A 288,358-nucleotide genomic window follows, 5' to 3' on the forward strand; every position below is an offset into this window, starting at 1 on the left:
TCTATCATGAACTGTGTCTCTGTGGCCTGCTGGGATAGGAGGGAGGGACATAAAGGTGTCAGCAGTAGAGCTGATACAGTAAATCACAGTAGCGCTAGTAAAGTGTAATGGCAACCTAGTGTAACTGCCTTCAGAGTTCTATGTCTTTTTTGGGGTTGTACTCAGGACATGTCCCCTTTTTGTGACCTCATTCCTGGGGAAGCATGTTGTGCATTGGTCTTTCCTTTTTAGTTTGCAAGGACTAATCTCTTAGCAGGTTAATAAAAGGTGAAAAGAGCAATGGCCTAGGGATCACCAAAATAAATTGATGGTACCTCGTAATCTGCATTTTACTTTGCAAGGATTTTCATGTCTCCCCATCTGCCTGCTCTGCTTTTGTCTTTCTCCCTCTAAATGTACTGATAATAATAAACACATGCCAGCCACTGCTAAAAAAGAGAAACATATACATCACTAAGCAAAACAATAGGACAACAAAATAAAACATTACCTTAGAATGTAATTTTTTTAGGAGATTGTAGTTTCATGCTGTAAAAAATACATTTCCCTGTGTTTCTACATGGCTGACGTTTGAAATCTTTTCAGAAATAGATGTCTAATGAGTTAATCTGAATGATCAATACCATCCCAGCTCCAACCACAGTAAAGGTTCCCATAGAAATATCACAAATCTGATCCATTTAATTTCATACAATGAGCAAAAAGGTCATGAGATGCTATTAATTCAAACTATTTGGTGATAGACTAATAAACTTTTTCCTTTAACTACTAGATTTATAAAGCATGCACTATCTTGTCTACTGTGCTGGAGGCAGCATCATTATCATCAGTAACATATATTTAATCTCATGACATTGTGTAGTGAGGGAAGTCAGTTAAACAATCTATACATTATATGGCCAATTCTGGCAAGTGCCTGGGACCTGGGGTAACATAAAGGACTAAAACATCTGAATTCTAGCTGGAATCAGGTCTAAGCACATACATACTTCTCCCCACTTTCCTCCCAACTCCTTGAAATCTATTCTTACGAGATGTAGGAATAATCCACAGAAGGGAGCAAGTAGGGTACAAAGTGGCTATTGCCAGATCAGGTATGTATGCCCATTATTATGTGGAGGGTAGGCCTGCCTGCTATGCCTCTCATAAAATCATGTTTTAAAACTGGATACAGTATTTTTACATAAGAGAAAAAAACTTGCATTAATATCTCCAGCCCATTGTAGAATCTAGCCTATAATACATTAAACCACCTCCTTCCTTTCTGATAGAATACAGTCCAGAGTGTGCACTGTATAAACACAAACATTAATATGAAAAACATACCTTATCCTTCAGCTTTTTGTCACCCAACAGGGTCAGCAAACCAAGTAAATGGGGGAAATATTTTAAAACCAATGAAACCACAAGTCCACAAAAGGATTTTTGCTCTGCTGATAATTTATGGATAATAAGAAATACAGTGTACTTCTGAGATACATATCTATTGAAACACATCAAAATAGACTATAACCCTCTTTACAGTATAGAAGAAATAGTACTAAAAAAAATTTTTTTGGTACTAAAAAAAATTCTGCTCAAATAAATTTTTTAGTCTCTAAGCCACAAGTACTCCTGTTGTTTCTGCTGATTGTGATTCGCTGTGCAGACTGCTTTAAATCAGGCCAGAGCAAGCTTCAGAATCAGAGAACACAAAGGTGTCTTAAAACTATCTTTGCACATATAAACACCCTTCCCTTTCCTAAAGAGCACGAAGCTTTCCTAGGCCATAGTATAGGATCTGGGCTCAAGAACAGATACTGATCTTGTTATCCATCTGCTTCCATTGATCATGAGATTGTTGACTTGCCTGCTACCCTAATGGGTGCAAAGGGGGATGCCTTTAGATGGCTTTGTTGTTCTCTCTTGAGGGACCCTCAGTTTTGGAATTTTATTCCCCCCTTTGATCCAAAATATTTGACCCTTTAGCAAGAATCTGTGGTGGGAGGAGTAAAATAAGGGATGGTATTTGTGGGTCAGGTGGGATAGCACATTGTCTAGACTTGATTTCATCTCTGGTTAGTTGTTTTCTAATGCTGGGGCAAGAGGAAGCTGCCGGAGTTATCTTTTATGTCATTGTAATTTTAAGTGCATCAAAGGTGGTTAGAACACAAGAGAGACACTTTTGTTTTTAAATTGGTTATAAATTAACATAAATAAAATCAGATAATCTCTAGGGCCTATAATGTATTAATGACTGCAATGAGTTTGCAAACAAGTATGAATGTACGACAAGTCACCCTTGCTAAAATGATCACCCTAACTTGTTAGTATTGCAGACTTCACAAACTCCTCACATTGGTTTAAGGTACTAAAGTTGCACAAAAAGACACAAGCAGACCAATAGTGCGCATCCTAATAAAAGGAGCTCACAATACCTCTTTATTAGCTGAATATACTTAATGTATTAGCTGCTCATACTGCAGTTAAAAGGGCAGTTATAAAATTCCATTAAAATTGTATTACAGTAAAACCTCAGAGTTACAAACACCTCGGGAATGGAGGTTTTTCGTAACACTGAAATGTTCGTAACTCTGAACAAAACGCTATGTTTGTTCTTTCAAATGTTTACAACTAAACATTTGACTTAATACAACTTGGAAACTTTACTATGCAGAAGAAAAATGCTGCATTTAACCACCTTCATTTAAATGAAACATGCACAGAAACAGTTTCCTTACCTTGTCAAATCTTTTTTTTAAACTCCCCCCGCCCTTTTTTTCAGTGGTTTATGTTTAACACAGTACTGTATTCGCTTTTGGGGTTTTGTTTTATTTTTCGTCTCTGCTGCTGCCTGATTCTGTACTTCCGGTTCCACATGCAGTGTGTGGTTGACCGGTCAGTTTGTAGCTCTGGTGTTCATAACTCTGAGGTTCTGCTACTGAGCCTGAGAAGGAGCCAGAATTTACCAATGTACATTGCCAAAGAGCCACAGTAATACGTCAGCAGCCCCACATCAGCTCCCCCCCACACACTCCCAGTGCCTACTGCCTACCGGCAGCCCCGCCAATCAGCGCCTCCTGCTCCCTCCCCACACCTCCCCATCAGCTGTTTCATGGTGTGCAGGAGGCTCGGAGGGGGAGGGAGTGGAGCAAGGGCACGGCAGGCTTAGGGGAGGGGGCAGGAAAGGAGGAATGGGGACAGGGCCTGTGGCAGAGCCAGGCGTTGAGCAGTGAGCACCCCCAGCACATTGGAAAGTTGGCGCCTGTAGCTCCAGCCCCAGAGTCGGCGCCTATACAAGGAGCCGCATATTAACTTCTGAAGAGACGTATGTGGCTCCAGAGCCACAGGTTGGCCACCCATGGGGTAGGGTGACCACACATCCTGTTTTGGCCAGGACACTCCCTTTTTTAAGCCCTGTTCCAGCCGTCCCGACTGTTTTGGCAAAAACAAATGGGACAAATGCCCCACTTTAGTTTAAAAAAAAAAAAAAGTGAGGTGTGGAGGGACATGAGTGGGGAGCAGCGATGCCAGCCCTGTGCAGGGGGAGGCTGGGCTCCAACGGGGGGCAAGCAGGACTTGGGTGAGCAGCAATGCCAGCTCCAGCCTTTGGGAAATATGGTCACCCTATCTAGTATGTGCGCCGCTGCTTGCCTAAGCCATGCCTGTCCCCTGCATGGGGAGGGGGGCTCGGGTCAACGGCTCAGGCCAGCCCTGTGTGGTGTCCCGTTTTCCCTTTGGGAAATGTGGTCACCCTAGTACTGTGTCATCCTACAAAAGCATCTGCCAGCTTTTAAATATTTTATCTGAAACTCATTAAAAACTGTCTATGCTGCTCTTATTCTTTGGTTGGAGACAGATTTGTGAAATATTTTATCTTTAACCCACCCACGAAGTTACATTCATTTACATAGCTTAATGAAGGCTGCATTATTCATCAAACATCTCATATAACATTTTTCATATGACATTATTAAACAAGCTAGGCAAGCCAGTATAGTAATGAACCTTCTCTAAACTTTCTGCCAGTTATGTTCCCTTACTCCTAATCTATCACTCTAATGGTTGCAACTAATAAACTTTAAGAATCTTTGCCACTAATCTGTATATGTTTTGCAGTGCATTCTGGATGTATAGCTTGACATAGAGAATTTACAATAGAGACCACCTGGCAAACAAAACTCTTTATACTAACAAATGCTATCCAAAGCTACCCACCCCCTCTTTATTCGGGGGTAGGGGGAGATAAGGAGAGTCCCTTACAGAGCCTTTTATCCTAAAGTGTTTTGCAGCCAGGGATAACTGTAATCACTTCTGGGGAGGAACACAATCTTTTAAACAGTGCACACCACAATACACCAAAACCAATATTTGTGATCTTCTTTTCATATCTGAAACATTGCCAGAATATGCATGGATTAAAGTGGAGTTTGAACCTCTTTGACACTTCATTCTTTTTTGTGCTTTCAAACTTTTTCCCTAACTTGCATTTAGGGGCTGCACACAAGCTAAACATAACACCATATTAGCCTCATCTGACAATGCTAATTAATACCAGGTGTGTATTAAGGCAAAAATTTTCAAATCTGGTTCTCTGCAGTTAGGCTCCTAAAGCCATATTTAGGAAGTAAAAATGGCCTGATTTTACAGAGGTATTGAGCACCATAGTTCCCATTGAAATCAATAGTAACTGCAAAGTCTCAGCACTTCTGAAAATTGCATGTTATTTAGAAGCTGACATACAGACTTAGGGAGCTAATTTAGGCATTGAGGTTTGCAAATGTTGGCCTAAATCCACTGTGATGGAATCCTCAAATGATATCTCTCCTGATGAATGTTGCCCATGAGTAAAATATTCAAAAAGTACATAAATCCCATTTTCACAAGTGACTTGGGAATTGGGTACATGTTTTCTCTAAATTGCTAAGTATTTTTTTCAGTACTTCTCAAAAAACACTCCAAGTCATCAAAGGGAGTAACGGAAGAAAACGTGATGCAAATAGAAACTAACATGCAAAGGAGAACAACCTTCTATCAAAATGTGATCTCTCAAAGGCTAGAAAGAAATTCCTAGAAAAAGTCTAAACAAAGTACAGGATGTTGAATGTAAAAGAACGTTTTAAGTGTTCTGGGCTGTTCAGTTTTTTGTATTTCTTTTAAACAAATTAGCAGGCAAAACTTCTTTCTACTGTTCAGCTGATAAAAATATTCTGACCCTTGTATAATTTCACTAAGACACATGGCAATCAATAGGCTGAAATGTTCTTTCAAGCAAACAAACAATAATCCTTTTTTCCCCAGTTCAGTTTTCAGAATTCATTACATTAGGTTTGTGCAGTTGTTGCTTATTCATGGAGTCATTACTTTTAAATTCAGCCTTATCCATCTATATAAGCAGTGTTGTTGTAGCCGTGTTGGTCCCGTGATATTGGAGAGACAAGCTGGATGAGGTAATACATCTTTTATTGAACCAATTTCTGTTGATATTACCTCACCCACCTTGTCTCTCTCATTACCCATTTATGACCTTAGGTTAAAAAGGGTTCTGCATTTCAATCAGAAATCAGTTCAATATGTTCCTTAATGCCATATTTAATCAGGAATTAACCTTTGTATAACATAACACAGCAAATTTCAAAAATATGATGCATTTGACATGCTGCGAAACTGAGTAAGTTTTACTTCAAATAGGTTAAAGACAGGTGTTCCCAGTAGTCCATGTTACAGCTAGAAAAACAGCATGGGGCCACAAAAAAAGCAAGCACAGCCTTCCATTTAAAGATCAGAGTGCAGCCCATGTTTGATCATCTGCATTTTTAAAAGGTGTCCGCGGGCCAAAATGTTCAAAAATGACAAATGAATGTAGGTGCCTAACTTGAGACACTTTAAAGGGGTCTGATTTTTATAAAAGGCTGAGCACCTGCTCTCTGAATCAGGTCCCCTCAAATTAGGCATTCAGAAGCACTAACACTTTAGAAAATCTTGGATAAAAATTTCAACAGTATCTTATGGTTTTGAAAATGGGATTTAGAAGGGGGGGGGGGGGAATTTACCCTTTGGCCCTACTGTTTAGTTACAATGCTAAAATTGTTGGGAGCAGATCCTCAGCTACTGTATATTGTCACGGTTTAGCTCAGCTGAGAATCTGCCCCAGGATATCTTGACAGATCCTGACATAGTAAGACAGCGATGGCATTTTATCTCCAAACACAAATTGCTGCAGTATGGCTCAAACCTGGCCAACAGTGAGACAAAAAATGTTACTATGCTGCAAGTACAATATTAGATTTACAGTAGGATCTAGCCATTTATTCTCCAAACATAGCAACCATGAGCACTGAAGTTGTTATATATTAGAGCAGTCAGTATGGCTGACACTTTGTTAAAGATAGTGGTAGCAGGTGCACTTATTAAGTCCCATGTAAGAATATGACAACAGTCTAGTTTTAAAAACCCCCGCATTTCCAGACTATTTATTATCTAATATCTTTTTCTATTTGCAGACTATTGTAAAGATTAGCAGGACTCTAATAGTGCTATTTAAAAGTATATGACTAGCCTTTACATTACATAAGGCTGCAGATGATGTGTAAAGTGTTTGCAATCAAAGGGCTGATTCTCTTTCATACGAAGGCCACTTTATACCACTCTGGCAGTGTGAAAGGGCCTAAAGTAAATATAAATTTTCAAGTGGTCTAAATAACAATCAGACCCAGAGAGTTCACATAATAACAGTGATCTTAAAATTGGGCAAACTGCCTCTGAAAAGTCTTGGCAAAGAGTGTTTTTTATATAAAGCAGAGCCTTGTAATGAGACAATGTTTATATCTAGAACTAAATCACTTTTAATCTTGATCTGGAATAATTCAAAAAGCTATTTATAGCAGATGTTGATTGTGGTTAACATCTTGCCCTAGAAATTAGTATTTTGATTTTTAGCATTAGTAGATGACAAATGCTTTTATGCTGAATAGAAACATTCACAAGACTTTTAGTTGCCATTACTTGGCACGTGGAACATTTACAGGTGTTGGCTATTTAGAATTTTCTCCACAACCCCTGAAATCCTCCTCAAGATCAGGAATAAGATCACCTAAGAATTGTTCAGTATAAGGAGTAACTCAAGTGCCAATGAAGTTTGCTTTTTTATGTGTATGGTGCTAGCAGTGTATGTGACACTAGTGTGACAGTTCACCTTATCCAGTATTTGTGCAACCAGCCTCTCCAGCTAAGGGTTTTTTGGTCACATTTCTACGCTGCCTCTTTCTAAACCTTAATTTTTAAATTAGCCAAGGTTGAGGGAGAGTCAGACCAAGCACATCGCATCTCTCCTGCTCCCCAACTCTACTAGTACACTTGAGCCTGAATCACTGCTAACTGCTTTTGTATTTTGCCTTTTATTTTTTGTTCTATGAAATTCCAGAATTGTTAATGGCAAACCCCATCCTTCCTCTAAGGGCACTTCATTACAGCATTTACAGTTGTAATCTAAACCATTATACATACATATGGAAAAACAGCTACCAGATAGCTAGCTTCTTTGCAATAACCATTGAGAACAGACAGACAGACATATTATTGTCTATGACAACGCTCAGGGGGCCTGTTGGTGCAGGATAAGAATACCATGCAACCGATGAAGTGAGCTGTAGCTCACGAAAGCTTATGCTCAAATAAATTGGTTAGTCCCTAAGGTGCCACTAGTACTCCTTTTCTTTTTGCGAATACAGACTAACACGCCTGCTACTCTAAAACATGGGAGAAGAGGAGCTAAAGAGGTTTTATTCTAGACTTTTGTTCTAGTCTCTGCCTACACAGTTAGGAGTTTATTCTAGCAGTCTGAGAGTGGGTGTAGTTTAGGCAAGATGGTTTATTTAGTCTTAGTTTACCATAAATCAAAGTTAGATTTATAGACTACTATACATTGGACATGGTAGGGAAATGGCCTGTGTTATTTCCTATCAGTCAGCTATATAGAGGGTGGGTTTTCTAAGTGGATGACAGAAGTCTTCAAGAGTTTGAATTTGAGATGTTATAGGATTAGTCAACCTGTTTAGAAGAGTCTTAGTTGCATTTATTAAATTGGCTTGGTTAAGCCTCAGTATCTTTAACAAGTGAACTGTTTTGACTCCAGCTGGAATCTTCTCAGGAGTTGTGAGTGCAGAAAGAATGGAGGCTAAAATGCAAGACAACCCCTCCAATTTATAAGGTTAGGAAAAAAGAAACCTAAACCAAGAATTCAAATTCTTGTTTATGCCACCCCGAGCAGCTAAGTTAGTATATGAAGAAAATAACCAACATGCTAGAGATATTTGGAGCAAAGCATCTTCAAAAAAATAAACTTTATTTTAAATCATAATAATCCATAAACTTTGAACACAAAACCTAGTATCTGAAAACATTCTCCGTGCAGTTAGGTCCCATGGTTTCATATGCTTGTTAAAAGTTGAAGTGTCTCTGAATGCATACACTGTCAAATTCCTTCAAAATGCTAAAAAAATTGACAAGCTTTCAACAAGATTCTTAAATAAGAGGGAAACATTTTGTTTCCATAGAAATAAGTTACCTAATTATGGACCACACTGACCCATAATTGTAGTGCTTGAACATATCAACCAAACTTAGAATATTTAGTAGATTTTTAAAATATTTTTTAAAAAGACATAAATAACTATTATACATGTACAAGTTAAATATTTAATATTGGGTTTAGGTTTCTATAAAAAGCTATGTGTACTTTAAATGCTATAGAATTTCATCCAGTAGTAAACTTTGACCTCAGATTTGGCCATTGAAACCTATGAATTTGGTAGGCAGGTTGTCCACTGGATAGACTATGGGGCCAGTTTTCATTGTAGGGGGTCCATTTAAGAGCTGCCAGTCACAATTCCGAGCCAACTCCACAGTAAATATTTTGAGAAGGATTTTTGCGAACTCTTTGCCCACACAGCTTCTCAAGCCTCCTCCAAAAGGGATGAAACTGAACCTGGAGGAATCTTCTGGAGAGGGAGACATGAAGCGATCAGGGTCAAATTCATCCTTGTTGGTGAAGAGGTCTGCAACATCATGTGTATCACAGATACTGTAGATAATGTTCCAGCCTTTAGGAATCTGGTAACCCTGTTTAAAAAAAAAAAAAAAAAAAAGGTAGGAAATTCCAATATGTGAAGACTTCAGCTCAGAGGCAGATGGATCCCAAGATTTTAGAGAGAAATCAAAATCCCTGTATAAACTGTCAGTTTGACTTATTTTCAAATAATTACTAAGGAGAAAAAAATTACAGCCTTCAAAGGGATTTAATAGAAGCAGAGCCCAAGTAGCCCAGCTTACGTTTAACTCAAAAGTCTTGAGTGCAACTCGAAATCCTCCAGGAACTGGTGGACTCAGCCTGAGGGTCTCTTTGATGACACAGCCTGTGTACTTCAGCTGTTCCAAGACTTCTATATCCAGTTGTTTGTCTTGGTTCATGCTGCACAATAAACCCTAAGAAAAGAACATGGTTAACATAAGGCTATGCACATAAAAGCCAGGCTACAGTTTGTGGTAGCTGGACACTGCATTGCCATCACTAATGGGGTACAAACCAGTCATCAAGCTCCCAGGTAGTACAAGAGAAAGGGCTCCCCAAACAAGCTTGAATCATTGCAAACCATTTTTCAAATGGAATATTCAGCTCTTCCTAGTTAAGTTGTTTTAAGGGGGCATTAACTTTGCTTAATTAAGAGCTTTATTCTACAGTCTGTTAGAGTTCATACACTCCCTTCTCATGAAGGAGGAACAAACAGTGAACTGAATACAGAGGATTTTTAACTTCTACAGAGAAGACACCCACCTTCATTTGTAGCTCCTTTCTCACTTTTTGCAGAACAGCCCGGTGAAGCCCTAAGAAGGTGATTAGAGATGTGGCAGCACTGGCCGTGGTTTCATGCCCTCCAAACAGAAGTTCTGTTGCCGATTCTTTTAGCTCCTGAGACAAAGAGCAGGATGTCTGGGTTATTTTTTAAAGAAAACAATAAAAGTCACACACACGCACGCTATTGTTTTAAAGTACTTGAGACCACACTGCAGCGCCAAACTCATCGCCTTCTCCTCCCCTTCACAAATGCCCTTCTAAAACTGCATCCCCAGTAAAGCAGAGGGGAAATTCCGTATTTAAACGCCACCAGGGATTAGCGATATTCCTAGGCTCCACATCGACAGGCTGCGTTTGAATATAAAGCCACAGAAAGACACGGGGAGGGGGGAGAGAAGATGAGCCGATACTCCTTGTCCGGGAAGGGATTTTGGAGAATGGATGGCTTACGGAAAGGATTGCCCTGGCTTGCCACACGTCGTGTTGGGCCGTTTAAAAGGCCCGAGCACAAGAGAGGTTTCGAAAAGCACCAAGGGGGGATTTCGATCGCTGTGCGAGCAGGATGTGCCCTGGGAGCCCAGGATCCGAGGCGGTTGGGGACTGGAGCAACTTCCTCAACTCGGGGGAAAAGGGGACACCACTCATGGGTCGCCATCGTCAGAAATCCTGGCCCTGAAGCGGTTCCCCTGGCTGAGACGAGGACTTGCCACCCTGATCTTCCTTCTCCCGAAGACCGCACTGCGGGGGGGTGTACACTTAGGGCCCGATCCTGCTCCCTTTACATCAACAAGAGCGATGCCAGGGAGTTTAAAGGAAGCCCTTGGCTGGGGCTATGCAGCGGTCCCCGCGGGCGGGCGTCTCACCTGCAAGTTCAGCGGCTCCCCGTTCTCCTGCGTGTGCTCCATCAGCAGCTGCAGCGCGTCCTTACAGCCGCCCGCGGGCTGCTTACGGGCCATCTTCGCCCGGATGTTCTCCTCGATCTTGGCGTGGATGAAGTTCCGCGCCCGCAGGCCCTGGGGGCGGAGAAGGGAGCCGAAGGGCTGCGGGTCATCGCGCTGCCAGGCCGTCGCCACACGCCCCTCACCCACGCAGTGCCAACCCCCTGGGCGCACGCTCCCAACCCTGCCCCAATTCCAGCTGCCATCGCCGGGCACCTGGTGCCAGCGCCTGAGCCAGAGCTGCCCCCCGCGGCATCGCCCCCCGGAGGTGCCTGGGATCCCACCCCCCCACCCCAGGGGTAGCCCCGATCGCGGGCAGGAGCTTTACCCGGTAGAGCCCGCTGAAGGGCACATCGATGGGCAGGGAGAAGAGGTTGCGGATCATCTCCTCGAAGGCCTCCACCAGCTGCTGCTCGCTGTCCTGGTCGGCGTGACGCGGCTCGAAGCCCAGCAGGATCCTCATGGCGATGCGGAACATGAGGCGCTTCACTTCGGGGTAAACCAGAAGGCAGGAGCCGCCGCTGCGCAGCCAGCGCGCCAGGCAGGCGCTCACCTCCTCCTGGATGCCGGGGACGTAGTGCTGCAGGGCCTCCCGGGAGAAAGCCTTCATGATCACCTGGGGGAGAAGGAGAAGGCTCAGGCCGCCGCCCCAGGGGGAGAGCGCGCCGGGGCCAGAGCTCAGCCCGGCTGGCCAGGGGAGCGCACACCAGCCCCAGCCGCACAAAGGAGGGCGCCACTCCCGGAGCTTTGAGAGCGCACAGGAGGCGGCCCCGGCCAGATGCGAGCCTGGGAACTGCAGCCTGGCCCTGGGGTGGCTCGCGGTACCTTTTTGCGGAGCTTGTGCTGCCCGTCGTGCAGGTTGGAGAGGCAGCCCGACCCCAGGATGGTGCGCACCGAGGCCGGCCACTGCACCGACACCAGCCGATGCTCCCCGAGCAGGATGTGCCGCACGTTCTCGGCCCCCATCACCCGCACGGTGGGGCGCCCGAAGAGGTGGGTCTTGTAGATAAAGCCGTATTTCCGACGCTTCATCTGGAGAAACTTCCGCCGCTGGAGGGAGAGAAGGGCCGTGATAGCGGGGCTCCCGGCCAGCCGCCCGCCCGCCTCCCTGCTAGCGCTGCCCTGCCCCGCCCCGGCTACCTGGAGCTCAGCGCAGAAGGCGGAGCCGGGTCCCCGAGTCCCCCGAGGGGCTGCCCCTTCCCGAAGCCGGGCGAGGGCAGGGAGAGCTCGTGGGCCTTACCTGCAGCACCAGTTGCAGCGTCTCCCCGAAGAAGGGGAGCCCCATGGTGCCCGGGGGCAGCGGCAGGCTGCAGCCGGGCTCCCGGCCGCTCACGCAGTACAGAGCCCACAGCTTCACCGCAGCCAGGAAGAGCAGCAGGGGCAGCAGGAAGGTGCACAGCGTGCTGGCCAGCAAGGTGGAGAAGCCCATGGCTCGCGAGCGGCGCCTGAAGCCCCTACCTGTCTCCGCAGAGCAAAGCTGCGCACAGGCCGAGCCCCGCCGTGGGCCCCTTTTTATAGCCCTCCCCAGGTTGCTGCCCACTCTACCTTGGTCAGATAAATTAGTTCACCCAAAGTTCATCTTTAATTACGGATTGTGGCCTGGCTCCTCCCCCCGAAATCTTTAACTGTTTGTTTTGCGCGGTGGCTTCTCCAGGTCTCCCTCCTCCAGGAGCTACAGACGAGCCACAGAGCTGACTTTGAAAAGGTGCTAATTTCACCCGGACAATAGAGCTCGCGGGAGAGGGGGCCTCGGAGCTCAGCTCCGTGAGGGCGCTGCTCTGTAGCTCATTGAATAATCATTAAAGGATGGAATGGGGGCCGAATTGCAAACAGCTGCCAGTTCGACTCGTCAGGCTCAGGGAAGACCAGCTAATTAACGGCATCCCTTTTACCTTTATTTATCACTGATTAAACGGAGTAAGAATGTATTGACGCAGATTATAGAAATGCCTCACTTACTTTGTCCTTATGCCCAGTTACACGGGAAAGCACATACCGTGTTTATGTTTTGCCTCTGGGCACGGTTTGATAACGACCATACCCACAACCGATCTTATTTTTTAATCTCTCCTACTGCACTTTGCAGTTCAGCGGTGGGTTGTTTTTTTTAAAGACCTGAGCCCCGGCTAAATGCTGAAGAGCCGAGCAGTTGCATACGGTGCGTAGTTCATTGGACTTCGCCTGGTTCCGGGTTCGGGCTCTTGCTCGTTAGCCCAGCGGGCTGCAGCCCCGGGACCAAGAGGCGCGGACCCTGGACAGCACTAGCGGGGCCGGCTGAGCCGGGGGCTGAGCGCTTTGAACATCTCCTCCCGGGTATCCCTGGGTAGGAGTGAGGTCCCAGGACTCCAGCTGCACAGCGCTGAGTCGGTCGGATCCCAGCTTTGGGGTTATGGGATAAAAACATAATTATGTCACTGGATCACGAACAGCCGCCGCTTCCCCTTGTCCTCTCAGGTCCGCGCGTGGCCTGCAGTTCACCCCAAAGGCCCCGCTTGTATTTACGGTCAGGGTCCTGAGAGGAATCCGCACCAGGCCGGAGTAAATTCTGAAAACTTATGATGCAGCGCTAATGGCAGGTTCAAACGCAGGTCAGCGAGGGAAGGCAAGGTTATATCCAAAAGTAAACACCCTGCCTATTGCCACCCCCAGGCTTTTATAGGCGCTTAAATCATAGATCACAGCACCCGCAGCCCGGCACCTAGGCGTGAGGTTTCCGGGGCTGCTCATCCTGGGCCCTGGGGCAGAGCTGGTCCTTACCATGGTCCTTACCATGTGTGGATCGTTTTCAACCTGGGGTGACGGGTTTGCCTGTTTAACAAGCGAAGCAGTAGCCAGCACCTGTCTGAACATAGGTGGGAGGCAGATAACCCGCAGGCCGCCATAGCGTTATGGGGAGAAGACAGAGGAGTTCGGCACACTCCCCAGCAGCGGTTTAATTTAGAGGGGGGCTAAATCTCCCGGCACAGAGGCTGGGAGATAGCTACGCGTGCCTGGAAAGCAGGACTTCGCCCTGGCTGTGTGCTCCCAAAAACCGTGCAGGGAATTGCCCAGGGTCTGACGTTCACCAATAGAGCATCCAGGAGGCAGGAGTGCTTCACAAATGCTGGGAAATGTTCTGATGCGGAGCCACTTTTTATCACCGCTCTGCAGAGCCGACTGCTTGCTGGGAAAGGAGGTTCACAGGCGGTGGCTGCCACGGACCCTTTGCTCCTCCCACTCACGGCTGTAGATTTATAAGAGGTCGCTGTAAAGGTAAATATGATCCGGGCTGGAGTGACTCTCCAGTTCGTTTGGAGATCCTGGCTTTACACCTTAGCGAAACCTTACAAAAATATTTTGGAGCAAAGCTGAATTTCCCTTCTGTGCAGCCAGAGACGTAGGACGCAAGTACTTTCTGGTTGTTCGCCAAAAGAGCAGCCAGCTGCTAAAAGTTTCCCAAAACACCGATCGCTCTTCCTGCTCTGTCATGTGCATCATCTCTGAAATGTATGCTTACACCCGTCTGACTGCAATCGGTAGCTTTACAATCAGTAGGTGTTGTTGGTGCTCGGAAACCAGGTAGCTCCGGGGACCCTTTATATAACACCTGTCCAGAAATCACTGACTCGCGGTTACCGTTATAACAATAAATGCCGCAGTAAGTAGTAGAAGTATGACAGCCACTAATCATAAAGTCTTACATTTGTATCTAGCTTAGGCACCGTTTCGTAGAAATACGGCAAATGAATACAAACAAGATCCTCGATAACCTTCAAATTACAGCACTTTTTCTCCCCGTGTTTGTTGCTCACTACTTGGCTGAAATGACCCTCACAATTTCTTTTGTAAATGAGTGACTACTCTGGGAAATGTTTAAAGGGGCACCCCGAGGTTCAAAGTAACATTTGTATCTAGAAAATGTCCTTGCATCTAATATCAATAGCACTGTAGTATATTAAAAGAGAAAGAAGTTTCAACATCAAAAGAGCCGTCACTCTTGTTTATATATTTATTTACCCTGTTTCACTCAACTTGGACGGTACAAGTAAACGCTTCAGCTTCATTTTTGTCTAGTCAATTTCACTTTCTGATTCCCTGCCCAACCACAAGAAACATTCGAGAGCGATTTTTTTAACAGAATCTAAATGTTATCCCCTAATGTCTAATGTATCCCCTTTTATGTTTGCTGGAAGGCATGGCTCGGGGGGTATTTCGCCTGGTTGCTTTGGCAGTGCCTGGCAATATAGTTGTTGAACGACAATGTTTCTGTGCCGCGTGCACATTCTTTTGACTGGTTTCTAGTTCTGGGACACGACACTTAAATTTGCGTTTTTAAGCATAGGTTATTTCTAAATGGTGCAGCGTCAGCCCGGGAGGGCGAAGGGCTTTTAAAGTTTACAGTTTAATTGAAACGTAGGTGAAGTCCTAGTTCCTACATATGTATGCTTAAAAATCATTTACCGGTAAAGGGTTGAAGCATAGGGTGAATATTATACACATGCCTGCATATCGTGTAAATATGTATATGCGGGTTGTTTGCTGTGCCCAGATGTGATATATATTTGTACATTATATGATTTCAGCCTAAGTTTAATTTCCCTATTTTGTGTTTAAAATGCTCACTTTGTTCCGATTCCCCCCACCCCTCCTCTGACCTATATAAACCAACCAGTGGTTGATTAAGTTGGCGGCTTCTGAGCCCTCCAAAGCTGGCAGGACAGTTCTCTGCCTAATAGGGATGATCATTTTCTGGTGTCTCCGTATCCTCAGTGAATTGCCCTGGGAGCAGTGGCATGACCTCGGGGTTCTTTCCCATTCCCATACTCTGACCTGCTTGTGACCTACAACACGGACCGTGACATCTGAATGAACTCTGCGAGCAACTTCGCCAAGTTCACTGTCCATCAAATAACGAGATACGGTGGCCTGAGCACCGATAATTACCACAGGAAACCTTTATTATCGCCACAGCCATCTATTCTACAGTCGTCAGTCCGAAAAGAATCAAATGGTAAAGAGTGAAAGGGATAATTAAAGACATCTTGGAAGGGGGACAAGAAATTAACAGCCTCATAGGAACAAACTTTGATTCCAAGTAATAATTGCTACACTTCACTTGCAAATGCTCATGTTTATTTGAAAAACAACATCAGTTTCAAGTCTTTTTTTACTAGATTCACATTACGTTATTCAACAACGCGGTTACAGTGTGAGTGCTCGGGGTAATTATTTAGCTTGGTCCTGAAGCATCGACGATTACTTCTCATCCAAGCTGAAGGAGGAGGCTGCAGAGCTGCATTTGCCAGTCGGCTCCCCAGCCGATTAGTGCCTAGGTGAGCGGCCAGGTCCCCCCCGAAATAAAACGGAACTGGAGGTGGATCCACGGTTCGCCTACTTTTTTTTCGAGGATCACAATAGCGTCAGTAGCGTTTGGATGGATCAGTTCAGTGGTTGTGCTAATTAAAGTTAGTCATTGACACTTGTATCCACCGCCTACTGATTTCCCCTCCGTTCACCACAAAGATTCACCTTAAAGACAAGGTCAGGAGGGCAGAGGCTTCTGGTTCACTAAAGGGTCAACCTGCCAACAGCACTTAACTCCGACTTTCAGTACAACCTTTTCCAGATTTGACCTGTCACATTTGGTAGCCATGTTTCTGCTCTAGGTAGCTGAGATGTTGCATGGCGTGAAATTATGTTACCCGACTTTCTGATGTTTAATTAGAAATACTGATCCAGGTAAATTATCTGGGCGGTGGCTGCTAACGCTCTGGCTTACAGAATAATAAATCATGCCGGTTGCTCTCAGGCAGTGGGTCACCATTTAAAGCAAGGGGGGCTCAAATATTTTGACTTTTCTCATTTTGGGAGATTGCAGAAGGACAAGAAAGTTTGTTTAGGGCAGAAGTGTCATTGGAGAAAGTATCCTAGGAACCAGTGTGTCAGCCTTCACAAAGGGCAACTTCATCCTACGGATAACAGGTTTGGAGATGTAGGTGTTCTGTTCGACCTCTCAGATATCGGATACATTTTAATATTACACAAGAGCCTGACCTAGGGAAGGAGTATCCATATTTTCCATTAAAATGTATGAAAATTAATTATCAGATGTTTCCATTTCCTTGCTTCCCCTCACCTTTTAGACAGACAGTATGTACTATGTGCCTGAGTCAAAGCCCAGCAAAGGCTATCCATTGACAGGGCTCTGCCATCGTGCCCTCAGTGAAAATGAAATAATGTATTCACTCATCTATACAAATCATACTTAGTATTATCCTGAACTCTCCTCTCCATGCTCCAATGGAACTGCCATTTCCATTCATGGACATGAAAGGTAGGCATCACATTATAAAACATTTGTGAGAAATTCTTTTACAAGCGGAAAAAGAAAAATCCCGGAATTGAAGAGTAGAAATGGCAAGGCAGACAGTATTCAGAGACCCTCTAATAGGCCAGTCAGCCCCCAACCTTAACTCCACCTGAATCCATTTTTAAGCCATTGTACACCACATGCTGCATGACAAATGGTCTTGTTGCTTAATGCTGCTCTGATAGTTATTATAATGTGACTCTCACTATAAATATTGAAATCATTATTCTGGAAGAGGTACCAGAGTGTATGCGCAAGAAATGGTTTTCCTTCTTTAAAATCAGGAACTTTTCAGTCAGAATCAAACAGTTAAATGTCCCGACTCTTTAAATGTTTATTTTAAAAAGATCACTTCCCTGTTGAAATCTGATTCTCTCATGCAGGTTTCAACCTGCAACTAAACTCTAGTCTAAGGCACATTTACTTTGACCATGGGATTTAATGATGGATCCTTAATAACAGCAGCACAGTCCTTACTATAATACAGTGTTAATGTACAATATTAATATACGGTACCATCTGATGAACCAAAATGCATGTTTATCATATAGACTCTAATGGAAAGTGCAGGAGTGAGATGAAATACAAACTCTTTACATCAATCTATCGGAAGTTAGAGAGTTATCAGAAAGTTACAGATAATTGGGATGTATCTGACAAGTTTGGACCTGTCGGATTGCAGCGACTCCTTAGATTTTTCTCTTTTTAAATATCCATGGAAATTTCTAAAAGGCTATGGCCCAACGTGATGAACCCCACTCCCCACTTACATGTATCCATGTATCCCATTGGGCATAATTCTTCTGCATGTGGAACCGGAAATTCCAGGCCATCTCTAGCCATGCTCTGTAATGAAAATGGGCTAGAGACAGTTATTTCTCTCTCCCTTCTGCATTTTTCTCTATCCAGTCAGAAGGAAGGGGGCAGGAGGGCTGACCAGGACAACAGCGTGGCTTGGAAGGATGTTCAGTGGATAGGGCGTTCCCCTAAACTTTCAAGAGTCAGGTGAGAGGTAGCAGACGAATCTATGTCCTGGGGGATTCTGTTTTAAAATCTAGAACCGTTGGTTTCTCTCCCCCAGCCAACACCTTTGAAGTTTAAGGAAACTGCATACTTGGATCGTGGACTCTTTCCCTGTGGTTTTGACTCCTCAGAGTGCAGCTGGGCCCTGATTTTCCCCACCGGGGGGTGCAGTGAGGATGTCACAAACCAAGCCTTTCTAGTGTGAGGAAAAGGGAGATCTCACCGGAGTTGCTCCTGCATCCGGAGCCCCTCTCCTGTTGCCGTGGTGGGCAGCAGCAGGGCACCGAGAAGGAGGGGATGGGTGGTCTAGGCCCCCTCTCAGCAGCTGGATCCCAGCCCCGCTGCGAAAAGGAAACGGGCCCAGGGGCTCAGGTGGCGCTCTCTGTGTCCGGTCGGTACAAATCCTGGTGCTTGTCCCCCTCTGCGGCTGCTTCCCCTCTTCGCCCTGCCAGCAGCCCGCCCCAGCGCCAGAGGCCTGGGCGACGGCTCAAGCTTCCCGGGACCCCTGGCGGCGGGTGCTGGGGCCGCCGGGCTGCAGGGGGTGGAAGAAGAGCTGCAGCCCGTCCACGGGATGCACAATGGGCACAGTCTGCATCTCGGGGAAGCTGGGGGTGGCCAGCTCCCAGCGGGCCGTGCGGACCAGCTCGATGGCCAGCAGCTTGAGGATGGCCTTGGCCAGCTCCTGGCCGATGCAGCTCCTGACCCCACCACCAAAAGGGATGTAATGGAAGCGTCCTGCCCCCTTGTCGTCCCCCTGCCGGGCCGAGCCAAACCGGTCCGGGTCGAAGCTCTCGGGGGGGCTCTGGTACACGGCCGCGGTCTCGTGGGTGTCTCGGATGCTGTACATCACGCTCCAGCCCTTGGGGATCTGGTAGCCCTGCAGGGGAGGCGGGAGAGGACCATCAGCTAAGGGGCAGCTGGCACCGGCGCTGGGGGCCCCTGGCCTTGCTGAGCTGCTCGAGGGAGAATCATAGAATCACAGAATACCAGGGCTGGAAGGGACCTCAGCAGGTCATCTAGTCCAACCCCCTGCTCAGAGCAGGGCCAATCCCCATTTTTTGCCCCAGAGGCTGTGCTGCTGCTGCTAAGGATTGGGGCCCTGGGACCCGTCTCACTGAGAAACCTGCCCGATCCGTGCCTCCCCGACACCAGCGATCCGTTCCCTTCGGCCGCCAGAGGGCGACACGCCGCCCTGCCCAGAGCCCCGGACCCAGTTCCCACGGACTTCCGCTAGAAACCGGCTCTGGCTTTCTCCAGGAAGGGCGGAGATGCTGGGGTGTTGGGTGGGATGTTTAACTCGATCGGGGCCGGGGCGCCTCCCTCTGGGGGCCCTGGATGCTAAACTAACCACCCTTTCTAATGCGGCAGCTTCGGATAAACGCCCCTGCAGGACACAGGGGTTAATGGAACTAACTTATTGCTCTTCCTCCGTGCAAAACCCTGCTGGAGCGGGAAGGGCACTGGGAGACCAGAATCCTGCTCGCCTCGCTCGGGCCAGTGGTCCCAAGGACACAAACAGGGCTCGTGTGATGAGGCCAGCTGGATCCAGGGCCTGTTCCTTCAGCTCTTACTCAGACAAGCAGTCCCACTCCTGTTGTGTTCACTGGGGCTACGGTGCCTGAACAAGACTTGCTGTCCTATTACTTGTAGAACTGAGCCTGCCGTGCGATTGTGCGGTTCTATACTGCTCTGTTTCGTTGTCATTTCTTGTGTTCACGCTGCGATATTGTCACATTTCGGTAGTTGCTGATTTAGTAAACTCAGTATCATTTGATTTTCAGGGAAGCCCAATACATTTTGGGGCCCTATATAAATAAATTACTTTACAAATAAATAACCAAGGATTTGATCTCTAGATGCTTTCATGTTTTCCATTTTCCGTTTTAAGTGGCCAGTTAGCTGTGTGCAACATTCCCCTGTATTCTGTGCTGCTTTCTATAATGTTAAAATGCAAAAAACAGATTCGGTGTAAATTTATTTTGCATTCACTCGGGTGTACCTGCAGTTGGCAAAATGTCATATCTTACATCTTAACAAGTGTTTCACACTAAAGATAAACTCGTTCTACAGACAAGTGTTCATAGTCGCACAGCTGCCATTATTAGGAAATCAGCCCTTTGAAATACCCAGAGGTCACTAGAGAGGAAGAAGAAAATGGTGTAAAACTGTCTGATAAGACACGCAGATACACATAATAAATGAACTAAAGCTGCTTGGCTCAAAGCCACACCCTAGTCTTTAAACAATTGCAGAACACAGATAACTTACATCCAGCTCAAAGGTCTGCAGGGCAGTTCTGTAGCCTCCAGAAACGGGCGGCAGCACACGAAGGACCTCCTTAATCACACCGTCCAAGTAGCGCAGACGGCTCAACTTATCCAAGTTCATCTCAGGCTGACAATGACACTCTGCCCCTGGAATCACTGGCCCCGTGGGCACCTCGAACCTGCTGGCCGGCTGGCCGGCTTCTTCTTGCCTGGGGTTTGAATAATGATCTTTTGTATTCAAACTAATTGCTTCTGGTGTCATTCTGGTTAACGTGGGCTCCTTAAGGAGAGGAGGCCGCCGGATAAAACCACCCCCGGCCTCTCCTCCTGCCTTTAGATCAAGTTGCTGACTTTGATTCTTCGGCGTCCCTTCTGGCGTGGAGCGGAGACGCTGCTGAGAGTCACTGTCCTTCCTTTCTTTCTCCAGGACCATCGGTGTACCTTGACAGGATTCAATACATGGGCGGTTCTTTTGGGAGACTGCAGGCGAAAGGCAATGGCCCTGCCGATGCAATTCATGGGACACCAGTTCCTGTCTTATTTTTTCTATCGCCGAGGGGTGTTTCAGTAGCAAAAGGATCAGAGACGTGCTGGCACTAGCAGTGGTGAAGAAAGCAGCAAAGATCAGCTCAATCGCTGACTCCTGCGAGATAATCAAATGTGACAGTTTTAAATGCATGTGTGTTTTAATCTTCAAATCATACTCCCACCTGTTCCCTATGAGCACAGCTGTCTAGCCCCACGTGGCCTGTCTTCATTTCCATCATTTGAGTGTTTAGAAACTAAAATCTCTTTAACTTTACAGGACTTGCGTTCCTTTGCTAACTGAGTATTATACTGCACGTCTACCACTTATGTAATGGATTGGTTATTCCACTACTCCCTACGAACCTGCAACCATTATCAGTAAAAAGAGAAAGAAGAGGAGTAAGAACCTGGCTGAGAATTTTGTGAGCAAAGGTTATCCTCACACTTAGCCGTAGAGATTTGTCCTCAGATGCACACCGGGGTCTCCGTCTGCCAGACACTACATTTGATATGTACAGATTCTTCCACTTTCTGAGAAAAATAATCTCCCGAATGGCATGTCTTCTACAGTGGTAGTGGTGGATATTGGTCCGGGAGTCCTAGGTTCCGATGCTACCATCTAAAACAGGTAACGTTTGTTCAAATGCCCCCTGAAGTCAATGTGAAGACATCAGGTACATGAATAGAACTGGACTCAGGCCAACAGTGAGTAAAACTAATAAGAAACTTGCTGTGTCATCATAATGTATGTATGTGAACCTCTGCAGATCTGTAGCAAATAGAGAGTTACCTAGACGCAGATGTTTGGCAAATCCCGGATTCTTCGCTTGCCCCAAAGGCAAGGGCATGTCAGAGTCTGTAGATTAACAAACGTTCTTATTGCTCGATGACAATAGTGGAACATCTAAAATCCTGTCAATGATCTTCGATGGTTCAAAATTCCCCGAGGCTATCAACCTTTCTCCCATACAGCCACACTGTGCATAGATGTGCCGCCACTTGAACTAAATCGTCTGGGCTGGATTTTGCAAGGTGCTGAGCTAAACATTAAGGGAATTCTCCTACTCGTGTGTGTCAAGTTAAGGGCTTTGCTGGATTGCCTCACCGTGTTCAGCATCTGGCAGAACCAAGCCCTGTATAACAAGTAATGGGACAACCACGGAAGAACTCCCGACACTGTCCCCCGCATGCCTCCTTCCTGTGCTATTTAGTGTTGGGTGAAAAACAAGCCAAAGGATCCAATTGCTTCCTAGAAGCAAAAACTGAAGTGCTTTGCAAAGGAAAACAACTGACCCAATTGTCCATTCGATGCTTTACAGACAAGTTTGTCACAGTGTGGCTCGGGTAACTCTGCACAAAGCCAAGCCACAGAATGATCCCAGACAATCAAAGCGGAGTATCTGCGCAGGCAGTAGGCAAAACATCCATCAGGCATGGATCCTCACAACCGTACAATCACGGCCTTCTAAGGACCTCCCTTAAAATATTACAGGAAACCAGCCAGCCCCTAGCTAAGTCATGGAAGGTTAAATACTGGAAGTTTCTTAGCTCCCCTTTCTCTTTCCCACCGATACAGAAATCAAAGGAAAAAGTGCAGGTCTAGGATGTGAACTATGACTATGAAGCCAGCATTCAAAACTATGACCGAAATATTTGACAATAACTATTTTGCCTTTCTGTAACTATGTCTGTCCTAGTTCTGGCTCTCTAATGCACACTCAAGGGACTGCTGTTGCTGTGTATTCACAAGGCTGAGCATCACACCTCCCAGATGTTGTGTAGAATACACACAGTTATGCACAGAATATACACCCAGTTAAGCCTCCCTAATAGCTGCTAAGGTAAAGGGAAGAGAGACAAGTTGGGTGAGATAATATCTTTTATTGGACCAACTTCTGCCCAGGAGAGAGACAAGCTTTGCAGTTACAACACACCTGCATACCGTGTATCAGGAACTTGGGATTGCCAGAGACTGCCGGTGATGATCTGGAGGCAAAAAGAGGGCAGTAGGTGGTGACCTAAGAGTGGGAATGTCTCCAGGACCAACAGCCCCCTCTCCAGGTGAAAGCCTATAAGAAGGGAAGGGGTGAATCCAAAACACAGCTGTGAAATCCTGGCCCCATTGAAGTCTATGGCAAAACAGGGGGATTTGTCGGTGTGCTGGCTCTCCAGGATGTATAACATGTAACAGAACGGGGGCTGCTTCCCCCCCCCCCTTGTGTGCACATGGCTCCCGTAGACATGAGCAGGAACTGGGCACCCCCGATAACAGAACCTTCGCAGTACTACGGCGTTCGTGCTCGTGACCGCAGTGTCCGGGTTCGCCCACCGCGCAGTCACTGCTGCACCGGGGGGATGCTGAGTTCCCCTCTGGGTTAGTCTCTACAGCGCTCATGTTGAACTGAACATTGTGTCACCGCACAAAGGATGAAAATAAAGCAGTTCGCAGCGAATGAATGCGGCTGGAAAGAACGTCCTGGCGCTAAGATATTTTATTCATCGACAAAGTATTTTATTTATTCTTTTAGAACCAACCCAATTGGGCGTTTTGTAGACCTCACCTCGCCTCTTATTCAGTCTGGTTCATTATGGAAACAGCCTCAGGAGTATCCTGTTTTCCTGAAAACTTTAATCTCACCTTTCTTGTGACTTTAACGCAATGGTTTATAGTTTAATCTATTTTAGTGCGTTCTCAGAAAGCAAAAGGCCCAATCCCTGCCACCGTGCTATACCCTACGTGCTCTTTCCCCTTTCCGTGGCTTTCGGCTTTTTCTGGTGGTTTCGATAAAACGGTGGGCTTTTTAACCTGGGTTGTTGCAAGTCCTGGTTTTGTAAAGCACATGCTGCATTCATTCCCCGAGTACAATTCCCAGCATCTCGCGGGGGTGGCAAGTGCTCTTTGAAAAGTATTTAAACACAAAGCGAGTCAGGAAATTAGCGTACACTCTCAGAGATGCGTACCCAGTGCTGTAAAGCACCTAAGATTTTTTACCTAGTCAGATCATTCCACTAGATTCATATTCCGTCGTCATTTTATTGTAGTAAAAGGCGCTGCCACATTAGACAGTAACCACAGATTATTTTATAATCCACAGGAACGTTTCTTTATATGCATCTGATGTAGGAAGTTTCTAACTGCACCGCCAACAGAAGTGCATATCAATATACTAACCCACGCTGACTCCCTGCCCATCACTGTTACCTCGACTGGGATGAGCTACACCAGCCTCTTAGCTTTGGCTTTATCCGTGGGGGCTCTCCAATTGCTCATATAATTATTTTTTGAATAATATGCATTAGGAATGCCTGGGTATAATCTGGCAAATATTACATTACAGATACCCGTGTTTAATTTCACAAATATAGTTATATTCACCTCTTTTGACTAATGTCACATACACCTCTTCTAATCACAGCTAGCTGCTCCTGGAGAATATTGTTGAGCATTATTTACAAATTAGCGCTTTCTTTTTGGCCAATAGTTTAGCTTTTCTTAAACATCGAGATCGAATTTATTTGGTCATTTTAATTAATCTCTAAAATAGATTATTCTCCTAGTAAACTAGTTATACAATGTACAACTGCTGCGCTACACAACCCGTGGCAAACACCCTCTTTTACTCAGGAGAAAAGTAGTTTATAGTTCCCTGTTTGCAGATTGGATTCCCCTTCATGGAGTTCCACATAGGATAGGCTTTGAACCACAAACAAATAAACCAACCAAACCTCTTCATCAGGAGAGCATTGTCCCATTGTAAATGCCGGGAAAGTGAACCACAGAGAGGTGAATGGGAAGTGACAGAACCCACATCTCCTGGATACCAGTCCAGTGGTTTATCTACTCGGCCACGCTGCCTCCCCACAAAGAATCCTGCCCCCTGGCTCAGAGCCAAACGGTGCTCTTTTTGCGACGCGCTCAAAGTGAGAAGATGCCAGGAATGGGGAAGATTGGAGAGAAAAGACCCCCTAATGGTTCCTTCTCCTGCCAACGCAGGATTGTTGGAATGGGCCTGTCGTGTAAGGTCTCTGGAACTTAATGTGCTGTGATGTTGTTGTTTTGTAGCATAAGCTAAACTGATGGAGCTGGGTGTTCTGTCGCTGTCCATTTTGCTGCCTACACTAAACGCCTAAGAATCTCAGGAAATGCATAAGGACTTTTACCGCTATTAGGAGGGATGCCAACAAACAGTGATGAGTTTCCATGTGGAGACAATGCAATTCTGGCCACACAATTCCAGATTTTCAGAAGCAAAGATTCAGAACCTTTAGGAAAACAGGTCACCTGCTCCTAGGAGATAAAGATCTGGGGTGAAATCCTGACCCCGCGGGGGTTCATAGGAGTTTGGAGTCCACTGAGCCACGATTTCATCCCGGAGGAAGCTAAGCAGCATCGTTTTTACCATACAAGTTAATAGTATACCCTGAAACTGGCTTCACATATGCTTGGAAAAGAAGGTGACTTGGAAGGCCGTCAATATTTTGGCAGTTCTGCCAATATGGCAGCCAAACATGCCTGTATTTTGGAAGCCCAGAGCAATAAGGATAGAAGCTGATTCTCAGCGGGAGAAGAGAAAAATAGGTTTTACAGTAAGTCCTGATTTTGGATTGATATCTCCATATGATATCTTAAAACTCAAAATTATAAATATACTTCAATCAGCTACTGCACACGCTCAAAATTATCCCCGAACTGCATAAACACTAGTTCCGATTTTTCTATATGACACCAACAGTCACACCCAGAATAGCCTGGTGGTAGGCACTGACTCAATACTAAAGACAAATACTTTCTCAATTCTTTCTTTCAACTGGGAGCTTTGCCTGAGTAAGAACGATAGGATTTGACTTAAATCATGGTGCTGTCTCATGTTCACTATTCCATAGAGCAGATCCACATTCTGAGTAATATAATTAACCAGCTGGTCCTAGGGAATGACCCAGAGTCCATCATTCCATCTCAGGAGTCATTCTGACATATTGTTTCAAAGATTTCTATGTTTACTGCTCCTGGAACACAGTGGCATGATCCATAGGCCCCGCTGCAGTAGGCATGGAAGTCTGTGAGGACTGCACAATCGGGTCTATCATATCAAAGATAATATTTTGAAGTGTATTGAGAATACATGGATACGCAAGGAGCCCCATCGGAGCTGCACAAATCTAGCGGTATTCTAGTAAAACCAGGCAGATGCCTGGAAGAAAAGCCAAGAGGATAAGGTAGGAGGGCAAAAGAGGCATTTATTTACTTTTAAAATATTAACTCAGTTCAAATGCAAAGCAATTTAACCATGAAAAGGATGTCTGTAGGGCTGGCACACTCTTCCTAAGTGTCCGCCTCACCTGCTGTCTGCTGAGGCTTGGGAACTGGTGAGATGCTACAAAGCTCACCTTTCTCTGCTCAACATCTACCTTAAGTGTTGGGTGTCCAATCCCTCTTTCAACATCCTTGCATTTCTATGGGGTTTGGGTTTTTTTTTTCCAGACCCTTATTTCATCGCGGTGGACAAGCGATGTTTAGTGCCCAGGGGCACTTAAGGTGAGGAAGACGGTTAACTACAAGCTTTGTTATTGTTTGTGATGGATTCTCCCAGAGTGGGTAAAACAAAGGCGGAGGCCAGCAGATATCAGGTGCCCCCCAAGCAAACTGCTTTAAAGACAGTTAGAAACAAAACAGCAAAGGAGATTCTCTTTACCTTCAGCTCCTGCATGGTGAATTCTTTGCCTTGCTCCTTGGCACTGTTTATTAAGAAATCCAGAGCATCACCATGACCTTCCGAGTTTTTTCTTTGTAGTTTTTCCATTATGGCTTTCTCCATGTACTCATGTAACATATTCCGGGCTTTGATCCCCTGCGAAGAGTCAGACATGGTTGTTCAGAGACTGTCCAACCCAGCCATAGTGAAGCACTGTAAGAAAAAACCCAGAAAAAGACCCTACCCAGGATGAATAGCACTCAAGGACCCCAAGAATCCTATCCCTCTTATTCTAATACCAATAGCTCAAATCCACTCTCCTTTTGTGCTCTGAGTGGTGCTTCAATCTGACACCTCGCAATTAAAAGACTAGGAAGGACAAATTCATTTGTCTATGCTAGAGACACAAGGTGGGTGAGGTAATATCTTTTACTGGACCAATTTTTGTTGGTGAGAGAGTCCAGCTTCAGAGCCACACAGAGCTTTTCTTCAGGTCTGGGTTTGTCTTTGTTGGAACTACTTGGCACTGGGCGGATAGACTGTTGGGAATTGGGTAATTTCTCCCTGTGCTATTCCAACACACCCTGTAAAGGGTAGTACTGCCCAAGGAACACTGTGGGGGGGGGGGGGGGGGAAGAGGGAAGCAGTGAAGCTAGAGGGCTGATGCCACAGTGACCTCTTGATGACTCCCATGAACAAACTCAGCTTCTGCTATGTCCAAAAGAGGCTCTCTGGTACCTGGATAAGAGAGGATGACTTGACAAGCCTACCCCAGTCTAATGTTGGCCTCCAGAAACTTTCAGGGGCTTTTCAAAGGCAGTGACAAAGGGGTTAGCTATTCCAGATAAGTATACTAGCTAAATATGTGATAATCACACCCAATTGGTTGTGTGTAAATGTATCTGTCAGAAGGCTGCATTTCCATTAAAGTAACCCTCCATGCAACCAAACATCTAATAGGATATGGAAGAGTCAGCTCCGAAGCTGTCACTATGTGAAATGGAAGTGCATTCGGAATGCAAGGTGTGTGGTTCTGTAACAAGAAGCCTGTCTCGTGTGGGCCTCATCCTACTAGAGATCACCCTACTGCAGAAGCCCAGAGGCAGGATAATCTAACCTGAAAGAAATCCATGCACAGATTTGCTAAGATTATATTATAACAGAGTCATATACAGGAGGTCAGACTAGATGAGCTGGTGGTCCCTTCTGGCATTAAACACTATGACTCCATAATAATATGGTCACAGGCCACCAACACCACCCAGCACCTGCACAGTAAACAGAACAACCAAAATTAGACCAAAGTATTATAGCCAAGGTTGCTCTACTCTTCCCATTACAAGACCCTGTTTATATGCATATAGCTTTGCCAAACTTAAACTGTTGGGATGAAATTTTTTCCATGTCAGGTGTCTGCATCAGGCTGAAGTATTTTAGCAATTTTTGGCCCAAATGGTTCAGCCTTTTCCATGAATGACACTAGTGAAAAATATGTTGTTTTACCCATGTTAAAAGATTATGGCAATCTTGAAGAGTCTCTAGCTCCCACAGGGATTTGGTGCAGGGATGAGAAATTTGTCAGGGCGTGCCCTTTATGTCAGGGATGAGCCATCCCTGTGAAAATTCACCCACATTTGGACAAGTTATAAGCCTTTGACTCTTGCTAGATCTTGACAGTTAAAAACTCTGGAAATTCCATCTGCTCTGGGCATGCTCCAGCTTGGGGCTGCAGGGAGCTGGAGATGACTTCAACTGAAATTGTAACTCTGGGCTGCTGCAGGCCATGCCAGAGTCAGGCACTGGAACTGAAAGCACAAGAACTATCTTTCCTATGCTCTTCATGCCCTGTCCCCCCTGCAGGCATCAAGATAGCATATAAGGGGAAGCAGCCTGATTTGAACGCAGAGGGGACAAAAGCCAGATGGGGAGTAGATTAGAAGGAGGCTTTGAAGAGAAAACACAGGACTGAGACTGAAGGCTGTCCCCAAGGGAAGAGAGGAGAGGATAAACTGGGACTAGGTGTTGAGATGTGGGAGACTGGGACTAATTGGACAAAGAGACTAGGACTCGCAGCTGGGTGGGGTAAGATGGACTGGGAGCTGGATGGGATGCGGGGTGGATGGTTCATAGGTTTTAAGGTCAGAAGGAACCATTAGATCTAATGTGACCTCAGAGGAGACTGTGACTAGCTGGACAAGGAAAATGGGAACCAATGGAATGTGGGGAAGGACATGAGGAAAGGAAAGACAGATCTGAGAAGAAATCAGTGTGCTGGGGAAAAACTGGGATTGGCTGAACAAACAGACTGGGACAAAGAGCCTGGGGAGGGAGAGAAGACTGGACCAAGAGCCAGGGGAATTGGGACTGGCTGGGCGTTGGGCAAGTACACTGGGGATCAGGAGCCACAGGGCCTGGGTGAACTGGGCCTGGCTGGGCAAGGAGGTTGGGAATGGAGGGGATATTGGGAGTAGAAGGGGACAGGGTAGAAAGGATAAAGCTTGTGGAGTGGGGGAGGAGGGAAGAGGCAGAGGAGTCTGTGCCCACTAGACACACTCCCCTCCAGTACCTAAAATTGAACCCAAGATTCCTGAATCTCACCATTCCTTTGCTGTCAGCAAATATCTCTGAAACCCACTGGCAAAGTGAGTGTCTCCTGCTCCTCTAGTGAATGATCAGTTATTCTGTTAGCTCATGTGGCAGAGGTCTGTTGGGTAGATCTAAAGGTTCCCACCCTGTTGATGACCCATGTGAATGTCAATATGATGCCACATAACAGAAGTTCTGTTTTTTCCATTTGTTTTCAAACTCCTAGGAAATTACACACAAAAAATTGTGTTTAATGCACACACCCAAGAAATCATCCAATGTAATCAAATCTACAGATGAAGCTCCCTATAGTGATAGGCTCAAGAAACTCTATCTATTTAGCTTAACAAAGAGAAGGTGAAGGGGTGAACTGATTACTGCTTGTAAGCTCCTACCTGGGGAACAAATATTTAATAATGGGCTCTTCAGAGAAAGGTATATAACACAATCCAATGGAAGCTGAAGCTAGACACATTCACTTGGGAAATAAGGCCTATATTTTTAATGGTGAGAGTGATTAGCCCTTGAAACAATTTACCAAGGGTTCTGGTGGATTTTCTGTCACTGAACAGTTTTAAATCAAGATAGGATGTTTTTCTAAAAGATCTGCTCAGGGTATTATTTGGGGGGAAGTTTTATGTCCTGTGCTATACAAGAGGTCAGAGTAGAAGGTCACAATGGTCCCTTCTGTCCTTTCTAGCCCTCTCCCACCTCATAACCCACAGAACTACAGCACAAACAAGTCAACAGACTATACACTATTCAGGTAATAAATAGATGTTAGCAAGGACTGTCTCAGCCAAAGAAAGTGGCATTCTCTGAACCAGCACACAGGTGCGGAGAACTCGTGTGCTCCCGATGTACCTTGATAATAGCAAAGCCAATAATTTGTGGAAAGGAATTGGACAGATCACTATCCTGCTGAGAATATTGCATCACAGAACTGAAATTTACTCCAGGGAAAACTCTAGATGTAACATGCTTAGCAATCAAACATTATATAAGAAAAATTGAAGCCAACAACACAGAGAGGTGCTGGAAGTAAATATATAGAAAAACAAACAAACAAAAAGAAATGGCTAGGAGGAGGAGTAATTAGAGAATAGTCTGTAATAAGAGAACAATCCGACACTATAAGAAACCAGTGCAAAAGAAATGGGGCAAAATCTAACTGATCACTGCGACTAATACAGCAATGAAACCTGTTTAAACGTGACTCGTTACCCACTCAGGGACATGTCAGGGGTAAGAGATCCAAAGAGGGAACTCCTGAGGGGACGGGAGGAGAAGGCGATTCACTGTAGTTTAAAATGGCAATAGCGATCCACCTTTCATTACGAAAGCTAGAACACATGCATGGACCCTTATGGAGCAGGGTAAGAGTGCGTGGTGGGCTTTCATGGCTCTGTGTTATTTACAGTTCTCTTTAACTTCCTGGAGACCAACCTTGGCTTTGTTGGCTACTTTGGCGCTGGACTTTTATTTTTTTAAAGCAATGCAGCCTATATTCGGTAGGTTGCAAAAAGACAGAGCAGAGGGAAGCAAAGCGGAGCGAGTCGGGCATGTAACCCTGCCACAGTACCTTGCGCAGCCCACTGAACGGTATGTTCAGGGGCAAGGAGAACAGGTTCTCCACCAGCTGCTCAAAAGTTTTGGCCAGGTCCTTAAACTGCTTTTCTTCCAGGCTGAGGCCCAGCAGAACCCGAGCTGCAACGCGGAAAGTCAAAGTTTTAGCGGAGGAATAAACCGCGATGGAGCCAGGCTCCCTGCACCAGCCCCGCAGCTCCCAGCTCACGACCTTCTGGATCCCAGGGAGGTAGCTCTCCAGGGCAGCGCGGCTGAAGACTCGAGCCAGGATCTAGGGAGAGGGGAGGGAAGAGAGTTAAGGCTGGTGGTGCTGCTGGCACTGTCTCCGACCTGCAGCTGCACAGCCAGGGGAACTGGGGCTACTCACTTGGCAGTCGCCGCCAATTGGCTTCCTGCTGGACCGAGCTGCCGGCTCAGTGACAAGAGCCTGGCCACGAGGCAACGTGGGCTTCGCAGGCTGCAGAGGGGTGAATTACAACCGCCTTCCCTGGACCCTAGGCCTCCGCCCCGCTCACACAGCCCCTCGCTGCCTGCCCCCCACCCCCCCGCAACGACAGAGGAGTTTTACACACGGCTCCAAACGCCACCCTCCAGGTCAAAATCCCCCGGGCACGCGCGTGTGAGCAGCGCTGTGCCGGTCCTTGCCCTGCCCGCCTCCCCCCCGGAGCGCAGGGTCGCTGCGGAGCGCACCTTCCTCCTCTGCCGGTGCAGCTCGCCGGTGGAGCTGAGCAGGGTGTTGGAGCCCAGGATGATCTGGGTGCTCTGGGGCCACTGGGTGCTGACCAGGCTGTGCTCCCCCAGCAGGATCTTGCGGACGTTCTCCGCCCCGGTCACTCGGATGACGGGCTTGCCCAGCAGGTGGGTCTTGAACACGTGGCCGTACTTCTCCCGGCGGGAGCTGTGGAAGCTGGAGCCCTGCAACCAGCCGGCAGGTCAAGCGGGGAGCCACCACCGGGGCAGCGCGCCAGCTGGCGCGGGTCCGAGGGGCGCCGGGCAAGGCTCGGATCCCGCCAGCCCCATCCCGGGGACAGACCCGGCCGCGCTCAGCGTTGCTGGCTGCGGAGCCCCGTCGCCCCACACAGGTCCGCGGCTCCTCGGGAGCAGGAGGGGAGCTCGCTGCGCGGAGCCTGGCGACCTCCGCCGCGAAGCCTGCAGGGCGGGGGGAGCCCAGCTCCGGGGCCCACGTGGCTCAGGAATGAAACGCATTTAAATCCCTCCCTCACGTTTTAGTTAGTTCTGGGCGTCCCAGGAGCAGCCTGATCCTAGGGGCTTGGGGTCGGAAGGGAGGGGGTGGTGAGACACCTCCCGCCCGCCCCCAGCAGTCACCTGGCCTAGCAGCCCGGAGACTGCCCGCAGCCCCCGCCGCAGGGGGACACGTGCTCGCGTCCATACTTTACCTGGACCAGCCAGTGCAGGGTCTCCCCGAAGAACGGCCACCCCATGGAGCCTTTGGGGAGGGGCAGAGCGCTGCCCCGGTCCCTGCTCAGAGTCCACCTGAGAGTCCACAAGTGCCGGGCCACGGTGAGGAGCAGCCCCAGGGCCAGCACGGCGGTGAGCGCAGCTTCGAGCCAGGACAACGCGCTGATCCCCGCCAGCAACATCTTCGGGCTCCCGGCCGCGGCTGCCGCAGCCGGATGCCCTGCGTCGCTTGTCCCCCGGCAAAGCACCTCTGCAGCGGGCTGGGAGAGCAGCGGACTAGGCTGTCGGGAGGGAAGGAACAAGACAGGCAAGCCCTCGATTTCACAGTGCCTGGAAAAGCCCCACGACAGCGCGCGTGGCTTGGGAGCTGTTCAGGGTTTGCAGAAAGGTGCCCACGCTCCGTCCCTGCCCCTCTCGGCTGCCGCCTGGGCTACGTGCCCTCGAGCGGGTGAGTGGCCGGTGACACCGGCCCCTTGGCAGAGGATGAGTGATTCCGAGTTAAAAAAAAGATCAGCCGCTGGGGTGCGATAGCTTTGCTGCCCGGCGCTGCCCTCCAAGCGAACCGCACTTCATCGCACGACAGTTGGCGGGCTGACATTTCCTTTTCTCCGAGCAAAGCCGGCTCCGCTACTCCAACAGAGACCCTAGATAGCAAGGGAGTCTCCTCTACGCTAACGTGTCCGCCTCACTTCACTCCCCCACGGGTCCCAGGTTTGCTAGAAACCAGAGCTTCGGGATGCTGAGAGCAGCAACCCAGGGCTCCGCTGGAGAAACTTCCCGGCTTAATAGGTGGTTGGTGGCGACTCCCCTAGCGTGGAGCAGCCAGCGTCCGGCTGACTTTCTCCCTTCATCCCCAAAGGGAGAGCTGGGCCTCTGCCAGAGCGGCACCAGCAAAGCGACATCTGCCAAAGCCCCTGCGGGGCGAAAGAGAAAGAGGCTGGGTACTCACGGCTTCCCATAACTTTTGTGGCGATCGCAAAGGCGAACGGTCCGCCGGCAAAGTCTGCAGCCCAGTCCCTCTGCCCCCTTCCTCTCGCCGTCTCGGTCCTTTTTAACTATTCTCGGCCTTTACCAGTTTTATATAGATATTGGGTGCCTACTCTCCGATCCACCTTCAGAGATGACGTCTTTGCTGCGTACTTAAAGAGCGTGACACGGTGCAATGATTGGAGCCCGTGAGAAGTGAGGGTATTGATTGAAAGAGGGTGGGGAGCTGAAGAGGGGAGAGAGCGGCTGTGACAGATCCCTGCAGCTGGAGGGCTGGGACCCAGGTCACCAGTGACCGCCAATGCACAGGGTCACTCACATTCTCATCCTCACCACAGCAAGCCTGCGTGCCCCTCGGAGTCCAGCGGGGCACAGCGCCCCAGCCTGTAAGCCCCCAGCCTTTCCCCCAGGCAGGGCCGGCTCTCGGTTTTTTGCGGCTCCAAGCTCCGAGAGGGCAACTGCCCAAGTGAAAAAAACAAGGGTGGCCGGAATGCCGCCCCTTGAAAAGTGCCGTCCAGTGCTTGGTTTGCGGGGGCCTGGAGCCGGCCCTGGCCCCCAGAGTCTACCACTGACTCCACCGAACCCCCCAGGATCCGTGTCATTCGTTGATGCTGATGCTACTGGAGACGGGACACAGGTCTCAGCCCGATCGACGTGAAGTGATCCGTTATTTTAATAGTGTTTCAGAGGGAACGCTGCTCTCCAGCTCTTCTTTCCTCTCTCCAGGGCTCTCCCTGAGCCCCGTCCCCCACACCCGCCCCTTGCTCGTTTGCAGTTCATTCAGGACCCCCGTGTGCAAGGCGGAAGGTGTTTTACTAGAAAGCAGCGCTGGCAAACGGATGTTTTGCGGCTTGCACACTTCGTTTCCCCACCCCAAGGGGCGCCTGCCAGCCCCGCTCCCGCTCAGCCCGAGCAGGGCACGAACACGCGGGGAAGAAGCTGCAGACACACGGGGTTCTGCCAATGGAGGGCTGAGAGCCGGGTCCCGGTGTATGTTGGCACAGGCCGGGAAAAGGGTTCCCAGTGGACTGCAGGTAGACAGCCGTCTGGGCTCCGGTCTGGCGGCTGACATTACCTGTAGCTTCCTATCTGACTCCCGGCTCAGCAAGTCATTCCAGGGCAGCTACACTGCCATGAAAGGAACACTAAGCTGGCCTAATGCCTTGTGCAGAAAACACCGTGCCGGGTAACTGTCTAAATCCGAACCAACACGTTCCCGCCCTAAAAGCTGCTGCAGGCATTTTAACGTTGGGCCGGGTATTACACACTCTCGTGCCATATTAGGTACGTAGGAAGATCTCTCCCTGATGTCACTGAGAGTTTTGCCTGCGTGAGAAGTATGGGATCAGGCTAATCCGAGCCAGTTTCTCCGCTGAGTCCTTCTCAGGAGCGGTATTGCCGCAAAGCAGATCGCTGCGCAGCGCGAAAGCCTGGGCTTTCCCGGAACTGTCTCCTCTGGAAAGCCTTGCTGGCTCGATGCGGGGCCGGCTCCTGCTCCCAGCCGAAGTCAACCGGAGTTGTCCTATTGGCGTCAATGGGAGCAAATGTCTCTGGGTTCTAGTTAGTCTTACCCTGCTGGTCCAAGGGAAAACTCTCCCTCCCTTGGTCAGGACAACAGCTTTACACAACGTATGCACAGCACATGTACCTCCCAAGGCACTGGCCTCTGGGAGCTGGATGCAGCCTTTTCTCGCAGTAGTCCTGCGCCCCATCTCCGCTTGCTAACACAGCTCCAGTTGCATCCTTTGGCGCGGCGGCATACAGGAGACACCTGTTGTTTGTTTAGATGCCAAGGTTCAGTGGCGCTCCCTTCCCTGAAATCTAGAGGCCCCTCTGGACAATTGTCTCCGCTTTCCTTTGCTCCAGGCCTGATTAATCCTGTTTGCTGGAGGTACAGCTAGCAAGTCCAGCTCACTCCATCTATTGCCCCTGTGACCCAGGCGTAAAGAGGCTATGGGTGGTTAGCAGAGCCTTACTATATACGAGAAGGAGTTGTGGGGCAAAATGACGCCGGTCAGTCTAGGTCCGCAACTCCTACAGGGCAGGTTTGCATTTACAAAGGGGCCGAAAGAGCTACGGAAGCTCATGGGCCGGTGTCTAACGCATGCTACAGGAGGGCGCAACACAAACCCGTTCTGGGGGCTGTTTAAAGGGCAGTTCTGGGAGCCGGACATTTCTTAATTCGCACTCACACCCTCTATTTTCAAAGCAATGCGCATCCCCCAGACAAACACGGCAGAGTCCGAGCTGGGTCAGCAACTCCCCACAGCCTGTTTAACACTGGTTTCAAACGTCTGTATTCCCCTTTAATGTGAGACATTTGAATGATCCCGAAGGATAAAATCCCCCCGCTCTTCGCACCCCGCCTGCAAGCAAGTCCCCTGAGCCTCTCCCTTTCCTCGCGGGCATTTTCCGGGTGAAATTCCACTCACGCCCTTCACATGGATTTTTATAAGGGCTGAGCAGGTTCCTTCCGAGTTAATCATTTGCGGATCTGCTGGGGAAAGCTGCCCGCCTGTAGAGCCCCTCAGTCCAAGTGGGGAGCGCAGGAAGAGCGAGGGAGTCTCCGACCCGTGCTCGCTTCTCAAGGGGGACCTGGGCTCAAACCCCTTTCATGGCAGCCCCTCGCGCCTGGAGAGGACACCAGAAAGGAAGGAAGGAAGGAAGACGCTGGAGAGGCTTCACGGCAACGCGGAGCGACAGCGCACCGTTCCGCTTCCCAAAGCGAATCCCTTCGTGCTGCCCCGACCTTTGGTCATTACTGCGCCATTCTTCCTTGGAAAACACCTAACAAGGAAGCTTAAGCCTAATTGTAGGAGGAGAACTGACCCAACAGGACGAGAGCCTCTGGACTTCCCTCACTCTGCTGCTCAGATGGGAGCGAGATCTCTAGGCCATGCTGAGCCCGACTGGGAATTTCAGCTCCAGTTTCACACCAAGTGAAATCCCAAGGTCTAACAGAAATTCTTGCTGCTGCTTTGCTGAAGCTGTCCTGGGGCGGATACTCGGGACACAAGCTTCCTGGGACACACAAACAAACACGGATCTGGACAACGACACCGTATGGAGAGTTTGCTGAACATGTTTAATATTTCCATCACGGAGGTGAAGGCGGGTACACAGGAACCTTTCCAGTCTTAGCTTACAAAGGAAAAGGAGAGTAAATCATTGAACGATAGAAAACAGGGGAAATGAACTCTGCTGTACAGTCCGACATGAAATTTAAGTCTGAGATGCATTTTAATACATAAAATTCAAAAATAAGGGTAAGATTTATATTACTGTATTTAGACCGTCAATAACTTAAAAATACAGTGAAATGTACATTCTTTTTACATGTTCCATAGATGGTTTGGTTTGTATTTATTATACATTCTCGTTAGGTTTAAAATAGCCAGGATGCTACAGGGCAGAGATATTGGTCGTCGGGGGGAATTCTAATTATGGGCATGGCTCTATTTGTATAAACATACAGATCGACACACAGGGACTTGGCATGAGATCAGATATCGTAAATCTTTGATCCCTTACTTTAATCTGGAGGGGGGAAACAGGGTGCCTGGAATCAGCTACAAAAGTACAGTTATAAAGGTTACCCCTGAGGAACAGAAACCAAAGCACATTGCAGAGAATTCAAATGGTTATTTACATTCATGAACTCAAGATGAAACCACTTCTGAAGAACAAAGCTATACGCCCTAACACTGAATACAGATCAAGTCTGGTTTTCAGGTAGTTTTCAAGTGTACAAAAAAATCAGAAGATTTTTTTCGTACCTCCAGACTACAAAATTTGGTATAGAAAATTATGTCCCAATCGCTTTTAAGGCTAATATACAATTCATAAAAAGCAACCAACCAGGCAACATCTGAAATGCAAGTATTTCAACGTTTAAAAATATTAAATTAGGATTTATTCGGAAAACGGCAATTAAAGGATTATAGCAAAACATTTCCCCAGTAATTTCTAACTGGAGCCAAAATCTGTATGTAAGGACTACCCACTTCTAAATAATGTATTTACAGTTCAGCTGTTTCATGTACAGTGTGAGTGACCTGCTTTTTATTTTACAGTACCATTTTCCACCATTTGTTTACAATATATAAAATAGTATTCAATTCATTAAAAATACATACAAAGTATTATTTACTGCTGTTTCCGTATATAAGCCACCTAGATCGCATTTTTCTTTTATTCAACCAAACAAGAGTCCTGGTCACCATCCCTGCCTGCTATGTAGAAATGGTGGCCAAGAAATCGATCTCGGCACGATGGGATACAATCGATCGAACAGGTCTATGTGTGCTGGGACATACCGTTCACTAAACTTCGAAGTTGCTTTACTACGGTCTCTATTAGCTTCTGCTTGTCACGATCATTCTTCCTGAACTGAGCAAAAATATTGTTCTTTTTGCTAGTGTCTTTCATTCTGCAAGAAAAAAAGTAGATGACTTAGGCATGTTAGAAATGTCACTACAATGAGAGACAATCGGACTGGCTAAAACAAATTCAGCGCTACTTTTTCTCTTTTAGATGTGTTCACTTTGTGTTAACAAGAGTTAAAGGTTACAAAAATCGCTTTTGGCGTCTCTCTCACTCGGCTAGCTGTGTTTTTAAATTACATCCCAGGCATACAGACACAGTCTTAACAAATACTACTTAAAAACGGTTTAAAATTATTAAGGGAAACAGTACATAAACAGGAAACATAACACTAAAAATTACATTCGCAAATGAACAGAATTGAAGGCTGTTTAGATCCTTCTCCATCTGGTTCCATTTTTTAGTTCATTCTCAATGAAATGGTGTGAGAATGAACTAAACTACTGAAACGTGAAAATGAAATATAGTGGTGATTTAAAAACGCAATACAGGAAACTATCGTCTAAATAAAAAAACAATGGTATATGTATAACATGATAGGGAAATACATACCCTCTATGTACTCTGCAAAACATACATTCATTGCGGGAAAAGGAAACAAAATCAGATAAAACATTTAAATCATAATATATTTATGATTCAGTTATACACAGGAGATTGACAAGTTGTTTTTAGCCAAAAGATATATATATGCTCCCCTTTCGGTCTGTTTCTCACATCTAATTAGCTACTGTAGATTTAAATATGAGAATGTGCAGAACACTGATTTAACACCGAGAGTTTTAAATGCTTTATTTTACAAAGTGGCAACTCGGTCAGTCCCATGATGTTACTATACTGAGCTAAAAGGCACCGGACAACTTTGAATGAGACTGTGAGCTTTGAACACATTTTGGGACGTCACTATTGTTCAGTGGTGTTTTTGGTTTAATTTCCTAACCGCGATACCTTACTTTCCCCTTGGGCACAGCAAAGCTGGGAAGATCGCGATACAGTCACTGTAATATAGTACTGATTTATAAAGCACAGTAACTGTTGGCATTTACATCTCTGTTTAAAACTGGGACAAAGAACAAATTGAAACGCACATTTCTAGATTCAGTTTTATAAAATGAGCCTGATAATGTAAGAGAGGCTAGCGCTTTGCTGTTCATGTTAACGTGATCAGTAACTTTATGGTACAGACTAATCTTAAAGGAAAGGAGAAAGGGCAGAAGCATTTAAGTTCTACTTGTCTTTAAAACCGAGGTAGCAAGAGCTGTTGGGAAAAGATCAGCAACAGGGACGCCGGCTGCTGGAATCACCCCGCATTCGGCTATTTCTCTTATTCACATTACCAGTAATATTTTCAAGAGACCCCCCCCCCCCCCCAAGTGTTTGTGCTACATACTCACTTCTCCAGGAGGGTAAGGGCTGTGCTTGGATTTACTCGTAAATACTTAGAAGTAGGTTGACCATAATCAGCTAGGTAGGTTGACCAGTCCCACACCATAAAAAGGTCCAGAAGCTACATGAAGAAGATAAAGACAAGATGTAGATCCGCTGTTAAGATTCAGACCTATGTTTGTCTCTCTTCCCTTGGTGTAGAGGGGAGAATGATACGTTTTAACATCCCCGAAGTACGAGCGATTTCTCAGAAAAGTGGCGTCCTAGAATGGATTTTAAAACAGTCTTACATCCCCACCAGGAAACAATATGATCACTCCAGTGGTGTTTGCAAAGCGGTTCTCACAGCATTGGGACTTTACACGGAATCGTTCTGCACAAGTCACTTAACATTCTTCACCAGAAATAAATACCTAAAAGCGAAGGATTAGGCAGCAAACACCTTAATTGTTTAACCATCTCCCTGCTCTTCCTAACGCATTTTTCATTTCATTCCCGTGCTTGGGTCTACTTTATATTTTGATGGGCTGCTGCATGTAAACCAACCTAGCAGGAGAATGTTAATGTTTTAAGCTTCCCAGTTTGCTAGCCCACCAGAACATTTTACCTTTGAAAGAGAGTTCGCAACTCTACTTTTTTCCACAGTAATTTAAACCAGAGGTTCAGATAATCTTAATTAAGTGCATTAAACAACCCCCGCTGGATTCTCCATGGTGACTGATCCTCCCCGGGATTGGAAAAGGGCGGGTTCACTATTCTGCTTGTTAGCCTTGGGAGCTCTTTTAGTCCAAACAAATATAAAACAAATTGAAAAAAAACAGGCCCTGTGTTTGGTAGCATTTTAAAATCGTATTTGCTTTATAATCTCCCGTCAGAGCTGTTGTCAAATATAAAAGTAATCTTTTAAAAGCTAATGTGATATCTAAACTAAAGCAGCAACCCCTTTATCCAACTTTAAAACCATAATCCCCTCTAAACCAGTTAAAACCTACTTCCTATCCACGTTTTAATTGCTTCAAACAGCTAAATACTTTACTACCTTCAGTTCGGCTTCCTATTTCTGCACCTTGTCGTTTTAATTTACTTTGTAAGCGAGGAGCTGTTGTTGCTTTTTTGTTTTGTTTTGTTTTTGCTTCTTTAAACACTAGAGAGGGCAAAAGAGCATTTCCACTATTTATCAGTGTGAGTCTCTCTGTGATTGCCTATTTGGCTGTAACGATGGGGAATGGGAAAATCCTGCAGTAGTGCCCGCTACTCTGCGATGTTAAACGAAAAGTTCCCCTGGACTCCCCCCAAAGCAAAGGAGGCATTGCCCCGTTTGGGGCAGTTACTACAAGCATGTCCCTCATTTTGCTAGCTATCACAGTCAATGGTTATTGCCCTGCTTGCGTAAGCTACAAATGGAGCAAACACTAATTTTCGATGCCCGCTAAACTTTTCCCCATCGCTACCTGAAGAGTCCAACTCGGAAACAAAAGAAAAAACCGCCCGGGAGGACGATTTTACAGGCCTCCTTGGCAAACCTCCCATTGACGTCAGTGGGAGTTTTGCCTGAGTAGACACTGCAGGCTCAGGAGCCCGCAAGCTGCCTTACTCAATACACACGAAGTATCTTCGCGAAGGCAGGGCAGGCACCCTAGACTCTGCTCCAGAGAAAAAAGCATCTTACCAAACGGAGCGCGGCAAGCAGAGCGAACTGAAAACGCCCACTGAAGTGAAGGGGCCGCTGGAAAGTACATAGTTAGATCTGCCCAGTGATGCATTCATCAGTGGGTAGCCATTGAACTTTCTGGTTACCGGGACACACCGATGCCCTGCGGAAAGGACCAGCCTGGAGACGTGCATCTGCTTTCATGTATGGCCCCAGTCTTGCACTGCGAGTGTCTCAGTGGGAGCTTTGGGCGCCCCCATTTGAATTCCGCTGAGCGGTTTGGTCTCTGAAGACCACGGTTTCTCAACGGGCGGGCTGGGTCAGGCTGCCGTCTTTTCTAAGCCATCGTGCCCCCCCCTTTGCGAATGAACACCGACTAAAACCACGCGGAGCGGTTCACGCTTCTCCGGAGGCCAAGGAGGCCGCTCAGGAACCAGCAGTTCCTGTTCCTTTGCTGAATAAAGAGCTGCCGAAATTGCAGCGGCGGCTCCGCACTGCATTCTCCGCGCGGCAGAAAGGCGGTGCCACAGAACTGAGCTGCTCCTGCAAGCACACCCCAGGCCCACGTGAAAGGCCTCAAGGTTTGATTTACTCTGTCGACTCTTTCATTCTTGTAAGTGGAACAGTAAAATGCCCCTAAGTCTACAAATGCAAAACACAGAGGCTGAAGGACCTGGGCAGCTCCTCTGCCAGTTACTGACACGTGACAAATCCATTCGTGAGTAGAACGCAATCCTCTCAAATTAAAGTGAAAACCAAGATTCAAACCATATCATGATAAACGTGAGTCCGTGCTTCCCTGACCCCCACACGTACCACACCATTCTTGGCTATTTCCCCCAGTAAAATCTCTCTCAAATGGCACTAGGCTTTGAGACGTCACCCCGCAGCTTCAAGACAAAGTTCATTTGTGGCAACATCCCACATACCTGCGGAACAATTATTAAGTACTGGTCCCAATAATGCCTTGACAAAAGTTCCCTGGCAGCAGGTATGCACAGGAAATTAAACACTTTCGAAAAGTCTCTGAAAAGAGGCTTATCAAGTAGAATCAACCACTGCAGCTTGTGTGCTATTTTAAAATACTGTATTCCCTCCCCCTCCCCCCAATGTTTTCTATTAGCCTAGTCCAGGGCTCACTAGTTCTAGGAAAGGGTCAGCATATATGAATCCAATTTCCACCTTCCACATCTACAGCATCCACCAGTCCACTTAGGCTGCTTCTTTTAAGCCGTTCTGTTATCCAATCTTTCCTTGAGAATAATTTTGAGAAAAATTCCTGGTTTCAAGCCGGGGTCAGCTACACTGATGCAAAGCCAGGCTCTGAACCAGTTCAGCACACCATGGCTCAAATCCTCACTTAGGCAACCCCTCAAACCAACACCCTGAAAGTAGGTTTGGTTAATAATAAATAAACAATAACAACTAAAGTTTAAAATCTTTTCCGGACAACTACTGGGGAACAAACTCCCAATTCTCTTTTCTCATTCCACCCCTCTTTTACGGTCAGCTTTCCATCTACAGCAAAAAAGCACCCAATCACTGGTTTGGGAGTGTTACAGTATTAAAACATATCCCTCAAAAAGAAAAATAATCCACCATAAGTGATTTCTCATGCTATTTCCAGCAAGAAATACCTACCAATCAAAGTCAGATGACTGAAGTAAAGTAATAGGATAATTAAACTCCATCAGACTGTATTTTTGACATGATGTCGAGTTTTGAAAATCAAATAATGAAGGCGCAAGACTGTAGGAGAGGCAAGAAAATGCTGAATAGTACAATCTCTCACTCATTTGCTATACCTTAATTTAGCATACTCCAGACTAAAATTTCCTCTATAACTCTCTAAAAGACACCATCTGGGCTCCAATTCCCTCCAACAAAGGGCTTCCCCATCTATTTTGAGTGTAACATTATCCAAAAAAAGGACTGCTGTGACAATTCTGGCAGCTGTTTACTCAGAAATTCACTTCAGATCATTCAATCATATTTAAATTACCAGGTTTCCTTAAAATAACTAGGCTGGACAAGACAAAATCATGGTTATTTTCAGATTTTTCTAAAAGGTAGGCAGATGGGGTGTGGCCAAGCTGGTTTAAGGAGACTATGAAACTGTGGCAAGCCACTAGCAATATTATTATCTATTTGTATTATAAAAATGCCCAAAGCCCCCAGTCACTATCAGGGATCATTAGAGTGGGTTCTCTGCAAACACAGTAAAAGGCAGGCCCTGACCTGAAGAGTAACATGATACAAATTTAAATTCGGGAATCCAAGTCCTCTTTTAAAGTCTCGATATATTAATGAATTAATAACTAATACATTAATAACCATTATGCATTAAATACAAAAGGTGAACTAATGGCTTTTACATTTTAATTTTTTTAAAAACTCTGTTAAATTTTATTATATTATATTCAGTTAAAATAAAAAACACATTACTTAAATTAGTAATATCTACTCATTATGCTTGAATTAATATTATAATATTAACATTTGTTATACTTCCCCATAGATAGATTATAATGGATTTGTGAGATCCACATAGTCAGCACACTTGGTGGGGAGCTACCTAAACTAGCCAATATATTTACTGTTGTCTCAAACTTCTCCAGGGAGCATTACAAGCCACAATGATGTCCATGAGTGTTAGATTTTGTTTGACTATCTCATTTAAGTGAAAGATGTGTAAAAAATTAAGGATACTATTTCATTTCCTATTGGTTACATATCTGGATATAGCTAAAGAACGTGTTACTCCTGCTTAGGGTCAAATGCAAACTTGAGCAAATACTCACTCAGTTTAGCTCAAAAGCTGATTATTTAAGTTGGCGCTGTAACATTATTCTTTAGTCAAACAATGCATTCTTTTGGGGATCCTCCATCATAAACACAGAAGATGCAGGTCTTTTTGAAAGGCAGCGGAATATCTGTGCACATTGAACAACTCAGCTTTTTGTGCAATGCATGGGAAGACACAGGTGCCTGCAAATGAGATCCACATAGTCAGCACACTAGGTGGGGAGCTACCTAAACTAGTCAAAGGATGATGATGCAAAGAGGAGTGTGCGCTAAGCCCCAACCCTCTCATGGAGATACGTGCCTAAGTTCAGGTTGCAGGGAAGTGCCTACTTCTGCTTAGTGATCCATGAACAAGAACCTGCTGCCTGGAGTCAAGTGCTTACACACCTATAGAGTTTCTTGTGGGACCAAATTAGGCATGTATCAGAGGGGTAGCCGTGTTAGTCTGGATCTGTAAAAGCGGCAAAGAATCCTGTGGCACATTGTAGACTAACAGACCTATTGGAGCAAAAGCTTTCGTGGCTGAATACCCACTTTGTTGGATGCATGTAGTGGAAATTTCCAGAGGCAGGTATAAATATGCAAGCAAGAATCAGGCTAGGGATAATAAGGTTAGTTCAATCAGGGAGGATGAGGCCCTCTTCTAACAGTTGAGGTGTGAACACCAAGGGAGGAGAAACTGCTTTTGTAGTTGGCTAGCCATTCAGTCTTTGTTTAATCAAATTTGCAAATGAACTGAAGCTCAGCAATTTCTCTTTGAAGTCTGGTCCTGAAGTGTTTTGCTGCAGGATGGCTTCCTTTAAATCTGCTATTGTGTGTCCAGAGAGATTGAAGTGTTCTCCTACAGGTTTTTGTATATTGCCATTCCTAATATCTGATTTGTGTCCACTTATCCTTTTACGTAGGGACTGTCCAGTTTGGCCGATGTACATAGCAGAGGGGCATTGCTGGCACATGATGGCGTATATCACATTGGTGGATCTGCAGGTGAATGAACCGGTGATGGTGTGGCTGATCTGGTTAGGTCCTGTGATGGTGTCGCTGGTATAGATATGTGGGCAGAGTTGGCATTGAGGTTTGTTGCATGGATTGGTTCCTGAGTTAGAGTTACTATTGTACGGTGTGTCGTTTTTGGTGAGAATATGCTTCAGGTTGGCGGGCTGTCTGTGGGCGAGGACTGGCCTGCCTCCCAAAGCCTGTGAAAGTGAGGGATCGTTGCCCAGGATGGGTTGTAGATCACTGATGATGCATTGGAGAGGTTTTACCTGAGGACTGTATGTGATGGCCAGTGGAGTTCTGTTGGTTTCTTTCTTGGGCTTGTCTTGCAGTAGGAGGCTTCTGGGTACATGTCTGGCTCTGTTGATCTGTCTCCTTATTTCCTCATGTGGGTATCATAGTTTTGAGAATGCTTGGTGAAGATCTTGTAGGTATGTCACACAAAACAGTCTCGACGGTGCCACTCCACCCTCCTCCAGTTTTGAATGGGACCTGATTCAGTAGGCATGCTCAGAGGCTGTTCACCAGATTAGGCCCCACACCTGAATTATGTGGCCGAACACCTGTCTTTTCCTGGTTTGTGAATTGCTCTAGGGCTTAGGCAGAAGACTGGTGTCTAGATGCCTAGAGGGGACAGCAGTGTACATGCCTAGAGGCAGAAACCTAGGTGGCTAGGGAACCTGTACTCTGAAAACTTAGTGTTGAGTGAGTTTGAGTGCCTACAGTGAGACTTTTGTGGATTGCAGCAGAGCCAAAACTGGGAGTTACACACCTAAACCACATATTAAAGTGCCTAAATCTGGGGTTTAGGTACAGAAGTACCTTTGTGGATCTCACCCTAACTGCTTTGGAAAGTCAGATAGGGTGAGTTTCTGAAGCAGTCACATCCCAGAACTTTATGGGTTTGTTAGATTAGAACTAGGACTTTACCAATCTGCCTCAGAACAGAAGACAATCAGTGGAGTTATGAAGCACAGATTACGTTCAGACCAGCCTTTGATGCATGCTAGGCTTGCTGCTGCATGTTTATTTTTTACTTATTTTTATTACAGTAGTGCCCAGAGGCCCTAATTTGTATTGGAGCCCTACTGTGATGAATGCTGTAAAAGCATACAATAAAAGACAGTGTGTACACCGAAGAGTTTACAGTCCAAAGGGGGACAAGATGTCACAAGTGGATAGAGAACCAAGGAGAGTGGAAGGACAAAGATAATAACAATAGGAACAAATATTAACCAACAGTAGAGTCTGGAGGCTTTGCTTTCTTAATAAAATAAACAAACAAGATATATTAATAAAACACTATCTCACCTGCCTACCTTTATCACTAGGAAGTTTACCATGGGCACCACAGTAGAGGCGGTTCTTAAGAGACCAACTTCAGCCTTCTCTGAGTGGTTCTACTATAATCTAATCTGTGGTCTAAAGCCCTTGGCCACTGATGAGGTTAGAGTGTTAAAGTTAAAAGTGTTTCCCGTTTCCTGCTACCATCACCTCAGTCTTTTCTAGATCCAACTTCTCTTGGTCTAGCTGCTGATTGCTTCCAGGCACTCATGTCTTAGTGATAGTGAAGGCCCTGTTGGAGGATTAGGGCCCTGTTAAGCAGGGATACTTGCTCGTATTCCTAAAAACAGGCTGTATACACAATATTTTTCCCACCCAAAGGTCTTACTTTCAATGTGGAGCAACATACTACCTTCTTCAGTGCCTTAGGCACATCCTGTGCACTCCAAACCTGTTTCAAGGTACAGAGAGGAAACAACTGGGATGGTCCAGTGGTTAGGGTGCAAGTGTAGGATTTGGGAGGCATGGCTTCAAGTCCCTGCTCCAGCACTGACTTCCTCTGTGACCCTGGGCAAGTCACTTAGTCCCTCTTTATCAGGATAAATACATTACAGATTGTGAGGCGCTCAGAGAGCATGGTACTTATATGGGTGCCAGGTAAGTGCCTAAGATAGAAACTGGAGTATCAGCAAAGGGAGTGTCAGATGCTAGTACAGTTCCCCCACAGCCCCAACATGGTCAAATGGCTACACAGCAGCCAGACTCATCCTGCTAAGTTTATTGAGCTAAAGCAGCTGCTGCTACATTGTGGCAGAGAACCGTGAAGGACCTGCAATCAAATGACACATGCCATCCAATCATAACTCCCCTCCTGCTTCTGTACACAGGTTCAGGGGCTCCAATGTGACAATTATGCACTGCTGCTGGAGTAAATGGGACATAATGACAGAGGTTGCTGAAGGCTGGACTGCTGTTGTGTACAATTCTATACTTGTGCATTTTTCCCACTCACAGCTGCATGTATTGCTGTGACATACTGCTATATGTAATGGGCTTTGACAGCATGTACTGTACAGCGTGGGTGGGCAAGAGCTGCCTGGTGTGCTATTCTTTGGATCCATGTCCTGGCCATTCATGTCACCTGCATCTGATTTGGTGCTTGGCAAATGTACTGTCAATGCAGGCAATTTGCTAGGGAGGAGGGCTGGCAAGCAGCCAACACACTAGCAGGGACAGATAGCTGATTCCAGGAGCATCAGAAGCAAGGGAAGTATCTTCATATCAACCCTTACCCAGCTCTTAAGTCTCCTTCAATCGTATGACGAGGTGTACATGGGGACTCTGCAGAGGTACCAGACATAGATTCTCGTACAACTTTTACTTCCTTGTGCAGGTTTTCCACTGTGCATGACAATCATGAATTCTCTTGCAAAAAAGCAGGGAATTTTTACATGGGAGATGGTCTGGAGCATAATCTATATTCTCATAGATGAAAACAGTAATAGCAATTTTATGAGTATTGCATTCTTCATGGTATTTTAACTCACTCTTTGAAAAATGAAGCTGCCAGCTATCCACTAGCCTATGCAGTCTTTCACGAAAGAGCATGGGAATTTATGTGATGAATTAACTACAGGAAGGTTTCCCTTTTATTAATAGAGTGGAAACATATTGAGAATCACACCTATACTGTTTTTTAAAAAAACAGAAGAACGACAGGGTTAAAAAGATCTTTTGCTCAATTCATAAAAACACCTATATATAGATAAGATGTCATGAAAATCTGACATTTGCTTGCTTCTTCAACAGAAAAGCAAGATGAAAAAGAACAAGACTTTTCCTACATTAGCTATTTTTTGTTCACCATAGGACACCTATTAAAATTATCTTTTTGTGTGTCAGAGATTAGGTGCATGCAAAATCACAATAAGAATAAAGATTCAACATGTGGTGAAGTTATGCAATAACCAAGATTCCTCACCAAGGTAGATGTAATGATAATACTCTTTTTGGATTTGGCTTAAGACATTAACATGAGTCATAATACAGCAGATGTAATATGTTAAATATGGTAAATTGCACTGAAATAAAGGAGGCTTGTAATCCTTGGGGATTTAAATCCTGTAATTAATATTAACATGGAACAGGACAAAACGTATTGAGGGCAGGTCTAATCACAAAAAATTCTGCCAAAAATGGAAATCAACTAAAAATATAAATTGTTGATTGCCTTACAGGTTTACGTGATCCCACCCAGTGCTTTCTGAATTATGGGCCACAAGTCTATGGAGAATTTGCTGGTCACTGGTTCTGGCTTTCCTTGCTTCCAGCTGCCACAAGACATTTAAGACAACTAAAATTACATTCACTATTTTCCTAATGCTACTTTTTCCACTAAAGTAGCTGCTGTAGTTGCTACAGGAACATTATGTGATTATGACTGGAAGAGCGGTGGTCTATGTAATGGAGAATCGACCACAGTGATAGGCATGGTAATAAGAGAAATAAATGCATGTAATTAGAGATGTCAGTAGGAAATGAAGTGTTATTTTTCCATCTGTTTATGAAGTACTAGCTAAATACAGTTAACAAATACTTAAAAAATATACAGTTCTATAAAGTCAGATTTCTAGTGTTGAATATTGACACACACTGGTTCTTGAGAAGTAACACCTGATTTCCTTTTAAAAGTATAATGGGAAATTTGTTCACGTTAGCTGTAAATTTATCTTCTCAAAGATAACATGTATAGCAATCCTTCAAACTGGATGGGTCCTTCCCCTCTCCAGCTTGGAGGCAGTGCAGAGCTGTAACTGGCAGCTCCCCTCCACTCCCCATCACACACACACACACACCTGTCTACTTCTTATCAGAACAGATTTAGCACAAGGCTGACAAATACTGTCATATATACAAAGATAACTATATTCATACTGTGACATGAGAAAGATTTTGCTGTAAACACTTTATCCCAAGCTTTTCTCCTGTAACCTTGATGGAAAACAAGAGTGGGCCAAGACAGTGAGGCAAGCTACATCTGAGAAGAGAAATTTACAGATAAGCAGAACAAATATCCCTGTTAAGAGAAATATCAAGCTATTATCAAGCTAGAGCATATCTGTCAGCTCCTCACACTGTGACATAGATAACAAGGAATACGGACAGGGGAGAGCACAGAAACAACTCCACATACAAGTGCGTGAGAAAGGAGGAGGAGCAAGGGGAAAGTTCCATGCACTCTCCAGATAGAGAAGCTAACGAAAAAATATTATAAAATGTCAGTAACGACTTTTGCCACTTCTTGGAGGATCTGCTTATGGAAAAGGTGAGTCTGAGGAGGAGACCTTCTGGGTCTAACTTTTAGTGAACATCAGGACTGATGATTTTCTGTGCTGAGGCACATGCTCTTCCCGCATACAAGGTAACCGTTGCCTGTGCTATGTTACCCTCTGGGGGTATCACGTTCCCAGGTTTATATACCCCTACTGGCAGTCTTTTGCTACTTTTCTGCCCCTGCATCTTGAATGATACCTATGAAAAGATGCTGTGATTTTCTGAGAGTCTTGGTCCTGTCAATGTATTTTCTAAATGCTCTTCACACCACTAATACATGCCCTACACCTACACTCTTTCAGGTGAGCTGGATTTGGACAACAGGAAAGCTATGCCATCTCTTGCATCATGTGGACTGATACAGCTCCTTTTAACTGAAAGGTTTCTGATATCTTAAGTACCACTTGTAGAAGATACTGAGCTGTTCCTCAATTAAAAGAGCTCCCAACTCAGTCAATTGATGACTATCAAGAATGGTGTTTTGATCAACATGAAATGTTGTAGTAAGACTGATCCCATAGGTCAAAAAAAAAGTTCTATAAGGGCTTTAGGGATAAGGTTCAGGCTCCAAGTAAGGTAGCTGTGAATACGTTATGGTTTCAAAGCTCTTGCTGTCTTCCAATAACAGGTGATATATGACTCCCTGGGAATTGATTTATTGTAATCGATGCTCAGTAATGCATTAACTCCTGCTATTCAGAGCCTTAAGCAGCTCAGTTTGAGTCCTTCAGATAGGCCATCTTATAAGTACAGAAAATGTGTGGGAAGGAGTTTTTGTATGTGGAATTCTTGGAGCTGCATCACTCTGTGAACCTAATTCACGTCTCAAATACACCACAGTCATGCACTTTTTCTTCGAGGTAGTTAAGGTGTTTATCACCTGCTCTGAATATACTTTAGAATCTTCCTTTCTACCTGTAGGCTCTTAAATTCAGTTTGGAGGGATCTGCATATATTATTGGAACCTTAATTAGCAGATTTATTTGCAGTGATTGTCTTAGTGAGACCTGAATCCTCCTTTGAAATATCCTTGAGAACCAGAGTCTTCCTACATTCAAATATTCATTTTTATTAATATATTGCAAATAGCTACATATTTATACTGTAAGCAGCAAAATGTTATGGTCTCCACTGTGGCTGGTTCTATTCAGGTGCATAAGAGTTGCCTTCCCCTTTTGCTTTTGGGCAAGAGCTGGGCACAATCCTGCTTGGGAGGTCCCCTACGGCAGCTAGGGCTAGTGCAGTGCTGGCCAGCAAAGAAGGGAGTGTGTACTGCTGCACCAATTAGAGAACAAAACCAGATAGGTTTCAGAGTAACAGCCATGTTAGTCTGTATTCGCAAAAAGAAAAGGAGTACTTGTAGCACCTTAGAGACTAACCAATTTATTTGAGCATAAGCTTTCGTGAGCTACAGCTCACTTCATTGGATGCATACTGTGGAAAGTACAGAAGATCTTTTTATACACACAAACCATGAAAAAATGGGTGTTTACCACTACAAAAGGTTTTCTCTCCCCCACCCCACTCTCCTGCTGATAATAAACCAGATAATTTCTCTTGAAGTAATTCTACAATAATTTTAAATTATCTAAATAGTGGGGTACAGATTGAATGGTGTCTTTCTCTGTGTTTTGCTATCAACTGAACCAACAAATAGCTTTGGCTTGCCCAGCTAGATACAAGCTATTTGAGAGTTTGTGAGAAAGACGAGTTGCATATTTTTGCTACTTTAGAAGCCTGTTTTGATTTTTGTGAACTTAAATCCACATACTGAAAGTAAAGTTATTTTTTACTGCTTTGGTTTTAGTTATACCATTTTTAGCCACTTTTTTTGAACACAAGAAGGATATCTCTTATGCTAAACAGTTTATTAACCCCTAATCACCCAGTTACTTCTAGACTTGATTGCATGTGTAATTACCTTTTGTCAGGTACAATTTGCCTGATAAACATGTCAGAACACTTGCTGCTTAGTCTGTTTCAACAGATAAATGCTGTCTTTCCACAGCCTTGGGGCATAATTAACAGAGAAAAAAGGCAGTTATAAAAACACACAGAAGCTGATTCACTAAGGCAGGAGTTCACAGCATGCAGCCCGCCAAGGCCTATTTCATGGCCTGCCATGCTTGCCTGAGCGCTTATTGAGTTCCAACCTGCTGTGACAGGGCAACAGTTGTAACACTGAAAAACTGTGATTTAACGTAAGTTTCCACATGAACTTCAGAATGGAGTGGCATGATGTCTACTTGAAAAAAATGAAAGTGAAGCACCAGATAATGATACTGGTAGAACTTCCGTGAGGGTCAGTATCATATGTATATGTTTAAGTACGGTGTTTGGTATGGTGCTAAAAGAAAAAAAAAAGAAAAAACCTAAAAAGGAGATGGGGGGGATTCAATTAATTAAAAAAAGCTGTGAGACTTATATTCTTGGGATTTTAACTGTGACTCATCAGGGCTCAGTTGACTCTAATTTCTTCTCAAGAGTGTTTATGAGTTGTGTACCCATGCACTATGGGGAGTGCAAAAAGAAATCCCTACCTGACCTCTGGATAACCCAAACAGGAGATTAGCCCATTTCCAAGCAAAGTAGGTTGTCACACTGTTAGGCCAATTGCTTCTATTGACACTTTGCATAAACATCTTACACAGGGTGATCAGAAAGGACTGTTATGCCATTAACGTTCCTTTTTATTTTTTTATACCTAAGCCCTACAGAATAAAAGCCTTTCTGAGTTAGGGATAACAAAAGGGTCAAAAGGCCACAAACATTCTTCTAAGTAGGTACAAATCTGGAAAGGTTAAATTAATTGAAAAGTGCAAATTAGAACTTTTTCAGTATCTTGAGAAAAAATCAATTCTTACCCAGTTTACTCTAATTTGACATTAATACTGGTATACATGCTTTAAACTACGGCAGTGCATTTATATTTACTTTTAAATACTGAAAACTCTCACATTTTCATCTTAAGAAACAGCAAGCTGTTTAATCTTCTTAGCCAATTAGTAATCTAAACAGATATTTAATTATTACCATTAAAATCCTCATGGAGAATAGCGTTAAAAATGTACAAAAGAAAATATTTCCTGCAATGCTTCAATTTAATCCCCCAACCACAATTTACTTATAACTTACACCCCATACGGTTTGCACTACATAACAAAATACTTAACATTTTCCTTACTTTTGTTTTTGCTTTGATCAGAGATGGAAACAATCTCCTTTTAATAGTATAAAAGCCACCTGCTGGGCATTGCAGACTACAGCTAATTGGTAAATTCTTTGAAATTTAGATATAATGGTTTGTGACCTTTTTAATTAAAAAACCCCAGAACCTAAAAGGCTGGGTGAACTCTTCCAGGAAAATAATGCTCTTGAGCATATACAATTATGAGCTAGCCTAAGACACTTTTGAACAGAGAATACAGATTAACTACATATGTGCATTTTAAATATGGATCTATAGCTTTTCATCTAAATATTTGCACGTAATTGTTGTAAATTATATATCTATTTTAAATAATTAAGGTAAGTATTGCGAGTATATTAACACCACATTTATTATTATTTTAATTGAAGTAGTGCCTAGAGGCTCCAATGAGGGATTGGGTCCAATCATGCCAGGCAATGTACACACATCACCCACCTCTAAAAAAGTTCCTGCCTGAAAGAGCTTACAGTCTACATAAAAACATTGTCCTTCATTCAGAAGGATCCAAAACTCTGCAGACTATATAGGAAATATTTCAACAAAACGAAGATCTTACAGGAGTGGATGACACCAGCCGTTCTACACCAACAACACTGTATGATACTATGTTGATAATCATTGCATAAATGTGTAAGGAAAAACTGTTCTAGAACAAACAAAATCCCTTGCACTGTGAATGTGCACATGAATATGTTTGCAATCCAAACATTTTAAACGTATCAGGCAAAATCTTTTTTTTACTTATTAAAAGAGCTTGCTGAAGTGAATAGGACTACTTGTGTGAGTAAGGATTTGATTACTAGTGTTACTCTGTGAACTGTGTAAAAAAAATATTCTCAGTAAGTATGATATCAGATCTATGAATTATGAGATTCCAACTACATTCTTTGGTATTTACGTCACATCCCTGAATTAGAGACTCCCCCAGCAATATGTGCACCATATACTGTTCTTACTCAAATCAGCTCAAGCAGTATTTTCAAAGCATAGCTGATTTGGAGGCGCTTCAAAGACCTAGCCACATCCGTAGTGTTTGAAGAAGGCAGGAGAGTAAGGGACAGTATCCATCTTCTACATTACATTCCTTAGTTCTCGATAATTATGCACACTACTTGAGCACAACTTTAATGGTTTATGATATCACTGGAACATCTCAGTGGAACTGTTACTATAGCCCATTAGATTGTAAAGTCTGAAGAAGGGACAGTCTTTTTGTTATGTTTGTACAGTGCCTACGCAATGGGGCTCTGGCTCCATAGCTGTGGCCTACAGGCATATCCACAATACAAGTAATAAAATAATAATAAAAATAATAATGTCTTCTTTAGTCAGTGGGTATAAAATATAAACAAGCACAATGCTTTTGTGTACAATACATATATCATTATTCATAATAAAATCATAATAATTAATAAACTCCAGTTACAACATTTTCAGGTTTTATATGAAAAAAGCTTCAGACACTAAATAATGTCAGTTCACAAAATGTATCCTTTCCATATTTGCTGAAGCATAAATACCATGAAATTACCTTCTACAAGAGAACTGAAAAGCATGGGAGCAAAAGGAAGCAAAACTGGACATTTTTTTACACCAAATAAATAACAAAAATGTTTAAAAATACAGATATGCAACTTAAACCTGCTAAGAACAAGAAAAAAGTTCACTAACTGTAGAATAATACCAGCACCAAACAGCTCCAATTATCACTTCATCTCTTCAATGCTGACAAATATCACTTTAGCCTGGTTAGCAAGTCTGCCTGCCACTTGCCAAAGTATTTTTTATTTATTCCTGGTGACTTATTTTGTGAATGTGGTGAATTTTAAAATCCTCTCACTGATCACATAACAGGAATAACACACACTAGTATAATATTTCAAAGTGTAAACTGATCTTTCGATCAGTAAATGTCTCTCTATAGTTTATGCTACCCTTTTTCTGGATCGCTCACCATCTAAGGAATATGCTTTCAAAGTGATGTGCCAGGAGTTAGCTATGCAATTCCCATTAGTGTCAATGGGAGTCGCAGGGTAAATTCCTGGGCATGCTTTGAAAACTGACCTCTAGATTTTCAAAAGCAGGGCAGTTTGTGTGTTAGAAAGGCAATGTCTTGAGTCTCCAGTTTTTAGAGCACTGCACTTAAGTTTGATGGTTTTCAAAAAACTTAAATATTACATTTAGAAATTGTACTTTAAGAGAACATTCAAACATTTACCACAAAATGAAACCTTACTTTTACATTTAAATACTTACATCTGTTTCAAATTTATGTCCGTAAGTGAAGATAGTAGCTGTCACTATCTTGAATGTTAGGGTATAATCTCTCACACATTTGTAAGTGTATAATATGTAAACTCAGAGGTTATGACATCTGAACCAGAAGGAACTGTTGTTTTGCTTAGAAAAAAGCCAAAAGTTCAAACTAATCCTTTATAACCTAAATTCTCCCAAAGGGCAGAATACTTTCCTAAAATCTGAACCTTGAGGTATATTCTGTGAGATGCCTGGTCTTGTTACATTCACGAGTAAACACAAATACACCTCATACTTCAAATGAATTTAGGACTGTCTGCAGAAAAAAAAATGCATGCTGTCGGAGTTATGTGAACAAGCTTGCTGCTCTGTTAGCATAACCAGAAAAAAATTCAGCTCCTACAACTTTTGCAAATCCCATTAATACTTTAAGAAGACAAGGTCTCCTGAAAAAAGTCGCTGTGAAGTAGTAATTGAAGCAAATATAAGTAGGTGGGCCAGTACAATATATAATATAGCAATACAATACAAAGATCTGTGTAATTACAGTGCAAATAGTCTTTATTATAAAGTGCCTTCTTCCTCATCATTAAAGAATAATGGACTAGCGGCAAAACAAAAACAAAAAAAAAAACCACTGTCTTTTGAGTTTAGAAACAGACAAGAGTTTCAAAAGCAGCAGTCTGGCAGACAGTCAGTCTCCAGAGGGCAGGGGTTCTGGCTAAATTGTTCCTGCGTAGTCGGTTAGCCTGTACACCAAGTCCCTTCAAACAAAGCCTAAAACTATGTCACTGATAAAATTTGGGTGGATGAAAAATTGTGGATTATGCACGTTTCAGGGTCATTCACCAATTTTTGAGCTTATGACGCAAAGGCATGTGCTGTCAAAGATCATGTAGGGAATTATGTGCACAGCCCCCCGAAACAGAACTTATACCTCTGTTCTTTGCACAATGTTTTCAAAATCTATCTTACATGCTATAATTATGAGGAAACATTTACAATATTATAGCTGAATTTAAAGCTGTAACTTTTATGTTGTCTTTTTTTTACAGAGGTTTATAAACTCTATTTTGGGTTGAAATATAGCACGTAATATCTGATCTGGAGAGTGAATTTCTACCTACATTGGGTTTATATAGCTATATTCTTCTATAAGAAGCTATATTTTACTATAAGTTGATTTTTTAACTACATCAGGTTTAAAACTGGCTTAATCATAAATACTTTGCTTGTTTTGAAAAATGAAGATTGAAAAGTGCCATATTACACATATGGAACAGAAGTTTCTTTTAATAACATTTGTTGTATCTGTACTAAAACTGTGTCATGTGCCTCAACCTTTTAGATAATGTGCGTTTATGGCTGCTGCTATCTAGGAATAATAAAATCCATCATTTTAATCAGAACCACTTTGTTTTTCTCTAAATGCTGTCTAAACTTTGGTGTAACTGGAATATGCTATTTCTAAGTACAAGTCATGTTCACTGTATAATCCATTATTTTCAAAGAGGGGGACACTGTCAGCATGCCATTTGGATATCTTACTACTAGCCATTGGGAACTGCTAGCATATCCAGTGAATGGGTTCTATGTGACTCTCCCCTCAAACAAAGAACTATTGTCTTTGGGCATATATTTTGCCTTAACTTCAGCATTATCAATGTAGGTCTCTCTAGGTATCTACAACCTTAGGTTACACAGACTCTTTACCAACAAAAAGTCAAACTGTCTGGAAAAATACCATTTTGAACAAGCTAATCCAATCTATCTTTGTATACATGAACATCAAATCTACAAAGGGAATATATTATACTATAGAACTGAACACTGAAGTGTTTTGCCCAAGAGTGTAATAATCATAGTGTAAAGCTTGAAACTCTAGTCAGGTTATTTCTAGGGATTGAAAGTTTGGTGTTTTGAAGACATAGCTATGATCTGAGAATGTGGCTAGGTAAAATGACATAAAAGGGAAGACAGTTTAAGCATTGTTTGTGGAAGTCCAGTTCTCATGTGACCAACTGTGACATAAGAAGCTTTAAAAATCTTAAACTATGACTGTGTAGGAGGCAAAAAAGGATTTCTTCACTTCCATTTGCGAAGTCCCAATCAGCAGAACTGTTCCAAGAGGTAAACAGTCTGGTTAATATGGATTGTTCATGTTCATGACAGAGTTGAGTATCTCTTTCTGTGGGGAGTTTTCCAATTATTATGCAATAAGATTTTTCAGATTCAGTCCAAACTATACGTCACATAAACCAGACCAAGCTATAAAATGGAGTTGTGTCTAGGAAGAATACTGAGATTGCGCTAGCTACGGTGGTTCACGATGATACTGTCCTAGCACTGGATGCTGATGAGGTGTCTACGCAGATTCTTTAAGGCATTTTCTTTGAGGGGGCTCTTGACTCTGGAATGTCCTGCCCTCCCACCCCCACAGAGTTCATTGACCTTCTGGATATGCTAGAGAGTTTATCTGTTTCTGCAGAGGTTAATTGGGGCTCTGCAGTCGGTAAAGGGAAGTAGTTTGTTTTGGTGGTGAGTCTTTTTTACTTTTTTTGTTTGGCTCTATAAACTTGAGCACTCAGAAAACTGTAAATCTAAATACAAGAAATAATGTAAAGACTAACACTGAGGTAAGTAACATGGTCCAGTGTTGTGGATTCCTATTTTAGATGACCATCAAAGCCTCCAACATCTGGCACCAAAATTAGTACAATACATCACTGAGGTCAGATTCTGCCTCTTCACTCTGACTGTCTCTTTAATCTGTTCCCTGAAGCTCTGCTCCAGAGCAATATTGTCTACAACAACTTGGTATTTATTTGTCAATTTATATAGCACGTCTATGGTACAGTAGTGCCTCTAAGCACACCCATAAAAATTTAAAAACATGTAATAGATTGACCAAATGTCAATAATACTAACTAAAGACTCCACCAACTAGATAACTGAAATCCTACCAGCTCAACCCAACCTTTGGAGAAAACTGGGGTAAATGTCTAAACCTTGAAATATGTCCTAAAGGTCAACAAACATAGGCTCTGTCAATCCAAGAGCAAGTTCCAAAACTGGAGGCTTTTTACTGAGACCTCTTTGTAGGTAAACTAAAGCCAATAAATCCATGTCAACCATTAGATGAAGTGCCAGCTGATCTCAACATCTGAGTTAGACCATGAGGGAACACACACCATATCCAAAAACTTAAAGGACTTTATAGGTCAGAAATCAACACCTTAAATTGCACCCACAAACCAAGCAGAAGTCAGTGACATCAGTGAAGCACAGTGTGATCAACTCATTAACATTCTGTACTAGCTGAAGTTTCTTCAAGGGCTGCCTCATGAGAAGCACATTACAGTAATCCAGAGTTTGCCTGTACCACTTACTTTCTGGCTGATGAAGTTGAATCCATTAGGAAAAACTATACTAGACCGGGGAACCGCTGGACCAGGAATGCAAGTACAGCCAAAATCACTGGTTTCGGAATTGATTATAGCCAAACTGTAATTGAAGCCGAAACCACTAGTCCAGGTATGATAATGTAGCTGTTGGCTGACTATCTTCAGTGATTTCTCAATCCCCTCCCCACCTACCATTTCAAGTTTACTTCTATAGTCCATAGCTATTAAACTGTATTAACAAACATTTCAGCAAACTCTGGGGCCCACAGCAAAATCTTAGTTCTTTTATTTGGAAAAGCCTTCTTCCCATCACTTAGATGACATATCTTGATAAAACAATATTTTGTCTCAATTCTTGTTAATTGTTTAGTTACACTGGGTGATTGGAAAGGACATGTAATATGTAACTTTGCAAGAATTAGCCTGGCTCTCATTACCTGAGCACCAAGGTATTAAAAATGGGACTTCTGCCTCTGTCCTTCTTCCTCTGTTTTCCTGCCACTTTGAAATATTATCCGTTCTGAGCAAGTAATCTGTGCTAGATTCTTGTGCTTCTTAAATGCATATTATTCTCATCCGTTATTGATCGACTACATCTATTATCACATGTAAGCAATGTTAATCCCCTAGTAATTAACACCCTTATTAAAGTAATTTGAACTCAAAGTAGTTTAAGTCTATTACTGGTTTTACTTAATTAAGCTTGTTGGGAATGTTTTACATTGTCCTTTGAGTTTTCAGCTTGGGTTTTTTTTAATATATATACTATGGTTGTGCCTTTTCAATCTACAATTGACAAATTTTTCTTTCAAGTTACATAAATATATATCTGTGGACTAAATATTCAGCATGATTCTCCCTCGTTGTGAAGAGCTCTACACTTTCCTCAAGTTCAATGCGTGTAAGATTTATGCATCACTGTGAGTGTATACCATTCCCTAGTGTATTATATGAGTACGGTCTGAACGGCATTTGTGGGGTCCATGTCTTCTATGCTTCTATCCTGTTGCTGCATAAAACAAAACAGCAACGATGCATCAGAGGGTTGCTAATGAGGAATTAAGGAGCTCTCTCTTTAAACCCCAGCTTGGCAGTGTTCATTAAAAATTACCTTTTTATTTCTAATAAAAATGACAACTTTTTTGGCATCACTGAGGCTAGGAAAATTTCTTTTGGATTGTTTTTTCTAACCACAGCTTGGATCTCTGATATGACTAACAAAAATATGGTGGTTCAAAATTTCTGTAAAGCAAATAAATCAATTAAAAAAATTAAATTGTGTTGTATGTCTGTTGCGTGCTCCTCCCTCAAGGGCAAAGTGCTGACCTGACCCACACCTACAAATCTCAGGTGCACTGACTGATTGGCACCTCGGATCTAGGACTGAAAGTTGAAAATTAACTTCTCATTCTTGTTTCTTTGGATGTGCCAACAAACTGCAGAATGAACCGTGCTGCATTTTGGGGGAAGTGCATACAAAAATGGTCTAGACATGTGCACTTCTTCCCAAGTGCAGTACGGGGCACATAATACTTAATACTGAAACTACGGGTATATCTACATTGCAATAAAACATCGATGGCTGGCTAGTATCAGCTGACTTGGGCTAGCTGGGCTCAAGCTGTGGGGCTATAAGGTTGCAGTGTAGACATTTGGGCTTGAATTGGAGCCAACCAGACACTCTGGTATCCCAGAGCCTGGGTTCCAGCCTCAGCCTGAAGTCTACACTGCTATCTTATAGCCTAGCAGCCTGAGTCCCACGAGCTTGAGTCAGCTGACACGGACCAGACTGCAAAGTAGACTGCAGAGCAGCACCTCATGCTCTGAACGAGGGCATGTAGGGAGGTGCGAGCCCACCATCACTCATTCCCTTCTCAACTGCAAAGCCAAACTTCACAGCAGGTGGGAATAAGCGGGGGGAGGTGGAGCATCACAGGGACAAAACATCTCGAAGATCTCAAGTTACTGTAAGGGAAGTAACCTCTACTTCTTCATGAATATGTCCCGATGGGTTCTCCACTGTAGGAGACTCTGAAGCAGTAACTCAGCGAGGAGCTGGGTGCTGAGGAGGTAAATCCAGGACACTTTTAAGGACTGTATCACCAAAAGCAGTGTCATCTCCAGGAGCAGGAAAGACGCTGGAATGTTTGGGAAGATATGGACAGAAGACCAAGTAGCAATCCTGCAGATTTCTGTTATGGGAACATCCTTCAGTACAGCTACAGATGTGGACTGAGCTCTAGCGGAATGTGTTGTTAATCTGTGAGGAGGCCGCAACCCAGCATTTTCATAACAGGTCAAGATGAAACCCAACCCAGCTGAACAGTCTTAGTGTGGAAATTGGCTGGCTCTTCATCTTATTTGCAGTTGATACAAATAGCTTGGGAGAGGCCCAGAATGATTTAGTCCTGTCCAAATAGAAGGCAAGAACCCTTCTGAGATCCAGTGAATGCAGGCTTTGATTCTTCTCTGCAGGCATGAGGTTTTGGGTAGAAAATTGGTAGGTGAATTTCCTGGTTAATATTATGTTCTGAGGAGACCTATAGGCGGAAGCGAGAATGGGGACATAGCATGACTATCTGTGTAGAAGGTGCTGTATGGTTGGTCTGCCATGAACAATCATAGCTCCCTCTTTTGCTTTGCTGAGGTAATGGCAATTAGGAATGAAATTTTGAGGGAGAAGTGGAGGAGGGAGCAGGTCACCACCAGTTTAAACGGAGGGTGTTTAAAGCCAGGTTGATGTTCCACTGCAGGGGCTGGTTGTTGAACAGGAGTAAACAAGTTGTATAGGCCCTTAAGAAATCTGGTTGCTGTGCAGTGGGCAAAGACTGAGAAGCCCTGGATGGGTGAGTGGAAGGCTGTGATGGTGGCAAGATGTACTCCGATAGAGCTCATTGAGAGAGTCTCTGTTTTTAATTCCAATAGGTACTCCATGATCTTGGATAGCGGAACTCCCAAGAATTGAGAAGATGGGAGGGAGCACTATGATTGGAAGTGCTTCTACTTTTGGAGGTAAGTCTTGCAAGTATTGGGCTTTTACTGGATAAACTGACTAAACTCTATCCAAAAGGTCAATTCCATGCTTGAGGGAGACTGCGAAACCAGTCTCTGAGATTCAGAGAGCAGGATTTTGTGATGGATGAGGGACCCTGAGTTCTGCCTCAATAGGTCATTTGTGATAGGAAGTCTGAGGGGTGTTACCTCCGAGAGGTGGATAAGGTTTGAGTACCACACCTGCCTTGGCCTAGCAGGTGTTATGAAGCTAGCTCTCACTCCTTCTCGGTGCAGCTTAAGAAAGGTCTAGAGGGTTAACAGTATAGGTGGGCAAGCAAAAAGAAGGGTACAGGGCCCTGATGTTATCAGGGCATCCCCCAGAGAGTTTTGGTTGTAACCTCCCTTGGAGTGGAGCATTTCATTTTGTTTGGAGTGGCAAAGAGGTATACTCCAGTATACCCAGGTCTGGCAGATGCTATGGAAGAAAGAGTCTTTGAGCGCCCATTCATGATCTTGCCAGAAGTGTCAGGGAGTCTGCAATTGTATTATGGAGGCCTGGTAGGCATATTGCTAATATTTCTATCTGATGGGAGATGCAACAGTTCCACAGCCTAAGCAACTCTTCACGTAAGGACTGGGATCTTGCTCTAACCTGGTGGTTGATGTGATACATTGCTGTCCAGTATTACTCTGAGTGACCTTGCGTGGTGTGAAGGAAATGTTGGTAAGCATATTGTACTGTTCTCAGCTCCAGGATAATGCTATGGAGTGCTGGTTCCTGTGCCAATCATTTTTCCTGTGCTGTGATTTCCCCATCCTAATAGAGATGTATCTATTTGAGGGTCTTCAAAGGTGCCGGATGCAAACATGGGGTTCCAATACAGACCTTCCATGGGTCCTTCCACCACATAAGACAGTCCAACACCTTTTTTAGGCACTGATGTGTTTGGAGAGGCTGTGTCTGTCTGCGGTATACACTGTTCTTATTCATGTCTGGAGGCATCTAAGGTACATCTCTGTGTGGGGAGTCAAACGTGCAGGCTGACATGTGTCCCAAGACCTGTAGACATGTCCTCACTGGGGTTTATGGGCTGCATTGTAATGCTGACATTAATGAGGTTGGACAGAATGGAGAATCTCTCCTTGGGTAGGCTGACTCTTGCTGTTGTGGAGTCTAGAGTAGCTCCTATAAAGTCTATTCTCTGCACTGGAGTTAGTATGGATTTTTTTGTAGCTGATGCAGAGGCCCAGACAATGGAATAGTGCTAATGCTCTGGACGTTGCCGACTGGACGTCTTGGGGAGACCAGCTTCTGAGAAGCCAGTGGTCCATATATGGGAACAGTGAGAGAAACTTGTGAGTACCCCAGAGATGTGGAGAGTCTGAAGCAGAGAACTTGATAGTGATCTGTCCTTATCATGAATCTTAGGAAACATTTGTGGGAGTGGGGGATGGCTACACGAAATTAGGTGTCCTGTAGGTCAAGGGCAATGAACCAGTCTCCTGGATCTACGGACGGAATTATGGTAACTAATGTCACCATTCTGAAGTATTGTGCTAGAACATAGCCATTCAAATTCCTGAGGTCGAAGATTGGTCTCCAGCCTCTGTCTTTCTTGGGAACAAATTAGTATTTGAAATAGAACCTCTTCCAATGAGCTGTGGTGGGACCAGTTCTATTGCTCCCAGAACGAGGACAGAATTAACTTCTTGTTTTAGACCCCTCATGAGAAGGGTCCCGAAAGAGGATTGGGGATGTGGGGATGGATGGGAAGGAGAAACAGAATGGAAGTGGATAGAGTAGCCCACTTTGAAGACCTCCAGTATCCACTTATCTGAAATAAGGTATTCCCTAGACCTAGTAGGTAATGTGATAGTCGGTTTCCAAATGGGAGGTAGTGACACAATACGTGATCTGGTGGAGAGGACTGCTTGATGCCCTTGACCAAGGTGTCAAAAGTGCCTCTTAGAGGGAGAGACTGATTAGGTGGAGACCTCTGTTTCTGTGGTCTGGCCTTTCTCCTAAAGGGCTCCAGAGGCTTAGGGAAAGTATATTGATGGTACTGGAATTATCTCAATCTTGGAGCAGTTTATGAAGCTGAATACAGCAGACAGTAGAACTCTGCATGTCAAGCTGGTCGTTGAAAAGGAACTGAGGGGAGGCAGGCTTAAACCTCCCTTATATGTTCTCTGTCAGAGTGCGGGACGCTGCTCTGTACAGGCCCAGGCCCGCAGACACTACTTTGCAGTCTTCAATTGAGAATGCACAGGCGAGTGCACGCCCGGTGGCGGAGCACCCACCAGAACAAACACTTGAAGAAGAATGAGAAACTTCTTACCGGATAAGTTTCTGTTAGCAGTTTCTCCCCTCATTCATCAATTCTTTCTACCTGTGGAATTCATAGATAGTCCAATATTTCTGGAGGCTCCAGGTGTATGCCCCACCCTTCACCTCAGGCCTTTAGAAGTGTTCTTCCAAAGTTTAGAAACCCTCCAGCAACCGATTATTAGCATTAAGAAAACAACTTGATAGAATATATAAATAACCTAAAGATAGTTATGTGTCCAAGTCTCCCTTTAGACAAAATTTTCAGTATTTACAAATTGTATTCTGATCATTTACCAGACTACCAGGATGGGCTGGATGAGAAGAGAAGCTGCTAATAGAAAGATAATGATCAGATAAAAAATTTCTCATTTGGCTGCAGAGCTTCACTCCTCAATCAATGGCAAATGGTGAGCAGTGATTCACAGAAGAAGGGAGGGGAAGGATGAGCAGAGTTTTAATTATTATTAAAGTACAATAAATAATAGGCAGAAATGGAAATTCACCCCCATACAAAGCAAGAGCTTTATAGTTTAAAGAATTATTTGGGAACCAACCCAGCAGAACTTTCCTACCAGTGGATGCCTCTGCAAAGGAATGGAAACTTATTTTGCAAATTTTCCTCAGATGAGGCTCACACACTTTCTCCCACAATGCCTCTACAGACCTGGTAAAGGCAGCCTTCACTACTTCTTTGTAAATAGTTTCCCAGATGCCTAGTGAGCCATCTCATGCAGGATTTTAACATCTTGCCTGCTGCAACTTCGAGGTTCTAAGGCTTTTGCATTTTGGCTAGAATAAGATGACACACACACGCCATATGCTTGAGATACAACTTTAGAGAGCTAGGAACGCCCATTTATGTCACAGCCTTCCAAAGGGGTGCCAAGGATTGAAACAAAATGATGGGAGGAAAACTATTTCCCTGTAATTGTGGAAAGAACATACCTAGAACAGTAAGGTTTCTGGAGTTATAAGAATAACAACAACACTAGTGTGGTTCTTGCATGGATAGAAGAACTAATTCAACACCCAGCATTGTGAAGGTAATGGCAACTAGACTAGGTCAGGTGTGTCTAATCTGTCATTCTGATTAATCCTGACACATGATGATATGCACAGGGGATCCTGATGCACCTGCATAAAGAACACAACTAGGTCTGGTAGCCAATTTCCTATGGTGCTTGGTTGTCAGACTCCAGTAAACCATCCTGGAAAAACTCTAGTTTAGGTGAAATTACCAGAACTTTGTGGTAACTATTTGTGTTATGGTAGCATCTAGAGGCCAGGACTCCTTTGCATTGGGCATTGTACAAATAAAGACACAGTCCCTACCCCAGAGAGCTTTCTGTTTCACACCAAATATATAATTTGATCAGATCAAAGAACAAAATCTCCTGGCTGAATTCTGTCTGGATACCAAAAAGTATTAGTGAGATTAATGGAAAAACCCTGCTGAACTAAACCTCTCTTCCAATGTCCAGGCTATTAACTATAACCATACCGTTGAGGTCTGGGACCAAGATGGCATCCTTGATTCAGAAGGTCAGGAGGTTCTTTTCAGCTGAGAAGGGGCACTGGTACAAATACTTTGATTGTGGTAATAGCCCGCTAGATGGCCCTAAGAACCTGAAAGGATGCCTGCCTTCTCCCTCAGAATGCCTAGCGCCCATGTCAGAAGTTCAGGAGAGACCTAGTACCACTCAGGACGTTACTGCATGGAAAACGAGGATGAGAGTCTACAGTGCCCCAGCTTGCCATGCAGTAATATCCTGTGTGGACAGTGCTACAGCACAGTGTCCCAGGGTGCCTGATGTACTACTGTTTCAAAGACCAGGATGTAAAAGCATACTATGGAACTTTTAGTATTCTGTAGCAGTGTCCACACAGGACATTACTGTGCAGCTAGCTAAGCTAGTGCGCTGTAGATTCACACCTGGGCTTGCTACAGAGTAACATCCCATGTAGTCACGCCCGAGTCCTTTTGAACATGGGAAGAGATTTTTCACCTGTCTCCCTATAATCCCAAGGTGGTGTGGCTGTGTGGGGAATGGAGCCCTTATGTGCCTCTGTTCTGGGCAGGGACTACCTGAAGTGCTCCTTATACTTCAGTGACACCAGTCTATGGAGAGAGGGAAGGGCAGAGAGACAGAGAAACCCTTGCTACCCACCAGACTCTGAGCCCCTTTCCCTGGCAGAGCAATGATCCTTGACCTGAAAGCCAGACAAGCACAATTCCATTTTATGTAACAGCCTGTGGTAGGACTACACAGGAGTGATAGGTTTCTCTGAATAACCAGACATGCTGCAGGGTGGGGGAGAGTCCATGAGCCTGAAAATCCCCACCTAACAGGCAAAGGAGAAAGGTTTAATAATTATTATTTCCTATTCTTGTCCTTTCAACCTGTTTCCCTTCATTTCTGCCACTCCCTTTCTTTCTTCAAATTACACATGATCCAGCTCATCTGCATTTGGCATCAGGGCTGCTGTTCTATATAAGTCTCCTAAATCCTCATTCAGCAGTGTTGGTTTCCTTTTTTCTCCTCTCCTTCCATTCCCCCACCCTCGGGACTTCAGCCTCCACGTTGATCACCCCATTGGCTCTCACTGACTTTTACTGATCTCCTTGTTTGATTTGCGCCCCCATTCCATGTAGGGGTGATTCCTTGTCTTTAGCCAACAAGTTGCCTACAAAGATAAACAATTCCATGATCTTCACATAACACTTACTTTCACTTACCCCTGACCTTCCCTTAGCTGTTATCATTGTAGTGTAATGTCCAGTCTTAGTACATAAGCTCCTTTGGACAGAGACTGTCTCTTTTTCGTTTTGTAAAATGCTAAGCACACATTACTAGCTATATAAACAACAACAATCAATGTAGATATTTTCATAATTTCTTTTAGCAAGAAGAGTATGCAACCCGTAGTCCACATTTCCTTCCTGCTCCATTCTCACTACCCACTTTTTTTTTTTTACATCCTGTCCTCTGCCTTCTTTTCTTAAAAGAATGACTATACAAATATTTTGCAATGGTATTAAATAAAAAAATTAAAAATCCCCTAAGAACCACTACAAACCTCATCACTTAGCATTCCAAGTTCAAAGCATGTTTCTTTGCCATACCTTCACTAATAAACACACATAGTACAGCATACAAAAGTAAAAAAACATATAAAAAATAAAAGAAAATCCACACACAAAACTTTTTCCCTTGAGAGAGGAAGGCAGAAAGGGAGAATGACAGAACCATGTTCAACACACGCTGGTCACTTAATGCATTGCTGGAAGTTGCTCAGATACCATTGTGATAGAAATGGTAACAGAATCTAAGTAGAGTCGAGTAGAGTGGAATCTAAGTAGAGTGGAAAAAACCTGGTCCTTAAGGAACAAAGTTGTTATTTTTTTGGTGTGGGTGTATGAGGTCATGGTAAGACAATGAGAGCACCACAATCAGGAAGAGGAATGGGACCTGATTGCAGAAAGCTGCTGCTGCTAGGTGCAGCTCTTCTTGATAGCTTTTCTCCTAGAGCTGTGGAGAGGATGTGGGGGAACTGGGCTTGCAATGTGAGGACTGGGACCTGACTGTTCAGAACTATTACTGACAGGGAGAGATAGCGGCTCAGGAGTTGCTAAGAGGAAAGCACTTTCAGTGTGCTCTTTAGAAGCAGCAACCTGCCCAGTCCGCTCCTTGCACCCCACAGTAACCATGAAAGCTTCGTTATCCTCCTGGTTCTTCCAAAGCTGGTTCCTTATAAGTTAGATTTATTTCTTGTGGCTGAGTGTTCCAATACTACATTGCTCTATCCTTGTTAATCTTATACATTGTCCTGATACGACACAGAGGGAGTAAGCTGTTGTTGAAATAACTGGCTTCCATTAGCAAGCATGTGATTGGCAGGATGATAAAGTCTTTTCCATCACAGGTCAGCTACTTTTTAAAAAGAGGGCAATCCTGCTGATCCATCTTTTAGCTACAGTCTCTCACTGAGTCCCAATTCTCCTGCCTTTTAGCTTTGATATGGTTCAAGCTTTCCCCCTTGTATCAGCCCCTACCTGTCATCAACTCCTCTGTACTGAACAGCAAATATCAGGAGTTTGACCTCAGGGCACAGTCCGGGTGGGCAGGTAAAACCTGACCAGTGGACCTACTTCCTTATCTTTCATATCCCACAATTCATGAAGAAGTATCAAATTCAAACTAAAAAACAGAAGCATGACCTTTTATAAGAAGTTTCTGAAAAAGGCTATGTTGCCTTTCTAAGTTTTCTTGAAAAGAACTGTCATCTACCCTATTAAGAGAGAAATGGATGACAAAAAAGGAAGAGAGGGAAAACAGTGTCAAATCCTTACTAAAAGGTAAATGTTGCTCTCTATGAATACCTGAATCCCTATGAGTTTCTCATGAGACACACAAGAAATATAAAAGAAAAAATAAACAAAATATGCTATATAACTATTCTACAGCTAGAGGCTCAATAACAAGCTAATTGCCTAAATTTCTGAAGTTTATAAAATATCTGAAATTTTGTAGATTCCCAGTATGTGCAAAAGACACTCTGTGAAGTATTATACAGCATAAAAAGAATTCTAGACACGTACTGCTAATCCAAGCACAATTTAAATAATCATATATAAGCAGTACCATAAGTATTTATCTAGCATATTCAACAACTGGTACTTAAACATACAAAAATATTATTTATTTCCTATAGTAAATGCACACATACTCGTCCCATGCTCCTGCACAGCTGGAAATTACTTTTTTCCTGAAAGAAATGTAGTCTCTTCAAAGATTTATAGGATTTATGATAATGAAAGTTGCAAAGAAGTTGTGCCACAATGAAATCAATCTTTAAACTTCTCTTCCCTTCAACTAAACTACTTACTGTAGTACAAAGTGGAAGACATTTAATGTCCTACAACACTAGTAATAAGGGAGGATATAAAAATCCAAAAGGATGAAGTCTACTAGTCAGCCCAGGACCTCTAATGTAGAATACCAAAAGGAGAACTATATTTCCACACATCGAATTGCAGTTTCTGAAATTCTTCTTCCACTTCTCTTATCTACAGACATCACATTTCCATTGTATAGCTTTAACACAAGGCTATGGGCCTGATCTTCTGCTCACTTATTCTAGATTTACACCACTGTAACTTCATTGATTGCAAAGGTATCATTAAACCTGTGTAAGTGATCTTAGAATCTGACCCTATACCTTTTAACTTTATCACTGAAAAAGCTGCTCCCCCTCCTCCCTGTTTTTTGCTCATTAGCATGAGAGAGGGGAAGACTATCTGCAAAATGATTTTACAACAGGATTTTCATTTTTTGAGAAGATTTGGATTGCCGTGAGAAAGCTATGCAGAAGCGAAAACACTGTGAACATACAGATAATCTGGCATGGAACCCTTCTTAGATTACCCCTTTTTTCTAGATGACTTTTGTCAAGTGGCAACACTGCTGAATAATGTTGTCAAAGGGCTTGGAGTGCTTAAGTCAATCCCATCTTTATTTGATTAACTATTCATTTCACAGTTCAGGTAACACTTTTACTATATTTGTGAAATAAAAGAAAACAAAAAGTATGATAAATCCTTTTTTTAAAAAAAAGATAATATCAAGTTAAAAAAAACTGAGGAAGATGAATTGTTAGTGATGGACACAGCATAAGAATCTAACGAGAACAGGAAATAGAAGTAATGGGATGAAACAAAGATAAGTAAGATTCAGTCTGGAAAATTTTCCTTATGGTGAGATCTGTGGAACAGTCTTCCCAAGGGAGGAGTTTGGAGCCCATCACTGAAGACATTGAAAATTAAAGTGGACATAGCATTAGAAATCAGTCATCACTAGCTTGGAATATGGCAGCAGTTTAACAGGGTAAAACAATTCTACATAACCGTTTAGGACAGGCAGTAGGGAACAATACTATGTCACACTGAAAATGCAGGATGTAATTCAGTAGGCAGAAGGTAATTGCCTGAAATGGAATCAGGCCAGCACACCGACATGTATACTCTTGCATAAAAAGTGACACGGTATCTAGACATGTAGTGAGGACCTCAATTTAACATTTTATCCACAAGATGGCACCTCTGGTAGCACAGTGCCCCCTAACATCATGCTGGGGAAACAGTTTAATATTAACTCATAGGGAAGAGTCCCACTAATACCACCTAAAATAACTGCTGTTTTTCAACAGCGGTTACACTGAGAAGTCTAAAAACATGAGAGATCATTGAATTGTAACAACTTTGGCACTAATCAAAAGGGGGAAATCAATAGGATAAAAAACCAACTAATGTCTTACTTGTCTGAGGTCGATGAAAGCTAACTGCAGGGTGTCCCCATGGAATCCTGGCACAGGCTCAGAACTAGCGAACACTGTAAGCAAAGTTTAGAAATATTAAGGAGACAGAATTAAAAAAAAACCAAACTAACAGCAACTTCTATTCATTAAAAATGTGGGATACTACAACGGAGTAGACATTAACTATTTTGATAGAAATCAAAGATTATAACTATTAATTCACATTCTCCATCATTTAAAACTCTTATAATCCTTAATTATGATACATTTATCCTACATAAAGTTTAAAACCAGTAATAATACTCCGATCACGTGAGCAGCATACTTTATACTTTTGTCCTGAGGTGACTGATTACCAAAGCATTTTGAAACGATACCGATTCCATGGCCGTCAACGTATTTTTAAACATCTGCTTTTGTCAAGGCATCTGCTCAATAAAAATCTCACCTCTAGTCAAACAGCAATAAAAGGCAGACACTTAGATGGGAGTTAGCTTAATGTGCAGACAACAGGTGGAAAGTTCTAAGCACCATAATCAGAACAGAGGTGGAATGTCTGCTCATGCCTTTTAACAAGTTTTTTGATAATGGAATTTTGCTCTTTAAAAAGCCCAAAGTAGGTTGTCAGAATTGGAAGGCTGAAGTATGTTCAAAAGCAAAAAAAAAAAGGAGGGGGGGAAAATGGGGACATATATTAAAAAACTAGCTGCATTATTTCAGTAAGATGTATGACCATTGATATTTGCTGTTAAAGTGTTTTAAAAATCAGATTTATTTTTAACAACTTATTTTTATTGCAGTTTAAAATAAAGCTAGTGAATTAGGAAAGAAAGCAGGAAAAGGGCACAGCTTACTGAAGATTTTGTCTTTGTAAAATAAAAGTTACAAGGAACTTGAAAATTCATTTAAAAAATTCCACAGTAAGATGCAACATAAATGAACCCACAATTAGGAAAAAGGCAGAGTGGATGATCTAATCTAATTAAAATTGTCCAGTGGAAGGTGATGAATCCTTCAGGAAGGAGAAAGCAACAGTCACGACCAGCAGTGCATCAAGGTGCTAGCCAGACCCACTTCTGCTTCTCCCTTTGCACCCCCTTGTGGAGCTTTTTGGGCACAATGCCCCAGCAGTTCCTTCCCTTGCTCTCAGGAGCACTACATGGGTTGAAGCCCTCCACAGAATTTCCAGCAGGAATGGCCATTTTAAGGTGGCTCCTGGATGCAGCAGCTGCACCCATTGCCACCAGGGGCAAGTTGATCCCTCTTTGTCTTTTTATGGAGCTAGTACTTTGGGGGCACATGACCCCAGCAGCGCACCTCACCCCCCCGCCCCAACAACACTGGAGGAGGGGGAAAAGCCCAGGTGCCCCAATGAATCATCAGTTCCAGACACTCTGTACTCTTTGTGGGGTGGTGAGATTGACTTTTGGATGCAGGAGGTATGGGAAAGGGGAATAACTGAATGCTTAGACCCTGGTGGCATTATACCAAACCTAGACCACAGGGACATCAGAGCATACACTTCATATTCGATCAACAGAATTTCTACCATCTTGCACCTGACAGCTGCAGGGACCCAACCTAGCCCCTCTGGACAGCAACAGAGCAGGAAAACCATTGGTGCATGGTGTCCTTCCAGTCCCAGTTAGGATAAGTGCCCAAAGAGGAGGGGACCCATCAGCTACAGGAGTTGTGGGGATGACTTATATTTAAAAAAAAGGAACTAATGATACTAAGTAGATTGGAATTTGGGAATAGTCTATTGTATACAGGGTGAAAACCAACCAAGCAAATAACAGGCAGGCAACAAACCGACACTTTCTGGGAGCAGGAATGTTAAGGGAGAGCATAGGCTATGGGTTTGGCACATTTTTCAAAGCTTAAATGATTCAGAGCCAAAAAGTTGTGCACGTTGTAAGGCTATTGGACCACAAGATCTTATTACTCTTCCTTCATCCTTCTTCTATTTCTTGTTACATTCACTTGCTGCATCGTGTCTTTATTTAAGCTCTTTGGGGCAAGGACTGCCTCAACGCTGTCTACGTACATTTTTCTGCATGCACCTTAACATTGCCATTTCCTGACATCTAAGTGCCTTTTTATCTTAACATTCTTGTAATTCAGTTTTTACATATGGAAATTCATATGTTTTAAAAATAGAAAAATGAAGAATTTCTTTCACCATATTTAGCTATTTGCTAGATGTCAGTGGAATGCTCTGTACTGCTCAATATGACCAGTCATCAGAGGCATACATTGCCTCATTCCATACACCCCTTTCTACCCTGTATGGAAAAAGACAGGACTCTAGAAGAGTCCTGTCTCCAGACATTTACACCCACACTTATTGTATAGCAGAAGACAGCAGAAGTCTTCCCCACACACCTTCCCAGCACTGTCTCTGAACTTTCCTAGGTATTTATACATGCACTGAATCCATAAAATGATGGCAGGAAATAAAAGGTCACATTACAAATCCAGTGTGTATGCACAAAGTATATTTTAGAAAGCCATATAACTTTGACATTCACACCCAGTTTCTATCATGTTACCAAAGGCACATTTACAACCTGGAGATTATCTTCCCACCAAATCTCAACCTTTTGCTATGTACCACAGCTGTACTAGAGATGGTTAAACAAAGAAGCATATTGCTAATAATAATAAATCATATATGGGCATGCTTTTTAAAATCTGTTAGCTTTGTGCAAGTCTATTCTTCTCACTCTAGGGTAGGTTCTTACATTCATAAAAATTGGTCTTTGCTGTCTTAAATAGTAAGTAGGGCTCATATGGAACACTAGGTTGTTGTTATTTAACTATTAGTGGTGCATACAGCAACAACTCTATTTAAGGCTCTAGAAGTGTTTCAATTTTAACGGGTCACTTTCTGTTTTTTACCTTCCTGGCTGACATTTAGCAGGTTTGTTCTAAGAATGGGAGTGATTTTTTTATAAGGACATTTGAATACAAATAGTTTAGCTGTTTTCAAGAATGAAGAGAATGATTATATTTGCCTTGTTATACAACAAATCTGCAACTTTTTTAATACAGCATTTTTCATCTGCAGATGTCAAAGCATTTTACAAAAGAAGGTAGGTACCACTGTCTTAATTTTACGGAAGGGAAACTGAAGCGTACAGTAGGTCAGTGGCAGAACTGAAAACAGAACCTAGGTCTCCTGACTCCCGAGTCCAGTGCCCTATCCACCATACCACACTGACTCCCTGGAAGGGTAAAATGTAGGTTTGCAAAGAGGTTAGCTAGAAAATGTTGAAAGTCAAATGAAAGCTGACATACAGAAAGAAGATACTGGTTCAACTAATGGAAAGAAAAAATAATAAATGGCCCCAATCAACCAAACAGCTATGCATACAATTAACTTCAGCATGGAGCAGTCCCATTGAGTTCAATGAGATCAGTCCCATGCATAAAGTTAAGCATGTGTGAAAGTGCTTGCAGTAGTATATACCATACCAATAAAGTGTTTTGTACAAATGGGCAAAATAGAGACTAAAGACTATCCTAACGGGCAACTGTCAACTATAAATGTAGAGTAAGACTATTAGAGGCACAGTTTATTATTTGCATAATAGTAGTGCTCTGGCCCCAGTCAAGGATCAAGGCCCTTCTTGAGGGCATCTAAAAGTGATTGCCAAAGCATCTGAAAAAAATTTAAATAAAATTTTTAGACAATAAAGCAATATCAGAATTTATTAATTTGGACAAATATATTAATTTACAATAAAAATTAGTCTAATTTTCACTAACCAAAGTTTTCATTAAAAAAAAATCTGCATTTTAGACCAGATCCAAGACCAATAGAAATAGAAATGGTAAGTCATATACCATTGTTCATTAACTGTTGGTTAGTGCTGATTGATTAACAGTGACCAACGTATTTAAATCTGATTTCTGAGTTGCTTGTGTTTCCTGTATTAGGAAACATACTATATCAGTGATATAGCTAACATTCTACGCAGAGGGTGGGGAAAGATTCATTGTAGAAGTATTTTTGTAAAAAATAAAGTTTGAAGCATTGGTGGGAGGAGAGCTGTCAAAAATTAAATTTTAAAGAGAAAGTATTAGCTTTTTTTGTTAAACAAACCATATCAAGAAAATATTGCCTGCACACCTACTAGCATAAGAAAATCTCCTCATATTTTCCTGGACTGTGAAACCACACTTCTTCACTACTTCCAACTCTAAATGACAACATATCCTACTATTATCTTCTGTAGGCATTCCATGACTGCCATTTTTTCCAAGGACAGGGACTGTAATTCTGTCAAGCCCAGTTGTCAAATACAGTGCCAAGCTAAAGGGAATTACATTTGATGTGTTCCTGAAGCCCAGTAGTTTCTTATATTGGGGATTTCTTCAGCAACTTGCCATAGAGAACATCTAAGGAAGAGAATTAAATGAGCTGTAGCCTAAAGATATCCGCTCTTTCGGGGCAGTCCGTAAATTACATAATGCAATGGGGGATGGGGCAGGAGGAAAGGTCCTCAATTTTTTGTGTTTGTTTCAGTGTTACAAGGTGCGGATGGGTCTTGAAAATCACTCAAAAATGTGTTATGTAATTTATGGACAGTTTTTTTTATTATGTGTTGTGTGTGGGGTGGGGCCCACAAAATATTCCTGTTTAGGGCTCCCAATGGGCTAGCATCACCTCTGATTATAAATATAATTTTGAAGCCAGAAGGGACCCTAGTTATGGCAAAGGTCAGACAAGTAGATTTTTGTCTGGGTTACCACATTTCCATGATCATTTTATGACGCTAATTAGGTATTTTATACTGCAGAATGTTTTAAGTGGACCAAAAGTAACATCTAGAGTTAAGGTTGTCAGTGTATCCATTCTAAAGGGTTCTGTCTAGATACTGATAAAATGTTGCCATACTTTTATCTTTCAGGAAAAAAATCCTCCATATTTGTTCTCAGCCTGAGAGTGATTTTTTTTTTAATTTGACCAAAAATGATTGAGACATTTTGTATAAGATAGATAGAGAGAAAATTGCAAGATTTGCCATTAAAAAAATCCTCAGGGGTTTGGGAGAGAAACTTGAAATCTGGCAGGGAATTAAGTTGCATATATGCATTATGGTGGCCTGGTAAAAATCTTTGGTTTGGCCAAGTCATAAGAAAATGTACAGTATTTAGTCCATGCACCCTCTTTTTGTTCACAGGTCGCCCAGCACACTAATGGCACTGTTTAACACAAATATGCATTCACTACACAACCCTGCATCATTCAACATCCAGCCCATGCACTTAATGAAGCTTGGGAGCAAAGCAGAAATAATTTGCAATTATGTAATTAAAATATGGATAGTAAAATGTATGCAAAAGGGGGCCAAGTTTTAAGACTGTGCAGACAGCTTCAACTCTGGTATTTTCTGGTGTGAATGTTTTGTTCTTTTAACTAACTTTTGTATATAAAATAAGGATGTACATTTAAATAATAAACCCTAGGGAGTCGCAAACCTTTTAGATTTTATAGGCCAAGTTCAGTGTACAATCCAGGACTCTTTGAATTCCTTCATTCCTCCCAACAATTCTCTCTGTGCCACCGTCCCATCCCCCTCTATTTCAGGGACTCCCTGCAACACTCCCCCGGTCCCCCTACCTCATGCCTGGGCTCTGTGTCTCCCATTCCTCTTCCCCTGACACCATCCCCTATTCTCCCCCACACATATGTGAAAAGAGCTGTGTGCGCCTCCCTTCGCCCTTCTCTTTCCGCTCATACCAGGGTCCCCCATTCTCCCTGCTGTCAGGAGGTCTGCGTGCCTCCATGCCAGGGGACTCTGGGTGCATCCCGTTTCCCTCTTCCCCATGCTCCCTCCTTTCCCTCCATACTAGGGCTCCTGACTCTCCCCCTGCCAGGAATTCTGTGTACTCTCCTTTCCTCCCATACTTCTTATTGCCTCCTTCCCTCCTTTTGCCCCCACACCTCTCTTCTCCTTAATCCCCCATTCCATCTCTTACCAGGGTCCCCCATTCTCTCCTCATGCCAGGGGCTGTGTGTATTTCCCAATTCCCCCACCCCGCATGCCAGGTTTCCCCATCCCCCCTCTCCGATTGGGAGAATGGGCAGAGATGAAATAGGGGTATTGTTATGCTGGAAAGTATTAATTGGTGTCATTAACCAGTTCTTTGATCTACAGACAATGGCAGAGGTGCTGAAGCTGTGGCCGTGCTAAACAAATGGCAACGGATCTGTGTGTCCCCAATTTCTCCCCTCTGGTTTTCCGGTTTTCCCCCAAATCAATAGGGTTCTGCTCATTGATGCCTGGAATGTTTCCTGAAATTTTAGAATTGATTGGACGTGGCGTTCAAATATTATCATGTTACATCCAAACACAGAAATGCCATCAAGTTAAGCTGTAAGGCCTCACAAACTCTGCCAAAAAGTATACAATTATTTTAATTTATATCTTAAGACAAAGAACATCTCTGCTATGCTGAAATTTAGGTTATCTGTAACAGTAAACAGTGATAATACTGAGCCTCTCTGTAATTCTATATTTAACAAAATGCCAGGGTCTACTATTTATTTTATGACAAAAAATCCTTACCTATTAACGATCCCTAAGCATATGCAACCATCACTTCATGTCTGTGACTTGCTCAGTGTACAGGCCTGGAAATTCAACATTTACTTTCAGAGCATAAATGAATGGTTTGCACCTAAGTGACAGAAACTTAAATTTCGGTACATGCTTAAGGTCATAAGTTAACTGAGCACAGCTGTTTCTTCACCTTCATAGCATTGCTTCTTGGATTCTAACTCAAGACAGCAAAGCTGTAAATTAATTTTTAACCCAGAACATGAAGATTTAAGGCCAAATCATGACTCAAAAATCATTTCAGCATCACAGAGCCTTTAGCAGCTTTGCAGCGCTGTTGGACTTCCCAGCTGCTCAACATACCCTGAGGGGACCTTCCCTGAGGCTGTCAACTAGCACTTAAAAGTCACCACCCAACTCTGCCCACTGAACGCGTGACGTCCCTCTCTTCCCCCAAACTGCCATGAAGGATGACCTCAGGTGAGTTAGTGCCAACATGACTTCCCAGGAGAGGGGAGTTCAGCCAGCAGACTGAGTAGGCTATGGAGCAGGAGATGGTCTCCTGCAAAGAAACAATAGGGCTTTGGCTCCTCAACCTCTTACTTGTCTGTATGTGAGGCCACCTGCAAACGGGTTAAATAAAGTGAAATAGGGTCCAAATTACCTCTTCCCCCTAAGGCTGCTGCAACCCTATCCAGGCACAATATGGCAAAAAAGGGGAAGATCTATGAGAGAGTGGTTGGACGGGAATGGCAGCAGGAGCTGATTTGCATTAATCCTCTTATCTCCCAAGAAGTTTCTGCAATTCTATGTCCTTTTATGGACTGGGTGCAAATCCCTTCCATCTCTCTTACACACGAGCCTAACTGCCCTAAGTGTCAGCCAGGCTGATGCACAGGTGGGTTATGAGGCCTGCTAAGCTTTGTGTGCCTCTTTGTGACATTTAATCCTTCATCAGGATGTCGCTCTTTATCTTTTACAAACAATGATATAGCAAAACTCTTTGGCAACTTTCTCGCTATTAGTATTTCTAAATCAGTTACCATTTCATTAAAAAATGCTGATGTCAATATATCCAGAATGGCATGATGTTTTAAATTAAAACTTTATATCCCCTTAAACCACAGACCGTGAGTTCTACAATTATGCCAAGCATAAGCCCAAATTTAAATATATATTTTGACAGACACTGTCCATGGCAAGTCAAATTTTCCCACAAACAGGTCTTTTGCTTCAGGTCTTATTCTATTTTAATAAATATATTTAAATGGTTTTAAATACTGTGGCTCTAAACATACTTTCAGGTATAGTTTTTATTTTCAAAAAGCAATTTTAGTTCCGGTCACCTTAGATAGGAAACATTTCTACTTATATTTAATACTATAAATTACCAAATAATCTTAGCAATGACAGTCGTTTTAGAACATTACATGCATATATATCCGATTATATATTATTAGTGGTGGGCACACATCTAATGTGTTTGTAAGTCAGAAAATCCAAAAGTTTGGATGCTTTTCTGAAGCTTTTTCTGTGTACTTGTGGCTCTCCACCAGAACCAGTGCTCAGTCTCTCCTAGCAATCTCCCTTCCCCAAACAAACTCCTGCTACTCTTACCCACTGCATTGCAGGGAGAGACCCAAACAGCCTGCTACAGTTTGTGAGTTTTATCCTCAGGAGGTGACCCCACTTCCCCTCAGTGTACTCGTATTCTGGCGCAAGCAGGAGGATTTCTCTGTAGCTTTTCTGCAACAGGCCTCAGTGACCCCTCTTAAAGGATAATCAGAAAAAAACCTGGGAAACCCTAAACTTATCCCATTCATACTAGCTGCAGATTACCACAGATATAAAAGACTGCAAAATACTCTTCACATTGTATAATATATACGGAATAAAACAACTACTTCAGTTCCAGTAAAAACACCTGCAAAACCTCCACCCATCCCGTGAATCAAATCCAAAACTTTTAAAATTTTGGGAAAAGTTGATTAAGTTCCGCAACCCCCTCCCCCCAAATTTCTCCTGGAGACAGACCAGTCACAACACGCCTTCTTTAACATTTCTCTTTCTTCTCACACCCTTGTCTCCTTGGAAATGGGAAGGCCTGGCAACATAATTTCTTCTTTTAGCATCAGAGGAACTTCATCTTGAAGCAGCCAGGTAATCTGCTCCTTCTGTTCTCTAGCATCAGGAGCAAGTAACCTCGCTGCTGAGCCCTGCTGATCTGCCTCTTTAAAATGTAAACCAGTATGGATCCTCAAAATGCAATGCAGGATTGTGAAATCTCAGAGCATGCCACAAGAGCTCTTCCTCCATTCCCACAAGAATCACTAGTCCTTGTACTTGTTTTATGACTAACAAAATTTCAGTCTTGAGGGAGGTTAATACAGAATCTTTTTCAAACACTAAATTCACTAACAATTTTTTTAAGGAAACAAATTTTACAGGAAATCAAATTTTTGCTACTGTTCTCTCCATCTCCCGTTTGTGTAATATACTACTTGTAAACCTGAAAGGATAAAAAAAAAGTATCATTAAAATCAGAACAAATGTCTAGATTAGAATGTTGCTAAGAATTAAAATGGCTATTTAGAAGCACTGAACTTTCTGCATTATACCTGAAAACTTTCGAATTCAGAATGCATCTGATATACCCTCCACATCCCTGGGTCAATAAAACATCAAATCCATTTATCAAATACAGTAGGAAGCTACCTGCCATTTGTGAATTATTTGCACATCCCGAGTGCTAATGGAAATGTCACTGTCATAGCCATTAATCCAAAAATGTCAAAGAATAAAGCTGGATGAGGGCGATGAGCAAGAACATAAATCACAGCCAGCACAGCAATGCCTGGAATGCATCTGTGACAGACCTTATGAATGAATCTCCAACAACAAAGCAAGCTCTAGGCAGACTATGGTGCCTACCCTCTTATTTTGCACATTATAAGATGGTATATTTTTTGTAAGATACTTATTCAGCAAACATTACATAAATGCTTATTTAGCTGTAGCTAAACACTTCGAAGCAAATATATTTGATCAAATAGATTTGCAGAGAAATTGTTATACTTTACATTAAAAACATTGCAGAAAGAGTTAAAATTTTACCGACAGTTGTATATAAAAATAAATGCTACAAGGCACCTGGGGTTATCCATTTTAGTTAAGCATGAAAACAGTTTATAAAATTATTACTCCCCCAGTCCCTCACACACACGCAACTTTCGGAAACATTCACATTTTGGTCTGAAATTTTCCATGCTTAGTCTCTGCTATATGCTAAATTATTTTGGGGGGGAAACTTTGAACATTATCCTTTTGGCTAATTTTAAGTTATGGGAAAATTAAAAATCAGACTTCTCACTGTAAAAACACTCTAACCTCATGTTTTTGAGCAGGACGATAGCAAAAAAGCTAGAACTTGTAGAGACACAGTCCTGATTAAAAACAAAATCCTTCAATTGGTTTAGGAAAATGTAAAAAAGAAAGTTATATGTGACTGAGAAGTCACTTAGAGCATTCTCACTAGAGAGATGCTAAGATTATAGTACAGCTTACTGGAACCCTGCCTTCGCTGTGATATCATGGCACACTTTCCCTGTATGACCTGAGGAGGGAGGGGCTGCTGCTGGGAGAATATTCAGGAGGCAGACTATAAAAGTCTCTTTGAAACATATAATGAAATCTAAAAGAAAGGCCAATGAAACCATGGGCTTGGAAGATTATTACAGTTTATTTAATTTCATTTCTAGAAATATAGAAAATGTCAGTTAATTATCCTAGCTGAGTAAAAGTTGAAAAAGGAAAAACATTCCCTCTCAACCTAATAGAGGGCAGAAAACCCACATTCAGGAGTAGATTGTTGGGTTTCAAGCAATGAACAGGTCATTATGTTGTGCAAGTAAAAGTAACATTACATCACTGTTTCAGCCAACCCCATGGCATTTGAGCAATGAGCAATATGGTAGTGGCTCTGGAGTTCCTACTAAATCTGTCTTTATATTCAGGTACAACTTTTTAGAAAGGAAGGGAGTAGGAAGTTAATGTGGTACACATAGTCAATTATGACTTTTACACATACACGCTGAGTCTTATAGTCATAAACCACATAACAATCTGGCTGTAAACAGCATATCCTCAGGAAGGGATGGAGAGGAAGAATTTTTTCAGAGAATTAAATAAAACTCTAACATATTTATACATAGCAAACAAATATGTATTAACTGTATAGGAATTATAGGTAGAGCTGTTAGCAATGCTTGTAGTTAAGGTTGCCCAACACTTTTCATTATTCATTATTGTGCCAGAATCACAATCTGGTCCCTGGTTTCAGAGCGGTCACCGTGTTAGTCTGTATCAGCAAAAACAACAAGGAGTCCTTGTGGCATCTTAGAGACTAACAAATTTATTTGGGCATAAGCTTTCGTGGGCTAGAACCCACTTCAACAGATGCATGGAGTGGAAAATACAGTAGCAGGTATATACCGTACATGAAAAGATAGGAGTTGCCTTAATAAGTGGGGGAGTCAGTGCTAATGAGACAATTCAATTAATAGTAGAATACCAAGGGATACCCTGGCTCCCCCTTGCTTGGGGGAGGGAAGGAGAAGAGGGGCAAATGGGAGTAATTTGTGCCAGCCCTATAGTTGGACCAGATTACCTCCTCTGCACCAGCACATCTGTGCAGGCTGGTGGGGTTTGGGGGTTGACAAAGGCTCTGCCCACCCTCTGTCCTTGCCCACCTATTCCCTGCCTGCCTTTGCAGGGTGGGGATTAGAAACCCAGTGGAGGCCGCCACCCCCTGCAGCCCTGGATACTTGTAAGTCAGTACAGGGAAGTGAAGGAGCACTAAGCAAAACATAGACCTAGAATGCCCTGGAATGCTAGGGTGTGAGCAAGCTATCATGGAGGCACTGTCAGTGCTTTGGAGGCATGACCAGGCCTCTCAGCTTCTTAAATCCAACCACCCTGCCCTTAAACTACGTCTCAAACACATTTCTTTAAGAAGGCAAAGTAAACTGTAGTCTCAGCAACATGACGAATAAGACTGCAATCTTTAAGATCATGCATTACTCACTCAAGCAACTCCATGAACTTGTCTTCTTGTTGTCCACCTTTTAAACTTCTATCACCTTCCCCAAATATACTGGCATCTATTCCTGTTGTTCTTGTCTTAATTTGGGCCTGATCCTGTATAGTCTTTTGTCATTGATTTAATGCAATTACTTGCATGGGTAAGAGTTATTCATGAGGAAGGATTTGCAGGAGAATCCTGACATTGGAGGCTCTTTGTAGAACAAATAATAACAGATTCCCTGACCAAAGTGCCACGTACATCTTTAATGCTACATAAGTACAAAAATAATAAATAATAATAATAATGAAAGAAGCAAGACTATTTTGACTTGGAGGCAGATTATGCAGAGACCTTAGTTAACTCGCCACTTGAGAGAAAAAAGTGAAAGAATTGAAAAATGCCACAAAAGTGCCAGATAAGATACCCTGTGGTGGGCTTTAGGTGAACCCATACTTGAGGGATAGCCCTTAGCCTTTGTTACTACATTAAACTATCATGAGAGTTAATTTGTTGGTAGCATAATCTGTTTAATTTTTTCCCCTCTAACAAAAAAGTAAATTGTTATGCTTCATTTGTTACAGCCAGTTTTGGGGTAAGCAGGGGATGATTGAGATAACGAACAGCAGCACCCTGTGTGTTTTTAACAAATGCAAAATAATACACAATAAAAGAAAAAACAACCTGTAAAGAGAAATAAAATGAAAAACATACCCCAACACAGGACTGGACATGACTTCCCACTCTGGGCATTGCAATCTGCCATTCCAGGTTGCAGCATCACTCAGACTTGGCCCCCCAGCCCCTCTGTCATGACAGAGGGTGGACGGGCCAAACCTGAGTGGTGCTACAATCTTGTGTGCCAGGTCGCAAGGTGACCAGGCCAATCCTGAGCAGCACTGTGACCCCAGGTGCTAGGGGTCCACCATTGCAACACCCAGAAAGGGGAGCTGGGTCCAGTCCCATGGGACAGGAGCCACCACTGTGGGGTGAATGCAAGGCAGCCTTGCTCTGCACCTCTCCCCCCAAACAACATTCAAGGCCTTCCAGTCCCCAGGGTAGTACCCATCCTCCCCAGAGAGCCTCCCCACCCTCCCATCCCCTCAGGACCTCCCATGATAAAATGAAATAAACTGCCCCAAAAATCAAACAAATAATCATAAATTTTTTTTTTACAATCACGGGGCTCTAATAATGAACATAACAAAACACTTTCTAGTAAGGTCTTTCCTTTCAGGAATATGAAATGTATCACAATACAGTTCTGTTTAATCTAACGTATTCTCTTGAATGGTTGGAACTTCCAGTTTACTATATGTAATGGTTCCTTGGGCAACACTTTCAGCCATAATAAATATCACTCTAGACATCATAAAATAGCCTTCAACTTCTGAATCATAAAAGCCATACATAGTACATTTTATTATTGACAGGGTTGGTAGCACCGCCTGTTATTAATATACCTATTATAGACCTTGTTTTCCGTTTATAACTTTGCCAAACTTTTACTGTTTGGGCTAGAATTTTCCAAGTTGAAAAATACCTCAAGTTGATTTTTTTTTTTTTAAAGTTTTAGACAAGATGGTTCTGCCATTTTTGAGAACAAGGCTAGGGAAATAGGTTTTGACATTTAAAAAAGTTGTGATCTTTCCTTTGTAAAGCTCTAGTAACCCCATGCTTTGGGGTAGGTATTTAAAATTTGGCATGGCGGCATGTGCATTTTGATATTTGCATTTTGATATTCCTGTGAAAGTCTGCCCAAATTTAGCCAAGTAATAAGCCTTTGAAAAAAAAAACTCAGTTTGCATGTTCTCTGCAAAGACTTCTTAATAGATTAGCATCCAAAATGTCTAAAGATTCCTTCCTCGGTTGCTTGACAGCTCCTAGTGTTGAGCAGACTGGCATGCAACATCCCTAGAAAGCAACTGGACATTGCTCTAACCCTGCAACTGCTGCTGTCAACTGCTCTGGGCTGGGGTGTAGGCTGACACTGAGAACTGAGAGCAGGGAAACTGTTTCTCCTGTGCTTCCTCCCCCAGGCACCCTGGAGGATGAAGCTGCCTGACTTGAACGCAGAAGAGACAAGAGCCAGATGGTGAGAGAGGAAAAAGACTAGACTGGAACACGGAGCCTAGTGAACACTGGAACTGAGAGGGGGAGGAGAGAAGGAGAAAGAAGGAGTGGGGGACTGGGACATGTTGAGGAAGGAGACAGAGGTGGGGAAGGTGGGCAGGTTGGAACTGATTAGGCAAGGAGACTGGGAGCCCATGAGAGAAACAGGATTGGGGGTAGAAAACTTGGATGGGGAGACTGGGACTGGCTGGGTAAGGATACTGGGACTGGAATGAGAAGCCTAAGGAATGGAGACTGGCACTGGGTAGGCAAGGAAAAATGAACAGATGAGCCCTGGGTGGGAAGAGACCCAGGTCTGGGACAAGGACAGATTGGTGAAGATAGGGCAGAAGGGGTTGAGTTTGGGGAGAACAGGCAGAAGAGTATGTGCCCACTAGATCACATTCTCCTCCAGAATTTGGACTGGAGTCCAAGTTTCCTGAGCCTCATCATTCTTCATCTGTCAGCAAAAATCTATGAAACCCAATGGCAAAGTGTGTTTTTTATCCTCCTCTAGAGCTGGTCCACAGAGAAAGACAACCTACTATTGCTATCAGTTACTCCATTAGCACACAAGAACAGAGGGCTCAGCTGAGGAGATGAAGGTTCCAATCCTGCTGATGACCCATGTGGATGTTAACATGATGCTACATATTTGAATTTGTTTTTTCAGTTTGCTTTTTTTACAAACTTCAGAAATTACACACAAAAACTACATTAAAAGAACATTATTAAGGTTGCAAAATCAAGCACTCAAAACTTAGGATATGCCAGAATTAAGGTTGCCTATGAAGCCTTAATTGAGTCCCCTTGTATGTATACATTATGGTACAGTTTTTAACTACATGATTTCCACAGGCTCCCTACCTCATTTAGCACACAGGATGGATCTATTCTGTTGTCTGTATGATACCTGCCTCACTGCAGAAATTGAAAGGTGTGTAGTGAATGTGGCAGGGGGACTGCAGGAAGAGAAAGGATGGTCTCATGGTTAAGGCAATTGAATGCTGACCTGGAGAATTGGATTCCATCCCTGCCCCTGACATGGAGTTCCTATGTGATGCTGGGCAAGTCACTTAAATCAAACTTTTCACAGGTGGCAATTAATTGACTGCTTCTCATTTCCTAGGAGTCCTACTTGAGACACTGTGGTCTGATTTCCAGAACTGCTGAGTGCTCACAGCTGCAAATGAAGTCAGTGTGAGACTTGCTTAAATATATAAAGTGCTGTATAAAGCTAAGTACTCTGAAAGATCAGGCCCATGGAGTCTCAAGGACACCTAAGCTGGCACCCAAGTTTGTGGGGACTTTTGACCTTAATCTTTCTATGCCTCAGCTCCCCATCCGTAAAATGGGAATAATATCCACTCATCACATAGGGATGTTGTGAAGATTAATTAATAAATGTTTGTGAAGCACTCAGTTAAGTATAGCAATGAGTGTCATAGAAAACGTATGAGATAATTATTATTCTGTATTTAGAGCAAGATTTCAATAATAAATAAGGTAAATAAGGTCTGGGGTCACACACTGAACAATGAGACAAAATATTTAACTCATTAATTGAGCACCATCCATCCTGTGCATTGAATGAGGCAGGGTCTGTGGAAAAAATAGTATGTGATCATATAATTAAAGACTGTATCATAATGCAGATGCACAAGGGGATTGAATTAAGGTTGCACAGGCAACCTCTATTCTGGCATTTCCTAAGTTTTCAGTGGCTAACTATGAAACCTTAATGTTCTTTTAACATAGTGTTTTGAGTGTAATTTTATGGTAGACTATAGCTTTGTATTACACAGTGATTATTATGCTACTAGAAGACACAATAGAAGGACAATTCAATCTAAGCAATGCTTAGTTTCATTAAAAAACTTTCCAAGTGCCTTAATATTCAGGGTCTTTATTTAAAACCATCTAACTGTCAGCATTTTCGGGTCCTGAATATTTAATACCCTTTAAAAAATTAAGATATCATAAATTAATATTTTCATTTAAATAATTTAACTTCATTTGGAAAATTATTCTCACAGTTATCTACATAACCAAAAATGGTACTTTCAAATATAGGTGAAATAAAAGCATAAGCAAAAAACAAAATTTTTGTATGCTATAGAAGAGGATCACTACCTGGTTTAGATAAAGAAATTTTTTTTAATGTCATGGCAGCTATAATGAAACATACAAATACTGTAACATTCAGAATTCTCTACTTACATTCACACTGTATGACATCTAAGTTAAACTGCTGAACAGCTCCCATGCTTATCTGTTTTAACTCACTGTCCAATAGCATCTGCATCAGGGATGTTGAAAGATGTTGGCAGGCTGACATGCAAGCTGTCTGGGCCACTTTTCCCTGATAAAAAGGGTAACAAGTTGTCAGATAGCAAGCAAATTGTATACCACCAGATAATGGCCTGTATTACTTTATTTTATATATACACACACAAATTCTTAATAACTACACTTAGAATAGACACTGAATGATTAATGAAAATTTATTTGATTCACTTTTATCAGTTTTGAATATAGTTACATCTTTAGGAGTATTAAACACAACCAAATACGTATTAAGCAAGAGTTGGTAATTTTTCTGGTCTCATAGACAAATCCAAATATTTTTCAAGACTATTGACTGGAAGAGTGTCATGAAAAAATATTCGTTGCTGAAATATGTTGTTAACCTTATGACGACATTTTTGAACACAATGAAAACTGGAATGGAAATTGACACATAGCATATGTGTAACACCATAAAACAGACAAACACCTTTATAGAATCAAAACATTTGCTTTTACCTGGGTATTTTACCATAATAGCTCATTATTACATAAATATTAAACTGTTGATTTCTAGCCTAAAAATCTGCTGCTTTCGAACTTCAAGCCTGTCCGTACTCTTTTAAAGTATTTGACAGGTCAAATAATGGTCCATGGAAATCAACTACTTACAAAATGAATAGTGGCCCTCTCCTGTACAAAACAGAAATAATTTTCTAATCACAATCCAGTTATTTACATTTTCATTACAATTTTTGCAGAATCCGTCAAAAGAAATTATTTCCTGTTACAAGAGACTAATAAAGCACAATTTAGCTATGAACATGCTAAACGATTTAATCAAATATGTTAATTTAAAACCAAATAATATGAAAGTTGCACTGCAGATGAATAACCAATTAAGAAGAAATTTCAAAACAATTATTCATTATGACTACCTCACTAGAGCTATCTTTTACCCATAATGTTGCAATCTTTTTAAAACACAGAAATATGTGTGTTAAATTGTAATGTTATGCTTTACTGAACTTGTGGTTTAATGTACCTTTAAATAAACATGTTTTAATGTAACAATCTCAGTTAATGATATAATTTATTTTGTAACAGAGCTCAAGTATTAATATACTATATTTTTATAGGGAAGAAATGATTTAGTATACCTTGTGCAATACAAATAACTTTACCTTTTAAATTATTACTATAATTTTAATTACAGGCCAAAAAACAATTCAGACTATTTTCTAAAGGATAAAGAGACAGATTTTGCCCTTAGTTGTGCAAGTACAACTCATTCATTTCAATGAGAGTTGTATGTTTATGAGTATCAGAGAGCAAAATCTATCCCTAAATATTTTGCGTTGCTTTCATCAATTTACTGTTATAACTGAATTTATCAAAAGAATATATACATAATACAATGTAACATTCTGGAATTTCCTTGAACTTTTCCTGCTTTTGTTCATGGATATTATATTATGCACTCTATTCTGATGTCATACGGGAACTTCCAACAACTTTTACCAGTATATCTTTAGCATTAGGACACCTTGAACTGTAAGGAGCTTTATATCTAAAATGAGATGTCAATTTCTTAGTTGAAAGCCTTAAAAAAGTAAAGCAGGAGCAAACAACATATTTGACTGAAACAGATGAACTGCCAACAAGGAATGTAAGAAACAATGCAAGAACAGCATGCTAAAAAGTCTCCCAAACCCAATGGTAATTACATTGGGAGACATGCAGCTCTATTCCCCAAGCAAAACAACATCAATATGAATGGGGGGGAAAAAGGGGAGGAGGATAACCAATGGGCCACAATTCATTTAATTACAATGTAGTAGGTTTGAGATACTTAATGGAAATGTCATTTTGATTTAATGGAACAACTAGTGCATTTCAGTTTAATGTACTGCTCCATCAAATCAGCTCCATGTCCTATTTATGCTGCCACCATAATGTAATAACAGTATAAGCAGATTAATAGGTTGTCAAGAAAAAATTTAACATTCAATGTATTTTATATGCAAACGCAGTGTGTATTCTTATAAACAAAAGATTCCATTTTACCTTTCTGACCAAACTTCTGAACTTAATTGTTGTAAACTGGCATGTATCAATAGCACTGGAGCACAAGATACCGGTTACAATACAGAAATACATGATATGAAATAATTCTGTTGGACTTTTTAAAATAAGTATCAATATATGTGCATTTAATGCTTATTTTAAATGACAAAATGCAAACATCCTAACATTTAAATTACTTGCAACTATGCACTTGAACTACAGGCTTATTGTTCTCATGGTGCAGTCAAGGAGTGATAAGGGGGGAAGTTTACTGTACATAATTTACAACTATTCAGTGAGATCACTAGGTTTCTGTAAATCTAGGTTAAAAAAAGTAAGGCTAAATCTATTAAACTTATCTGTAAACCACAAGAATCTGAGTTATTACTCTACTAACTAATTTAAACTCCTTTATAGATTTACTTTGCAATGTTCAGTATTTCCAAATTCAAAATGCACAGGGTTATAACACTTATTCATAGGAGGATAAAATAAAAATTCAAGTAATTTTTTTGGAAAATGTGAAACAATTTCAAATTCATATCTGATAAATGAGGTCTGACTATATTTATATTCCAATTTATATCATGTAACAATTTGTCATCCTTATTTTCAATATTTTTCAAAATGGATTTTTTTAAAAGGAAACTTAAGGGTCCATGAATATTATCATAATGTACTACTACTTCAGAATAAAACTAGTTCAGTTAATTTTAAAACATTCTTAATATTTAGCATTTGTAAGTTTGGGGTTTTTTGAAGTTACTCTGTCAAGCAAGTACATTAAATAAACATATCTGATGTCATGCATAAATTCAGCAGTTTTATTGCATTCTACTATTGCAGACCTCTATGAAGAAACTACTACCATCTCATCTTCACACGAGTTATAATTGCCGGTATCTACTGAGCATATTCTTTTACTCCACCAATGCAAATTTCAGGAAACAAGGACCCTATTCTATTAGCAAAAACACCTGCTAAATTTTTTTTAAAAGGCAACTACTTTTACCAACCCTTTACATTTTGCTGAAATACAAGTTTGTAAAAAGAGAAAACCCTTAGACAAACTTCTTATATTTCAAAGGAGCTTGTAAAAAAGAATCTGCTGACATATTAAATCCTTTCTGTAGTACCCAAAAGCTTTTCTCTTAAGAACAATTGTAGTAAAGAGACATTTGGCTCCTAGGAAATTCCCAAAGGGTCAGCCATATGCATCCTTCCATGGCACCTTCACGGTACTGCTTTCTCCATCCATGCTAGCTGTCTCAAAAGCAGCTTTCATCATTCACTAGGGTGTCAGTCAATATGATTTATGGACTGCATTCAACAAAGTCAAAGCATATAGAATGAGAAATATGACTACAATCTGCTAATTTGTTTTGTATTGAGCCACTTAGACCTGATGTCAGGCTAAGACCGGCAACACAATTAACCAGTCGGTGACAGATTCATCCATCCTCCCTGCCAGGCAGTGCCAATCAAAGACAGCATGAGGCCACATTTGGAGAAGTCAGTAAGAAAACCCATTCTCTAAGTAGCCTATGTGGGCTTCTGATTGACAGCTTTTGACTATAGCTTGTGGAGCACCACCACCCTTTACCCAATAGTTCCTCACTGCAAGCTGTGAAATAAGGCTTTCACTGCCAATCACAAGAACAATAAACCAACACAAACTACCATCCCCAATGAAAAAGAAAATAAGAAAACTTGTCTGTTAAATATAAAAAGCTAAGCTTCAAAATTAATTTAATTTTATTAAAAGATATTAAGCAATTTTTAAACTTACTAACACTGTAAGAAAACTAAAATACATACGCTTCAGTAGTCACATTAATTAATGGTTTTGTTTAACAACTGCAGTAACAAAATCCAACTTTTGATAAACTGATGAAAAATTTATTTCTTAAAATAGTAGGAGAATTTTAAAAATACATAATTTCACTACTATTTATGTAATTCCTCGTCCCCAAGGGGTTGATCAAAATAAACTAAAGATTCATGTTGAGAAATAATTTGTAATTCTTTTTTTCAGTAGTCACAGTTTCCTCTAAAGCAGCAAAGAGTCTTTAACTTTGTACTAACAAAATACATGCATCACTGTTGAAAGAACTCCTCAACTATCTGGTCGTCCACTTATTAGATAAAAAAATTCCCATTTATCCTTGTGAAACAGGTATTATTCACTATTGTTTTAAAATTAATTTATCTCAGAACTTAAGCTATAAGATATCCTGATTTTTCCAAATAAGGGTGCAAAACTGTATCTTTTATTCACAGAAGCCATCCTATTGACTTGATGCTACATATATATGGATTTGTAGGATGAGGACCTAAGTTTTTATAGGTATAGTGACATTATAAACCAAAAAAGTGAAGCTTATATAGGATGTTTATGTGAGAAGAACCCGAAGATTAAAATAAACTCATACAGCCAAATCCTAGTAGCTTCTGCAAAGCAGAGGCAGCAGGAGCTTCATGATACACAAGGGCTGCACAGCTCCAAAAGACAGTGCATCTCCATACCATTGGTTAAGAGACCTGATCCTGATCCATTATAAATCACATAGGATTACTCCAACCCCAGCAGCAAGGAGTGTCGGTGTTGGGAGATGTGCTGGCACCTTCAACAGAATGGGAAGCTCATTTACCCGAACTCTGTACCTGCTCTACACCTCTCATAAGGGCATCTTCTTCAGCTGCACATATCACACCACTTCTGCGACTCTGGATCAGTCAGCCCAGGGCACAGCTGGTTTGTGTGACCTGTTGAGGCTCATACTCCGTTACTGACACATAACAGGTATCATGATTTAGTAAATTTATAGCACCTAAATGTATGCTAGATTCACCGAAGAAAAAGAGAAAGATTCTTTCCATTCCAAAGAGTTCAATATTTAAATGTGGCTATTGATTTTTATGTTCATTGGAGCTGATTGAATATTGTTTGCTTTTTTTGCCATTAAAAGAGAGGGTAGGTGTTAGCATGTAGATTAAAGAGGAAGCAAGAGTCTAGTACTGTGGACTACACAATCCTCCTTTTCCGCACCATGCAATGTCAGCTACAAGTCTGTCTGTGGTTTTCTGTGCAGGAAAAGGAAATGGGATTCTTCTAACATAGGGCAACTTTCTGCTGAACAAGCTAGTATTTTATGGAACCAGAATACACCTTCATCCAGATAATTATATTCCTTATTCTTGTGCTTTATCCGCTCTTCTCTATTTAGACTACAAGCTTTTCAGGCCAGGGGCTCTCTTTTACTGTGTGTGCATCCAAAGCCTACCACAAGGCCTGTTATTTGGGATTTCTAGGCACTAATTTAATACAAATAAATCATAATCTGTGGTTTTTAAGATTCATTTTATTTCTCCACTTCAAGAGCAAGGGTAATTCTGGGTATTCCTATTTCCTTCTTTACTTCCTCATCCTCAATTCTTGTCTGAGCATCAGCTAGAAGGGGTGCTTGAGTATCATGTGAGGTGCCCTCTACCTCTAAATTCTGAAGCCTCTGAAGTACTCCCAGGCTTTCACAATCTAGACATGATTGACCATGACCCTCCCTGCACTCTTATATGCCTCCTGCATGGCCAGTATGTTGAACATTTTATATAGAAATATTTTCTATTAATGTTGCTGGTGCAGTTATCTCCAGACAATTTGATGGTTCAGCATGAGCCTCGAACTCTGAGCTCACATATGGGAAATTTTCAACCCCCAAATTAGATCTGATAGTCTTGTCTGTGAATCCCAGGATGGGGCTAAGATGGGGCTAGTATTAGTATACAGATTGGCTCGATGCACATATTCTCATATATTTCACATAGAAAGGTGCTGGAGTTGCTGAGACTGATCAGTCATGGGGACTTCAAATGTTCAAATAGATGATGATTATTCTGAATTAACTCGGAATTCCATGGCTGACAGCCGCAATCCTGACTGTTGGCTCCACGCATGAAAATGAGCACACTGGATCTGGTATCTGGGTTGGGATTCAATTGAATGGAGTTGGCCATTACATTTTTGTTGTGAATACACCATTATAGTCTTCATTTCAAGTTAGGCACTTTCTTTTGTTGGGGCAAGAGACCTGTCATAATGGTCTACCCTCAAAAATTGATCGAACTCAGGAGTTTCCAGAAGATCTTCAGAAAATAATGCTGCAACCAATTGACTGAGCTAGTGATGGCTTAACTAACTTTTGTCTTCTGATATCTGCATAATGACATCTAAATCGCGTCTCTGCTGTCTTCCTCCTCTTGGGTCATCTTGGTTTAGAGATAATCTGCAACAGGTGAAATGACAGGGGAGACTACTTGAGCATCAATGAAAAAGTCTCTTGCTGAGTGACCAATTGCCAAAAAGACTTTTTTGAAGTCTTATGCCACTGTAATCTCTTCAGGACAGGGACTGTCTCTTTGCTATGTGTTTGAACAATGCCTAGGAAAATGAGACCCTGATTCATGACTGGGGCTTGTAGATGCTACCATAATGCAAATAATAAACAACAATGGTTGTGCAGAAAGCAAAGAAAGTAGTTTTCACCTTCAAAACAGCATCCAAAGTCTTGCCCAGGGAAACTCTTCCAAGCGGTTGACAGTCTGGTTAATTTGGACGGCTTCCACTTTAGAAAACAGTAGTCTTTCTTGCTGTGAAGAATTTTCAAGTTACTTGGAAGAAAACAAATCGCTCAAATGTGGAGTGAGCTCTTTACCACTGTGGCTCAGGAAATTATCTCAAGGGAACATATACCAAGTTTTCTTTGTAAGTTTTAGCCAGCAGTCACCAAATCAGATCTATGTCCTTTCTCATTTGTGATGCATGGAAGTGCTAGAACATCTTTGTTGATGAAGACTGTTAATGTTTCCCTAGGGGTGGAAGGTAACATGTTTGCTATCCTTAAGGAAGCTGTTCTAAGGCCTCTGTTAAAGAAACCATTACCAATCCATTAACAGGAGTGAATTAAATTAAATGTGTGTGTGTTATGAGATGGTTAAGAAGTTAAGTGAGGGGACAAAGGCAATGGTGCATTCAACATGCTGATGATGCCCTGTACAATGAACCACTGTCTATCTGAAATGCGGGTTGGATAAGGCTCAACCTGGACAAGACAGAAATAACGTGAGCGCTGTGGGAGAAGCGTTATCAATTAATATAAGCACCCCTGATTAAGGGCAGGTATTTGTCCTTTTAAGATTCTGGGCTAATCTTGGATACTGAGGTAGCAGTTTTGGTCAAAAGTGCATTTTTCCAGATGTGACTTGCAAGAAGTGCCCTCTGGAAGCAGATCTTGCTACAGTTACGCATGCCTTTGTCACTGGCAGATTAAATTACTATAATGCGCTGCAAATGGGGCTACATACTGAGCTCATTTGAAAACTGAAGGTAGTGCAGAACATGAATACCAGTGCTCCAATATATTTTTGGGTGGAGTTCAAGGTGATGGCTTTAAATAGAGGTACTCAAACTTCAGCTGTCTCAATACAGAAGAGAGAATGCTGTTCGTAGAGCATTTTTCATGAGGGATCTTGGCTTCAGAAATTGGTCCTAACCCTCTTTGGTCTACCAGTCTATTTTCTGAACATTCTTCAGCCCCAACTTTTTTTTTCTTTCAGTCATTGGAGGGTGGGGAAGGCAGGTTGATGGAATATGGTGGGTTGTTTGATGGGTTACTGTCATTAAAGGGGTTTGGTGAGTAATGGCAGACCATTACATTTTAGTTTTAATTGGATAAAATACCCACAGCAAACTTTGGATGGATGCTAAAAATTGGAATTAATAAAATGAAAATAATCCTAAATAGATGTGAGTCAAAAAAGTAAGGGACAGTGGAGGAAAATAATATAATTTCATATATGTACAACAAAAATTCCTTTCCATTTGTTAAAAGAAGCAACAATTTAAGGGACACTATTCAGGTTTATGCACCCACCTACCCTCCGAATTACTTTGAAAGTTTGGTTCCTCACACACATACACCCCCCCACCTCAAATTTGGAGATCAGGACTCCTCCAACTTGCTTTGGACAGCCAGTCCTAGGAGTGATGTGTTATTAAAAATAATCCAACTGTTTGGCTGCTCCAGATACAAAGCTGTGAACTAAAATATACACATACACACTATGATGGAGTTTTTAGTATCTCACCACTGAAAGGACTGCTGTTGAAGGAGACACTGAGGAATCCAGGCCTTCAAAAACTACAGGAAAAAAACATTTAAAGGGAATAATTTTGAGCCCACAAAACTTTGACATATTTCTTTACACTTAATATATGTGTTTTTGTTTCTATTTTATTAAAAGCACATCATTTTTATAATTCTAGTAGTGCATTTTCTACACATCTCTTTATGTTTTTGTTCAATAAAAAGCACACCCTATGGTAGCTGGACTCTGGAAATTCTTTGGATATTTAGTAGCTTGCTAGATACAGCAAAAACAAAATAACATCTCAATCTACTTCAAAGATATTTTCCCTCAAAAATAAAGATATAAAATATGTACTAACTTTAAAAAATAAATGTTTCTAACATTTACTTCAAAATCATACATAATAAATGCCTTACAAAATCTTTCATTTTTTAAAATATGAGCCTAATGCAATCAAATGAAACCAAATTGGATATGATACATCAAAATTCTACATGCATGTAAAATTACCAAAAAAAAAAAAAAGGCAATTCTGCCACTCCATGTTCCGAAACAATTGCTAACAAACCCAATATTAATTTCTCAATTTTCATTATTAATGATCATGGAAATAATCTGTGGTTGATCAAGGTAAACTGCTTTTTACAAAAACATGATGACCTGAAAATAATCAGGGCATGGATGAATCCCTAAATGCAATCCACCATCTTTTTACACAAAAAAAATTTGAGTGCAGACATTCCTTCAACTCCAGCCAGTACGTGCACCAGAAGGAACATAGAACTTTCACGAAATCTTTCTGTGCCTCTGTTTCTCCATTTTAACCTTATTCCATATGCACATCCCACAGCTGCATTTTCCCACCTGACCTCACTTCCAAAAGGTCTTAAAGTCTCCTCTGAATTATCTCATTTGTGATACAATGCACACCCTATCATGTTTCTGCAAGGCTTTTAGGGCTCCTTCTGTCCCAAAATACGAAAGACCAATGTTAGTAATTAACCTGTCTTTTGCATGCAACCACACAACGAGGTACCCAGTGAGTCATCAAACAAATGGAAGGGTTTTGGCGGGGTGGGGGGAAATTTATTAAGTGATTAAATATTGAAGCAATAAGCCTGCAGGCAGTTCATAGTTTTTCAATTTACATGCTTTTTCTTCATCTTGCATCTACTTACCGACATAGCTGCATGGTCATTGTTGTTATTCTGAGAAGGAAACCAGTAAGGCAATCAAAACAAAAAATTAAAATGTACTGTCAACATCAAAAGAAATGTTGGCATCAGTAAAAGGGAAGAAAATTCTTCAGAAAACTTTTATTTTATGAGTCTTGGTACTTAATTATTAAGTATTAAAATTATTTTGCCATAGTCTGCATGAATGAAAAATACCTAGACCTAGGAAGGCTTAATTTGCTATATAAATTTTTGATATTCTTAACACTCATAGAAGACAAAATTATTTTGCTATCTCAAACTGATAAATTTTCTAAAATTCAAAGAAAGTCAAAATTCCTTGGAAAATGTAAGAAAAAAAGGTATAAACAAATTAAAAATTATTTTGCAGAGACACAAAAAAGTGATTCAATTGAAATAGGGGTACTTAATATAAAGCTTGTCTTTTTCAGTGGTAATGAGCTGTATGACAAAATAAAAAATCCAAAGTAATACATTCCACAAGTAACATTTTCTGAGTTCATCTTCTAGCAAGTTTTAATTGTAATAAGTATTAATGATATATTTATTAAAATATTTAAAATAAAAATTAAATGGTTCCTTTAAAATATTTCCATCATGTATATTTAACATCCAAACTACAAAGCACATGGTTATTAGCAATTTATTAATCTATTTAATACAAGCAATACTTAGGAATGCTTTAGGACAATGCAAGGCTAAATAAAGTCTCTGTTCTGTAAGTAATTTAATTTTTCACAAATTTTACTATTAATGGTAATTGGATGAACTAACAAATGTGAAAAGAAAATATTTTCCTTTTTCAAGCCTTTTATGCTAACACTGTTGCTAATGTACAGTACACCTACACCCCTGGAGTATATGAGAACTTTAAGGAGAAAAAATGCTAGGGAGACATCCCAGTGATGCCACAGTTGCTATGAGAGCAAAACCTGAACAGTTTGGGTTGTCATCTTTCCCATGCAGTACCTAGATGCAGTAACTTAGATCACAGTGAGCCTGTTTTGTGTTCTTTAGATTCAAACATAAAATAGTATAATTGTATAAAACAAGTTTTTACATTTATTATTCAGTTTTTTTAAAGTTATGTCCCGATCAATGCAAACACATCTAAGTATATGCCCATATGCAAGCATGGCGCACGCGCGCGCACACACACACACACACACGCACACACACACGTGACTGTCTCTATACATTTAGAAGTAGTTATACATATTCCAAAAATGAAGTAGGTTCTAATGTCAGATGTCCAGGAATCATAATGTGTAACATTCTGCTGTGCCATATGCATATCAAAGCATATGCACAAGCAGACTGAAGTCTAACCATCCTCCAATAGGCAGCACACTCTGAATCAGGCTATGGAGAGCTCATGGGAGCAAGGTGGCCATGTCTCCAGACTAGCAAACACCTGAATTATATTCTGCCTTTCCGCTATGTGGATACACAAGGGGTGGAGGGAGAAGAGGCTCCCTGTACCTTCTTCTTTCCTCACCATACCCACAACCAAATGAGCAGGACTTGGTTCTATAGTTTCTGGATATAAAGAGTTCTGAACTATTAATATATGTTTGAATATCCATGATATTTCTACCACCAATGCAATAAGGCACCAACATTTTCTTGAAGTAAAATTGTGAAGCTTTGATTTTGTTAATGAAAAGTCCTTCTAAAAACTATCCCATCCAAAATCCTATATATGGCACATTACAATCTAGCTTTGCTTAAGACATCAAAATCTCTAAGGTTAGGCTTATTTATGTTTTATTAAATTATTTAATTATGAAAACAAGGCAGCTTTGTGGACTTGTCTATTGAAAATACCTTTATTATAAACATCCTTTTTAGGACAAATATTTCCTATTACAAATCAAACGTTGAAACTAATGGTAAGGAAAATAATTAAATACTAAACTAATTTACATATCATTTCTAGAACTTTCTCACTAATATTTATATACAGAGGTCTGTGGAACAGGTTTCCACATTTTGTTGATTTGTTCACAAATCAATCAACCAGGTCAAGCAAATGTGTCCTAGGTTATTCTATTAGAGATGCCCAGAATAAGATAAAAAGATACCACCCTACATTTTATTGGAACTGTAATACTGGATCAGACTGGTAGTCCATCTAGTTCAGCATCCTGTCCGCTACAGTGGCCAATACCAAATACAAGAAACCGAAAGTAGAGAATTATAGAATAACCTATTCATCAGGGGAAGTTTCTTCCTCACCTTCTCAGCTAGAGGTTAGGTTATGCTCTAAATATGAATTTATATCCCTTCCATTCTTTTTATTCAATTGTTAACTGATATAACTGCTTCTTTCCATTCTTTCCCATTTGGTGCTACAATGTTGGCACAAATAGGCAACTTCTTGCAAGGAAATGGCACTTATGTTAGCCCACTAAACCCAGGGTTACTTAACATGTAAAACAGTGTCACCAAACTGAAATGTGGAATCCCACCATGAGTGCAAATGGCCATAAGCCATATAAGTTATGACTAATGAGTCATTGTCCCTAAAAGAGGATTAGAAATGTTCCATAACCCTCATATTTCACACAACTATTAACCTGGTGTGAAAAAGGAATACTTTAAGAGTGGGGGAAAAAATCAAAGCCACTTTAATATTAGATTTGGAATACCAGATCTGTCCCTTTGTCCACCAACTCTAGTATCTTGTCTCCTCTACAAATGGCCAAATATGTGATGCTTTAGGGGAAAACAAAAAAATCTCAAATTCCCTTACCTACTTTAATTATGTTATAGTGTTCATAGGTGAAATTCTTTTCTTGATTTAACTTCCAACATAGATGTGGAAACTCCAGACTAATAGGAATATGTTATACTTATTAATAAGATTATACACCCATCAAGAGGCACTGAATGTGGGTAAAGCAATCACACATCAAACAATAGCAATAAGGAAAAAGCTGAAGCACAATGTAATGAATCCATAAAGGCTAGATGTTTTGGTCCAAATTCTGCTGTGGCACTGATATAAACTGGAAGTAATTCCACTAATTTCATTGGAGTAACTCCAGATCTACAATGGTATAAACTGAGAGCAGAATCCACTCTAGTAGTTGTGCACTTGTCTTGAAAAGTGACCAGTCAGACAATGAAATATAATAATTGATACATAAATCAGATGAACAATACCCTCTTTACTTGGAGCGAAGGAAAATAAGGAATTTATTTGACTCATGAATGAAGATGTTTCAGTGGGAACTCAGACAGGTAGAAGCCTATGGAGTTTTTATGGACAAAAAATATTTTAGATCAAACAGAGCTTTGGGTTTAAATTTTTAGATGCTGTTCAAAATCACGCACAATGCGCATGGGTTGAATCAGGTTTGCATTCTGTGGATCAGTGGACTTGTCCACAGAATTTGCAGGCACAATTAAAATGAACATTTGAAAATCTGGCACTAAGTGATTTAAGTTTTATGAGATCTAAAAAACAGTATGAATGTTTACTACTAGTAGTTTAGTTAAAAAAAAAAGCTTTGAGATGTTGCATTTTATTTTCTTCTCTGAAAGTAAAATCTTTCACAAATATTTTATAATTCCATTCATCATATTATATAATTCTACACTGAATAATGCATCAGTTAGCATGTAAGCAATCTGAAATCATGTCTATCCCACTAAAATATTTACTTAAAAGCTATTTTCTTCCAAAATCAGAAAGTTTAAATTTATAGAAAATAGGACTCCAATAATCTGAAAACAAAGCCTATTTTGTATACTTACAGGCAAATGAGTAAAAACTTGGAATGTGCTTCTTAAGAAATTAATAAGGTCCATTAAATATCCACTAGCTCTTCCAGCAGACTCAGACATTGTCCAATCGTAGTCAGCAAGCTGAATAAATTCATCAATTTTTTGGTTCAGTTTGGTGTATATTTCGCCTTCTGCTGCATGTCTTGCATCCTGAAAAAAAAACAAACCCCAATACTGCATAATCACAACTCAAAACTTTATTAAAATGGATATAACTCATAGAGGTGTCATTTAACAGAGCATATGACTTTTTGGGAATCAAGTAAAACACTGACTAGTTTTTAAATCCATGCTGTAACTTGTGGCTTGAAAGCACAACCTTGCCAGTGGCAACTTAATTAAATCCTTGGTTTTGTAATTTTTTTTTTTAATATCAACATAGTACCATCCTGAATATGGTTTTTCAGATACTATGGTTATGTGTACTATAAAGGTGTTGATAAATGAATCTCGCTGTAGAGCAACATCAGTATTCTTCAGATTCATCCAGGATACTTGGAGTCAGAATCAAAAATCAGTCAGTGGAAATCTTTAACTCAGTTTTGGAAAAATATAATGAAAATTTACCAGACCAGGAACAAATTTATTTGCCTACCTTTACAAAGAAAACTGATAAAAAAACCTAATTATCATATCTGTTATGGCTGAACATCCAGGAATCACAAGATTTTACATTAATAATATACACGCTAAATAATAAAAAAATGCACATTTTATGAATATGCATTTCCTCTTCATAAATGACAGTATAACACACCAGGTTTCAGAACACATCACTCATTATCAATCCGTCCTCAGCAATATCAATTTTTTGTGGGATAACAGCAATTTCTTACGTCACAAGGACATTGTAATGATGAATATATTAAAGATTATGAGGTGCTCAGATACTATGCTAATAGGAGTCAGTTAGATAGATAAGATAAATCCCAGAGCAGGTCATGTCCCACATAGCACCTGAACCTCTCATACATCTCAGGTGTATGGGTGAGGAACCGGTGGCTCTTTGAGATATGTTGTCCACACAGATTCTACTCTTGGTGCACATGGACCCCATGTAGGCAAGACCAGATTCTTTTCAAATAGCAGCGTCCAGTAGGGCCATGCCTGTGCCCTGAATTACCTCTCATTCCACAAAGCCAAGGGCATAAAGTGGAGTGGCCTCAAGTGCCTCAGGTCCTTTGCCAATTAAAATCCCATAAGAGCAGTCTCTGATTAGCAGGGATGGAAGGCAGGTTGCGGAATTTGCATGCACATCTCAAAATTCCATACGTAGCAGGGTACGTAACTGTTCTTTCTTCTTCGAGTTATTGTTCACACAGATTCCACTATTTGTGACTAACAAGCAGTTGCCTATTTGCTTGGAGATGTGTAAGAGGATGTGAGTTGTCCCTTAACCAGTTCAAACACAACAAATGGCCCTGGTAACCCTCAAGGATTCTTCCCACTACTTTCTGCAAAACTCACATTGTGCCACCATGGGGATTAGGGGCTTTGCCCAGGGAAGGAAATTTTGCTATGTTCTTCTGAGGAAGAGGAAAATGAATACACATCTTCCAATAGTGGGGCAGTTCTGTCAGGCATGCCCTGCCTGGTCTTGCCATCTGCACTGAAGGGTGGTTTGGCAATAACATCCTGTTGCCTCTCGATGACAAGCAAGTCCAATGCCGATCCCTCAGAAAGGTCTCTACACCAAAACGGAAATCCCATGGATGACCAAAAGCAGGGTCTCAGGTTTAGAGGAGTGAGCCTTACGGGAGGCTGTTTGCCTCCTTTTTGAAGAGACGTATTTGTGCCTGTTCTCATCCCTGGAACGATGCTCCTTCTGGTGGACTACATCAGTTTGGTGCCCCAGTTAATTCCACATTAACTCCACCCACAGGGCCACACAATAATTTCATATAATTTTGCCCCCCAGCCTCACATGTGCCCTTTTCCTCCCAGCTCAACTATATTCCTCCTGTAACTTTGGAGGTACCGTACCCCTTACCAGGCCTGGGGGGAGGGAAAGCTCCCCAGGGATTTTTATCCCCTCTCTCATTGGCCTGGGGGTGGGGGGGAGTGTAGCTCACAGGTCCTTCATGCCTGCCCACTCTGCTATACCTGGGGGGGAAAGGCAACTCCAAGGGACTGGTCTTCTTCTGCTTCCCAGACCAGGGGTTATAATATTAGAGAGAAGGAGAGGGGAGATGGAACAGGGAGGATACAGGGGAATGGATATATTTTTTCACAGGAGGGGAGGCGTAAAGAGCTGCTTTGGGCTACTGGGTTCTTTCTGCTCTCACCTCCTCTTTCCTTTCTTGCAGAATGGCGCCTGCTGCTTCTTCTTCCCCCTCCTGAGGGAATGGGAAGAGAACTCTGTCTGTCTACTGCTGTAGCTGTGATTGGCTGCTCTTTCCCAAAAGGTGAGGAAGTGGGGAAGACAGCCTGAGAGTTTTTCTTCCTGAGTAATCTGAAAACTGAATTAAAGCTGGAGCTTCTCACATAATTGTGAGACTAGCTCCAGCAGGAGCCAAAAATGTGTTACTCTGAAATTAGGCAACACTGGAATTATATTTACTTGCCTCTAAATTTGATGTGTGTGTGTGTGTGTATTTGTGCCAGATGAATGGGCAAGTAGAATTTAGTAAGGCTGCTCTAACTTGCTACTTCAGGAACAGACAATAAAATAGCTGAGCTGCTAAAAACTGGGAGGACAATGATATTAAAGTACTAGAAAACCATAAAGGAGGTACGGGAGTAACAGGAGGTACCAGACGACTGTCTAAAAATAATAATTGTACCGATCGTGAAGAAAGAAGATCCTACTGATACAACAACAATAGAGGTATAAGCCTATGGTTGGGATCCAGAAAAATCATGATGAAAGTAATTGTCAACAGATTAAGGACAATTTTAGAGGAAGAAGTAAATGAGAACAGTCCGGTTTCAGACCTGGCCTTAGTTGATGAAAAAAAGCAAAAATGGAAATTAAAGATGTTTGCTGTTTTCATTGACTTTACAAAGGCATTTGATTCAGTTTGAAAGAAAGCATTATGGAAAACAGCACAATCATATGGAGTTCCAGATAAAAGAATTGCAGTTATAAAAGCTAGGTACAAAGATTCCTGCAATGCCATAAGAATTGGTGGGAATTAAAGCAACTGGTTCAAGTCAAAGTTTGGTGCAAGACAAGAGGGCACGGAATCAGTCACTTTTCATCATGTTATTAAACTGGACATTAAGAGCATTAGACAAGTCTAATACAAGGGTGTGACACTGGATGATCTAGAGCAGTGGTGGGCAAATGGTGGCCCGCACGTGGCCCGTCAGGGTAATCCACTGGCAGGCCACGAGACAGTTTGTTTACATTGACCGTCTGCAGGCACGGCTGCCCGCAGCTCCCAGTGGCTGCGGTTTGCCGTTCCCGGCCAACGGGAGCTGTGGGAAGCGGCGTCCAGGACATCCCTGCAGCCTGCACTCCTTCCCGCAGCTCCCATTGGCCGGAAACAGTGAACTGTGGCCACTGGGAGCTGCGGGCAGCCATGCCTGCAGACAGTCAATGTAAAGAAACGGTCTCGTGGCCCGCCAGTGGCTTACCCTGACGGGCCGCATGCCCACTGCTGATCTAGAGTTAAGCTCCTTAGCTTGTGCAGATGACATTGCAGAACTGGCAGACATGTTTGCATTGATGATGATACTCTTCACACTATTGAAAAATTGGTGTAGCCAACTTCAGCTTACTATAAATGCCAAAATGACTAAGTGGTTGCATCTTGGGAAAGGGACAATAGATAAAGCGCAACAGCTAAGTCATAGAACAAGTAGATTCTTGTGAGTACCTAGGACACTTGATCAGTGAGGACAGTTCCATCAAGGATGAGGTTACAAGGAAATGTGCTTTAGCTACAAGTGCTGCACAGACATGGGTGAAATTATGGACTGAAACAAACATTATATATACTAAAGTGAAAATTTATCAAACCAGCATACTAACAGTATTACTCTGTGGTCTGGAAGCAGATGCATTAAATGAAACAGACATCAGAAGGCTGGAGGTAGAGGAGATGAAGAGTTCTTTGAAAGACGGTGGATATAAAGTGGAATGATTTTAACACAAATGAAAAGTTAGAAGGAGAGTAGGATGTGAAATCAGGGTACAGGGTTGATCACAATTGAAAAGATTACAGTGGTGGGGACATTGCAGAACACAAGCATATAACAGGATGCCAAAGTAAATAATGCAAGCACAGCCAAGGTCAGTTCAACCAAGAGGCCACCCACTGACTAGATGGTGGGACATCATATGCAGCGCCCAGGCTGGGGTTAATGGAAGAACAAGCCATGGACAGGAATGAATGACGACTCTGTACTGTTCCTCAGGTCTGCAAAGATGCTCAGGGATGAAAGAGAAAGAAGCTCTAACTTGTACATATGTAGATTTTCATTACAACAAAAATTTTCTCTGAACACTGATAGAATCTCACTGTTTCCATGAAAAGAATAATTTGATTTATGGTTTAACTCTTTAACATATCAGGAAATTCGTAACTAAATATTCTATGGCACTCTTAATTCTACCCTCTTGCTTGTAGTCATACAGTATTTACTCTTCCTCCATTCAGGCCCAGACTGGTCAAGTCAGACAAACCAATATTCAAGTTGGCAGCAAAACTCCCACTGATTTAAAAAGAAACAGGATTAGGCCCTATTTTAGAACATGCCAATATGGTCTTTTGTTGTATCATCACATGACATTGAACAATGTGATATACAATTTTGCCCAAAACTTATATGGGCTATTCAGGTGTAGGAAAAAAAAACCCTAACAAAAACAAGTAACAGCAACACAGGTAAATGTATACACGTATTTACAAAGGTATTAAATTGTCAGATTATATCAATCAATTGACATGCAACTAAATTTACTATCTTATTCCCAGCATAATTCCCTTATTCTTAATCATTAGAATATAAGGTATATGAATTGAGAATCTTAATTTCTCTTTCATTTACAGTTCTTTGCCTAGAGTTTCCTTGGGGAACTTTTAACGGAGGAAAAGCATTTACTGAATGTGTAAAAATGTCAAATGAAAGATTATCCTAAAATGGCATTTTATGATCAAAGCAACCTGTAAAAGCATCAAACAGATCTCCTAATTTGACATTTAAGAGTCTAGCAACTTGTTAAAATGTCAAAGTATTATACTGGCATTTACTATTTTGTAGATTGATAGGACTGTTAAATCATCAGTTAATGATAAACCTTTACTTGATCTTTTTATTTAATTCATAACTATCTGTAACAACAAGAACTGTACATTAACTCCTGCAGGAGTGAGCTTCCTGAGCCTAGTTGATTGATTGTTTGAAAAAAAGCAGACACTGAGGGATTGGTTGTACCCTACCACCTGCTAACTGGATCTAAACAGCTGGCACAGGTCTATTTAAACAGTGACAGCACCAGTCCCCCTTTTTGTCCTGTAGCCAGATTTTGGTTACACCCACCTATTTTGCTTTGGTTATAAAGTTACAATAGCAATCGTGTGCTGCCAGTATTTTAATAACAAAGGGCTCCACATTCTCACCCAGGAAAAATATTGAACACACCAGCCTTTTGGGGTAATCCAGCCCACTCCAAAAGCAAAAGTTTAGTTTTCAGAAGTACTACTGTGATCCCAAGGGATAAATCAAAAAGACACGGCTTACCAGTGTTTAGTAATGGGGCAAAATCACCTCAACTTTCCCTTTCATTTGGTAACAGAATTTTAACAGGGGACTTCTGGGAGCTCCCAAAACTCCTACCCACCATCACAACAGTGAGTTTGATTTCTTCAGTGACTGTGCTCCTTTCTTTGAGAGAGGCCCCAGGGGGCAACTCTTCCGTAGTACCACATGTATACTGTAGGAGTCCATTTTATCAACATGCCCTTCAACATTTGAATGAGGCCATTAGGAAGTTTAGGACCTACCTACATGGGGAGTTATTCTGAAATAGCTCCTGATTAACTCCCTGTGTGGATGCTGCATTCTGGAATAAGAGTGCCTTATTCTGAATTACTTTAATTTACTGGATTATAATAATCTGAAATAAAGCAGCTCATGAAAGCTTATGCTCAAATAAATTTGTTCGTCTCTAAGGTGCCACAAGTCCTCCTTTTCTTTTTGCGGATACAGACTAACACGGCTGCTACTCTGAAACCTGTAACTTCTCAGTGTAGACAACCCGTTAGTTGGGGGACATAGGGTTCAATATGCTGATGACACCCAGTTTTATATCTCTATCTTGTCTAAACCAGACTGAACCTCTCACCTAGTGTCTGAATGAAACACTGTCTAAAAAAATTAAATAAGATATACATTAAAGTGATATCATGGGGGAAAATAGGCAAACCTCTAAAAGGTTAAAAATGGAATAAATTTTAAGAACATAAGAATGGCCATTCTGAGTCAGACCAATCGTCCATCTGGCTCAGTCCATCTTCCAACAGTGGCCAGTTACAGATGCTTCAGAGAGAGTGAAGAGAACAGGGTAATTTATCAAGTGATCCATCCCCTGGCAGCCAGAGGTTTAGGGACACCCAGAGCATCGAGTTGTGTCCCTGACCATCTTGGCTAATAGCCATAGATTGACCTACCCTCCATAAACTTATATAATTCATTTTTGAACCCTATTATACTTTCCGCCTTCACAACATCCCCTGGAAATGAGTTCCACAGATTGACTGTATGCTGTGTGAAGAAGTACTTTCCTATGTTTGTTTTAAACCCACTGCCTATTAATTTCATTGGATGACCCCTGGTTCTTGTGTTATGTGAAGGAGTAAATAATACTTCCTTAAACACTTTCTCCAGACCATTCATGATTTTATAGAGCCCTATCATAAACCCCCCGTCAGTCATCTCTTTTCCAAGCTGAACAGTTCCAGCCTCCTCATCTGGAAGCTGTTCCATATCCCTAATCATTTTTGTTGCCCTTCACTACACTTTTTCCAATTCAAATATATCTTTTTTGAGATGGGGCCACCAGAACTGCATGTGGCATTCAAGATATCGGCATATATAGTGGAATTATGATATTTTCTGCCTTATTATCTGTTCCTTTCCTAACTGTTTCTAACATTGTTAGTTTTTTTTTTACTGCCGCTGTACACTGAGCGGACATTTTCAAAGAACTATCCACAATGCGTCCAAGATCTCTTTTTTGAGTGGTAACAGCTAATTTAGACCCCATCATTTTGTATGTATAGTTGGGATTATGTTTTCCAATGTGCATTACTTTGCATTTATCCCCACTGAATTTCATCTGCCATTTTCTTGCCCAGTCACCCAGTTTTGTGAGATCTCTATAATTCTTTGCAGTCTGCTTTGGGCTTAACTATCTTGAGTAATTTTGTATTGTTGTCCGACTTTGCCACCTCACTGTTTACCCCATTTTCCAGATCATTTATGAACATGTTGAACAGCACAGGTCCCAGTATAGATCCTTGAAGGACCTCAATATTTACCTCTCTCCACTGTGAAAACTGGCCATTTATTCCTACCCTTTGTTTACTATCTTTTAACCAGTTACTGATCCCTGAGAGGATCTTCCCTCTTATTCTATGAGTCCTTATTTTGCTTAAGAGTCTTTGGTGCAGGACCATGTCAAAGGCTTTCTGAAAGTCCAAGTACACTATATCCACTGGATCACCCTTGTCCAGGTTTGTTGTCTCCCTCAAAGAATTCTAATAGATTGGTGAGACATGATTTCTGTTTACAAAAGCTACGTTGACTCTTCCCCAACAAATTATGTTCATCTATGTGTCTGAGAATTCTGTTCTTTACTATAGTTTATACCAATTTGCCTGATACTAAAGTCAGGTTTACTGGCCTGTAATTGCCATGATCGCCTCTGGAGCTTTTTCTTTTTTTTTTTTTTTTTTATAAATCAGCATCACATTAGCTGTCAGTCAGTCATCTGGTACAGAGGCTGATTTAAGCGCTAGGTTACATCTCACAGTTAGTAGCTCTTGGTCTTGGTGACTTTTTACAGTTTAATTTATCAATTTGTTTCAAAATTCCTTCCTGACGTCTCCATCTGGGACAGTTCCTCAGATTTTTTGCCTAAAAAGGATGAGTCAGGTATGGGAATCTCCCTCACATCCTCCGCAATGAAGAGATTTCTATTTTTAAAAATTTAACGCATAGGGTAGAGGCACTTATAAACTGATCTTATGGAATGTAAGTGGGATCAATAAGACTAACAAAGAAAAGGATATTCTTCATCACTTAAAATGTATGGGATCTGATATAATTTGCCTCCAAGAGATGTACTTAATAAAAATGGTACATACCAAATTGCAGAATGGCCAAGTTGGTGAGGTGTCTGCAGTTTTTCATACAAAGAAAAAGGGATTAATCAAAAAAGGATTTTCTAGTCCAAATGAAGTATGTTATAGTAAAGTATGGTTCCCCATGGGGAAAAAATAATACTTTTATGTCATGCCGAGGAGGAGAGAAACCATACAGGGTATCTTATAACCTTGTTGTCTGTGCTTCTATTTAATTCTATGATCTTTTTTCTGGTGTTTAGCTACCACAGTGACAGGCACAGTATGAGCACCTAGATAATTAACTGAAGTACATCTAGCTCCATACACAAGAAGTTATATTGTCGTCGTCTAAATCCCAAATGAAAAAATTATGATGGCACACATAAATAAGTGTTCCTTGAAGTTACTGTGCACACTCCAGAAACAGTATAAGTGAGAGTACTTAGTAAACTGGAACCTGACCGTAATATGCACAAGAACAAAGATAACTGATAAAAACTGAAGTGAAGAAAAATAAGGAAAATTAATGATTGAAGTTCTAGAGACAAGATGGGTGAGATAATATCTTTTATCTGATCAACTTTTGTGGGTAAGAGAGACAAGCTTCCGAGCTTACACAGAGCTCTTGAGCTTGAAAGCTTGTCTCTCTCACTAACAAAAGTTGATCCAATCAAATATGTTACCTCACCCAGCTTGTCTCTTTAAATTCCTGGGACCAACATGGCTACAACAACGCTGCATTACTGAAGTTCTGTTTATTGTAAGATAGGGAAAGTGAGAGACCATGATAAAGTCCTTACATTAAATGCAAAGGCTTTGCCCATCAGAAAACTGTCAAAAACTGTCAATCGCACTGTTACTAACACAACCATCCTAATTCTAAGTTCAGTCAAAAGACTTCCAGAGCAGGAAAACAGAAAAATATAATATTGAAAGAGATACCACAACTTGAGAAGCAATCCCTGACTAAAGGTGAGAGAGATCTAGGATGGGCAGAGGAAGGCTAAGACTAACAGAATTTTTCATAAACAATTTCCCCTTGTTTTAGATCTTCTCTTCCCCATCCTACAACAAACATTAAGATGACATCTTTATGTTATGCAAATTCAGCAAACATTAAGACTTAGGAAGGATTCTCTTGTGGAGCTGCCCAAAGCATATATTCCATCCCTGTTTTGCTCGAACGTGACTTAGTGAACGAGTTAATTAGAGAGACCAAATTTTAAAAATGGAGAGTTTGGGCCCAATAATGACAGGGCACTGTAATCAGCCTTCTCTGTTGAAGAGCTAGCCAGACCTCAGACACAGAGAAAAGAGGCATCATCCCATATGCACTAGATGAATACGTTCCTGAAGGTTAAAAGCCTTCTCTTGCCTGCTTGACACTGTGAAGAGGGTTTGGCTGAGCTAATTAATTTTGAATGAGAAACAGAATAGAAAAAATGGCTGGTGTAATGAAGTTTAACATGATCAGCTCAGCCTAATAAATTTTGGAGGGGGAACCATCCAAAGGAGAGCACTTTAACAGCTAATAATTCTGAACTGAGCGAGGAAGAGTTTATATGTTCAAGTTCTCAAGCCAAAAATAGAACAGTGAGGGAAATCACATAGACCTCAAGCATCAAGAAATTCCAAAGTGCAGAACTGAAGGAACCTAACACTTACATATTTAAGTTAAGTGACATTTCTATAGAATTCCTTACTAAAGCAAGGCACTATACTAGGCACTATAGGTAACTACTGTGGCTAAAGAGAAGACTGATTTTCTCAGGAATCTGCTAACACCACTGTGAGAACTGGACCAAACAAATTAAAGAAGAGAATCTATGCCATGGAAGAGGAACCACCTTAGAGGCTGTCCAGGGTCATCTCTTACCAGAGATTGTGGACAGAAAACCCCAATTTTTGCCACAAAATAATTCCTTGATAATTTAAGTCCAGTCATTCCGAACATACTTGGGAGCCCTAAATAGGTGGTTATAAATTATCTGAGATTAAGAGTTAGTTTAGTCTCTTATCACCGAATAGGGGAAGAGATGCCTGCCTAGCCCTCACCAAATAGGAGAAAGGATGCTTAGAAGGGGCAAGAATAGGGCAGCTGTGTGCCAGCTTTAGTCTCCTAGGGAAGAAGAGCTCCTAAAATACACTGTCGCTACAGGCATAGCATTTCCATTGAAAAGAGAAAGCACTAGGCTAGGGCATATTGGAGCTGCTAAGGCAGACTGTTTTCTTAGCAGCAGCAGTGGGACAGAATTTTCTTTAGTGACCGAAGGTCTAATCTACAGCCATCAAAAGGAAGAAGAGAAAGTTCCTTTAGGCAGGAAACAGCATCCACACTGCTTTGGGTTTGGGGAGGAGTAGAAGTTCCCACTCTGCAAACAACAGAGAGAGAAAAAGAGAGAGAAAATGAACCACTGGACAATTTGGTTACGAGAGCACTCACCAGCCAGTGAGAGTCCTTGCAGGCAAAATTAGTCATGAAGACAGTCATACAGGAAGTATTAGTTGCAACATCAAGTCAGAAGTGAACCCAGATGGTCTCTCAGCTGGGATATGTGAGGTAAGGAGGAAAGGACTGCGAGATGAATCTGGAAGAAGAGGAAAGGACTCTGTCTGAATGTGATTCACAGGTGGATCTAACCAGCATGAAGTTCTTTTCTTTGGCAGTACAGCACAAGAGGCAGCGCAACAAGTGTTCATGTTAGGAGGAAACCAGCCTGTAACAGCAGAAGTGCAGGAAAGATCACACTGTAAGTGCAGAGGCCCAGAGAGTCTAGAAAACAAAAATGGGACCATGGCAGCTGTGATGGCAGCCAGGACTCAAGAGGGATACAAATGGATGAACAGCTCTCAAGTTGTATGACAAGCTGGATGAGCAGACAGAAAAGCCAGGCAGTGTTTCAGGGAGACAAAACTGAGCCTTAAGAACAACACTTATTACTTCAAGGAGACTGCTTTACTCTGGGCACATGCCAGGTCAGAGAACTCTGAGGGAACTTATGAAGAGGGTGGATTTTTCAGCTAGTTCCTTGAAGAATATTTTCTTGTATGACTGGGGAACCTTATCTTTGAGGACCTCTGCAGCAAAAGACACCACTCCCGCCTTTTTCCTGTACCCATACTTCCTATTTTCTTCTTTCTGAATTTCTTGTCTTCTTGTCTCTGTTCTATACAAAAGTTGTAAGAAGAGCTTAGAAAAAGAATTAGAGCAAAGTACTGTGCTCTGAGGTTGCACTCAATTCTTCCAGGACAAAGGAGGCAGAGAAAACTGAGACAGAAATAGGTGTCATGGTGCCTTTACACTGACTTTGAATAACAGTGTTTTACCTCCATTCTTTCTAAAACATCCAGCCACAATTCTTAAAGTAAGGACACTCCTGTATAGGATGAGGGAGAGGGAGATGTGTAACAAAATAAGAGTTCCTAAAAGCTTAGTTGACTTGCACCTTGTTAATGTATGGGAGGAAACCCACAATATACAAAATGAACTGCTTTGATACAGAATTATTTGGATAAATGTTTTGTGCCCAAATTAACTGCAGCAAAAACAAATAAAAATTTGATGAATGAATATGTCCATACAAACTAGAATATGCCCATGGCCAAGTGGCATCTCTTTTTATAAGGTATTCACAGAGAAGAATTGTTGAAATATAGGAAGAAGCTACAAAGAAATAAGAAAAATAGAGGAATTAACATGCAGTGTGGAATAAACTAACAAACCTGAAGGACAAAATGTAATGGATTAGCATGCTTATCCAATATCCTTACTAAACACATACACAAAAATTCTGTGATGGGTTCTAATAAAGCTTGAGAGAGTCACAGAAAAGTTAAACAGGGTTTATTGCAAGAATGAAATCAGCAGACAATCTGAGGTGAACATTAAACTGTATTCACCTGGCCAGATTAAAGCACCCGGATAATTTTTTTCTCTCTTGATTCATGGAAAGCCCTTGCTTGGATTGAGTGGGTAATTTAAATACTTGGAAGGAGGAATCTATATCCATATCCAATATAATATATATCTATAGACACATATATGTGTACACTCACATGGGAGACAAAATTAGTACGGCCACACTGCACAGGAGCCCTCTTCACCTTTGCTCTTTACTCTACTTACAAAACCCCAAGCAGAACAAATGTGAGCTAATGGGAAAATTGCAGGCCTCCAGGTGGAAAGAACATAAATGCACTGTTCTACAATGATGAGAGCTCATTGTTCCTCACCCATCCTTTAACATCTGTGCCAGAAGTGATATTAGAATCGGATAGGTTTAGTCTTGCATCTAGGTACAAAACAGAACTACTCAACAGGATTAATCTTTTAGAGTCCATTCATTTAAGAAATTCTGTTCATTTGTTTGGGTGTACCAAAATATATATAAATAAATAGTTAAATCCCTAAAATTCAAGTTGCAACTGCTTAAGTTACCTAATAATTACCAGTAATTACCAAAAAATAAAGTCAAACAAACCCAGCCTTTGCTGGAGAGAATGTGAACTCACCATACACACTTTCTAGGCTAGGATGTGTTTGGAAGTACATTTGTTCATACATAAAATTTAAAACATCCTTGAATTCTGCTTTGATAAAGTTACCTATTATGCTTTGGCAGACAGTCCCTCAGATGTACAAAACAATAAAGAGATATTTATTCAAAATATATATAACAACAAGGAAATTCATCACCACACTATGACTATCCAGAATAAAACTCTACAAATTATGGTCTGGCTAAACATAATGTGAGAAACATCCAAAGTCTTTATGACTTTCAAAATTATACCCAATAAAGTCTCTTTTACTTCAATAGTCAACAATTTATTAGGCAAGTATTATTAAGTATTGGATTTCAGAACTATACCTGTTGCCAAAGAATCAAAACATGATAGGAATAGTGCAGATACAGTTCTCACTTCACAGCTCTTTCTACCATCACACAAACTGTCAAAAGAGAATCAGAGAAAAGAAATCTCTCTTGTGGACCTCTCTTCACCTTTTCCATTTCTCTTCATAGACATAGAAAACTGCCATAAAAATCAGTACGTAACTGCCATGGTCATTAAGCTGGCAGCAGTACACCAAGCACTCTATGGTGCTTGCAGAAAATGTATGGACTCCATCTGAACCTCGGCTACTATTGACTTTGCTTCCTTTTTCTGTTTTGCCAGGAGCTGATCCAAAAAAGGTGCACTTATCCTCAAGAGTGGGAATATAGGCATATAGGCATTTCTCAAAGGAGAATTTCTAGTGTTTTGGGAATTCTTCAATGATTTCCCGTGGGCAGTTTTAGAGGCACGCCTTCTGAACTATTAGATCACAGTTTCCATACAAGTGTATCAAGATATTAGAAGATAAATGATCCCATGTTTAAAGCATGGATAATTGTAATTTTAACTTTAATTGACAACCAGTTAACTAGACGGCTATTAGTAGCTATGAAGATTTTCCATTCCATTATTCTGAATTGTAACTCTGAATGTAGGTGAGATCTCTGCTTCTTCCACAGTGTCATGATGAATTTATGTTCTTCGTTTTTTTTTCAAGTTCTAGAGAGAAAAGACCTTTATAATTTGGAAGATTGGTCAACAAACAGACATTTGTAAATTTTAATACATATTCAAATACATTAAATGCGATTACTGTACTTTATCTCCTCTTTTGTCATGAACTATAAATAAAAATTAAAAACAAATATAAAATAACAGCCAACATGCGTGATCAAGTCAGAGAAATGGGTAGGTGAAACCTCAAAGATATTTGGCATAAACAATCTTCCAATTTGTCTCTCTTCAAATATGAACCCATCAATACCTACAAAGAGGCAGTTCATTGGGGATGATCTATAATGGGATTATTACTCATACACCCAAAGCATGACATTTTAATTTATAGCATCATGTAATTCTCAAGGAAGACATGACTTTCATATCCTGACATGTTTCCATTGTAAGGCTAAGCTCATTATTAATATAAATCCACTTAATAACTTCTACATATTCTACAGAAATTGTTTAATTTTAAAATCCAGTAGGGCATGTTATTTTACCTGTAAATTAAAAGTGTAAACCACAAGGCAACTGATCATATTAAAATAGCATCTCTAAGTCTATGTTGTGTTCATTCAACTTCTTATTCAAATTATTGTGACAACTTGATTTGTGCCCCCCAAGTACCAATAAACATATGGCTCCTATATATTTGACACCTTCAAGCTGTTTCCAAGGACCCATATATATTATGTGAGGAATACATGCATATATTTTTGTTTTTCTGTATTGTTATGAGAAGAACCAACAGCTGTATTCCTATGGGTCAGCTTTCCCCTGAACCTTGTAAGGATCCTGACCACTGTAGGTAAATCAAGTAATTTCAGCTTATTTCCAGTCCAAAATCTGCTCTATTTTATGTACAGCTGCCCACATTCTAAGGGACTCTTTTGGCAGCCAGAGACCACTGGAGCACAAAGATACCCCTGCCATGTCCCCTTTCCTCTGAAAATGCTCCCATGTCAGGGCCAGAAAAGTTTACAGAATAGAGCCACTACACTGGCTCTATGTCATATGGAAATTCCCCTTACCCCAGAGGAATCTCCAGGTGTCTGGTTGAGCTATCTTTCTGGCTTATTTGTGTCACTGTGGTGCAATACAGTCCAAGCAGGGACCAGAATCTGATGTAATTTTTCTTAGCCATGGACATTTTGAATTACTTGGCTAGAATGGAGCTTCCTCACATAAATTGTCTTTAAAGATTTAATTTTTGTGGCTAGGTTTGGAGTTAACCACATGCACCTATCTGACTTATGAGTGAGGAAGAAGGATGGCTTTGTGATTAAGATTGTGGACTTGGAATCCAGAGACCTGGGTTTAATTTCCACTCTATCATAGACACCCTGTGTGACAATGGGCAGGTCACCTAGTGTCTGTGCCTCAGTCCCCCACCTGGAAAATGGACATAACAGTACTTTCCTACCTCTCTGGGGTGAAAATAAATTCATTAACTGTAAGGTGGTCTGCTACTATGCTGATGAAGGCTATTTAAGTACCAAAAGAGAGGTAAAAAATGTAACACATTTCCATTACATGATCTTTTTTCTAGTTGTTTATAACTTTGTCAAAGTAACAGTTGAAGATGAAATTTTCCATGTTGAGTGTATGCCTCAGGTTGAACTTTATCAGAGCATTTCAGCTAAAATGGTCCAGCCATTTCTGAGAAACATATAAGGGGAAAATAGGCTGTTTTGCCCATCTTACACAATTTTACAACTGTTTCATTGAGAAGCTCTGTGCTGTGGAGCCGGGACTTGACAACTGCCAGAATGGCAAGAAGGGAAATTATTCTAGTGTCAGGGATCTGCCTTCTGCAGTGCTGATAAAAATCAGCTCAAATCTGGTCAAGTTATAACCTCTGAAAATGTTTCAGGTTACACATGATCAATAGAGGCTTGTTGAGACTCTGGCAGCTAAATTCTCTGAAGAGTCCATCAGCACTGAGCATGCTCCCATCCCTGCACAGCTGCTATGTGCCAAACAGACTGCACACGTATGCTCCATCCCAAGGCTATAGGGGCTGAGCAGGACTCTCCCTGCGATTGTTCTTCCTGGCAGCTGAGAGCTACTGTGCTGCAGAGCACCAGAAATGAGAGCAGAAATAGTGTCTCCTGTGTTTTCAGTGTATCCATTGCTTGCACCGAGGCAGTGTAGAGGAGGAGGAAGCAGCCTGACTTGAACGCAGAGCAGTGAGGGGCAGAGACAAGGTGGGGATAGAAGCAGAGAGGCAGAAGAGGACAGGAGCAGAGGGAGACAGACATAGGAGTTGGTGTGTAAGTGATCGAAGCAGAGGGGAACAGAGACAGGGTGCGGATGGACCAAGGCAGAAGGACTTATAACTACTAGGGAACATTCCTCTTAACAACCTGGAATTGAACCCAGGATTTCTGAGTCTCAGCATTACTTCTTGGCCATCAACAAATAGCTGTGAAACCCTCTAGGGGCTGAGAATAACAGTCTACTTCCTCCATAAACTCAGGTAGCAGTGATCTGTCCAGAAGATCTAAAAGTTCTAAAATGAAACATGGGTGTCAATATGTTTCACCTGATGGAATTTCTATTTTCTTAGTTTGCTTTTTTAGAAACCTAGGAAACTGAACACAAGATTACATTAAAAGAACCTTAATAAAGTTGCAAGGTCAAGCACTCAAAAGTTACGAAATGCCATAATTAAGGTTGCCCATGCAACCTTAATTCAACTCCCTTGTGTGTGTGTGCATTATGATACATGATTCAATTACATGATCACATACATGTTTTTTCTGAATAATTTAAGATAGTTTTTTTGTATGCAATAGATAGAGAGATAGATCCCAGGAATCACATATTCAGTGTAAATTTAGGAATGGTTTACATTTGGAGTCACAGATGTCTATCTTGGAACATACAAAATTGTAATGCGGTACGCAACAGTTGTGCTATCAAAGTCACAGCATATTTCATTATTAGATGATAAGATAACAACGGTGACATTCTGTAGACTCTGATGTGACTGTTCTCTTTCAACATTCCTGAAATTTTGGTTTACCCATTGCATCCTTTGTATAGGTAGAAATTTTAAATTAAGGTTATGTAAGTGGAAGTGAAGTAGTATTTTAAAGCCGGTGGAAAGGTGTTTTTCATGTGCTGATATAAGTACTTTGTAGTAACATGTGCAATAAACTGACCATCGCCTACATTCCAGAAAGTATTTGTCAGCTAGTAGCCACAGCCAGAGGCAAGATATCTGACCAGACAGAACTCTAGTCTAATCTGGCTTTGCAATTCTTGTCTAGTTGAACATTTTAGAGATCAAACTGTGGCAAAAACGTATTTATGAGTGTAAAAGTACTAAAAATAAAGAGATATGAACACATGAAGCTATAATGGATAGAGTTACAGAATATACCGGGCTCCCACATATAAAATGAGTACTCTAATAGAGAATAAAAGTTGTCAGAGTAGCTTGGATATGGCTGGATTCTTTTGAATGGGAACTATTTTTTTATGATGATTGTACAGCGCCTCAGATAATAGGCCCATGATCCTTGACTGGTGGCCTCTAGGCATTAACATAATATAAATACCAACAAAACAACAATTTTACATATGAGTCAGGATTGCTCCATAACAACTATAGTCTAGATTAGAATACTGTACTTACCTGATACTAGAAACCAGCACTCAGAAGAACATAATATTCCCTTACATAAAACCCTTCCTGAACAGGTTTCAGAGTGGTAGCCATGTTAGTCTGTATCAGTAAAAACAACAAAGAGTCCTCCCTGCATCTGATGAAGTAGGTTCTAGCCCACGAAAGCTTATGCCCAAATAAATGTGTTAGTCTCTAAGGTGCCACAAGGACTCCTCGTTGTCCTTCCTGAACAATTACCTTGCCAAAATCAATGGAAGAAGCAACAGCTCAGAACCATGATGCCACACAACAGGCTTAGGGTATAACTACACAGCAGCTGGGAGTGTGCTTCCCAGCCTGGTTAGACAGACGTGCACTACCTCTGCTCCAGGTAGCATGTTAAAAATAGCAGTGTGATTATTGTGGCATGGACAGCAGCTCAGGCTAGCTGCTCAAGTACAATCCTGCCCAATCCCCTGGGTGGCTAGCTTCTGCCACCGCCTGTCCCTCCACAGGCACATTGCTATTTTTAGTGTGCCAGCTCAACAAGCGCTAACATGTCTGCCTACCCATTCTGGGAAGCACCCTCACAGCTGCTGTGTAGACAAAGCCTTAGCTTGATGAACTGCAATGAAAATCTGTGCTGGGCCTAGATTTGTGGTTCATTAACCTTCTATATATAGCTCTTTTTGGTGCTAGAAGACTGACATCTATATGGTAGCCATTCCTCAATTTACACTATGAATAAACAATTTCTAGGATTATAATCTTACTAACCATTAGGTCAGACAGATGCATATGATCAGCTAAAATTAGAATTTAGAAATCAACAATTCTTTCCTGCCCACAGCTTCCCCCAACACAGTTTTTCCACCCTCCCCCCACCACTTAGAATAGTACTAATCATTAAATTAAATTGACTCAAACCTTTTAATTCTAGCCAACAGACATCAGTATAAATAAAATAGGGTGGTATAGAGGCAGATATAATTACATTTTTACATATATTATTGTGAATGAATACTATTTCTTATTTTAAATGAAAATTCAGTAAAACCTGATTCTAAAAAGACAAATATATAACTATTATTGCTTTATAAACCATTTCTAAACTTTGTAAGTGAAGTTCTGCATTCTGTCTTGCTGTTGCCTAAGAGCCTTCAAAACAATGTGTTTTCTAGCAGTGCAATATCAGAATCATGTTTTCATTCTCGGGTTTAAATGTAATTATACAACAACAGTTTCACTTTTTAAATTCTGTTTCTTTGACGTTACTAAGTAAGAATGCTTGAAAATATATCATGAAGTACTACTATTACAGCAGAAAAAGGCAAACATTTATATATTTATGTACACACATACCTTTTGAGCAAACCTATTGTTTGTTTGATATTGTTCTGAAACTAAACATTTTACAGTATAAGAAGTACAATCTATTAAAGTTTACGATACGGTAAATAATAAAACCACAAATTAGTTCATGCCTTAGTCTTGGGGTATCTGCAAGAGTTTGCTCTTTCGATGTACATACAAACACATTTTCATGTCCTATTAATATTTAAAATGCCATAAAAGAAAAACTACATTTGCCTGTTCATTGTTAATACTGATAATTTATCTTTAATTCTCAACATTTAGGAAACTGTTAATGTAAAAACATGTAAGAACCCTCTGGGCCCTCATTTATTTTTCTTTTTTACAGTTAATGTATGGTGATTTTAATACAAAGATTTTTAGACTTCATAATTTAAATGGTGACATATTACATACCTTAAAAGTGGAAAGACCATACAGTCTTGCAGTGTGAACAGTCTCTTGGGAAATATTTGTAATGTTAGTTATGAAGTCCTCAAGGTATTTACAGGCTTGTTCCAGGTGTGTTGTGTTTATGATGATTTGCACCAGCTACAAAATACCAAAAATCCAGTAAAATGCCCTTGCATCAACAAATATCACCTGATTTTTTTTAAGAGTTATTGCTTTCAGCCACTGCATTGCTAGTAGATAATTATAGTATTACAGGATACAACTGAATAACTGCCAATTTTAAAGACAGAACGCAAATACTGCTTACAAGTCAGACTACAGCGTACATACGAACAGTCAAAAATTTAAAAACAAAAATTATAACCATCAATTCATTAAAAAGAAATTCCATTTTATATTGTAAGACAGTTACCATTAAAAAAAGATCACCATAGCCAAATTAATAATTCCATACCAGAAAAATCTCTGCATTACATTAAATGTTATGGTGACAAAGTGAAAGTCAAAAGTTAGAAAATTTCAAAATTAAGATTGCACCCTTGTGTATAAACTATGACCCAGTATTATATGACATACTCTTTTTCTGCTGGACCCAGGTCCTTGTTCAATACCCAAAACAGACAGGGCTTAGTGGATGAAACAGCATTTCAACATTTCTTAAACCATCATTGTACAGTGTGTGGCCCAATGCCTCATTACTGGATGGCAGCCAAACCCTACCCAATATAAAGGATTCTTCTCTCTCTTTATAGTCTGTTCTATGGCCCCTAATCATTTTAGCAACTAAGCACCTCAAATACAATAAAGATTTTATCTTCACATCATCCCTGAGTGTTCAGGAAGTACCCTCTTTTACAGATGTACAACTAAGGCACAGAGAGATTATAGACTAGAACCTAGATATCATGGGCTCAGCCCAGTTCCTTTAACTGCAATATCATTCATCAGCTTTCAGTGGACCCGTGCTGCTACCATAGCACAGCATATAATGCAGGGAATGAGACACCAGACTAAGAGCTCATCTGCACAGTGAGTTAGTGCTCCGCAAGTCAGGATGTGATCTACAGCACACCAGTTTTCTGTGCACTAACTTCCCATGTGGTCACTGACACAGCAGAATGAAAATCCTAGAGTACACCCCACATGGGATATTAGCGAATAGCTAGCCAAAGAACTTTATATTCACCCCCTTTCTTGCTGCACGCTAACTTGCCACGTACACAAGCACTAATTCACTTTCCAAACCTGTCTCGTTTTCAGTCCAATACACACACTGAATGAAGCTGGGGTCCTGTGGAAAAAACAGTATGTGATCATGCAATAAAATATTTTATTGCCATGCACACACAAAAGGAGGACACGTGGTGCAGGGACTCTTAACTTTGTTGTTTCTTGAACTGATTGCTTCACTTTGCAGGTGTGTGTGTGTGTGTGTGTGTGTGTGTGTGTGTGTGTGTGTGTGTGTGTGTGTGTGTGTGTGTGTGTGTGTGTGTGTGTGTGTGATTTCCTCTTTTTAAAAATATGAAGAAAGAAATTCCACCATGTTCTTCTATTTGTACACAGCAGAAGAATACTCTGCACTGAATAATGTGCAATCAATGAGGCAGGAGCCCTTAACTCATTCCTTGCACACCTATGTCTTATTGAACAGGACTCTTCCAGTGCAACCCTTCCTTCAATAAGCATCCACATATAAACATATATTTCATTAGACCCAACACTCTACAGCTTTGTCATTTTCATATGGCAATATACATCTATACATCATCCTCCTTTTCTATTTCTTGAATTTATATATAAAAGTGTTTCTTGTAGTTTAAAACCAAACAAATTATTACATTTGTTAACCTGATATAAAGCTTAGTACTACAATATAGCTGGATTTATGAAAACATGTTTAGCAATAATCGTCCTTTATATAAAAAAAATCCTTGCGCTATGTATTTCGTAACTTACCTCTGTTAAACCTATGTGTGGCTTTTTGATGAGATTTTGTAAACAACTACTTAAAGTTCTTGTTAGCAGCAAATTTGTAGATTTTCTAAGCATATCGTCTATTTCTGTTGAACTGAAAAACAAAGTTTTGAATACCGTTAAACCTATACTAACATTACAATAGTTTAATTGAAATACATAGCACCTTTACATCTTCACATGCTTAGCATCTTCAACCTGGTTTACAAACATTAACTAACCCTCTCTGCTATGGTGGCTCCAAGGTTGTCTTTGACTCTTCCTCATCTCTGCCTGTCAACTTCTTTCTCATGTTTGGACACTTGGTCTATTTAAATGGCACCAACATCTACTGCCCTTCCATTGTTTCAAGCTTTTCCTCCATTCTCCGTTGTTTTCCTCCTGCCCTACTTATTTTCTCCTTTACCAACTCATGTCTGTGCCACAGTTTAATATTCAACATATCCCAGAATGATATCCTTTTAATTAGATGGATTTAAAATCCTTACACACAAATTCCAGGATCAAAATTACTCAAACACTCACTGCACTTATGCTATATGAATTTCTGAGCTTGCACCAACAGTGCTTCACAACCACTTAGGGAAAGGCATTGACTGGGTTATTCTAGTATTTTGTGGTATCAGATGTTCAGGCCATGTAATCACATTAACTAGTAACCTGTCAGTCTCCCCATTAAAATGCCATTGGTGGAAGTGAAGAAGTCTAGTGGCTCCTCATTGTCACATAAGGTAATGTGTGGTGATCAGAAGGCAAGTGGGAGTCAGGAAACATCTATACATGTTGCAGAAATAATATCTGTCTACTGACTTGGTTAAGTAGTTAAAAAAAATTAACCAGCTGCAGTATAATTAAAGTGACTAATCTGTCCCCTTCTGATACACAGCAAGGACAAAAGTATGCCTTTCACACCCTTTTCAATAGAATCAGCTATTAGGACATTAGCCTGCTTCCAATCTGAAGTGACTGGTTGGGAGTTCTGTAACCAGCCAATCACAAGGAAGACCTCTTTCTTTCTACCTTTCTTTCTTTTTTTGACTTCAGAGGGGTGCCTCCTCCCCAGTATCATTGCTGCAATGAATAAAACATTCCCTCTAATTCCAACATTTAACACCACACACACACACACAGATAATCAAGGCCACTACATGTACTGGAGATTGTAGGGTAGCATAGTAGCTGTTTTTAATGAGGGATTGCATATTTTTGCCAGCAGTTCAGCCACTTCATACTTGAGCTCCTCAGCACTCCTAGATTTACACCATTTGGGCCTAGTGACTTGTTGCTTTTTAAATAATCAATTTGTTCCAGTTCTTCTTCTAGGAATTATTATTTGTAATTTATCAGGGAGCAGCTACAAACTGAAGTATTTAGCAGACAAACTGGATTTAAGAACTTCAAGGTTTGGATTCAAGCCACAGCCATATTTTGGACATCCCTGATTTACAGGCCAATCACTGCACATTTTAAATGTTAATCACTTTCCTTGATTTTTTTAACCTCTCACAGATCCAATGGATTTTTCCAAGTTATAGATTTTTTTCCATTTTCTATTAACTAACTCATGTTGCTCAGGATTGCACTGCAGATTAAATATTCTCTCTTCCCTCATGAGGTTTTTTAGAAATATGTAAGTCTCATATATTAGATCTAGGAATTCTTAATAGAATATATAATTTCAAAATGCGAATAATAATTTGAAGGTGATCCATTTCATCCTTTTCTAGCCATACACTCTAAGAATTATCATAAAAGAGCATAAAAACAAACAATTGCAAAACTTTACATTTGTCTGAAAGATACAAATAGAATTTCAATACTTCTTTATTACACCAAAATCGGTAAAATTAAGTATGAAGAGTTTCTAGAATTCAAGTTCAAAAACTACAAATGAATGTTAGCCAGCATCCTCTCCCCAACTCTGAGTATTTCATCTCTAATCAGCCACACAGACTTTGCATCTTTGATTTCAAGCAAATTCTTCCAGTTGGCAATAACCTGTGGCTGGCTTTCAAGACAGCTTTAAATACTTATTTTTCAACATATCAAATGTGAATGGGAACAAAATTAACACTGGTTATATCTCCAGAAAATTGCAGTTTCCATTTGCTGATTAAATCTGTACAACACACTGACACTACTCTTAAGAAATATATCATGCAAAACACTTAAAAGCAAAACTGAGTCTTTAATAAATGAATCACCCATCGTCTCACATAACAAAATCCTTGAAATCCACATTTTTATATGGTATAAAGAGGTGTTGATATAACAATGACATTATACCTATAATTATACCTTGAAATTAAGCCCATTTTTCTTTAGTCTTGGAAGGCTAACAACCAGAGTTGAGGAATGGTAATTCAAGGAAGACTCAGAGTCCCAATTCCACTCATAGTGACCTGTAACTTAACCTGAGCCCTAACTTTTTTAACATACTCATTAATCAGCTAGCAACAGTAGTGGAACAAAGTCCCCAAACCAGTGCTCCAAATAAATGAGACACAGATAAAATGCCGGCTTACAGGCTGATGACCTGGCTGCACTGTCACCCACTCAGTATAGTTCCCAAAAGAATTCAGATTTGCTACAAACATGCTGCACAATACAATGGATTTAGAGATCAACCTGGGAAAAGATAAAATCCTGCTATTTCACAAAAAAGCATACACAGTACTTACAGTGAAAAGAAAAGGAGTACTTGTGGCACCTTAGAGACTAACCAATTTATTTGAGCATAAGCTTTCGTGAGCTACAGCTCACTTCATCGGATGCATCCGATGAAGTGAGCAGTAGCTCACGAAAGCTTATGCTCAAATAAATTGGTTAGTCTCTAAGGTGCCACAAGTACTCCTTTTCTTTTTGCGAATACAGACTAACACGGCTGCTACTCTGAAACCAGTACGTATAGTATAAATATAAACAAACATCTGTACATACAGATATAGACATACACCCCACACTTGTGGAACAGAAAGAGAGAAAACATCTTTGAGAGACACAAGGTGGGAGAGGTAATATCTTTTACTGGACCAAATTCTGTTGGTGAAAGAGACAAACTTTTGAAAGATATTACCTCACGTTGTGTCTCTCATATCTGGGACCAACAAGGCTACAACACTGCAAACAGTATTTATCTGACAAATATCCAGGCTGTGTATCTGTTTACAATTTGGCAATGCTTATAAAGATTGGCATGACAAGAAAACAGTTCTGATTTGAATTTACAAAAAATGAGTGTTCCATGATCTGTCTCACAAAACACCCCATTCACCCACCCAATTACCCAGTACCGCTAACTGAATTTCAACACTGATGCACAAATCTGTTATTTTTAGCTCTTGGAGGTTTGTTAACATAGCGGTTAGGAAAGAGTAATTTGTGTGTTTAATGAGTCACTGTTTAGATATGGGGGTCAACAGGCACTCATTAGTACGTGTAAATTATAAACAGTATCAATTAAGAATGTGTGAAAGGAGAGTCATTTAGATTTGTTAACAGTGCAAAAGTGGATGACCAGCTGTGAATAGCAAATTTGAGCCTTCAAGACTAATCTACAAATGTTATTTTATGTAATTAAAACCAAGCTGGGCTTTTCTGGGAGGGTAGCAGGCGGGAGAATGGAAGTGTTGAAATATTTTCCATGAAAGGAAGTCATTTTGTAGAGGTTTCTTTTTAGTTTATATTTAATTTCGTTTTATCAGAATCTCTCCCTCTCTAAGTGACTTCAAAGAGAATCTTCAAAGTACGTACAATTTGACATACATTCAAGAATTCTGGTCCAATGTAGGGATGGGAGACCACATTATTATTTTATACTTGCATATTGCACCATTAGTGTGCACAGTGCTTTGTATAGGAAGTAAAGGTATGTTTCTTGCCCCAAAGCACTCACAGTCTAAGTAAACTAAGACAAAGGCAGAATGACTGGGGAAAATAAACATCAGGCAAGGTGGAAGAAAGAAGTATATAAATAAGTATACGAGTATTCTGTGGTTTTACAGAATGCATCATGTTAATGTGGACACAGAGACAAAATGAGGACAGACACATGCATGAAATTAAGTGTCAGGATGCAACTTTTATTAAACTTTAACACAGGGGAGGGGCACTACCCACCCAGCACTTATATTCTCCTAGACCAGGCATTTAATTGGTTCCAGAGCCTGAGTTAAGAACATAAGAATGACACTACTGGGTCAGACCAAAGGTGCATCTAGCCCAGTATCCTGTCTTCCAGTAATGGCCAATGCCAGGTGCTTCAGAGAAAAAGAACAGAATACGTAATCATCAAGTGATCCATCCCGTCACCTGTTCCCAGCTTCTGGCAAACAGAGGCTAGGGACACCATCCCTGCCCATCCTCTCTAATAGCCATTAATGGACCTATCCTCCATGAAATTATCTAGTTCTTTTTTGAACCCTGTTATAGTCTTGGCCTTCACAACACCCTCTGGCACAGTTTGACTGTACATTATGTGAAGAAATACTTCCTTTTGTTTATTTTAAACCTGCTGCCTATTAATTTCATTTGGTGACCTCTAGTTCTTGTGTTACATGGCTCCTTACCATATAACCCGTAACTGGTGTCAGGGTTACAGGGCTTCAGTCCTTACCATATAACCTATAATGCTGGGTAGGCTTTCCTCAGCCTACCCCACACAGGAGTCATCTCTGTCTGAGTCCTACCTCACCCCCTCCCGCATGAAGGGGACAGAGGGTGCAGCTGGGAGAGAACCTTGGTCCGCAAAGTCACAAGGTTTCACCCTATCACATGAGCTCAAGGCCTAGCACCAAAATCCCAGGTCTGTTACCTCTGGGAACGTTCATTTTATTCTCTTAACTGCACTGAAAACAGGCTGCAAGTTGTGATAAACAAACAACTCCACCCCAGTATCTCAGTAAGGCACTAGGTACGTTCCTCTTCAACTTACTGTCTCCTCTGCTCATGGAAGAAAAAAAACTGTTCCTGACCCTCTAAACAGGCGATTGGCTGTCCCCCTTTCACCGCTGGCCCCATCAAGTTCCCCCACCCATCGATGCAGGTGGCTGGCATTTAACTCAGAGATTTATTGATTATAAAATCAGAAGGACCACTTTTGTCATCTAGTTTGACCTCCTGTATAACGCATGCCATAGGACTTCCATGAATTAACTAGATCAAAACTTTTACAAATAATAATTATTCATCTGTATGTCATTTTCCCTTTTCTCCTTGCACTCTATTTAAGTTTTCTTTATTCTCACTGACCCTCTCATAGTAAAATTTCTACAGCTATATTGTAGATGCCAGCAAAACCAATCTGCATTAGCAAAACATAGGGCTTTTGCTGAACTATCCAGTTCCGGGTTACTTTTTTCAACTACTGCATGATTTTTTAAATGAAGAAAACCTCCATACAATTCAAACCAGTAAATATTGTCTAACATGATACTAAAATTTTAGACGGTTTTCTGTGCAAAACTATCATACACATATGATATACACGTGCTACATTTGATCACATTATATGTATGGCTCATTATCTTCCAATTATGAAACAAAAATAACATGCATGTGCCAAGATAATATATATACCGCTTTATCAATGCTTACCTGCGGTGAAGTGACTCTGAAAATTTAAGGCTTGCATAGATAAACTCCTTAACCTGGATATAAATCTGAGGCACCGATTGAGACATTGGGAGTTTCTTTGGGAAGGACTGCTATGGAAACAAAACATTAATTCTACATTATATTTCAAACTTTGATTATAACTAGATATTCGCATTACATAAGGCAATCTAAAAAATGCCAAATACTATAATTTAAATATTTTAATCCGATTTATTTTTCTTTCTGCTTTTCACCAAATATAAACATGGGCATGTATTAGACTGACCATCACACTTACGAAAATAATTTATAACCTAACAGAAAATTATTTATTTGTATTACAATAAAGCCTAACAATTCCAGCCAAGACTGAGACCCCACTGGACAAACACACACTAAAAACAGTACCTGCCCCAAAGAGCTTTCAGTCTAAATAGGCCAGAAAATGACTAGGAAGGGAAAGAGGCACAGAAAACTGAAATGTTTCTTATCCTACAGTAACTGGAATTGTTCAAAATGTGTTCTCTCTATATATTTGACTTTTGGTGCACATGTGCCTCGGGCACGTGACTCAGGAGTCTTTTGGTCAGCACATCCGTTGGAGCTGTCATGAGCCAAGTGTTCTTGCACACATGTATCGACAGCATCAGGGGTGGAGTGGCCCAACCACCACTCAGTTCCTTTGCCACCACAAAATCCAGATATTATAGGACTCTCTAGTAGCAGGGAAGAAGGGAGGACTGTGGAAAATACATATATGGACAACACATCTCAAAGAACTTCAGTTATTGTAGGGTAAGCAACTTTTCTTTCTTCTTTAGACCTTGTCCATATATTTATGTCCATCCCACTCTTGGTGACTCACAAGCAGTGACCTGATCTAAGGAGGTAGGTTCTCTTAGTATAGTTAAAGAGGGGTTGCAATACAGGTCTGCAAAAGAAGCATCGGACCTTGATGCCTTTCCAGCGGAAAAGTGTTCTGTAAAAGTATGAATCCAAGCGGCCGTCTTGAAGCTGTCTAAAATGGGTACACTTTGCGAGGAAGCAAACTCTAGTAGAATGCTATAGGATCTAGACAAGTTATGTCATAACAAGCCTTAATGCACCCCTAAACCCATCCATGTAACCTTTAGCTGATACTGGCTGACCCTTTGTTCTTTCAGCAGATGCCATGAATAATCACGGGGAAGCCCTGAAAGATATCAAAAGGCTAGGGCTCTAGAATATGCAGCCTATCTTTTCCCCTACTAGGGTATGACTTAGGAAAAAATGACAGAAAGTGGATTATTTGATTTATATTCAAGTCTGTAACTACTTGGGCAGGAATTTGGGATGGGTTTTAAATGACACTTTATCTGGGTGAAATATAGTACGAGGTGGATCCACCATGAGGGCCTGTATCTCCCTAATCCATCTGGCTGATGTAATTGAAACCAAAAAAGAGGTCTTCATAGATAAATACAATAGGGAACAGGATGTCCTGTATTCAAATTGGGGCCACCTTAATCCCTGGTAAGATCCCAAGTTGGGGAGAAGGTTTCTTTCTGGTGGAAAAACCCTACTAAGACCTTGTAAAAATTTTGTCAAAATTTTACAAATAGGAGAGGAAAACACTGTGAAATTTTTGACAGGTGAGTGATGTGCAGAAATTATTGCTAAATGCAGTATAATAAAGCTAATGGCCGAACCAGAGTCTATTAGCAAGAGTAAGTAGTCTAATAATGATAGGGATCTGAATGACAATAGGGTGCAGCTGCCTGTGCTCATATCAGATTGAAAATCTTTTCCATTTAGCAGTGTAGGTCTGTCTGGTGGAGTCTTTTCTAGCATGGATTAAAATGTTCTGTATACCCAAGGAACATGATCTCTCTATGCCTGATATTCAGCCAGCAGCCAGACCAAAAGATGTAGGGAAACTGGGTTTGGGTGCAAGACATTTCCCTGGTTTTGAGCTATCAAGTCTGGCAGAAGTGGAAGAATCTCTGGAGGATAAATAGACAATTGCACGAACTCCGGGTACCAAAAATATCTTGGTCAGGTGGGAGCAATCATGATGAATCTGGCAACATCCTGTCTGATCTGATCTCCCCAAATACTTTGGGGATTGGGGTGGGGCAGGGGGATGGTTTGGAAGAAAAGGATACATGAGATTTACAAACTAAGGAATGAGAAATACATCTGAAAGGGATCCTGGTCATTGACTTCCTTGGAGCAGAAAATAAGACATTTCCTGTTCTTATGCACCACATACAGACCTATTGCTGGGTGACCCCATTCCCAGATTATATAAATCACAGAGTCCTTGATTTTCTGACCAAAAACAAGTCTGCTAGAGCATTTTGTAGACCCAAGAGATGAATCACCATGAGAGATATCTGGTGATTGATACACCAGGTTCATAGTCAAACTTCTTCCTGACATACAGGGATTGATCATGCTCCTCCCTGCTTCCTAGTGACATGGCTGTCATGTTGTCTGTCATAATGTGAATCAACCTGCCCTTAATGAATAGTAGGAACACAGCACAAGCATTGTAAATTGCTCTGAGCTCTTAACTCTTTTAAAGCCAGTCAAATCTCTTCGTGAGTCCACACGCCTTGTGCTTGGTGATCATTCACATGCACTCTCCATCCCAGAAGAGAAGCATCCATCACTGTGATCTTGGCTGGAAGGGATAATGAGAAGAGTGGTCCCTTGCACACCTCTTTGGAGTCCTTCCACTGATTCACTGACAACAGGATGTCTTGTGCATCTAGAAGAGACAGACATGACCAAATGATGCCTGTGCAGAACATATACTGATCTCAGCCAACCCTGCATGCAGTGTAGATGCAGTCTGGCATGCTGTGTGAAGAACATACAGGAGGCCATGTTTCCAAGTCCCTACTGTAGTGTGAGGATTAAACTATATTGGAGTAATAAGATTGGCCCTGGTGTTGAATTTGTCAAAATAGATTGGCTCTGGCTGTTATAGAGAGTCTATTATTGCATCTATGATTTCTATTAGTTGTGGTAATGCTGATCTGGACTTTTCTTTGTTGATTCTCAGGCCAAGAGTAAGGAAGAGATGAAGAAACTGCTATATGGTGGTTTCCACCCTGGTGCAGCAACTTTCCTCAAATGAGCCAGTCATCCAGGTACAGATAGACTATTATAGTTTTCCTTCTTAGGTAAGCAGTGACAACTGTTAGGACTTTGGTAGATATCCTCAGCACTGCAGAGAGGCCAAAGGAGAGGACCGTGTATTAATAATTATTTTGTCCTACCTGGAATCTTATATATTCCTGTGCACCAGATGTATTGTGATATAGAAGTAAGCATCTCGCAAGCGTCGGAATTATGGATACTAGGGTTACCATTCTGAATTTGAAGCAGTAAGTGAAGGTGTTGAGGATCCTCAAATCCAGAACGGAATATTATTTCCCCTACTTTGGTATCAGGAACTAGATGGAATAAAACTTTTTCCCATAGTACTGAGGCAGAACATCTTCTAATGCTCCAAGAGACAGAACTGAAAGCATCTAATGATGCAACAGCCACTTGTGAGATGAATCCCTGAAGAAAGATTAGGAGGAAGGTAGTGGTAGGAGCAGTATGGAACTGGATGGAGTATCTGACTGAGACTATTTCTAGGACCCAATGATCTGTTGTTGTTATGCTCCATGCATCCTCAAAGAAGTAGAGAGAATTCCCAAATAGGGGACAGGAGGAGTCTAAATCCTGAGAACTGACTCCTGACCAACCCATCAAAATGGTTGCTTGGGTGCAGATATAGACTGAGATGAGAACATAGCTGAGGTAGGAGGTCTCTTTTTCTGATGACACTGACCCTTATTAGGGGGCTCTGAAGCTCTTTGATGGAAAAAGTGCCAGATGAAGGTCTCTGTATTGAATAAGAACAAGGTGTTCTTTGTTTTTTCTTTGGGGCAGAAGGGCGTACCTAAGAGAGTAAATGATGACAGGAATGAAGGTCATAATCATTCTTGGAACTGAAAAGATCCAGACCCTCAAAAGGAAGATCTTCCATGGTCACCTGAACCTCAAGATGAAAACCTCATCTTTGGAGCCAAGATGTTCCTCCTCACCACCAAAGTGGTGGCAGAATGCAAAAAGATGTCAACATCAACCAGAAATACCTTAGAGAGACATTCTTGTAATTAACTGACCCTCTGAAATTATAGCTCTAGACTCTTTTTTTCTTGTGGCAATTCTTCTAAACAGTCAGGGAATTTTTTATGATTCTGGAAATCTTAATGTGCCGATAACACCTAGTAATTTGAAATTCTGAACAGAAGGCTCTCTGAGGAATAGCTTTATGTCAAAATAAATCTAGTTGTTTTGGTTCTCTCTCTTTTGGCTCCTTCTTTGCTGTTTTCTGGTCTTTTTATTAGCAGCAACCACCACCACCGAGCCTGGTACTGGTTGTATACAGAAATATTCTTCTCCATTAGATGGCACCTGATAACTTGTCTGTCTTTTTTAAGGTAATAGTGACCATAGCAGGTGTCTGCCACATAATTTCGAGAGGGTCAATTAAGGCTTCATTAATGGTGAATGCCACAAGCCCTAGCATAGCTGTATGGAGAAAATCCACCAATTTCCATGAAGACTTTCATACCTCTGTTAGAGGAATTTGTAGTCAATCTGTTACCCTTCCACTATCTTTTAAGTAGATCTATGAAATATTTGAAATAAATCCAGCTGAGACAGTGTACAGGGGAGCACTGCTTCACCTAAGAATAATGATGACATGGCCACAAACATAGCTAAATCTCCAGTCTGAAGCAGCTTCTCCTCAGAAATTTCCCCTGTGCATCCAGGTTCATGTGCTGTTAATGGAAAGACTGCAGTTTCTGACAAGTACAAGAGTAGGATATCCCTGTAGGTGGTGTATATAAGGTATGATGTCTTGGGTGATAAGAACCCCAAGGATTCCAATAGGGCCATTTTAGGATGTTATATGGTTAGAGACCCAAGGGCCACAGAGGAGGATACCAGGGGAGGTCTACCTTATACTCCCGATGGGATCTGGATCTAAAGGAATCCCTCAATTCCTTTTCCAACCCATAAAATTTGTAGGAAGTTGCCCTAGAGAAAAAAGTAAGGGATTCCTGTCCACTATGCTGAGACTCAGAAGATGAGAAAAATTAATATTCCAAGTCTAAGAGAGGGACTGCTAAAGCTGGATTACTTGGTGTCAAGGTAGCCATTGATTTAGCATGCTAATACAGTACCAGCAGTCCAGTACCATGCCAATAAGGTACCAGCAGTCCAGTACCAGCTAGTAGTCAATTTGGGCTGAGGAATCTCTTGGGAATAGGATCTGTGAGGTGACTTGGACCTCTTTTCACTGAAGGTTTTAATAGGAAACCTGCCTTTTCTTTACCCAAGGAGTGATGCTCCTTTCCTTGTGAGGACTTAGATTTAACTGTCCTACTGAGTCCAAAGTAGGGGCATTAGAGCTCCAAGAACCCATGCTCATAGGGGCACTCCTGTACTGAGATGGAATTTGTCCAGTGGAGTCAGCTGTACCCAGATCTTAAGTTGGTCGCATAGAGCAATCCAATGAAAACAGTTATACATGAGCCTCCCTAGCTTTCAAAATCCTTTTAGAAAAGGCTTTACAGATGGAACACATGCTGGGGATATGAGATTCCCAACAACAAAAAAGGCACCTGGTGAGACCATCAGGTATAGGTATTGCTGCCTTGTAGTAAGGACATTACTTAAAATCAAGAGACGTGAGTTAACCACTTGAGTTAGCCCTGAAGCCCCAGTGTTGGGAAGAAGATCCCAGTAAGGGAAGAAAATAAAAACTTCTTCAAACTAAAATTTATCAAAAATTTTCCAGTGTACAACTAATTCTAATTAACTATTCCTAAACTGACACAAATATTTACAGAAAACTGGAGTAGCGTAAACAGCTAAGAGATATGTCTACATATGGATACTGGGTAACTCCATCTTGGAACCACAGGTGGTGAAAAGGAAGTGAACAGAAGTTGGGCTGCTCTTCCCTTTATGCCCTTGGTATAGGAGCACAAGGACACTCAGAGCTCAAATGGGGCTCCAAAAGACACTGTTGGCCAAAGACTTCAATCTCATGTGCATGAGACAGGTACGCATCAAGAGTGGAACATTTATATGGACAAGCACTTAAAGAAGAATTGTGCAATTCTCAGATCAAGGAAGTTTAAAAAAAAGGTTCAAATGATATACAACGGTTGAGATTTGCAAAGCAGCCTAGAGAATTTAAACACAAATATTCCATTAATTTTACTTTGCATACATGCCCTAGGCTGCTTTGCAAATCTCAACCAATACTTATATATTATTTCATTTAAATATCATAATACAATTTCAAATTAATGATAAACATACTTTGTAAACCATAGTAATTATTAGAAATAACATATCACACTGAAACTTTTTACATTTATTTTGTACTATAAAAAGAAAACAAAAATTCTATTAAACCCCAAACAACAGCCTTTTCTGTATGGAATTCATTATAATTGAATTCTCAATGACCATTGACTTCTGTTGACTGAAGAATTTAACCCATCTACAAAGACAATGATAATTCATATCTGGCATTACCACAAGACAGTAATCAGGTCTCTTCACAGAAGAAAATTGAGGTAACAACATATCAGTGTCACCATGTAATAGGTATGATGTTAAAAAAGATGGATTACTTAACTTAACACTCTTCAAACCATACCTCTCAGCCATCAAACCTACCAACATGTGGAACAAATGGCCACAATGTGGGACATCCGTACTGTGCTGTGCATCACACTATCACTGACCGATGATCATGTACTATTTTAACTACAAAACCTGTTTCTCACTGTGTGAAAATTGAACAGACCATTAAAAAAAAAAGAAAACTGAAAAAAACAAGTTCTATCATGCCATTAAACAGACTCTCCAAATGGATGCAGATGTGAAAGTGACTTGCCCAAAGCCTCAAAGCAGGTCAATAGCAGAGTTGGGAACAGAAACAGCAACTCTCAATTCCCAGCTGTATTCTCAAGCACACTAGACTGCAGCTAAATATCAGACTGAAATTTGGTCCACAGAAAAATCTATAAACCGAGTGTTGTTCAGTTTAAAATGACAGTGCCTTTCTGAGTTATAAATCAAACTGAAAACTAATGGTTCATAGAATGCATTCCCTTTTTAGTAAATGACAAGCTACCCTCATTGGCAAAGTCCTCATTTTTTAATTCTCATGGCTCATTTATGTGCACAGTGGATGGTCTAAGATTGTGTATTTGTATAAGTCATAGAATAATAGCTATAGTGGTTTAACACAATATAAAATTAAGGCACCCTACTGGCTAAGTCTGTCATGACAAATACTATTCATAAGACTGAATGTAAGACCTATGTGGTGTGCTATATATTGCTGATATTGTGTTTTATTTATTTGTTTCCGATTTTGGTATTGCTTTATTATTACACAGCTAAGAAAACTGACAGAAGATTAGTAATAAAAAATAACAATTTGAAAAGGTAAACATAGTATGACAGTGAGTAAAAGTACTATCAAAGTCATGACCATGTGAACATTTTTAATAGATTGTTATAGTCCATCATATATGTTCATCTATAACTAAAGCTTACGCTCATTAAACATCATAAAACCCTCTTTAATCTTCTTCCACTTCACTGCAGTAACATACACATGGTATTCAGCTGTTACATTTGTAAAGATAAATGACAGCTGAATGGCAGATTCAAAATATCTGCAAAACTAAGAAGATACCAACAGTGGTGGATGCTACAAAAAACTGTTTAATGGTAAATTGTGGGAATAGCTGTCTATTTGGGTCTCAGTTTTGTTTGGGGCTTCTAGTTTCTAGTGAGATATAAATAATACCACAAACCTGGGTCTTCTACTTCCAGCCTGCTACTACCTACACAACACATTTGGCTTGTACAACATACTATTCTCATCTTTTTTTTGAGGAAGCAAATTTTCTTTAAGAGCTTTGTAGCTGTACATAGAGAAATCCACAAGAACCCTCTACTGGAATGCTAAGGCCTTAAAGGAACACACAGTTCATATAGGAAAGAACCTCAGGTATATTTTGCCCCACATAACGAATAAGCTCAGCAGCACCCAAACAATTAATTTACAAAAAATATATTTTTAATAGACCTTGTAGTTGTTTGTTACATTTTGTAATGCTACAGTACATCATAGACCGTGGTTTATGAAATCTGATATGCTGCAGCAAAACTTAAAAGTTAACTGTCATTAAACAAAAATTGTATTAATTATTAAAAGTTGATTATTAATTTGTTTACAAAACTATACGCTTCATTACTCACTAAAATTTCAGATTAAATGACTGCAGCTTGAATTTTCATGTTTATTTATAACTAGATAATTACCCATGAAAAAGGTGATTTAGCCTCTTAATCTACCTTGTTATTCAAACTTTAATTACTTTTTAATGACAAAATTCATTACGGTCCTAACTCTGTTTAATTGGTTTAAAGTAAACTTTTGAAATATAAAACTTGTTCTTACCTTATCAAGTTCTGGATCTTGAAAAGGAAATTTGCTAATCACTATTTTGTACTCCTCTTCATTTGCTACAGGGATAGGGCTGTAATTATCTGCTTCAAAAATATCCCTGTTCAGAGTTAGCAAAGTCAGCACACTCAGGAGATGTATTAATACTTAAAATATCATAAATAAGTAAATACATAAATGAATACAAAACTTTTCACTGACATCAGATTGGATGTACAATTCCAAAAGTGGAGAATTGAATTCAACATTGCTCCAGAATTCCAAAAAGCATTTTGGGAGATTGAGTAATACTTACTGCAGCACTGGGATCGCATTTATTCATGCAATGACTTTTTCACAATCTACCTGACCCTAGAGGGTTTGTCCATACTGGAATATTACAACATTTTAGAACATGTCTTAATTAACACAATGCAAAACACAGCTTAGCACTTTCTAATTTCACTTCAGATCATATAAATCAGTATAGCAGGGACTTCATATTAGCTGGCCTACCCTATGATTAACTATGAACAGCTAACGCAATAAATATGGCAGTCCTTATCTACACTAAATGTTTAACATTGTGTTAGTTAACATATGTTCAACAAAAATGTATTTTTTTCCCACTGTAAATGCACCCAGGGCACATTAGGGGTCATTCTCTATCTGAAACAGGAACTTCAGATTAAAGCTCCAAAACCACCTTAATACTAGGTTTACCATTTTCCCTCTCAAATTATTTTTAAGGCAGACATAGAAGCACAGTAGCTGCATCAAAAGCACCCAGTTTCTGCCAAGAGAGATAAAAGGAATGCTCACTAACAACAAAACAATAACCTTTTCTGTACCTTGTTCCCACCCAAGTTAAAGGCATCACTTTTGTGACAGTCCTATAATAGCATAATATATAAGAACTCAAGGTTAGCCTTCCCATCTCATATTGCCTAGAATTATTGTACAATGACATCAGCCCAACTGAATCTATGAGAATCTGTAATATTTCATTTTCAATGTTGCTTTTAAATTAGAAAAAGTCACAGCATTATTAAAACAGGAAAGCGATTATTAATTTTACCACCTTTCTCTAGCAAAATAACCCAACCTGATATTAATTTTTGTATAAGATGAATGTAAACTTTCATGCTGGAGGAAATTAAATTTTACAATTTGCAAGTTCTATATCCATTCAGGTCAATTCATAATAGAAATGCCAAAAGACCTTTAGTCCTATTGGGTCAGGCTATAGTATACTGTACTCAGTTAACTAAAATTTAGAAAATTAGTATCTAATTAAATACATTTGTAATTTGACAGAAAAAAGTAGATTTGATTCAAAGACACAATTACTGAGTAGCTAAACCAACCCCAATTGGCAGAGTATTTTAAGACTTTTTTTTCATTTTGCAATACTAACCTGAACAACCCAGCCCATTTTTTAAGCAGTGTTTCATTGTACTGATCTCTTATTTCAAATAAAAGATCAAACAGTCGATTCACAGGAAACCCATAACCCTAAAGTACAAAAATAAAAAGGACAAATAATTCAAGAACTACTATCATCACTTATCATACAGTGCTTCAATATGTTAATAAGAGGGGTTATTTTATCATGGAATTTTGTACCACTATAGTAGAAGTTACAGGACTCAACATGTAGAGGTATTATTAAACGTGATTTACTAATTTGTAAACCTGATATTCTATTTACTTTAGAAATACTAGTTTTAGTGGCAAAATGTGACAAATTTCTTTTATATGTTTTTTAACTTGGTATTTAATCAAACAATGTGTTTTATCTGTTTTATCTATGATTCAAGAGCAGACCAGCAATAAAACATAACTGGTTTAACTGAACTGAAACTGAAATACTACTTGCTATAAATTAGAAGTGAAATGTTTACGGAAATAGAATATTTACATTTATTTTAATGCTATGGAATACCCTTTTGAACAAATTACAAAAACTGACAAAGATTTTTTTCAGTGCACAACTGGACACCTAGGAGGTCTGTGGTGGGCACAAATTAAGAAGGTTGTGTGAAGGGGGAGCCAGCAGAAGAAAGCTAGGTAAGATAGTTTCATTTTTTAAAACATCTTACCTAATTCTTGGTACATGCATGCGATTCCACTGAAACCAATGGGGTTTGCACATGCATATCCAAAGGCAGAATTTGGCTCCAGGTATTTTAATTTTCAATTATCAAAATAACACCAACCTGCAAAGTATCAGCAAACACAACAATGAGATTCTTCAGCTCCAAAACAAGATCAGGATCAGTGCAATATGACTGGAAATAAAAAATATTGATTTTGTAAAAGTTATTTAAATCAAACAGTAAATACATTTTCAACTTACAGTAGTACAGTAGGTTAAACTCACTAGCTTTATACCACTAATTAAGTTCTTGTGTTGATAAAAGCAATTTAAACTTACGTGTCTTAATTTATGTATGCAGCGTTCTTGTAGCCTTGCTGGCCCCAGGATATTAGAGAAACAAGGTGGATGAGGTAATATCTTTTATTGCACCAACTTCTGCTAATGAGAGAGACAAGCTTCCAAGCTTACACAGAGCTCTTCATAAGAATGGCCATACTGGGTCAGACCAAAGGTCCATCTAGCCCAGTATCCTGTCTTCTGACAGTAGCCAATGCCAGGTGCCCCAGAGGGAATGATCAGAACAAATAATCAAGTGATCCATCCCGTCGCCCATTCCCAGCTTCTGGAAAAGCTTGAAAGCTTGTCTCTTGCACTAACAGAAGTTGGTCCAATAAAATATATTACCTGACCCACCTTTTCTTAATTTAGTCCAATTATATACTGTATTTATTCATATCACAAAGCTATTACAAAGTTTGTCCTAACAGGAAGAGCTCAGACAAGACCAGCTGGAATATGAAAAGTGATGCACACCATCATAGGTGCCGACTTACTCAGATCCCGGGGGGTGCTTGACCCCCACTCCGCCCAGGCCCCGCCGCCCACTCCACCCCTTTCTCCAAGCTCCTACCCTTCCCCGTCCCCCATCCACCTCCTCCCCCCGCTCCACCCGCTCCCCCTCAGTGCCTCCTATATGCTGCAGAACAGCTGATCGCAGCGGGCAGAAGGCAGAGGAGCTGATCGGCAGGGCCGTCAGTGAGCATGAGGTGCTGGGGGGAGGAGAGAAGTGGGAGGGCGAGGTGCTGATTCGCAAGTTGCCAGTGGGTGCTGAGCACCCACTATTTTTTTTCCATGGTGTTCCAGCCCTGGAGCACCCACGGAGTCAGTACCTATGCACACCATGAATGAGATGCACTGAAGCTCCATTCATTGAAGTCAATGGGACCTAAGCACATGCGGAAGTGTTTTGCTAAATCAGGAACCTTAATAGTACTTTCAAACATTAAGTCTCAATCTAACCAACGTTAACACTATGGCACTTTCAAAACTCATTTCTAGAGGGAAAAGTTGTAAGCAAAACGTTTACATATTATGTTAATATCTGCAAACTTGGGTGTATAAAATTAGGCAGCTACAGCTATATGATTTCATTTTCAGAGGTGTTGAGCATCTGCAGCTTTTACTGAAGTCAAAGAGTAGCTGTTGATGCACATCTGAAAAATTAGGCTACATTTATCCTGCAATTATGTTTCTATCTTTATGTCCCCAATTCTGAATATTTTGGTCTTCACCATCATCTTTTTTTAATTAAAAAAATACAAATATTATTTATGGCCATACAATGTAATGCAGGATGAAAATACAAGATTGAAATGCAGCCCACATGCCTGCCTTACAGTATTTTTTGCGTCTTTACTCTCCAAGTAATTATATAAATAAGCTAATGGCTTTGCTTCTTGCAAGTACTCTTCAAAGAAGAAGAGCACTAGTCACCCACTTCACCTCAATACAGACTAGCATGATATAATTGATTGTGATGGGAGTTACGCATCCTGGGAACAAATAATGACATCAATTTCAATTATATCAGAAAACCTTTATGAAGGGTCCTATTTCTATAAGAAACAAGATTTAAGTACATTTGAATGCTTTACATTGACACCCATTTATAAAAAAATGACAATCGATAGATTAAACATTCACCTGCCTTGCAAAATATGTGGTTTAGAAATCTCTAAACAATTTGAACTTACTAGTAGTGCCTTCTAAAATGAGCTGGGGATTGGAAACAAAACTTAACTGGCATTCACCAGAAATGTTCCTAATGAAAATACAGTTGTTGCAATTTGAAAAACCAAATTGTTTTCAGCCTTTCCTAAAATATTTACAAAGTGTAAAATATTCTTCAAACCTAAAACAACCTGCAATAATAGTGAAATGGTAACAAAATCCAAACTCCATGATTTAACCACATATTTTTGCATGAATTAATGGAAATTAGTGAATATTGAAAAGGGCAAGTCAAGACATGAAATAACAGCACTTTGTATATGTTACACATCTTCTATTTTTCTTCCTGAACATGCTGTCTATGACCCTTTTGGCAAGTTTTGAAGTAATTTACCAGGATAAAATGCAGTCAATCACAATCAATGACTGTATTCCCTTGTTTTTCAAGGGGGATCAGAAACAGCATGCTGATAGCCAGTTTTCTTGTGGATGGATAATAGAGAGGTAACTTTCATTATTTGAGATACATTTTTAAAATACTGAAATATTCAGTCAAATATAGTATTAAGTTAATAACACTTTAGCATTTTCAAGATTTTAGTAATGCCTCTACTGCAATGTAAACATACTACTTGATGGGCATTGAAGGGGTAGCTCTAAGGGTTTTGCTGGTAGAGTTTATTTTGGAAACAGGGTATTTGGAATGATAATTAGGAATTATTTCCTGGTGGTGCTTTCAGTGATGAACTATTCAATCTGATCTAATGAAGAGGTCAGTTGAAACTAATGAGGACAGATTGCAATAATAACAGCAGATTAACTCTGCATATTCTAAACTGCTGGACTAAGAGCACTTTTGGAAGACCCAGAGAGTTGTAAATCAGTGGAGGATTATGCAAATAGCCCATGGCTGTGGCTCACAGCCTGATACTGCTGTGAAAAACAAAAGCTTGGCAGGCTCTCTCCCAACTGTAAGCCATTTTTAACCACAAAAAAAACCACAATGATGTAGGTGTAATTTTTCACTTTGACATTATCCTACTTTTAAACACACAGACACTCTTTAATGGATTTACACTGCACTGCCACAAGGTCTTCTCACTTACCGAATGGGTTCTAAGAACAGCAATGATCTTTGACAGTGCCATGTTCCAGAGTTCATCAGTGTATGCTCTAGTTACCAAACCTTGGGTTACATGTAAAATGTGATCTTCCACTACAAAGAAACTAAAACAAAAATTTATAAGAATTAAGTCAAATAACCATCAGTTATTTTCAAATATTTATTACAATATGGAGCAAATCCTACCCTTTTGCACAGAAGCATGGGAAGGCCATGCCCACAGAACAATTGGGACTTGAATGGACTTTGCATCAGGCCCTTGGTGCTGTTCTGGACAGGATGCGGGAAGCACACCCACTGCTAACTGGAGCCCAGCTCAATGGAGAGCCTATATCCATCACTACCCTGGAAGGATGTGTGTGCAGGACAGATGAATCCTCCACTCCAGAGAAGCAGCAGCCATTATCCATGTGGCAATTGGATACACATTGCATGAGCCTTACACAGAGGAGAGGATTGTGGGGGATAAGAATAAGGGCAACAGATTTCCATTTAGAAAACTTACCCTACAATTTGACTGAAATATCTTCTGTAGCCTTCTACTGTTTCATGCTTTAAGTAAAAAACAAAAATGTTGAGGAATAAAAATACCACTAAATATTTAAGTAAAATTCCAAGTCAGTGCAACTTAATAAAAATAATATTGGTTACCATGCTTGACTGAGGCTGCAGAACTAATCTTGCTTGTTTCCTTCTTTGCTTTCTGTAGTAGTTTTCAAATGTCTCTCCATCACCCTAAGACAAGACAAACAAAATGTGGTTAAGAGAGGAATGTTCTTCATATGATGAAAAAGTACTTCTGAAATTTAAGGCAGAGTTCTCCACTGTAACTTACAACCATATATTTTGCATTTGTTCCATATATGGAACTCCCACTGACATCTGTGGAAGTTCTGCAGACTTGAAATGAGTGCAAAGCATATGAAGGAGATCCACAATGTACACAGGAGAGGAGAACGGTGCCCTTGAGCCCACATTTTTACTTTGTCATGCTGCTATGATACCAAACACAAACTTTTTAAAATGACTAAGGTAACAATATCAAGCTAATTATCAAAATTGAAAAAATCTTAACTCCTATTCTGTAACTTAAATACAGCTGCTTTAACTACAATACTGCTTTCTTTAAGATATACAGGAAACTTAGTTTATATTGACTTTTGTCACATGTAAAGTTTAGTATATGCTAAATGTTACAGAAATTCATAATATAGTCCTGACTCTTGAATGCATTAGTATTCCTTAAGCAAAATGTAAAACAAAATTTAATATTTGCTTACCCTTTCTTGGTACTTAGTAAATATAATGACTAAAGATTTGGATTTTGGTCCTATAACAGTCCTCAAAATTTAATACATAGACAATATTCTCTATGCCTATTGATTATATTGTTAAGACCTCAAGCGACATCGTGGTATTCTCATTAAGATGATTCATTCAGTGGAAACCATCTGTCCATTTGAAACCATTACAACACTGACTCAGCTACCTATTGAATGCAACATAATCTGTATGCAAGCAGAATTAAGCAGCTTAGCATTTTTAAGTTTCATTTTTACTCCATGAGGTTATTGCTAGGTCAGAGCTATTTAGAATTCCATTACTTGGGATTCCAAAAAGCTTCAAATCAAAACGTGAGAGATCCTGCATATTCTTAAATCAGTACTATTTCAGTAAGAAATAATCCAAGTAAAGCTCTAAATTAATATTTTCAGATGTACAAAGAATATTGGTTTCTTTCCCCAAAATGCAGATAACCTACCACAGAATGAAGCAAAGCTTGAAATGAAAAAAAAAAATAAAAAAAGGAGCGGGAGCGGTGGTGGGAGACTTTGCTTTTAAAAAAGCAAGTTCTTCATATTGTGTGATACATATTAACTAGAGCAGTTTTTATTACTGTAATCTTTTATTCAGGACATTATCACTTACATTTATTATCATAATGTAAATCATTACTTTCCAGCCAAATAGTATGATGTAATTCTTAAATGCATAATAAAGTAACTGGGAGACATGTAGAATTCTACTTCTAATATCATATTTGTGCATGAGTTTAGTGGAAGTCTACTGTGAAAAAGAATAGCTGCTCTTTCCAAATGCACAAAATAAAGTTTGATATGTAAAATACTTGATGGGTGTTGAATCACCACCATATATCATGCAATAGACAGGATTACTTGAAGGCAGCTAAGATCATAGTTTTTAATAGAAACACTTTAATGGATGCTCTGACCCTGATCAATAGACTAAAGCAATAGCCTTGGTGGCGTGCAATGTATTTACAGGTGTAGCAAAGGAGAGTCAAAACAGTAAATGCCCAATATAATGGATGTCGCTTGTTCATCTTTGAAAAGTTCCTAAATTCACATACATAAAATAGCAAATAAGTTTATGCTGGATGATAAATGATTGGAAATTAGCTCACACATGAAATCCTGTTTCAGAATTTTTTTCCATTTTATTTGCCTCAAAATTTAATTTTTATTTGCCTCAAAATTTAGTGTTGTATACCAAAGAAATTGGGGCAGGGAGCTTACTACAGAATTCAAATACAGCATTCCACAGAACACACTGAGCCCTGGTTATACTCTGCTCTACAGTGCTTAAACACACTCTGCATACAGGCTAGCCTACTAAAAAATGTGAACCAAAAAAAGACAGAAAAAGACTAAAGCAGAGATTGAACTTCACCAATACACAGTTACGAGCTACAAGTGTAAATTACCAACTTATGGTGGAGTTCTGCCTCATGTTTAAACACAGAAACTGCCATACTACGTCAGACCAGTGATTTATCTAGTCTGGTATTTTATCTCTAACAGTAGCTACGACCAGACACTTCAGAGGAAGGCGCAATATTCTCATAATGGGCAATTATGAAAAAACTCATAATGGACATTACGAAATAACCTGCCTCAAGTGGGAAGTTTCTTTCCAACCCTAGGAGTTGTTAACTAGCTTTATGCCCTGAAGCAAGAGGGTTTAACATCTCACCAATTTTTTATCCACATCCAACCTAATGTTTTATCCAATATTATTGGATAATATACATGGCTAATCTTTTTTGTAAATCTTATTAAGCTTCAGTTATATCTAGTGGCCACTAGTTTTCAAAGGTTAATTATGTGTTGTACCAAATCACTTATAATTCGTTACCTTTATGATCATTTCAGTTTAAATTATACTTTATTAATTTTAGTCTGCTGCCTTCCAATTTGATTGGTTGTTCCCTTCTAGTATTATGAGACAGGGTAAATAAAAATAGCCAACTCCTCTCTAAACTAAACAGTCCCAGTCTTTTTAATTTCTCTTCAGATTACAACCCATCTTTTGGCCTCTTCTATTCCTGCCATCTCACCATTGAGACAGGGTGGTCACTGATATAATAAAATCTGACCGTGCCACCATCAAAATAAAGCGTGCAGGCAGACCCATAGGATGAAGTGCAGTGTCCCACAGGACCTGACACATCACAACGGACATCAGATTTAGGGATTCATGCCTATAATTATAAACTTTAAACATTCTTATTTCAAAATACAAAGCCCTGTATTAGCCATTGACTCTCATATGAAAACAATCTACCTCAGGATTATGGAGCCTGAAGTTGGCTGAGCCAGGGAAAGAGATATGGTATCGTGCCCACACTGCAAGAGGGTGATGGGAAGAGCTGTGGACTAGATTCAATAAATCAGGCTGCTTTGCCCCACCCACTGAGCAACCACCCATGGATCCCTGTCCTCCTCTCTCCTTATGTTGTGTCCACAAGGCTTATTGCAATCCTCACGAACTGCCCAGAAGTGTCAGCCAATGTAGAATGCAACTACCTGTATCCCAAGAGTACATCTACACGGCAGCAGTCAGTGTGATATGCAGCTTGTGCAGATGTCCCACCCTAGCTGTACTCCAGCTAGCTCATTTAAAAGAGAAGCACATGTGCCATGGTGTGGGCTTCAGCACCACCTGCACAGGTGAGTGTGCATCTGGGGAGTCAGGTAGTCTGATGCAGCCAGAACTGAAGTCTTCACTGCGGCATCCTCATTTAGATTTTTAGTGAGTTGGCTGGAGGATGGCTAGTGCTGCAACTGCAGTGTAGGCATACCCTAAGTAAGGTGGGCTGCTATGAGCGTGGAGCAGTTCTCTAATCTCTGTACTGGCTCCCTACTGGCTTCCTCACAATTCAAAGTGCTGGTTCAGTAGAACCTCAGAGTTATGAACACCAGAGTTATGAACTGACCTGTCAACCATACACCTCATTTGGAACCGGAAGTATGCAATCAGACAGCAGCAGAGACAAAAAATAAAAATAAAAAAGCAAATACAGTACAGTACTGTATTAAATGTAAACTACTAAAAAAATAAAGGGAAAGCAGCATTTTTCTTTGGCATAGTAAAGTTTTAAAGCTGTATGAAGTCACTGTTCAGTTGTAAACTTTTGAAAGAACAACCACAGTGTTTTGTTCAGAGTAATGAACATTTCAGAGTTACGAACAACCTCCATTCCTGAGGTGTTCGTAACTGAGGTTCTACTGTAATACTCTTTAATGTTTAGTTCTCGTATGAAAAGTGACTACATAAAAATAGCAATTAACTAGAGATTTCCTCCTTTGGTGCAGTCACTTAACTTTGCTGACTTCAGTGACAAAACAAGCTTTTACTGTTACTTATTTGTGTTAACACTGAAGAGCCAACACAGCTAACAGAGGGAGTTGGATTCTATTCCTTCTTTTATCTCACTGGATTTTTTTTAATTATTAAGTTCCCATCAGCTACACTTCTGCAAAGCCACTAATGGCAAGGAGGAAGGGAATGCTGCACAGGCAGGTGTCTTTGGGGAGCATAACCTGAAGACAATGAGATTTCACAGGTGTAAATGAGGGTTTAATTAGACTTGCAGAATCTTTGTTACTGGCAACTTGTGAGAAGCAACGAATCCATCTTGACTCTCAGAGCCCAGTTTGAGTTTGCAGGATTAAGAGAGTTTGAAAGAAATTTTTTTTTAAAATTATGTTACACATAAACTGAGTACAAAAGCTATTCAGACATAGTGAACATGGAAAGTAACAATCACTCTTTTTAGCCCTGGTTACCCTGTGTACTGCCCATCATTTTTTACTTTCCCACAGCAGCTGGGATGTGTTGTCAGGCCTTTGCTGTTGATTCCTAGTGTAAAACGCTTATGAATTTGGTAGCAAGCGTCTCTCAGTCTTTGGCACTTGCTTGGTGGTCCACCAGAACCTGAGTTTCGTGAGTTTTAGGACAAATTTTTATTTTATGTTTTACTATGCTATTTTTTAAACAGTTAGGTATTAAGGAACATTGGGAACAGTTAAAGGGCTGGAACTTTTAGTGTCACTATCTGTTGAGACATACATAACTTGTGTGATTTTAAAAATGTTTATGTAATTACCTAACTGCTACATTGTTAGGCACTATAAAAATAAACCGTACAAGAATGTCCTGTGAGTACCAGTGTCAGATCTATTTCATCTGGTTCAGCATAGTTGGACTCTGATGAAATGTGTTCACATGTGTTTGCTCACTTGGAAATTGGCAAAGTGCAAAAGGTAAGAAAAAGAATATTTAGACTTTTAAAAATATAACCATTCTTGATTATTTTAAGTCATAGTAATACGTACCAAAACTGAATAGATATGCAAGCATCTGTAAACAGGAGAAAAATCTACAAGATCATGAGCAGTCAAAACCTGCAGGAGGAAAAAAAAATCAGTCTCATAACTTGGTGCATTGGGAACAGAACTGGTCTCACAAACTGATCAGTAAATTTGACATCTTATTTTGCTTAATGTGAATGTGAGGATAAAGCTAAGGAACTGGCCTCATTGTAAAGTTAGTTGGCCAAATGGGAAGGTTGGTCACCAGTGACCAGTTTGAAGTACATCGCTACTACAGCTCAACATTCTTGGGATCCATGGGCCTCAGCATCTTGAGCTGAGACCTATCTTCAAAGCAGTGAACACTGAGGCTACATGAGCACCTCCTCATGGATCCATATATGTGGAGCAAGGCTATGATAAAAGAGACTGTAATTCCAATAACGTTCATTTCCATACACTAGACTTTGAAAAAGTTGGGGAAAGAGAGCGGAGCTATAAAACCAATATACTTTGAGAACTTTTGTTATGAGGGAGTAACTTTCCTTTTTCTTTTGAGAATTGCTTCTTTAGATCCTTACTCTTTGGAGAATGACTGGCAATCATAAATCCCACAAGGTGGGCAGAATATTTAAAACTATAGCTCTGCTCTCCCAAAATAGGCACCATACTTTGCAATTAAGTTAAAAGTAGTGTAGCCTAACTGCATGAATGGAATTCCAATTAGAGTCCTATATATTTCAAAGATCAAGTGAGCTCTTAGACCTTGGGGTATGTCATACCTTCTAGTTCATAAGCATTTTGATTACGCAGTCAAACTGATTTAGACAATCTTGAAAAGAAATTCAAGACAAGTCCAAGGCAGAGCCAAATGCAACCAAAATATACTTATGGAGACCAATAAAAGGATTTTGTTATATCACTATTATTATTTAGTGCCCTGTCAATATCCAATTTGTGCATCCTGGCTTCCTCCAATAATTACTGAGGTTTAGGAAAGCATACTGGGAGGTTAATAGACCGGTGAACATGGAATTCAGACATCATTTCAGGCAAAAACTCTGGGTTGAAACACAGGACCACAGTAAAGAGAGACTCAAGCCAGTCAGTCAGTCAGAGTCAGCTCTGTTGGTAGATTTTATAGGCACTTAAAATGACTGTTTTAATGGACAAGTGGTAGAAAAAAATGCCTGAATGGCTTGTAGCATTCTTTTACTACTAACTTCAGGTCTCATCAAAATGTTGGTTTTCTCACAGAAGGGTAGATTAAATGTTCCAGTTTTCCCCTTTTTCCATTACAGGATTAGAACTTCCTTTTTTCATATTAGAAAACGGACACTTCATTCACTATTTTCAGGAAATAATATTTAGGGTGTAATCCTTCATGCTTCATTTAGAAGACCAAACTCATGAATAAGGAGTACATAGTAGCTGAAAGGAGAGGCTACTCACCTTTCTGTAACTTGAGTTCTTTGAGATGCGTGATCCCTATCTGCATTCCATCATGGCTGAGCATGAGCATCATGCATCAGAGACCAGAACATTTTTGCTAGGAGTGTCCTTCAAGCCACTCCTGTGCAGTTCTTCTTCTCATGCAGTAGACGGAGGATATAAGTGGCAGTATAGAACGACTGCCTCTCCAGTTTCCTTTTCTACCACAAACCCAACAAGATCCACCTCAAAGAATTCAAGCTACAGACCTGAAAGTAACCTCTCATCCTTCTTCGAGGGATGGTCCCTATCTGTATTCCACTGTGGGTGACGAACAAGCAGTGTTCCTTATAGCGGAGGGTGCAAGGACCTCATAGAATTCATCAATTGGAAGACTGATGAGCCCACTGCAGCACCAGATACCAAGGCCAGTACCAAAGCATAATGTCTCGCGAGGATATGGACTGAACTCCAAGTAACATATCTCAGTTAGAGGCACCTAGTTCAGAGAAGCCACTGACACTGCCTGTGCTTTAGTTGAGCAGATTCTGACGCCTTGCAGAGGAGGGATGCTGGTCAGTTCATAACATAGCAGGATACAACTGGAGTTCCCTTTGGACCCTCTCCGTAGCAGAAATTGCTTCACCTTTCTTGCATTCCAAAAGGGATGGAAACAGTCTAGGGAATCTTCTAAAATATTTTGTTCTAGCTACTCTTTGCACATCTAAAGTGTGAAGCCCCTGTCTACCCTGATATCGTAAGACTTCGGTGAGAAAACAAGCAGATGGATCGTCTGGTTTAAATTAAATTCTAAGATCACCTTAGTCATAAATTTGGGGCTTAACCTCAGTGAAATCTTCTCTTCATGAAAGATAGTGTAAGGAGGGTCAGCTATCAGGGCTCTCTGTTCCCTGCTCTTCTAGCTGATGTTATCACAAGGGATCCTAGTTTTGCGTGATAAAAAACCAAAATTATGTGATAAAAAAATCATTAAAATCCATGTTTTTCTGTGATTGCAATGAAATGCTGAACTTTAGTTTCCCTAGCCACAATATATAGTTATCAGTTGAACACAATGATATTTTTACAATTTTTAAGCACATTCGAAGCCTACCAGTCCCATCAATCATTATAATAAAATAAAATTTACAGAGTTCCAATTTGTTGTTCTTACACATGCCAAATACTTCTATGCCTGTATTCTATATTTTCAGAATTTTTTTTTTAAATGCACAAAGAATAAAGCTGCCGCTGTCAGCCACGGACTGCAGGGCTCCCACTGACAGCGGAAATCTTATTAAAATGTGCAGAATCTGTTTGGCCCACACAAGGTTGTGATCAGGTTTATGTGGCCCTCCTGTGTAATAAGGTTGGGCAACACTGGAATAAGTAACACTGGTACTTTCAGTAAAATTTAATTATTAGTTAACATATGTTTTTACAAAATAGAAAAACTAAAGATTCTCTGTAAAAATGCAAATTCCGTGTTTTTCCACAGAAAGCGGATTTCTAGGATCCCTGATTATCATGATGAAGAATGCAACCTTCACAGAAAGATGAGTAAGAGCATGAGGCCATTGATTCAAACAAACCTTTGTTAATGTTGCCAGGACTAAACTACGGTCCCATGCTGGTGTAGATTTTGTTATGTGGAGGGGAGAAAGGTTCTGATCAGTCCATTTAGGAAGGGAAATATAACTGGATGCAAGAAAATGAAATGGTTGTCGACTGGGGTGGGGTGGTAACAGCCACCAGATGAACACAGATGGAACTAACAGAAAGCCCTTGGGTCTTAAGGGAAAGTTCATATTCCAAAAGGCTGGGAATGTCCAAATTTTCTTGGGTTAATTGTTGCTGCTGACACAAGATTGTGATTCTTCTTCACTTTGGCATATAGCACCTTCTAGGGGACTCCCTTCTACTGTTGTCGAGGATGGTTTAAATAACCTCTGAATATGTTATTTCTGTGTTCTGTGCCCATCCAAACACCAAGCATGATGCTGGGGGGATTGAGTGATACTGAGTTGGGGTGCAGTTCCTTGCCCTCATTCAGGATTAGTGTGTCTGGGAAGAATTTAATTGCTCTGTATGGTTCCGCTGACACGTGGAAAATGCTGTAGAACCAGAACTGTCTGGGCCATTTGGGCGCGATGATCTGGCCATTTGATGCCCTGTAGTGTTCTGTGCATAGTGTGGTGGATCCCGCACCACTTGTCTGTTGATATATAATACCATCAACATGCTGTTGAATCGTACTTGCACGTCTTGCTGAAATGTATAGTAGACAATGTTCACAAGCTCTGTGGACTGCTCATAGTTCAAAAAGGTTTATACGTACCCTGGTATCTCAAACAGTCCATGCACTCCATACTCTGTTCATCCAGGTAGGTGCTCTAGCCCAACAGCGAGGCATCTGTGATTAGTACCTTCTGTGGTAGAGGTGAAGTGAAGGAGACTCCCATATGCACATGGAAGCTGTTTTCCTATCAGCTTAGCAAGCCCTGTACTCTCTGAGAGACAGGTACTCATTTTTTCATGCTGTCTCAGCAAGGGATGTATACTCTCTTGAGCCAGGTTTATAAGGCATGAAGTCAAAGCCTTGCAGATGGTGTTACGTATGTACAGGCAGCCACGGGGCCGAAGAGAGTGAGACATGCCTGAACTGATGTTTTTGAACTGAACAAAGCTGTGTGATTAGATGTTATGTGAAAGATGGCTGTCTATATGGAAATGGGCATCTTTCATGTTAAGTACTGTGAACCAGTCTCCTTCAGTCAGTGATGAGACTACGGTTGACAGTGTTACCATTCTGAGGCGGGCATGAGGCGTGATTCTTGAAGCCCTGGATCCAGGGCATAATAATTGCCTCAGAGGGTATGGATTGGGGGGTGACTTCCAATTCTAGCTATACTAACTATTACCTATTAAAACTACTAATCTATAAATTATTTTATAACTATTTACAGGTAATCTGTGAAGGAAGCAAGTTTTCTGGACACTGGAGCTTTCCATCCTACATCATGGGTGGTAGAAGGAAACTGGAGAGGTAGTCAGTCCACACGGCCACTTACACTCTTGGTCTACAGCAGGACGAGGAGAACTGTGCAGGAGTGGATTGAAGGACACTCCAGTCTCAGATGATGGTGTGCATGTACGCCCACAATGGAATACAGACAGGGACCAGGACTCAAAGAACTGTTCTTTTAACAGGTTAATACCCACTAAAAACAGAGAAGCATAATGGCTACAGCAGTGGCAGAATATTCTCACATGTCAGACAATTCTAACAGGTTCCATATCACATACAGTGACTAGATATGGTACAGTAAGTGATAAGTTATGATTGAACTCTATAGAATTACAAGTTATACTCACATTAATGTTCATAAAATTGTTACACAAGTAGCATAAATATAATTAACATCTTGATTTGTTTCTTTTCAAGACCTTGATCCAGCAAAAACTTCTCCATGAGGGGGATCCTTTTTTCCTCCACAGAGCCCTATGGACTTCAGTGGGGGAACCCTATCCATGCTGAGCTTATTGTAGGACCAAAGGCCTACATTTGTACAACAAAAACATTCAATTAATGCTACAGACTTCACTTTAAATAAATGATACTGACTTAATACTAAGTTACCTCTTCTTCATGTTCATCCTCTTCCTCAAGTGTTCGCTTGGATGTAATTTCATACTTGGGTTCTGGAACTCTGCCATTAATTGCATACATATTCCTCCCATAGTTTACATTATTCTGTTTCTGAAGAGCTGTATTAAAGGTTTTCTGTTGCTGTGCCTGTTTTAGCAAGACATATATTTAATATCAAAAGAGAGGGACTGCAAATTTCATTAATCATCACAGAACTGAATATACGCTATGACTGTAAAGGCAGACTGTAGAGTCGTATGCAGTTGGCATGTATTTATTTTAGTGGGCACGGATCAGTACAACTCCAAGGCATACATGTCATGCAAATACTGAAGATTATGTCTTTAATCAACTTGCAATTACAATGAGTTCAAAGGTTAACCTCACCAATTTTTTTTAAATTCTCAAAATGTAATTTTAAAGAAATAATCATAAAATTATCATGTGATTATGTTACTAACCAGATACTGCATATAAAAGACAAATATTTAAATATAATAAAATTATTATAGAGTTAGCTGTCTCCAACTAGACAGATTTTGGCCTAGTTTAACTGAGAAGAAACATATGTAGAAATCTAGAACTTATTATGTCTATTCTTTCTACTATTACAAGAAATATGAAAATGTGACTCAGTATAATCTTGTAATCATATTTCATCCATAACACCATAGCTACATTTACACAGAAATTTTGCTTTTGTAAGCCAAAAGAGAATGCCCCGTATACTAAAAACAGAATTAAGAAGCTTAAATTACAGAAGGGCAAACCAGCTTGAAAAAAATAACCAGCCCAAACTGAACTTAAAGGATCATAAATGTTTGGTTAATAACTTACCTATTGCAATCACCACATCACACACCAAACCACTGCTATTTCTTTGCTGAAGTGGCAGATTATTTTAGATTGGGAAGAGTTGCTGGACAGTCCACTCCCTGCCTCTAGCAGTCTCTCTCCTTCAGGAGATGCCAGCAATCTGCTCTCTCCTCCCAGTACTGGTGGTACCTGAGAGAGGAGCTAGGGCTGTCATCTTCCCTCCCCAATCTCAAAACCACCTTTATGTCTTATTAATCATCATAAGAGACCAGATAACTGATCTCCCTGATCTGGTGCAATAGGACACAGTAATCCCTTTCCTTGGGTTCCACTAGGCTCACTGCTTTAAAATGTCAAAGGAACCAGGAATTCAATGTGCAACAATTCTCCTTCCATTCCCACAAAAACCAGTAATATTGCAAGGAGGAAGGGATCTTACCTACTCTAGGAAATTATAATACTGCACCTCACTGAGGGCTACAAACCTCACAAGTCCCTTTTACTTTTCAAAGTGACCAGATAATTGGAAGTTAATGGAGGGGTTACTAAGACCTGCAGCGCCACAGTACAGGAGTTGGAAGTTCTGCCACATCTTGATAACTGAAACCAAGAGTGGAATTTTGAGGGCAATAAAAGGAAGGAAAACTGTCTGGCCAACACCCTGAGGAAGACCCAATGATGGGGGCAGGTAAGGATAATATAACATTGGGCCTCCCTCTGAAAAGAAAGCTAACCAACCAGTGGGCTCAGCAACCTTTGAGGTCTACACAGCTGGAGGTGCGTAGCAGCCCCAAGTCTCCTTCTTAAGAGGCAGGATACTCATCAGAGATGGGAAAAGGTTCCTTGGTTTCCATCTCCCTTTTCACCCAAAAAGACAATGCAGGCAGAGTGTTTACTAAGTAAAGTGAATCATGTGTATGTGAAAAGTGAGTTTTAGGCTCTGGGAGTTGTAGTCTCAAAGATTCATATTGTATGGATAAGCTTCCAATAAAAATATGAAATTTTGGATGTTTGTTTAAATTGGACCTTCACACGTTTTGTTGTCTGCTCATCACTATCTTAAATACAAAACTAAAACTGGCTTTCAACAGAGGATCAGTAAACTGGAAACTAAATCTGGTCTAAATTTTGCTGAAAAACAGGACAATTTTTTACAAAAGTTTTTGTGACAAAATTTCCCCATTAGAACCACAACTAGGAACTTCTCACTTATTACATCTGTACTGCAAATGAGATTTAGAAATGTTTTAATTTATTTCATAAAAATAAAATAGCTCAACAAATATTCTTTCTTTCAGTACACGGAAAGACTAACTTGTGGGGCTTTAAAAAACTATAACGTACAGTACGTAACTCAGCACACATTAAGAGTTTTTAAATATATATGAAAAGTTTCAAAAGCATTATGAAACCTAGACTTTAACTTGATCTGCTAACTTGTTTGAAAAACTAAAAAATGCCTTGTAGTCACTAGGATTTTACCTAGAGTTGGTTAACTCAAGTTAAGAATACACCTATTTTTCCCTAAGTGAAGACAAAGCCCTAGCGTAGCCACAGTTTAATACCTCTACAATTGCATCTGCTGGTTATGTTCGACTAGCCAACACAGTTGTACAGATGCTAAACTGTGTTTACACTAGGAAAGAAGGTGTATTTTAAACATGTTAAAATCGTAGTGAAGAAATGGCAGTTGTAGTTTTAATACATTTGTTGGCTCAGCCTTGCATAAAATACAAATTCTGGTAGTCTGGAAAAATGTTTGGGAAGTGTTCATATTAGCTTTACAAACATGTTAACTCTTTCAAGTTAACTGGTAATCAATTAACATCAAGTCAAAAAAATCTGTTCTGTTCTACATTGCATTTTAAACCCGGGCCCACTCAGGTTTGAGCCGAGAGCCGCGTATCATCCACCCACAAATCTGTCGGACTCTGATTGGCAATCATTCAGGACCTGGGTCCTTGGACCCACCCGGGAGGGCAGGTCTGAGCCCGAGTCCCACTGAGACTTGAGTCCAAGTCTTGGTATTCAGCACCGTGGACACAGTTCAAGCCACAGACCCAAATCAGAAGGTCTGTGTGGTGCAATATGGACATGTTAGCACAGTTGTGAGACCCAGGTCCAGCAACTGTAAATCCAGATTTATGATGCAGCACAGACACTCAAGTGCAGACTTGGAAACAGAATCCACAAGCACATGCCCCACAGACCCAGGTTTACAATGCAGTGTAGACATACTGCCCTCATAACCATAATATCTGAGTACCTTCCAGTAGTGCATCAAACAACATGACTAACATCAGTCAAGTGTGGTTCGTTCTCTCTCATCCTTTCTTCAGGGGAAAAAATAAACGTGTGCAGTAAAGTTTTTTGTTTTGGTAGGGTTTTTTTATTGTTGCTGTTGGGTTGGGCTTTTTTATGTACAAGCTGCTGTGTGTTTGTGTTAGAGAAGGCAAAGTCAAAGAAGTGTGCCTTGCACTTGGAGCAGAACATTTGTGAAGGTCCACAGTTCCAGTGGGAGTTCATTCCACAGTTTCAGATGAGCCTGCAAGAAAGCTTTCTCCTACACAGATGACCTTTACCAGTGGAAGAAAGCATTACTGAGCTCAAGTTACACAGCTGTTGACCACAGTCCTCATCCCTGAGCTTTATGCAATCTTTTAAATATCTTGGGCCCAGGCCACTGAGAACCTTAAAGATAAGAACTGAGACCTTACACTTGACTCAGCGTTCTATGGGAAGCCACTACATGGAGCAGAGGACAGGCTTGAGTGATCATGGTAATCTGTGCTGCTGAGGAGATGCATTGTAGCATTTTGCACTAGGAGTTTCCTATGGGCTGATGGCTTCATGCCTAGATGAATGTATGTCTAGAAGTGTAGACATACCATAGGTGTTAAGGAGTATTTCAAGTCACACTAACTAAATCAAGTTAGCTAATTCAACTGAAAAAAGCATCTCATTTTTCTAAGGCTATTCAAGGCTTAAAGGTTCACAGCATTGGGCCTGAGTCACTTTTAAATAGGTTTATGACTTAAACTGTAATAGTCTCCTATTATAGTCCTATAGTCCTCCTATAGTCTCCTGAAATAACATATGGGGAAGGAGACATTCACTATCTATAAAATTCACAGTTCATCTTGCAACTAGAAATTCTGAAATTATATTTTTTGTGTTTAAAAAAAGGAATAAATCTGCTGATCATTACTTTTCCAAAACACACCATTTTCTGACTTTTGAGCTGCTTTAAATGAATGTTGCTATCCCATGTGCTCAAATTTTTTTTAAAAAAGAGAAAAACAGAAAAAATCTGAAAGAGAAGCGCAAGGGGAAAAAAGCATATTTTTAAGTATCTGTACAATAAATGGTAGGTTTCAGAGTAGCAGCCATGTTAGTCTGTATTCGCAAAAAGAAAAGGAGTACTTGTGGCACCTTAGAGACTAACAATAAATTTGTTAGTCTCTAACGTGCCACAAGTACTCCTTTTCTTTGTACAATAAATAAGATTAATACACTGATGTTATGTCTAACATAATTCAATAATTTTTCACAAGAACGAAATTATTTTATGTAACTTACCTGTTTCATTGCTGTTTCCCCTATTTTGTCAGAATGTTTTCGAATACTCTCTAAAAAGTCCTTGAGATCTGACATGGAAATTTCTTTAATTTCTTCACGCAGTTTTGGAAGGTTTTCTATCATTATTTGGCAAAAACGATATTGGCTAACTCTAGGAAGGTACATATTTTCTAACTGTTCCATTGTTTTTAAAGCAGAATAATATCTGTAAAGAGTTTAAAAAACAGGTTATAAAGACATCTTATTAAATTTTAAGGAAGCATGCTTTGTTATTTTTGCTTCTGTAAGCCATCAGAATCACACATATCAATATACAGTATATGATAAAAGCATTTTATACTTACAAAGGATTTATGTTTAAAAAAAGATCAGTCTTAGAAAATCAAGGTGGGTGAGTTAATATCTTTTATTGGACCAACTTATTTTGGTGAAAGAGACAACCTTTTCTAATTTTTTAAATTACAAAAAGTTAGCCAAAGTGACCCTGTCAATTTGAAATCCAGTCATTTTCAAAACAGTTAAAATTACTCTTAAGTACAAAATTAAGCTCCACCTGTACAAACTGTTCTGCTCAAACTAACCCCTTGTACTACTCACAAAAGCTTGAAGAACTGGGACCTTAATATAATAAAATCTAGTTAGTTCTGTTTATTTAGCTTAATTTATTGTCTCATCGCTACTAACCATATTTTTATTAATTTCTTTTTGTTTTTCTAAAATACAATGGTGAGCACCCATCCAGTGCTTGGGGTGCCTACCCCACAAATTAAAAAAAAAAATCACAAATAAAAGATTACCCCTAAATGTATCTACCTCACCATCCTTAGAGAAATAAATGTATACATACACCACCTTTTTCCTCCATGACTATTCTGTTCAACAATGCACTTTTTCACTGCAAGCCATGTAACTGTTTATGCTTTGGCAATGTACAGTACTGTATATTTAAAAAAACTAGTTCTGTTAATGGAGCACATTTGTGGCACAAACAGCAGAAGTATGCTGTACAAGAAAAAAACACTTCACAATCTATGTTAGCCATTAAGAGGAAAAATCTGTTGAAGATGTTTTACAGTATATTAATAGTTAAACATGTTGTGAAACCTCATGTAAGAGTAACTGAGTTTAAAGGGAAACTCAAATTGAAATGTAATAAATTTTAAAAATGGATTTAATACTAATTTCAGTTGCTGCTAAGTCCCCACATAAACAGTAAGAAAAATTGATTGTCTATGGGAAATGCAGTGAAATGGATTATACTCAAAGTGACAGTCAGTGCACAAAATAAACTGATAAATATACTTTTCTCTAATCTTTCAGTTACAATTATCTTAAGGCTTCTCTCCTTGCAAACACATCTGTACATAACTACCATTATTTATGTGAACAGTCCCCCACACTGACTTAAAAAGAAACTACTCATGTAAATAAAGTGTGCATGTTTGCAAGATCTGACCTCAGATATGATTTGTAATAATAGTAGGCAAAAATTGTTCAGAAAGTACTGTAATGTGAATTTTATGCTAAAATTTTATGCTGTATTCCTTTAACAGGTCAAATTTTAAAAGACAAAATTAGGATTTTTACCCCTCTCACTTCATGTAAGTGGATTTATGACCTTAAAGGATTTGGGGGAGAGCAAGTTAGCCTTAACTATCTTTTTTTTTTTTAAAAGGATATTCAGACAACTAACCCATTTCAACAGTGTTCCTTTTAAAAACATTGCATCTTTATATGGCTCACTTATTTTTCAACAACTATTAATGTAGCTTTTTGTTTTTGCTTAGAAAAATAAATTGAGAATTTTGTCATATATCAAATTAAAAGAAAAATGATTATTTGTTTCTGAAAATGATGTACAACCATGATAATTTGAACTCCCAAACTTGTATCCCAAGTGAGCAGTCTTATCCACAGGAATACAACTATTTTTTTTTTTTTTTTAATAAGGACAAGCACTCATCTAAATTTGCTATAGTCTAGGGCAACAAGTTGCAATAACAAAAAATTACTCACAATGGACTTTTAAATGATGTACAGATTTTAATATAATGTTAATTAGGAAATCACAGACTTAAAATAATAGGCAACAAGTCATTAAATGCCTCTTTTTACGATTAGCTTGATATTTCAAAAACTCAAGCAATTCCATGCTATCTATCCAAATTCTTCATTACATTAAGAGCCTATAATCTGTGGAGATCTAATATACAGAGACAGAGATACAAAATAAAGAATGCCAAGTAGTCAAAAAAAAAATTCCCCCGCATAACGTGGTACTAAATTAAGGAAACAATAGAAACCCCTCAGATGCAACATGCTGTGTACGCCTTTTAGATTAGAAATAGATGGCTTTGTTCATTTTCATTTTATTTTGTACAACATTCTGAACACATAAAGCACTAAGTGCTAATTATTAGAACCTCTCTCTCTTTTCAAAAAGTTTCCAGTGTGTTCTCATTAGAACCCAAGAAGTTGCCCCATACTTTCCATTCACCCCCACAGCCATGTATACTTTGCAAACTGTCAGCCCTGCTCCTTACTTGGACAAAGAGGTTCCTGTTGAACACCACAAGACACTCCCCTCCTCGAGGGGTTGAGCATGATACCTGTGTAACACATCAAATCCATGGTCCTCTACAGAACATGCCAAGGAACTGAACGTTGCAATGAACTGAACCCTAGGTCTCCAGTTGGCCAGTTTTTAATATATTTTTTTAACTGCATTCTTTATCTCTTGCCCCTCAGGTAAAAATGCGAAAACTCTTCCCACATTTAAACTCTTCAATACCCTTGTAGGATAGTGCAAAATCAAAGAAAACAAAACTCAAATAAGTTTGACACAGAGGGTTTTAAATGTTCAAATATCAACTATACATGGCAACATGCTCTTATAGAGGAGAAATACCATGAACATTTTTCATCTTCAGAGGGAGATCATTGTAAAAATGTTAATTTTGTGGGGAATTTAACATTTTTCATTTAATAATCTTTCTTCTCAGCTCTCACACAGACTGCAAGCTCTTCAGGGCCAAGACTCTTATTTGTTCAACACACTTGTGGGTTGTTTGGCTCTGGGTAAAATTTCAAAAGTGCCTAAGTGACTTGGCAACCTAAGTCTCATTTCAAAAAGGGACACTGGCCCATAAATGCCTAAGTCACTTTTCAAAATGGGACTTGGGCACTTCTGAAAATTTTACCCCACAAAAAATTAATCACAACAAAAACAGAATAACTCTCAAACAGACTGCAGAGCTTTGAGAAAGCAGGAAACAGAAAGACTTATAAACACCATGAACTGTTAAAACCCACGGCTAAGCAGGATTTTAAAGTTATCGAGAGCCATAGGAAACATACAAAATATACGATATGAGACAGCCTACTATATTAGCAGGTATGATAATAAATTGTTCTGTCAACAAAAATGTTGCCAACCACTCAGCATGGAAGCCATTTAAACATAAATTTAAAAAACATTTATTTTGGGCTGAATCCTGACTTCTGTAATTCAAGAGTAAGTGGTACAGGAAACTTCCTAGTCAAGAAGGAAAAGGGGTCAGGTTTAGGTCACGCTTAGTTAATACATGTTTTCTAAATGCAATCTTTTTCTTAGCGTATATGCAAGATAACCCCTTTAGTTCAATTTTAGTTGTTTGAGATGTAGCTTTAGCTTGTCTTTCTCCTTATAAGCCCCATACAATCAATAAGGGAACTGACAGACTGACTACATTATGGAAAATTTAACATACACACAGTTATTTCAAATGTACAAAGTAAAACTGGAAAAAAACATCTCTTTCAATTATGGTAATTTTAAATGTTACTTCAAAATAATAGTACGAAAACTTTTGTAAATTCATGAGCAAAAACCATTTCAGCTGTAAATTCTCTCAACTCAAGATGGTTGAATTCAGTATAGACAAAGGATGGGGAAAAAAATTGTTCTTTCTCCAAGAACACAACTGCTTTCAGTAGACTGCAAACAAAGTGGTTTCAAGTGTAAATTAGGAGCCTTTGCTTTATTGTATATTTGCCTTCTGTTTATTTTATATAAAGCAAGCAGAATGTTTTCAATACAAAGGGTTTGTGTGTATGTGCGTGTGTGTGTGTGTGGTTTTTTGTTTTTTAAAATAATGTCCAAGAGGGCCACATGGTGAGACTTCTAAGGAGGAATAAGTCTATAATAGCATCAAAATCATATAAAAGGTTTTTATTTAAATTATACAAATCAGCTTATCAGAGCACAGTTAGTTCATCTGGAAGGTTTTGACCTGTCTCTAAGATCAAAATTAACATAATCCATTTTCAATCCATTCTAGAATTGCTTACTAATTATACATATACGGTCCTGAGTGCGTGCGCACTCTCTCTCTCTCTATGCATACACACACACAGGACCTTGCCCCTTTAACATCTGTTCTGATAAAGAATTGAAGACATAATTTGAAGGTCACCAGCAGGTTAGGATTTAAGCTACAGAGTTTTGCATATCATTTCACGGTGTGATTTATTTTAATTTTTAATCTAGAAAATATTATTTATGTATAATGGGACACAGGAACTTTGTCATAAACATTATTAGCTCTCAGCAAATGTAATGAAATGTACAAACTGAAGGGGCTAATATAAACGAGTTAAGCAAAAATTTAAACATTTTAAAAATTCCTCCTTTTAAGATATAGAAGTGAATTGTTACTACCTCCTCTGAGCAAGTCTTGCAAGAGTAACTTTACTAATACCCAAGTTTTGAAACTATGAGGATATAAAAATGTGAAGTAGCAATAGAAGTCATCTGACATAAGACAGAAGAGGGCTGATAAATCTTCCCATTAGGACCAGAAATCCATCAATAGGATTGATTTGATCCCCACTGACACCTCCAAAATACAAAAACTTCTAATAATGTAAGGAAGCAGATTTGGTGGGAAAACAAAAAGATAAAAATTATTTATATCTGAGTTCACTATCTTGTTCTGATACTGAATTGGCCCCTTACAGGTTGTCCAAGCCCCATCCATAGAGTAGGGAGGCCCACTTGGGAAACACAGAAACTGCACTTTTCTAAAGGAAGTTCAGAAGGGCATAAATCTCCTTGCTGACTAAATTACTTCTGCACATAAAACAATAAATGATACTAAAAATGGCACGGAGGAGTTCCAAGAAAGAAATTCATAGGTGGAGTGCCAAACCGAGGGCACTGAAGACACAGAATCTTCATCTCAAGCCATAGGTGCTGGAAATGGAGGTGCTGAGGTTGCTGACGCACCTCCTGGCTTGAAGTGGTTTCCATTATATACAAGGTTTACAGTTTGGTTCAACGGATCTCAGTACCCCCACTATAGAAATTGTTCCAGTGCCCTGGCTTAAGCTCAAACCAGTAAAATCAAGTAAAATTGCTAGAGAATCCAGGAAAAAATTGGAAGACATGGGGGACAGAGCAAGAAAATTGAATCTGAGGTTACCGGATCTCACTGAAGGAGATCTGCTTTTTTCATAGAGTACTTCAGCAAGAAACTCTTTGCAACAGAGCTTTCTGACCATGGATTTTAGGCCGAGTTAATTGCAGCCATCTCCCAAAACCTGCTGCTGCTAATTTAGATAGATAGATAGATAGATACGATTTAATTAGCCAGAGAAGAGGACTTAATTTACAAAAAGGAAAAAATAATGCTCTTCTCTGACATATGCGTGCCACTCAGAGAAGAATGCTATATATACTACTGTAAAAAGACTGAATGAGAAGAGAATATTCTTTGTTCTTTCATATCCTGTCTAACTCAGAGAAATTTATAGAAATCAGATTAAATTCTCCAGCAGTATAGTGATTTCTTGGAAAATCAAAAGGAATCTAAATAACTAACATGGGAACCTAACCTAGAGCCACTGAAAATATAAGACGGAGAAGAGGAATACAGCTGAACTTTTAAAAGCTCATTAGTGCGTTTACTCTTTACTTGTTTGAAACTCTAAAAAGTAAGGGTTGTAAAAGATGCAATAGACAGGGAAAGAGATAGCTGCAGTATTAATATGTGTTTCAAATTTACAAGTATACAATATCCTTACTTTTTAAGGAAATTATAATAAAATAATTATTTTCTCTTCTCTAATTAAATTCATACCATGCAGGGTCCGACAGCATTCTTTTTGCAGAATCAGAGTGTAGCTCAATACTTTTTATTTAATTAGTAAATGTTTATATCTAGAATAGGTGTTATTTTTGTACAGCATAAACAATTACGTAGGAGGTAAAAGCTGGCACCAGTATTATTTATTGATTCCACTACCTAGAGCGGGCTACTGATGAAACTGTAGGAGGAAAAACAAAGCAAGCATTGAACATTAAGCTATAAAACCTAAAGACAGTTACAAAAAATAAAAAGTATATTTTTCAATGTATAAATTAGAATTATATAGGCTGGGGATACTAGCATTATTGGTATGGAATGTGCCCAAAGTGGCATTTAGAAGATTTTTGTATCTGCATCAAATCACTCTGTGTGCACCGCCCCCCAGTGCATACACACATTATGCAACAGGGCAGGACAACAGTATTTTTTTTAAAGTAAAACTGCCATTTCTAACAAAATACAATTAGATCAGAGGACGCAACACCTCAAGCAGGAATTGAAAGGACTACAAATAGTGTAATGTTTGGGGGAAAACCAAATTTTTCTCCCGCTGCACTTCAGAAAGAGATGCTGGTGGTGTGTTTTTCCTCCATGGGATTAGGGAGGAGAAAACCCCAGTATAGCATCAGGGCAATCGCCACTGACTTCAGCAGATCCAAGCCTGGACTTCCTGGAGTTGATCTATACCAGGGTCTCAAACACACGGCCCACTGGGTTATTTTTTGCAGCCCGCCAGCTCCCTGCAGCCCCCCCAGCATTTACCTAGAGCGGCTCTGGCCCGGCGTTCACCGGGAATGGGGAACCGCAGCCAATGGGAGCTTCGGGGGCGGTGCCTGGAGGCACAGCCAGGGCAATACACAGACCCTTGTGTCCCCTCTCCTCCAGGTACCGGCCGCTTTCCGGAGCAGCACAGGGGTAGGGCAGGCAGGGAGGGAGCCTGTTCTGTCCCCGGTGCGCGCCGGGACGGACCTACCCTCCAAACCCCTCCTGCAGCCAAACCGCCTGCCCTGAGCCCCCTGCTGCACCCCACACCCCTCCTGCACCCCGATCCCATGCCCTAAGCCCCCGCCGCACCCCTCCTGCACCCCAATCACCTGCCCTGAGCCCCCTGTTGCACCCCGCACACCTCCTGTACCCCAACCCCCTGCCCTGAGCCCCCTGCTGCACCCCAACCCCCTGCCCTGAGCTGCCTGCTGCACCCTGCACCCTGACCCCTTGCCCCACCCTGCACCCCAACCCCCTGCCCCACCCTGCACCCCGACCCCCTGCCCTGAGCCCCCTGACGCACCATGCACCCCTACTGCACCCCAACTCCCTGCCCTTAGCCCCCTGCTCCCCCTGGGGGCAGAGAGGGGGCTGAGTTGGGGTGGGGATTTCAGGGAAGGGGTTGGAATGGGGGCAGGGAAGGGATGGGAAGAGGCAGGGCGGGGCCTCATGGAAGCGGTGGAGTGGGGGCGGGGCCAGGGTAGCCGGGGGGGTGTGTGTGTGTGTGTGTCAGTGGTGCGGCCCTCAGGCCAATGTACTAGTCCTCATGTGGCCCTTGTTGTCATTTGAGTTTGAGACCCCTGATCTATACTGTAGCAGGAGAAGTTGCATCAGCTACAGTAAAAAGTTTGCAGGTCACATATTATGAGCTCTGGTACAGATAAATACAAAGCAAAAGCTCAGTCTCACACAGAATTCATAAGTTGTACAAATTCCCCAAATCATCACATTCAGGAGAGAAAGCAGCTGGGGAAGGAGACTCTCGGGGGAGAAGCAACCCAACATGCAGGTGGCCTGCATAAGTCAGGAGACCATGCTTGCCTTCCTGGACACAGATGGCCCCTCAAGAGAAGGATGAGATAGTGAGGGGAACAGTGTATAGGATGCTTATATTCTACATGACTCGATTCAGAATGATCCAAAGCATAGCAAGAGAGTTCTCTTTCCTCCATGAATAAATTAGGGGAACATTTGCAATGACAAACATTCCTTTGTGGATAAAAGTGATTTGAACTTTCTTTCTCAGAAACTTTCCCCTTTTTTCTGAGAGTGTTGGCTAGCCCAGACATGTAAAAGAGCTGAGACCCTGGGCTTTTCTAGGAACAAAAATGATGAGCTACTCATTGAGATCTGTAGGACTCAAGACCATAGGTATCAGTGCCCTCAGACTTGCAGGGTGCAGATGAGGAAGAGGGGAACAGATGAGGGGTGTAGGTCTTTTGAGAGAACTCGGAAGCTTAAGCCATCTTCCTTGGGAAGGAGGGATTGGTCTCTCAACCAAGTCAAAAAAGCTACATAGTAATGGTGGGGATTCAGAGCCATCTGTAGGCTAGTAATCTCTATTTAGTTCCTTGGGGGGGGAAGTAATCCAAAGAAGTTATTGTGATCATAAAGGAGGCAACGCAGGGTACAAACACTGGGGTACTGCATGAGATACTTAAGGCAAAGAAGCATACACCACACCAGTCTTGGGGAACCCAAACCTCTAGCATTTTCTTCACCTCTTACCAAACCTTTTCTCCTGGAAGACATGCTCACTTCTGAATGGGTACAAAAAGCTAACAGAGTGGTAAAAAGCCATGCCTTGCATTAGGAAAAGGCCCTAAATACTCAAAAAATCTGTTTGAAATTTTTTAAACATTTAATCAGCTTCAAAAAATTCAAGTTGACAGTGTCCCGTTAAGGGGGAGTAACCAGGGCAGGTGCAAGGATATTTTGCGCCCTAGGCGAAACTTCCACCTTGTGCGCCCCCTCCCCCTCCCCCTCCCTTTCCTTTCCCCTCTCCTCATACTGCTTCACTACGGTACAAAGTGGCAATGACAATATCAATATGACAAATTTCAACAACCTACACACACATATTCGCACATAACCATATACACTCAAATACTTAACATACACACACAATTGACACAAAGTATTAGTGAAATGATGCAGCAGCACTTGCCAGAGTCTTAGATCTGAAACAACTCAACAAAAATAGAAAAGGAGTATTTGTGGCACCTTAGAGACTAACAAATTTATCTGAGCATAAGCTTTCGTGAGCTACAGCTCACTTCATCGGATGTAGCTCACGAAAGCTTATGCTCAAATAAATGTGTTAGTCTCTAAGGTGTCACAAGTACTCCTTTTCTTTTTGCGGATACAGACTAACACTGCTGCTACTCTGAAACCTGTCAACAAAATAGTTAGCCTCAGACGACAACCTCCGAAAACTAGTCAACTTAGCATTATAAACAGCCTGTCAGAACGGGTAATGGCTGCGCGCAAAGAGAAAAATGAAGTCACAAACACACATATATATTCTGGGTACCCAGAGGGGGAGGTTTCCATGTTTGGTAACTATAATGCCTCATGGTGCCAGCTTGTCTCTGCATTGACCAGCTGTGGCTCCAGGTGAGCACTTCCCATAGAAATCCTGAGATGGGTAAACTGCCCCAAGAAATTTAAAAATGTCCTGGGCCAAATGTAGAATAAGGGGGGCAGGCAGGGGTCTCCAAGGCTGCTCGCTATGGGGAGCTGGGACACCAGCGGGAAGGCTGCGGGGGGCACACGGGGAGGCAGCGGCAGGTACCCAGGTACCCTCAGGCTTTGGGCAAGGAGTCCTGCTCCATCCCCCTAGCGCCCGCATGCAGCTCCTATCTGGTCTCGCCACGGCCCTGCTCCGCGAAGGGTCCCAGCTTAGGGGGACAAGCCTGGCCCACCTCGCGGACCCACAGGGGCTGTGCTCCGCCCCAGAGCCGGCCAGGCCCCGCCGGGGCCAGATTAACTTTTTGTGGGCCCAGTGCCAAACATATTTGTGGGCCCCCCTGGGGAATGAAGAGGCCAGGGGCAAGAGCACAGCGGGCACGGTGGATTTGGTTTAAATCATGACTTAAATCACTAGTTAGGAAGACTTGATTTAATCATGGGTTTCTACATAAAAGTGCATTCTCGTTGGTTGTTATAACCTTAATACATATTCTTCACAACTCAGAGATAGATGTAGGTTTCATTTTTAGAAGGTACACACTATACATTTTTAAACCGTGATTTATTTTGAAAACTTTTCAGATGAGTTTTACAGCTATATCAGAAAATGAATGATTGTTTGGTTATTTCATTTATCCAAGATAATTGAAGCAGATATTTATGAAGTGGTGAACCATCTTCAATTCAAGAGGTTAATCATTAATATTTGAAGGATTTTCTTGCCAGGCTGTATTATGAGGAGAATACAACCAGACAGATTTAAATTATTTTACTTAACTAAAACAACAACATTAAGTATTCTGGATTTTTTTCTTCAACAGCAAACATAATATTTTAACAAAAAAGCATATGTCCCTCACTTCTCACATTTATCTCCAGACTTCTTCTCCTTGTCCAGATCTATTCTGCCCCCAACAATCTTCTATTCATTGAACTTTTTGAAACTTTTCACTTTTAAAGAGAGGTAAGGGGTTGACCCTGTGTACACAAATTTGCAGAGGGACAACAGAGTTGAGGTCTGTTATTTCTCACCTCTATAGATTATTTATTTATTTAAAAACATTTTTGCTGTTAACAATCATGTTACCTCTGGAGACACAAATCCACAGTTTGAGAACTGCAAAAATAAGCATCTATGATGGTATCTTCTAGACTGAGCACTGAGTCCCATTGGGTAGATAGAAAAATTAACCTAAATAATCTATACAGAAGCCTGTGGAACCCCATAAGATTGGGTGCCTAACCCATGAACTATTAGAACTCATTTACAAAACTTTTCTTAAACATTACATGAATATATTGTCTCATACTATAGAATTAGAATCCCTATTCCGTGATATAATGTATCTTAATTAAAAGCATCTTTAGATAGTTTTTTCCAGCAAAAATCCAATTTAAATTTAAAAAATCCAATTTTTTGATTATTTTTTTTAAGTCACTGATTTTTATCCACCCTGACAGCTGGGCATGGTGAGGGGGAAGGATTGGTCCCCAGCTGGAGCGAGTCAGGGGCCAGGGGCAAGATGAGCACAGTGGGTCATGGTGGGAAGATTAGTCCCTGCTGACTGGAGCAAGGAGATACAAATTCTTTGGTTTCCTCTAAAGGGACTCACAAGTCAGAACATAACCATAACAAACTCTTTAGAAACCTGATTGGTTACAAAAAGGAAGGTGAACAATCCTTAACCATGAAGCATGCTAGAACTTTGGACAGAAGAGCACTGATACAGAAGTACAGGTTATTATGGCCAAGGCACAGTGTGGATTGGCAAAGACATGCACTTATTAATTCATCCTTCAAACAAAAACATTTTTTTAAACTTTGTTTTTTTTTCCTCTCATATATAGAGATCGCTCAATATATAAGGAGAGGTGGCTGGAGTAGAATCAGTGTAAAATCATATAAACTATGGAGATTTAGTACTTCATCCTTAATTTCCTAAAACCAAGTAATTTTCTGAAACCTCCAGAATAAATCTGACAAAGGGTTAGGAGGCATGTAAAGCAGCTATGAGAATACACAAACAGAAGCAAGCAATATGGAAAACCAGACTTACAAAAGTTTGGGTGGGAGGGGCGTCATCTGGAAAGTTGCTACTTTAAGATATCTACAACACATATTCTCTGTTACCATTGGCTTGAAATCACCTCAGCCTCTTTTATTGTCTAAGTGCCAAAACTGCATCATTATAAAAACCAGTTAGACTATCAAGACTTCTGGTTGAGTTAAGTTAAACATACCATAAACAATGGCAGTGAGAAAATATAATGTTATCAGCATATAATATTTAAACTGTTTTAAACATTACCTCTGAAGATACATATCACACGTTTTTGTTTGGTGTTTTGTGGATTTTTTTTAACACAACTCCAGAAGGCTTGATTCAAATTTTGAAACAATATCTCACAAAGAAACTTACTTGGCACTACTCTCCTTTCCTTTTCCTGACTCAGTGTATATTGCCTATCTAGATTGTAAGCTCTTTGTATGTCCTGTCCTCATACTAGTCTGAAAAACACCTAATTTGCTGTTGGTGCTATATAAATAACACATGCTCATTAAAAGAACAGCCTCACATAAGTGGAATTTCATATTCAATGTGTTCATACAAACTGGTTTAAAAAATGATCAGTGCTAACAGAGAAAGAAAGCCATATGACCTGGGTATAGCTACAAAAGTAAAAAAAAAATTCATGTCGAACAGTCACCATCTTGACTGCAACATTACTTTTGTGAAGGAAGGGAATCCCTGTAGCCCAGTGTTTCTTAACCTTTTCGATACCAGGCAATGGCTTGCTGCCTTCCTAAACTGTTTTAGGGACTGGCGCCGGCCCATAGACCAATCATTGAGAAACGCTGCAGCCATCTACACAGCTTAAAAACTTTTAGATTTAAAGCACTTCCTTTAAAAATTGCCATTCAAGCAATCCATGATGGTGGTTGCAACAGGAACTTTGCAATTTCTGTAGTTTTCCTAGGACAGCAACCGTTTCCATCTATTTTCTTCACATGGACTGAACTTGAGTCACCTCAAATACAAAAAAACCCCACCAAAAAACCACAATATGAAAGAATAGGAAAGCACCACCTGGCTTAACTACACCTGCCTATTTTTGGTCCATCTCAATGCTTCCCACTTGTTATTTAACCAGACCATTAAATCCCTTCCCTTCTATAGGAACAGACGTCTCAAACTCATTTGTATTCTATGTTGACCAACTTTCCACTGTAATATACTCCGTAAGTTTAATACCATTTGTGGTGGGGAAAATTCTGCTTTCATTCCCTGCTCACTCCCACTATCATCTTTTTTATGACAGGCCACCTACTTTTTGAACCTTTTACCATTGTGAATAATTTATCTTAAGAAACTATCAATCTATCAATTTTGAAAACTTCACAAAGTATCTTTTTTTACAACAAGACTGAGCCACCACCTTTTTGCTTGGAAGTTAAACTATTGATACCTGCTATTACTTTGCTTGTCCTATGTTTTGCCTTTCTAAAGCAGCACTGGCCTTGTAGTACAATGATCTATACTGTACAATGAGGATTCGGTGATACTGCAACCACATAATATGCTGTGGAATTCACTCATTGCCATAGAATTGTGTCCCGGCTTCTCAGTTTTCATTTTGAAAATAATGTTTCTGGTTCTTGCAGAGATAACGTGAAAAACACGAACCAAGCATAAACTGTTGTAGGGATGCTTGCCTGTGTCTGCAAAGTGCCTAAAACTAAAACTTTGAGATTTGTGAACTGCCCCATTCATCCTAAATAGAGACTCATGCTCTTCACAATTTGAGCATTTTCCCAATATCCCATAAAACTCAACATTTTTGCCAAGCACTTCACCATTTTGCTGCAACCAGGAATCCCAATACTTTTCCCCCCTCTCTCCTTGCACTGCCAGGACATGCCTATATCTGACTCCTCCTCTCCAGCTTTCCCTACAAGAAGTTATTTGAATTACAGTGCATGCTTGCTGCATTGCTCCATGAAGCTAAGCAAAAGTGGATCAGAGAGGCAGAGTTGGAGTCCAGCTCTCAACCAGGGGAACCACAAGCACAGGCTGGTGAGCTGGGGGGTTTAGAAAACAACACAGCAGTTGAGACCTGCTCAACTAGAGACATTAGCCACTGTAGTCAGCTATCAGCTTCCCCCTTCTCTGGGGTACACCGGGAAAGGAAATTCTTAGCTGGGCTACCTGGAGAATGACATGGGAACAGAGACTTGGAGCTGAACCATCTAGAAAGCACAATGAAAGAACCCATTCTCAAAACCAGTCAGAGCTGAAAATAATCAACAATGGATTTAACGTCACTTCATAGAGTTCAACTGTGAGCGTTTGTTTGCATGGGGATGGGCTGAATGGGGATTAGAATAAATTTACACTGCCACAGAATTTAGGGGTTGCTGCTGTGGAATTTGGTCCCGTTGTGCTGTGGTTATATACTGCACTCATACAACACCTTTCCTCAAACTTTTGGTAAAACATATGAATCTCAACTCTGTTTGAGATAAGGAACCATTGTCCCCCATTGTATTGTATGGGTAACTGAGGCACAGAAGGGCTAAGTGACTTTCCCACAGTTATGCAGAAAGTCAATGACAAAGCCAGGAAAAGAACCCCGATCTCTCAGCACTAAACTTTACCCACAAGATCATAGTCCCATCCATGTTTCCTACAGTAGCTTAAATAAGGTCCAACAACAGTCTTAGCAATCAATTTATTTTGTACAGGCATTTCTATTGCACTCGTAGTATTGAGTGCTTCCCACAGTACACTAACAAAGTCAGTGCTTTTGTATCTCTTTCTCTAACAAATCCTGTTGGAGTTGTATATCCATCATTTTCTAAAGCAAAATCTGTAACCTTATTCAAAGACACATTCAGGCAGCCACAGGCTATAAGATATAATACGGTTAAATCAAAAGCATGATATGATTAAGTCACTTTAAAACAGTCTTTAAAAGAAAAAAAAATTGGAAGGTTCATTATAAATCTATAAACCCATAGTGAGTAATAAAACACTGGGAGCACCAAAACCCCTTCCCTTAAGACACTTTATCCCAAGATTTAACCCCTCCATAAAATTCTTCAACCAGTCTTGTCTGTTTAGAGCAGACTCCTCATTTATTTCTCCTCACGACTATAATTCTTGTCAACTTGCATTATACATGGCTCAGAAGATAGTTAAATGGGATACAGAGCCTTTCACCCTTGGGTCACCAGTTCAAATCCAGTCCGGGTTGGCAGTGACCAAAAATTGTTACCAACAGATGGCTGTTTGGAATCCACTGCGAACCTTCATTTTGGCAAAGTAAAGCAACACATATTCCAGACCCATACTTTGCATTATCTTAAAAGGTGATGTCTATAGAAGGAAGTAAATGAGCTTCTGCTCTTTTGGCTTCTTTACGATATGTAAAGAAGTCCTGAAAGGATTTTGTCCTAAAACCAAAAAATGCCACACCTTTTTCTCTGCTTGTTTTTTTTACATTAGCAATTCTGGTCTTGTCTGCGATTTCATGGAAACTGAGGTACTGATGAAATTACAGCATTTTAAAAGACGGAAATCTGAGAAATTGAGAAGGAAAAGTATTTTTATTAGTTTTTTGTTTTTGTTATTAATTTAATGTTAATATCCAATAAACTCTTGTGAGAAAAAAAGTCTTTGTTAAAGAGTCAAAACCCTTATCTTTTCAATTAAGGTTCAGTTCAATGAACATTCACATTACACATCTCTGACACTCTCAAGTTCTTCCTGCAAAAACAAGCAAGACCAGACTCGCCATTCATGATATTTGTATGGTTTAAAAAAAAAATCACGGGAAAAAGCTTCATACATCCTTTATGCATCATAAAGGCAAAAAAAGAAGACAAATCTACTTTTAAAAAATCCATAGCATGTTGCCTTTAAGTCAGTGAAATGTCTTTGTGTGTTATAAAAGGTGCCTGTAAATGGAAAAATAGCAAATTGAATTCAAAATAAACTATCCCATACACCTTAACACTCCACTGTGGGGAAAAACTGTGCCTCATGGCTTCCAAGAATTTCTATTAACGTGTCATTTTTGAGTGCCCATCTGTTTATACTGTTCAGCTTTTTAGTCAGTTTTAACTTCTAATATTCAATTATAAGCATTAGCTTGGACTATGTAGAACCTTTCAGCAGTGATATATACTGAATTATTAGTAAGTATATTGGATTACTGGTACATGCCATGAGTTTGTGACTTAAGAAGCCTATGCAAACATAATCCCTGTTACTTTAGCTACTGTAGCAAAACTTAAAGAACACAACATCATGTCTGCTTGGCAGATATAAGATAAAGTCATTGAAGTCTCATTACAATGGGACAAGAATTATTTGAGAGAAGGAAGAGGAACCACAACAGCAGCATCCCATTGACCCTGTGGAAGTCCCTCCAGTGGTACCATTGCAGTATTAAGGGGAATGTGGCTAGTGTACAGACACTCTATGGCTTTGTTGCCTGGCAAATCACAGGAAATTACCACCAGAATTAATGTCAATTTCCAGAGGATACCACTCCATGCTCTCTATGCTCCCCCATGGAGAAGACTAAGTCATAAGGAAACGATCGTCACACAGTTAATGACAGAGCCATACTATAAAGAAGAAAGGAGCCTGAGCAGTAGCATGAAGATACTGTCTCTCAGCTTGATTGCCCTGAGGCAATGGTTCTCAACCAAGGGAACATGTACCACCAGAGGTACACAGAGGTCTTCCAGGGGGTATGTCATCTCATCTAGATATTTGCCTAGTTTTACAACAGGCTACATAAAAGCACTAGTGACATCAGTACAAACTAAAATTTCATACAAACAATGACTTGTTTATACTGCTCTATATACTATTATATGGTAAGTATCACAATGAAATATAAGTAAAATATTTATATTCCAATCAATTTATTTTATATGGTGAAAATGAGAAAGTAAGCAATTTTTCAGTAATAGAGTGCTGTGACACTTTTGTATTTTTATGTCTGATTTTGTAAGCAAGTCATTTTTAAGGGAGGTGAAACTTGGGGTACGCAAGACAAATCAGACTCCTGAAAGGGGTACCGTAGTCTGGAAAGGTTGAGAGCCAGTGCTCTAGATCTCCATGGGATTTCAATACAGCTCTGAGGATATTGATGCTATTAGAGGACCTCCCCCTTCGGCCTTCTTTCTAGTGGGATGATGATGACATGTCCTAACACCTACTCTAGTGGGCTGATACCTCTGTAATGCCACAGTTCTTGACTTGCAGTTTCCCATGTAGCATTTTTTCTACAGGAGCTGACATAGCACTAAATCTTTAGAGGACTGAAGGTTATTTTTAGCTTTGAAGAGTACTGATGACTTCTCAATAATAGTAAAAAAAACAATCAACCCCAAAGAACCAATGGGAGTCAAACTACAAAAATAATAGATTACTTGAAATCAAAATGCTGCTAAAAAACTAACTGCAAGTGTAGCTCACTCATGTGATCCCTCCATGATTCCACTCAGTAATTTAACACCCCTGCCAATTATAAAGCCAGACTGTCCTGTCCTGTGCAACAGTGCAAGGAAGTGAGAGGACATGACCACTTTAACTAAGTGTGCTGTATCAACGCTTGCAGCATGCAGGAAGCAGCAGGCTCTGCAGAACAGCTATTCTACCCAGCAGAAAGTGGTACCTGTACGTTACGGAGCATACACTACAATGAGTATAGGTCCAGGGAGTTTACTTCCTCTTCCCAGAACAGTGAGAACACTGAATAGGAGACTGTGACTCAAAGAGTCAGTCTCCCTGCTGGGCTGCTCCAAAGACACTGCAACAACATGCTGCCCTCACTCTGAGAAGATTGCAAACCAGTGATCTAGCCCATAGGTAGTAAACAGCAAACACAAATCCAACTCTGACATCTAGAGAATGTCTTTTAGAGTTCACATTTTTGTGCATACAGTAAAGAGAAAATTTTTACACATTACACTAATTGTTTCAAATAAATAAGAGACTAACAAAATTTCTGTCACTGAAGGAAGATATATGGGAAATTGAATTATACAATTTCATGTACTATGATAGATTACTGGGGTATTAACGAACCAAAAAGGTACCATTATTTTACCATTTCTACTGAACTCCCTAAGGATCACTTTTATTCTTGGTCCTTAAATTGTTTTACAGTATTAATAAAAGTTTATATTTCATGTCCTAAAATATATTTCCATTGCATTCATGCTTATTTAAGTAAAAACTGTTTCCTGAAGTTTCTTAATTAAGATATTAAAATTATGTTATTTTTCATGTAACGTCTGTTAATTTGTAATGGCATACTTGAAACAAAGGAAAGGAATGATGAAAAGACCTGACTATATGATTCACTATGTCTTGACCTTACTAGTCTTTATCAGTCTGTTAATAATTGTAAAAGACAAGTAGATGAACCCATTCACTGAAAAAGTTACACTTCAGTTACAGAAATAAATTCACTCACCTTTTTACTTTCATCTGCTCTTTTAGTTTGCTGTACATTTCCAGCACTATATAAAACAAAAATATTAACCCATTTAGATCTTATTGCAAACTAAATACGTTAATAAGTTAATAAGAAAAAGAATATATACTTTAAAATGGAAAATATATACTGTATATTATTTTAGTCTTCGTTTCACTTACACACTTTCTCAGTAACATATTACACTACAATAGGAAGACCAACTAGAAGTAGTGAAAAATAAGGTTCTAGATTGCAGATTAAGAGAAAAAAAGTGAACTATTAAAGAGAAGTTAAGTAGTAAAGAATTTAAAAGTGAAACAGTAGTTTCAAACTTTTCTCAGTGTAAGCACACCAACTTTTGTTTAAATATCTGTCAACCAATTATGTTTATAGCACATCATAAAAAACGTGGGAAATTTCAAATGTATGATCAGTTAATGGGAACAGTTCATAGAAAGGCAACAGTACCATCTACTGTCATTATCCCAAGTCACAACAGAAAGATTACGCAGTACAAAGAAAAAGGTTCAAATCTATCTGCCAACGTCATAAACAAAAGTCAGTCTTTATAGATGTACACTATGAAATGCAACGTTCTCTAACTATATACGAAACAATGTCTCAAGATGGTGATGTTCAAAAACATACTATTGTAATACTGCACAATGTTGAAAGATGCTACTACAAATAACGTTCACAAACTTTTTAATGTTTTCCCTTAAATTTTTAACCACAGGAAAATAAATGTTAAACAACAACTTCAAAGGTTTAAACGCAAACATATTTATTGTATGATAAAAATACACATGCTTAATTTTTTTGTACAATCTATGTCCTCTCGTTGTTAGTTTTCAAACAAAGCTTTATGTTTACCCTATTACAATTATTATAGAATAAATATACCATCATGAGATCTAAATTTGGACACATTTGTAAGATCCTAGTAATTCCTCCGCTAAATTCATGTTACAGAACATTGAAATATGAGAAAAAAAATAAAACTTCTGTTGCATTTTGGGTATAATGACTTATCTCATTGGCTACTGTATTTAGCCAAATGTCACTATTGCACATATTTGTAACTCACCTGGAAGACACAACTGCAGTTTTTCCACTACTGTTGTAATATTCCTCTGCTGAATTCTACATCGGATGATTTCCTCTGTTTGGGCTATCACCTTAGATATTTTGTAAAAAATTACAATTAAATTATGCAAACAAATTTAATTTGCTGCAAATATTCAATTAAAAACCATTTTCTCACCTCTTTCCCAGCATCTTGAAGCCTTCGGTTGGTATCAGTAACTTGGACCTTAAAAATAATTTCACCTTTGTTAGACAAATATGCATATATTGCCCTGATGTAACTGCTCACCCTTGTAATTAGATCATGCTTCATGAGAAATTTAGAACAAAGAAATGCAAATTCAAATTAACTCTACAGCTTGAACTTGAACTTTTGATTGCAAAGGGCTTTTGTTAACTTCAATTACTTATGACAGTTCTTTCTAACAGATTCTGTGGCAAACTTCTCAAATTTACTTGGGATTTTTGAACTTTACTTGTTTCTGTAGGTCTGTCAAACAATTCAAATCATTGACCCAATTGACCACTGGTCCCTTTTTGATAACCTCAATAAGCTCTATGTGCCATTCATTGTCTGTAAGAAATGGTGATTGCATTTTATGGTAATTAAACATTCATACTTTGCTGAATGCAAACACTGGGTGGTTGATTAACATCAAACGTGGAAATCTCCAAACCACAGCAACATTTTAATGCTGCAGGTGCAGGCAAAGCTCGACCTCAGATTTTCCCACATATTAAGTGACTCATTAGGTCATCATAATAAGGAAGCACATTCTAGTTTATTAAAAATCTCATTAATTTCCAAACAAAGATGCTCAATGACCTCATTGACGCTGTATTTGGTCTCTTGTTATCTGAATATCCTTTATATAATGCTCTTCTAATCATAACCTCTGGTGAACTACGCTCATTCTGTCTGGTGTGCATATTTTGCTCTCCAAAGTGTAAAGAGAGCTAAAAGGGACAGGTCTCACAATTCACTATTCTGCATTCTGACTTCTGAGTAAACCTTAGTCCTCACTTCTAAGGAATATTACCAACACCACCTACTCTTTTGGGGAGCACAAGAACACTTTTTAAAAGATATGCAACTGCAAGTGGAGGCTTTCCAAAAGAATCAAGATTTCTAACAATATTTTTTCTGAATCTGAAATTGAGAAGTCTGATACATAATTTGGTAATCAAACTGAGAAAAACACAAGACCTATTATAAGAAATATTACTTTTACCAATACTTTGCCATTTAAAAGTCTTCCAGAATTACTTAATAAAATGGTAAACTGATTTTTGGCAATGTTTTACAAAAAATTATAAATGAAGAAATCAGAAAATGAGACCTAAAAAAAAATATGAACATGGCAAATTTATTATTCTAGTACACAAGACATTCCTAAACAGCTATACAATTTCTGAAAATTTAATTGTAAACATCAGGATGTGTATGTACATTATGAAAGTCTTATCCCTTAAAAAAGAAACATTCCATCTAGTATTAATCAATGATAGCAACATACACAAGTTTAAATAAGTAGTTTCTTACCTTTAATTTTTCTGCATCAGCCCTTACTTTAAGAAGTTCTGTAATAGCATCCACAAAGCCCTGATGGTGAAAATTACACATCTTTTCTATCTCTCTGTCATGGTTACGTATGCAAGCATCTAGTTTTTCCATAAATCTTTGGTGTGCATTTGGCTGGTCATCATATACAGACCTGTTAAATACAAATTATAAAACAGAACTTTCTTTTTTCTGAATAGTATAACAAGTAGGGATCATTACTGAAATCTTAAGGTTTTTATCTTTTAAATTCAAACTTGATATCACAATGACATAATTTGTGATCCACACTGCTGATATTATTAAACAAAAGACATAATCCAAAACCGAGCTCTGAACCTGACCCTTTTGGCATTAATCCTGGTGCTTAACCAGTTACATCATGGTTGACCTCAGCCTCACTGGTCGGTTACTTATGCCCTTATGCTCAAATATGAGTACAAAAGACTCAGCTTCTCCAACTACTTCAAATAGCATGGATCACTTTTTCATCAAATTCCACTGTTTGTTAAATATAAAGAAGTGCAAATATACATATTTATTTTTCTAGATTGTCTAACAACAGATTTGCCCAATTAAATACATTTTGCATGACTCTAGCCAAACACAGTTAAGAAATATCCTGAAGTATTCAGCCCCCTAGTGAACTACAATCAACAGTAACTAATATAATGCAATCTTTTTTCTCATAAAAAGATTTATATACAGTTCCAAGAGTGCAATAGGGCCAATATTTTAAAACACAGATGCCTAAAGTTTCCACCTAAATCTATGTTTAGGCACACAAAAGTGGTCTGATTTTCAGAAGTGGTGAGCCACCATCACTCCTATTGACATCAGCCCTTCGGATAATCAGGCTGTTTTTATTTAGGATCCTAACTATGGATTTAGTTACCTAATTTTAGGCATCCAGTTTGAAAACTTTGGCCTTGGGACTTCACAGACAAGTAAGGAGTCTGGGTTCTTCTTCCTGAGCCACTTATAATCCTACAGATGACATATAACTGAGAACTAGCAAGCAGACACAATAAAAAGCAAAGTTGAAAATGTGGTTTGTTAGTTCCACCTGTTTTAATAATATTTGGTTTTGGAGTTTTGGGTTTGTTTGTTTTTTTTTTTACAAGGTTGGAGGTTGGTGGGTTGGTTTGTTAATTCTTTGAAGGTAGGACTAGGATTTATAGGTCTCATGGAAGAATTGAACATGGAGCTTGTTGAACTTGCTCAGGGGAACAGCAGTCACATGAAGAAGGCATAGACATCAGAATGGGCAAGGAAAGGATATAGTGGGTGGTTAATCTTTAAGCTTCAACAGAAGGGGCATGCAAAGAGAAGTGAGAGGTATGGGCATCTAAACAGCAGAGAAAAGGACAGAATCATTAAATCTGATCAGTGGGGGAAAGGCAATCAAAGGATTAGAACAGAGACTTGACATGGTCACAGTGGCGGACAAGACAGATGACTGTTGGAATGGCAACACAGACAATGCAAGAGTCAAGGAAGCCCGTAAGAAAATTTTAGTACTGCCAACCCCAAATGTTCAAAAATCATCAAACTCCCAAAATCATGAAATTGGCTTAAAAATCATGAGATTTTTTAAAAACTGAATTATTTTAATTTGCCTTGTAGTTTTTGAGCCTTTTCGCATTTTCAAGCTTTTCTTCACAACCAGGAGGGCTAGAAACTTACTACTTCCCTCCCAAAAAGAAAGCTGAGATTCTCATGTAATCATAGGTGCTGCAGCACCACCTAGCTTGAAGGGGTTTCCATTATATACAAGGTTTGCAGTTTGGTTCAGTGGCTCTCAGCACACCCACTATAAAAATTGTTCCAGCACCACTGCATGTAATCACCTGACCTGGGCTTTAAGGAAAAACACCAAGATACTGTAACTTGGACAGCGGTTTTGGCCGTGTATAGAGACAGATCATACATCTGGATTTTGAGTACTTTAGTCACAAAACTAAAAATATTTTCCATTTTGCTGACACCTATAGGTGAACAGTCATGGCACAAAAGAGAGCCTTGGACAGGTCATCTTCCATGGAAGCCTCAACTTTCACTTCCCCCATCGTAGTTGTTTATTGCACTGTTCCTCAAACATTAGGAAAAATAAAATAAAACCAAAATATTGGAAAAGGTTAAAATAAGCAAAGATATAGTTGTGATGGAAATCACCACTGCATTCACACCCTACAAACTCCTGTAATAATCTTTGTACAAAATATGCCTTGTGAGGTATCGTTTGAAAAACTAATAGCTCACTGGTCAACAATATCATGATGAAACATGCGTAGTAACATAATATTTAAATTTATAAATGTGAGCTGAAATTATAACTGAGGTGTGTTTTTCAGACAAGTCTGGGGAGTGGGCAAATCTGTTTCTCAAAGACAAAGGACAAACTGATGCCTCTAGCCAGATGTCATCAAAGGTGATGGGCCATCACCTATCAAGAGGACATTCTTTGGCAAGGAAGAGGAGCAAGAACAAACAGATCTGCATCTTAGCAAACAACAGTATGGAACCTCTTTTCAACACAAAACTCCATAACGCCAACCTCATGGTGGGAATGAACTTCATCTAGGGGTAACCCTCAGGAAAATAAAATAAAAGGGTGACTGAACTGTAAAACGGAGGGGCAGAAACACCCCCAAGGGATCTCTCCCTATATTTCTCTCGCTCGTTCTCACCTAAGACAACAAAAGAAAACAGCCATTGGATTTTGGCAGCAGGTCCTGGCTGAGTGTTTGGTCAGCAATATTTCTGGAAACATGTGGTAAGGGACTACACCTTGAACGAAGTCTAGTTCGTTTAGTCTTTATATCTCTTATAACCATTTCCAACTTTAATGCCTTATACTTGTACTCATTTAAAACCTATCTTCTTGTAGTTAAATATACTTGTTTTATTCTTTAATTAAAACTAATCCAACACTGTGAATTGTTTGTGTAGCTTTACTTTAGGTAACAGACTGTTGTATATTGATCCCCTTAAAGGGGCAATGGACCTAATATATCTGGACTGTCCAGAAGAGGGCTGGACAGCGCAGGACACACATTTGGGGGTGGGGGGCGGTGATCCAGGATTAGGAATGTGTTGGGATCACTCTGCAAGTGGTAATCAAGGCTGGTGGAAGCGAGAGTGTGACTGATGTGTGGCTGGCAGGATGCAGCTATACATAGACATTCAGGGTGCTACCTGCATGCTGGAATGCTGTTCATTAGCGCGTCGGAGTTACAGCAGCAAAGCACTGCGAGGCACCCAAGTGCGCAGGGCTGGGGTCACATAGCCCCTCCCTGGTCTGGACTGCACCCCAGAATGTCATAATAGTACAGGACACCAGTGTGAAAACATTCCTGATACTTTAGTTTTACTTTTCTGCATATATTTTTATAAACAAGCTTTTGTTCTCTCTTAAAAAATGAACTTTCAATACAGACTTCCCCTTAAGAGAGCCTTCCTATATGATAGCATATGATTTCTTATTTCTGTAACTTACTATAAAAACTTAGCTTTAAAATTTTCAAAAAAGGGTATTTGCTATGAGTGAATTCCACCCCAAGGCAAGCTTTGCTCAAGGCCTTCCATACCACTTAAACCCTTAACAAAGAATGTGACGCAGAGTCCCTTGGATGGGCTCTCTGCACTGGAGTGAATTTCAGTCATAAAAACGTCATTTTTTCCCCATCTCATTTTTTGGCAAAGAGATTTAACTTTATTCTCTTTTTAAAAAGTTGCTGAGATCTTGAGTCCACAGAGGGAAAACTGGGAAACACAGAAAATATTTAGGGACCTACTGAGATATTTAAGTGGAGATTCATATTGCTTTCTTAAGGTAGAGTCCATTTATTTGTCCCCAGAGTACAAGGGGGAAATGTTAGCCTCTAGCAAAGTAGAGGATTTCTTCTCCCCCACACACCCCAACCCCCGAGACCTTCTACTGCTGGATTAATCTTTGAAGAAGACCAACAGTTTTCCACTGTGTTTGGAAGGAGGCTGTAGAGTTAGTCTGAGGTTCAAGAATTGGGGAATGTAGAGTCTGGAGCCCTCTAAGTTTTTGTAACCATCTTGGCCAAGTTCTTGGGGAGGGGAAGAGTGCTATCCTTCCAAGTCTCTACAGGGAAGTATGACTTCCTTCTTCTGACTATACTCTCTGGGGAGTTTGGGGGTTTACAAGAGGCACAGAAACTTACTTGCTTAACAAAGCTAGAATTGAAATGTCTGACAAGGCCTGGCTCTTCTGAGGAGAAAAGGGACACAGAAGAGATGACAGCTTCCCCTTCCTCTTACAGGGAGAGCCTTGAACTATTAAGAGTTTTTCCCGTTTTGATCCTGACTTACACTTAGAATGTCCAGCTGGGGAAAGCAGTTGAACTCAGAGGAGTAAAAGAGGTATTGAGCAGCCCTGCATAAAAAAGGAAGTTATTTTCAAGAGCAAACAGATCCCTGGACTCCCAGACAGTCTGATCCACTAATACATGCAAGAAAGTAATGCAGGGTGCTGAAAACTGTACTCTCTAGTCCCCTACCACATCATGGGCAAATCCTGTAAGCTGCTTGATCTGGAGCAGCAAATGCTGTGTTACTCCAGGGTCCTGTATGGGACAATCATCTGAGCACTATTCTGTGTCTGCAAGAAGAGGAAGGGGCTAACGTGCTCGAACCTGGAGAGCAGAAACATAAGGGAAAGAACTAACTAACTAATCCTTGGAAGATATTGTGGACACATCACCTGCGCCAGGACATCACTATTGCCAAACTGTGAGCATGTTTTTAAAGGAATTTGGACTTGGTCACACTTGTGGTATTTTCTGCCCATCAAAGCATGCTGGATTACTCTATGAGAAGCTGAGGCCATTTGCTTGGAGCTAAAACAAAAGATGAATTAAAGGTTGCGTGTAGAGGCAGTGCAGTTGGCTGGAGGGGGGTGGGGGGGAAGGAAAATCTCAGAAGCAAGCAATTGGTCACTCTGCTTAGCAAGTTCAACCAGCAGAGAGAAACCTACTGGGCCCGATTGTTCAATGAAGCAGAACAAATGTGTAGGTTTTCCAATAATATATACTACCCAGTCAATTGTAGTATTGCTGGAAGAAGACTATCTATGCCATGTTAGAAGGATAGTGGCGGGAATCTTGCACGGCCAGTTCTACACATAGCATGTGGATAAAGAAAGGGCTTCATTTTCCAAGGTTATCTATCTACACTGTTCATAAATAGGCGGTTTTATTAAGTGAATTTATCACAATTTAATACCAATAAAAAAGGAGGGCTAAAAAAAACAGATGAGACCTAGATACAGAAAAGGACTTTGAAACATGATGTGACAAAACCAACTCCATACACTGAATTTTTACTATTCAGATACATAAATGGGGAAATAGTTGGGCACTAAAAGATTGGCAATATATCAAAGAAGTCATCAAACAAACAATGCCCGACAAAATAATGATCAACCAGGAAATTCTTGGAAGTACATATCCAGGTGGAAGATGATGCAGTGTCCAGTACATAATGAAAGAACCAGTATTTATTTTTATTTATGTGTTTTTGTATGGGGCTCACCAGCTTCATACCTAATACTTCCCTAATTCACAGAGGGTAGGGAAGGATAATCTCACAACACCCATGGGAGGTTGCAAAGTATCGTTATTCCCATACTGCAGAAGGAAAACTAAGACATAAAAAGATTAAGTGACTTGCCAAAAGTCATACAGAGAGTCAGTGGCAGAGTCAGGAAGAAAACCCAAATCTCACATGTCCCAGTTCAGTCTCTTAACCACAAGACAATTCTACTTGTCTATAGGGACACCTAATATTTACTGTTTTCTATACTGCATCGTGCCTTTCCATAGAAGCAGATTAACAAAATGTTGGTGTATATATTATCTAAAACATTATCTAATAGACTATCTTTAAGGTTCAGCAAATGACACAAAAAGTTACATTATAAAATGATCCTAACGTAACCATCACAGCACAGGTTTTATGTCTTACATATGTAAAGAGCTCCATCTTGTGGGAGTGATGACAAATTAAATCTTTTCTCCAAGTTGTGATAGAAAACATGAAAGGGAACTTCTAAAATCAAGTTATATCAAAGTGTTTCAAAGAAATGTATATTTTTATAACCTAAATAAATGAAAAGGTGGGAGACATTAAACCCTAAAATGCTTACTAGGTACCGTTAATAAATAAGGTTGTATAAGCAGAGATCAGCTCTACATCTATTTTTTTCTTTACTGACTAACTGGGTATGCACTACTTTAAGAATATCACTAAATACTTAAATTTTTAACTGGATGTTAAATTTATAACAGCTTTTCTTTTCTGTCTCTCTCTTTTTTTTTTAAATCAATCAAGTCTCTTCTATTTAGTGGGAGACTCATTACTCCCACTTCATTATTATCTGTATTATTTCCCAAGCTCCATTTCCTATACAGCACATTATTGGACCTATATGATTTGTCAGGGACTCCTGAATTATGTTAGATGGGGTAGGATCTGAGTTACTACAGAGAATTCTTTCCTGGGTGTCTGGCTGGTGAGTCTTGCCCACATGCTCAGGGTCTAGCTGATCGCCATATTTGGGTCTGGAAGGACTTTTCCTCCAGGGCAGATTGGCAGAGGCCCTGGGGGTTTCTCGCCTTCCTCTGCAGCATGTGGCATGAGTCACTTGCTGGAGGATTCTCTGCACCTTGAAGTCTTTAAACCACAACTTGAGGACTTCAATAGCTCACACATAGGTTAGGGGTTTGTTACAGCAGTGGCTGGGTGAGATTCTGTGGCCTGCGTTGTGCAGGTCAGACTAGAAGATCATAATGGTCCCTTCTGACCCTATGATTCTGTGATACTGCTTCTCCCCTCTGTCTCCCTCAATCGCTCTTACTCTCTTTTCCTCACATTTTACACTGTCCCCAAATTTTCAACTCTAATTGTGCCACACGTTTGTGTTGAAAATGTGTATTGTAGAAGTTGTTGAGGTTTTCACAGCTGGAGCTTTGCATATGCAGAAGGTATTGGAAGTTGCTTGGGAGCCTGGGAGCAGTTGAGGCTTTTGGTACCGGGGAAAAGATGTATGCATTTGGGAGGGGAAAAAATGACTTCACTTTGTCGGGGCAGGGGGAGGGGATGGGGAGGAGATAGGAGAGGGAAAAGAAGAATATGGGAAATTTGAATTCCTCATGCTCCACGGCAACCTTGACAGCAACCTCCAGCACCAAAATCTGCCAGTTCAATGAACAACACTAGAGATATACATTAGCATAATTTTTCTGCCAAAATAATCAGCTGTGACATAGTTAACAATGCTGACATTTAAAACATCCTTAGTAGGTTTCAGTGTCAATATCCTTTTGAGATTAATGTGGGCAGCACACCTCCGTGAGAACTATTGTTTCAAAGCTGTCTACAAGCTCGTGCAGACTTACTGTGTAGTCATCACTCTAATCACGGATATCTTTTGCAAATACAAGGGCTAACTGCTTACTTTGTAAATGATAGCTTCAGTTCTGGAGCACAACTATGTGCCAACTCTCACTTTTCTACCAGCTACTTTCTTCTTATCTTTAGCATCAGAGCTTTGACCTCAAGAACAGAAGCCTAATAGTTCTGTTCAGTTTCACACATGAACTCAACAGGGAGAAAAGCTTCAAGGACTTGTAGAAAGACATCAATTTCTTGGTAGGTCAACTGTCAAACCCTCTTGAGAGAGGCACTCTTTTTCCTTGGACGGCCCTACACACCTACATTAGAGCCCTGAAGATCCCACCACCGTTTTCTAATCTTTATTCCCCCACATAAGAGAATATTGCCTTAATTATATAGAGGGGGCCATTTGATCTACAATTCAAGGATTCCCTCCCCACGCACTCAATGCACCAACTCCACTGAATTTCCAGCCTCTAACATCTCAAGGAGCAAACAACATTATTTTAGAAGGCCTTTTTAGCATTTAACATTATATGATCCTCATGGACTTCTATTATAACTCTCATTCTGCTGGAAAATGCAGAGGATGGGGCATCAGGAGACTGAGGCATCAGGTATGCTGTGTGACTGGGCAAGTAACAACTTCTTTGTGCCTCAGTCTCCTCATCTCTAATGTGGGAATATAGGATTTACTCAGACTTTACAAAAATGCTTTAATATCCTCAGATGAGAGGTGTTCTAGACATGCAAAGTGTTATTACAGGGACTTCAAAAGAGATTAGGTAGGAACTTGATTTATTGTATTATGTGGCTTGTGCACAACTGTAGATTTTGTGCCTAAGGAGTATATGGACTCTTCCCAGGTAGTGACCATAGGCGCACTGACGAGCCTCTTCAAAAGAGGCAGAGGAGGCCAGGAGAAGCCATATCCTACCCTGTACTGGCCAACAGTGGTGTGAAAGGAAGACTTTACACTGAACATTACTTAAGGTTGTTGAAGCTGCTGCCCTCAAAAGATGCTCCCAAAGGCACTATGCTCCCAGGAGCTCCCACTGCAGAGATGTACCTCTTCACCCTCCTCCTCACAATGTATGTTCTGTTGTAATGCCACAACTGAGCCCTGAACATCAAGGTATGGTATCATTATCACATTTCAGATACCAGGGGGCAGCCGTGTTAGTCTGCATCCACAAAAACAACAAGGAGTCCAGTGGCACCTTAAAGATTAACAGATTTATTTGTGCATAAGCTTTTGTGGGTAAAAAACCCACTTCTTCAAATGCATGGAGTGAAAATTACAGATGCAGGCATTATTATAGATGAAGAGAAGGGAGTTACCTTACATTTCAGAGACTTTTGGTCTTGTTTATTCAATATATAAGTCCTGAAAACAGCTATAATAGTGCAAGGAATTTATTTTTATTTAACATATTAAGAATTACATGAAGGGGGTTAGGAGACTAGAAACTATACTTAAAAGTGAGAACGTTAATATAAGGAATTTTTTAAAGTAATAAGTGAACAAAGCAAGGATATTTGCAAAGAAAAGTTTCTCAGTTTATAGGGTCAGACTTCATTTTTAACACCACCTTTGAAAATGTTTCATAAATCATTATAACAAAAGGCAAACTGATTTCTATCTCATGCCCATGGATATTTACTGGGTGCGAAAGTCTTATGCTGCTATGTAGCACCCCAGTTTGTAAATCATTCACAGGCAGAAAGAGAAAAGCTAGAAATATTAAAATTCTATATTTAGCAAGAAAAATAACAAATTTTGCACCAAAATAAAGATCAGTCTAGCAAACATTTTAAAACCAATAAAATCTCTAGACACATAAACAGTCATAATAAAGTGCAAAGTTCACTTAATAAATTAATCAATTCTAAGGCCAGAAGGGATCATCATTATCATTTAGTCTGATCTCCTGTGTAACACGGGCCATAGAACTTCTCCAAAATAATTCCTAGAGAATATCTTTTAGTAAAACATCCAATCTTGATTTTTAAATTGTCAGTGATGGAAGCTCTTGGGAAGTTGTTCTAACAGTTAATTATTCTCACTGTTAAAAATTTACACCTTATATCCGGCCTGCATTTGTCTAGCTTCCACTTCCAGCCACTGGATCATGTTATACCTTTCTCCGCTAGACTGAAGAGCCCATTATTAAATATTTGTTCCCCACTTAGATACTTACAGACTATAATCAAGTAATCCCTTAATCTTCTCTCTGTTAAGATAAATAGATTGAGTTCCTTGAGTCTAAGACTATAAGGCATGTTTTCCAATCCTTTAGTCATTCTCGTGGCTCTTCTCTGAACCCTCTTCAATTTATCAACACCCTTCTTCAATTGTGGAAACCAGAATTGGACACTGTATTCCAGCAGCTGTTTCACCAGCACCAAATACAGAGGTAAAATAACCTTCCTACTCAAGGGTCCCCTCTTTATGCATCCAACAATTGCATGAGCACTCGTGGCCACAGCATCACACTGGGAACTCATGTTCAGCTGATTATCCAACTCACCCCCCCCACCCACCTCCCGAGCTTACTTAAAGTCACAACTTCCCAGGACAGCATGGCCTACATTCATCATTCCTAGACGTATACATTTGCATTTAGTCATATTAAAACATATATTGTTTGCTTACAGCCAGCTTACCAAGTGGTCCAGATCATGCTACCAGTGACTTGTCCTATTAATTATTTACGACTCCCACAATTTTTTGTGTCAGCTGCAAAATTTATCAGTTATGATTTTATGTTTTCTTCCAGGTTATTAATAAAAATGTTAAATAACATAGGACCAAGAACCAATCTCTGCGGGATCCCATTAGAAACACACCCATTCAGTGATGATTCCCCATTTACAATTATATTTTGAGACTTATCAGCTAGCCAGCTTTTAATCCATATAATATGATTCTTGTTAATTTTATATCTTTCAAGTTTTTTAATCAAAATGTCATGCATTACCAAGTCAAATGCCTTACAAAAGTCCAAGTATATTATATCAACACTATTACCTTTATCAACGAAATTTGTGATATCATCAAAAAAAGATATTACGGTAGTTTGATAGAATCTATTTCCCACAAACTAATGTTGATTGGCATTAATTACATTACCCTCCTTTAATTCTTTATTAATTGAGTCCAGTATCAGCTGTTCCATTATATTGCCCAGGATCAATCTCAGATTGATAGACTTATAATTACCTGGGTCAACTTAGAATCATAGAATATTAAGGTTGGAAGGGACCTCAGGAGGTCATCTAGTCCAACCCCCTGCTCAGAGCAGGACCAATCCCCAATTTTTGCCCCAGATCCCTAAATGGCCCCCTCAAGGATTGAACTCTCAACCCTGGGTTTAGCAGGCCAACGCTCAAACCACTGAGCTATTCCCCCCTTGATTTGTTTAGCCTTTTAAAATACTGGCACAACATTAGCTTTCTTCCAGTCTTCTGGAACTTCTCCATGTTCCAAGACTTATTGAAAATCAACATTAATGGTCTGTTTAAACAGTGCAATGCAGAAAAGCACTTTCCTTTGCAATTAATCCTACATTACAGTTGATTATGTATGCAAGTAAAAGCAGAGTTATCTTCACTTATTCTTCCCCTATCCTATAAGAGACTCCATTATTTACATAATACTTCTGATCTTTTGTTTTAAAAGTATACTTTAAAATCAAAGAAGGATTTTAATTTATTAACCCTGCCATAACTTCTACATACATAGAAATGTTATATAAAATGAATATATTCTACACAGAAAAATATATTTTGTCTGTATCAACACACTTCTCATTACTACAATATTTTTCTGTCAGTATATGCCTGGACCACCCAGATACCCAAAGATTTTCAAGTGTGCTCCATTTATATCCCATCCATTAGCATAACAAACCAGGATATATATCTGTTCTATACTTCCGTACTCTAAGTCCTCAATACACATTATTGCTCAGACGTAGACTCTGTCCAACAATTTCCGGTGAGACCATTAAGTTACTGACATTCAAAATGTAGGTTCTCATCACTCTTACTTAATTTATTACATCAGAATTGAAAGGTTGCAAATTCAGTTGGTACAGACATAGCAAATTACAATTGGCTTGTTATGTGTCTAGGCTGAACTACTATATCTAGGCTGAACTCTGCAATAGCATCCTAATAATATTTCCATAACCCCACAAGCAAAAGGCATTTTACAGTAAAAAAGATTGAGAAATTTTCTGTCCCAGAAGTTTTCAGTTTCTAAAGTTACCTGTGAAGACAAAACAATCTGACAGACAGGTAGCCTGGTGTAAGACAGCTGAATTCAACAGGAAAGATTAGCAATGAAAACAAAGAAAGGGAATGAGTAAACTAAAAGAACAAAGCTTCCTCGGATACATTTCATTTACCAAGAGTTAATGGCCTAGATTTGTAAAGGTATTTCCGTGCTGCTGCACCCAGCATTGCAACTCCTATCTAATTTAGGAGCCTGTCTCATTTTCAAAAGAGATTTAGGCATTTGGGAGACAATCAACAGGATTTGGGCTCCTAACTGCCTAAATTCCTTTTGAACACTAGATTTAGACTCCTAAATCAGTTAGGCATCGCAATGCTGAGCACACCAATGACTAAATATCTTTAAAAAACTGGGTCAACATCCCTACTGCTATGAAAAATGCTGAGTCTTCGATGACCACAAGTGCACAGGACCCTCACTTTAAAAATCATCCAAAAGATAATAGCTCCAGTAGCAGCGTCCCTTCAAACCATGCTATGACATTTAGTCTTCTCAATGAGAAAAGTCCTACCCGAAGTATCACCAACACCATTTTCTACAGGACATGGGTACTTCCCTTAGCTCTCCCATCAAACTGTAGCCTACTTTACAAATCATGGAATCACAAAATAAATGTTAATGCAGGATCACAGAACTTTAATTATTCCAGAAATGTAAGTTAAATGGAAACTGTCCCTTTGTACTATTTTACAGACAAGTGTAACAAAGACAAAGATAGATTACGCTGAAAAAGTTATTAGTTAATTTTCACTAGTTTTAAATACTACTTACCTGATGTATAATATTTTATATGCTATGCAAGATTACTAAAAAACAGCATTAAGATTTGAGCATTTTAACTGAACTGTTTCAAAATTTAAAATATATTTTTGCACTGTGTCAGGAAAACTTAAATTTATCCATAATAAAATCAGTAAGTAAATAATTTTCTATGGTGGGTTTGTATCTACTCAACTGAAATGAAAAGTTTGGTTTCTCACTCATCACAAGTACTTCAGCTAACATTCTGTTATCTCTGAAACATAATTACTCATGTTATTTCTTCTGCTCTTTTAAGCAACTACCTACCCACTTGGTTACACAGCTATAGTAGTAATTATTGTGACAATCATAGTAAAACTCACTGCTTTAATCTCAAAACTGTAAACAGTTTAGGCAATGAATGCATACTTTACACATTCTTGCAAATACAGTACTGTATTATACACATCTGACATACTGAAAGTTATCTTCCACACTTGTATCTGAAATGTTATTTGGACTAATCTAAGAAAATAAAGAATTACTTACTTACCTGTAATAGTTCTCTGAAGATATACATGCCAATGGATTACCATTCTAGGGTTCTGTGGGACTGCACACAGTTCTGGCAGAAACCCTCCCAGATAGATCTGAGCTGTTGCATGCAAAGACGTCATCACACAGTACTTGGGTACTGTGTGCTGAAGTACTTGGGCAGTCCCTAGTGTTCCAATAGTTAGTTGTTTTCAATTATGAGGCAAAAATACTCCCTTAAAAACTAATTAAGAATTTATATAAATTAGGAAAGTTACAGATCCTCAGTTTTCCATGGAGGAGGGTGAGTGAATGGTATTCCATGAACATGCAGGTCTTCAGAAAATAATAATTACACCTAATTACCTCTTCTCTAAAGATATACATCTCAGAGGATTTCTCACTCTAAAAAGCTTCATATTTCTAATAGAAAAATGTAATAGATTGCAGGCAGTGAGAGAAACATGGCAAACTGCCTGAACTAGTAAGAGCAATTTAAATATAGTTTATATTTTTTATGTATACTATAAAGGGGTTTTGGCACTTGAAGCCCCAGGAGGTAATTTGAGAAGCCAGCTACCCCATTCCAGGTGTCAAGGGAAGGCAGAAGGCAGCTGAAGGAATGACCAAAACAGATGTTGGGTGAGAGGAAGATGGTTCTAGAACAGAGATGGGCAAACTACGGCCCGCGGGACAGTCCTGCCCAGCCCCTGAGCTCCCGGCCTGGGAGGCTAGCTCCCGGCCCCTCCCCGCTGTCCCCCCTGCCCCGCAACCTCACCTCACCATGCCACCAGTGCTCTGGCCCTCCGCTCCTGCCGGGCAGTGTGGAGACATGGCTGGATCCGGCATGGTAAGGGGGCGGGGAGCAGGAGGTCCCGGGGGGCAGTCAGGGGAGCAGGGGGTTAGGGGCGGTTGGATGGGGCAGAGGTTCGGGGGGGGCGGTCAGGGAATGGGGAATAGGGGGGGCTGGATAGGCGTGGGAGTCCTGGGGGGCCTGTTAGGGAGCGGGGGTGTGGATAGGGGGTGGGGCAGTCAAGGGACAGGGAACAGGGAGGGTTGGATAGGCGTGGGAGTCCCAGGGGGCTTGTCAGGGGACAGGGAAAAGGGGCGGTTGGATAGAGGGGTGGTTAGGGGACAAGGAGCAGGGGAGGTTGGATGGGTCAGGAGTTCTGAAGGGGGCAGTCAGGGGGCAGGAAGTGGGAGGGGGCGGATAGGGGGTGGGGGCAGGCTGTTTGGGGAGGCACAGCCTTCCCAACCCGGCCCTCCATATAGTTTTGCAACCCTGATGTGGTCCTCGGGCCAAAAAAGTTTGCCCACCCCTGTTCTAGAGAATCGTGTCTGGGAGACAGATGATACAGGAAAACCAAGCCCACATTAAGGGGCCTGGGACCAGAAGCCTTGTAAAGTGAATGGGGTTAAGGCTCCCCTCCCCCTCAGCTGGCCCAGATAGGTATTTGGGGTAGTAAGACCCACCTGAAAAGGGTAAATGGATTGGTCAGAGCAGGGGAGGAGGGGAGATTGACTCAAAAAGGAGGCTCCAAGCCCAATCAGGGGCAGCTGGCTGAGAGGAGGATTTTGCCAGCACAAAGTTCCAGAAGGAGGACTTTGTAAAAGGGGAGAGTTCTCAGGCCAGGGAGGCCAGGATCTGAACCACACAGCCCCAGGAAGGAAGACTGTGGGGCTCTGAACCTAGGGGCAAGCAAAGGAAGCTAGACTATGTTTAATAAATTATAATCCAAGAGAAGGGTAGTAATTTTTTTTTAAGTCTCTTGTGAGTGGATTATTTCCAGGAACAGGATGGGAAACTGAGGCAAGGGAGTCCAGTGAAATGCCAGCAAGAGGGTGCTGCTAGGAGACTGCACTCCTCTAACATATTATATAGATTTATACACTTCTCAATGAAGAAGCTGTAAAGAGCTCTCTACCTTTATAGGCCCTCGAACAGGATGTCAGTGAGAAACATCATAGTTTTCCACAAATGTGGGTTAGACAGGATTCAGATAAACTATCGCTTTTGCAGCTATGAAACAGGGGCTCGTACTTGATTTTGGCAAGAGGAAAACACAAGACCATCTCCTCAGTTTCAAATCTGGAACTGATTAAGTGGAGTGATGAGCTAATTACGAGTAGTACTCCGAATCAGTGACAGAGGCAGGTACTGTTTACATTTTCATTTGATGTGATAAATAGTCCGTCCATGAAGAACGCAAGCTGAAATCAAGGAATCTTGGGATCATAACCCCAGCCAAAGTAAATTTTCATGCAGTTGATACAGACAATTCACAATTCTATTGTTTTTATATATATGTATAAAATCACATGCTGTTTTATTTATACTCATATATTATTGTTTTTAACTGAGGCAACAGGCCTCATACGAATTATTAAAACAAAATATGTCCCATGAGTTTGGGGGAGATGGGTGGTTCAGTGAGGCTGGGGTCTCTCTGGGTATAGATGGCTGAGTGAGCAGTGAAATTCAGTGGGACTGTGGATCCCTAGAGATAGGAGGCTGAGGAATGCAGTGAGATTCAGTAGCATTGGGGATTCAGCGAGATACAGTGGTGTTGGGGGGTATCTGGGGATAGGCGTTTGGGGTACAGCGACAGTCAGTGCGGCTAGGGATCTCTCTTGGGGGTGGCAGTGAAGTGACAATAGGGTTGGGGATTTAGTGGCAGTGGGATTAAGGGTCTTAGTGGTTGGCGTGCAGTGACAGTCAGAGGGTTTGGGCGCATCACTCTGGGGTTGGGGTGCAGCGACAGTAGGATTGGGAGTCCATGAGGATAGGGGTCTGAGGTGCAGTGACAATCAGAGGGGTTGGCTGTGTCTCTGGGATTTGGAGTCTCTATGGGACTCTGGAGATAGAGGACTGAGGGTGCAGTGACAGTTTATGGGGATGGGGGGGTCTCTCTCAGGGGTGGGGTGCAATGGGAATAGGGCTGCAGTGAGCGGGGTTGGGGGTCTCTCTGTGTGGATGGGATGCAGTAACAGTGGGGTTGAGGGGTCCCTCTCAGGGGATGGGAGTGCAGTAATGGTGGCGGTGCCTTGACAGTGGGGTTAGTGATGTCTCTCTGGGGATGGAGGTACAGTAGGGGTCTCTCTCTGGATGTGGGGGTGCCATGACAGCGAGGGTGGGTATGTCTGGCGGAGGGGGTGCAGTGATATTCTGTGGGGATTGGGGAGTCTCAGTGAGTTCTAGGGCCTGTGTCACGGTGCTGCCTCTGACCTCCCATCCCTTCCCACCCTGTCCCTCCCTGCTGGCCCAGCTCCGAGCCTATCCCTAACAGGGTGCTGGGCAGCCAGGGCAGGGTACTTGCCCCCTCCCTGGCTGGCGCACTCCAGACCTGCTGTCTGCCACTCCTCAGATTCCTGCAGCTCCCAGCCCCAGGCTTGATTGGCCCCCTCCCCCAGGGATATCAAACCCACTTGTGATGGCAGACGGGCCAATACGTGGCCAGCGCCTGCCCATGGGGGAGCAGAGCCCTTGGCACTGTAGGAGGCAGTGACTCAGGTAGTGTTCTGTGCTCCTCGGTGACTCTTTGAGCTTTCAGAGTTTTGCTCCTAGGTCTCATCCCCTACTCCTGCACACTTTAAGCCCTGCTTTCCTTGTTGCTTAAGTTAAGGCTGAAAGCCAACTTGAAGAATGGGGTCATTTTGGACCTCCAGAGGGCACGTGCGGAGCAGGGAGCAAGCTGTGAAAGCCACGCACTTTACAGACAGCTTATTTGAATGGACTGCAAAAAGGTAGATAAGTTTCTTCATCATTGACATCACAATGATACTGCAGAAAAGACCTTTGTGCCCTTATCTCTTCTCACCACTTGGGCTGAGAGAGAAAGAGAGGCAAATGCAGAACCTCAAAGTCAGCTCTCATCAAGTAAATGGAGGAGCCACCTTTCAAATAAATATTTGTAGTTTTAAAAAGGAAGCTGCATGTTATTTTTAAACTAAAGCTTCCTTATCTATATTCAAAAATGTTGTTAAAGCAGACAAAGTTGTTCATTTTGAAAACTGTTGCACAGCAAGCTGTGAAGAGTACATATATTCAATAAAAGCTTTTACTTAACTTTTCATAATCTTTTATGGCTTGATACAACACTATCGGAACACTAGAGGGCATCATTCCACACAAAAAGTACCTTCTTTCTAATAATAAGAAAGCTATGAGAAGCTAATCACTACAGAGTTGACACTGAGTTAAATATCCCACCTAATCAAATAGAACTACCAAAACTTCTCCAGATACTCCAAATGAAGCTATGCAGATTAAAACTCACTTCTCAGCTCATCTGAGCTATTACAAGACAACTGTCATATACTTCCTTCATGCATAGTATCACTCATACACGTTATCACAGATCACTTTACAGATGCTTACAGTGTAACTACATGTAATATATTTGAGTTACAATATATCAAACAGGCAGTATCTGTGGATGTGGTGGGTACACAATTCTTAAAATTACTAAATTTCAGATACAATGAAAAGTGGGAAGCAAAAGGATTAGGATTTTATTAAAGAAAGAAAAGATTAGAAGTTTTAGACATACAGAGGAAAAAACAGTGAGTGAGACACTATGTACTGCCCACTATTGTGAAACAAAGAAGGAACAGGTTTCAGAGTAGCAGCAGTGTTACTCTGTACGCTCAAATAAATTTGTTAGTCTCTAAGGTGTCACAAGTACTCCTTTTCTTTTTAAAGGAGGAACAGAAACACATCTCTTAGTTGAGATTATAGCCATTCACAGGACAACTTTATTTTTGTCTCTGGTAAATTCACCTTTGGGTGTTGGAAAGTCTTACTAAGAAGCCTGTAGCAGGAGTGGAGAGACTCAGGTGTCTAATCATTCTCACAATCTAGAAGAAAGACTGCACACAAAAAGATGTTGATTTAAAAAAGACAAAATCAACAAAGGAAGAAACTCCAGATGAACAAGAAATTTCAGCTGAACAAGAACATTCAGAGGACAGAGGACTGAAATTAAATGATCAAGAGGCAGTGGAAAATAATTGCCAAGACAAACCTATTAGAAAAAGTGTAAACAAAATTAATAATTCTCCAAAAAGAATAATTTATAATAAATCTTTACAGGGTTTAAAAAAGTGTTGCAATTTACTATTCCTCTTAAGATTTATAAATGGGTAATTGGTCTAATTTTTAACAATACCTCACATTCACAAAGAGAAACACCTTTAGGAGTCTGTGGAATGTTAAGTTTTTGGACAGAACTGCTTCCTTCCTAGGGATCTAAGCATTAGTATTTATATGTTCTAACAGCAGCAGAATAGGAGAAGCAAAGGTATACTTTAAGAATTGGTGGACTGTTTAGAAAATCTGGAAGATGCATGATATTTTAACTTTTATATGAGTTAGGATAGTGTGTGGAACGAACGAACGAAAGAACGAACGAACTGCACGTGGTTGTGCCCATGGACAGAATTGTAATACTACTCATTGGAACAGTACTGAGAGGTAAATCTGAGACCTGAATACGTCAGAAGTCTAATGGGATGTCTTAGTAGTGTATAACTACGACCAACAATGGTCAATTTTTGTTTACGACTTTGTTTAACATTTATTCATTTTAGGTGGAATTCCTTGATTTCCAGACCCTTCTACCACTACCCAGTTTGAGATAGAGTTTTGGCATTGTTGTGATAATATCATGAGCAGAGCAGCAGCAACAGGGAGGAAAGAGAAACTCACAACTGCTAGGACTCTCCCTGTACAAGCAACAAGATTGATATACCCAATATCTGCCCTAAGATGACAATTTTAGGGGGAGGAACTCTGAGATGCTGGTACTGAGGACCAGGAAAAAGAACCTAGAATACTGGGGGGGAAACATGCAAGAGGCTTGGCTAAGGCAGAAGAGGAATTAAAGGAGGGTAATGTAATTATTGAAAATCAGCATAGGTCTATGGGAAATAGATCCTGTTAAACTAACTTGATATCTTTTTTGATGAGGTTACAAGTTTGGTTGATAAAGATAATAGAGTGGATGTAATATATTTACACTTCAGTAAGGCGTTTGACTTGGTACTGCATGACATTTTGTTTAAAAAACTAGATCAATATAAAAGTAACATGGCACACATTAAATGGATTGAAAATTAACTGATAGGTCTCAAAATGTAACTGTAAATGTGGGATCATCTTTTAGTGAGTCTGTTTCCAGTGGGGTGCTGCAGTTCTTGGCCCTAAACTATTAAATATCTTTATCAATGACCTGGAAGAAAACAAAATCATAATGACAAAGACAGGCTACTGATTCAGAGCAATCTAGATCACTTGGTAAACTGGCCACAAGCAAAGTTGTGTTGGTTTTAATATGGCTAAATGTAAATGTATACATCTGGGAACAAAGAATGTAGGCCATACTTACAGGAAATGGGGGACTCAATCCTGAGAAGCTGTGACTCTGAAGAAGATTTGGGGGTCAAGGGTGGATAACCAGCTGAACGTGAGCTCCTAGTGTGACTCTGTGGTCAAAAGAGCTAATGGATCTTGGGATGCATGAAAAGGGGAATCTTGAATATAGTTAGAGAGGTTATTTTATCTCTATATATAGCACTGATGCAAACGCTGCTGGAATACTGCATTCATTTCTGGTGTCCACAATTCAAGGAGGATGTTGATAAATTGGAGAGGGTTCAGAGAAGAGCCACAAGAATAATTAAAGGATTAGAAAGGGATAGATAATAAGACGGAAAATATCATGTTGCGGCTATATAAATCCATGGTACACCCACATCTTGAATACTGCATGCAGATGTGGTCACCCCATCTCAAAAAAGATATATTGGAATGGAAAAATGTTCAGAAAAGGGCAACAAAAATGATTAGGGGTATGGAACGGCTGCCATTTGAGGAGAGATTAATAAGACTGGGACTTTTCAGCTTGGAAAAGAGACGACTAAGGGGGGATATGATTGATATCTATAAAATCATGACTGGTGTGGAGAAAGTAAATAAGGAAGTGTTATTTACTACTTCTCATAACACAAGAACTAGGGGTCACCAAATGAAATTAATATGCAGCAAATTTAAAACAAACAAAAGGAAGTATTTTTTCCACACAACACACAATCAACCTATGGAACTCCTTGCCAGAGGATGTTGTGATGGTCAAGACTATAACAGTGTTCAAAAAAGAACAGATAAGTTCATGGAGGATAGGTCCATCAATAGCTATTAGCCAGGATGGACAGGGATGGTGTCCCTAGCTTCTGTTTGCCAGAAGCTGGGAATGGGCGACAGGGGATGAATCACTTGATGATTACCTGTTCTGTTCATTTCTTCTGGGGCACTTGGCATTGGCCACTGTCGAAAGACAGGATACTGAGTTAGATGGACCTTTGGTCTGACCCAGTATGGCCATTCTTATGTTGAAAACATACCTTATAGCAATAGACTCACGGAGCTCGATCTATTTATCTTAACAAAGAGAAGGTTAAGGGGTGATTTGATTATAGTCAGTAAGTACCTATATGGGAAGCAAATATTTAATAATGGGCTATTCAGTCTAGCAGAGAAAGGTATAACATGATGGCTGGAAGTGGAAGCTAGACAAATTAAGACTGGAAATATGGTATAAGTTCTGAATGGTGAGAGTAATTAATCATTGGAACAATTTACAAAGGGTCACTGTGGATATTCCGTCACTGACAATTTTTAAATAAGGATTGGATGTCTTTGTAAAAGATCTGCCCTAGAAATTATTTTGGGGAAGTTCTATTTCCTGTGAGATTTAGGAGGTCAAACTAGATGGTCACAATGACTTAGAATCTATGAACTACCAGTGGGGTCAGTTACAACTTTTGCAGAGCAGCAAGGGGAGCTGACAGGGTAGTACCTTTCCATTAGTAATGCCCTACCTTCCACCACCTTTCCCTCCATCCCCTGGAGGGGCTGAAAATTTCAAACCCGCTAGTTGCATTGCTATAGAGGACTTTCGTTTCCTGATTACACCAGATCTATGAAGCAACTCAAAAACTTGCATACACATATTCCTTCTAGTGCACTGACAATCATTTACTTAGTGCCAATCAGTTACATCTACGTAAACATAGTGAAGATAATGGGGATCACACACATCTGAACACTATGAAGATGATGGGATTGTGTATATGTAACAGAAAGGATAAGTTGGACTGTAGAACTTTTATTACTGTAGGGGATGTATGACATGACTTTCACAGAATCATAGACATGTAGGGCTGGAAGGGACCTTAAGAAGTCATCATGTCCAAGACCCCAGCCCCCTGCACTGTGGCAGGACCAATTAAACCTAGACCATCCCCGACAAGCGTTTGTCCAACCTGTTTTTAAAAGCCTCCAGTGATGGGGATTCTACAACCACCCTTGAAATCCTATATCAGTGATTAACTATCCCTACAGTTAGGAAGTTTCTCCAAATATCTAACCTAAATCTCCCTTGCTGCAGACTAAGTATATTACTTTTTGTCCTACATGGAAATCAAGTGATCACAGTCTTCTTTATAACAGCCCTTACATATGTGAAGACTTATCAGGTCCCCCCAGTCTTCTTTTCTCAAGATAAAACAGTGCCCAGTTTTTTTAACCTTTCCCCAAATGTCAGGGTTTCAAACCTTTTAACATTTTTGTTGCTCTCCTCTGGAGTCTCTCCAATGTGTCCACATCTTTCCAGAGGGTGGTGCCCAGAACTGGACACAGTACTACAGCTGAAGCCTCAGTGCCGAGAGGGACAATTACCTCCCATGTCTTACACACAACATTCCTGTTAATACACACTAGAATAATCTTAACCTTTTTTTCAACTGCATCACATTGTAGACTTATATTTGCAATCCACTAGAACCCCACATCCTTCTCAGCAGTACTACTGCGTAGCCAGTTATTCCCCATTTTGTAGCTGTGCATTTGATTTTTCCTTCCTAAGTGAAGTATTTTGCTAGGGTTGGCAACCCTCCAGATTTGGCCTGGAGTCTCCCGGAATCAGCATCAATCTCCCGGTGACGACTCAAAGTAATCCAGGCAATTTTAATAGGATATGTTAAGAAAATGACATTATGTCATGTTGGGGGGAAAAAAATCTCCTGGAATAGCTTCAGTCAGAGTTGGCAACCCTATACTTTGCACGTTATTGAATTTCATATTGTTGAATTCATACCAATTCACCCATTTGTAAAGGTCATTTTGAATTCTAATTCTGTCCTCCAAACTGCTTGCAACGTCTCAAATAGAGTTCCAGTGCTGAAAGTTAGGAAAAAACACTTTTTAAAAACTCAAACTGATCAGTTTTGACAGAGAAGTCACAGACAAACAAGGAACTCCACAGTGACATTTTGACAGTCATTTTCAAAGTGAAATTTTAAAAAGAAAACACTTATTTAACACACTGTGCACGTTCAATATGGTATTTTCTCATGTCAGTAACTTCTCCTCGTGTGAAGCAATTTTGCATGAAAGCTGCAGAGGCTCTTCATGACTCTCTACACCTCTATACGCACACCGGGCCATCCTTAGGCATACGCAGCATACACAGCTGTGTAGGGCATCTGAAAATTTGGGGCACCACTGGGAGAACAAATAAGAGCAGGTCAGCTCCCACATAGCCCGCACACCCTGCATTGTCCTTAGGCAGGGGCCTTATTCACAGAGCCGAAGGCGCCGGCAAGGCGCATTCTGCGTGAGGGAGAGGGTACGGGTGTCTCTGCGGGGAACTGTGACTCTCTGCCAAGGTGAGGCGGGCTGGGCGGCTTGGTATCCTTTAGTGCCTCCCCCCTCCCCGGCATTGGCTGCAAGCCCGGGCTGCCACAGCGCCTGCTGCATACAAAGCTCAGTGTGTGTCAGCATTAGGGCGGGGTTCTTCTGGAGGTCCATGGGAGGTAGTGGCTGTGTCCCAACTTGGGCATAGGGGCACCAGTTTAATAATACCGTGTAGGGCCCCATAAATCCTAAGGATGGCCCTGTATGCACATCACAAAAAATGGCCAAATGGATTTGTATAAACTACAGACACATATACACAGCTTCTCATTTGAGAAAAAGCTGAAGTTTTACTTTGAATAAGCTATAAAATAAAGCCATTTAGACCCCAATCTTGTACTGTGATTTCAGCGGGGCTCAGTGCAGGCACAGTACTCTGCCCTAACAGAGCCCCATTGCAATTACAATGCAGGATTAGGGCCTCAGAATGGAAATGCCATCTCAAACACAACTGTAGTGTCACTAATGTGATACTATATCACACATTAAATGTAAACGCCAATTTCACAGGAAAAACTGCAATTTCCTTTGTCCTATAATATACAAAGATATTCTGTGTTTACAGAAACTGCAAACTTTGTGTTATTTTTTTCCATGGAGTAATTTTATGTAGTTTGCTGCATACACCCTTAAAATGCTTTATAAAATAATGACCACCTGTTTCCTGTAATTCAACAAAAGTTATTCTAATAAGCACATTTCTTAATACCTAATCAGACTTTCTACTGCCACACACTACCTAAGGGCCCAATTCTGCCATCCTTATTTATAAATACATGTCACTATTCTATTTAAAAGATCACATTATACGCCAGAACAATGCAGAACTCAAGCTAAGGCCAAATCACAAAAACGATTTTATTAATTTTAGCTTAGCCGTTATGCTTTACTTGCCTTGTTTTCCTGTATGTACAATTTCTGTGAATTGTTCTCACTAATAGTATCCTGTTTCTATGAGCAGGAAAGGGCTGAGTACAGTTTGTTAGTTAACATTACTTCCTATAACCAGGGTCAATATTCTGTAGTAGTGACACTACAGCAGACATTGTTCACTCTGGATAAGCAATGTATCACGCTGATGGCTGTTAATGGACATCCTCTGTAGCGAAACATGAACTGATAATCAGTAAACCCAGATTTGCAATAGACTTCCTCCTTCCTGTTTTTACATTGCTGACCAAGGAGATGTCTCTTCCTGCTAAGCTTTTGTGCTACTTAGTGATGTATGAAATGAGAGATTGAAAAACAAGCACTGCACTACTTTTTTAATTTCCTGCTGTACTGATGCACAATAAAAGAGACTAGAAAAAATTCTGCTCCTGTGGAACTCCCCCTAATTTCAGCAGTAGCTACATGCATGTAAACAAGAACAAAGTTTTCCCCTTGTTTGGAATACATATGTTGACAAAATGGAGGTAGCAGGGAAGATCCTGTAACCATAGATACTAGAAAGCAAAGTGCGTAAGGCAACATATTCACCAGTTAGTTCCATAGACTACAACCCAAACCACATTCAATATCAGGAGTACTGGATTTGTATACAAATAAAAGTTTGCACTTCTAGGTGGCTTTAAAGGGTTAATCCATATATTTTTAGTTACACACACAAACACACTCAGTAGTGATGCAACACAATACCAATGATATACCTGAAATACATTCATGATATTTTCATCCTTTGGACAGACAGTTTAAACTCCTTCATAGATTTTCACCACAATACCACCTACCCATTATACTCTCTCTGGAACACTCTCACACTAGCATCAACTTCCTGGAAACCACGATCAGCTTTTCAACAATGGAACCCTACAGAAAACCATATATAAGAAACCCACAGATCATCAAACCTACTTTCATAGACACTATAACCACCCCAAACACACCTACATCCAGGTACTCAGATACCACAAAATATGCTCTGAGGATAAAGTCCGGATATGCACCTTAACACACTTAAAACAACTTTCACCGAAAAGGACACTCCACCAGAGAATTGAATAATGACAGGTTTCAGAGTAGCAGCCATGTTAGTCTGTATCCGCAAAAAGAAAAGGAGGACTTGTGGCACCTTAGAGACTAACAAATTTATTTGAGCATAAGCTTTCGTGAGCTACAGCTCACTTCATCGGATGCATTCAGTGGAAAATACAGTGGGGAGATAATCCCCACTGTATTTTCCACTGAATGCATACAATAATCCCCACTGTATTTTCCACTGAATGCATCTGATGAAGTGAGCTGTAGCTCACGAAAGCTTATGCTCAAATAAATTGGTTAGTCTCTAAGGTGCCACAAGTCCTCCTTTTCTTTCCACCAGAGAAGTAGATTGTATCATGGATTGAAGCAGAGAGAACCTGCTTCAATACAAAAATAAACCCCCTCCAACCACACACCCCTGGTTGTCACCTGGTGCTCCACACTGGAACCCATATGGGGTATCATCAAGCAACTACAACCCACACTCGATGGGGACCCCAACCTGAAAGAAATCTTTCCAGAAGCCCCACTTCTGGCCTTCAAACAATCCCCCAACCTCACCAAGCTCATAATCAGAAGAAAGCTCCCAAAGACCAGGACACAACAACTCAAAGCAGCACCAGACCCTGCCAGAACAATAGATGCAAAACCTCCAGACATATTTCCACTGCTAGAATGATCAACACCCCCATTACACAGCTTTCAAGAGCCATGGATCCTATGCATACCTATCACAACATGCGGTATACCTCATTCAGTGCACTAAATTCCCCCAATAACAACTATGTGGGTAAAACCAGACAGACAATCACTACTCTCTCAAATGAACTCACACAGGAAAATGATAAAAAACAAAAACACCCTATCACCTATGGCTGAACGCTTTTCATAAAGCGATCACTCTATATCTGACCTATCAGTCCTCATCCTCAAAAGAAACCTGCATAACACTTTCAAAAAATAAGCCTAGAAGCTTAAATTCCTCACTCTGCTAGACAACAACAACCATGGACTGATCAGAGACACTGGGTTTATGGCTTAATTACAACAATCTGCAACCCACTATTCCCATCTTTTTGTCTTATGACTGCAGAGGTGTTAACCTGAATGGTCCCTTACAATATATGCTAACTACTTATGCTAAACAATCTGCTCCACCTTGCATTTTGCTGTGATGCTAGGATTACCTTTCCCAGAGAAGAAGAGCTCTGCGTGACTCGAAAGCTTGGCTCTCTCCCAAACAGAAGTTGGTCCAATAAAAAATATTACTTCACCCACCCTGTCTCTCTAATACCCTGAGACCAACACAGCTACAAATACACTCTCTTCCTCACAGTCAATCTATTCGTAGGAAAGTTTGCATCCCATGATGTAAGCTCATAGCCATCTATTGCCATAACAATGCTGAAGTTTCCACAGGTGTCCAATATATTTGTTTTTTTTAAATATTTATCTATAAAACACTTCATTTAAAAACACAGGGTTCTCCTTATAAGGTTGAAATGTCTCATATGACATGCCCCATTATATCTAGTTACTAGAACACATGCATTTAGATATCTCTGTTGTCAGTGAGGACTCCAATATTTGCAATCAGTGGGATTTGTGAGCAGATAACTTTTCCACCTGTCCTAAAATACAACCCAAATGTCCTGTGTAGTGTTGAAACTCAAAACCCTTCTTGAAGTTTGCCTTTATTTTGACAAATGAATAAGCAATAAATAAGTCACAGCCTTCTCTGCAGGTTCTTAGAGCAATTCAACCTACCTCCTTAGTCCTCTACCTCAAATTCCAGATTTCTCCATCAGGGCAGCTGAATTCTAAAACTTATTTGCTTCCTTATTATTCCCTCAGCTGGAGTATCTTCGTTTCCTCCAGACTTTATTTTACTGGCAAAGGCTGAGGTGCAGTAAGGATTTCAAGATAGACTATTAGCTGCCTCCAAGATAGACTATTAACTCCTTCTTGGCCAGGACATAAGTGATGCCAGCCACAAAAATAACTCCTTGGGAGAAGGAAGCAAGACCAAAGAGAAATGCATGAGCAGAGCCTCAGTGTGAATGTGTTGTCAAGCACTCTTATCTGAGGTCTGCAGTGACAAGAATTAGGGTTAGGTTTTTCAGATATAGTCAGGTAGTATCCATAAAGGCAAGCTACTGAGCCAGAACCGGCGTATTACAATGCAATATAATTTGATTACATGCCGCAGCAGTTTGATTTGATTTTTGGAAGGAGTTAGCCCTCTAATACTATGTTACAGCCTTGCAATTACAAACTTAGCTTCTACTGCCACCACGCAGTTCCATTTGCAAATAAACCTTTTATGCTATTTTAAACACATCTGTACAAGAACTGTGAACATGCATGGACATGGTTGATTTTAAAAAGTTTCAGAAACATGGGATATGTCACACCACTACATTGTTGCTGTGGTAAGGTTTCTTTTTTAGACGGGGGTGGGGGTTAATCAGTTGGTGGTGATGCTGAATGCCCTGGACCAAGTAAGCATAAAGCACATGGAAAAGAAGAGAATGCTGATATTTATTTATATTATAGCAATGGTTAGAGGTTCCAACCATAACTGGGGCCCATTGTGCTCTGCTCTATACAAAGATATAGGGTCCCTGCCCAATAAGAGTGTACTCTAAATAGCCAAGACAGACAAAGGGCAGGAGGAGAAAAACAGAGGTACAGAGAGGTTAAGTGACTTGCCTGAGTTCATACAGCACATCAATGGCAGAACCAAGGCTAGAATCCAGGTCTCCTAACTCCCAGACCAGTGCTCTATCCACTAGACCATGCTTCCTCCCAAGGAAGGACTACGGGAAATAATGTGACATAAAGCACCACCCAGAATTCATGAAAACCTAAATGTCCATGGGGTTTGTGTCACGGAGATGAAATATTCTGTTGTTTGCAGATATCACAAATTTTTTTGTGAAAAATGAACAGCCTTTCTACAGATGGGTATAAGTCCTTCAGAAGTGAGTCCCTATTTATACAAAAAGAAAAGGAGTACTTGTGGCACCTTAGAGACTAACCAATTTATTTGAGCATAAGCTTTCGTGAGCTACAGCTACTGCTCAGCTGTAGCTCACGAAAGCTTATGCTCAAATAAATTGGTTAGTCTCTAAGGTGCCACAAGTACTCCTTTTCTTTTTGCAAATACAGACTAACACGGCTGTTACTCTGAAACCTATTTATACAGAATGCTCTGCTGCTCATGTGAAAAGCATGGAAGAAGAAAATGTGTTTTCTTATTAGTGTACTGTTCCACAAAATGTAACGTGAAGAGATTCAACTGTTTGCGACCTTTTTTAGCAGCACTTACAGTCACTGGACATGATTTCTGTTTTAGAGATTGTGAAATACTCTAATTTACAGGTCAAAAATAGCCTTACCTTGGACCAAATTACATTGATATTTATGCAGTGAAAGTATAGAGGTAACTGCAAAGTCTCTTAAAGAACTGTCTGAGAAACACATATAGAAAGCTACACTTACTACTTCGCTGGTTAGTGCATTCACTGACAGGTCTGTAGCTAGGCAAGTGTCAGAACACATCAGATTTGTGCAGGATGGGAAACTGTGTATTCTCTTTGGTCACAGAAGACCCATAACGTGGGATGGTATCATATAGGAAATAAAATCAGCATTAGGAACAAAATAGCAAAGAAGAGTTCAAATCAAAACTAGTTTGTCTAAATGTAGATGATGCAACAGTGAATGAGTTGTTCAAACGATGTGCAGGCCAAGTTTAGATTAGATATTCCTCAGTGATGTTGTGCACTGCATCAACCATAAACTGAGCTTGGTATTCTGGATCTATAAAAAGTTTATCCCTATTTCCTTAAAAGTCTGAATGTGTTTTGAAAGACATTTTCAGATTTTACTATTTAAGTCCCAAAGCATGGCAACAACTCCGAGCTGTTGCTGATGCCTCTGAAGTTACAATGAGATATTTCAGAAGCATCCAACAAGTTCCCGGATTGCTAGTCAGGTCAGAGTTCTGAAGGCAGTGATCAAAAATTGTAATTTGGCTGTCACCCATTTGGAAAATAGTGAAAGGACCGAGTTAGAGGCTGATGTAGCCCACGTTAGGGGTGTTTTTAAGGCACACTGTGTGTGCTATATTCCACAATCCATTATATGCAGCACTTGAAAAAATTACCATACGAACTAATCAGAAGACAAAACTTAGTAGTCAATACAAAAAATGAGGATAGCAATTCCAGTGAGGTTTGGGACAGTGTCCTGGTGAGAAGTGTAGTCCTACTCCCCTAGCTACCCTGGGGAAATGGAGGGTTCTGAGTCCTTTCCACAGTGCTATCCTTGGACCCTCTTTGGGCTAGGATCTTTGGTATCAGCCTCTTGCTAATTGCTCTCTGAAATCTGCAGCCTCTGTCTCTTAGAAGAAGGAAGACAAAGCTTCTTTTCTTCCCCTCTCCAATCTCAGAGCCTTCCTAATACCGGCTATTGTAAGGAAGGGAGCAGCCAGTCCCTGATTCGAAGAGGCAATAGTTTAATACAGATGAATGTACAACTGTCACTGTGGAAGGATTTCTTCTTAATCTGAGGTACACGTGAATTCTACAATATTACTGTATTTGAAAATTATCTCACTGAAGTCCGTAAATTGTCCTGCCTTTTGTCAACACACTGTACTTTCAGTTTCATAACATGACATGAAAGAGGGACTGGTCATGAACATTCTATAGAGATTATGATGTTTTGACAAGGAGATGCTATGTACTTTGTCAAATCTATAGGGTTTGGATAGTGTTCTGTAGAGTAGAATTGGCTGTTCAGTGAATATGACATGCACACAGTGGTTGCTGATCCTCAGCTGCAGCTAAGAAGCATTCATTACAAGTTAGGAAAGACAATGCAAAGATGGTTTAAGCAACCTTTGATCCCTTGATCTTGAGACCACTCTGCACCAATTTGGTTCCTTTGTGCAAGTTAAAGTATATTCTGGTAGCTTCTAGGCTGCTCCAATTTGTGCCAAAAACCCAAAGAGGTTATTACAGCAGCTGGAGATCACTAGATGCAGGGACACCACTGCCATGCCCTCTTCCTTCTAATCATATTACTTGCACTGACTCTGAGGAGCAGAGATGGTGTAGGAGCCATTAGACAGGTTCTATGCTATTTGAGGATCCCACTACACTGTGGTGATCCTCCTAAGACTCACTAAGCAGACTTTAAGGCTTCTTTGCACTAGTAAAACAGATCAAAGCTGTCCTGCTATAAGGGAGAATCAAATGTGCACAATACCAGTTTTTCTTGCCATTTCTTGAACAAATCTTTGGAAATAGAGCATAGCACTGCTGTATACCTTAAAAATCAAAATGGGTGACATTCCAGAAATAATAGGACTAGAGACACATAGCTAAGGACCTTTTAGCAATACGTATGTTCTGTAAGAAAACTGATATCCACTAAGGGAACAAGTCGCACCCACATCAGTAAAACATCATTAACATACAAGATATAAGAAGCAGGAGTAGCAGTGGCACTGGCAGGGAATCCTGTCTCCTTCATTCAGCAATTGAGGTTTCAAAGAATAGATATTCTATCCAGCAGTAGAGAGCAGACATGGAGAGTGAGGACCTGATTTTACTGAGTCAGAATGCCTATTGTAGTCAATGGGGATTTTGCCTGAAAAAAGATTTCAGGCTTGGGCTCCAAGTGATAATATTTTAACAGACACAGATATTCCTGTGCCCTTTCAAGAGGCTTGCTCAAAGGAAAGTACATAACCTGTTTAAAAATGCCTTTAGAATGAGAGTCGGATGCTCACAGATTATGCAGATTTAAAATTCCTTCAATGTAAGGTTTATTACTTATACACATTAGCTAGCTACACATATCTGTAGCCTTAACAGAATGTCTAGTGAGCAGCAGCAGCAGCATTGGAGTTGTCTGTCACTAGACTGGGGATGATAGCATTGGATGGTATACGAACAATCAGGCTGGGGATTTTTTTTTTCTGATCACATCTATGAGCAGATAAGATGTCAGATGTGGTTATCCAATGACAAAATGTGGTTGCCCTAATATCTGGCCTGTGGACTCATTGTTGCAGGAAAATTAAAATGAAATATTGTTACTGGTATGATTGTCTAAAGGCATTGTTCTATGTTCAGCTTGTTCTATTTTGGGCTATGGAGACAGAGCTGTTTTCATTTGTATTCTCTTATTTTTATTGTCTATCACTTGGTTTTACATTTAGCTTTGTTCTTGCTTTAATAAAAGAGAACATAAGAACAGCTATACTGGGTCACGCCATGGTGGATCTTGCCCAGTATGTTGTCTCCAACAGTGGTCCATACAACAACTTAAGGAGGAGTGAACAGAACAAGGCAATTATGGTGAGATCCATCTCTGGCTTTCACACCTTGCTTCTGGTATTTAGAGGTTTTGGATCGCCCCGAGTATGAGGCTGTATCCTTGGCCATCTTGGCTAATAGCTGTTGATGGAACTATCCTCCATGAACTTACCCAGTTCTTTTTTGAACCCAGTTATATTTTTGGCCATCACAACATCCCATGGCAATGGGCTCCATAGTTTAGTTGTGTGAAGAAGTACTTCCTCTTGTTTTTATCAAATCTGCTGCCTATTAATTTCATTGAGTGACCTCTGTTTTTTGTATTGTGTGAAAGGGTAAATAACACTTCTCTATTGATTTTTTCCACATAATTCATGATTTTACAGATTTCTATCATACCCCCTTTTAGTTGTCTCTTTTCTAAGATGAACAGCCCTAATCTTTTTAGTCTCTCCTCGCACAGAAGTCATTTAATACCTCTGATCTCTTTGTTGCCTTCTCTGAACCTTTCCCAGTTCCACTATATTCTTTTTGAGATGGGACAACCAGAACTGGACACACTATTTAAAGAGTAGGTGCACCATGGATTTATATAGTGTTGTTATATTTTCTGTCTTATTTTCTATCCCTTTCCTAATAGTTCCTAACATACTGTTAGCCTTTTTAACTGCTGCTAAGCATTGAGCAGAAGTTTTCAAAGAAGTATCCATGGTGACTCAAAGATCTTTCCTGAGTGGTAACAGCTAATTTAGAACCCACCATTGCATATTTATAGTTGAGATTATTTTTTCCAGTGTGCCTTAGTTTGCACTTATCAATGCTGAATTTTGTCTGCCATTTTGTCACCCAGTCACCCAGTTTTGTGAGATCCCTCTGTAAATCCTTGCAGTCTGCTTTGGACTTAACTATCTTGAATAGCTTTTTGTCATATGCAAACTTTACTACTTCACTGTTAATCCTCTTTTTCCAGATTATTAATGAATAATGCTGAACAACACAGGTCCCAGTAGAGATCCTTGGGGTACTGCACTGTTCACCTCTCTGCACTGTGAAAACTGACTATTTATTCCTACCCTTTGTTTCCTGTCTTTCCATCAGTTACTAATCCATGGGAGGTATGCCTCTGCCTCTAAATTCAAAGGAGAGGAATGCCGCTGTCTCTAGACTCTGACAACCATGGGCTTGAGGTAGAACTGAGGCTATTTAATAATTTACTTAAATTCAAGTAAAAATTCTAATACCTAAATATTATCAATTGTCTATCTGGTTTGAAATCGAGGCCAAATCATTTGGTGGGAGAGGGGTAAGGTTGGTCCAGTGTAAGTTGTGCGGATAATAATGAATGATGCATTACAAAACAGCAGTTGGGAACCAGCTGGATCCCTTAACTATTCATTTCCAGAACTTTAAATGTAGTTTTGTTTTTAAAAGGTGTCCATTTTTGCAAAGGGAGTGTAATACCTTTGTGTGTTGGCTGAATGCCTTTGAAATATTTCTCCCTCTGTAAAACTTACCTCCTTTGTAAAGTACTGTCAGATCTACTGATGAAAAGTGCTATATAAGAGTTAGGTATTATTATTATTATTATTATGCTTTGACAAGTCTCCTGTCCCATTCCAGGCTCCCTTTCCTCCCAGCAATCTTGGATTCCTTCATTCAGAGATCAGGAAGTAAAGCTCCAGGCAGGCCATGTCCCTCCTGGTCCCGCACAATCTCTCCATATCCTGAATACCTGCGTCTGTGTGACACCCTTTCTACTACCCCGTTAGACCAGCAGTTGCAACAAAGCCTCGACCAGTGCTTCTCAAGCTATCTGATGTGGGGTACCGGCAATTTTTTTTCCCAATGTGCGCGCAGACCAGCAGCCAATGGCTCACGGACCCAGCACCAGTCCGCGGATCACCACTTTGAGTAGCACTGGCCTAGACTGTTCCCCCTCCACAAAAGTACTAAAGATATTTCTCCTCAACAAGGCCAAGAAAACAAGACCTATTTGAAGTTTGCAGACAGAACCATTTGAGAGCTCTGACAGCTGAAAAAATAATTTTGCAGTTATGGTGAGTCGAAAATTTTCTGAATGTTATCAAACTACCAGAAAAAAATCTACCAAAGTATGAGACGTGGCAACATTTCAGGGGAATCAGTTTCACTTGGGTGAAATTAGAGGAGATTAACAACTAGTTTCATAGTGGGAAAACTAACTTCAATCTTAAATGTGGAGTGGAGTATTGCTGCTCCTTACTACATCAAGCACCCAGGATAAGGTTTCACAGCATGTTTAAGAGTAGCAGCCGTGTTATTCTGTATTCGCAAAAAGAAAAGGAGGACTTGTGGCACCTTAGAGACTAACACATTTATTTGAGCATAAGCTTTCATGAGCTACAGCTCACTTCATCGGATGCAGAGATGAGCTTATGCTCAAATAAACTGGTTAGTCTCTAAGGTGCCACAAGTACTCCTTTTCTTTTTACAGAATGTTTAGGATTTTACCCTGTGACCACTTGTCAACCACAGACTCAAAGATAATAAGAAAAGCTGAGATCGGAAATGGGATGGGGAAGCTGACACCACTTCAAAAGGGAGCATCCCGAATCCCAAAGCCAATGAGGAAACCAGCAGCCAGCCACACCCACCGCCTTTGACAGCTCCCAAATACAAACACACCAACAACTGAAGCCTCGTTTGGTGCCCTTCCTCCCATGCAGACCACGTTAACTTTAGACAGATCGGGACGGCTTTCTGCACCAGAACCAACGCTGTCCCGGCCAGGAGTGGGGTGGGAACGTGACAAGCTAGTCCCCTCTCCCCACAGGGAACAATCGGAATCAGGCTGATGCTGTCGGTTACGGGAAGCGCATGTGGCACGGACCTGCAGTGTGTCTAGGAGGGGGCCAGTGCCCAGGCCCTCCAGGGGTGCCTGCCCCGCGCTGGTACAATAACCAGCTGGTCCAGCGAGTCCTGAACGTGCTGGGGTCCCCGTGCTCTACCTGCCTCCGCCAGCGCCTTCCCCCTGACAGCTCCCGCGGCTCCGGCCAGGCCCCGAAAACTCGGGGCAGCGGGGGATGCTCCACGCTGGGGCGCGCCCCTTCCCTCCAAGGCCGGAGGCGGTTCCCAGTGGCCGGGGTGCAGCGCTGCGAGCAGGGCCCCGCCGGGAGCTGGAGGGGGGGAAGGGGCTTTGTGAACAGAGGGGCGGCTTGCCCCGAGGGGGCCCCGAGGCTCAGCGGGGGCGAACCCCCAAAGGGCTGCGCCCCGCACAGCATTCGCCGGAGGCTCGGTGTCCCTGGGGCGGAGCTGTCAGTGCGAGGGCCCGGCCCAGCCCCTGGGTCTCGCCGGGCGGGAAGCCCCTCGCCGTCTGCAGACCCCCACCCGCCTCCCGGCCCTGGTGCCTGCCCCTCACCGCAGGGTGGGCCCCACGCAGGCCGTGTCCGTGCTCTCGATCTCCTGCAGGATCCGCTCATGCTCGGGGAGGCTCTCCGCCATCTTGGGTGGGAGGGAACCAGGCAGCGGCGGCGCTGCGGGACGCGCTGGGGAGGCGGCGCTGCAGCCGCTGCCGGCCGGGGATCGGGCTCCCGCGCTCCACGCCCACACCCCGAGAGCTGCAGCCGCTAGCGCCAAGCCCAGCCGCTCCGCAGCGGGCTGCTGGGGTACCGGGGGGCAGGGAGACGTGCGCAGTCGGAGCTGAGAGGGCGGTGAGGGGAGAGAGCGGGGCCGGCGTTGCTGAGAAGGCAGCTACTGGAGGGGGGAGCAGGGATTCAGCGAGAAGGAACCGGGGCTGCTGGGACCCGGGAGGATTGGGCAAGGGAAGACTGGAGAGAGGAGTCCAGGCTTAAGAGTGCGGAGGGAAAAGATACAGAGTGTCTGGTTAGATCGCACAAAGAGGGCTCTGCTGATCTGTGTGGCTCTCCGCTCCCAAATGCAGCTGCAAGCTAGAAAACAAGTCTAGCCACTCTTCCCGCCCACGCCAGATAATAATAGTAAATGATCGTATAACATCCAGTCTTGGCACATGTTGGAGTATGATGAGTTCGTGAAAAACTAGGCCCTGGCACCTGCACCTGTCCAGATTTTGGCCCACAGCTCCAAATTCTAACGCCCACACTGAGAACCAGTCTAACGGCTTTTACTTCACCAACAATTTTGGACCTTCGCACATCCCAGCACACACACGCTACAAAAACACCCTCCAAGCATGTGGATTCTGCTGAATCTGTTACATCCCCTGCTAGGGTGACCCAGATGTCCCGATTTTATAGGGACTGTCCAGATATTTGGGTCTTTTTCTTATATAGGCTCCTATTACCCTCCACCCCAGTCCAGATTTTTCACATTTGCTGTCTGGTCGCCCTATCCCCTGCTCATAAATTCCAGGGCCACTCCTACTGCACCAAAAATTCTGGACCCTGATGCATCCTTGCGCATAGGTGCTTCAAACACCCGGGTGTTGCCCAATCCAACAGTTTGGTTTTGGGTTTTGTTGTTGTTTTTTGTTTGTTTGTTTGTTTGTTTTGCTATTCATCTCTAAATTCTACAATATAAAGAGATCACTTATAGCTGCTCCAAGGCCCTTTTAAAAATCTGGTCCCCTATTACACTCTGGAACGGGAGCACTTAAAAAATCAAAATATGGACCAGAATCCAGCAAGGTCCATTTTTCATCTAGATCCCCAGGCCTTTTTACATTCTAAACAGACAGCAAGTGTAGCTATCTTTTTTAAATCAAATAAATCTGTATCCAGTTTACTTGTGTTTCAGAGAGGCCATGATAACTTTGGAGATGGGTGAAAGAATGAGCTAGACCTTTTGGATCCAGACCTATATGCTAGTGTCGAGTAGACTTAGAGAGGGAGATAACTCAGAGGGGGAAACTATTTTCAGGTTTTAGGTACTTTTCCTATATTATTTCCCTGTAGAAATCATTGCTGTATAGTAAAATTCTTCCTACATTCCTTTTTTCCATCACTCAAGTTATTTACAGAACAGGGTGACAGATGCAAGTTTCAGGAAAAATTAAATTTATTTCTAAATGAAGATATATGGTTTCTCTCTTTAGTCTGATCCTTACTGCAAATGGACATGCACAGTACCAGACAAGGTATTTTTAACACTCTGCTGCAGACACCAACAGTAAAGCTAAACATACAATCTTTAATGTATAAGCTTCGTGTCCATGAAAATGCAATAAACTGTAAATGCATTATTTCTAATTTTTTCAAAGACATTTAGGAATTTCACTAAATAAAACTTGAGTGCATGTAGATGCACTTTGATAATAAAGAAAGGTAGTGTCTGTCTAAAATATGTGAATTAAAAGTCATTCACCTATTTTTTCAAGCATGTAGCTGTTGTTATTGGCTGATAACAAATTAAAAGCATTCCATTATGAAAAACCAGTGATTGGTTCTTGTTTTCATTTATAAAAGTAATTTCTTGCTTCATGGAGCACTAGTGGTAAGTCTGTAAAGACACCTCTTGTCCTGGTGAGAAGGGGCTAAGTATAGGCTTTTAGTCTATGCTTGTTCCTTTAGGGCCCAATCCTACTCCCACTGAATTCAAAGGAAGTTTTCTTATGGATTTCAGTGTGTGCAGGATTAGGCCTCTAGTACCTGGGGGTGAGGGAAACAACAGCCTAAGAATAAAACAAATCCATTTTATACAATATGATATGATATAACTGATGCCTACCTTAAACTGGTTCCAAGAGGCAGCTCAAATGACTCAATCTCAGCAAAGACATTTTCATATATTTGATCTTTGTTTTCTTCTGAATAAAGCTCCAGCAAGTTTAGTTTGCTTTTTCTAGCCATTGCAGAGCGTGAAACAGTTCTAACTTCAGGACAGGACTTTTATTCTGTTTACTGTCATTACCAGAATGAATCTGTAGTCAGCAAAACCAGCAGTGAAAAATCAGACCGTGGGCTGACCTCGTGATTCCTGAGGACTTTGTGTCCAAGAACGCTGCACAGCTGCTCTTTTCCTGTCTCCTCTAGTAATGTGCAGATTACACTGTACCCACTTCATTAATGTCTTTTCTTGAAGATGGACTTATTATTTTCAGGGAAACTTTGTTATCAAAAGCATTGAATAGTTCATTAACACATTTAAAACATTTCACTGATGATAAATATTGCAGATGAAAGGGGACACCAAAAACCTGAAATTTAGTTATCTTCAAAACAAGATTTACAAGTAGTTTCAGAGAGGAAACCTACCTTTGAGTCCCTCTGTCAATTTTTGTGCATTTGAAATCACATTTTCCTGTTTTCCAAATGTTTGTCTTTTCCCTGTTGCTTTGTGAAAGACTCACACAAACAGAAAACTGTTAGGAAAAAGGGCTGTGAAATGCAAAAGTACACTAAAAAAGAAAAGAAAATGTTTATGCTTTAATCTCTTTCAGTTTAGTAATTTTATGTGTCATTTGTACAGTAACAGGTAAACTGTTCAGATAGAAATGAGGTTTTTAAGTTGATGGTGTCCATTCATGCTATAAACAAAATTCACACCAATTCATTATGCAGGCCCCAATCTTGCCTTGAGAACCTAGTGGGTAGACTCCTGAGCACCACTGATTTCAAGTCTTTGTCTGACCATTAATCTACAGCAAGGAAAATATCTGGTACAACTTCCTCAAATGAATCTCAATCTCATCCAGTTTTGTCAAACTTGAGAATAGAGTGCCAAATTCGTTGAGAAACAAACGACTGGAAGCCTAATGCTGACAAGCAGTGTTGTGTGGAAAGGGCAGTCTTTTTATAGCTTATCTATTTTGGTATCTCACTCTCACTCAGAGACTTAAATAAAAACTTGATTTAGATCCCAATCCTGCTCCTGCTGAAATGAATGTGTTACCATTACGTCAATAAGAGCAAGACTGAGCCCTGATTGCTAGGATCTTTTAGGAAAGTTGTTATGTGCAGCAGAAACCCCAAAAATTTAGCAGGAATCTCTTTATTATAAATCCTGTGCTGTTTTCAGACAACTATCTCTTGCACAACTTCTTCTCTACTTGTTGTCTTTATTCTGTAAATAAAAGTTAACTGCTCTGTAATAAATATTTCAGGTGCTCACTATTGTGTAACAGCTAGTGTTTGGGATTCATCTTTTGTATCATTAATAGATAATACACACTTGTGATTGACCCATCCAGCCACTGGATGTCACACAAATGCAGATGAAAGGATGGCTTGACTAACAGTTCTAATCTTGCACTATAAGAAGGGAGATTAGGTATTAACTTTTAAAATAATTGAGGACATTAAAAAGTTAGTTTAATAATTACAAAAGTTATTAAAATGATTAGTTAGTGGCCTGAGTCACAGCTACATTTCCTGGTTTTGTCCACTTACTACCTTTCTGATTCAAGGTCAAAAGATGTAATAAATGAAACCGCAGGACTCTATCTTCCATTAGATCCAGATACTTCTCTTGTAGGACTGTATCTAGAAATCAATGTGGTTAATTTTTATGAGGGTCTCTGCAGCCATCCTCACAGCTATGTTACTGGCCATCCTTGGAAGATAAGCGCACCTACTGTTGATGAATGGATTCATTGGATTTGGTACATTCTTACCATGTAATGAACAAATTAACTTTTTGCTTGTTAGACAGCTATCTGGGCTGTATTAAGTACATGAAATTAATGGGCCTATTTACAGACTAAGGTACTACTCAAAAATTGGGGCCATAAGTTTATTTTTAAAAGACATAGAGGCTATGGGGCCCAATCCTAGAAAGTATTGTGTCCCTTCAATCCCATTGACTGAAATGTGAATTGAGAGCACTATGTACATTGCCAGTTCTAGCCCACTGTATATTAGGGTATGCACGGAGAAACAAGCAGAGTTGGTGCTCTGCTTATTTTTGTAGCTTTTTCTCCTACTTTTGTTTTGAGATGGTTTGAGTTAATGTTCATAGCTGTACATGTAAACCAGTGGAAAATATCTAATCATCACAAACATTTTGATGGTAAAGTTATAGGGCTTGTCGTCACTTCATTGTTAGTTCAAGGTATAACTCAGGCTTTGCCCCTAACCTGACTCACATCTACACACAAAAAGCTCTAGCCTCTCAAGTGAAATGGTGAATGGGTAGTTAGCCCAATGGGGGGAGTGGGTTGAAGCTTGAGCTAGTAATGTAGTGGGAACGCAACTTATGATCCACTCAAGTGCTGAGAGTCCCTCAATGCCTCTTGCAAAATTCCCACCAGCGGTTATTTGTTGCACCTTTGCCTTCTGACCAGAAGTTAGCTCCTCCCAGGATACACACCCCACTTCAGCAGTCAGATCTTGCCTTATATGAAGCTCTGTGCACCTGTAGTATTTGTTCTAGCTTTGCTATTGCACTTGGTTCAGTCTGGTGGTGAGTCGGGGGGAAACCTTCTTCCCAGAGTGTGGCTAGCTGGTCTGAGGCTGACACCAAGCTGTTCAGCTGGGGTGTGATACCAGCAGGACTTATGATTACACCCTGGACAGCTCAAGGGCCCCTGGGGAAGTCTGTGGGTAACCAACTGTGCAGGGGTGCTGGAACAATTTTTATAGTGGGGGTGCTGAGAGCCATTGAACCAAAATGTAAACCCTGTACATAATGGAAACCACTTCAAGCCAGCACCCACCGCACCCTTAGTTCAAGCACCATGCACCTGTGGATGACTCCGAGCCCCAGCTGTCATCAGCTACAATGGCTTCAGTGCTGACACTCATCACGGGGGCCACAGCCATTCTGCCCTCACCCATAACTCTGGAGAGGTAATGGGGAAACAGGTCAGGGAAGAAAGGCCCAGGAAGGAAGCAAAAGAGGAACTAGGATTGCCTCAGCTAGGTGAGGACTCAATTCACTATTACTGTAATGGTTCAGTGGGAAATGGCATAAAAGACCCATCACTATCTGTAGAGAACTAACCGGATGATGTTGGGTGATGGAGGGCGGGCAAATGCTGGTTGTAGCTTCCCTACTGGGCACAGAACCACCATTTCCATACACCCCAGCATCCCTCCATCCCCACCCCTTGGCATCCAATCGTGTTGCTCTATATTCCCTGCTGGATGTGACAATTGCCATTCCTGCACCCTCCCCCAGAATCCACTACCCCCACTCCACAGCATACATGTGCGGTCCAAGTTGGATTTCGAGACCTGGGGAAAAATTAAATATTTCAACTGAGCGTTACTGTAAAGCACACTGCTGCATGCAAGGGTGCTGGAACAGTTTTTATAGTGGGCGTGCTAATGATGGAAACCATTGAAACCACGTTTTTGGTGTTTGTTATTACTAATTCAAACTAGGGAGTGTAGCAGCGTGCCTGGTTCCAGCACCACTGGCTGCATGCACACAAAGTAGGCATTCATACACGTTACAGATGCATGCAAATGCAGGATCACGTTTAGGCATAAGCAATTATGGGGTGTATATGTAGCAGTGTGTTTTCCTTCACTCTGGCACTAGCATTTCAGCATTTAAAGTGACAGGGCAAGCCACACTTTTAAAGATACTACTATCCCAGCAACTGTGTCCAGTGCAAAGTCTTTTTTGGTGTGAAGTCTATGGAACTTCACAAGTCTCTCAGAAATACAGAGCTGGGCTTCAACTGCTGTGGAGGGAAGTAGAGTTGAAAGGCAGCTGAGAAAATGCGGGAAAGGAGTGCAGGGTAGTCAAGTACTTCACCCATGACCGAGCAAGACTGCCAACAGCAGCATGAGGAGAGCCAGCAGTAAATGGCCAGGTTTGAATACCCTCTAGGCATTATGGCCAGGAGGTGCCAGAATAACCCAGTCCTAGTTCAGATCCAGACTCATCCTGGAGTCATGAACTCTCCTGCACAATATAATGAGCTGCAGCTAGGAATCTTTAGGTAGCGGGGTTTGCTAGCCCAGGGTCAGGTTTACCCTCAACACTCCATCCCTGTGGAGGGAGGGTAGAGTGATGACAGGTACCCTGATCATGTGCACTTCCCATATATATGACATGGCGCTTTGCCCCTTGTGCATATCACACATGCTGTAGGCAGCAGGACTGCTACAGCTGTGCACTGTTTCAATGTTAACTGTTTAAAGCAGCAGGATTGCTAGCGTGGTTCACTGTTCCACTGTTAAATGCTCAAAACAGCTGCACTGACAGCATTATTGACTTTGAATAAAATATTTCTTTGTTTTTGTGAGTGTTTTGATTGCACTGTGAGGGGGGCATATTTAACAACCACCATTTTATTTCAGTATCACTATCACAATAAATGCACAGTCAGTCAAAGCTTCCTGAGCAGGAACATTTATACAGAACATACCAGCCATCCCTGCCACTCCACATTAGGCAGGGGCACCAGGAGCTGGTGGAGTAAAAAGAATCAGGCCTCACAAAGGCCACCTCTGCCCCTGTAAGCCTGGCAGGGGCACCAGGAGCTGGGCTGGGATCCCACTAAGCATTCAGAGTGGCAGCCATGGCTTTCCAGCGGAAAACAAACAATGAACATGAGTGGAAGTTGTGTACTGTAATAAGTCGCCAGTCAACACCATTTCTGCCCACATGACCAGAACAGATTAAATACACCACGGACGTTTGGAAGGAGCAGCTCAGAATACTGCAGCACTAAGAATAGTGGAATGTATCCCTAGAAAGCAAGTGCACACAGTAACTCAAAGATGCTTGAGTGAGCCTTTCCAGTGTGGTCAGTCTCACTCAAGCCAGGTTAGATCAAGTGGAGTACCTCAAGTGTACTAACTCAAGCTAGCAACCTCCAAGACAGGGGGCATTTTCTGTAATGTTTTTTGCTTCTTTGTACAGTCATTTTGCACGGAAAACTTCTATTGACGTGAATGGGAGTGATTACAAGATTTTAAACAGAGGGGCCAATCAATAGCTAATTGTTAATGACAAGCTACTTTAGCCACATATCTTTCATAGCTGTCAGTGTTCTATGTGTTATTGGGGTTTGCAACGATAATATATCATTTTGAAAAACAAAACCTGAAATTGTATAAAGAATAAGATTTAATTATAAAGTAAACACTTCCATGATATGGTGTGTTGGTTACGTATTTGTAACACTTTGATCTCTGCAATCCAATGCTTTTGAGATTAACAGATTTTGGACAAACTAATAAGTTTAATATTAAACCTGTAGGAAACTATACAGATAACCTTTTACATATTGGCTAGGAGTCCCCTGGAATGTGAGAGGGGTGTATCATTCACCACAGTTTGTTGGAGATGAGTCATAACTTTTATTTCCAACAGCACCTTGCCGTGATCGTGATAAGGGATTGCAGAAGATACTGTACTATAGCTTGTCATACATGAAATTATTATTTCTACTTATGCAACCCATGCTGCTTGTCAGACTACAATTAGTTCAAGGAACTAGTTCTGAGAAAAAAAAGTGAACCATGGAGGAAGCTAAAAATTGTATGACGCAAACATTATGCAGAGACTTTTTATTTTATGCTGGGAATTTTGGATCAATACATTTATTAACATTTCATGTTTAGATCTATGCTGTCTCTTCTGCTCCCCCCGCCCCCCCCCCCAAAAAATTAGGTGGTCAAAGGAATCCTGGTTCTGCCAGGATCAGTGGAGGTTGGCCAGGCAAGCATCATCCTAGCCAAAAGGCATTCTCTTTCTGTGCAAATGTTTCGAACTATTCCTACAGGTAGAGGAGTGAAAATGTATTTTTTTCACATTATTTTATTAAACTGGGCGATACTATGGTGATGAGGGCAATTTAAGTAGCTATATAAAGAGGTAGATAAACTGGTATGTTGCATGGCTAGATCACCAGTGCATGTCTTGCAAAAAGTATTTGTATTTGACAACTAGAAAATCTTTTAGGGAAACACCCAGACTTTGGGGGGAAATTTGTTCTTGTCCGGGGACTATCATAAGAACATAAGAATGGCCCTACTGGGTCAGACCAAAGGTCCATCTAGCCCAATATCCTGTCTTCTGACAGTGGCCAGTGCCAGGTGCCCCAGAGGGAATGAAAAGAACAGGTAATCATCAACTGATCCATCCCGTCGCTCATTCCCAGCTTCTGGCAAACAAAAGCTAGGGACACCATTCCTGCCCATCCTGGCCAATTGCCATTGATGGACCTATCCTCTGTGAATTTATCTAGTTCTTTTTTGAACCCTCTTTTCTTGGCCTTCACAACATCCTCTGGCAAGGAGTTCCACAGGTTGACTGTGCGTTGTGTGAAGAAATACTTCCTTTTATTTGTTTTAAACCTGCTGCCTATTAATTTCATTTGGTGACCCCTAGTTCTTGTGTTGTGAGAAGTAATAAACAACACTTCCTTATCTACGTTCTCTACACCTGTCATGATTTTATAGACCTGAATCATATCTCCCCTTAGCTGTCTCTTTTCCAAGCTGAAAAGTCCCAGTCTTATTAATTTTTCCTCATACGGAAGCCATTCCATACCCCTAATCATTTTTGTTGCCTTTTCTGAAGCTTGGAAAATTCCAATAAATCTTTTTTGAGATGGGGTGACCACATCTGCACACAATATTCAAGATATTGGCGTACCATGGATTTATATAGAGGCAACATGATATTTTCTGTCCTATTATCTATCCCTTTCTTAATATTTCCCAGTATTCTGTTGGCTTTTTTGCCTGCTGCTGCATATTGAGTGGATGCTTTTAGGGAACTATCCACAATGACTCCAAAATCTCTTTCTTGAGTGGTAACAACTAATTTAGACCCCATCATTTTATATGTACAGTTGGGATTATGCTTTCCAATGTGCATTACTTTGCATTTATCAACATTAAATTTCATCTGCCATTTTGTTGCCCAGTCACCCAGTTTTGAGAGATCCTTTTGTAGCTCTTCACAGTCTACCTGGGTCTTAACTATATTTTGTATCACCTGCAAATTTTGCCACCTCACTGTTTGCCCCTTTCTCCAGATCATTTATGAATATGTTGAATAGGACTGGTCCCAGAACAGATCGCTAGGGGACAACACTATTTACCTCTCTCCATTCTGAAAACTGACCATTTATACCTACCCTTTGTTTCCTATCTTTTAACCAGTTACCAATCCATGAGAGCACCTTCCCTCTTATCCCATGGCAGCTTACTTTGCGTAAGAGCCTTTGGTGAGGGACCTTGTCAAAGGCTTTCTGAAAACCTAAGTACACTATATCCACTGGATCCCCCTTGTCCACATGCTTCCTGACCCCTCAAAGAATTCTAGTAGATTGGTGAAGCATGATTTCCCTTTATTAAAACCATGTTGACTCTTTCTCAACAAATTATGTTAATCTATCTGTCTGACAATATTGTTCTTTAGTATAGATTCAACTAGTTTGCCCAGTACTGAAGTCAGGCTTATAGGTCTGTAATTGCCAGGATCACCTCTGGATCTTTTTTTAAAAATGGCATCACATTAGCGATCCTCCAGTCATCTGGTACAGAAGCTGATTTAAATGATAGTTTACAGACTCTGATCACTCTCGTTACAGTGTGTATGGTAACACCCATTGTTTCATGTTCTCTGTGTATATAAATCTCCCCACTGTATTTTCCACTGAATGCATCCGATGAAGTGAGCTGTAGCTCACGAAAGCTTATGGTCAAAATAAATGTGTTAGTCTCTAAGATGCCACAAGTCCTCCTTTTCTTTTTGTGGATACAGACTAACACGGCTGCTACTCTGAAACTTTACAGACTACAGTTAGTAGTTCTGCAATTTCACATTTGAGTTCCTTCAGAACTCTTGGGTGAATACCATCTGGTCCTGGTGACTTATTGCTGTTTAATTTACCAATTTGTTCTAAAACTTCCTCTAATGATACCTCAATCTGGGACAGTTCCTCAGATCTGTCATCTAAAAAGAATGGCTTAGGTTTGGGAATCTCCCTCACATCCTCAGCTATGAAGACTGATGCAAATAATTCATTTAGTTTCTCTGCAATGGCCTTATCATCCTTAAGTGCTGCTTTAGCACCTCGATCATCCAGTGGCCCCACTGGTTGTTTAGGAGGCTTCCTGCTTCTGATGTACTTTTTAAAAAAATTGCTATTACTTTTTGAGTCTTTGGCGAACTGTTTCTCAAATTCTTTTTTGGCCTTCCTAATTGTATTTTTACACTTCATTTGCCAGTGTTTATGCTCCTTTCTATTTTCCTCATCATCATTCCAGTGGAAATAAATCTTCTTTCCTAACCTACTGAGTGATGCATATAACATGCATTTGGACTACACAATTTCTATTGACATGAATGAAAGCATAAATACAGCATAAATCTTATAGCTACATGAGTTCCACTTTGTGAGATGTGTGACATATGTCAACAGGGTACCAAGTTGGTTGAGACACTCATTGCTTTCTTTTTCCACCAATGACTGAGTTTCTATCAAATTATGTTTCTTTCTTCTTCACAATGGCTGAAAATGTTTACATGGGAATTTCACAAACAGGTGATAACAACATGTAAGTATTATTTTTTATTTCTGCTGGCTCTTCAAGAGTTTTCCAGAGTTTCTTCCGTACAGAAGTTGTGCTAGACAAGGAATGGGTCCTTGGGTGTTTAAGAGCATTGTGTTTTCTGACCTTCAGCACTATGATACAGTGTTTTATAAGAAGTGTTTTGTTGCAATATATTTTCCTAGTGACACTAGATATAGCAGCTTGAGAGGTCATTGCATTCCTTTCTAACTCAAGTTCTGTTGGTGTTCCATAACCTAGAGGGGCTTGACAGAAAGACACAGAGACTCCGCCAATCTCTGTTGTGTGAGATCCTATTTCTCAATATGTTTTGCTAACTGATTCTTTTTCTAGGCTCAACATGAAAAAGTCTCTCTTCACTCACAACTAGGGCTTTGAATTTCTTGTGAAAGTTACAGTAGAAGAGAGACTTTTTAAAATTTGTTTTAAAGTCAGCCCAGTCTGCAATAAAATGACAGTTATTTTCCTACTTTGACTCTAAAGGCCACATAGCTCTTTAACAGAACTGACAAAAGCATAACAGGATCCAGTGCCTGTAAGATGAACCTAGCCAAATTCAAACTGGAAATAAAGCACAGATCTTTAACAGTAAGAATAAATAAGCAGTTTAGCTTAAACCATTCCTAACTGGGTAAAAATCACATGATGCTTGCTACTTTTTGGTAACATATCTAACATCCCTGTTATATTCATATGGTAAGTGAGATTTTGTACATTGGCACTTTTTCTCAGGTTGAAATGAATCACTTGTTTTTAATCATTCTCTACATGACTATTTTTTCCATCATTTAGACTGACCAATTACGGAAAAACTCTGTTTTGTTAACAAAATAGGAAATGGTGCCAAACAAAAGGGAATGTTTACTTCAAAATACCAAGGCCATTAATTTAGATTTAGAAATTGTTTGTACTCAGAGACTGTAATGAAAAGGTGATGTGAATCAGTGATCACAAAAGGACTTTATAAGGAACAAGTGCAGCACTGGATATTGTATTATACATTCACAACTTTCATTATCAGCATTTGCTGATTCATCTGGCAGGAAGCAAACTGCCAAGCAAGATTTCTAGGGGAGGAACAATCCACAGTATTTTCATATAAAATAACCTTCTGTTACTGTATTGTTCTCACAACATTTGATAACGAATTCTTTCCTCTTATGAAAAACACATGCATTACAAAAACAAAGCCAGTTCATGGTTATAAAATATGTATAAATTCTGGTAAAATAAGGATTTTTATCAATTAAAGAAGTAGAATACTAGCAAATATTCCTTGTGAAATTACTGTGCAGTTGGTAATTAAGTGGTGAGATGGCCATTATTCTTATTGGGGGAAAATCTGTTTCATCACCCATTTCCCCCTTGTGGGCATGTAGGTCAACAGATGCATCAGAACTGGTATTAATTGCTTTCCAAAGGAGCAGGATTGGGGTACTCACTAGTGTGGTCTAGACCCCCATACATACAGCAGAGTGCCACTCTCTAGGCGAGCCCAACATGCTGTGATGAAGGGACGAGAGATCAAGGGTGAGCTGCCCTGGAAGTAGAATAAGAGTAGGGCTGGGGTAGTACTATTATGTGAATCTGCCAGCCAATGTCCCTTGTGAACGTACACCGGAGTCATGGGAGCTACGGAGCCTCAGAGCCAAAGTCATGACTACAAAATGTGGAGGGAGATGGGGGATATGATTCACATTCTTGTTCAAGACTCAAGTTGGCACCTTACAAGGTCACCTCTTTTGGAACAGCAAATAAGTTGAGGGTTATACCCTTTACTTTGATGAGCAGCAGGGACTAAATACCATTTGATATCTTTTCCAGAATATGGAAGGTGGAGGAACCGTGACACCATTTGTACTCTCAGCCATCCTTGAGACCTCAGAGACATTCCCTCAACCCTCTGTGTGTGTGTGTATTATATATATAAAATGCATACATTTGTATGTTGAGGTCAGGGACTAGTTGCTCTCTGCAGTATCATCTCCAGCTCATAGCCAAGTGAAAAGTCTAAGCAAATAAAGACCAAAAGACTGCCCAGCATCACAAAAAAAGATGGGATTAATGATCAGATATGGAGAAAAAAAAATCTGACAAACACAGCAACTCCCAATTTAAGTATTATGTTAGAAGGCAAAGAAATACAAGAAAGGAGTCAATTCACATACTTTGGCAATATAATGCAAATCAATGTGGATATCCAGAAGGAAATAATATTTAGGAATTGATGGTAGCTGCATTCATCATCTTCAACAATATTTGGTTATCAAAAAATCTACAATTTACAGACCAAACTACAAATCTTCAACTCAGAAGTTATTTTCACTTTAACATATGGATGTGAAAGCTAGAAATACACCAAAGCTACAGGTATCAAAAGAACTTTGAAGACAAATACCTCAGGAAAATGCTGGATATTAAATGGAATAAATTAATAATAAATGTTGAGGTTCCTCAGAAAGTTCCCAAACTTATCTACAGAGTTATCCAGAAAAGAAAATGGAAATGTCTGGAACCTGTGTTAAGAATGAAGCCAGAGTGTCTGTCATTAGACAGCTGGAGAAACATATAAAATAGCCAACCAAAAGAATCCCTCCATCAAACAGTACTGAGAGAGGGAAAACTTACAAGACTTGACATAGAGAACATGCAAATAACAATCCAGGATACATAGGGATGGCAGAGCTCATTTGTGCCTTAAGAGACATTTGATGGCATGGGAAGGATTCAGAATTTACTCCATACAAATATCCAAAAATCAATCATTAAACATCTATGAGTCAAGAGAGTTGGTGATGATATAGCAGTTTTGTTTTATACCTTCAAATTAGTTTATTGCTAGAGGAAGGTGACAGTGCAAGAGAATGAAGCTCTTGTTATTTGTATTTTAAAAAACAAAACAAACAAAACTTTGCTAAACTGAAATTAAGTCTTAGTATCCATATCAGTAGTTTAAGGATAGTTAGCATAGAACTGGTATAGCACTTAGGTTGATCGCATAGCGCTTAGGTTGATGTAGTTAGGTTGACGTAGAGTCAACGTAGACACTGCATTGCTTACATCAATGCTACCTTTCAAAAGCCATCCCACAGTGCCACACACTGACACTTAAATCAATGCAAGTGCTCCTGGTAAGGACGTTCACCGCCGACACAAGGAGCATAGCGTGGACTCGCAAAAGCGGTTTAATTACTGCAGTGGCTGTATGTCAACGTAATTTAGGTCGACTTGATTTTGTAGTGTAGACTTAGCAACTTCTTTCTGGTCTACACTGAAAAATAATATCAGCTTAGCTCCACTGGTCAGAGGTGTGAAATAACCCTAACTGACGTATCTGTGCCAACAAAGCCCCCAGTGTAGACACAGCTACATCAATGGAAGAAGGCTTTGGTAGAGATAGCTAATGGCATTCAGAGAGGCGCTGTTGCTACCCTGACAGAAAAAAACCCTTCTGTCAGGGTAGACTGTCTACATTACAGGGTTATGCCAGCATAGCTATGTTGGTATAGTAATACCCTCAAACACACTGACTCGCCCTGATTTGAACCGGTAACACAGAGATGAAAGACTCAGTATCCTGTTACCAAGCCCCTGAGCCATCCAGTCTCACATCATACATGAGGCCTCATTCTGACTTTCTGAAATAATCCCAATTTTTCTAATAATTTCATAGATCACCTTTATCACCATTCTTTTTCCAGACAAAAACATGCTTCAAATTGACCCAATAAGCAAACCATTCTGTTATAGACAAGTTGAAAGGAGATGAGTTTTTTTTTCTAAATCAAACCAATGTCCTTTTAGAATGTGAAGACAAAATAAATTGGCTTGTCATTATAGCATTGTCATTTATGATGCTAGTTTCTTCTTAAAGCCACAGGAGTTTTGAAGAGATCAGTATAAATTCACAGTTGGCTGAAGCTTGGCACATAAGATTTCCGCATAGGTCTCTACCCCCCTACCCTTACCAAATTTGAAGAAAAAGCCATTGTCCTGTTTTATACTGTAGGGACACAAAATAGCTAAGTTGCTTAACATGCTTTGTGTTCCCCCTTAAAATTCAAAACTTGCTTTAAAAAGACTTGGAAGTGTATAAGATGGCGCTTAGCTGGCTGATTTTTCAGCCCATGCCACCATCAGGGACTAATGCCAGACTTCTACAATATCTAGGCACAATGGGAAGGATAGTCAGCTTGGAGCTGCAGCCTTAACTCCCAATTTCCCTTGTCTTTTGTGTTTAAATCAGACCCTTTAATGATTTTTTTTTCAAGGTAGGTTTTCGGGTTGAATAGTACTTTAAGCACTAAGCTGTCTCCTTAGTGTTTGGAGGGGATTAAGTTCAGAGTTCATTGTGTTGTCTGTCATTTTAGAGATTAGATAGTTTAGTTAGGCTCCTACTGGCAGTGTAAAAGTCTCTGTATTTATTGACTGTCTGGAGTCATTATCAAAGCTTCTAAACCCAATCGACACCTTGTAAACAAAAATCCCATTATTTTAGTGGTGCTGATAAGATTTACATGGGATTTGCATTTTTGTTATGATTGATTGAGCAGTTAAAGATATTAGTACAGTAGAGGGCAGTATGATGAATGATTATATAGATTCAATAAACAACCTAGCCTTTTACATTGATTTGGCAGGTATGAACACATGTAAACCATGTTAGTATATAAAAGATAATACTTGCAGAAAGTCTTAAAATTTGCTTCCAGGAAAAAAGAGGAGATTGTATTTTTGAATGTTTCATGTTTTTATTTTTTTCTTGCCAAAAGGATAGTGAATTGAGGGGAAACACCAGATTAAGGAACAAAAAGCTATGTTTGTATTGAAAGGGAAAATTATGCTTATTAGAGGGATAGTTATTGCATTGGAAGTCTACTAGCTGAATATTTTTAAATTGTATGAACAATCGTTTCCAAAGGAGTGGAGACTGGGTAAGAGTTTGAGCATCGGAATTGATTTTATGGGTTTCACCCTTTACTTTATCGCATCTGTGCGCACTTTTATGCTTTTGTAAAAAAAAAAAAAAAAGTATGAACGTGTGTTGTGTATACCAAGACTTGCAGATTCTGTGACTCTTTAAACAGTTTTTAATTGCACAAATTATACCAGGAAACCACTACCAAAATAAAAAAAACTTAAAATGTATTACAAACTTTGTTCATAGTGATTAAAGCAACATGAAGCAGCTGTAAAGCTGACAAAGTCAAATTCAAATATAGTGCGCTGGAGTGGGCAGCATATAATTGGAGGGGGGGGGGCTTCTCTTCACAGCTGGGTGAACATCCTGTCTTTGCTTCTTCTACTCCTTGGTTGAGTGTTGGAGCTTAAAGTTGCTGGGTGCATTGAATGGCTCAAATATGCTGGGCTCCTGTATGCTGTTATTCTCGCTGCCCTGTGCTGGGACCAGGGAGGGGAATTGCCTCCGGGAGCAAGGCTGCAGGGCTACAGCAAGGAACATCAGTACTCTGTATTATCCAGGGGCTGCAGAACGTGGCTGGGTCCTGGGTGAGGCCCTCAAACAATAAATTGTCCTAATAACAGTGTGCGCTCCAGCCAAGCACTCTGCCTGTTCATTGCCTCTAGGAATCTCTTCTGCATATCCCCATCTTTGTCCACTCTGTCCCTGGTCATGGCAATGCTGTCCCAGACTACTTTAATACTCTCTCTGGATAGCTGCCAGTCTTTCTCCCTCTCAGACATCAATAACACCCTCCAGTTCTCAGTAGATTTGTGGGTTTTTTGCATGTCTGTAAGGAGGGCTCCAAACATCTCATTCTTACACTCCATTTCTTCTCCCTCAGGTTGACCATGGTTAAAGGCCTGGTCCTTGAGATTCTTGCTGCTGCAGGTGCTGCAGCTGGGGGAGTAGAGAAATAAGTTATTGTTCATATTACTGCTGTTTCCATAGAAGCACTGATTGCATTTGTTATCTTCAATTTCTGAAGTCCATCCCCTGAGGTCCATCCCAGTCTTGGGACACCTCAGAGATGGTAAACTGTATCTGCACAGGGGCCATATTGGGATGTTGGGACTTATTCAGTTTGCAGTGTATGCTGTGCCTTGGACATTGCAGGGTGATATTAAGTCAGGATGTGCGGTCCCCAGTTTGGGGTTTATAGTTCATACTATGCCTTGGAGAGACTTATGTTGGTGCAGTAATTTCCTGATGGTTGGGCTGGACAGTGATCCCCTCTGCATCCCCTTTGGGCTGTCCTGATTCTTGAGGATGTTACACTGTGGCAGGTGACCAAGAGGTAGACAGTGGCCTTAATCAAAAGACAAAGGGCAGACCAGCGAGATACACTGTGATGTTACTCACCAAGATGGTCCCCCAGAAGTGCTGCAGGAATGGAAAGGGGCTGCAAGCTATGCTGGGGGCAATGATCATGCAGCCGTTCTGCTGAATGACTGCACTAAAACTCAAGCCATTTCTCAGTTTTAGATTCTACTTTACCTCCCCTGCAAACATGCGGAAAGTACAGATAAAAATAGATTGGGTTCTGCACTGATTGAAAGCTTAACTGCTCCCATTCTTTATGAAATATCTAGGCCTGTGAAAAGCCATTATGCCACCTCCATGATTTGACTGCAATACTGATGAACTGGTATTTTATATAGCTCAGCCAGTTGACCCTTCTCAGCCATCTGCTTAGGAACGGTCTCAAAAAGTTTCTTATTGTAGTGGTTGGTCACAAGCGCTTGCTGTACTGTCGCTCCTCCCTAGGTGGTGAGGAGACCAAGGATCTCACCATGGCTGCTGGAACAATATTGGTGTAATGGGCCGATCCTGGCCCCAAATCAGTTTTTAAATGGAAAAGAGGATATCCGGTCAACTGGACTCCAGAGCAGTGGAGGCCACACAGATAAACAGTCAAGTTTGTCCAGGACACCTGCAAAGCAGTGTGAGGTACCAATTGGAGGACTGCCAAAGTAATGTGCAGAAGCACTGCGTGCACATTAACAGTCCACACTAATTCAATTTGCATCGAACTTTGTCCACTTTGAAAGCAGAGTACAGAATTTGCAGCAAACAAGTGTCTGTGTCCTGTACATCCTGGCATTTTCAATCCACACTAAATTGAGCTAGTGCGGACTAAGTGCCCCATGTGGACAAGCCCCTAGTACAGTTTGCTAAACTATATTTAACATATGTTATAGTATTCTGAAACCAGTATGGGTAAAGGGCGGCAACTCCTTTCTGCTCTTTTGTCTCTAACACTCTTTGTTGATCAAGCACCAGAAACATGATGGAATAAGCTTGTCCAAGGGGTGTGTGTAGGATTTTTACCTTTCCCTTTGTTCTGTGTCACCATTTCCCTCTCTCTCCTTATTTCTCACCCCTCAGAACAGCTGCTGATGCTCTAATGAAGGCTCTGACTCTGCAACTGACAACAGCAGTCTAGAAGAACTTTCTTAAATCTTCTACTATCATTTCTACAGATAGCCATCAGACCAAATCATGCTAAAGCAATGCAAACTAAAGTGCTTTTTCTCAGAAGCAAATGTTTGTTTTGTTTTTGGACCTTTGTGTGTTCGCTTTTTTATACATGGAAAAAACAAACATTACTATACATGCAATGAAATCAATATACCTCATTTTACTTAAAGAGAAGTCTATCTTTATAAGTAAAGATAACTAAGCTGGGTTAGAATGATGCTCTGCTTCTGTTTTTTTCAATCCATTGTGGGTGACAATTAAATCATTTTCAGTACTGAATCTCATGCTGAACTGAGATTTGGTGACATTTTGTCAGTGCCTGCTGTTGTAGACCTAAATCAAACCATGTTAATAAGTCAAATCAGTTTGTTAAAAACTCAGATGTTGACAGTAGCAAAGTGTCTTGTAATCAATGACAAAGGGATCAATAGAAGCACATGAAAATGTTACCACTATGGGACAGTATTGATTAATGTCTCAAAAATACTTACTTGAGGGCCTGAAGCAAAGCCCATTGAAATCAGCTGAAAGTCTCCCATTGACTTCAGTTGGCTTTGGATCAGGCCTTTAGACTGTAAACTTTTTGAGGCAGGGGCTATCTTTTTGTTGTGTTTGTGTACAGTTCAGTACACAATGAGCCCCTGATCCATGACTGGGGCCACTGCAATGCAAATAGTAAGAAGAAATTGCATCCCTTGAGACTGTAGGCAAATCTGTATCCTCAAGCATTCATTTACCTGGAACTGTGCTTTACTAATTAATCTGATACAGATTTTTCTCAGTGACCTCTCTACTCCCATTAAACATTTCTGAGGGAATCACAAAAAGAAAAGGAGTACTTATGGCACCTTAGAGACTAACCATCCGACGAAGTGAGCTGTAGCTCACGAAAGCTTATGCTCAAATAAATTGGTTAGTCTCTAAGATGCCACAAGTTCTCCTTTTCTTTTTTCTGGGGGAATGTAAATTTGGACAGATGATAGGATGGACAGAAAGTCAATTTCTCCCCAGTTACCTGTGCAACTTCCTATTCTGTGCAACTTCCTATTCCTAGTCTTAAACTAACCCCTTTTTGCTTATATTTAAACACAATGCTTTCCTTAAGTAATGCCCTTCCCTATTATAATAATTTCTCAAAGAATTTATAACCTTCAAGGTGAATGTCTGGGTAATAGGATTATAACCATAACAGCTACACAATAGCATCATTAAGAGTACTTCAGCTACATTTACTTTCCCAGTGCTTGAATTTACTGCAACACTGTAAAGTCCCTATTCAGAAAAAAAAATACTTTTAGTTCAATTTATAGAGTAGACTTTGCTTGAGAGAGATTAGAACTAAAATGATTTGAGATGGCATTCTTTGATTCTATCTTTTTAATTAGTCAGTTAAAGGCAGGAGCACCTAATACAAATATTTAACTGTGCAGTTGTACACCGGGCTCAGGTCAACAAGAGGAAATTTATAGGGAGCTCTAAAGTCACTTGACAATGATTTTCTTGGGTTATGACTTCTCAAATTGCTGTTTATTGCCAATAGCACTACATTTGGACGTAAATAAGATTCACAGGATTAGGGTACTGTCCTGGTTAAAATGTTTAATCTTCACTTTAAATGAGTTATGGTAATTGAACCCTTTTCTTTTTGTGTAAGAAGTGCCTTTAAACAAGGTTAGCTATTTTTACACACACTAATGAATCACTAGCTAAAAAACCTTTTTGGTTAGATGCCAGCCTTGTCTGCTTACCTGTTCTTCTTAGCCAGTAGAGTGCTATGGTGCATGACTGGAGGAGGGGAGGGTCACTATTTATTGGTGTAGTAAGAGAGAAGTCATTAACCACTACTGGTTAAAGTATTTAAGTATCAGCAGGATTGGGAACAGAAACAGAAAAAGCCTTTGTCCTCCAGGACCTAAGTTGCTGGTTCAAACCCAGCCCAGGTAAGTAGCAACTGAGAGTTATTATTTAGTGGCATATATTAAATGTGAAGGTGACCTTCCTTCAATTCCCAATGGACTGATGGCCACAACACTACTGGCACCCCCGCAGCTAGTTTCAGGAGAGAGCTCAGGACGGGTTTACTCTTTCAGGCTTAGAGGTGGTTCTCCATGTCAGGGCTGAAAAAATGGTGGTTGTGCCATATGGGCAGCTTGCCTCTGTTCTGTGAGGAAATGAATGCTTTGGGGTTCCGGAGCAGCCAGTTCACCACTTTTCCTGGAGCTATGTTCAGGCGAACCATTTTAAAAAAAGACATTTAAAGAGGGGGAAATGGCACAGAATTGCTTCTAGTTTGTGGGTCCTCCAAGGTCCCAGTTCACAGTGGCTCACCCTGGTTGAGAAGGACAGGATAGGATTGCCTACTGAGCCCATCACTTCTTCTTGCTCAGATACAGGGGTCATTGCAGGGCAATTTAAGAGACTCCTTCCTATCAGAGGATGACTGCACTGTATCATGTGTACTTCCAGCATCAATCTGTTATTAAAAGATGCATACATTTGGAAAAAAGGAACCCCAGGGCCAAATTCTACCATTTTCAAAACTGGTACTTTCAATTTTGGTTGGCCTCGGCAGTGGCACTTGTACTACTTAGCCCTTTGATTTTTTTTTTTTTTTAGGGTTGTTCAGAATGCTATGTGAGCTGGAACAGTCCTGTGTGGTCTGTGTAACCCATACCACTGTAGATCCTGAACTATGGACTTCTGCTTGGGTGGTTGTGGGTCTCTCATTTACCTCACTTTGAGTTCCCATCCCAGAATGGAGTTCTCAGTCATTTCTCTATGAGACTGACCATAAACCAGCAGAGTAACTGGGATTAGCACGCAGGGCCCAACAGATCTCGGGGGATGGCTGGTCCCTTTGGAATTTCCACAGCTTTTAAGGGAGCAGAGAACTAAATGAAGCTCTCTCTGGCCATTCACTTCCCAAAGCATACAGTATGTGCTTGAGAATGACATTGGAAGATTCACTGAGCATGCTCACAACCTTGACTTCTAATATGAAGTTAGGCCAATCAGAAGAAGAAGAAGAATTTTCAAAGAGACTGCTCTCCTGGGTGACAATGCAAAAGAATTTCAGACATCCACCATTGGGAAGAAGGAAAGAAATAGGCAGACTGAAGAAATTAAAACAAAAACAAAAACTACACATACAGCAATTGATATAGACAGAGATACACCCCTCAGAGTTCTAATGGTTGGGGACAGGAAGGGAAACTTCCAACACAACGGCAATCAGGGTGAGACTTCATAATCCCACAATACAGAAGTGATACCATGGCAAAAAAGTTACCTCTGATATGACAGAGATAACAGTTAAGTTGGATGGGATAACCACAAATCAGGTGCACCATTGCTTTCATGTGTGAATGGGCCCCCCACCTGCTATATGTCCCCTTGTCACCTGAAATCACCAGCAGAACCCCAGCCTCAGTTTCCCCACTTTTCAGGACTCTCTCAAACTACCAACATAAGCTCTTCTCTGGTTCAACAACACCTCTCCAAGGAGCTAGATTAGTAAAATAACAAAATAATTCCCCAAATAAAGTTCTCAGATCTCCATCAAGTCCATATGCTTAGTCTTTCCTACCAGCCTTCCTTCTGAAGGCTCAGCGTTCCTTCTTAGAACCTTCTCGCTCCAGCAGTTTCTCTCAATTCCCATCTAATACTGAAGGGATCTCTGCTAGCATCTACTTACATCTAGTAGCCATTCCCTGCCTCTACTGCAGTCCTAGTCCAGAGGCCTCCACTGAAGCCTCAGACTCCAACTTCATACCGGTTACATCTCTCTCCCCTGCTGTAGATTCTGCTGCTTCTTATAGAGGAATCAGTTCCTCCATACCCACCTGGTTCTACTAATTAAACCCCACACCCCATCACAGGAGCGATGGGCAGGGCTAATTGCAGAGGGATGGCCTACTCCATGCCTCTGGCCCCTAAAGAGGCAGACCACCCAGTTACACTGTGCATGCCACATTTACCAAAACTGTGAAAGGAAACATTCTGGGGACAGAACTTAGAATTTGTGTGGTTTTCACTAACACATGGTGTTCAACAATGATTATTAACAAATCCCTGTCCCGATATAACTCTTCCCAGAGGTCTTCATTCATAAATGATGATGGTAAGTCATCCATCCTTGTTTCCTAGTTTATTCATGCTGAAAAGTGAGACTTTCATCACTTCTGATGGCTAAGTATGAGGAATATTGGTTTAATTAACCTGGCGTTTGGATGACAGTCAATAAGCTGCCAAATGTATTTTTGATGTTTTGAAGTCATACCCCCAACAAACTTGAGGCTCTACAATAGTAATGTAAAAGACCACCAATATTAGTAGGGCTATGCATGAATATAGGTATCCATCCCTCTGCAGTGTCTCTGCATCTGGAGTAGGATCTCATCTGCGTCTAATTTGATCTTCATTACAAGTTCTGAGACAGTTAAAGTCACATCTGTAGAGCAACGATCTTAAAAATGGCTTATTTTGGCCAGATTATGCTTCTTTTTAGAGTGCTGTTGGGACAGCTGACTGGCTACAGAAATCCTTATTTACAGGATGAAAGTGTCACATTTCTGCGGCTTCTCCCAGGCTCCCCCACTACCGTCTGATGGGAAAAATATACAGCTGTAGGTGTCATTCTCCCTGCAGGAATCATGTAGTGACATTTTTGAAAATAAACAAACTAAAATATGTCCAGAGCATTTCACAAGTATAAAAATATAATGTACAGTTTTAACAGAAATCATACACATTATCAGTAGAGTATAATGGTATGGCACTGACTTATTACTCACCTTAGCAGCTTTATTGCATAGTGATTATCGGGGGAGGGGGCGGAGTCTTGTGTATCTAGTTTTGTAAAAATTGAATCAGTGATGTTCCAATAAACAATTCTTCATTTAATAATGCAGGTGATTTATGATTTTCCATAGTTCATTAAATCTTTGCTTCTGCACATGGAATTCAATAAATAGTAACCTCTTTATATACCACGAGGAATGAACTCGAAAAGTAATAATAAGACACAGTAGCTATGTACTTTTATTATTGCAGATATTAATAAAAATAAATACAATAGTACTGTGGTCTCCAGGCTAAAATACAGATGGATTATATATAGTAATGAACAAGCTAGGGGGTATGTGAACCATTGCCTTTTGCTAGATTAAATCAGAACTGTTTGACTTTGTGTCTGATGCCTCACACAGCTAATAGTTAGCAGTGTCTTATTGTGGATGCTGGGTTCCTAAAGCCACATCCCAGTCGGCCAGTTGGATATTTATGATGTCACACCTATACACCAATTCACAGTGCAGCACAGCTAAAGCCTACCTCATCACCCATTACACTGATTTACAAGGAGGGATGCTGGCAGGTGTTCATATGAGCTACTGCCTTCTGCTGATAGCAAGGCAGACCACACTTCCTCATGTGCTCACAAGTTCCCTCTGCTGGAACCTTAGTTCACCAAACAGCATGTCTACGCTGAAGAGAAAAAAAAAGGCACCTCCCTAACTAGCGTTAGTTAACACACCTTAGCAAACTCCTGTTAAAGTAACAGGGAAGAGTGGGGTCTGGGGCTTGCCCCACTCCGTGCATGCCGTGGCCGGGAACCGCGGACAATGGGAGCTGCAGGGGTGGCACCTTCAGACAGGGCAGCACACAGAGCCGCCTGGCTGCACTGCCGCGTAGGAGCCGGAAGGGGGACATGCCGCTGCTTCTGGGAGCTGCTTGAGGTTTGTGCTGCCTGGAGCCTGCACCCCTGCCCCCTCCCATGCCCTGACCCCCTGCCCCAGCCCTGATCCCCCTCCCACCTGCCGAACCCCTCAGTCCCAGCCCGGAGCACCCTCCTGCAGCCCCATCCCTCATCCTGTGACCCACCCCAGAGCCAGCACCCCCAGTAGGAGCCCACACCCCAACTCCCTGCCCCAGCCTGGAGCCCCCTCCTTCACCCTGAACTCCTGATTTCTGGCCCCACCCCAGAGCCTGCACCCCCAGCCAGAGCCCTCACCACCTCCCGCACTCCAAACCCCAATTTTGTGAGCATTCATGGCCCCCCATATAATTTCCATACCCAGATGTGGCCCTCAGGCCAAAAAGTTTGCCCACCCCTGTGATAAGCACATTTGTAGTTGAAAAAAAAAATCTTTAAACCCAATGAACCTTCAAAATATTTAGCTATAGGACTTCCCACCCTAAACACCTGCCCCTTCAACATTTGGGCTTCTCAACACTCCCAAAGCAAATACCAAAAATTCTAATTTCCAGTTTGCATTTATCATGATTTATTATGTCTGTTGCCAGTAGACCCTACCTTAAAGAAAACTATATTATGTCATGCAATTTACTCTTTTCACGTATGACCTTTCATTCATCTTTAGAACGGAGTCCAGTCAGATCTAACAAGTCCACATTAATCTTCCCTTCTAAACCTATGCATAGTTACAGTTGATCTCTCTTCGTGTTGGTCCTTTTCAAAGAGAGTTTGACAGACAGATTGTTATGAAAAACCAAGAATTTAATTGTAAAGATAAGTACCTACTTTTATTGCCAATTTAGTATTGTTTCATTCTATAATTATGCAGTTATACTGACATGAATAACTGACAAATAATGCACTGTGTAATGGTGAAGTAAAATGATTCTTTTAATGGGTGTATAAAAAACTGCAGATACATATGTAAATAGTTGATGTGTTTACTTGATTTAAAAATAGTTTTCAAAAGGAACTGGAGTTCATGTTCAACACGTAGAGGAAGCAAATATGTAAACCAGGTATCTTTGAAATAGATAACTGTTCTAGATGCTTAGTAACACTTACAGTCATTTTAACACCCAACTTTATTGAAAAAGCATTTGAGGAGTGCTGAGGCAGTTGTGAGATTTCTTTGGGGAATTTGAGGACTGGGACGAGTTTGTTTTATAATATCTTTTGTTGACTGCTGGAGAGAAGGTAGGTGCTGCTGTTTTGTAATGGCTTTACTGATTATGGATTGTATCTTTAATTCATGAGAGAGACAAGGTAGGTGAAGTAATAATATCTTCTATTGGACCAGCTTCTATTGGTGGAAAGTACAAGCTTTTGAGCTACACAGGGAATGGCCAGGGTGCCAAGAAGTGGGATTAGGTGTTCTATTTACACTTGTTTAAACCACAATTTGTGTTGTGGGGTGACTTGCAGAATATTCAACCTGAACCAAGGCCAATTCAGCACCTGTAGCAGTAAATGGAGGGAAAGTAGTGAAAGGCTTTGCTAGTATGAACTATAGTAGCTCAATCACATTCTGCTCTCTTTAGTATAAGATGAGCCAGAGCTGGTGTTCTGTAAGACATCCACAAAGAGTGGTGAATGCCCTACAAAAAAGTCACCCCCTAACTCTTAAGCAGACAGCAGCATGTACTACCTGCACCAGATGTGCCATAATTCCAACTGATACTCACCCCCCTCCCCCAGCCATCATCCTCTGAACTGTATGGTTGAGCAGGAAGATGGAAGCACCCAGACATGCTGGATCATATGCCAACAAACTATCAGGTGTGCTCTGTTATCTAGCAATGCTTCCTCTGAGCATGGGGTCTGCCCCAATCCTCACCTGCCAGGAAAGATTTTATACAGAAAGTCTGAAGGCTTTCTATCAAAATCAAAGAGGTCCATACCTTTTCATTTAAATTGTATCTACCAACTGCCCCAAGAAATGGGGGTGTATCTGAGAACTAATCCACAGATCAGTGTCATATCACCAAACCAGATCAGTTTAGTTTTATTGTCCAAGAAGGAAAGTGCAAAATAAACAAACAAACCATCTTCAATGGGGAAGCAAGTTTGAATTTAGAACTCTTTTAGTTCCAATAAACTACTGCAAGTGTGTTCAGTATGACCCTTCCGCCAGGTGCTTCAGTCAGTAATAAGGGGCAGATCCCACTGTTGGTTACACTTCAGAGATATTTCTCGACTAAAAATGTGGCTGAAAACCCCCCCTAGAGACAAAAGCACTAAGAAAATGGATCTGACTTACCAGACTGATGCTTCTCACTTCACCAAGTGATGGATGCTGAGTCCAATGGAGTTTGCAATTAATAAGATGATGCTGATTTGAATAAATGTTATAAACCAAAAAGAGGAAGGGGGGTGATTACTATTAGCATGAACAAGCAGTAAATAACAGTGCAGCAATACCACAAAGTAGGGAGACAGTGCAGCAGGTACTCTGCAACCACATCATAATCCCATAGTCTCTACCCAGTTGGGTATTATAAGAGTCTTCTCCTTGGAGCAAGAGTCTCATTTTCAGATGGTACAGATAGTGCACATGATGAGATGGTCCTGCACAGGGACCCTGTGGATGGTAAAGTTGTTATTTATATCCACAGCCTGCTGGCTGCCCACCCAGCACTAACTATAAGCAAAGTAACTACTCACTCTCCCACCCCAGCCAGTTCAGACACAGCAGCTAGGAATTGATGAAAAGAAGCTCGAGCGCACAGGCACCATCTCACCTCTCTCCTGCTCTTTCTCCTCCACCAGGAACTGGTGCCACCTGTGCCTGTTTCTTCATTGCTGCAGATGGCAACTGTTATGAGAACTCCAGTTTGGCACATTCTCCCTTTCAGCAAACTTGGCAGCTGCCCAGCCCTTAATAACTGCCTTTCTCTGCTTCTTACTTCAGAGCCACCCCCAGTATAAGGAGTGATTAGTTTTTGATAAGTGTAGGAGGCGATCAGTCACTGAAAACCGTGCAGGGTAAATGGATGACAACAGCTCCCTCAGCTGGCAAACCTCCTTCATTTGCCCAGCCTCCAGAAGTGCTCCCGTTCTAACACCACAGATCCTCCCCATCCATGGATTACTGGAGGGGAATGTACTCTCTGCTCCTTCAGACAATTCTATCACTCCTCCAACCCCCTCAAATAATACCCCAGTTCCAGGTCTGCAACCGCACAGACTGTGAGCCATCTGTGGATTACCTACAGCAAGTCCCTCTCTGACTAACCTTTTGTGGGTTATCAGAGTGAAAGTAGCAGCAGCCAGAAGCAGGAGGAGCAGTGCTTCTCAGAACCTCTCATCTCACAATCTCCTTTGGCCCCCATAAGCCTAATAATGGGCCAGGAATTAACACTTCTAACTTCTCTAGCACAGACAAGGCCAGTGACCTGGAACTGACATGAATCCTTTCTGGGCTGAATTATTGTTATCCATTAAGGAAGTTCAGTGTTCATCCAAATCACACCTGGGTTTGATGTAGTAGTGTGGTACAATGAGCTGCTGTGATGGCTGGCATCTTGGTTAGTACACCAGGGACTGAACAGGGGCCTCCAGAACTGAAACCATGAGACACTATGGCTTGAGCTAAACAGTCAGGATCCATAGGTGGAGGCTCTAATGGACTTGCATCCTTTGTGGATTGGGCAGAGAGTATGACATATAACACACACTGACTCTGACCGTTGGGTTACACTGTCATATGAAACATGTGGCGACAGTGGCTTGTGCAGATCAAGGAGTGACTGGTTCACATTCTTTTCCAGGTGCAAGGCACACTCCATTGCAGTCAGTCCATTCTCCAAATCATCACGATCTGGTTTCTTGATGTCCTGCAAAAAGATGCGACCGCCCCTCTGGTTCTGCAGCTTCATGAGTTTTTCAGCATGCTCACGCTAGCAAGATCTGCTAACCTATAGGCCTTGTCTAGACTTGGGAAAACAGTACATTAGCTAGCCCTATTTGAAACACCATTTAGGACATAGCATAGATTCAATTAGTGTTTAACAACTTAAAACCCAGGTTCGCTGACTGGAGTTGGCATTAGGCTCCCCATAGAAGAGGTGGTGTTTAAAAACCTGCTGTCTACTCAAACGTATTAGCTCATACATTTGTTAAACATACCTCATTTTCCTGGCTTAGAGAGGGCCCATGTATGGTGGTTGGAAGGAACAAGACTAGGGGAAGGAAACACTGCTCATGGAAAGAGCAAAGAGCAACAAAACATAATTTTTAATATAAGATATTTATTTATTGTTAAAGAAATATACAAAATTAGATTATATCAGTTATTCTCTACCAGGTTAAATTAAAAAAAAAAGTAATGATTGGTGAACCTTAAAAAAAAAATCACATGATCAGATACATATAGAATCATAGAAGATTGGGGTTGGAAGAGACTTCAGGAGGTCATCTAGTCCAACCCGCTGTTTAAAGCAGGACCAACCCCAACTAAATCATCCCAGCCAGGGCTTTGTCAAGCCAGGCCTTAAAAACTACTAAGGATGGAGATTCCACCACCTCCCTAGGTAACCCATTGCAGTGCTTCACCACCCTCCTAGTGAAATAGTGTTTCCTAATATCCAACCTAGACCTCTCCCACTGCAACTTGAGACCATTGCTGACATGGTGCTGGTCAGAAGCATATCTGAAATGTTTTAGTTCTGGAAATCTCTCTCTACATACTTCACTAGCCCTTATCACTGGAGTTTCTGAGCACCTCAAACATTAATGACAGGTTTCAGAGAAGCAGACGTGTTAGTCTGTATCTTCAAAAAGATATTAGTCTCTAAGGTGCTCCTTTTCTTCAAACATTAATGAATTTATCTTCACCATGCTCCTTCGAAGTAGAGAAGTATTATCTCTATGTTACACATGAGGAGCTGAGGCTTATTAAGTGACTTACCCAATATCACACAGGAACTCTGTGGCAGAGGTGTGAATTTAACATAGATCTCCTGAGTCCTAGTCCAGTGCCTTACATACAAGTTCATCCTTCCTTTATTAGCGCAATCTCTCTGGTATATTTCTGATTCTTCCTGGTTCTATCTGGGTTGGAAGTATTTCAGCCAAAAGAAGGAAGTGGAGAAGCATGTGAAAATGAAACAAATAGAAAGTTAACCAAACTTTTTCAACCTCAAAAAAGAAGAGAAGAAAGTTTTGGTTCAAGTGTCAGGGTGAAAGTTCAGGACCCTTTTTATTTAATCTGAACCACTTGACCCATCACTAATTGTAAAGCCTAATGAGTTGGGGTCTAAACTTCTTCCTTTTCAAGCAGCTGCACCCAAAACACCACAAAAAGGGAAAGTAAGCTAGGGACTGTGAAGTTACATGGCCAGACAGTGGGAAGAAAATCTGGTCAGAAGAATAAATAAATAGCCTCTATCTTCTGGACTGCTTACAGCGATCATGGCCTCTCTTTGTTTCTCCCCCCCTTTTACATGCCAAGAGTGTTTTTCCAAGCTGTTCTTATTGCACAATATAGATCATTGCTCATCCAAGCCTTCTCATGCTTTAGAAGGTTGATTACTCTGCATATCTGACAGCATGATCTAGGAGTTACAGAGAACAGGAAAAGGTAGTACTATATCCACAGTAAGTACCAAAAATGAGTGGTTGGACCATAGGGCCGCAGGTCTCCAGTGGTGTGAGGTTCCACAAAGCAGAACTATGCAAAAACTTCCATTTCATTTTGCATAGTTTTCATTTTGCAAGTGTGTGCATGTGAAATGTGATATAGTGCTGATTGTTATCTATAAATTTGATCCAAAGCATTGAATTTCCATATTTACCAACAAATACCATTTTTTCCATAGTAAAAATGGAAATATTCTGTCATGGAACAAAAATATCCTACCATGTGGAGAATGGCTATTTTCAAAGCAAAACTATTCTGGAGCAGAATGACAGAATCATACCTCGGCAACTGAATTTCACTTTTGCTGAACACTCAAGTTGGGTTGGGGGGGAAGAAGAGAAAAACATTTGGCTTGCTTGAAAAAACCACCTTGATTCTGAGGGTTTGCTTGTTTTCCGGCAAGCAGGGAGATTTTTTTCACAAATCTGTAAGAAAGGTCAACTGTACTGCACAGTGAAAATGCCATTGGCCACTTCTGAATTTGCTTCCACACAATTAGCTGACACTGATGATAGCTAAGGGCTAGATCAACCCCTCCAGTGGAAAAAATTGCAGAAGGCAGCAAGAGAGAAGAGGGAAACTCAACAAGACCCTCTTCACGGTTTCCTTGGCACAAGAGAAGGGATTAGAGAGCTGTGGAACTGGGAGGCCTCACTCCTCCCAACCTTGCAGATCTGTAGGATTCACAAGGAAGGGACCTCCACCATGCTGTATGTATAAGTCTACTTGCTCCTCTCTCCATGGCAATATGGCTCCTGCTGGAGTTGCATTGCCATTCACTGGGTCCCCTTGCAGTTGGTCAATAGCATTTGCAGAAGGGTATGCTAATTTGGGGCATTCTCTTAAATCTCTCTTGTATAGAGTTCATTGTAGTTTTAAATCACAATATCCACGTAATTAAAATAAAAACAAAATTCTTCCAAGTTTACTAATAATATAGTTTATTCCATGTAAGAAAAGAGACTTAAAGATGACAGACTTACCTCTACTGTATTGTCTTCCACTGCTGAGTACTTTCAGTAGACATAAGACTCTTCCTTTTTATAGTGCTAGCTGGTGTTGGCAAATAAAGAGGGTGTGTTACATCATGGACATGAAGGTGGCTGCTGTCAGGTAGAATTCACATTCTGTGATTACTGGGCTTTTGCATGCATCACATAATTAACACACACAGCCACAAGCATGGAAGAGGGGATAGAAATGGAACCCAGTCAGACAGCATCTCTCTTTTCAGATTGCCAAGAAGACATTAGGATCTGAAGCTGATAGACACTTCTCCTCCCTACTAGGCAATTGTGCTGGACCTTTTAGGTAAGACATTGAAAAGGCTATGGGGGAGGCGCTGGCACTAAAAACTAGAGTCAGCAGGGAGGAGCTGCTGATTAGAGCAGAAGTATTGCTACACAGTTGAATAGGCTTCCTGTGGCTGCCCATATAGGCTAGCATCTGGCAATGCAGCCTGCTATACAGAAGAAGGAACTCCTTTATCAGGGTGATAGAAAATAGAAGCATAACCACAAAGGTGGAAGAGGAGCTTTATAAACTATAGCCAAACTTCTCAGGGTTGCTGCTGCTATTTGCTGTGCTGTTGGACACCACCTGCTACCCTTATTTGACACATACCTGTGTAGATGACCATTAACGGTTTTAGATTTATTCACACAATCACCAGTAAAATAGAAGTAGAATCAAAGTTTTAGTGCATATTTCTGTAATATAAGCAGACATCGCAGTGAGTTATAAAATGCAAAACAATTGTTTTTTTTTAATGTGCAAGTAATCTTTTGGTTTTCATCTTAGTTTACATAGTAAAAGCAGGCAAACCATATATCGCTTCTTAAAAAGTGATAAATATAAAAACAAGAAGTGAAACAGTGCAGATACCTGAAACTATACCAATTCTACAGCTAGCTTTGCTGCACCACCAACAGAAATAGTTCTGTCCTGTTTAGATAGACTTTTGTTTTGCTACATGACTGCATATGCAGTGAAGTGATATCAAGTCCTGAGGGTCCACTCCTTTGATGAGTTAAGCACACAAAGGCCCACATTTTGATGCAATCTGATATCATATATTTAAGTCCTAGACAAACTGCAACTGTGAGGAAGTGATAAACAGAACTTCCTGCACAAAGCTGCCTGAGATAACACTTTCCATGGACTGGAAAAAAAGAGACATGATTGCTACAGAACTAAAAGGGAACTGTTCTGCTCTTAATAAATAACCCTTTATTTTTTCACGTGGCTATTGCAAAAGCCTAAGCACAAGTGACTAAGATTCAGCAAACTACCGAGCAGATCCACTCACTACAGAGCAGTTGCACTCATGCATTTCTGAAATAATTCTTTGAGGAACTATATTAAATATTTAGTTGTTTAAATATGTATTCTAGTGAGGTATAATATGATGCAGTTCAAACCCTAAATCTCAGGTATCTTTTGGAACTGAAGATTTTCCTTTCCATTTAAGGAGAGCACAGTTTGGTTAAACAAAGTGATACGAAAACCAAAAAATGTAAGGCCAAATTGTCCCCTCGGTGGGAAAAACCCACATAGGCAACAGGAAACTCCCCTACTTCCTCCTCAAGGAGTTTCTTTGCAATGCTTAATTGCCATTCGAAATCTAAAACAAATTTTAATTCTGCCACATTCATGATCCTTTTGATTTAATTTGCTGTGAACATTTGGGCAGACAAGATTTCCAAGCACAGATACTTGTGAAAAAGTGAGTTTTAAGCATGAGTGCTTAAATATGCAACATAAGTGAACTTTTTATTGTATATTAGGTGATAATATTTGAAATTTAAAATGGTATGGTGCTGCTTAGTTATATAAGTCAACTGATCAGGGAGCACAAAGATTGCTACATGGTACATAACTAAGCAACACAATGCAAATTTTGAATTTCAAATATCAACAGTACACAATGACCTGTTTACAAGGTATTCAGATCAGAAAAATACCAAAAATGCATAAATAATTTGAGCAGCTAAATCTGTTATGTGGACAGAAAAAGAGGCAAAATTCTACAGCTGAATTTTGTTATTAATTGTACACTCAGCAAAATGGGTATATATATATTTTTTTTTTCTAGATTGGGGAAACAGATTCAAAGGGGTGAAACTACTTGCTCAGAATCAGATAGCAAGTTGTTGGAGCCAGGAATAGATCCTAGAAGTCCTGCTTCCGACAACGCTAGCCAGTAGACAACAGATTCTCTCTAGCCTCTATTTTAGGGAACTCCTGCAAATGCTAGTCCACAACACAAAGTTTTACCATGTCTGAATACAATGTAAAAAATCATGTGAGCTGACCTACAACTTAACATGAGTAATCATGTCAGCTAGCTGTGATTAAATCCACACTGACCTGTGCTCAGCCCCAGATCAACATAGCTGTTAGCGAGTGAGTTCACATATGGTTAAATGTTGTAGGACAAATGTTGTCCTTTCATTCCCCTGCTGACTTCACCAAACCAGATTTAACAAACTCTACTCCCTGGGGAGCTGGGAATCTTCCTGATTACATCATGGATGGCATTAGTGTTCAAGCATAGAACTAAATCATATAGACATGTTGACTTCTACTGTACTAGTAAACACTATGGTCCCAAGAGTATTGGGTGAAATTAGTATCTGATGGATAGAAAAGGACAAAACTAGCAAGGATTTACATATTATTTTCATGCTTTGGACAGTACCTTGCAAAAATGGAGACTGGATAATTTGTAATCTAATTTAAAAGTGATTGTTTCCCCTTTACTCTGGTATATTTGCTATTTTTATTCTGAGCTCATGTACATGTCCTCCCTTTGAGTGATCTCACTTGCAGATAAAACAATGCAATCAGCTGGATAATGATTAGTAGACTTCAGGCATAGGATGATGATAAATTGCAATGAGTTCACAGGTTTTTCCAACTGAGTCCAGAAGTGCTTGATCTCTTGGTTTCAAATTAAATGAATTACAAGAAAAAATAATATTTTAAATAAATTAAACATTTTATCATCTTCAAAACAGGTTTCGTTTCATTGAAGTAGATTATTACAAAAGCAAAATGTAGTATAACTGAAAAACAAATTATTACAACATTTGAATGACCATAACATCACACACATTGCGTAGTGATGGACAACTTAAAAAAAACTACAATAGGTAAATAGAACTATAGTAGCAAATGCTTTCAGTCTCTACCCCCTCTTTCTCTGAACATGAATACAATTGAGAATCTTTGCTGCGATGGTAATCTTGTAATGGGCTTGAGCCCTTTATCTAGACTATGAATGAATTATTGCTTTTTCAGTTGCAAAGCAAACTCTGAAAAGTAGACACCAGTGACTACAGAGAGAAAACTCATCTGATGTGAATCAGTACACAGAGAAGTGTCTTGTGCGTCAGTAACTTATGCTTAAGAAAGCAAATAAAATGTCACTTAAAAATGCTAAGAAAACTTTTGAATATTAGTGTTGCAAATGGGACACTTCACCAACAGTCTTAGAGTGTGGTGAAGTAGATCTCAGCTCTACATGACAAGCCCTGAGAATCTCTCCTGGGAATGTTTATACTGTATTTCTATCCAGGCCTCATATTTAGTTTGAATTGTGACAACCGTTTAGTCATTTTAATGTGAGGAGCTGTTGTCATGAAAGAAGCTTTTCATGAATATCAACAATAAAAAAATTCCCTCCTTTGAATCTATTTTAATATTATATTGCAAAATGTTGCAGCTTGTAAAACTAAAGCAAACTCAAATGCAAATCAATAGAATGAACTGTTCTCTGTACTCACATGACACATATTAACTTAAATGGGACTAGCCACCTGAATAAGCCAAGGAGGATTTGGTCCAAGGATTTTACAATTCTGGTTCCAAATTCCAGGGCCCAGCTCTAGCATGCAAAGCAGCCATAAATCCAACTGAACTGGGTCCTGCATAGGGGATTCCTCAGGCCATGCAGAGCCACCATAGCAGCTCCTACTCCACTCCAGCTGGCCGTGCAACAGGAGGCATGTCTGAGAGGAAAGAAGCATGACTGGACCATGGCTACATCCCAGTGATTCTTGGATGCTGGCACAGCCCCTCGGTGCCATTGACAACTGGGCATAAAGTGGCTTAAACGTGGCCAGCTTTAGGGTATATAAAGGTGGCTTAAATCTACTTTTGATCCCATCCTGCTCTGAGCTAAGCTTGGTTGGAACAGAGGATTTGTCCCATTAACTTTAATCATAGAATTCAGGAGCCTTTGGGAAGTGCACGAAGAGAACTGTTAGTATGTTATTACAAAGCTACATAGACTGCCAGGTACTGAAAGAGATATATCTGAACTTTGAAAGCGCCATATAATTATTTTATTAATTTTGTGTTCTTGGTGTGATATAACAAATTTGGTTAGTGTCAATCAGAGCTGACTACAGCTTAGGAGGTACCCCTTGTAGGTAATATTAGTTATAAGTAGGATAAGTCAAGTCTGTTTTGCTTTTAATTTCCTCTCCCTCCGCCTCCCAAGCTAAAGAACAGTTTCCTATTTCGTACCATTGCCAAGTTCAGGCAAAGTACTAGTGTCGCTATGTCTTGGAGTGCCTGGTCTTCCACCTGTAAGAATTTCCAGTTTTAAGATCACAGCATGCCAAAAGATGGGAAAAGTCATTGTAATCAATCGAGTAAAATCATGTTGTGGTCTTTGTCAATGTAAGAAGAAGTTACCCCAAATTTTCAGTGCAATGAGAGGAAAACGGATGACATGGTTAATGATGTAGTTCATCTAAAAATAAGAGCATATTAAACTTCCTAATTTTTCAAATATAGTGAAATAGTGGTTGTGCAAATATACATTTCTAAACTCAATCTTGACAGCAGAGAGCAAGCTGAATTTTAAGTAGCAGTTACTCGTACACATCTTCTAAAGAGCAAGCTCATCTACAAGTAGTGTTCATTTCCTCACACGTTTTACCTGTGCAAATAGCAATCACTCACGCAGTTCAGTTTAACTAGCTCTGTCACAGCACTTTCTGACTGGAGCTCTCATGGGACAAATTCCGTCCAAACCATCAAGAAGGTTAAAAGAATAATGCAAACAGCTGTGGTATAAACCAGCTCTCTAATACCTTCATGGAAGATTAAAACCTACCCCAGCACCAAATAATCTTTTTGAAGGTTGCTTTAAAAGGCATTACATGTATACTCTCCCGATGCTAAGCATAAATAAAAAAGCAACAACATTTTGCACAATACTGCTATTGAGCAAAGAGCCACATATCTTTATGATCTTTGGGATATGGTAGGATAACAACAGAAATGGTTTGGTCAAATGCTTAGTTTTTAAATTTTTAGTTTTAAATTAACTCAGTAACTGGGGTCATATCATGCCTTCAATTTTTAAGGACCTCCCAATGCAATCAATGGAGAATTAATTCTGCTCCAAAACTGATAAAATGATAGGGCCGCTTGAAAGTTCATCAGAATTTGTTTACATACACTTTTATAAATAGGGACACATTCTGTTCTCAAATACACAGACATCAATGGAATTACTGCTGGTGTATTCTGGTTTAACTCTGAGCAGAATTCAGATTGTAATCTATATTTCTGTTTCATCAAGAAGTCCTGGAACTTTCTTCACATTAAATACTCAAGTGCCATTTCTTTAAAGCTCAATGAGATAGGTACCAAATGCTTTTGTAAGGACTTTATAGGATTTGTCTTTTATTATTTTTACTTCTTTTCCTTGAAACTTGAAGAGAACCTAAGTGAATCAGTTGCTCTGCTTGAGCACTGCATTAGTTCTGTCACAGTAGGTTAGTCCATCAACAGTGCAATTGACCGCCATTAGCTGTTTCTTATACATACTAATGGGTTTTCTTTGAGGTAAAAAAATGTTATCACAGCCCAAGAGTTGTTTTTGCAGAACCAACATCTGCAGCAGTTTTTAATCAAACATGGAACTTCCCCTTCTAGCTCTCATTGCTATAGATAATTATATACAGAGAATCATAGTAAACAAAAGGTTAGAGTGCATTGCATTTATAAATTGGGGCCTAAAAAATACTGTGATCTTCTGAAGAATTCTTTCCAGGAGACTATATTGACAGAGCTGAATTATAGGCATAAAATGAGCCTTGGCAATGTATCTTAATTTATTTGGGAATGTTTGCTAATATCTCTTACAGATTAGAACACTTATTTACAGACTCTATCAATCCCATTTCATTTTCAGCAAAGTTTTAACATATGTTAAAAATTCACATCTACATATGTATGTATTTAACTGCCCATTACTCCGTGACACAGGTTGTCCATTACTATGGGGATTCACTTTTTAAAAAATATTTTAAGAGCACAAAAACATTGCTAGTGTTTTTAATAGTAGCATAAGAAATTTTTAGTAACAAACAATGGCCATTTAATCGTCATGTGTTTTTTGAGAAATGATTTCCTTTGTAACAGTCACAAGGTAGCTGACCTTGGCAGCATTCTGTGCCCCTAATGTTGGCTCAGAATTCATAATTTACTTTATCTCAGTTATCTTGGATGAGAGCCCTCAACAGTGAGAATATCTACAAATGTAGGCATTATTCATGTTCTTTTTAACCTTGTATAACAGAAAACTGTATCTGAGGTGTTAAGTGATGTCTGAAAAGTTTTCAAACCTTGGCTTTCAAAATGTTACATGGTAATGTACCTCTTAACTCATCAGGGGATTACTCACTTCAAGGGATTACAAAAGAAGTCTGCTGAAAATAACAGTAGCATAGTTTTTAATTGTGTCATACCATGCAGTAGTTGAGCTAGCATAGTAGTTTCCCCACCCACTATAAGGTCAGTGTTCAGGAGTAGATACAAGATCCCAGGCCTGCGGCCAGTGAAGACTGATGGTGTCATCAGCATAAATTTCTCAGGGGCACAGGTTGGCAGTGGAAAATACATGCTTTTCATCCACCAGCCCAAGCAAGCCAATCAGAGAACTATCAAATATTTAATTTCCCTAGACTATTGCTAACGTTTGATACTACAATGGACTATTAGGAGTACTTAAGAGAACTTAAAACTGGACTGTTTTGAAATTATACAATGCACTACTATGACAATTCCTACTGAGGATGTTAGAGTGCATTACACAGCTCACAACAAGCCTTGTGATAGGTATTATTATCCCTTGTTATAGATGGAGAAACTGAGACATCAGATGAATTGGATTTGCTTTGTGACCTCATGTAAGCAATCATGTGAAGGTGCAGGCTCCCAGTACTGTGTTTTAACTACTAGCCCATGGCCTCTTTTAAAATGGCTCTCTTAATACATTATAACATTGTTAAAAAAACCGTTTTTCTTCCATTTAAAACGTGTTTCATGTAATATAGAAGCAAATACATCTTCAAGGGATCAACATAAAAGTACGAAATAAATATAGCACTGTAATTGTGATTCACTGGGAAATAGGCCTCAAATTCCTATTTCTATTAACATGGTCTGGTGCTAGTCTGCTGTAATATGGGTACTTTCAATCACAGTGGATCTGAGCATCTGCAAGTAGTTCAAGGATTCGGACTACCTGACCTACTGACACTGCAGAAAGTAACAACCTGAAAGGGCATTTACTTCCTGGAGTGACTTTGTGGCATGAAATTATCCTGATTGGCTGATGCTGTGACATTACTTCAGTGCTTGCCTGAAGCAACATAAAAAATATTGCACTCTCCCTCAAATATGTAGGAGAAAACAATGCTTTTCTTTACATAGAGGGTCAAATATGTAAATCCTTGCCCACATCTAGAAGGAAAAGTAGACTCATGACTAGTGTGAAGGTCTTTTCTGACTTGAAGCTTCTATCCTTTTATCTTTCTTAAACATTCCCATTTTAAGAGAGTAAGGCTTCGTCTACACTACCAACAAATGTCAGTATAACTATATCACTCAAGGGTATGGAAAATCCACACCCCTACATGATGTAGTTATACCAGCCTAGCCCCTGGAGTAGACAGCACTGTGTTGACCAGAGGACTTCTCCTGTCGACATAGCTACCGCCTCTCAGGGAGGTGGACTACCTATGCCAATGGGAGAAGCTCTCCTGTCGGTGTAGGTCGAATCTTCTCGAAGCACTACAGAAGCACAGCTGTGCTGCTGCAGCGCTGTAAATGTAGGCAAGCCCTCAGGATCAATTTAACAAGACTAGTTTGAACCTGGAAGTGTAGCCATGCAAGCCTGCTTCTGCAGGTCTTAAGCATGCATGCCATTGGCTTTAACAGGAGTTCTGTAAGCAGGAGGGCTGAAGAACTGGGCCATAAAGTGGGCCAGTGATGTACACCAGTGCCCTGATTCTCCATTGCCCTGCGCCTTGTGTAATTATTTAAACCTATGTAAAGTGAGTGCAAAGTGGGTGTAAAAATGCTACCAAATAAGATTGGCAGCATTCTGCACCCACTTTGCACTCACTCTGCATTGGTTATTGGTTAATAATTACACGAGATGCAGGGCAGTGGAGAATCAGATCTCAGAAGAGCAGATAAAAATCAGTGTCACAGTGTGGAGATGGTTAGAAGTAAAGAATTCACCTTTTGCGCAGCATGTCCTTGTATGTTGCATGGTTGGGTATTTTTATCTTGTGGTTTTAGAGCCTCCAGTACAGTAATTGAGCAACCTCCTTCCTTGAAAACCATAAAGGTTGAAATGTTAACCTGAGTCTTTGAGGTGGCACCACAGAGGTGACAAGGAAGGGCTGATTAACCCAAGTAAACCTGGTTAACATTATAATGTATACATATGTCCAAATTGGTTTTCACCCAGCTCTAGTATTAATAATTCTATTTATGGGTGTACAGCCATCTGGTTTTAGGAAAGGTAATTTTAACCAAGAGTTTGTTTTTTATTAAGTCTTATTTCCTTCCCTCCCCCCTTCCCCACCCTCATTTTCTAACTGGATTGATGCAACGATAACAATTTGTGGTATAAATTTAATTTTAAAAAGGACAGATGTTTTCTCTGAATGAGCCCAAAGTAAATCTGGAGTAATAGAGTTGGGCCCAGCATCTACTGTTCACTTCACGCCTTGTCTGTTTTCTTGTTGATTGATGGCATTCTGTGCTTTATTAAATATACTGCTTTGTGCATCTAAACAAATTACACTCAAAACTGAGAAACTGATAGGTCATTAATGATATCAAGCCAGGAGAGTAAACAATAGCGTTAGAGCTTGAAATGATAGAGGAAAAACACATATTTAAAAGATATTGCTAAGAATGGCATAAAATAACTTTGACACTAGAAACACTTATATGGCAATAAAAATCAGTCATCCAACTTGCTTATTTAAAATAAATAACTTCATAAAATTTTCAACCAAAACATACCCAATCATGTGTTCAAAAACAGCGACTGTCACCTCCAGTTCTGGAGAGACATATGTTGGCGTAGGTGGCAGTTCAAGAGAACCCCGCAATTCTCAGCGCAATGGAGGGCGGTTTGCTGTGAACCCAGAGGCTCGGCTTTCATTTTGTTTTTCAACACAGAAATGTTGGCTTCTCCCACAGGGTGTTTTGCAGCCCAGTCACCCTGTAGAGCAGGGCAGCAGATCCTCTTGGTCACCACCATATAAGTGGCGTCCGATGGGCACCGCGGGAAAGTTAAGGATTTGTTGTTCTCACTGCCCCAGTAACTAGACCAGATTAGGAGAATCAGTGGTGAACCACATCTTTTCCCCCTAAAAGGTGCAGACAAGTGAGAGAATCAGTGAACCTCAAGAGGAGAGGTGCAACCTCCTTATCCAGCCGGAGCCCCGGCCGCTCGAGAGGAGTCAACCCCCACTCCTCAACGAAGCTGCTTCTTCCTGCCTCAAGAGCCCAACTCCCCCAAGCAGAACACTTGAAGAGAGTCATAGTTACTCCCGCCATATTTAAACTGGATTCTCCATACCCTTTTTTTTTGAAGCAAGACAGTAGCAGTATTAGGCTTTATGATGTCAAAGACACTCATTTTTCCTTACCTTGTCATTGCATTCCTGAAGACAGCCTTGTGGTCAAAATGCTTCTGTTACCAACAGCATTCATAGCTACTAATAGAGGAATTATTCCAATGGTTTAGTGGCCAGGAAGTTGAAAGACACTCAGGCAGAAATAAAAATGTCTTGTACGAGGAGGTATGGCTGTATATCAGTGTTTGAAGTTACAGGGGAGAGGCAGCTTGGAGCAAATAGTCAGGTGATAGATCTATAGAGTCTAATTAATCACTGGTTTCAGAGTAACAGCCGTGTTAGTCTGTATTCGCAAAAAGAAAAGGAGTACTTGTGGCACCTTAGAGACTAACCAATTTATTTGAGCATAAGCTTTCGTGAGCCACTGCTCATGAAAGCTTATGCTCAAATAAATTGGTTAGTCTCTAAGGTGCCACAAGTACTCCTTTTCTTTTTAATTAATCACTGCCACCTCTTTATTCCACCTTGGCTTGTGTAAAGTGGCTGCAAGGCAGATATAAGTACCCTTCAGCAGGCCCCTGCGCTGCCTCTGCAGCAACCCTGGGTGGGGGATGAGCTGGAGGTGGGGCACGAGGCAGCAAGGCCAGGACAGATCTGCACCCCAGCAATTCTGCACCCCATAAAGACCCCTAAGGACCAGTAAAAGAGAGACACACTTTATGATAACCTCTGAGGTGCCTAGCCTGCTCTGGGAGCCACTCTGGCCCATGTAACCCCTGAATAAGGCACATCCAAGCTGCATTTCCTCTGTCCCTACACCCCAGCCAGGACCCATAGTGTTCAGAAAGCTAAGATAAGGACTATGCCAGGTGTAGCGAGCAATAAGGCTACATATGCATGTATGAGCTTAACATGCACAGGAAAAGTCATTATTAAGTCTGTCTTTTCTAACTAATTTTATAAAATAAATATGTCTCATTAGAGTAATAGCTTAAAATGCTGTTTTATTCGGTAAAATGGTACTGTGGCATTCCATGTTTATTGTTTCTTAATTACACGATTATCAAATTTGTTTAAATTACAAGTAAAAATATGTTTTTTTGTAACTGTGAATCCTGAAAAAACAATCTGAGATCTGTAAAGCAAGTTTGGCTCTTTTCTGCTTATACACCATAGCCAGTAACCTCTGACCCAACAGAGATTACAAGCATCAATTTCGCCTTAATGAAACCACTCACAAGAATACTTTTTCAGAGATGACCCATAATCTGTAAAGATTTTTGGTTGCTTTAATTCAGTTACATCAGCATAAATCCAGAAAAATCTCCTTTGAAAGTTACACTAACATAACTAAGATCAGAATATGGTCCACTGGCCCGAACACATCTTCAGTATCATAACACCAGGAAAGAATTTGGACCAAGGTGTCCTTAAAATGCGCTACACAAATAAAACATTTCATGCAAAAATCCCTCTTACATCCCTTCAACAGTTCTGCTTTAAAGACAATTTCCTTAAATCTTTTCTGGAAAGCCACTTGTGTTGCAATTAAAGGCGTTTCCCACAACATTTCATCTTTGTTGTTTCAGTGTCTGATAGTGTGGGAAGGAAACCAAACAACTTGTGGATATTGCTGCTACCTCTAATTCTACTGATAATACTTGTGGAAACATACACATAAGAATAACTTCCTGAATGAAACAATATTTAGGGCTTATGAAAGCTTTTGTTCTTGTTGCATAGAGGACATATAGTCTTTCACACTTATGGTAGCTTTCAATTGACCTGAGAGAACAGTGCTAAACAGTGTGAATTTTCTCTGTTTAAAAAATGAAGAGTCAGACTAATTTTTTGAGTAGAAAGGACAAACTATCTGCACTACAAATTACTTGCTAGCTCCATCTTTCTTGAACCATTTGTACCAAAACAGGAAGTGTTACTCATATTAAATTTCATGTTGTATGATTTTTCTGAAGTTCCAGTTAGTGGTTGGTAGGGTTTTTGTTGGTTTGTTTGTTTTGTTTTTCTTCCTTTTTATTTCATAAACTCTGATATGACTTTTACTTGTACATTTTTTTTTCCTGGAAGAATTAAACCAACTGAAAATCATCTAAGAGTGACAATGTAAGTCTTTAACTTTCTTGTCCCAAAGTTACAAAGATTTCTTCATGGTCCTTTTGGCTCCAATGATATGATGAAGTCTTGAATAGCTGAAGAGTGAATTTGTTATGGAGCATTGACTGAAAACTGCAAGCAAATGGCAAAAATTCCATTCACAGCCTGACTTCCCAAAGTGCTTGGACTTTAGAAGACCCAGCTGTAAGAAAGCAATACCCTAAGCACATGGTGAAGTCAGCTGGTGATAATCACATAAACTTACCTCCTCCTTTAATCGTATATATATTTAAAGGCAGCAAGGATACAACCAGCGTTCACCTCAGTCCTCCAGAAGAAAGGCGGGGGAGTGGATTGGGCCAGAGGAAGTAAATTAGCTAGAACAAAGAAAGGCCAGGTGGTTCCTCTTATTCTCACTCATGCTGGCTGAGTAGGCTTGTCATTTCCTGAGATAGAATTCAGCCCATGATTTCTAAGAAATCATGGGGGGTTGTAACTTTATTAAGCTTATCTTGTCCTTTCTCTATGCACTAGCATAGATCATTTTAAGAAATGTGCTTTCTGTGCACTGCATTTTTATTGCATGTTTCCTATGGTGTCTGGTTCTGACCTTGAGCACAGTGTGAAATGCTATAATTATAGTTCCCTTTGACTTCATATTTAAGGATATAGTCACGTAAAATTGGTAACACTGATGTTCTTGATATCGGGCAACAACCACAGCAGCTTCTCTTCCCAAGCCAATGCTAGATGCAATTGTGCTGCTCACACGAACAGAGTCAACTGAGTTCAAAACTCAATGGTAGCAAAGCATGGTAGATACTTCACTTTCCTAGGTTCCTAGCACACTTTGCTACACGTATAGCTGTTGAACTCAGCTGACCCTGTCCACATCATCAGGACAACTGTTTTCAGCACCGGGTGGAGGAGTGGGTCTGTGTTTGACAGCATGGCAAATTTCAGGTGCCAGCCTTTCCATTGCCCTGCACCTTGTGTAGCAATGTACACCAGTGCAATGTGAATATAAATCCTTAGAGTTCTATTTAGTAGCATTTTACACTCACTTGCCTCTGCTTTAAATGATTACACAAGCTACATGTCAACAGAGAATTTGACACACCGATTCGGAGGTATTTTATGCATTACCAAAGGTGCTGCTCTGAGCCCATTTCGGCCTCAGAGTATAAAGCAAGTTGTCTTTTATTCCAAGACAAGCCTGGGACCACATAGTCTGTATCATATGAGTGAGCACTGGATGCATGCAGCAGAAAGGACTCTGGAAGGGCAGTATGTGGCAATCTTCAATAAAAACAGCAGAGAGAAAAGAAAAATTCAGAAGATCTTAGCAACTAAAGTGGAAAAGTTAACCTCTTCTGGATTATTAGATTTACCTCAAAATAAGACTAAACAGTCTTGTTTAAATAAATAAAATGACCCTAACGCTGTTTAGTCCATCCTGCTTCCAAGATGCTTTAGAATAGCAAAACTGATTTTAATTTTTGAAGACAACTCTATGACTCTTGCTTTAATTTTCTGGTTGGGAGACTGCTTTGAGTTGTGACAAACTGAGGAGCTCATGTTAGATGGACTGTCTGTGTGACAATATTGAATCTCACTGATACATACACTAAGGGCGGGATTCCCAAAAGCACACAGCGTTAGCCTCTCTCTGCTTTTGATGGGAGTTTTACCATCTAGGCCAGCATTGAGTACTTCTGAAAATCCCATCCTTACGGCCTGATTCTGTCATCTGCTATCTTGGTGTGCTGAGGTGGTTAGAAAAGAGGGTCTTTATATTCTCTGTGCCCTCCCACTTCTTACTAAGGAGATGGAGTAACTAAGATGCCAGGCCACATACCACAAGAGGATGTGGTCTGCTCTCCAGCCCCACAGCTAGCTAACATGCATGCTTTGAGCAGCAATATGTGCTTGCGGAGTAATATGTTGCATCTTTTCAAACGACCCACAAGGGGTACTATACTCAGCAGTGCCCCATTCTCACATGTAGAATCCTTCTTAAGTCAACAGAATTTCTGGAGAACTGGATGCAACTGCCAGCATCACTGTTTCCCCCTCCCAGTGCTGGTGAGGGCAAACATAAGAGCTGTAATGAATGGGAAGGAGCCTCTTTAACAACGAGGAGAAGGAAATACAACCACTGGTTCTAGTCTTGCCTCTTCTGCTGAGGTGCTGCAGTACTGCAAGCCCCAAACATTCAAAAATCAGGAGTCAGACCCCCCCCCCACACACAAACTATAAGATAATTTTTAAAAAATCACATGACTTTTTAGCTAAAGTTTTTATCTGGTCACTGAGCATTTAGGGTGCACTTGGGTCACAATTTCAAGCTTTTCTCTGCAACCATGAAGGCTAGATTTTTCCCCCTTTAATTAAAGATGAGATCCTGCCATATTCAAATGCCTGCAGAGCTGGGGCTGTGAAGAAAATATCAAATACTGCAAGGCATGTTACCATTGCAAGAGGCGGCAACAATGCTACTTCATGATCTCGGTAAGTCACTTAACATCCCTGTGCTCAGCCAATAGCCTCACTGAGACCTGTGCTTTCATAGCAGCCTGGCAAGCTACCGCTGCTGAGCCAATGAGCTCACAAAGATCTTTACCTAGGTACCTTGCTAGAGGTGTTGAGTGAAAGATCTCACAGTAGTCAACACCATCACATAAACTCAGCAAGTGAGAGGTGCTGATCCAGTGACCCCAGAGGCCTTCAAACTAGAGATACTGAGCCAGTAACGTGACAGAGGTCTGAGCCTTGATGTCAGCCCAGCAAACAGCAGCAGCTGAGCCATTAATCTTCACCAAGACCACTGCATTGGCTTCAGCAGGCTAGAAGAGCTGAGACACCTTTCCCTTGATAACAGCTCAGCAAAATAGAGGTGATAAGCTAGTAACCTCACTGAGGCCTTCAACATGGGATCAGCCCAGCCTAGAGTTGCCAAGTTGCTATTAAAATAAGGAAAAGACTGAAACTCCCACCTCACTGCTAAAAGCAGAGAGAGGTTCCCCCTCTTATGAGACTGGGGAACCTTAGCTCCCCCAGTGTGCCTCTCCTGGTGTCTGCACTGACTGGTTAAATGAATTTTCACCCTCCATGCACGGATTTGCCTTTTCGCTGGAGAAAGGTGATTCAGTCATCTCCACAACACTATTAGAACTTAACATAAAAACATAAGAACTGCCATACTGGGTCAGACCAATAGTCCATCTAGCCCAGTATCCTGTCTTCCAAGAGTGGCCAAAGCCAGGTGCCCCAGAGGGAATGAATAGAACAGAGCAATTTATCCAGTGATCCATCCAGTCCCAGGTTCTGGCAGCCAGTTTAGGGACACTCAGAGCATCTTGGCTAATAGCCATTGATGAATCTATCCTTAATCACTTTCTCAGCACCATTCATAATTTTATAGACCTCAACCATATCCCCCTTATCTGTCTCCTTTCTAAGCAGAATAGTCCCAGCCTTTTAAATCTCTCCTTATATGGAAGCTGTTCCAGACTCCTAGTCTCTTCTGTAGCCCTTCTCTGTACTTTTTCCAGTTAAAGTATATCTTTTTTTTTTATGGGACCATCAAACTGCATGCAGTATTCCAGATGTGGGCATACCATGGATTTATATAGTGGTATTATGGTATTTTCTGTCTTATTTCCTATCCCTTTTCTAATGGTCCTAACATTGTTAGTTTTTTTGACTGCCACTGCACACCGAGCAGATGTTTTCAGAGAACTATCCATGATGACTCCAAGATCTCTTTCTTGAGTGTTAACAGCTAATTTAGACCCCATCATTTTGTATGTAAAGTTGGGATTATATTTCCCAATGTGCATTACTTTGCACTTATCAACACTGCATTTAATCTACCATTTTCTTGCCCAGACACCCAGTTTTGTGAGATCCCTTTGTAACTCTTCACAGTCTGCTTTGAACTTAACTATGTTGAGTAGTTTTGTATTATCTGCAAATTTTGCCATCTCACTGTTTACCCCTTTTTCCAGATCATTTATGAATATGTTGAACAGCCCAGACCCTTGGGGACTGCTGCTATAAACCTCTCTCCACTGGTAAAACTGACCACTTATTCCTAGCCTTTGTTTCCTATCTTTTCACCAGTAACCGATCCATGAGAGGACCTTCCCTCTTATCCCATAACTTCTTCCTTTGGTTAAGAGTCTTTGGAACCTTGTCAAAGTCTATCTGAAAGCCCAAGTGCACTGTATCCACTGTATCCCCCTTATCCACATGTTGGTTGACCCTCTCTCCCCCACAAAGAATTCTAATAAATTGATGAGGCATGATTTCCCTTTACAAATGCCATGTTGACTGTTCCCCAATATATTGTGTTCATCTGTGTCTGATAATTGTGGTCTTTGCTATAGTTTCAACAAATTTTCCTGGTAATCAAGTTAGACTTGCTTGTCTGTAATTGCCAGGATCAGCTCTGGAGCGTTTTTTAAAAATCGGCCTCACATTAGCTATCCTCCAGTCATCTGGTACAGAGGCTGATTTAAGCGATAGGTTACATACCATACCACTGCCCAACACCAGACTCGTCAGAGCCCTCTCTGGGCATCAAGGGCCAATGCTGCAGAAGAGGAAGACTGGGTGGGCTGAAAGAAGGACGGAGTGGGTGGATCAGGGACATGTTGAGAGGTACATCATTCTCCCACCACCATCTCCACCCTGTGGATCTTACCGGGGAAAAGTATGCGTTATCTTTTCCACTTTGCCCGCTCTGTGGTTGGCAGCATGTGACAGTAAAGGGGTAGCACTGATGTGTTTTATATATTTAATTGTGAATAAGCTGTGATTAGGCTGAAACCTTTCATTCGGTCTTCGAAAATTTAAAAAAAAAAGTTAAAAACAAAATGGTGTATATCCACTATACCAAATCTCAAAATGATTTCTTTCAGTGCCCTGAGCAGCTGATCTTCTATACTCTTTCAGGAAAATGTCAGCATGGGCCAAATTGCTCACTTTACTCAGTCCTAATGACTTCAGTGGGACTAATTGTGTAAAAGAAGGACTGGGCCAGATATCTAGTATGCTTGCTAATGCAGGGGACTAACTGTCCTTGCAATTCTGAAGACAGGCCAAAGTTCAGGTTTGGCTTGAATGATTGCAATTCATTCTGATTAGATAACTGTAAAAATGTCCTAGAGTTTCTAAGTGTACACACATGTGGTATTTCTAGCGCAGTTTCTACACTGGCCTGTTTTCTCAACCAACCCATTGATTATCCAGGACCTAGCAAAACTGCCAGTTTCAACAAAGTTCCACAGTAAATCATTCATCCTCTGGTAAAGGTTAGTGACTGAGCACTGGATGTCAGGGTAACATTGGTCCTGTGTTACATTAGTATTTTCTGTACTAGGTTTGCCTATTCTGATTGCTATTTTTATCTGTCTTGATAAAGATGACACAGCTTTATTCTATAAACAGAATCTGATGTAAGGAAGAATATCATCACGGCAGAGAGAGAGAGATCTGAAATCACAGCTGTCTTTTTTTACCCTGAGTCTTCTTTTTTAACTATCCTAAAATCACCTGGCTGTGCTGGAGCTGTTGTAATATTCATATAACATCCCATTCTTTAAAATAGCTATAGAGAATGGGGTAAATTAAGGATGGAGAAGCCTTAGCTTTAAATGTCTGTCTTTTGCTGGGTTTATGTCAAAGCCTGAGAATTATTCTGACATTGCTGACATTTTATTTATTTATTACTGGAGCCCAGTGCAATGTTTGCATTGTATCTCTTCAGATCCTATCCTGTTAACCAACAAAATTTGACTAAAGTAGCCCAATGTAATCAGATTCTTACATCATATTGCATCAAAACTTAGCGTCCTTATTTTAAAGACAGGGAACGTACCTTTGTGAGCACATCATCCCTTTAGACCCCTGTTAGGTTTCATCGGCGAATCCATAGTGTATAATAGGCAGGGAAACGTGTAGGGCTGCCACAAGTCAGGGAAGCCCAACAATGCAGCTGTTTCACCACAGAAAGCCACAGGATGTCCCAGAGCCACTGTGGACACACACACATAGCATCTCACCATGGATGATTTATGTGCCTCCATGAACCCCTAAGAGCCACATGGATCAGGGGGGAATCTGGGGGGCTTGGTGGCTGAACCTCCTAGTTCTGTTATGCGGAAAGATGGGTTCAACCCTCTTCCACCAGACAGAAGACCATGGAAAATAAAAGGAAATGCCCTGGAGGTCTGACACTTACCCACACCCCCATTTCTCTGCTATGGGGGGCTTTGGTAAATTGAAGGAGAAACGGGGAGATCATTTGGGTTTCCAAGCCAATGCAGGTAAATCTATTAATTATTTGACCCTCACTAGCATCTTTGAGCAGAGGATAAATGTTCCTCCATGTATGTTTATAGAAACATTTCAAAGAATTCCCCAGTGTGTCAGAATCTAGTAAAGAAAATTCTACATAGGGCTACAGCTTGATCAACTTTCTCAAGCAAGCAGTCCTATTAATATGAGTGGGACGGAATCAGGGTCAGGCCCAGCTAAAAGTCTTGCTTACTTTTTCATGTTTTTATAGAGCAAAGTGGTCTGCTTTCAATGACTGCTGCAGGATCAGCTCCCATTTGAGTAATCTTTTCTCTCTTATGAATTTCTTAGTTCCATGCTACAGATGAACATTAACCATTACAGTCACCCTGTTATAGGCCCCTATGCATATGTATAAATTCATGGTCCCTGCTGCTTAGTTAATTTTGTAGGAAACTGGAGAAGAAGAAAAAAGAGAACCTCAAAGCTGAAAAAACTTTTCAATGAGTTTTTAACTGTTTAATTTATCTATACTGTTGATTCACATTCTTCTGAAGGCAGAACTTCATTCCACTGGAGTCTTTCAGAACATCTGCAACAACCTATGCATTTGCTGCCACCTGCCTACGTTGAAACCAGCCTTGTTCCATCCTCAGTCTGCAAAGCCTACTTTGGTAGGCAACTTGTGACTAATAATTCCTCCAACACTATAAAAGAACTATAATTTCTTAGAGTAACTGGTTTTTGACTTTGAAGCTCTGCTCTGAGCTGTTTAACCCATTCAGACAGCAGGAGAGAGAAAACCACCTTATACCACAGCAAACATAGAAGAGTATCACTCTTTGTAGTCAAGTATCTGTGGGTAGCCATTTTAGTCTGTATCCACCAGACTCTTTGCAGTAGGGCTCATCAGTTAAAGAAATGGCGATTGTAATCTGGTGGGTCTATCCACTGCTTGGGTATAAAACAGTCAGTTCTGCCCAACTCTGTTTTAGCCTTCAAGGCAGGCTTTTCCTATTACCTAAACAAAAAAATATGGGAAAGTAACAAAAGTGATAATCCTGGTGTGTGCGTGGACTGGTAGTGCAGAGCCCTCAGTGCCACAGTAGCTCAAGGTTTACAGTCCTCCCTTAGCTTCAGGTTGGGCAGGCTCACCAGCCAGGAAGGCATTTATCTCCCCTGACCCTCCTTCTCTTAAAGAGCTGGGTCCACACTTATATCTTCTAGCTGGGACTCAGAACCAATCATTAGCTTCTGCCTAGCTGGATCTACTGATTCCCACACCTCCCTACTGGGCTTCTTAGGCCAGGGCTTGCTGCTCCCTGGCTCCATAGGCCCTTAAAGGGGCAGACTGCCTTGCTACAGGGATGAGCACTGGTTCTCTACATTGGGATTGGTTTCAACAATGCATATGGATTTACAGTGTCATGTAGTAATATTATATTAGTATTATTTGTATTATGGGAGCTCCACTAATTGATCAGAGCCTCTCCATCTAGGCCAGGGGTTCCCAAACTGGGGGTCAGGACTCCTCAGGGGGGTCACAAGGTTATGACCTGGGAGGGTCATGAGCTGTCAGCCTCCATCCCAAACCCCGCTTCACCTCCAGCATTTATAAGAGTGTTAAATGTATTAAAAAGTGTTTTTAATTGATAAGGGGTGGGGAGTCGCACTTAGAGGCTTGCTGTGTGAAAGGGGTCACCACTACAAAAGTTTGAGAATCACTGATATAAGGCATTGTACAAATGCATAAGAAGACAGTCCTTGTCCCACAGTGCTTTCAGTCTAGCAACTAGTTTCCTTCCTTCATTCCTTTGCAACATTAAAACCTGCACAAAGCATAGAGAGTCTGATAAAAAAAATGACAGACCCAGCTAGAGCTGTGAAACCATAAAATACCTGTCTACTGCTTCCTTTAAAGATTAATGGGCTGGAGCACATTCCTCCACCCAGTAGGCTTCATACGCTATGCTTCTAATGCACTGCAACAATAGTTTGAGCTACTTATTTGAGTCAGTTTTGCAATAAATCCAAAGAAAAACAGACTGAAATGTTCATATTTTCTGTATTAGTCATTTATTAACCCTGGTAATTGTGTCTGAGCAGGTTTGTGTTGTTTTCCTGATTATGATCATGGTTTCAGTCTTGCATAGCTGAAAAACATGCATACACATTATCTTTGTGTTGATTATATAGTAGATTTAAATAACAAAGCATTAGGAATTGGTCACTTTTTCCTAAAGTTTCACAAGACTTTTATTTTTTAAATGTCGTTCTGATGCAATATTACTTATTTAATTCTGGTGTGACATTTTTAGATACAAGTTTATTTGTCGTTCATTAACCACACAAAATGAACAAAAGAAGTGTTCAGTGTATCCATAATTAATGCATTAAAGTACTTTCAATCTAGGCAGTGAAGAGACTGGTGATTTTTTTGATGTTCAAATAGGAATAAGTGCAGTAAAAACCTATTAATCCAAAAATTCTGCAAGAAAAAAAAATCAAAATACAGATGTACCACAGTTACAATCTCATGTACAGGTACTTAGCTGCACTAGTTTAGGGTTAATTTTTCTTTAGCTAACTCAAGACATTTAGTTGGAACCTATTGCAAATAAGTAGATTACATTCGAACAATTTTGTGTAACATGCTTTAGACTAAAAACATCTTGAACAAGTTAATCAAAAGAGTTTTGATGGTCACTTGTTAATGTGTTTTAACAGTCACATAACCAAGAAACATAACTACCAATTGTTGATTCTGGGTAACCATACACAAGTATGTTGTGTTAAATTGGTAAGACAGTAAAAGAGAAAGTTTACTGTGTCTCTGCAAGTCCTCTTATGGGCTTCTACATTATGTCATACAGGAACATGGGCTCCATGAGCCAGATTTTTAAAGGTACTAAAAACTGCAGATAGGTGCCTAATAGTATTTACAAAGCATCAGGGTGAGTCATGATTGCAGTAGCGGTTAAGCACATAAGCAGTTTTGAAAATCCCACTAAGCACCTATCTGCAACTTTAGGTGCCTAAATACCTTTAAAAATCTTGCCCCAAATGACTACTATGCTAGCTTAGTGACCAAATTCAGTACTTTTAAAAATCCAAATCACTATATTAATGCAACATTATGGGTAAGATTTTACACACACAAAGCCAAGAATATTCAAAATGATGAGCCCAAAATCACTGAGTTTGGCTGAGTTGTACTGAGGTTAGGACCTGAGATATGGCAAAGGTAGTAATTCTAACTTATACTAGCTGGCAGTGGTCCCCAAGGGACTCAAGGATATGAACTGGGGGAATGGGTTATATGTTGCAAGATTGCTTTTGTGTATGGCAATTTCCTCTGCCCCACCCATGAGGAATTCCCACACAATTACAATTACACACACACACAATTCAGTTCCTCCCATGCAAGAAATTACTATGGCTGCTAGAGCAATGATGTACGATCATGAATTGGAGTGCAATTGGGAGGGGAGATGGTTCATGAGATGCTCTCTTTATTACAAGTTAACTCATGCTATAGAAAGGTTTGAGAATCCCTGCTGTAGATCCTTCTCCAATTGAAGTCAGTGAAAACACTTTAACTTAAATGGACTCAGGATTGGACCCTCAGTCCAGAGTAGGTTCCTATCAATTGCAGTGGAAGTTTTGCCCGGCTAAGAATTGGGGCTATGCCCTATGAAGTTGAGAGTGACCTCAACTTCCATTAAAGTGAATATGAGTTAAGTGTGCTCAGAACCTCAAAGGGTCTGGGCTCTTGTCTTTTAATACGATTATTACTGTTGATGAACGAAATATAATGTAGAATTTCCTGACAGCAGAAAATTTGGCCCAGTGATTGAGGGCAGAGGAAATACCAAAAAGAATATCCGCTGCTCTTAAGATGGCATCCATGGGGCACAATAGTCCCAGCAACCTTTCTGCAAGCCCAGGATGCTTGTGCTTTCAAATTTCCCATGCCTTGTAATATGCCATGCACTCTGAAGTATGAAATGTAAATCTACAGCCCAGGGTCCCAAGACAAAGGCTCCCAGACCTGCTGGACGCTTTGTAGTGTCATCTGAAAGGTGTGTGTGTTGGGGGAGGGGAGGTACTCAGGGAAGAGATGGCTTGCTAGCATGCTAGAAGCTTTATAAAGGTGTTTAAAAATGGGTTTAAAATGTTACATCCTTTAAAAATTAAACCTCTGTTAAACCACATCAAAGTTTTTTTCAAAATAGTTTTCCCTCCACATTCCATTTGTACTTGCACTGCCATCATAGCATATGTCAAGTCTTGAAAAATATTCCACTGATGTCTGACTGAGTCTAGCTTTTTCACATCCCAGTACTGGGTCAAGTGTTTGATACAATATAAAAATGGATTTTTTAAACACCTCCACTGATATCCTTGTGAACATGAAGCATCTTCCTATGGGAAACAGCGGGAGAAATAATAGAAATCAGAACTATTGGTGTGAGTAATACAAGCAGATTTGGGTCCAGCATCATCAGCATCAATCTATCACATTGTCCAACACAACACGGTATCAGTAGAACATTTCTCCTTCTCTCACAGCGTAGAAAAAGATCCATCTCACACAGTAGACCATATCTTCATAGATTAATATGTTTTAAAGCCAGAAGAGCTGACCTCTTGCATAACGCTAACCACAAAATTCCCCTCTATAACTAGGCTTGGCAGAATTTAATGTTTTATATAATTTTGACAGATATCAATTTTTAAGCTTTTTTTGTTTTTATCCATTTACATTTTCACAGTTGTGGGAAATTATGAGGGGGTCAGACAGTAATTATTGAACAACAGTAGGCATTGAGGTTCAAAAATCTAAAGTTTTAGAACACTTAAATCAAATTGTCGACATCACAAGTAAAAATATACAAAGTAAATATCCTTATATCAAACTCTAGTAAATTCTTCAACAGCATTTTTCTTACTTTGTCTATCTATACATTTTGATTATTTATCAATGAAGATATTTTTTCATTGGGGGTGTGCGCATGCACGCCTTGTGGAATTGACTTTCCTGACATTTACCAATAAAAATCTAATCTTTCCAAGCCTTTATTCAACTATGCAGTTTTGAAGGGAAGTGTATATTTTTTTCTGCTTCCCTAACTAAAACTTCCCACAAGAGATTCCTCCCTGTTTCCAAATGCACAGAAAAGTCAGTTCAGAAGGAGGTTTTTTGGAGAAAGTTATGAGATTTTGAAAACAGGGGTTTAGTGCTGACATTGAGCTGTAACTTTAAGCACAGCTTTGGCTACTTCGTAAGCCATAATACAGTATTAACATATTTTTTTGGCCACTCAATTAAAAGTGACTTGGTCAATTTAAGCTATTTTTGGACCAACAAAATCTTATTTTTGGTCTGAAACTTGTCTACCATGTTACAGCCAATGGGCCATTAAAATTGATGAGTTATAAATGACGAAAACCAAGATTTATAAGGAAATGGCAACTGACCCTTCATTAGCCTCATATAGTGCTACAAGCAGCAGCAATAATGGCATAAATGGATGGCTAATCAGCTTTCTGTCTGGGAGTGACAAAATCATGTCAAATGAGGCATTAAACCCCCTAGTTTTGAAAACTCTGATAAATACTGGCTAATTTACTGACATAAAAAACATAAGGTCAAATATTTAGTTTTGCATTAAATCTATATCCCACATTAGAGCATTTCCTCTTGATTAAAAAGGCTAAAATGTAGACATTATTTTATGCTCCAGTTCCCACATCTACTGCTCAACATTCAGAGCCATTTCTGACATTACAAATGTATCAGCAAACATGCAAAAATAAGGGGGAGAGGACAGGAACAAGATCTATATGCTTAATTCATATTTCTCCATTTGCAGTGGCTGCTAATATGTTATTGCAGAGACTATTTGCAGACACTTACGCTGCCAGTGAACAGTTAACTTCCCTGATTGCTTAGATAAATAGTCTTCTAGAGCTACAGTTAGGCATTGTAAGAAAGCACATCAGCAATTTAATTTATCAGTAAGAGTTAAAAGGGGATATACTAATAGAATCACAGCCGATATTGGCAGGAGCATCATCCGACATGGTTGTTAAATAGCTTAATAATTGTAAGTAGTCATATGAAAAAGATTCATTTTTAAAGTTATCCATTACGGAATAAGATCTTTACCTAATAAGTGAGGAGGTTACGCTGCGATATTACAACGTACTTTTCTAGGTGTTCCCAGCACGATATATTGATTTTCACAGGTGTGAGAAACTTGCACTTTTAGCATTAACAGAATTGTGGAGTGGGTAGTTTCTGATTCTGATTACTCGTTTAGAAACAGAGTGCGAGATAAATCCCTGGGAATATCACCAAAGAATCCTTTTCTTAAAGGATACCGAAAAATGCATATGTTTATTGTATGCTGGGAAAAGCAGAGATCCCAGGATTTTTGGTCCTTGAGTTCTCAACCTTCTCTAGCTCTCGCTCTCTATCTCCTCCCCTTCTTTTTTCACTGAGTTGGAGGAAAGAGGAGAATAATGGCTATTTCTATAGCTGCTGTTTTTTCACATTGCTAGCCCAGCATGAAAATCATTGTGACTAGTGTACGTGCATCAGTCTTAAAGGACACTGAGCCTTCTCACTAAAACTGGTGTGATGCTGACTTCAATTGAGTTATTCCTGAATTACATCAGTGTAAGTGAGAAAAGAATCCGACCCACTGAATGAGTTTTCCCAGCTACCAATGCGGCATGATTGACAAGCATGGTCCCAAGTGCAATTTCCAATCACGTCACCACAATTTTGCATGCCTTTGGGCACCCCAAATTGCACTGCTGCAATGTGCTCCCTTTGAGCTACTTCTGAAGCTCAATCAAGCCCAGAATGCAGCTGCCCCGTTACTTAGCAAAGCCAGACATACAGAGCGTATTATAGCTGTCTCTGAAGTATATGCTATCTTTTTTATTTGTTTTTAAGTACAATACAAGGTGCAGGTCATTTGGATTGTGTCTATCTAAGGGCCCTATCCTTCAAGATCCTATGTGCCCTTTCCTCCCTCTTTGGGAGCCAATGACTTCTGAATTGTGTTCAACATCTCACAGGATTGGGCCGAAAGTGACCATGTCCCTCCTGTGTGTTACCAAGATGGCTGAGAAATTCTTCTAATAGTTCTAAAATCTGAACTCCTGGCCCCATGACTCTGGAATTCAACTCCCAAATAGCTATTAGCCAAGATGGTCAGGAACACAACCCTATTGTCTGTGTGTCCCTAAACCTCTGATTGCTACAAGGTGGGACTGGACCACAGGGGATGGATCACTGGATAAATTGTCCTGTTCTGTTCACTCCCTCTGAAGCATCTGGCACCAGCCATTGTAAGAAGACAGGATACTGGGCTAGATGGACCATTGGTCTGACCCAGTATGGCCATTCTTATGTTCTTAGTTAGTCTAACAGAACCCATATTTGCTAACTCCCAGGCCATGGAATATTAAGAAATATAAAGGGTTACTGTTTAGGGAAGGAAAGTGTCTAGGTTGACAGATGTCAGCATGTTAAGTTTGTTATCCTGTAGATCTATATTTTGCATACACTCAGAACATAGAATGGATGCAGTTTTATAACTCTCAGAATAAAGATTTGAATTGTCACAGCTGTACCTATTGAAAAGAAATATGGAAAAACACACACACACAAAAGGGAAACAAAACTAGAGAGTGGAAAATATGGACCTCTTTACCATTTAAAATTTAATATTTTGTATATTCAGAAGAACTACACTGATTTTTTTTATATTGTATTCAGCAAGTGACTCTCCTAAGTACATAACCATGTATCAGCACATATCCTTCAGAGATCTAGAGATAATTGACACTTAACGTCGTTGTACGAGCTTTGGTGACAGCCAGATACTTTAAAAGGTATTTACCAACAGCAGAGAGAAAGCGGTCTCAGTGCCTCTAATGTGCAGTGCTGTAAGTGGGAGGGTGCTGCACCCTATAATAACAAATGCAACAAGCTAAGCTCTTCTACCACTCACTCCCTTGCCTGGTAGTTGTTTTTATTCAGTTTCCTCATTATCTTCTCACAAAACCCCAGAAACCTTAAGCAGGGCCATACTTCAAAACAGTTCAACATATACTTGGCCATAGACTCTCTCCTGAGCTGACTTTTCCCAGAACATCTCCTTGTAAGACTTATTTTCTTACAGCCTAGCTCTCCCTTCACAGGAGAACTATCAGCCCTCTTATCTCTGCTGCTGAAATGGATTTACAGCCTCCCTGTTATACTAGGAAAGTATCCTTTGTTGACAATAGCTATCAGAAATAGGTCCCCCTGAATCAATGATGAAAAGGGATTAACTATTTAAAAAGACACAAACAATTTCTGCATCATTCCAGAATACGATGGAAGGCTCGATCATGCTTTCTGTACCAGTGCTGCAAATGTTGTGTCCCATTTATATTAGCAGCTAAACTGTTTTCAACACCAAATTGGCAGGACAGGTTGGTGACATTATGATTGCCATCAGAATGAGATCAGCCAAAGTGAGTCAGCAGAGTAGCTCTACATATCTGTACAGCTCTTACAGTTTCTGCCCACTTGCAGAAGTAGAAACAAGGTGTTGAAGGTTTGAGACATTCCCTTCCTCACCCCAAAAATGGGAATGCCCTGTCAAAATAGAAAGAAAAAAGTAGCTTTTCTAATCAACTGTGGGGGAAATACTAAATCACGATTGTCTGGTTTTCACGGAATTGATTCTCAACTTTTACCTGATCGTGACCCAATGTAACAACAGAAAAAAGTTTGGGTACCCTCCCAACCTCCACCAGCTAACCATAAAGAAAGGGGGAATGGTCTGGATTTGCTATTGATCCCCTGGTGTTGTGACTTTCATGTTGACAAAATATGGCTCAGGTTCTTTCACTTCTGCTGCCTGAAAGGCTGTGGTTTCTTCTGTTGGAATCACCATTTAGCAAACAAAGGATCAGTTTCATCGTTCAGAATCTCTACATACTAAGAGGAGGGAATTATTTAATACCCAAAGAAAGAAACTACGGATAAGGTCACAAATGACTAGCTTTATGGTAATAAAATCATAAGGGAGGATTTAAAAACAATCTGAGTTTGGAAAATAATTTACCCTACGAAAGAAGCAGATAGGGAAAATCCAATATAGGTAGAGAGAGCATTTTCTAGTGGCTGAAGAACGCCATACTCTTGGAACAAGAAAGCCCTCACACCTGTAATGGAAGGGAAACCTGAATTTGCCTCATACTTTGGAGAGATTCTTCAAAAACTGTTCATCTTTATGTCAAGAGAAACTTTTGATACTGAGCTCTATGTCATCTTCATCCCATAAAATTGCAAGCTGACCTCACTGCATGTCCCTATGCAAAATTAATTTACAGATCTGACATTTTTAGAAAGTGTTCTAAAATGGTGTGCCTTGTTATGTGTTAAAGACCAGCTGAACTCAAAAGGTGAGATGTTCAAAGGAGTTAGGTGACCAATTCCAATTGAATTTCAAGTTGGATCTGGGGTCTCAGATTACTTTGAAAATCCCAACCAAAACACTTGGAGCCTGATTCTGCTCACACCAATTTTATGCTAGTGTAACTCCATGGAAGTGAGTGGAGCTACTCCTGATTTACATTCGTGTAAGTGAGAGCAGAATCAGGTCCCTGATATCTTTGAGTTCTCAAAATACTCCTGGCTAATCTGGTAACCCAGCCTGCCGAGCTCTGAAAACAGACCAAGTACTTACCCAAAAATGGCTCTCTGAAGCTACCCAAGGTGTTGATTTTCTGTCAGCATTGAACATGACTGTAACCGCACGAAGCGGGGAGAAACATATAACATTGGTGGAAGAAAAGGTCCACTTTCTCCTGCTTTGAAGCAGCTGCCTCTGTCAGCACATATAATTACTTTGCATGTTTCCAAAAAATTATCTATTGCAGCCTTACGTTTCTTTAATGCTACTCGCCTTAACTACCTTGTTTGGCAGCCTGTTCTTTCCACTGCTAGCCCATGGTGAGAAAAAACACTTCCTAATCTATCTATCCTTTCATTGAATTCATGATCTCGTGATGTGTCTTTACACTAAGCAGCGAACAAGTCTTTAGGTAGATCCGTTTACGAGGACATCAAACCACGTTCAGATCACATGGCGATTGCTTCTCTAAAGATAAGCAAATTCAGCTAAAATACCATCACTGGAGGAGGGGGGGAACTCATTTCCACACATAGACCGAGTACCCAGCCGCTGCACTCTCTCTAATAACTGAATGCTTTTTACAGGAAACATTAAAAGAAAACAGGCTGGGTGCTCAGTGGATTTTGAATCAGGGTAGGAGCCAGGAACTCCTGAGTTCTAAACGAGGCTCCGATATTAACCTGTTAAGTAAATCGAAGTCTGAGGTAGGTGTTGTATATGGTCTTGCACCAGTTACTCCCTAATTAATGAAACCTCATGTTGTATTAGGCTTCCTTGACATCCGAGATTTCTGTTACCCTGGGGATCACTACTGCCCTGCACCTTCATACTGTCACACATTGTTATAATAGGTCTCGGGCTCTTTTTTGTCTCCTCCATTTTAGGTACCAAAGCTGCATGAATTGATTTTTATTCTTCCAAAGCAACAGATATATTCTGTACTGTATCGTTGACAGTTGTTGTTTAGCTATGAAACAACTCCACCATATTTTCTGCTTACATTTATTGCAAGGGAAAAAATTTGCAGAAAATAATAACTTTCCCCCCACCCAGCTTTTACTACTATATACAGAGTAGCAGCCGTGTTAGTCTGTATTCGCAAAAAGAACCGGAGGACTTGTGGCATCTTAGAGACTAACCAGTTTATTTGAGCATAAGCTGTGGTGAGCTACAGCATCCGATGAAGTGAGCTGTAGCTCACGAAAGCTTATGCTCAGATAAATTGGTTAGTCTCTAAGGTGCCACCAGTACTCCTTTTCTTTCTACTATATACACTAATTGTGCATATATAATCAAGTGCTAAAATTAAAAGATACATGAACTCAATAGTTGAAATTTCATAGCACTTTTGTCTTTAAATACCTGATATCTCTCACACAGAGAAAGCTAATTCGGATGCTAAAAATATCATTGTTTACACTTGTTAATCACCATTAGCAAGATGATTTTCCTAATGCCTTAGGCAATATAGTAACAAGGTGCAGTTGCTTCAGTCAGAATGGTATGTTAGTGATTTTTAAGGACTTAATGAGATCAAGTAATTGACTAGTGAAGCTAAAAATTTTACCTTCAATTAAACAATCAACAGCTCCGTACATCAACATAATCGTTTTACCCCCTCCACCTACCTACTGTCAGATCAATATGTGGGCAGCTGTTGTCTAAGAAACCACTTCCACTGGGCTTCTACACCAGCACTCAGGATCCATTTTTAAAGCATTTATTCAATTAGTCTGGTGTAATTTGCAAATAATGGAAAGTATGCAGTAATGCAGATGCCATAAGCAACTAAGGAAAAATAAAACCTTGCTTCACTACGTTTAACATCACTATTTATCCTATAATTGCATTTGTCTTGGCGCAATTGACATACAATTTTAACACTTTACATTTTAAAATATGGTTGGGTTTGTGGTGCTAGAAATATTGATTACATGTATAGGAAATAAGATCAGTCTAATGAATCATGCAATTTATAAAGGGTCTGTACAGTGGAAGACAAAATACTGTTCAAATAAATTGCAGAAAAGCAGTGTAGTAAGTCAACAACCAATTTAAATTAGGCTACCTTATTATGTAGTAATCTCACTTTGGAGGGTGCAGTGATGATGTAAAGCATCCATTTGTTGAAGCAATGGGAGCCATTACTATTTCTAAATAAACAAACTTGTAGCTAAACATTTCTATATTGATATATACTAAATTCAAAAGAGTTCTAATCTCATCGCAGAAGGAGGTGTTAGGTGCATGAATCCCCTGTGTATCAAGGAAAATTGTTTCCAAAGTCTGTAGGTGAAGAAAATTGGTGGCCTTTTTTTTTTAGTAAATTAGCCAGTTTGTGGTTAAAAGAACATTGCAAATTTGCAAACACAGTAAAAGTAAGAACAGAATCCAGTTCCCTCACCCATAGATCTGTTGCCTGTGCAGGGGAAACAGGTGTAAAGAATAATAGAAATCTAAGTATCTCCCAAGTAATCACACATGAGTGCTGAGAGCACTGTGACCAGTATTTTGATTGTTTCCTTGTGCTCCATGTTATACATCATTTGCAAAACTGGCTACAATCTAGGATTCCCTTAGCTCTGCAGACAGGGTTTGAGAGAGAACGATTTGACTAGTAAGATAAGATCCATTGAGAAGAGTTGCCAGAGCTACTGTGATTCCTGATATGAGAGCATAGGCCTTGCTGCTGGGGCGGTGTTACATTCCCCGGGTTAGATTTCGCCACCATCTTTACTGACAGCCAGCAATCCCGTACCTCGCAGATAGTCCCATTGGTTTCAGTGGGGCCATTGGTAAAGGAAGGTACCAGTGTTGGTAAGAGTGGCAGGACCTGACACTGTGTCTTTCCTTTTGCTGTTGCGGTGTTTGGGTTGTGCCTGTGTGTTGTCTTTTATGGTATGGGAGGGAGGGAGCTGTGAACAATGTACTGGGTATTTGTAGGTTTCAGAGTACCAGCTGTGTTAGTCTGTATCCGCAAAAGGAAAAGGAGGACTTGTGGCACCTTAGAGACTAACACATTTATTTCATTTTCTCTGTGTATATAATAAAAACCCCCTACTGTATTTTCCACTGCATGCATCCCATGAAGTGAGCTGTAGCTCAGGAAAGCTTATGCTCGAATAAATGTGTTAGTCTCTAAGGTGCCACAAGTACTCCTTTTCTTTTTGGGTATCTGTAGGAATTGTGACCTTGATAAAGCATTTGACCCAAGTGACTAGTGATCTGAGGTGCCTCAATTCTTTGATACCCAGCTAGATTAACCATCATGAGACTGACTTTCAGAAAGTGCTGTCCAACCACCCACCCCCATTAAACAGATTTCAGTAAGATGTCCGGACCTGCGCAGCCTAAAATGTAAGCACCAGTCTAGGGGGAATGTAGGCTGAATCGTTCTTAAAGACTTCGATGAAGCCTGACTATCAGAACTTCTCAGTGCGGAAAACAGCTTCCTTCTCATTTCACAGCGCCGGAGTTTGCCACCCTTTCTCCCGGTGAGTAATCTTGTCTTCAGGGGGATGGCTCCCAGGCTAGCGAAAGGTGCTACTCAGTAACGGTGGTCAGATCAGGCCCAAAGAGAGCAGCTGTCCCCTTGCTCCAAGGTGATATTATAAAGTGTCTTTCACTCCTGGTAGAACATTGATACGGTTTCTTTCTGCTGATGTTTGTCCGGACAGAGGAGTCCTTCCCATACCTGTTATTTGCTGCGGTGCGCGACTTGGGCCAATGCCGACTAACCGAGCTGGGCTCAGACGTGCTCTGCTGGGGGGAGCACCCTCCCCTCCCCAGTACAAGGAGCCCGCAGAGCGGCTGCTCACTGGTGCGGCTTCAGTTTCAGCTTCCCTGGCAACCGATGCCGTCTACCTGCTGGGTGTGGCTTCGGCCAGTAGAGTGACGCGTTCACGGTTCTTCCTTCAAATCGTCCTAATGGTGCTTTGAATGAAGCCCGGTTCACTTCCGCCCTACAGCAAGCAAGGCTTGTGGAGACCCCTACACAACCTCCCTGCATCATGCCTCAAGCCCTGAGCACAGGAGAGAAGCGCTTCTCTGTTGCCTGTCAGGCTTTCAATATCCAGGAGAAAGACGGGACTTGCCAGTGCTTTGTCTGACCTTATTAATTTTTCCCTAAGAGACCTGGTAATAAAGACTATTGCTAATCACACCTGTCTCAACTGCTTCTGGTCGGAGGAGACCTGTGCTAAATTGGAGCCTTGTTGGCTGGGCTAGAAGCCTTGCACCTCTTGCGTAAAAAAGGAAGTGGCGGACTGGCCTAGGCAAAGGGGAAGAGGTGGGTCGTGAGGGAAGAGGAAGAGGTGAGGACAACCTATTGTCCTCAGCCGAGTAACTACACAAAGTTTTTCTGATCGTTTGGAATACTGTCATACGGGGTAGGGCAAAATCCTGATCTGTGCTGAAGCGCTTGTAATCAAGTGTGGATGTTCCTCAGGGGGAGAACTCGAGCAGAATGTCTAGAATGGGATAAAGGGTGGGTTTCAGAAAGGTGTTAGCTAACCTGGCTTCACTGGCACATTTTAAAATCCTGTGTCACTAGCACAAGTTGTATTCTAAAAAATCTTAGCTAACAGATATCAGCTAACTCCCTGAAAAATCCAGTTATCCTCGTCTAGACAAACCCTAACGCCTAACCTTTTAAATTAGCGCTCATGGAAGGTGCTGAAGTGACATCCCGAGACAATTGTAAAATACAAACAGCGGTAGGAGCTTCTCCCCATTGGCCTAACAATGTTCTTAATGCCAGACCTGTAGGGAAAACCTCTAATCCCCTGTCTAGACTAGGGGGAAAGGTCCTTTTTCCAAAGGTGTTCAATAAGAGAAGGAGGAACCATGAAGGTCTCCTCAGCCATCTCTAGACTAAGAAGGGATGTAATGAATGTTTAAGAGAGACCTTAATTATGTGCATTTAGAGGGGAAATCTGCCCAGACAGATGCAGGACAAAGGCATTTCTAATATAAAACATAACTTACTACATCAGCTGAAAAATAAAGATGCCCCACTTGCCATTATTTATACAGCTGGTGTTTATTCATTAAGGACTTGACTCTACACCAGTTTGTAAATCGGGAGTAACTCCGTCCAAAGTAGTGGATTACACCAGAGTAAAACTGGTATGAGTGAGACCAGAATCACTAGCTAATGTACATCCAGGAAACACATACCAGGGGGAATTCCTGACATCCTGCCCAAAGCTTGAAGACATCCATAGACTTCCCTAGAGCTGATGCTATTGCCAGACACGAACTCTTCCTTAGATACTGTAGTAATTCAAAACCAGGTTCTGCGTACCTGGACTAAAAAGAGGCTTAGGTGAAGTGGTACCTCGTTACTCCTGGTGAGATGGGAGAACCGGACCTATGAGCTGTACTTTGCTTCCTTGTTCAGTTTTGTTATAAAACTGTTATTAGAAGTGATTAATTGTTCCTGCGTTTGCTGGCTTGCCAACTCATAAAATCAATGCATACAGGCACAGAACAAACCGGTTGGCTGTTAGGGAATGTGCACGTTCCAAAAACAGAGTAAAACTGTGGTTCAAGAAAATAAAACCGAGTGCCCAGAATAACAGGCCTGGGGAGCAAGTAAAGCAGCCGGCCAGGAGGACCCCGTTAGAGTTCTGCACTCCCAGAGCTGTAGAGTGTTTTCCCTTCCATAGATTAAGAGGGGGTGCGCGGTGACTAAACAGAATCTGGTGTCCTTATGCTGAAAGCTGGACAGATTTGTCACTCCTTTGAAAGTGCATGATTGTATTTTGACCACGAGGGACGCCTGTTGCTGGGAGATCATGCAGTCTCCATAATACCACCTTTTCGCCAAGTGAAATAATGAAAAATCCCCAAAACTTCCTTGTCAGGTACGTAAAAAGAAAAGGAGTACTTGTGGCACCTTAGAGACTAACCAGTTTATTTGAGCATGAGCTTTCGTGAGCTACAGCTCACTTCAGGTACGGTAGTTGGGTTGGACTGGCTGGGAATACCCTACAGCGTTTGCAATCTTTAAAAATGAGTGTTGTTTAAGGAGTCAAAGTACACTATCCAGCAAGATCAATACTCTATTAGGCTAGAAAGTGTTCTGAATATCAAAGGACAACGAACCTAATGACTAAAAATATAAGTACCTGACCGAGAGGATTAATCACACACTGTCATGGTGAAATTGGTGCAATTCTTCCAATCATTAACGTTTTGCTTACAAAAATGTGCTTTTGTTTGTTTTCCTGCTAAATGATAACCGTTTTCAAGTTGAATCTCCTGATAAAAGAGTCGAAAACAAGACGAGAGTTGTGTTGTAAAGGTCATACGTGCTGATTCAACATGAAATAGCCAACATGCAAACAAATAAAAAAAAAATAGTGTGGACAGTAAGGGACTCAGACATTCACAAAAGATGTAAGGCGTTTTTACCCGAAGAGAAATGACTGAATATAGATCAGATTGCTCAAATAACGCAGTTTGTTAACAAATGCAATTCCTGTTGCTAATCTCCAGTTTAGAGGGTTATGTTAGACAAATCTGCCGTGAATTGTCTGGATATAAGCTTAGGAAACTGTCTTTTAAATGTAGGGAGGCAGGTGGGTGAGGAAATATCTTTTATTGGACCAACTTCTGTTGCTCTGAAAGCGACCCGCTTTCGAGCTACACAGCTCTGCGTGTAGAAACTGTTGCCCTCGTGAGAAACATTGTAACTCATTTTAATTGCCCTTGACATTGTAGCAGAATGTTCTTGTCTCCTGGCATTTGTAAACCATCTATTTGTAACGTTAGTTTAACTCCCACCCTTCCAAAAATATTGAATGGCACACGGGGGGGCTAAGCGGGGCATATTTAGATCTAAGGTCGGCTAATAGCTGCATTGCCACTTGCTCAGAAACGTCTGACCTATCCGTACATGACTGACCACCTTCGGTCATAACGAGCAGCTCTGCTTTCGCTCAATAGCCTGTGTGAAAGCGCAGGTCTGTGTGGCATCCGATTTCACGATTATCGTTTAGAAAATGTCTTTAACGCAATGTATCGCCTCACCTGCCTCAGGGCTGGTATTCACCGAGTCCGGTTTTCTGTTATAAAAACGCACCGTGTCTGTTGAGAACAATAAGACACAGCCGTGTGCCAAACACTGTTACAGTACCGCCCGGGGACGCCCAGCCGTATGCACTCGCACTCGCGGGCGGGCTGCGTGCCACCATCTCGCAGTGTCAATCTGCGCAGGGCTTTCCAGCACCAAGCCCGCTCCAGGTTGGTGTAACTCACTCAGGGCTTGCTGCTTTTTCGAGAGACAGGTCGTTTGAAAAGCCCGCACCCCTGCTTCTGGGCCGGACCCTGCAGCCTTTACTGGCATCGAGATTCTGTCTTTATGGGCTGCAAGATCGGGCCCCTTGGACACCGCGGGAAAACACACTAACACAATTCATGTGCTTCATACATGAAGCCAGACTTCGTGCTTCGCCGTGATGTGTTCTCGACTGAGACAAGCCATCCAAAATAAGTCTTGCACAAAGTCCTCATGTCCGAATAGCCTGGCCACTACTTCAGCTCTAGCATTACAAATTGATCGGCCTCTCGTTTGTTTCCATTTCTCTAGTCAAAATGGGGGCTGTATTTAAATCTGATGCAGAGGCAAGAAGGGGAACGTGAAGGCACTGTGTCCCCCTGCTTGGATGAATTCCGACTATATAACGGAAACCTGTATATTTTGTATTCGCTCTCTGCTGGCAGAGTCAGGGACAGTTGTCACTAAAAGGCGATCACATATGCCACCGGAGGATTTCACATCTCAGTACCCTGTTTGCTTTGCTGCATTAAACTATCGGAAAAGTGCTTAACTTTTCCGTTGCAAAGTGTATTCCGGGATTTTAATATTCACCTCTACTTGGCAGCACTGCCGCTACTTGTATTTTATCTTTTTATGTTCTTAAAAACCAGCAGAAACCAAGTGCAAATATAGGTACATTTAGCTCATTGCTGGAAAGAAAGAAAGAAAGAAAGAAAGAAAGAAAGAAAGAAAGAAAGAAAGAAAGAAAGAAAGAAAGAAAGAAAGAAAGAACTAGCTATCTTTTTGGATAAATAGAAAAATATTTATATTTTAAAATTCCCTGCTGTAGTTTCCGAGGATGTAGAAATAGCTGCTATAGGAACTTGCATATTTCTTTAACGATTGACACTAAAACCTCCTTATTCAGATTCCATTGGGTGAACAACTTTAAAAAATCAAAAACAAGGGCAAGTAAATTTAAGCAGACAAATGAATCCGTTTTGCTCAAAGAATTAATCTGTTTAGACGTCATGTACAGATCGGTGTCTGATAAATCTGCTGCACGGGTTTATGCTCTCTCCAGTAAAACGACAACCTATCTCTGAAACAGTCTTTGCCTCGCATCAAGAGCCTCTATGCCAGAGAGCTCCTAACTGAGCAGGAAGGAGTGTGGCGCTAATAGGGTGGCTTATTGTAGAGAGAAAATGTGGGCTCCGCGCTAATCGCCCAAAGGCTGGAGCGTGCCCAAAATCGTGATGCGTTTGGGACGAGCCGCTGCATCGGCTGCTCTCCGTTCTGGCTTGTGTTTTGTAGCCTTTAGCAGCCTTGCTCCCTCGCTGCCAAGCTCCTGGGGTAAGTAGCTGATTTCTGGGTGTTAACGGATTTGGTTTCTGTACGGAGGAAATACACTGGATTCGGCCGTGCAATTTGTATTATGGATACAGATCTCAACCCCCAAAGGATCTTGTAGAAATGTAATCCCCCACGCGTGTCACATCATAGCTTAGCCGTGTGTGAAGGCTTACAGGAGGTATTACACAGACGAAATAAATGGAAACCTCTGTCTCCATAGCCAACCACTATTTCCTTAGCAAAGCTCTGTTACTAAACTTAGCGCTGTTTGGTGATGTATGCTGTGCACACACACCGGGAATAAAAAGGGCGAAAGGTGTGTATGTGCGTGTTTTAGACTCTTGGTATAATCAGGTTACAACGATGACATTCATTCAGGGGGGGCTTTCGAAAGGTGGCATAAATTACGCAGCATACCTGGCATTCAGTAGGTGAGGAAAACAGGAGCACCCTACAAGCAGAGGCGAATGTAGCAAACCACTGAATTTCACCCAGATATGTCCATCGATTTCCACCCACGAACACCAGGCCTGAAGTTTGCCCACTAAAATTCTGCTCTCAGTTATGTGCAGCCCGAATGAATTCAGTGGGGACGGTGTGAAGGTTTTCTGGTGCAGAGCAGAATTTGTCCCACTGAGGACACCTACAGAACGCAGTAACGGCTGTAAAGGAACTGTGCATTCAATACTAAAATAAATCAAAGTGCCGCGTTCAAGACCTACCTCTTGGATGAATTCCCCTGAACCCTGGCAAAGCAGAGCAGGCGCCTATAATAATCTCTTCTGTCCCATTCTTTCTGTTTTACAAGAATAGATTCTCTGGTTGTCCCGGTGCTACATGCAGCTGTACTGGAATCAAGCCACTGTCTGTTGTCTGTTACCCTGGTGTAAATCAATATGGAGTTACACCGGATTTACACCAGCATAAGGGGCATCCCACACAGCAGCTGTTACTGAAGAGAGAAATATTTGGACACCCTTGCTTAGATGCTACGGTGATGGTCACGAGAGAAAAAACTAATATAAGGTAGGACTGCCTCGTCTTTCTGTCTAGAGGCACAGTCTGCCCACGGTGAAGACTAACAGCATCTGGAGTTAGTTCCTGGGCATTCTAGTCCCTCAGTACTTTACTTGGGGAGAGTCCCATTGACTTCTGTGGGCTTCTCGCCCGAGTAAGGCTAGAGAGATCCAGCCGCTGGAGTCTGCAGGGGACACACAGAGAGAAGTCCTTTCTCCCAGCCGCAGCCCCTGCCCTGTCACTGCCTTGTGCTAACGGAAGAAAAGGACAAATCTGCAGCCTACAACAATCCTGTATTCTCTTAATCCAAATTACTTCTGAGAAAGGCTTTTGTTTTCAGAGGTAATTTCCTTTCTGGTGTTGCACAGCTGTAGAGAAAACAATCCCTCCCACGTACACTCTCCCACGCATGCACCCCGCACGGAAAATGTCTGATTGCAACCCTCGCCCCTAATTGTACTGTGGGGCTGCCAAGGTAAAAGAATGTTTACTAGGCAGCCTCCACGTAATTGCAGAAGGGAGGAAAACTGCCCAGGACATGTCCCAGCACACATATAAACTGGGCTGAAGTGTTAACCAAAGGTAACTGGGAGTTCCCAGGAGCGGAGATGTATATAGCAGGCTCTCTGAAAACAGGCGAGATGCCGCACCGGGGCGTGTTTATATTCACTGCAAAGTATTGCACCCGCATACCCGCGCACCCAGAACGCCCACTGAAGTAAATAAAGCAGGAACGGGCCCCTTTCTGATGAGACTTTAGGGAACTAAGAAACCCAGGGCAGCCAGCAAGCACAGCCAGAGCTTCATCCTGTTCCCATCTTTCTCAGGGCACACGGCACTTTCTTATACCGGAGAAGGAGGTCTCTCCAACGGTGGCCCTTTCGGAAATTTCCCTTCTCGCCACAAGAAGGTAACTAGTGCAAAGGGCCAGATTCTGCCGTCTGTAGTCCGACAACTGGGAGACTCCCTGGAGCACACAGTTGTTTGCATAGTAAGAGTCTTAACTGAGCCCGAAAACGCCTTCGCAGCTGCCATTTCTTCCTCAGCTCTCTGCCTTTGCCTCTGGCAGTAGCCCTGTGTCTCTGCCGATGCATTCTGAATCCTGTCTGGAGCAACCACCTTCAGGCTGTGGTCCCTGCAACATTTCACCCCCCGACGCCTCCCACCACAAACCCATGAACCCCTGCAGTGACCCGCATTCGCAGCCAGTTTGGCTGTGTCCGCCAGCCACCCACGCCTGCTAACGAGGGCTCCCTCGGCTTGAGGAGCCAGCAGGATGCTCAGTCGTTAGTAACCCCTCTTCACAGACCTGTTTGAGGAGCTGTGTCTCAGTGCCCCGTTTCCACGAGTTCTTTTGGCTCCTCCTGCTCAGGGTTGCTAAGGAGAAACCCCCGAGGCCTGACCCAGGGGCTTACCGCAGACTTTGGTCTGGAGGGCAGGGGTAGAGATCGATCCTACTCCAGATCCTCGGAATAGACTGGAGATAATAATAGGAGCAATAACACATCACTTAATATAGAGGAGGCACAAAGCTGCAGAGTCTGGTGTAAGAGAGACAACGGCTGGGGAATGCGCGGCGCTCTCAAATGTGGCAGGCATTATCATATTATATTGACGTTTACCATTATTGTCCTTGGGCCCAACCCTCTCCCATCCCCGTTTCCTCCCAGCAGTTTACTCTCTTCGCTCTCCTTTATTCCCTGGGGCTCCTGTTCCCAGAAGGCTCGCCTGATTTCGGAGAATGGCGGCTAAGATAAATAACCATTATTGACTCAGGTAGGTCAATGGCAGCCAGAGCTGGGCAGCGCCAGGGAAATCAATATCCCCCTCCCCAGGGAGCCACAAAGGTTTTCATTTTTAATCCACCCCACGTTCACTTTGATTTAAGTTTCCCTTTTTCTTCCTCTCTCCAAATACTTGGATCACTTAAGAGCTCCCTGTAAACCTTTACAACAGGACTGACACAGGTCAACCCCCCCCCCCCTTCTCTCGGTGGTTAATGTTCCACCTCGCTCTGTATTCCGGTGGGCAGGGGGCATGGTATTTTTTACTGTCTGTATAAAACACAAGGGCGGAGCTGCAGGCTGTAATAGAAAAGTAATCCCAAATTCAACGGAGAAGTTCTGAGCATGGAGCTGCTCAGAATCCTCTAAAGCCAGGAAGTCAATTTCCCGACCCATCCCACCAATAAACTCGGAAGGAAACTTGCTTTCCCCTCAACCCCCTGAGTTGTATGAGAGGCTGGAAATGGAGTCGGTTAAAGGCTTTTTGGAAAAGTAACATAAATTCTATTGCAAACATGCGTGTTTCAAAGAAGTGACTGTCCAATATCTGGGGTGATCCAGAGTTCAGTTTTATTTCACAGACAAGTTCTTAAACAAAATTTAAATACCAGTTTGTGGCTTTTTTAAAACAATAAACAAATATGTACAAAATATGAACAATGTGAGGTATAAAACTGCAAGACTTGTAAAGCAAAGGAATATATACAGAGATAGATATGTATACAGTAGGCATTAACTTCCCACTGCTAATGTATGCCTACCTTACTATCCAGCAGCTGATGTCAGTTTTTCTCCTGCAGTGGGGCCCTATCGTTTGTCACATTTTCTTGTGAAACACAGGAAGTAAACTATAAATCAGGCAAAACCAGCTTGATAGATTTTAATCAAAAATATTTCTCCTACAAATAGAATCAGCCAGATTTCAAGGCAACATCTCCAGGGACCCCAGATTCAAAAGGGCACTGTATATATGTATTGTGTGTAATATAAAAGTAAAAATCAGCTTTTACAAATGACCTGTAGCATAAATAGAATAATGTCTTGAAGAAAAGCACCATATGTGTCATGAGAGGGAAGGTATAAGGCACTTGATGAGAATTATCAAATCCCTCTCCATTTCATTAAATATATTCCTCTGATAGGAAAGGAGACTTTTAAAAGACCGTCTATTCTTTTAAGCTACATTTTGTGTATACATACTAAGGTCCTAAGCCCTGCAGTTCACACTCACTTCCCAGTTAAAGTTGAAATAAATGGGAGTTCTGCCTGACTGCATAAAGAGAGCTGGATCAGACCCAAGTCAGTAAAGACAGGACATAGTATTATTATATTTCAGTTAGAACATTAATCAATGTACAAGTATATCTTACAAATTAAATACAAAACATGAATCTGTTCCTTTATCCAAAATAAAGATCTGCCCATGAATCAACTGTCTGCACAAAATAGTTTGGTTTTAGATTTACAAAACTAAGTGGTTGTCTCTGAGAAATGGTGAAAGTTTTTCTTTTGTAGCAAAACATTCTTTACAAGCCAGCTCCTATTAAAGTGCAAGCTGAATTAGGGTCCATTCTTAAAAGTGGAGCCACTAGTGGGTAGAATTATAATAGCCTTTATCACCTTCAATGTCCACTTCTTGATCTGAATCATCTGAGATTTCTGACTCAAGGTCCTCCTGAGAGACTGGTGAAGGGGTGTACTGAGACCCATCAAGAGAGACTTCTTTATTCTTCTGCTCAGGGGTCAGACAGCTCTCTTGCCTTTTATCACAGTGGCTGTCCACACTTTCAGTTTCTTCTTTTTTGCTGCCTTGAGGGTTCTCCTAAAATTAATCAGTAAACAACCAGCTTGACACCGAAATATAGCCAACACAATCAGAACACCCATGAGTCAAGACAATGTTGTGAGGCAAAGTGAATTGTTTGAGGGGGTTCCTTCTAAGCCTACAATTCTGGGGCATTTTCAGGCGGTCTGGGCTGTTTCGATTCAATGCGCTGGTCTGCTTGTTAAATGCTTATGGAAATGCATGTGTACAGCTGTGAGCACTTCTTCCTTATAAAAGTGTCCCACTGAGCAGATGGGATTAAAGGATCATAAAGGAAGGAGGAACTGTGCTGGCACCAAAATGAGATGGGACAGCACAGCTAAGAGGCATCACAAACATAAGGGATCCGTATGGCCTTGTTCCTGCTCCCACTGAAGTCACTGGCAGTTTTGTCATGGGCTCAGTAACACCAGGCTCCCAGGCAATATCATCATCATCATCATCTCAAATACCTCCCAGCAAGAACCTTGATCCAAGAACATTTTGAAAGTGATTTTGTTCTCAGAAAATGTTTCTTAAAATTGGCCAGCTGCTTCTTTCTGGACCGGATCATCCTTTCATTGAAACCAATGGCAAAACTGCCTTTGGCTTCAATGGGAGGCGGAACCAAGGCCCTTCATGTCATAGGAAAGAAATGAGAAAATTACCAACCATAATAATCCTAAACCTAAAACCAGACATTAAAAATGCTAATTTCAAAATGATTCAGGAGGCATGAAGCTTTCTAGAGCAAAGAGAAAGAATAGGTGGAAATGTACCTCGGATAGGGATCTGACTGACTAAAAAGGAGGCAGTGACTTAAAATGTCCCAGGTATCCAGATGTCTCCGGATATTTTAGAGCAGGAGTCAGCCCATTGCATGTTTCTCAGGGAAAATGACTTCCTTGAAAGTAATTATTTCTATAGCAATAAGTACAGCTCTACATAAACCTAGAGTTATTAATAAAAGTAGATTGAGGAACAGGTGAAACCCAAAAATATTCATATAGTAAACATAGCCAACAACTTCACACTACAGTTAATCTTTGTTTTTCATTAACATATAACCCCCCACCCCAATGAAAAATATTACAATTTAAAACAAATCCTCACTTTGTGTTTATTGGAGGATTAAACTGAACACGATGTTGTAATTTTTCATCTTTTTCTTTTCTACATAATTTTTAAAGCCCTTTATCAGATACCTCGATGGAAGCTTAACCCCATAAAAAACTGCAGGATCAGATAAATAATGATTTACTGATATGACTACACTTTATTTGATGGGAGGAAAAGTATTATAATTTCCAGTCTAATAGGCTGTAAGTGACTGACCTAAACTAAATGAACTCAAAAGCTAATTATTTTTTCCTAGGGCTCAAAACAATAAACAGACTTTTGTATATTTATTTTCCAGCCTTTATATAATAAATCTGCCTGTACTTGCTATAAATGTGTAATTAAAAGGACTAGTAAATATTCTCCCAAAGACAACTGCCTAAGCAATTTACTTATCTTCTCTGCGTTAATTAGATAAACAACATATGGGTTTACAAAACAATTAGTGTGGAGTTTTAATAGCAGTGTGTGAAAACCCAGGCATAATTGATATAGGAACTACATTAGGAGCTTTTAACATTAGTGCTGGCTGAACGAGCCATCCTGGATTCCAGCATGACTATTTGCCTTTTTAATCAAGGTGAAGAGGTTAAACAGCCTTTCAAATGACTTTTGCATACAAGCTGGAATAGGCGATCACGTTCTAAGATAAGATTATTAAAATACTTATTTCTATAGAAACAGAAACATCCCAGTACCTGCTTTAGGCGCCTCCATTTAGCTCTGCGATTCTGAAACCAAGTTTTGACCTAAAAACAACAGAAAAAGGCACAACGTTGTCCCACATTCGGTATATCCCAGGCTCAGCTTAAAACAAAGTCCATTTGCTCGGGTGGGGGCGAAAAAAGAGGAAAAAGAAAAACCAAGCAGCAAAAAGCGGGCTGCTCAGCGACCCCAGCGTAAATGCAGAAAACGTCTGAGTCACTCCTGATTTCAACCCATGCCACTGCGAGCCGAATTTAGCCCCAGGAGAAGTAACTCAAGCCTGCGGAACACGCAGGGATTTACACGGCCCTGTCTGGCTGAAAGAGCGGTAAAGAGGAGCGCTCACTGAGGAGTTAACGGCCTTGGCTCCCAAAGGCGCAGGCCCCCCCATGTATATCCTGTGGGGCCGACTGGAGGCAGCCCTGTACTGTGCTCCCACGTGCGCGGGGGGATTTGCTTGGCCTCACCTGCCTCTCGCTGAGCTGGAGCATCTTGGCCAGTCGTTTTCTTTCCGGCGGCGAGAGATACTTTTGGGTCTCAAACTTCTTCTCCAGCTCGATGGTCTGGTCATTGGAGAAGCGAACTTGCCCCCCTTTCCTCTTGTGCAGCGGCCGCTGGATGAAGGGACTCCAGAGCAAGGGCTTCCCTTCAAAAGAGACACAATCCCTGCACGTTAGTGGCAGACAGTAGCTGGGGCTTGTCTCTCCCGCGGCTTGGGGCTGGGCTCCAGTCCCGGGGCTTACGCCCGCCCTGCAGAGAAACTTGGCCCTCGGAGGGTCCTAGGGTAACAGGGGGGGAGGCGTTCGCTGTGGGTGCCGCATACACATTGCTGCCTCTGTTTCTGATACCCAGGGGGCCCTTTACTGTAATAGAAACACTCGCTTCCCAAATGGGAAGCCGGTGCGTTTCCCCACTGGTCAGAGCTTACTGCACAGCAGACCGGCTTTGCCCGGTGTGTACCCCCCCCTCGCCAGGAGGGCTACAAGTGCTGGGCGCAGTGTGGCTCTGAGGCGCTTCGCTTTCAGTGCACGCGGACTCTTCAGCCTTAGTTTGATCTTTCGCCTCTGATTTTTACATCAGTCGAGCAGAGGAGACCAGTTAAAGCCACCCAAAGGGCCATGGCAACATTTCCGTCAATGTGTTTCCTGTTGGTCTATCTCGCAAAGAAAAGAGAGAGAAAAAAAACTTTGCTTCCTTCTGCTCTTTCACTGTAATAACCCAAAGAAACTACCTTGCCTTCTCTGTGCAAATGTTTGCCCGCATGCTGAGTGCATGCCTCACTGAAGTCCTCACTATCTCGAGTCTGTCAATGGTTTGTGCTAGAAAGTACTATCATTATCTGTGTACTTCACCTTCCACACGGGTTAGCAGCATTTCTGTGGAGATACCTAACGTGGACGCTATCATTTTATCTGTATTTTGTATATCCTTATTAATCACACAAACGATGCTGTAGCTAAACACCAAACCCTAGTTGTTGGAGACCCCCCAAGGGGCATAGGCAATTGGGGGTTAATTACTTAACATTAGCAATCGAAATGTAGCTCTTGGGTCTGATGGCCGTATGCAATGTATATGGAAGGAGGTGCAGCAATCCACACTTAATTACATCAAACCAAATAAAACAAGTTGCAGTGCCCCCTGGTCCCAGTAACTCTCCAGTTAGAGCCTTTGAGTCACTGTTTGCCTTTCTGTCTGTACCCTTTGAAATGCAGCATTGTTTTTCGAGATTTTGCTTGCGTCAGGCTTTAGTAATTCTGGTGCAAAACAGACTCAAAAAATAGGAAGCAACTGGTTATTTTAGCTGTCATAAAGTCACATCCCACACAGAGGAAATGAACAATATCAGAAAAACGGATCCCGGCTATCAGAAGTCGAGTGTTTCCTGAATTTGTCTGTATTGAGGATGTCGATAAAATAATCAGCAGTGTGCACGACTCCCGGGGAAGAGCCTGCTTCAGGCAGCCAGGAAAACACTTAACAGCTTCTGAAACCAGATTTACTCCTATCGAGAGCTCAAGATTTCCTGTATGAACGGAAAGGGTCAGCCTCTTTCACTGCACAAATTTGGTGAGTCAGGTCCAGTTTTGCAATCACTAAGAACAAGTGCTGCAGCTATCAGTACGCCGGCTGAGGCTGGGCTCAGCCCCCAAGGGATTGAAGATCTCAGCCTTGCTGAGCGGAGTAGAGAAGGGACCGTCCTGGGGGTTGCAATAGAAGAGTGACCGGAGGCCTGATTCTGATCTGACTTATTGAGGGGATGCACGAGTGCGCCTGAGTTACTCAGGTCCCAGTGAGATCAGAATCAGCAGCCAAACGTTTTAAGTCATCTGCAGGCAAAGTCTCAGATCTGAAATACGATTTTTCACTACAATTAAAACTCTCCACTAAAACCACACACGACATTACTAAGGACACTCAGAGTCACTTGGTTGAAGGAAAACAAATCTGAGTCACCAGCGGGCGGGCGCTGCGGTCTGGCTCCAAACGCGAGAGCTCAGCGCTTCTCAGTTTACTGTAAATCAGACTGAGGCCAGGGAGAGTTTCAATGACTTTCAATTGCAGCCCCCAGCAGCAGAAATGCAGAAGCGCCGACGGCCCTGCTGGGACCCAACCGCGCGGGGACCCAGTGCAGGGCGCGGCGAGGGGACAGGAGGGGAGAGAAGCCCGAGGAGGAGGGAGAGAGGAGAGGCGCTGCTTACCCAGGGGGTCATGCCTGATCAGAGCGTGCGTGTAGTCGTTCACGGTCCGGGGGAAAGGATACAGGGGGCCGGCGTAGGTGCTGCCGCCGTAGGTAGCAGCCAGGGCAGGATGGTGGGAGAAGGCCGGGTGGATCGGGGTCGGCTCGTAGATGGGGGTCCTGTAGGTGGACACCAGGCTGGTGAAGGAGGAGTTGGGAGACGGCAGAGTCGGCGGCGCCGGCGAGGGCAGCGGGTGCGGCGCGGGGGGCGCGCCGGCCCCTCTGCCCAGGATGTCCTCGATGTAGAAGGGCGTGGGGTGCACGGGCTGCAGCAGCGGGGTGGGCGCGTAGAGCGGCACGCTCACCCCCATGGCCGCGGCGGCCGGGGACGAGGCCGGGTGCTGGTACTGCATGGCTCCGCCGCGCTCGGCGCTCCCCTCCCTTCCCCCTCAGGCCGCGCTGCCTGGCCGGCCACAGAGACACGCGCCCCCCAGCACCCCGCCCGGCAGCAGCCCCAGCCTCGGGGTTGATGCCTGCACCGCAGCAGCGAATTTCTCCGGGCTCAGATTACCCTTCAATAGGTTTCTATTGGCGCTGGGCGGGGCCGCCCGGTCTCTGTCCCCTTCCTGCCAGTGCTGTGCCTAGCCAATGAGCCTGTCCAGGCAGGGGAAAGCCAGCCCCCCCCCCACCGGCAAACACTCCCCCTGAGCAAACTCCCCACGGCGCCAATCAACAAGCGCTGGAGCCCAATGCTCGCTGGAGCAAGTGGGAGCAGAAAGCGGAGCGGAATCCCTCACAAAGCATAACCGGGTTTAAAAAAAGAATTAGCTAAGATCAGGGAGGGTAGGTCCTTCAGTGGCTATTAGCCAAGATGGGCTGGGAGGCAACCCCGGGCTCTGGGTGTCCCTAAACGTCTGGCTGCCAGAAGCTGGGACTGGGGCAACGGGGCTGGATCCCTCAATAATGGCCCTGTTCTGTCCATTCCCTTGGAAGCATCTGCCACTGGCACTGTGGGCAGGATGCTGAGCTAAAGGGGTCATTGGTCTGAGCCAGGATTGCTGCTCTGGCCCTCCCTCATGGTACTGTCGGGGGGCATTTATTGCACACAAGTTCCCCGGGTCCTAGTGACCGACAGGCTCCCGCTCCTTTCTTTGGATGTGGATGGCGTTTTTGTCTCTGACGGACGCAGAGACCATCCTGGCTGGGCAGGAGCAGCTGCGAGCTATACCGGGACAGGACACAGCCCTGGCCGAGCACAGCTCCAGCCACAGTTGCGGGGGGGGGGGGTCGGCTATTAGCTCTGCAGCCCGCTCGTGGTGATCAAAGGCAGGGTTTCGGCTGGGCAAACATCCCTGGTAGCAGAGCTGTGCAGCAGGAGCCACCCCAACCCCTCCCTGTAGGATTCTCCAGGAGCCACGCCACTCCCGCCACTGTTGTGTCCTTCGCCCTGAAGGGGTCCGGACTCGCCACCTCAGTGTAGGAGTCACTGGCTGCTTGGCTAGGACAGGTGATTGGGGCCGCCCGTAGCAGAAGGTGAGCACCCGGTCCTGACACGCCCTCCTGGCTTGCTGCAGGGCAGAGCCGCGCTGCGCCGGTCTGGCTCTCCTGGGAGTAGTGAGAACACAGCTCCAGCGTGGCTTGTTTGACACGTATTGATTGAATCGCCAACCCGCGAGCCCACAGTGTATCCGAAGGAGCTGCTGATGTATTTAAAGAGCGGCTACGGAGACTCCTTAATCTTCCATATCTCCAGCTGCTCAGTTTATCAGGACAGCTCCCCGGGCCCTAACTGAGCTGTTGACAGGCCCTGGGCACCCCCAGGACCGGGCTGGGCCCCGGACAGGGAATTAGGTATGCAGGCATTATTTCCTGCTGCACTTCTCGTCACCTCGTCAGACATGGAATCCTCAGGCACCAAGCTTCCAGCTAGCGGCGACCCGACAGTAAACAAAGGGGATGGTTGGTGTCCTGCAGCTGGACTGAGCCGCCGAAGGCCAGGCGCCAGACGCACCGGATCAGAAGGGGATTTCAGGCGCTGGGATCCAACTTCCTCCACACTATCAGCAGAGAACAA

General features: G+C 41.0%; 4 protein-coding genes and 1 long non-coding RNA gene across 22 annotated transcripts; all 5 read right to left on the reverse strand.

Annotated features, from left to right (window-relative positions):
- Window positions 1-8,288: 8,288 nt before the first annotated feature.
- Window positions 8,289-12,545, reverse strand: LOC102939037 (cytochrome P450 26A1). Its single transcript, XM_037904886.2, has 7 exons — window positions 12,011-12,545; window positions 11,596-11,820; window positions 11,099-11,386; window positions 10,696-10,845; window positions 9,812-9,946; window positions 9,310-9,462; window positions 8,289-9,099 (listed from the first exon to the last, which is right to left on the reverse strand). Exons 1-7 carry the CDS (start codon window positions 12,197-12,199, stop codon window positions 8,758-8,760), a joined length of 1,482 nt encoding a protein of 493 aa, XP_037760814.1. The 5' UTR covers window positions 12,200-12,545; the 3' UTR covers window positions 8,289-8,757.
- A 2,779-nt stretch (window positions 12,546-15,324) lies between these two features.
- On the reverse strand, window positions 15,325-33,720 carry LOC102944483 (cytochrome P450 26C1). Its single transcript, XM_007053006.3, has 6 exons — window positions 32,201-33,720; window positions 31,494-31,718; window positions 30,799-31,074; window positions 26,631-26,786; window positions 20,411-21,052; window positions 15,325-19,019 (listed from the first exon to the last, which is right to left on the reverse strand). Exons 1-6 carry the CDS (start codon window positions 32,402-32,404, stop codon window positions 18,630-18,632), a joined length of 1,893 nt encoding a protein of 630 aa, XP_007053068.2. The 5' UTR covers window positions 32,405-33,720; the 3' UTR covers window positions 15,325-18,629.
- A 2,555-nt stretch (window positions 33,721-36,275) lies between these two features.
- On the reverse strand, window positions 36,276-212,131 carry EXOC6 (exocyst complex component 6). 18 transcript variants are annotated; one of them, XM_043550688.1, is made up of 25 exons: window positions 209,652-209,726; window positions 176,084-176,175; window positions 175,171-175,342; window positions 173,806-173,853; window positions 173,629-173,719; window positions 172,539-172,584; window positions 154,459-154,663; window positions 150,055-150,210; window positions 145,008-145,076; window positions 140,020-140,103; window positions 139,874-139,920; window positions 139,352-139,472; window positions 136,354-136,425; window positions 135,552-135,649; window positions 134,150-134,255; window positions 125,605-125,714; window positions 119,992-120,103; window positions 118,039-118,173; window positions 98,776-98,955; window positions 94,996-95,025; window positions 85,538-85,679; window positions 69,557-69,630; window positions 38,987-39,099; window positions 38,145-38,156; window positions 36,276-37,638 (listed from the first exon to the last, which is right to left on the reverse strand). In XM_043550688.1, the coding sequence occupies exons 2-25, from the start codon at window positions 176,095-176,097 to the stop codon at window positions 37,506-37,508; spliced, it is 2,370 nt and encodes a 789-aa protein (XP_043406623.1). In that variant the 5' UTR covers window positions 176,098-176,175; window positions 209,652-209,726; the 3' UTR covers window positions 36,276-37,505. The 18 variants fall into 18 exon arrangements, 15 of the variants coding, with proteins under 15 accessions (XP_043406623.1, XP_043406617.1, XP_043406619.1 ...); XM_043550682.1 differs by lacking the exons at window positions 176,084-176,175; window positions 209,652-209,726 and adding an exon at window positions 211,937-212,058; XM_043550684.1 differs by lacking the exon at window positions 176,084-176,175 and having other exon boundaries at window positions 125,605-125,711; window positions 209,652-209,825.
- A 39,319-nt stretch (window positions 212,132-251,450) lies between these two features.
- LOC122466746 lies at window positions 251,451-268,676 on the reverse strand. The gene is made up of 3 exons (XR_006292507.1): window positions 268,610-268,676; window positions 252,857-252,925; window positions 251,451-252,643 (listed from the first exon to the last, which is right to left on the reverse strand). It is a non-coding gene; the product is annotated as an uncharacterized LOC122466746 (long non-coding RNA).
- An 11,848-nt stretch (window positions 268,677-280,524) lies between these two features.
- Window positions 280,525-286,886, reverse strand: HHEX (hematopoietically expressed homeobox). The gene is made up of 4 exons (XM_007053009.4): window positions 286,307-286,886; window positions 284,072-284,250; window positions 283,598-283,648; window positions 280,525-281,798 (listed from the first exon to the last, which is right to left on the reverse strand). The coding sequence occupies exons 1-4, from the start codon at window positions 286,695-286,697 to the stop codon at window positions 281,565-281,567; spliced, it is 855 nt and encodes a 284-aa protein (XP_007053071.2). The 5' UTR covers window positions 286,698-286,886; the 3' UTR covers window positions 280,525-281,564.
- Between the last annotated feature and the right edge of the window lie 1,472 nt (window positions 286,887-288,358).

This window comes from Chelonia mydas, chromosome 7, assembly GCF_015237465.2.
Source record: "Chelonia mydas isolate rCheMyd1 chromosome 7, rCheMyd1.pri.v2, whole genome shotgun sequence".
Lineage (NCBI taxonomy): Eukaryota > Metazoa > Chordata > Testudines > Cheloniidae > Chelonia > Chelonia mydas.

Coding starts and splice junctions, on each gene's coding strand:
- LOC102939037 (XM_037904886.2), bottom strand. CDS start 12,199: ATGGGCTTCTCCACCTTGCTGGCCAGCACGCTGTGCACCTTCCTGCTG. Junction 11,821..12,010: donor CGCTGCAACTGGTGCTGCAG/GTAAGGCCCACG, acceptor CTCTCCCTCCAG/CGGCGGAAGTTTCTCCAGAT. Junction 9,463..9,811: donor GAAAGGAGCTACAAATGAAG/GTGGGTGTCTTC, acceptor TTCTTTTCTTAG/GGTTTATTGTGCAGCATGAA.
- LOC102944483 (XM_007053006.3), bottom strand. CDS start 32,404: ATGTTGCTGGCGGGGATCAGCGCGTTGTCCTGGCTCGAAGCTGCGCTC. Junction 31,075..31,493: donor TGCACCGGCAGAGGAGGAAG/GTGCGCTCCGCA, acceptor CCCTCTCCCTAG/ATCCTGGCTCGAGTCTTCAG. Junction 21,053..26,630: donor TCACCATGCAGGAGCTGAAG/GTAAAGAGAATC, acceptor ATTATCTCGCAG/GAGTCAGCGATTGAGCTGAT.
- EXOC6 (XM_043550682.1), bottom strand. CDS start 212,058: ATGGCTAGAAAAAGCAAACTAAACTTGCTGGAGCTTTATTCAGAAGAA. Junction 172,585..173,628: donor ACTGCAGTTGTGTCTTCCAG/GTGAGTTACAAA, acceptor TGTTTTATATAG/TGCTGGAAATGTACAGCAAA. Junction 118,174..119,991: donor CACACATAGGTTTAACAGAG/GTAAGTTACGAA, acceptor GGTATTTTGTAG/CTGGTGCAAATCATCATAAA.
- HHEX (XM_007053009.4), bottom strand. CDS start 286,697: ATGCAGTACCAGCACCCGGCCTCGTCCCCGGCCGCCGCGGCCATGGGG. Junction 284,251..286,306: donor GATCAGGCATGACCCCCTGG/GTAAGCAGCGCC, acceptor TCTCTTTTGAAG/GGAAGCCCTTGCTCTGGAGT. Junction 281,799..283,597: donor AATGGAGGCGCCTAAAGCAG/GTACTGGGATGT, acceptor GATTAATTTTAG/GAGAACCCTCAAGGCAGCAA.